The following is a 288,358-nucleotide window of genomic DNA, read 5'->3' as shown; positions in this document are numbered from 1 at the left end:
ACACTCATTTAGGGCTATGCTGCAGCACATTGACACTATTCAGAATCAAATATTTTAGCAAATTTGTACCAAATACTGATTATGTATGTTTGGATCTACTTTGGATGAATATGTTGCAGAGAAGTTCTGTAAGTATAATTTTGTCAGTTGTGATATTCTTTAAAAATGTAGGTAGACTCTGTGAATCTGAAATTGAAGGAATGAGCTGTAATTGTATCCTAGAAAATAATGTTTTATTTGTTAACATTGTGATATTAATGGTTTTATTGGAATGGAAAAAAGATGAATTCATTTTAAGAATAAAAAGAAAACTTAATTTGTAATGTACGGATTAATGTTAAAAGAAAAATGTAATGCATTGTCTATTGTATCTTTTGTAAAGGTTTCCTAGAAACCAAAACAAATACATAAATAATAAAAATAATATTTCAGAAGTCAGAGCTTTGGGAGATTCTGTTATGGTGCCTGTCCTATATTAAGAGTGTGTTCGTGCCTGAAGCTTAAGCTTGCACCAGATGCTCCTGCTAGCATAAATATTCTTTTAAACCATTCCCATTTGTTGCAAAATATGGCACCAATATTGCCCAGACAAACTTGTGCTTCCTCTTTGTTGCAGATGTCAGATTGGGCCTGCAACTCGTGGCATCGGCTGAGGAACAGTCAATGATGTCCTGCTTGCAATGAGAACGTACCATACTCTCTCTAATCAGGATAGCAGTCACAGGTCGCGTGCAATATTGAAAAGAGCGTTAGGAGCTGTAGATGTCAAGTCATTGCCAAGGTCATGCAGTGTCTTAACTCCCTATCATGACAGTAAGAGCACTTTGGAACAACCAATTTAGCTGGCAGAGAAATAAAACTGTTTATCCTTTACAAAGTTTAAATGTCACCCTTTAATAGCCACTCAAGTACAATGTGAATCTTCCACCATTCACTTTTTGCAACAGGCTTTCTTACGTAAATATGGCCATCATTTAAAACTTCTTGCAATCAGTAGTGATGGACGAACCAAATCATCAACAAACTTGCAAGATGGACAGAACTTCATATATGGTGTTGATTCGACATATGAGATCGCAGGAGGTTCATCGTTGCTTCCCAATTGCACTTAGACTCCTGTGCAGGCTCGATTTCTATCGGAAAAGGAGACGCAATAAAACACTAATTCATGTATATTACGTGTGTGTTCATTATCCAAGGTGGTGGAAAATGTGATATTTTTCTCCTTAGAAGTAACAAAAAGATTGCACATGTGTTGCACATTTAGTTTCAGCCACTGAATGTAATTGCTTTCAGGCAACTGAGAGTTTCTCCTCACTAGTATTCCTTGCTTAGTTTAGTTTAGTTTAGTTCATTTCTTATATAGCACAACACACCCGTGGGCGTCAGTGCGCTGATAAGACAGAAAGACAATGATACAAAAGAATAACATAGAGATACATAGCATAATCAGTCAAAAACCGGAACATCAGGACAGGAAAAAAAGCATAAACTCACAGAACCAAATAAAAAATCAGTTCACAATAATTCTTAGCTCGGCATGTGGGGACTTGTTCTGCAAGTTTATATTTTTGTTCAAAAACAAGGATAAACTACTTAATCTGCATCCAATAATAATACAGTCTGTGTTTTCTAGGAAACACCAATTATCAATCTGTAATCTATGAAGGACTCTCAAATCTTGGGTTCTATCGCAATTGAGGCCGACTCTTTGATTTAGCCAAGCTAGGATTTTGGTTTTTCAGTGCCTACTTGGACTCATATTCCCTGCTATTATCAACATTGGTAAGAATGATGTGTCTGGAATCCATGGCAAAGCTCCTTAAAGTAGGGTCAGTTATTCTTGCCATGCAGTACTTATTTAGGTGAATGTCCTTTGAAAGTGAGGGATCAGATAAAGTAACCGATTTGGTAGTTGTAGGAGAACCGTCCAGAAGGATTTCAGCCACTAAGCCAAGAACATGCCTGGCTACAAGTTCCTGAGGATTCTTTCCTTTACAAGCAGATTCTTCTGAGTTTCTTTGGCAAACTTGATTAACCCGATTCTGGGTATAGGGGGTTTTGCAGGACTTTTCCTCACCGATAGGCTCAGATTGACAGGATTTATCCATGCTCGGTAGATGTACCATGGGAGTTTTAGAAGCCAATGAATCAGCCAATAGCAAAACAAAAGAGTTGATGGCTGGAAGGTTTAGAATAAATCTTGACCTCTGGCATTGCTCTGGGCAACCCTCCAGACCATCGGTCTTCGCCTGCCAAGCCATTACAAAAGGGGAAAAACCATATGCAAATCAGGCTTGGTCCCACCCCAAAAGGGGTAGTCCAGCCCGAACTGCTAGGTCACATCCCTTTTGCACGAGACCACAAGCATCCCCAGACATGTTTCAGCCTTGTTGGGTGTCATCAGTGAGGAGTAGCTTGGGTCTCTAGGCCCAGCAGGCAAGGGACCCACGTCTGGGCATACCCTTCCCACTCGGGGTGAGAATAGCAAAACAAAAGAGTTGATGGCTGGAAGGTTTAGAATAAATCTTGACCTCTGGCATTGCTCTGGGCAACCCTCCAGACCATCGAGTAGCTTGGGTCTCTAGGCCCAGCAGGCAAAGGACCCACGTCTGGGCATACCCTTCCCACTCGGGGTGACAATAGCAAAACAAAAGAGTTGATGGCTGGAAGGTTTAGAATAAATCTTGACCTCTGGCATTGCTCTGGGCAACCCTCCAGACCATCGTTCTTCGCCTGCCAAGCCATTACAGAAGGGGAAAAACCATATGCAAATCAGGCTTGGTCCCACCCCAAAAGGGGTTGTCCAGCCCGAACTGCTAGGTCACATCCCTTTTGCACAAGACCACAAGCATCCCCAGACATATATCAGCCTTGTTGGGCATCATCAGTGAGGAGTAGCTTTGGTCTGGGGTTGCTTGGTTTTCTGTGTAGAAGGGACCTGGCTTAGCAGTTCGGGCGGGGCTGCTACCTTTGGTGGCGGCAGCTGACTGATTTGCACATGGCTGGACCCCTTTTGCAATGGTGCAGACGGGCTAAAAAACGGTGGTGTGGAAGGTTGCCCAGAGCAATTGCCAGTGGTTTAGATTCATTCGAAACCTTCCACCCATTACTTTTGTGGTCAATGAATCAGCCAAAGCATGAAAAACCTCAATATTGGAGCAAGCGTCAACATCCTGCATAATATGGTCATTTAAAAGCAGCCAGTTTCCTAAAATATTTAGGTCACCATGAACCTTTACAGGACCTTCAGAGGTAACTTTCCCTGTCACCTCTCCTGGTTTAGGAGTGAGGTTATCGGAACCCGCACGGGCACATAACATTCGGGGCTGCCAATTGCCTTATCCTCTGACGGGTCTCTGGTAACCCTTGCATAAGCAGTATGAGGAAGTGTCTCCAGATTTAATAGATGTGTATGCGTAGAGGGATAAAACCCCACTGAGTCATCATCTCCTTTAACAGCACAGCATCTCCCTTAGTCGCTTTGTTGGTGGAATGGGGAGAGTTTTTCTGAAATCTTAGTCTCCTTTTTTGCACTTAGTGCCAGGACATCAGACAATCGACTACTGCTCCCACAGGGGGGCGGAGATGTGAAATGTATGAAGGGTTCCACCCTACCCCTATAAGCAGGGGGGTTGGGATGAAGCAACATACCAGGAGCATCCCCAGTTAGAGGATCCATGTTATTAGTCATATTGGCGATATTATTCGTACAATTCGTCCTTGTAACTGCCATCATTTTGAACAAAAAAACATTGTCAGGTGAGGCCAGGAAGGAGCACTGTGGCTGAAGAAACAGGAAGCTTACCAGGAATGTAGCAGACCTCAAAAACAGTCACGGTAAACTTAGCAAACCGCTGCATGGGCTCTGGCAGGCATAAAGGCTACAAGCGGTCACCAATGGTCTCCGACATCCTCCCTATGTATTGAAAGAAAACAATGACACATTTACAGTAATTGAATTATGGCATTATCAGCCTGTTCCAAGGGCTATAATGGCGGTAATGGCAAGGCAGTCCAAGTTATAGGCCTAAGTGAAGGGATGGCCTATAACGACGGCACCGGGACATTACCCCACGTTCAAGCCCTTGGAACGGCGTGATAAAGTCATTAGCACCCCGGGTTACCACAAGGGTAGCCCAGGGTGATAAAAATAAAACAGGATTTTCATTCATTGAACAGAAGGCAGCCCGCATCCCGTTCAATTAATGAAAATCCTTTGCTAAAATGGCTGCCATAGTAATGGAAGGTGGGGCTCCTTACAGAGACATCTTCCATTACAATTGCGGTCAGGAAGAGCGAGAGGCGGCTGCGAATGCTGCAGCTGCAACACTGGGGAGTGGGTATTGGAAAATAGAAAAAAGAAAGAAATTATAGGGAAGGAGGGGGAAGGAAGATGTCACTGTGGGCAGGGTAGGCAACTGGCGGGTCCAATCAAATGCAATAAAATAATAAAAAATAAAATGTTCAGCATGTACAGTTGGCTTGCCAAAGTCATGCAAGGCTGGAGCCAACACTTCGAATGTTTATAGTATTTATCATTAAGAGGATTCAGCAGCTTTCTCATGCAATACATATTGGCATCAGATCTCTGGCTGGCAATAAGGACTTACATGCTCGGCTCATATGAAGAGAAACACTGTTCAATACAAAATCATGCTAAATGCAAACAAAACTGAAACCTACTCCCCTGACTGTCTGAGCATGCCTAGCCTACACTTGGCACAGTCAGAGTACCCTGACCGGCCAAGCATGCCTAGCCTACACTTGGCACAGTCAGAGTTCCCTGACTGTCTGAGCATGCCTAGCCTACACTTGGCACAGTCAGAGTTCCCTGACTGTCTGAGCATGCCTAGCCTACACTTGGCACAGTCAGAGTTCCCTGACTGTCTGAGCATGTCTAGCCTACACTTGGCACAGTTAGAGTACCCTGACCGGCCAAGCATACCTAGCCTACACTTGGCAAAGTCAGAGTATCCTGACCCCCTGAGTATGCCTGGTATACTACACTTGGCACAGAGTATCCGCTAGCCCTCAACCCATGTCTATGTAATCTATTCCAGCCCCAGGGCATTGCTGACAGCTATATAGCTACTTTGGGACCTGGAGTCCCAAGTATTCAGTGACCCCTAGATTGGCTCAATGTTTATGTAGCTGTATGGGGGACTGGAATATCGGGAGCCTCATGACCACATTTGCATCATGAGATACTCACTGTCCACTTTCACCAGCCACTCACACCAGCAATCTGCATTTGCAAAAGGCATTTCCACATGAATCACGTATTTTCGAAATCCAAGTGACGTGCGTGTTATTGAATAGCTCTGACAGTCACTAGTATGAGATATGTGACACAAGTGAATACTGAAGATAGTGTGAGTTTGGTCAAATACCGATAGAAATCATGACATCTTGCAATAGTCTTGCCATCTGCCAGCACACACATATGCAATAGCTGACAGCAGGCAGGCGCCAGATTTGCAATTTATGAAAATAGTCACATCTTGAACGAAGTCAGATCTTGCAACACTGATATTAGCCAGCAGTAGGAGCCTGGATCATCCGTGCCACACCGCTTAGCAGACAAAGCCTTCTTCTGCCACCTGTCAGTATAAGACTTATTAGGAGGGATTTTTTGGTGATTTACAAAGCACTGCATTGCATATGTGTGAATCTGCTGCAGGTAGCTAAGGGAGAAAGATTTGGAGCAGACAGGTATGATGAGTGTGAGAACTAGTAGGGGATGGCCACTTTACAGAACATCAGGAAGCATTTTGTGTTTCTTCTCTTATAGTTTGTTTTTTAACACCTGCTTATGTGTAGATGTCAAATGTTCTTCTTATATGTGAGGCATGCTTTTGCACTATGGGTTTTGTCAACCATGCATGGAGTCCAGTCGAGCAAGTACATCTTCTCAAAACACTGTTCTGCTCTGACCAAACTCCAGCATAAGCACGATGTTCTTCTTACTAGTTAGTTGGTGGTGAGCTAGTGCATATAATCAGTTATTTTGTGGGGGCAATGATTCAAGTAGTTCGTATATTATATCCATGTTCCATGCTTTGGGTAAGTATTTGGGTGGGAAAATAAGCTATTTGAAAAGTAAGCTGCCCTCATCAGCTACAACAAAAAATAAGTGTGTCACAGTAAGTGCCATTTAGGAATAGATCGCTGAGGCACATCCCTGCAATTGTTCGAAGCAGGTGGCGATTTTCTATTCACATTAGTAATTAATCATTACTTTTTCAGTATTAATAAGCTGCAATAGACATTTGCCTCCAAAGTAATTTCTTGCACAGACAACATCTCCTGCAAGTGAAGTCTGAAAGGCCATATTCCACGTTTGGTTACAAATTAATCGCATTGATGTATATATATATAGATATATTTAAAAAAAACACCCAATACCCTATTCAGAACATTCAGAAACTACCTTAACATTCACAGTAAACATTTTAAGTTTGGACATATTTAGTTTGTCTTATTTGTAAGTGTAGAGACAAGTTGAAAAAAGACAATACTGCCTTATGCTTAGTGGTGGACATATTTACGATAGAATTTTCAATAGGTATCAGGATGGAGGTTCTCTTAGAATGAATTGTTATTATTATTATTATTATTATTATTATTATTATTATTATTATTATTATTATTATTATACTATGTGTGGGGTTCGTTTTTGTGCAGCAGTTTGTTGTCATGTATTGATGCCCTTACTTGTAAATGTTTTTCTTTCCATTATATTTCTATTTGCTATTTGATTGTACGCAAGCTTAATTTGAGTTTTTCAATGCTTTATTCAGGATTCTGTGGTCAGACTCTTGACTAATTGCATGGACTGTTGACGTTCTCTGCCCGGTCATCTTTGCTGGAATCTTTGTTGTTATCTACTGTTCATTTCTTTATTGGGGACGTTCTTACCATGGTTTGTCAGGAGCTGCATTATTTCCTTGAAGAGGGATCAATGGACAATCGTGCAATTAACCATATTCCTGGCAGCTCTCCTCCGTGATTCTTCTAATAAAATGACATATAACAAAAGGCAATCAAAGAAGCATCACTGGTTACTTTCACAAATTACTACTTATTGCATGTCAAAGAGTAATAGTACACAGCATCTTAAATAAACATCACATCCTGATGGATATATCAAATAACACACAGGATTTTAAAAAATACATTCATCAAGAATGTATCAACGTAGTCATTGAGTATCAATGTTGAATTAAATGAGTTGCACCACCTAATGCTAGGCAGAAGAAACAGAACACTATAGTTCCAGATTTCTATGAGTCCCAAGATTCCATTGTTATGTTATGCTAATAACATTTATATAGCGCCAAAGTACCAAATGTATAAAAGCACCTTTACATAAATCGATCACAGATCACAGCACTACATCATATCATAGGTAACTATACCAAGATGCACAATAATAATAAAGAGTTCAGGGGCCGTATTGCACAAAACGTACAATGGTGTGTGTGCACATTTACACAGTATTATCATTAGAGCCAGCTTTCCCTGGTGCAAACATGCACTAAAAGAATTCTTGTTTGGTACTTTTGTAATTTTTACCCAAGTGCTTATTCATAGTATTGCAGAAATACTGCTCCGGTGGACGTTTATTATGTTGTGTTAAGTTGTTTTATACCATGCACAGTTTCCATTATTATGGTCTCCAGGTACTCATGTGGCTCTGTAAGAAAGAGGGCAGGGTGGGTTAGTGAGAGAAGAGGGATGGGATAGAGTTTGTGCTCTTCTGTTGATGCTTGCAGAGCCAAGAGAAGTGGTGCCTGTGTGTATCAGCTTTCTATGTGAGTTTAGATTGTGTCCACTGGTGTGATTTATCCAGAGGGGTATGGCCAGTTCCTGGGATTTTCTGTTGTATGCAAATGCGTATTATGTTGGGCGTGAGTTTGTGTGTGTCTTATGTAGTTTGGTTGTCCCTTAGGGTGTGTATGGTTCTTAGGAGGTGTGCTGGAGAGGAACAGGAGCAGGCCGGTTAGTGCCTTGGCTACTCTCAGTGTTCTTCTAAGGAGAATATATTGGCTAATACTCAAATTCTTCTAAGTGTTATACATGGTTACCTTCGACATTCTTCTAATTGCAATGCATTGGATAACCTTCACAATTCTTCTAAGTGTGATACATTAGCTAGCCTTTGCAGCTCTTCCAAGTGTGTTTTACATTGGCTAACCTTCACAATTCTTCTACGTGTAATACAATGGCTAACCTTCGCAATTCTTCTAAGTGCAGTACACTGGCTAACCACAAAGTGAATTTAGCTCTAGAGAAATTGGCCTAATGCTTAAAACTTTCATTGCATCTTTTTCAAAAGTACCACGTTTGTGTTTGTCATAACACTTTGCTATGCTTCTCAAAATGAATTAAAAGAATGTGTTTAAATATTTTTTTATTGGTGCAGATACTAATTGCACTTGCACTGGTAAAATGTTTCTGTAATATGTTATCAGTGATTTCCTCAGTTTGGCCGCCAGGATAAATTACGTTCACAAGTGGAGTAGATGTTTATTTCAAGTATCTGATCTTCTGAGTTGTAAAATTGCTGACCAATGTGTTATGTTATATTACACTATTGGAATTTGTTCGGTGTAATGCCACCTGCTTTTGCATAGTCTCCAGGCTTTCTCCTAGATCTGGGAAGGAAAAATGGGTGGGAGTAAGCGATGGAGAGGAACAAGCCAATTTCTTGAAATTGACTACTTGGGCAAGTAGTACCAGGAGCAATTGACGTCTGCTTGAGTGAGTTTTTTCTATTTGGATGGTGATTTGGAAATCAAAAGTTTTTTGTGTCCAGATGGGAGACATCAAGTGTCTGGTTTATTGAGGTGCTTTGGGAAGTGAGCGGGTTAGCAAGGTGATTCAAGAGGTTTTGAGTTGTGATTGTCTTGGTGTGGGGAGAGGATTTTGTTTTTGTTTAGTCATTTGTTTTAGAAAGTTAGTGAAGATGTGGTGAGTGCGAGTGAATGAACTGCAAGTGCAATAAGTGGGTCATCTTCTTTGCTGGTAGTCTGAGAGTGAAGAATATGTTGACATGCTCTGATCCTTTGAACTGGTCTTGGTTATGTAGAGGTTTTAGTGAGGGTTCTTCATGTTCACTATTGTTTTGGGTGGTATTTCAAAGAATACCAATCGATGAGCATTAGTTGAATGGGATGTGCTAGTAAGTTGTGTGGGTGATATGGCTTTTTGGGTAACTTTCATTTGGTTATTAATTCTTTGCAGTTGCTTTGTTCCTTGAGTTCTTCCTAATGAGATTTGTTTTATTGTGTGGGTGTCAGTTTTTCCAATGGCGGTGATGGTTGATGGGTTGCACCTGTATGGCTAGCTGCCCCAAAGTGATTAGAGTTGATGGAGTGTTTGTTTCAGGATGTATTACTTGTTAAGTCTTTGTTCATTTTGTTCCTTCTAGTAGGGCCTTTATTGGGCGGGCCTCAGGTCATTTGATGGTAATGTTATGGTCATGTGCTGTAGTGTTTTTGTTACTTGGATGTGAATTATTTTTACCCTGTTGCCTATGTGGCGTACCTGTCCAGATCTATTTGCGAAACTACTATGGTTCACAAAACAAATCCGAATAACATATGTAGCTTCCTGTGGATGTATTTCTTGTTGTTTGTTAGCACCATTTGTTTTTCCCAGATGTTCTAGTGGCAGTGATGTAAGTAGGGCTACACCTGTATGGCATGCTAGTCTGACCTGATTGATTTGATGTCAACGTATTGCCATTTTTGCACAGAATTGTTCCTTTTTGAGTGCATGTTTACTATGTTCATGGCCTGAAATGTTTTGGGTGGGTGGCCGAGATTATACAATGGTAATTTTGTGGCGACCTGCTGTAGTGTATTTGTTTCTCACTGAGTTGAAGTTGTTCACTAGTTGTGGTGTCTTAATAAATCAGGTTTTTAACAGTTTCCTGAACATTAAGTGGTCTTCTGTCGCCTGGATTCCTTTAGAGATGGAGGGTGACAGGTTTGTTATGAGGGTGGAGAATTCTGCACCTATATAATTGTTATTTTTGTACCACTGGGATCCAAATAGCATGTCATTGCTAGATTAAAGCATCCTTCTTAGTTGGAAGAAAGACATTTCAGATTGAAGGAATTCTACTTCCTGATCATGCATTGCTCTGTGTGACATCTGCGTCCTCGCTGATGGCTACAAGATCCTCTCAAAGCATCAGCCTAACCGATATGTGGGTAGAGTAGCCTTGATCTTCCCTAAATCGGTCCCTACCTCTCTCATACCCAACCAGCCTTACACCTCCTTTGAAAGCCGTGTTTGCAAGCTTGGTGTCTCTCCTACTCTTTCTCTCTCCCTTGCCACTGTCTACAGCCTCCTGGCCCTGTCACTCTCTTTGTCTTGGAATGGGCTGACTTCACCTCCTCTCTTCTGACTTCTACCTCTACATTTCTCCTCCTTGGTGGCTTCAACATTCACCTCAACTTCTCTGTCCCTGCCTCTGCACTCTTCTGTAATCTTTGTGCCTCTTTGTCCCTCACTATTCTCCCTTCCAGCCCTACCCACTCTGCCGGACACACACTTGATGCTTTCATCCATGCTGATCTCCCGCTCTCCAACCCTCTCTCTACCCCTCTTTCCATATCTGACCACTCCCTCCTCTCTTCCCACTTGGGTCCCCTCAGCCCCGTAACCGAGCTTACCACAGCACTGCCAGCTTCCTTCCTTGTCATCGGTCTGACGAAACGAGTGTCAGTTGCTTCTTTTACAGCCAACCTTCATCCCCCCTCCTTTCCCTTCTATTGACTCTCCCACTGACTTCCTCTTGCTATTACTAGCACTTTTGACATTCTTTCCCCTCTCATGATGATCTGTCAGAAACCTGCCTCCAAGCATAACAATTAGTAGGAATCGATCTAGATGCTCTGAAACGCAAGTGTAGAGCTGCTGAACGGAAGTGTCAAACCTTAGGCTCATCCTCTGACAGACTGTCCTGCTGCCTGCTTCAAAGGCAATACTGTTGATACATCCATTGAAAAAAGAGGGTCCACATCCAGGCCGTATCTCTGGAACCACTAACAACATGGCTGAACTCTTCAAAATCTGCAAGGAACTAGCCAATCCTTCTGCAGTCTCTACCTCACCTCTTCATTCCCAGGCCCTCTTCACTGCTCTGGCCATCCACTCTACCTCTAAAACTCAAGACATTCTGACCTCTCCCTCTTCTTCTCCCAACTCCCCTCCTCTCTCTGTACCCCTTCCTTAGTTGGTTGCACCCATACTCCCACCCGTTTGCTTCTGCTTCTCACCTATCTCAATGGAGGAGGTCACTAGAGTTATCCGCTCTATGAAGGTCTCATTCAATCAGGTTCCCCCCTGTTCTTCCAGACAATTAAGGATAATATTTCTGCCCTCACTCCGACCCTTGCCCACTTCTGAAACCACTCCTTATCTCTGGCTTTTTTCCATCCTCTCCCAAGCACTCCCTTGTGCACCCACTTCTAAAAAAGTCTTCTGATGACCCCTTGTGTCTGGCCAACTACCACTCTATCTCTACTACTCACCTTCCTTGGGAAACTCCTAGAGAAGTTGGTCTTCCCCCCACTGACCCAACACACTGAGTTCACTGGTTGTCTACACAACCATCAATCTGGATTCCGAGCATCCAGAGACACAGAAACTGCTCTCCTGAACACCCATGAAGAATTGCTCACAAATCTCAACTCTCAAAATCTCACACATCTCCTGCTGTTCTCATGCTCCTTAACCACTATTCCGCCTTTGACACATTTAACCACTCTATCTCCATAAAGAGGCTCCATGATACCCTGGGTATCTCAGACAGGGCACTGATTGACTGACCTCCTTCCTCACTGACCGTCCCTCCCAGGTTCTTCTGGGTTCTTTCTCTTCCACCACCACTCACTCTACGTGTAGTGTTCCCCAGGGCTCTATCCTCTCGCCATAGCCTTTCAGCATCTACCTTGCTCCTCATGCTCACATGATCTCTGCATGTTCCCCTCATTTTCAGTGCTATGCAGATGACACGCAACTCTTCATTAAATTCCCCTCCTCCTCCTTTTCTTCCTCCTCTATCATCCTTGACTGCCTATTTGCTATGCAGTACTGGTGCTCCTCCAATGATCTCTGTCAGTAAGACTGAGATTGTGTTTGTCGGGACACCTGTTCCCCACCTCCACCCTGCCCTCTATGGGCTCCCCTCTGTCTCCTTCCACTGAAGCTAGAAATCTCGGGGTCATCTTCGACCCCTCTTTCTTCTTCATTCCTCACATCTTGGACCTTGCAAAGAAGGATCACTTTCAACTCCACCACCTTAGGGGCATTATCCCTTTCTCACCTTCCCCCAGAAGCTCAATGTCTCTAGAGCTCTGGTCCTCTTCAGTCTGGATTATTGCAACATCCTCTTCCTCAAACTGCCTCTTTCCTCTGTCCCCCCTCTTCAACTAATGCAGACTAGGGCTGCAGGACTTATCCTTGGCCTCCAGCCCAGTGACTGTATCTCTTCAGCTCAGAAATCTCTACACTGGCTCCCGGTTGAAGCAAGGATCAAATTCAAGACCCTTTTCCTCATCCATAAGGCTGTATGGGGCCAGAGACCATGCTACCTGAAGCTCTCTCTCACTAAATACTCTCCTTCCAGATCCCTTCTCGCTCCAACTCTCTGTTGGTCAAACGTTTCTCCACACAGAGTGCTGGGGGCAGATCTATCTCCTCTGCTGGCTCCGTTCTCTGGAACAGACTCCCTCTCTCTCTCGATCTTGAACAGCTTCACCTCAAGTTCTGAAAACAACTTTTCTCTTCTCCTCCTACTTCGCTCTCTCTCTCCCCTGCTAACCATCACCACAGTCGCTGAGATTGGTGGCCAGGCCCCTCATGAGTCTTAATATTATCCTGGCCTTCTGCCTCTAGTATCTGCCCCACCCTGCATTGCCCTCTGGGCACACACCTGCTTGTTTGATGGCTTATCTCAGGCAAGCACTTACCTAATGGTTGTTAGAACTCCCTCTTCACTTGGGATGTCTCCGCCCATGCACTTAACTGCCTGCAAGAGGCACCTCTGGCACTCCCCCTGAGGAACCCTCTAGCACTTACACCCCCGCCCCCCCAGCCCTCTTTTCTTTTCGCTGCACTTGCATGCACTGAATGTCACAAGGCCTAATAGGACCATTCTTTGTCTATTATTTGTCACTTGTAATGTTTATATGTCCCTTTCTCCCTTACCTTTGCTCTGTGGCACTTTGAAACATTGTCTTGCTGTATAAGCACCCTATAAATGCACAGTAAAATAAATAAATAAAATAAACCAAGTATTTTTAGGAGCCGAGCAGAACAAAGGAAATTTGTTAGACGCACTTTAAGAGGGCTGGCACCGAAAATCCTGCAATTGTCCCGGTTCAGCCCTGCTTTTCACCTGATCTCAGAAGATCTGTGCAGGTGCTTTGAACCCTTGTAGTGGTGGGACCAATAACACTCGATGTATCCTCATAACCCTACAAGTGAGCCTGTTCGGAAATGTCCCTGGGTCATCCAGTGGACTGTCCAGCTCAATCCTAGGTTGCCACGCAGGGACGTCGCTGTTTCGAGTTTCAACACAAGACTTTGGGAAATCCCCACTTATCAAACAAAGCACCCTTCTGCTGAATTACATCCCAGCACATTTGAGCTGCGAGAGCTGAGGCTGCTTCATACCGCGAGAATTGGGTGACCCTGCATCACTGTGCGACAGTGACCGTCTCTGAAGGCAGTTTTCCCATGTTGCTTCCTGTGCCCTGTGATTTGCTGCATCAGTGTTCTCTTTGTTGTTCATCCGAATCAAGAGTTACAGCTCCTATCCCAAACCGGCACCTCTAGACCTGCCAAGTCTGGACCAAAACCGAGCTAAGGGCGGTGAGTAGTGAAGTCACTTAGCGGTGGCCCTTTGTTTACTGATTCAAGGAAGGTTATTTTGCCCTTCCTTTTGGCTTGTGTAGTATTCACTCCCTAGTCCCCTCCGAAAGTCAGTAACTGCTTTTTTCATCATAGCAGATCCTCAACTGACTTTTGGAATCTATTTCTCCCCTTCAGAATTCTTCCCCTAATATTTTCCTGCCTACTCAGAAGTACTTTGTGAACTTTACAGCATGACCGAGCGATTTTATGCGCACATTGAATATTGAGGACAAGGCTCCATTCATCTTAGGGCTAGACTTATAAAGTTAGGGTTGCAATCTCTGAAGAGTGTTGGTGCTATACACGTTATTCCCCCCTTTCCTTTGCAGGTATTGGTTGGGTTATTAACTTTCACCACTGACATCAGTGACTGTATAAGTATATATTGCATAGTATGTTGCTTGAGTGGGGTTTTACTATTGCATTTCATAATTCATGTGTGTTCTTATTGGGCCTAAAATAAATAGTATATTTTCATATTTTTTTATGGATGCTCTTTTATGGAGTTTATTCTTAATATAATTGACTAAATATGTCATACTGACTCTTCAGTAGAAGGTTCATTGTGTAAAATCCTATCAAAACCCTGGAGTCGGTCTACTGGCGTCCACGTTTTTGGTACAGGGTTACTATTCCCATCCCCCTGTCAATTTCAGCAGGGATGTGTGCTGCCTGAGCTTGCTTATTGAATTTTATTGTGATGGGCTGCTGCTTCTACAATTTACATCTAAAACATGTCTGAGTTGCTAGTTTTCTTTACATAGTAGTTAATAACTAATATTTTAGTCTAAAATACTCCTTTTTCAGATTGGTCAAGAGAAATGTACAAACCCTTTGGACCCTACAATCCTGCCCAAAACTCTTAGTCCTAATCCAAATCCCTTATAAAAACACATCTGATTTGAGCAGATCCTCTGCAGGTGGACACGCCTTCACTGCACTTGTAGCAAGACTCTGGAGGTCCCTTGCACTCTGGATTAAGAACACCTTTGACCACTTTTCCTAACACCACACTTTACAATCCTAGCTCTATAAGCAACACTGACTCCACTATACTTCACCATCCAGATCAGTGCCACGAGACTTCCTTAGTGGTGAATTCCAAACTCTACAACAGCATCTAATCTGGAAGTTGCAGACCCAACAATGCATGCTGAATATCCTCTAAAAGCCCCATGTCTATCCTTAATCACTTTATTGCATTTTCTTACTTCCATACACAATGATGGACGATGACGGTTTGAGCAAAGGATCACACCTGAACATTATTTTTGATTATCATTATCTAAAATACTTGAACATTTCCACGCAGAACTGACAACATGAAACCATAAATGGATATGTAAATACACAGTAGAACATATTGTGTGTAACAATAAAAAAGTTACTTTTCATAATTCTGCTTGCTCATTCACTTGTTGTGGCCGAATTCTGTAACCCTAGATATGGACTGTCTCCAAAGGAAACACACTTTTCACATTCTGCATGACAGCTTGTGTCAGGGGGGTGAGAAATGTTCTTCAAAGAGAGAGTTGCCAAATGTCCCTTTTCAATCAGTATATATTTACTTAACATCAAATCGCTGGGAACAAAAGGCAGAAGCTTTCTCATAATGTCTTTGGAAAGTCTCATTTTTCGAATTGCAAGTGGAAAGATTCCACATAAAAGTGATACTTTTCTCAAAAAGGCAATTTTAACTCTGTTCAAAGTGCAAGAACACACATTCGTGTGGGAATTAAACTGTAAATTGGCATGGGATTTGTTGTGGAACTCAAGTTTGGCTTTATTTTATAGCAATAGTGATTTAAAATGAGACAGTTAATTGATGTTATATGATAAGCATTCCACTGTTTAGAAAACATACATCAAAACATTGATAAATCATAGGCATTCTTGAACATACAACTGTGTCATTTTCTTTGATGTGAAAGCATAGTAATGAGCAATAATTCAAAACCGTCTTCACTTATGTAATGCATGGCATGTTTTGAAATAGAAAGATGCTTTGAAAAAAACGAGAGAGAGAGAGACCAGAGAGAAACAGGCAGTTATATAGGGGGAGAGAAAGATACTGAGAGTGAGAGATAGAGAGAGAGAGTGAATGAAAGGAATATCAATATGGATACTGGCAGACACATACATTACACGGCCTGCAGTAGCAGGCGTGTAGTTATGGTTAAGTTGCTCAACTCATAGCAAGAACACTTTTTGGGCGACTTATAAGTTTGCTTCCCCTCGATGAATCCTTACCAAACTTTGCAAAAGAAGTATATGGCCCGCTCTGATATTTCTTGGCCAGTTTAGTGAGGTTTCATCAAGGGGGGACAAGGTCATAAGGGGGTCCTACTTTCTTTTTAATTTTATGCTTAGACGCAATGGAAACAAATATTTGCTCACACCTAAAGCCCAACCAGCTGGGGGAATGTTCACCAAATGTTCAGCAGGATTGTCGGCTTGGTCTCGAATGTGTGCTTTTGTAAATTTGGTGTAAATCCGTCCACTAGTTATCTTTAAATCAGGCAAAATGTAGGTCCCAAATAATTAGTGATATCTGGGTCCGCTCCGCTGGCTCTTTTCCCTGTTCGCTCCATGGACAGGACTCCGATTGGCCCAGAGAGCAACTTGATGTTGGCGGACACTCAATGCGCCCGCTGATTGGATGGTGAAAAGTGTGATGTGCGTCATAGCCGCGACTGTCCGCGGATAACGCGGTGGAGAACAGGGCTGGGGCATCTGGTGTTGGGAAGAGGAGGTGGGGGAGTGAAAGATGGTTGATATGTATTTGTTTAGGTGGAAAAAGATTGTGTGGGACGCGGCAGTCTGCGGACATCGCAGTAGTCCACAGACAGGGTCTTGGGCGGGTGGCTTATCTGGTGACTGCAGGCATGCTTCGTAGGGTAGTGGAGTGGAATGTAGATGATATGATAATGTTTGTATAGGTTAAAAATAGGCAATGCACCGAAGAATCTAGGCTTTGCCGCAACTATTGCAGTATCATACGGCTATGCAACCAAGAATTTGCCTACAACTATTGCAGTAGGTAGTTTTTGGTGGGCACTTGGAGGAACATGTTTGGGGTTATTTGGTGACTGCACGCCAGCTTGTTCGACTAGGGGAGTGTAATCTAGATGATATGGTGATATTGGCGTTGGTGAAAAAGGGCACTTTGTCGTGTGTTGTTGTGGTTAGTGACCAAATTCTTGGGTGCATGGGCATATTATGCTGTGGTGGTTGTGGGCAGACCCTAGAATCTTGGGTGCATGGCCAGAGGCCATAGGCCATGCACCCAAGATTCTAGGGACTGGCCACAACCACCACAGCATAATAAACCCATCCACCCAAGAATCTGGTAACTGACTAGAAGTACTGTAATAATATGGTTACAGAAGTGGAATTTGGCCATTGGAAAAAACATTACAATAATATGTGTATAGTAGTCCATAGATCAGGCCTACGGGAGGACAGTTTATCTGGTGACTGCAGGCAGGCTTCATTAGGGTAGGGGAGTGGAATGTAGATGATAGGTGGATGTTTGCATAGGATACAAATAGGCTATACACCCAAGAATCTAGGCATTGTCAGATGACTGCAGTATCATACAGTCATGCAACCAAGACTTTACCCACCACTACTGCAGTAGCTAGTGTTTGGTTGGCAGTTGGAGAAACATGTTTGGGCTTATTTGGTGACTGCATGAGGGCTTCTTACAGTAGGGGAGTCGAGTCTGTATGATATGATGATATTGGCATTGGGGAAAAATAGGGTTGGTGGTCAACTTCAATACATGCAGATGTTGTTCAAATTGGGAAGCTAAGGGCAAATTGTTGTGTGTGGGTTCTGGCCACTGGCCATATTCTTGGGTGCCCTTGGCGTATTATGCTGTGGTGTTTGTGGCCATCCCCTAGACTCTTGGTTGCATGGCCAGGTGCCGGAGGCCGTAGGCCATATGCCATGCACCCAAGCGTCTAGGGGCTGGACACAACCACCATAGAATAATACAGCCATGCACCCAAGAATGTGCCCATTGGCAGAAGCATTGCACTAATATGTGTATAGAACTTGAATTTTCCCATTGGAAAGAAGCATGACACTAATATGTGGATACTCATTAATCGTGCTGTCCAGGCACTGTATACCTTTTGGAACACATGACAGAATACCATTGATGTGGAAATTGATGTGCCATTGCGGACATACATTCTGTTTCTTGCACATGGTCTTTGAGAAAAAAAACAGCATAATATGTTAGTTAAGCTACTTCTATTTTTCAACTGTGAAAGGTGGCTCTGAAAATAGATGTTTTTTTCATGTTCATGTTTTGTAAATTTTGTCTGGCTTTTTTTGACATGACACAGAAGGGAGGGAAGGGAAGGGAGGGTAGGGAAGGGCCAACACCCGCAGGGCCGAAGGTGCAGGTGGAGAGCAGAAGCTGTTGGGTGGGACTCACTTAGGTAGGGGGCAATGTTCCCCTTGCTCCCGGATGGTAACCTCAAAAGCACTTCAGAACTGTTCCCCCCTGTCACAGTACATACAAAGTACAGTGACCAAAGAAAGCCAAGGGTCCACTGAGTTCTGTATGGCCTGTGAGGCATGTTCAGCGAGCCGCTGCAAAACAGGAGTGTCTCTTGTGGTGACAGGAGCATATGCAGAGGATGTGATAGAGGAACTCAATTTACTACCACTTTCGAAGGGGACGACCCTCTAAACTGCTGCCTTGTGGTTCAACCTCAGGTGCCGCTGTATGGAGGTGGTCCTGTAGCTGTTCAGCACAGGCTTGTTGCGACTTAGTACCATATTGCACTCAGTGCGGCAAACATTGGCCACACGCACCTTGGGTACCCCCCAATGGTGGTAAAGAACCTCCACACCCAAGGCATTGGCAGCTCGTAGTAGGGACTTCCACTATCTCATCCTCTTCATCGTCTTGATCCCCCTCTGCATCACAACACCTGTTCCCCTCTCCAGGCCCTCCAGAAGGTAGTCGTGGTGGTGGTGAAGGTGGGGGCATGCTGAGGCAGAGGCAGCATCAGGAGCAGGCATGGATGCCATTATCCAAGTAATCAGGAAACCAGGAACAACACAATCTTCAAACCAGCAAAACCGCAACCTGCAGCACTGCTCTGTAGTCCTGGTCAGCCAGAAACAGAATGAGGAGGAGCAGTTTGTGTGGCCTTTTCATAAGGGTGTAGGGGAGTGCTCCACGGACAGTCGCACGCTCCCCTGACACTTCAATCCCCAGTTTGGGCTCAAAAAGTTGCAAAATGTCTCTAGATTGACCAGGGCATGGTCTAGGACCTCTTCAAGGGTGAAGTTTCAGCTTAAAACACCTTGAATTGGCTCAGAAAAAGCACTTTTTAGGTATCTGGGTGTAAAAACAGTGTCCGCGGATACAGAACGATGCTGAGCGTGGGTTCAGTCACGTGGAGATGTTGCGAACGTTCGCAGATGGGACAGCTGTCCATAGTAAAGCTATTGCGCGGAATGCAATGTGCATATGCACCCAGGTGTCTGTTGGACAGGGGCGGGATCCCCAAACTAATTAAAAGTGCAACACATGCAGCGGACAGTTAGGAACAGGCACGTTGTTCGGAGGGCACAGGGGATCAGATGTGCATTCGGCCAGGTGTCCATAGGACAGGGGCAGACCGCCAAACTAATTTAAAGTGTGCCACAACTTTACGGACATCTGCAGACAGGTGCAGTGTTCGAAGGGTACAGAGGATCGGATGTGCATGCGCTCAGGTGTCCGTAGGAGAGGGGCGGTACCCCAAACTAATTAAAGTACATCACATTTGTACAGATATCTGCCTACATGCGCGGTGTTCGGAGGGCACAGGGGATCAGATGCGCATGCGCCCAGGTGTCAGCAGGACAGGGCCGGGCCCCTGAAACATATAAAGGTGCGTCATGATTTTGCAGACACCTCCGGACAGGCGCATTGTTCGGGGGTACCTCCATTTTGATTACGGACAGGCCGGACAGACGCACTGTCCGCGGACTCCAAATGCGGCTTTAAAAAAAAAACACACACACACAGACCCAGCAACAGTAAACAAATAGAAATGTATTAACACAGACCAACAAAATTCAATTAGGAAAGGGAAGGGGTCACGGAATGGGAAACATACAGGTGAATTGGGGTTTTGCACATGCGGGTCATCAGCAGAGGAAGGGATTGAGTTCTCATCATTGCATTTTTGACTAAAGGGAATTTGTGGGTATGATTGTCTGGGACAGGGGGAAATGCTACAGGTACACGTGGGGCAGTGGTACTTAATATCGTCCATTATATGACTTTCTACAAATACTTTCAAGTCTGCAAAATTGCCATTCAGCTGATCCGTTTTTGCACACAGGCTCACAGTTCATTTCCCACATTTGCACTTTGGGTCTGTCTGTGCCCATCTTCTTGCACATTAGCTGGTGCTTTCGGCCAATTTTCTTTATTTGCTGTATGTACTGTTAACAATGACACATGTTTCAGTGACATGTGCAACAATGTGCATTACTTTTCCTATTTTAAAAATGGTATTGTGTACCATTAGCGTTGCTATCGTCAGTTATTTCCTCATGCAGAACATTTTCCTCGACCCACTCCAGGTGCTTGCCATTTTTGTGTACAAAATAATGCTTTTTACTAGTCATGTACACACAACAAACTCCACTGTTACAGGAAGAAATGTAGTGTACTTACTATTTTTTGTATGCTTCTCTTCTTGTCCTTGTGACAGTTGCTTCTCACTGTGTATGCAAAGCAGCACTGAGGTAATATTGTTAGATGCACAGGTTATTGTTGTGCTTGATGCATTCCATTATGTTGCACAACCTATGCAATTGCAGATCTGCTTTTATAAGTACAGAGTTTGAAGATTTACTGCATCTTTGCTTGTAGTATACATATGTGTTGGCCTTTAAACATCTTCTGTTTGTTCGCTGCACTCTACAACAATGTAAGATAACCCCTGTGCTTTTGGGCAGGGAGGATGATGCTCGATGTCCGCGGCCAGTCACATAGTCTGCCGACACTGTGGCTATCATGTTGGGACAGGGGTGTCAGTAAGCTGTATGGCACATGTACACAAATGAAGGGTATCCTGGTGAACACCTGTGAAATTCAGTGAAAAAACGTTGTTAAAGGGACATTATGCTTAAGTTGTGCTGATAAAAACCTATGAAATTCAGTAAAACAAATGTGTTAAAGGGACGTTATGGTTAAGTTACTCTAATAAAAACTTATCAAAACCAGTGGAAAAAGTGCTTTGAAGGAATATTATGGTTACAAGTAAAATCGAAAACCCCAAGGAATTTGCTTTTGTTTTTAGCACCTTTCTGGACACTGTGAGGGATTCTACGTTTCTTAAGCTGAGCGGAAGCACGTTCCAGGCTTTTGAGGATAATACTTCAAAACTGGTGCTGCCAGCTTTCACTCTGTTGAATACTGGGACTGCGAGTAGGTGAGAGTATTGGTCATGTTTTGGTCTGAAGACCAGAGCCTGGGGTATTCTTTCAGCTAGGTAGGCTGGGGCAGTCTGGGAGCATCTGTGTGTGATTATGAGGGCCTTGAATGTTATGCGTTCTTTGAGGAGTCAGTGGGCATCTTTTCTTGCTTGGGAAATGTGCTCTCTACTAGGGATACTGAGGGCGGCTCTAAGGGTACTATTTTGCGTAATTTGCAAACTGCTAATGTTATTTGTGGAGGTGCCTGGTAGTAGGATGTTACAGTAATCCAGCTTTGCGCCAATGGTGGCTATACGATGCTAAGGCAGTTATTTGGCGACAGGTGGGATTTGACTGCATTCATGATTTTTGTTGTTAGTGCAGCTGATGATGAGATGGCTCTGAGTTGCCTACCCATTGCTAGAGTAGAGTCCAAGTATACACCAAGGGTTTTCACTGCAGCAGAGGCTGTAATAACAGTGTTCTCAATACTGAAGGAGCTGTATTTGTAGTCTAGTATTTTTAGTGATTGTTTGGGGCCTACCAGTTAGACATAGGCCATTGGCTGCCATCCAAGCCTGGATGCGCGTGTATGTCTTCTGGTGGGTGTTGAGGTCTTGCTCATAGTTACCTGTTAGGGGTAGGAGAATGTGTGTATCGTCGGCATAGTTGGTAAAGGCTATGCCAAAATCTTCTAGGTCACTGAACAGGGGAAGAGTGAATAGGTTATAGATAGTGGGGGAGGTACAGGATCCTTGTGGGACTCCACACTCAATTGGGGATGGGGAGACTGAGGCCTGGTCAGAAAAGACCCTCATAGCTCGGCCCTCCAGGAAGGAGGTGATCCAGGCGGTGGCTTCTTGGGAGAAGTGAGCAGTGTCAGTGAAGTGTTTACACAGGATCTTATGGTCAACCAAGTCAAAGGCCACCAAGAGATCCAATAGTAGGAGGAGTAAGGACTTGCCTTTGTCCATGGCTTCGAGTAGTTGGCTCTTAAGGTCAAGTAGGGCTGATTCTGTGCCGTGACGGGGTGTAAACCAGTTTTCCTTTACCAAGGATATTGTGAGCTTCCAGGTATGACTGAATCTGTAGGTATGCAGCCTTGTCCAGAACATTCAGCAGGAATGGCATGGTGGTAATTGGACGGTTGTTTTGGGAGTCAGGGTCAAGGGTAGGTTTCTTTAATAATTTATTTATTTATTTATTGTGATATAGTTTAAATTATAAACTTTACACAAAGGATAAGAAATAAATTTCATAAAATTAGCATAACATTAAAATATGCAATAAAAAAACAAAGATAAAATATCATCTTCATGAGTCCAATATTGACTATACAGTTATCTATAATACATATATTAATATACAATTGTTCGTTCCCTACAATTATTTAGAGTGTTATGTCCAGCCTGACTTCAATCCTCAGCCAGATAGTATACAGTGCTGTCAACAAACGCATACTGTTAGAATTGATACAATGGTTCCAAAAAAGATCATCCTTAATATACTCATTGTTGAAGACATATTTGTCCAACAGGGGTTTGAATGTGCTGGCCATCTCAGTGCATTCAGTTAGAAGATGCTTTGCCGTTTCCAACAAATCTAGAAATTTACATAAACGGCATGTTCGCAAAGCAATTGCTATCTTGGCCTTTCTTCCCGTGACAGTTAGCGTGGGCAATTGATCCAGTCTGAGCAACAGGATAAACCGTCTAAGTCTAACTGATGGACATATATTAAGGTATCTCTGTGGTTTCTTAAAATCGTAAAGTCTATGTTGAACGAATTTATAGCTTCTCAGCTTCCCTAGATGCTCAAAGTTTTCAATCCAGTCCCAGAAGTCTATATGTTTACACAGAGCCCTTTGAGCTCTCTCTGAGTAGCCCCCCTCCTTGTTTTGCCACCCAATATCAAAATACAGTTTAGTCATTTGGTCAATTGTTGTGGTACTCGATTTCTCCCTGGCTATTTCTTGATGGACAGCTGTTAATAAACCATTACTGGTATCTCGAGTCATTTTTAAATAGATTGATGCTCGCTTCTTCAGTACAAGTGCCTTAAGAGAAATCAAGCCCAATTCTAGTCTTATTATAGCCATCGGTATACAAGGGGAAAGGCCAAGGATACTACGCCAAAATTTTCCTTCGATTACCTGTAGCCAGCCTAGATCCATCTCCGATAGAGATTCTAAGCCATAGATTATGGCCGGGGAGAAGGCTTGTATGTACAGCTGCCGAATACCCCATAGCGTAAATCCACACTGCTTAATGGTGAACCTGTGAAACAGGGCCGTCAATTGAGCCGCTCTGATTACACGCCCCTGTTTACAGGCCACATAGTCACCAGTTGTTTCAAAATCTATACCCAAGTACCGATATTGGGGAACGTAGGTAATATCCACCAAACCTACCTTAAGTGATACACGTGATACTCTCTTTTTTGTGTATCTCATAACCTTTGTTTTCCCCAAATTAATACTCAGGCCATTAGCCTCTGCATATTTCCAGAGGGCCGCCGCAGATCTGCGTATTCCACTGATGGTGTAGTCGAAAATCACCAGATCGTCGTCGTAGGCCAGGACAGGGCAAGAGGCTTTGCCAATTTTTGGCGGGCAGTTGTTTACGGCGGCTATTACTTCGGGGATGTCAAACACATATAGATTGTATATTAGGGGCGCTGTAACACAGCCTTGCTTAACACCCTTATTTTGTATAATATTAGGAGTTGTATGCCCTTCTTGGTCGAGTTTCAGTTTTACTGTGTTGTTTTGATGTAGTAGTCTCAGATAATATATGAGACCTTTCGGACAACCCATTAAATTTAATTTCCACCATAGACGGCTTCTGGGGATAGAATCAAAGGCTGCCGCAAAGTCTATATATAAAGCATATAGGGGAGGGGCCCCCGGTCTTAAGGCTCTAGTTCGTAAGATATCCATGATCATGATGTTTTGGGAGGTCGAATATCCCTGTCTGAACCCACTCTGGAATTTGGACAGTACACATAATAAGTATAATGTATAATAAACAGTATAATGGACGAACACAGGCTTCCTTAAGGGTGGGCGGGACGGTGCTCGTGGAGAAGGAGGCATTGATAAAGATGGTGACAATTGGGGCCAAGGCTGTTGCACAATCTTTGACTAGGTTGGCTGGGCATGTGTCCCCTTTACATAGCGATAGTTTGGTACGTTGCATGATCAATAGGACTTCAGGAATTGTTACTTCCCTGAATGCAAAGGGTTTGGGTGTGTTTGTGCCGTGTGGAGAATCTGTGGCTGGTGGGGTGGCAGGAGGCTTTGATGTGGGTGAGGTGGCTTTGGGCAGTTGGTTGAGTTGACTGTTAATTTTGTTCTGCAGTGTTTTGATTGTGTCCAACATGGCATGTTGAATGTTGTTGCACTATGTTTCATTTTTCTCTGTGGGTTGTGTCGAGGTAGGGGGGATAGTGAGCTCATTATAAATGGCAAATAACTCTTTGGATTGGGAGTTAGCTTTCTCAATTCTGGAGTTTTATGTGGTGGCTTTAGCTTTTGAAATGGCTTTTTTGTATTGTTTAGCGACTGAGAGTGGTAGTGCATCGGTTAGTTTGCCATGAGGTTAGTGCTGCTCTTTTTTCGGTTCGGGCATCCAGGAGTTCTTATGTGAACCATGAGTTTGCATGAAGTACATGCTTGGCTTTTTTCTTTTCCAGTGGGGCTATAACATCTAGTACTGCTTTAAGAGTGGTATTGTAGATCTGTTACACTCATCTGGTCACTGCGGGGATGCTGGGGCACTTGTTGCAGCCCTCCTTGACTGAGGTCACTCTTGTCTGGCTTCTCCCTCTGCGATTATGCTGTGGACTGTGAATATTGGTGGTGCTGCTCTTGCATCATGGACATAAGGTGGCGTGAGTATGTCAGTCTGCGACCCTTATCCCCCTTTCCAAACTCTTCCTCCGCAACCGTGGTTTTCGTGAGAATGCGCTGTTCTTGGGAGGCTCACCTGATGATTGTTGATGGTGAACTCTACGTCCTGCTGCTTCTGGCAGGGGCGCTTAATGGCAGGATCCGAGTTCCTTCACTGGTCCCTCGCATGTGGTAGCCCAGTCCAGCTGCGACAGGTCCACGTCACTTCAGGTAAGTGTTGCTCTGTTTCTCTCTCTTTCTCTCTTCCCGCCTGTCGGCTTTCAGCCTGCTTTAGTAGTGTTTGTATTGTTTGTTCCACCACGGGAAAACTTTTTGCGGCTTTATTGCTCACGGAATTACAGAATTGGGCTGAACAGACTAATATTCTTAGTAGGTTCCAATGTGGTTTCCGGCGTGGTTTCTCTACCACGCATAATTTGTGGGTGATGGACACATTACGAACTCGGGCACTAACCAAGGGACAGCCCCCGCTATACGCCCTATATATTGACTTTAAGGCTGCATTCGACTCTATACCTAGAGCCAGGCTGTGGAAAAAGCTGGAAGTTATGGGCTGCCCGCCTAGTCTGCTGTACTATTTAAGACAGCTGCACTATAACACCACGGTGTGCCTCAGACTAAATCAAGAAGGATCCTTGACTAGACTAGTGAGACAAGATAGGGGGGTAAAACAGGGATGTGTAACTGCTCCACTGGTATACAATCTGTATGTATATGATATCCCAATAGTGTTGGCCGAAGTGAATAATTGTCCACCTAAAGTAGGAGATACAGCATGTGCAGTATTGGCATATGCTGATGATTTGGTCATTTTCGACAACACTATTGCTGGTATTAGGCGCTCAGCGGTAGCATTATGGGAGTACGCAAAGATTAATGGGCTAGCTGTTAACCTAGACAAGACCAAAGTGATTAGATTCACGAAGAAAAAAGTTTCTCGTGTTGAGCTTTGGGTGCAGAATAATAATATACTCTACACCCCCTCCTATCGCTACTTAGGAGTTGAAATTGAACCATGGGGTGATTACTCTTTATGTAGACAAAATAGGAGAACTAGGGCTCAGCAAGTTACAGCTTTAATTGCGTCATTTACCAGGAGGCAGGCTGGCTTCACATTATGGGGGACGAGACACCTGTATATACAGGTGTTTGCACCTATGATTACGTATGGCTTGGAAGCACTAATCTCTTCTGATTTAGCTTGGCTGCAAGTGGTGGAGGGAAAATTTTGGCGACGCATTCTGGGGTTACCCCCTAGTGTTCCTATGGCCCTCATAAGGCTGGAGTTGGGTTTACCCTCACTTAAAGCAATGGTACTGAAAAAGAGGGTGGGCCTTTATCTCAAGATGAAGAATAGTTCTCTGAACCCTATGCTGGTCACCATGCAGATAGAAATAAGCAAAAAAGATACTACCTCTCCTCTTCAGAAAAGTATGACCCAATTTCTGAGAGATATTGGCTGGACAGACAGAGGGACATCTATTTCCCAAGAGGTCATGATAGCACTGGGGAAAAAGATAGATCTCTGGGATTGGTTGGAGAACTTTTCTCATCTAGGGTGTCTAAAGTCTTGTGCTTTTGTAAAGTATCGACTCTATAACTTTATGAAACCTCAGGCATATCTATACCTATGCCCCTCAACAAGGCTAAGACGGTTTATTATTCTTTTCCGTATGGAGCAACTTCCGACCATGTGTAATGTGGGACCTAGGGAAAAGATCTCAATGGTTGGACGAATATGTCGTATATGTAATCTACCTGAAAGTCTGGAGACAGCCAAGCATCTACTAACTGAATGCACCATAATGAGACCCACAATTGTCAAGTATCTAGGAGAATTTGCCCATAATCTGGAATTCATACCGGAAAATCAATTCTGGCTATACTGTACTAATACAGCGAATATGCATCTTTTTATTGCATTATATAATGTATGGCTTCAGATTGAAAATGTGATGGATATTCGGATTTAAATGACTGAAATGATTTAAAATGTATTTTATTATGGAGTTCCCTTTCTATTTTGTATATAATTGATTTTTTTTTATTCTACTCTTATATTTATATAATTGTATAAACTGTATTTTATTTTTTGTATTCTGTATATGATTATGTAAAAGTAATATGTGTAAAGTTTGAATTTTTTTCAATCTATATCACATTAAAGTATTTAAAAATTGTTTGTTCCAGTATTGTTGTTTGCTCTGTAAGTAATGTCTCTGTTTTGCTTTTTCCCCGTATAGGCGATGATGTGGACCCTGCTGCAGCTGCAAAGCACGGGGTGGAATCCGGAGGGAACGAAGATAGCACTATGATGGTCCGGCAACAGGTAAGTGGTCCATAGGGATGCGCGCGAGGATGGATTGAGGCGTGGCCGTAAACGGAATGTTGAATGATGTTCTAACCTTGTCTTTCGTTTCTTCCGCAGTAATTGGCTCTGTGAACGAAGAGCGCGATGTGTGCTAGTATTGTGATCAGGATCGCGGAGTTCCAGAGAATGAATCTGCAGATGGCAGGATGGAGGCTGGTCTCCAAGCGGTACCAGCCCAGGTAAGATGCTGGATCCAAGAGGTAAATCTGTCAACTCAGGCAGCGGTGAGCGTTACGTTGCATGCGAGTGAAAATTAACACGAAGCGCTGGCCTACGGGATGGAACAGCTTATACAGCTGAGTTCCTGAGGCCACGCTCACTAGTCCTGGCTTGCCTGCCACACCCAGCCTCTCCTAGAATTCTGCATGTGCAGCCCAGCCCTGGGAGTCACATCCAAATAGTCTGCATGTGGAACTGCTCCTGAAGTAAAAGCACATGGAAAGTCTGGTACAATAAAGCACTCTGGTGCTGTAATGAAGAATTCCCATTTATATTCTTACATGAGCCTTGCGCCAAAATCTCCAGTACGGGCCCCCTATGTTGATACATCCCAAAGGGGTGATAATGGGTTATGTGACCCATTGCCCCCATCCACTGATGGTGTGGTGTCTGTGTCCTAGGGCAGGTGACCATGACAAGATCTCTACTAGTTCTGTCAGGTTGCTAGATGTGGGATGGGCAAGTGCCGAGGTTTCAAGGAGAGGGAGGATTTTGTCCACGGTGAGTAGTTTTCTTGACTTTGCCATAGTGGCTGGCATAGGTAGGTTTGGGTTCCCTCTTGTTTTTGGGGGTATGAAGAAGTGCAGAAGATGGTAGTCAGTCCATGGGCATGGGGTGTTAGAGCTGATGTCGGCCGCACAGTTCTGATCTGCAATCCAGTCTAATATGCAACCTTTGGTGTGGTTCGGGTCATTGACTAGTTGGGTGAAGCCTAAATCTTAGAAAGCTTTAGCGAGGGCTTTTCATTTCTTGTCTTCGGGGTCTTTGAATTCCAGGTTGATGTCTCCTAGGCGAATGGCTCTTGAGTTTGTTTTGAGGTTGTCCCCTAGGATATGAGTGATGTTGGATTGGAAATCGAGAGTTTGGCCCGGGGGCAGTATACAGTGTGTAATGTTATGGTGTCATTTGGCGAATGAGATATTTATTCTGATAGCATGTCAAAGCTTTCAGCCTAAGTGCTTTTTAGTTGCCTAGCGTTAAGAGTTTCCTTGAGAATTAGGGCAACCCCTCCTCCTATACTAAAGGTTCTGTCTTGGCGAAGGATGATGTAACCTGGTGGTAGGGTTTGGCAGATGGCTGGACCAGAGGATTCATGTAGCCATGTCTCGGTAATGGCTAATATGTCTAGGTCAAGATCTGTAATGAGGTTGTGTATCTCTGTGGCATGGGAGTGTGCGTTGATAAGTGCACATTGGAATTGTGTTCTTTGGTTGTCCGCTGATTTGGTTTTTGTAGGGATGCTATTTGTAGTGGTAGTCATACTGAAGGTTTTTGGCCTGGGGGTGGCGGTCGGCGGTCGGTGGTGGTGAGTGGTGCGGTTGATTTTCAGGGTGTGTTTTATTAGTGGCTGAGAAGTGGGCAGAGCGGGAGACTAGCCTCTGATTTCACACGTGGAGAGGCATGGGGTGCATGTTAGCTTGTGTGTTGTGGAGTGGTCCAGGCGAGATGGTGATGCGGTTAGGCAGGGGAGCTGGGGGGGCAGGTTTAGAGCTCAGGTTAGGTATACCTGACGGTAGTGCCGGTAAGAATGGTGTAGGTGTTACTTTGTGGGAGCATGGGAGTGTGGATGACATGTTTGAGAGTGGGTGATTCTGAATGGTACAGGGTAGTTCAGTCAGTTCCTGTGAACTAGTGTTTAGGTGGGCTGACGTATAGTTATATACGGTGATGATGTACTGTTAAAAATGGAGATGGTGCCCAGTGCAGCAGTATTCGCTAAATTGGCAACAGTATTTCAGAAGTGGGCAATATACATTTCAAAATTGGCAAGTATACATTCAGAAATGGGAAGCATACATTTCAGAGTGGGCAGCAGTGTTTCAAAGGTGGGCGGTAGGCATTTCAGAAAAAGTGTACATCCAAGTGTCATTACAAGGTGGGCAATATGAATTTTAAAGGAGGGCAGCATAGATAATCAGCAAGCATTTATAAGGGGCACCAGCATAAGTAATGGCTAGTTATAAAGGGCAATAGCATTTCAGATGTGGCATTTCAGCAGGCAGGGAGTACGACCTGTTTCGGGAGGGCAGCAATGTGTACTTAGTGCAGCTGGTGGCTCAAAGGAGGCAATCCGTGCTGAGAGGTTTAGGCTAAGCAAGCAAACGGTAGAAGTCAAATAGGCATGTATGTACTTTTAGTCTAACAAGCTGATAAGATGGGGGTGGCGGGGATCAACATAGCTGACTTGGTGCAATGCCAGGCAGTGAGGTTTAATAGCGACGCTAGCCGGAAGCAGCAATAAACAGCTCAGGTGACGAAAACGTTTGTCAGCAGTACAATTACTCATAGACTGATACGCTGAAGAGAGGAGACAACTAACGTGAGCCAGGTATGTCTGTCATGAGACGTGTAGCGAGTGCGAGTCAAGTGGCAGGGTGACTATGATAGCTGGATCAGGTACAGCGGGAAGTACAGATCAAAAGGTACAGAGTGCGCCGTTTGTGTGGCTAACTAATAACAAACATGATTATACATAAGAGGCAGCATTGCAAGTTCGTTATAGTGAGGCGTGCAAGGTGATCATTGGGATCAGCTTATCGGCCAGCAGAGAGATCCTCGCTATGAGCGTTGATGTGGGCAATCACAAAGGCTAGAGGAAGATTGCAAGGGGATGCGTAAGGTGCTCCGGGCAGAATGATTAAAGTTTGGGGGCGTAATTGTACCTTAGTATAGTTGGAGGGTGGTTGTTGAGAAGGTTAATCCTTGGTGATACAGCCAGGTCGGGATGCTTGAGGAGCAGATTCTCTGGCTGACGGCGTGTACGGCTGTGGACATGCTAGGGACAGGAAGTAGCCTTGATTCCTGGGCCTTGGAGACATTGGCTGGCTTACGCCTACCGGCGTGTGATTGGTGCTCAAATGGCACACGGTACCCAATCATCATCTTGCTGCACATCCTGGTCTTGCTTAGGCATTGGGTGCTATGATGGGCGGCCATCTTGGAAAGTGCAGCCTCATGGTGCACAATGGTGGGTGGAATGGTGCAGGTGACTGCACAATCGAAACAAAAGCACAGATTCAATTTAAAAGGTAGTAGGAGTGCATTTGTCAGTCGCGCACTGCAGAATGTGCGATTTACCCAAATTTTCTTGCAGATTCCAAAAGCATTGGTTTGCTAAGCGCAATAAGCCACACGCTTACCACATATGTACTGGTGGTATTCCGCTCTTCTCCTGGATGGAGCCACTGCTCCTGCAGTGGTCACATGGAGCTCCTGCTCCTCCGAGGGGGACAAATGGATGATACTCAGGCTAGGGACAGGAAGTAGCCTTAATTCCTGGGCCTTGGAGACGTGGGCTGGCTTACGCCTACTGGCGTGTGATTGGTGCTGAAATGGCACACGGTACCCAATCAGCGTCTTTCTGCACAGCCTGGGCCTGGTTAGGCTGAGGGTGCAGGGGCAATATGCTGGGCGGCCATCTTGGAAAGTGCAGCCTCGTGGTGCACAATGGAGGGTGGAATGATGCAGGTGACTGCACAATCGAAACAAAAGCACAAATTGAATATAAAAGTTAGTAGGAGTGCAATTGTCAGTCGGCCACTGCAGAATGTGCGATCCGCCAGAATTTTCTTGCAGATTTCAACAGTATTGAGTTGTTAAGCACAATAAGCCACACACTTACCACGTATGTACTGGTGGTATTCCGCTCTTCTGGATGTAGCCACTGCTCCTGCAGTGGTCACACAGAGCTCCTGCTCCTCAGAGGAGGACAAATGGATGACATCACAAATCACATCACTGATGACATCAGTAATTACATGTTGTATGAGAACTCAGATGACATTACAAATCACATCACTGATGTCATCACTGGTGACAACACTAATTACATTGTACATAACTGATTACATCAATCATGGAATTAGACATAACCTAATTTATAAGTTAGCTCATGAAAACTTGAATTACCTTGATAACAATTTAGACTGTGGACTTGGCCATGACAAAGTCTAGGGTCGCTGGCCAGCACCAAAGGCCGTAGCTAGTGGCTGCTTGTTGTTAAAAAAATACCAATGTGCATGATTAAAAGCCATGCCTAATAGCATATCACTGTTTTAAAATATACAGTGGGCAACATTGAATGCTGTAGTAAAAGGTTGTGCCCAAGGGCCATAGGTAGTGCCCCTTAAGAAAGCCTTCACTTACTGCATTTTATCATTTTAAAATAAACAGTGGACATGGGCAAAGATGTACAACGTGCTCAAGGTCAAAGGCCATGGCTAGTGGCCCATTTATATGTTAGAATATATAGTGGGCACAGCCAAAGATTGTGGCCACTGGCCAATATTGTGCTAATGTCCATGGCTAGTGCCTGATCAGTGTATATAATATACAGTGGACACAGTTGAGATCTGTATCCACTGGTTAAGACCACAATCTATGTGTGTTAGCCTGTTTGTGTTTTAAAATATTCAGTTCACATGGGTGAAGGTTGTGACCTCTGTCCATAACTGAAGGCCCTGACTAGTACCAATTCATGTGTTAAAATGTATTTACCATGCACATCGACCATGGCTGATGCCAATTACTATTGTAGTCTAATTAGGGATGTCATCATTGTGGTCATAGGCTGCACAACTGGGGGCGTGAAGTTAAGGTGGCTTTACTGAATTGCAGGGACATAATTACGTTGATTTTTCGCATTTATGCCCCTGCTACTAAAGTTCTTTCCTTGAATTTCAGGGGTTTTGTTATTCCATACATAATTGACATTGATAATACAGACATTTGGGCTAATAGAAATGATGTATCAATTCTACAAAGTAAAATTAAAAATAATTGTGTTTACATTTATATGTAATGTTAATGAATAGAAAGTTATTAAAGTGTTACCGTAACTGTGTACAAAGACTACACGCAATATATCTTAAAATAAACCTTTGCAATAATACTGCCCATATATATATCTACACAAGCTAAAATAACAAAAATTGACAAAGTACAAAGCAAAAGACAAAGAACAAAGGTATAGGACGAAGAAAGGTAAACCAAAAAAAAATGAATCAAGGTACTGCTTTTCAAAGTTCCTGAAGGCTTACAAAGAAGATCAACCACGAAAAGACAAAAAGCAACAAGAGGGATACAACTGCTGATACATGATATTGTGAACCAGAATGTGTTTTCTATATGCAAAGGTACGCCTAAACACAATGACGTGTTTGTGCCTAAATTATTGACCAACCGCCTAAATCAACGAGAAGCCGCACATGCACGTAGCCATATCCACATCAAGGAAAGGCCCAATCACTTTGAAAGCTGCATTGATGCATACACGCGGCTTTGCACCTGTTTGTAATAGGTAATCGGATCATGCTGAAGTTTCTTCAACTGAATAAAGACCATATTAGTACCCCGGGATGAAAAAGATGAAGACTTCCGGCAGATGCATTTAATCAGAAAGAAATTATGCTGGGAAGACCTCTCACTTATCCAAGTGGTACTGCTAAAGATAGGAGCAGCACATCTGAAAAGCCTCCACTATGAACCTCTCTAGCATTTCTAATAACACTTCAAATAGAGTGTTCATGTGCAACCAGTGTTTGAAGACTCCAAAAAAGGCTGCAGCCCAGTATGGGCCCGACCATCTTGTACAATTTTCCATATGCATCATCCACATCATCCCAGAAGACTTGCACCATATGATTTATCATGATTGATGTTTTCTGACGGAACATTAGAAGACCTATGTCTTAGTGTATTTGTGAAAAATGTTTGACATTTTCAAATGTGCAACTACCAAGGAAAACTTAAAATAACCAAAATATCAACGCTAAAAAAACATTGGGCCTCATTCCGAGTAGGGCAGTAAGGGATACCGGGCACCGTAATGGAGACCGATGCCGGTAATCCCTTACCACTCTACTACGAGTTCCCTTAGCGGGTCCCTCCTTCAATGCCTGGTTTTGCCAGGCGTTATGGACGGGACCCGCTAAGGGACTTCAGAGCTAATAACGTTACCGCAAATTGCGGTACCGTTATTAGCTACTTCCCCATTCCCATTGAGCCCTACGGGGGCTCAAATGAGAATGGGGAATGTTTTTTTCAATGGGGACTTACCGGTCCCGCAAAGGTCGGACTACACCGGTAAGTCCCCATTGAACGAGACCGGTGCTGGTACCGTTATTGGAGGCAGGCATGGCGCAAATAGCGCCATGACTACCTCCAATCTCGAATGAAGCCCATTCTCTTAAAACAATAAACCTCCACTCTGAATCTCTCTAGCATTTCTAATGACCCTTCATAAAGAGTATTCCAGGCTGTTGCTGGCAGCACCTTTAATGGCTGGAGCTTTATTCTACACACCAACCACTCACAGCTACAGTGTAGAAATAAGACCACATATAATACATAACAATGCTGCAGCCCAGTTTGCTCCAGACCATCCTGTGCAATGTCCAATACACATCATCCACATCATTCCAGGAAACTCACACCAGATGATTTATTATATTTGATGTTCACAAGCTTTCTGATGGAACATTAAAAGGGCCACATCTTAGTGTCTGCTTGCACAATGTTAGACATATTCAAATGTCCACTTGGTGACGAAAATATCAAAAACAAAAATGGCAACTCTAAAAAGACAATGCCACAAAAAATATCTCTTCAAATAGAATGTTCCAATGCTGCAGATGGTTGACGATTCTAGCTGTTGCCAGAATCACCTTTAATAGGTGGTGGTTGATTATGCACAATTACTGCTCACATCTACAGTGAAGATATAATACCACATATAAACCAAAAAATGCTGCAGTCCGATATGGTCCACACCCGCACATCATCCACATCATCACCGGAAACTCACACCAAATGATATAACATGATTGATGTTCTCCAGCTTCATATCGCATTCCATGGCGGACATCTTTATTTTTTATTTTTTAAGTTCTGAAATGACAGAGTGGGCCTCGTTATTACCAGACCAACATACTCCGAGTTCTGCAAGGTCTGACCTGCCGGGCGGAATGACACCCGCTCGCAGTCCTTGATGGATGCACCGCCCCTGATGCACACAGTGCCGGGTCATCTGTCCTCCCCATTCCCATTGAGTTCAATGGGACTCAAATGGGAATGGGGAGTAATTTCCTAATGAGGAATTCCCGGGATGTCCCCACGGTTTGGCAGACGGCTGGACCAGAGGATTCATGTAGCCATGTCTCGGTAATGGCTAATATGTCTAGGTCAAGATCTGTAATGAGGTTGTGTATCTCTGTGGCATGGGAGTGTGCGTTGATAAGTGCACATTGGAATTGTGTTCTTTGGTTGTTCGCTGATTTGGTTTTTGTAGGGATGCTATTTGTAGTGGTAGTCATACTGAAGGTTTTTGGCCTGGGGGTGGCGGTCAGTGGTGGTGAGTGGTGCGGTTGATTTTCAGGGTGTGTTTTATTAGTGGCTGAGAAGTGGGCAGAGCGGGAGACTAGCCTCTGATTTCACACGTGGAGAGGCATAGGGTGCATGTTAGCTTGTGTGTTGTGGAGTGGTCCAGGCGAGATGGTGATGCGGTTAGGCAGGGGAGCTGGGGGGGCAGGTTTAGAGCTCAGGTTAGGTATACCTGACGGTAGTGCCGGTAAGAATGGTGTAGGTGTTACTTTGTGGGAGCATGGGAGTGTGGATGACATGTTTGAGAGTGGGTGATTCTGAATGGTACAGGGTAGTTCGGTCAGTTCCTGTGAACTAGTGTTTAGGTGGGCTGACGTATAGTTATATACGGTGATGATGTACTGTTATAAATGGAGATGGTGCCCAGTGCAGCAGTATTCGCTAAATTGGCAACAGTATTTCAGAAGTGGGCAATATACATTTCAAAATTGGCAAGTATACATTCAAAAATGGGAAGCATACATTTCAGAGTGGGCAGCAGTGTTTCAAAGGTGGGCGGTAGGCATTTCAGAAAAAGTGTACATCCAAGTGTCATTACAAGGTGGGCAATATGAATTTTAAAGGAGGGCAGCATAGATAATCAGCAAGCATTTATAAGGGGCACCAGCATAAGTAATGGCTAGTTATAAAGGGCAATAGCATTTCAGATGTGGCATTTCAGCAGGCAGGGAGTGCGACCTGTTTCGGGAGGGCAGCAATGTGTACTTAGTGCAGCTGGTGGCTCAAAGGAGGCAATCCGTGCTGAGAGGTTTAGGCTAAGCAAGCAAACGGTAGAAGTCAAATAGGCATGTATGTACTTTTAGTCTAACAAGCTGATAAGATGGGGGTGGCGGGGATCAACATAGCTGACTTGGTGCAATGCCAGGCAGTGAGGTTTAATAGCGACGCTAGCCGGAAGCAGCAATAAACAGCTCAGGTGACGAAAACGTTTGTCAGCAGTACAATTACTCATAGACTGATACACTGAAGAGAGGAGACAACTAACGTGAGCCAGGTATGTCTGTCATGAGACGTGTAGCGAGTGCGAGTCAAGTGGCAGGGTGACTATGATAGCTGGATCAGGTACAGCGGGAAGTACAGATCAAAAGGTACAGAGTGCGCCGTTTGTGTGGCTAACTAATAACAAACATGATTATACATAAGAGGCAGCATTGCAAGTTCGTTATAGTGAGGCGTGCAAGGTGATCATTGGGATCAGCTTATCGGCCAGCAGAGAGATCCTCGCTATGAGCGTTGATGTGGGCAATCACAAAGGCTAGAGGAAGATTGCAAGGGGATGCGTAAGGTGCTCCGGGCAGAATGATTAAAGTTTGGGGGCGTAATTGTACCTTAGTATAGTTGGAGGGTGGTTGTTGAGAAGGTTAATCCTTGGTGATACAGCCAGGTCGGGATGCTTGAGGAGCAGATTCTCTGGCTGACGGCGTGTACGGCTGTGGACATGCTAGGGACAGGAAGTAGCCTTGATTCCTGGGCCTTGGAGACATTGGCTGGCTTACGCCTACCGGCGTGTGATTGGTGCTCAAATGGCACACGGTACCCAATCATCATCTTGCTGCACATCCTGGTCTTGCTTAGGCATTGGGTGCTATGATGGGCGGCCATCTTGGAAAGTGCAGCCTCATGGTGCACAATGGTGGGTGGAATGGTGCAGGTGACTGCACAATCGAAATAAAAGCACAGATTCAATTTAAAAGGTAGTAGGAGTGCATTTGTCAGTCGCGCACTGCAGAATGTGCGATTTACCCAAATTTTCTTGCAGATTCCAAAAGCATTGGTTTGCTAAGCGCAATAAGCCACACGCTTACCACATATGTACTGGTGGTATTCCGCTCTTCTCCTGGATGGAGCCACTGCTCCTGCAGTGGTCACATGGAGCTCCTGCTCCTCTGAGGGGGACAAATGGATGATACTCAGGCTAGGGACAGGAAGTAGCCTTAATTCCTGGGCCTTGGAGACGTGGGCTGGCTTACGCCTACTGGCGTGTGATTGGTGCTGAAATGGCACACGGTACCCAATCAGCGTCTTTCTGCACAGCCTGGGCCTGGTTAGGCTGAGGGTGCAGGGGCAATATGCTGGGCGGCCATCTTGGAAAGTGCAGCCTCGTGGTGCACAATGGAGGGTGGAATGATGCAGGTGACTGCACAATCGAAACAAAAGCACAAATTGAATATAAAAGTTAGTAGGAGTGCAATTGTCAGTCGGCCACTGCAGAATGTGCGATCCGCCAGAATTTTCTTGCAGATTTCAACAGTATTGAGTTGTTAAGCACAATAAGCCACACACTTACCACGTATGTACTGGTGGTATTCCGCTCTTCTGGATGTAGCCACTGCTCCTGCAGTGGTCACACAGAGCTCCTGCTCCTCAGAGGAGGACAAATGGATGACATCACAAATCACATCACTGATGACATCAGTAATTACATGTTGTATGAGAACTCAGATGACATTACAAATCACATCACTGATGTCATCACTGGTGACAACACTAATTACATTGTACATAACTGATTACATCAATCATGGAATTAGACATAACCTAATTTATAAGTTAGCTCATGAAAACTTGAATTACCTTGATAACAATTTAGACTGTGGACTTGGCCATGACAAAGTCTAGGGTCGCTGGCCAGCACCAAAGGCCGTAGCTAGTGGCTGCTTGTTGTTAAAAAAATACCAATGTGCATGATTAAAAGCCATGCCTAATAGCATATCACTGTTTTAAAATATACAGTGGGCAACATTGAATGCTGTAGTAAAAGGTTGTGCCCAAGGGCCATAGGTAGTGCCCCTTAAGAAAGCCTTCACTTACTGCATTTTATCATTTTAAAATAAACAGTGGACATGGGCAAAGATGTACAACGTGCTCAAGGTCAAAGGCCATGGCTAGTGGCCCATTTATATGTTAGAATATATAGTGGGCACAGCCAAAGATTGTGGCCACTGGCCAATATTGTGCTAATGTCCATGGCTAGTGCCTGATCAGTGTATATAATATACAGTGGACACAGTTGAGATCTGTATCCACTGGTTAAGACCACAATCTATGTGTGTTAGCCTGTTTGTGTTTTAAAATATTCAGTTCACATGGGTGAAGGTTGTGACCTCTGTCCATAACTGAAGGCCCTGACTAGTACCAATTCATGTGTTAAAATGTATTTACCATGCACATCGACCATGGCTGATGCCAATTACTATTGTAGTCTAATTAGGGATGTCATCATTGTGGTCATAGGCTGCACAACTGGGGGCGTGAAGTTAAGGTGGCTTTACTGAATTGCAGGGACATAATTACGTTGATTTTTCGCATTTATGCCCCTGCTACTAAAGTTCTTTCCTTGAATTTCAGGGGTTTTGTTATTCCATACATAATTGACATTGATAATACAGACATTTGGGCTAATAGAAATGATGTATCAATTCTACAAAGTAAAATTAAAAATAATTGTGTTTACATTTATATGTAATGTTAATGAATAGAAAGTTATTAAAGTGTTACCGTAACTGTGTACAAAGACTACACGCAATATATCTTAAAATAAACCTTTGCAATAATACTGCCCATATATATAACTACACAAGCTAAAATAACAAAAATTGACAAAGTACAAAGCAAATGACAAAGAACAAATGTATAGGACGAAGAAAGGTAAACCAAAAAAAAATGAATCAAGGTACTGCTTTTCAAAGTTCCTGAAGGCTTACAAAGAAGATCAACCACGAAAAGACAAAAAGCAACAAGAGGGATACAACTGCTGTTACATGATATTGTGAACCAGAATGTGTTTTCTATATGCAAAGGTACGCCTAAACACAATGACGTGTTTGTGCCTAAATTATTGACCAACCGCCTAAATCAACGAGAAGCCGCACATGCACGTAGCCATATCCACATCAAGGAAAGGCCCAATCACTTTGAAAGCTGCATTGATGCATACACACGGCTTTGCACCTGTTTGTAATAGGTAATCGGATCATGCTGAAGTTTCTTCAACTGAATAAAGACCATATTAGTACCCCGGGATGAAAAAGATGAAGACTTCCGGCAGATGCATTTAATCAGAAAGAAATTATGCTGGGAAGACCTCTCACTTATCCAAGTGGTACTGCTAAAGATAGGAGCAGCACATCTGAAAAGCCTCCACTATGAACCTCTCTAGCATTTCTAATAACACTTCAAATAGAGTGTTCATGTGCAACCAGTGTTTGAAGACTCCAAAAAAGGCTGCAGCCCAGTATGGGCCAGACCATCTTGTACAATTTTCCATATGCATCATCCACATCATCCCAGAAGACTTGCACCATATGATTTATCATGATTGATGTTTTCTGACGGAACATTAGAAGACCTATGTCTTAGTGTATTTGTGAAAAATGTTGGACATTTTCAAATGTGCAACTACCAAGGAAAACATAAAATAACCAAAATATCAACGCTAAAAAAACATTGGGCCTCATTCCGAGTAGGGCAGTAAGGGATACCGGGCACCGTAATGGAGACCGATGCCGGTAATCCCTTACCACTCTACTACGAGTTCCCTTAGCGGGTCCCTCCTTCAATGCCTGGTTTTGCCAGGCGTTATGGACGGGACCCGCTAAGGGACTTCAGAGCTAATAACGTTACCGCAAATTGCGGTACCGTTATTAGCTACTTCCCCATTCCCATTGAGCCCTACGGGGGCTCAAATGAGAATGGGGAATGTTTTTTTCAATGGGGATTTACCGGTCCCGCAAAGGTCGGACTACACCGGTAAGTCCCCATTGAACGAGACCGGTGCTGGTACCGTTATTGGAGGCAGGCATGGCGCAAATAGCGCCATGACTACCTCCAATCTCGAATGAAGCCCATTCTCTTAAAACAATAAACCTCCACTCTGAATCTCTCTAGCATTTCTAATGACCCTTCATAAAGAGTATTCCAGGCTGTTGCTGGCAGCACCTTTAATGGCTGGAGCTTTATTCTACACACCAACCACTCACAGCTACAGTGTAGAAATAAGACCACATATAATACATAACAATGCTGCAGCCCAGTTTGGTCCAGACCATCCTGTGCAATTTCCAATACACATCATCCACATCATTCCAGGAAACTCACACCAGATGATTTATTATATTTGATGTTCACAAGCTTTCTGATGGAACATTAAAAGGGCCACATCTTAGTGTCTGCTTGCACAATGTTAGACATATTCAAATGTCCACTTGGTGACGAAAATATCAAAAACAAAAATGGCAACTCTAAAAAGACAATGCCACAAAAAAAAACTCTTCAAATAGAATGTTCCAATGCTGCAGATGGTTGACGATTCTAGCTGTTGCCAGAATCACCTTTAATAGGTGGTGGTTGATTATGCACAATTACTGCTCACATCTACAGTGAAGATATAATACCACATATAAACCAAAAAATGCTGCAGTCCGATATGGTCCACACCCGCACATCATCCACATCATCACCGGAAACTCACACCAAATGATATAACATGATTGATGTTCCCCAGCTTCATATCGCATTCCATGGCGGACATCTTTATTTTTTATTTTTTAAGTTCTGAAATGACAGAGTGGGCCTCGTTATTACCAGACCAACATACTCCGAGTTCTGCAAGGTCTGACCTGCCGGGCGGAATGACACCCGCTCGCAGTCCTTGATGGATGCACCGCCCCTGATGCACACAGTGCCGGTGCATCTGTCCTCCCCATTCCCATTGAGTTCAATGGGACTCAAATGGGAATGGGGAGTAATTTCCTAATGAGGAATTCCCGGGATGTCCCCACAGCCGGGCGCCAGAAAAAGAACTACTTCGGCGGCAGCCGTGCCGTTTTAAGCGGCACGGCTACCGCCTGAGTCATAATGAGGCCCAGTGTCTTCAACCGAATGAAGACAATATTGATACAGTTGTGTCACTCATATATTGTATGCAGTGCATCATATGCACTATAAAAGATACAAAATGTGTGCATACAACACTTGTTTTCTTTCCACATACTAATCATTGGGAGAAAAAAAAATCAACTTCGATTACAAAAAAACATTAAAAGGTAGGTGTGAGCAGTATTTGTGCATTATCAAACTCCACACATTAAAGGTGCGGCCACCAACAGCCAGAGACTTGAAACACCTGCAGCACTCAATTTCAAGAATCATCAGAAATCCTAGACAGGTTCAAAAAGAAGGATTTTCCTAAACTGTCTACACATGTGCTGCTCCCATCTCCAGCAGTACCACTATATTTTGAATATAGGCTGACCTTCCACAGAAGTTAACTGTCCAACATCTGGTGTAAATCCACTGGGATGATGAGATGGATACAGCTAAAATACAATAAAAAAATAAAAAAATGACTAAAAATGAACTTACAAAACACCATCAATTGTACTACCTCACTGAAAACACAAAACAGCTCAGAGTACTGCATAGCTGAAACTGCATAAAAATTACAATCAATATTATCAAATAAACCTTCAACCTCACTAACATGAATACAAAAACGAAATGCCTACATGTAAATGCCATTGATTGACAACACTTTTAAAAAATAGATAATATACTTGCCACACAATTAGAGAAAAAAGTTAATACACACCATATGCAAGCATTAATTAATAGAACCAACAAACACAACACTGCACATAAACTTTCAAACATGAATTAACACTTACGTTCACATCAGCCACACTCCTGCCATGTGCACAGTGAGGGTTCTGGAATCAAAAGGATACAACTGCAGAAAATGGTGGCTTTTATACTTTCCAAAATGAATACCAAAAAAAGAAGACTACCTACCAATAAAACCACTGAAATGTAATTTTCACTACAACCAATCACAAAGAGCTACACAAATAGAACAGTAACAACGACCAATAACAAACAATGAAACTCACAGAAATCAATTTTTTCCCCACCCAGCCTCTTTCATGGACGCGACTATCTTGCTTTGTATCCGCTGCTACACGTAAATGTTTCTGCAAGAACAACATAAAACTAAATTGGCCGTCAAACCTTCAAATAAAATAAGTGAACAATTAAGTACATAAAATAACACAACCAAACAAAATTCTGTACTGCATCATACATATAGAAATATGATTATTGCACAGAAAATTTTATTTTATAGATGCGGATTTAAACACACCCAAGGTCCGAGCCACACATAATAAAACACAGAATATTATGAACATGCCTACACACATGCTTTTTTAATAGATGTGACTTAAAAAAACATGATGTCCTGTTTACAATGATATAGCTGCAGCTGCAAAACTGTGTCACATTTACCCACGGCTAACAGCTCCGCGCACAGAGTGGCTGCTGCACAGCCCCGAATTAGCACTAACATTTATGATCAACCAATCAAAAACTTCAAAACACACACATCAAGCGCATTCTGTTCTTACAAACTATTCGAAAATTCAAACTAGGAATCGTTTTCCTGGAAACAGAAAAAGACTGCAGATATCATGGCTGGTTTGAAAACTTTGTGGCGAATTGGAGACTGTAGGCTGTTTTGTAAGAAACATGCAGGCCGATTCATGGAATAATTAGCGCGGCGCAAGTGGGCAAAAACGTGCGAATCGCAGTGGAATAGCGAAAATCGCAGTGAACGTGCGAAAATCGCACGAAAAGCAGCGCACGTCGATTCATGGAAGGCCGTGCGCGAGAAAACCAGCGGATGTGCGATAAAAAGTGCGCGGCGCACGTTAGCGCACAGGCCATCTAACAGCGTGCGCCAGGTCACATAGCGCGGCGCACGCAACAAAAGTAGGCGGAACACGGGCGTAACACTCGGAATGGGGAACAACTTGCCAAAACGTGGGCGTCACGGGGGAAGTACAGGGCACAAGTGCGCGGAACGCCCACACGCTCGCCTACAACACGTATTCATGGAATAGAATAGGGGAAAAAAGCGCACGCTCAAACCAGCGCACAGGCACAAACACAACCGCCACAAGAAAGCAGGCGGTAGCGTCTCTGCGGCTGTAAGAAATGTGCGCCAAAAGGTGCGCCAACTAATCGCACCTATATACTGCCATGATGAATGTCCCATACTGTGGCCCTCCAGGAACAAAGACGTGCAAAGGGGTACCCACAAACACGGACACCTGCTGACAAAAAATACGTGTGCGTGTATACCGGGGTGCGCGGGAAGTCTAACACGCGATTCCAGCATGGTACGTGCATCACAGGGGTTTGCGTGAAGTTTCACACGCGATCGGGTCTGGGGGAGCGGGCTACGTGTATTTCTGGGGTGCGCGGGAAGTTCCACACGCGAATAGGCTGGGCGCGTGTATTCCAGGGGTGCGCGGGAAGTTCCACACGCGAATAGCCTGGGCGCGTGTATTCCAGGGGTGCGCGGGAAGTTCCACACGCGAACAGACTGGGCGCGTGTATTTCAGGGGTGCGCGGGAATTTCCACACGCGAACAGCCTGGGCGCGTGTATTTCAGGGGTGCGGGGGAAGTTCCACACGCGAACAGCCTGGGCGCGTGTATTGCAGGGGTGCGCGGGAAGTTCCACACGCGAATAGCCTAGGCGCGTGTATTTCAGGGGTGCGCGGGAATTTCCACACGCGAACAGCCTGGGCGCGTGTATTTCAGGGGTGCGGGGGAAGTTCCACACGCGAACAGCCTGGGCGCGTGTATTGCAGGGGTGCGCGGGAAGTTCCACACGCGAATAGCCTAGGCGCGTGTATTTCAGGGGTGCGCGGGAATTTCCACACGCGAACAGCCTGGGCGCGTGTATTTCAGGGGTGCGGGGGAAGTTCCACACGCGAACAGCCTGGGCGCGTGTATTGCAGGGGTGCGCGGGAAGTTCCACACGCGAATAGCCTAGGCGCGTGTATTTCAGGGGTGCGCGGGAATTTCCACACGCGAACAGCCTGGGCGCGTGTATTTCAGGGGTGCGGGGGAAGTTCCACACGCGAACAGCCTGGGCGCGTGTATTTCAGGGGTGCGGGGGAAGTTCCACACGCGAACAGCCTGGGCGCGTGTATTTCAGGGGTGCGCGGGAAGTTCCACACGTGAACAGCCTGGCCGCGTGTATTCCAGGGGTGCGCGGGAAGTTCCACACGCGAATAGCCTGGGCGCGTGTATTTCAGGGGTGCGCGGGAAGTTCCACACGCGAACAGCCTGGGCCCTTGTATTCCAGGGGTGCGCGGGAAGTTCCACACGCGAATAGCCTGGGCGCGTGTATTTCAGGGGTGCGCGGGAAGTTCCACACGCGAACAGCCTGGGCCCGTGTATTTCAGGGGTGCGTGGGAAGTTCCACACGCGAACAGCCTGTGCGCGTGTATTTCAGGGGTGCGCGGGAAGTTCCACATGTGATTTCACAGTGTGGGTCCTCCCAGGTGTACCCTGTACACCCTCCACGGCCCCTGCAGGCAGCCCACACCACAGGGGACTACCCTGCATCCCTGGTCATGTCCCGCAGGCAGCCCACCCACCATGGGCATGCCCCCCAGCAAAGGCACATGTCTCCTTGAACTAATGAACACCAACTCATGTCCCCTTGCACCCCCACCCCCCAGCACTGTGGGGCACCTGCCAGCAGGCCCCCACCCATGTCCAAATCATGTCTCCCACCCCCCCCACACCCCAGCACTGTGGGGCACCTGCCAGCAGGCCCCCACCCATGTCCAACTCATGTCTCCCACCACCCCCACCCCCCAGCACTGTGGGGCACCTGCCAGCAGGCCCCCACCCATGTCCAACTCATGTCTCCCACCACCCCCACACCCCAGCACTGTGGGGCACCTGCCAGCAGGCCCCCACCCATGTCCAACTCATGTCTCCCACCACCCCCACCCCCCAGCACTGTGGGGCACCTGCCAGCAGGCCCCCACCCATGTCCAACTCATGTCTCCCACCACCCCCACCCCCCAGCACTGTGGGGCACCTGCCAGCAGGCCCCCACCCATGTCCAACTCATGTCTCCCACCACCCCCACCCCCCAGCACTGTGGGGCACCTGCCAGCAGGCCCCCACCCATGTCCAACACATGTCTCCCACCACCCCCACACCCCAGCCACCAGGGGCACCCTCCACCAGGCCCCCACTCATGTCACCCACCACCCCACCCCCCAGCAGTGCAGGGTCACCCTCCACCAGGCCCCCACCCATGTCCAACTCATGTCTCCCACCACCCCCACACCCCAGCACTGTGGGGCACCTGCCAGCAGGCCCCCACCCATGTCCAACTCATGTCCCCCACCCCCCAGCACTGTGGGGCACCTGCCAGCAGGCCCCCACCCATGTCCAACTCATGTCCCCCACCCCCCCACACCCCAGCACTGTGGGGCACCTGCCAGCAGGCCCCCACCCATGTCCAACTCATGTCTCCCTGCACCTGGGTCCCAACATTCCCCAATCATGTCCGTAATGCCCATCCTGCCCTGCCAAAAGGCCCAACCAACTATCACACCCACCCACATATCAAAGGCAATTACATGTTACACCCCCAATGTAAATAATGCAATTTAACACATGTCTGTCACACACAATGGCTGCAAGTGAATGACAAAACACCCAACATGACATGCCTGAAAGCAATGAGATGATACGACACATTGAAGAATAAAAAAATATTATGTATTGAACAGCAAACAAGAAAAAACACAAAGCAAATCAAACTAAACAAGAAGAATGTCCAAGAAAAAATTCTGAATTATTAAAATAAGGAAATTAAGAAGATCATCCTGGGTCCATGAGCCCTACCAAATTAAACCTAACTGACTACTAACTAAAAAGTGAACTATATACAAAAAAGTGGTGCATTGTCCAATCGCAACCAAAAAAAATTCAAAAAAACAAAGGAAACCTAACCCTAACTATACAACTATATACAAAGGCAGCGGGCTATTCGGACGGCTCACTGGTTGTTGTCATGGGCCAGGGCATCATCGAACTCCTGGTCAATGGCTTGGAGGCGGGCATGTTCCCTGGCCCCGAGGTCCCGCAGGGATAACGCAGTGTCCAGCTCTAACTCCCTGCGAAGACCCTCGAGGCACTCAGCCCGCCTCAGCGCCCTCCGCATGGAGTCCTCCGCCCTGACCATCGTGAGCCGTTCCTCCTCTGCCCGCTGCCGCTCCGCATCTATCCGCTGGCACAACCTCTCCCACACGGAAGCCACTCCCATTCCAGGGTTCTCCTGCCCTCCGGCCGATGCCTGCACCCCCGATGTTGATGGCCCCGAGCCATGATGCCTCCCACGTTGAGCCTGCTGCTGCCTCCGACGCAACTGCCTGTGCCAGCACGACGGCATCCAGGCTGATGGAAACCACTGACGCCGTCGTGCACGTGCCCTTCCCGATGATGCCGTCACATCCTCCATCTGCTGGGGTCCAGTTGCTCTGGTGTCCACCCCTGCTGGATCTCTGACTCCCGACTGTGGCAGGGATGGGATCCCCACCGAGCTGGCTGCATTGGTCGGGGCAGGTCCACAGGGGGCCCTGGTGGCATCTGGGCTGGAAGACGGCAAGGAGAACGACTGGTGGATAGCCTGCACAGAGGAGGAGAGGGCCGCCACATTGGCCAACACATGCAGGAAACCCCCGAACATGGCCGATCCCAATTGGGCCACGTCGGCACGGTGCACTTCGTGATGACGTGCGTGCTCCTCCCGGGAAGCACGCACGGCATCACGAATCACAGCCGTGCGCATCGCGACCCCAATCAGGACCTTCTCCGCACGGCCAGGGGTTCCCACGTCCGCAGGTGGAGGGGAGTCAGGTGACATGGACATCCCCACTACCTGCGGACGGGCCTGGGATGGGGCATCCCTGCTGGTGCATGGTGGTGCACTCACAGGGTCAGGGACAGCGACATGCACAGGCCCCTCCACGGTAACCTGTGCTGCCTCCTGCCCCTGGCCCTGGACTGCACCACTTGCACCAGCAGGGATGCCCCCACCAGGCCCCATGTGTGCCCCAGTGGCGGCCTCCTCCTCCTCTGTGCAAACCACCAACCTGGATGGCTCCTCACCGTCTCCCACCGTAGCAGGCCCCTGTGGGGGCTCACCCACCCCTTCCGCTGCAGCCGTGGGGGCATCCCCGCCGCCTTGCTCCACAGCGCCGTCTCCGCCCTCTTCTTCACTAGCCGCTGCGTAGAGGGAGACAAAGAACACAAGCATCAGGGCACTGTACAATGGTCCCCTAGACAGGAAGCAATAGCAGATGAGCACCACTGTCAAAGTACACTTCCATCATGTCCCTCCACAACACATGGGTCAGTCCAGGCAAAACAAACACAGTAAGAGGCATGGTGCATGCCATGGACATTTCCATGCATGTCCAATGGACTCTTGAAACATTCAATGATATGTAACTCACATGCATCATGCCTCATGCCCATCACATGCACACACTTCACCTCAGTCACATCCATCTGGCCCCAAACACACCAAACACAGCGGTTACAAGGGTAATTTGGCTGCTTTACTGAATCTCTGCATTGTCACACACATGTGTCATGCATCCATGGCATGCACAAGTCACAGACACGCAGGTCAGGCACACAGACATGGCTACCATATATGTACCTGGCATCAGCACCCATCCCTCACCCCCACCCATGTCCACGTACAGAGACTGGCATGCTCTCATGTTCTAAATCTGAATAGGGCTCCCCATGCAGCATTTCAACACATGCAACAACCATGTGCATCACACATCACTGGTCGCACATGCATTACCATGATGTCCCTGCACACATACATGCATACATGGCCTATGGCACACATACAGGCAAGTATCATAGAACCAGCACACCGCAACATGCCCTGTCTCACACAGTAATGCATGGACACTTACCGCTCAACTCCAGACGGGCCTCCCTCTCAAGGATCTGGGCGTGGAGCGCTGGGCGTACGCGTTCCAGGACCCTCATCTGGATGGAACTCATGCGGCCCCGGCCCCCCTCCACGAGGCGCCGGGCCTTCACAAGGGTCCTGGACCTCAAGTCCTCCCAGCGCTTCTTGATCTTCAGGACGTCGCGGGTTGCCACCCCCTCCGCGTTGAAGGCAACCACACAGTCGGCCCAGATCCTCTGCCGTCCTTCCTTGCTGGCGCGGGACGATCCAAAGAGGGCATCATACTGCCCCAGGACATGCTCCACCAGGACACCAACTTCGGTGACAGTGAAGCTGGTGCCCCTCTGCCCCTCTGGCCTGGGGTTGCCACTGGTGCCAGATGTTGAAGTGCCCGACATGGCAACCCCAGAGGCAGGTGTGGGTGGGCAACTGGGTCCTGGGGCTGGGCTGTGGAGCGATGTAATACCAGTCGGGAGTCTTCTGTTCCAGCAGGGGTGGACACAGCAACTGGACCCCTGCAGATGGCTGATGTGCAGGCACCAAATGGCAGGGCACGGTGGCAGCAGGCAGGCAGGCAGGCAGGCAGCAGCAGATGGCACGTGGGAGGCTGCTCGGGGCACTGGGGGGCAGTAACTCGGCCTTCTGGGCAGGAGCGTGGGCTTCCGTGTGTTTTCGCGTGGCCAGCTTGATACGGAGTGATTTGGCACGTGAAAATCCTGCACGTCAGCGTGAAATCCGAGGAAAGGCCCTTAGCGCGTAAGCGCGTCAGCACGCATACGCGATTCTATTGGACCAGAGTCCCTCAGCGCGTAAGCGCGTCTGTGACGTGACCCGCACGGGTGTTCCCCACTCAGCACGTGATGACGGGGCACACGTGGAGATACTGCACGTCAGAGTGTCATCGCGTGTAATTGGACAAAAGTGCGCGTACACGCGATTGGCCTATGTACGTGTATTTAATGGGTGCGCGGCCACTTACACACGCAAGTACGTCAGCGAACCTGTATCACGTGGTGCGTGTGAATTTCCGCACGCTATTGGACTGGGAACTGGTTTCCAGGGGTGCGCGGGTCACACGCTGTATCCCGTGGTGCGTGTGAATTTCCACACGCTATTGGACTGGGAACTGGTTTCCAGGGGTGCGCGGGTCACACGCTGTATCACGTGGTGCGTGTGAATTTCCGCACGCTATTGGACTGGGAACTGGTTTCCAGGGGTGCGCGGGTCACACGCTGTATCCCGTGGTGCGTGTGAATTTCCACACGCTATTGGACTGGGAACTGGATTCCAGGGGTGCGCGGGTCACACGCTCGCCTAGAACACGCGCTAAGCATACATTGCGGACTTTAACAATAACAAGCTCAGACGCCAGGATGAACATACCGTTCCTAGCAGCAGTGGCAGTGGGCTACCAAAGGAGGAGGAGGAGGATAGTCAGGGCCAGAATATTCACACCCAGAACCAGCCTTTTCGGGATGCCTGATGACCAGGTGTATGGGAGGTACAGGTTTCCACCACACATCATACTGGACCTGGTGAGTGAGTGGGAGGATGACCTCACATCACCCACCCTGTGCTCCCAAGCACACAGCCCCCTGGAGAAGGTCCTCAATGTACTGCACTTCTTAGCCACTGGATCATTTCAGCGGACAAGTGCCATAGTGGGTGGGGTGTCACAGGCCACCCAGTCACGCTGCCTACACCAGGTCTTGAACATCATGACTGCACGCCCATCAGTCCGCAGGCACATATACCTGCCCAGAACACCTGCAGAAAGGCATGCTGCCGCCCTGGATTTTTACGCAGTGGCACGATTCCCCAAAGTGCTAGGTGCCATCGACTGCACCCATGTGGCTCTACGTCCCCCCAGGGCATCTGAGCACATCTATAGGAACCGCAAGCACTGGCATTCCATCAACGTGCAGGTAGCATGTAATGCCAAGGGAATCATCACCTCAGTATATGCCAACTATCCCGGCTCCACCCACGACAGCTTCATTTACCGAATGTCCACCCTGAGCCGGGACCTAGAAGCTGGGCGGCATGGCGATACATGGCTGCTTGGTGAGTATGTATGCCACTGCACATGCATGCATGTTGGATACTGAGCAAGGTCACAACCTCACCAATGATACCAATCCCCACCTCCACAGGGGACAGTGCCTACCCTCTCAGCCCCCACATGATGACGCCAATTCGGAACCCCACCACGCCACCCCAGGTAAGATTTAACACAGCCCACATTACAACCAGGGGCATAGTGGAGCGCACATTCGGAGTGCTGAAGTCACGCTTTCGCTCCCTTGACCGTTCTGGCGGGCAGCTGTTATACGCTCCCCCAGTAGTGTGCAGGATCATAGTGGCAGCATGTGTCCTGCACAACGTTGCAACACGCCGGGGCCTGGCCGTGGACATGGTGGTGGCCCCACATCCCCAACCACATGCACAGCCGCTGCGCATGGGAGGGGAAAGGGCACGGGGGGAGGCAGCCCGTACACAGCTAGTGGCTAATTACTTCACATAGAAATCACACCCCTGTGGAGTGCACACTGCCCTGGCACATTCCATCTGACAATCAATGATGACTCAACCTGACACTGATCCTGAATGTGTGGAGAATGAACCGGGAATTCCATGTCAGCCTGAGATTGTTCACCTGGAAGTGTCACAATGTGTGCATCCCTACCCACACAGACACCACCAATGCAGTTTTGTGAAGTTACACATTGAAGCAGCTAAAATGAATACCCACTTGCAAAATGCAACATGAGGACAGTGCCATGTCAGCCAACCCAACCCCAGCACTGCCACACGACACACCGTGCCATGTCATGCTAATTGCAGGTAAACAAAGTAATCCCCACAACATGACATCACTCTCACTATGTACAGTGGCACTATTAGAAACCTGCAACACCTGAAATGCTCACAGCAATGCCGGACCAACAACATACTTGAGCACGTAGTACCATAAACATGACATCAAAAATGTTACATATTACATGTGGTGAGACTACATATTAGTAGTCTCACCACCTGGAAATGCCTGCACTCCCACCACTACCAACTGTGCAGTGTTGGCACCATGTAGAGTTGTAGGTGCACTGCTGCCAACATGGTCCCCATCGCCAGACTTGAGGTCCTTGTGTGGACTTGAGGAAGGGACCTGCAAATTGGGAGGTAGACACAGAAGAAGAGTTACACATCAATGCAACATGCAGTGTACAACACAACAGCAATATGCACTATGAATGTATACACAGTATTGACTACAGACTGGCCACACAGCTCATGGGAGTCCAACGTCACTGTGTAATTCACTGTCACTTGGGCACACCCTTTGCAAGCCCATGGAAATGGGAAGCAGGAGGGGTGTGTGTGACTCAAACCCAAGCATCTGAACCAAATACATTACAAGCCTGCATGTGCCCAGCCACAATGCAGCGTATGCCCACAGGAACCACGGAAGCCAACAGATCGGAGCCAACAGATCGGAGCCAACAGATCGGAGCCAACACATCGGAGCCAACAGATCGGAGCCAACAGATCGGAGCCAACAGATCAGAGCCAACAGATCGGAGCCAACAGATCGGAGCCAACAGATCGGAGCCAACACATCGGAGCCAACAGATCGGAGCCAACAGATCGGAGCCAACAGATCGGAGCCAACAGATCCTCCCAAAAAAATTGGGAATAAAAGAAATCAAAATAAAAATAAAAATAAGAAACAATCAAAAATGGCCATTGATGGGCCCGGGGGGGTTGGGGAGGCCACCCAGGAGGTCCGAGGACAGGATGCACACCAGAACCCACCTGCGTGGATCCTGGGAAAATAAAACACCTCCATGGGCTCATGGCCCACACGGCTACCCTATTGTGGGAGTGTCACTGCTGTCGCTATTATCACCCTGTGCAGCTGCATCCGGAGGTGGTTGCACTATGGGAGGCAGCCCACGCAAGGCCCTAGTCTGCTCCTCCATGGCTGCAAGCATGCGGGTGTGGTAGGTCTGGTTCTGGAGGATGAGTGTGCGGAGGTCCCCATGCAACAACTCACGGGATGCCCGGACCTCCGCCCTCGTTGCCTGCATCTCAGCTGAGAGCGTACGGGTGAGACGCTCCAGCTGCTGTTCTGTCCTTTGGTGTGTTGAAGCCTCAAGCTCAACAAGAGTCGTCCTGAGGTGTAGGAGCTCCTGCCTCAGGGCTTCCCTGTGGCCCTGGGACTCAATGGAGATGGCCTCCTGCAGAGTCGCCAGTGCCGCCCGCCTGTCCCTGTTGGACCCCAACATGTCCTCCCTGTGTGACTGGCAGATGGAGTCAGTTGCCTGCTCTAGTCGCTCCATCAGCCTTTCTGGGGGGACAATGGAAGTGGAATTTTTTCTCGCTCATCCTTTTTCCATTTTAAGGTAAGAGAGAGTGGATACTCTTTGATGTGATGAGAAACTGCCATTAGAAAATAAACAGCAGGCAGACTATTTACCTTCACCTTTAGAACCTCGGGTGTTAGTTTGAAATCTTTTTTCCTATTACATAAAGTATATTAGTATATATATACTGGGAAATGTAAAAAACTTCCCCCCCACCTTTCATACAGAAATATAGGATCATGTAAAGTTCCTTTACCATTCTGAAACCTACCCCTGAAAAAGCTTTTCTTAGAAAAAAGTTTTTTTCCCTATGTGTTTTTTGTAGAACTTGAGAGGAAGTTTTGGAGCGACCTTCTTTAAACTAATTGGAAGCCGCTTTTATCAATACCAAAGATTTGGCGTTGTCGTGGAAGTTATTACCACAATTTATAAGGTATGTAATTATATATATATCCTAACACCCTTTTTTGGATCAGGGTGCTGAGTTTTGTAGTCTAAATTATAAGACATGAAACAGTCATACAAATTTAGTAATAGATTTTGTTTTTATTCTACAGGGAGTTAATTTTAGAAATCTTATGGCTGCAAGAAAGTGATAGGAGGAAACACCATCACCTTTTGGAAAAAACACATATCACTTTACCCCTGATGAATGTCCCACATTAATCTGTGTTTTCAGGACAGAAACTTGTACAAGTAGGGTTGGGTTACTGAGCAAGTACCAATAAAACCGAGTCAAAAGAGAAATCACTCCAGTGTGGAGTTTCACACGGAGTCAATTTAAAATCAACAGAATCAACCCATTTTTGGGATTTTCATGTGTGTTGTAAAGTACAGTCTTTTGATGTTTTTTATATACTGTGTGTTCAACTATGAATTTTATGTAATGTGATCATTTTAAGAGTGTTATAATTAAATAAATTTATGTATGAATAAGTATATTTGGGAATATTTGATTCCTAGTGTTTGTCATCTCTGTGGGTATATTGTACGGTGTTTACATTCCTTTTTTGCTATATATACTATCACCCTATCCATGGCCTGAGCCATCATCTCGGATGATGCAGCCTGTTGGGTAGCCATACCGTAAATGGATTGCTCCCATGCGGTATTGCCAGGTGGCGTACGGCCACCACGTCGGCGGGCACCACACCTGTCTGGGGCAAGGCGAACTGCGCCTTGCTGTGCCGGCACTGCCTGAGGCTGCAGGACTGCATTCCCCCTCTGATCTGCTGGCCCAGGAACAGGATCAGATGTCGCGGAGTGTGACCCTGCATCCGTAACCACCGAAGGCGTAGCTGCCAACACTGACATCCCCATGGAGGGTACTGACCCTGGTGCAGGTGGGTGAGACAGAACAGAATCCCTCCCTGGAACACTCACCAGCGACGGCACGTAGGTCTCATCCGAATCAACACCTGAGTACAGCTCGGGGGAGGTGCAGCCAGAGACACCGCTTGAGAGCACGACCTGCAGCACTTGTGGGTTCTCCCCCACCACCACACCACGTCCCTCACTGGTGGTTGGTCGGCCCTGGGACACCTCCTGGGTCTGCACCATCTCCACAACCCCAGCAGTATCAGGTGCGTCTTCCCCTGCAAAGACATGAAAACAAAGTAATGGAAACAGGCATTAGCACCATGGCACACATTGAGGGCTGAGAAGCAAGAGAACCAGTAGTGGATTGACATGTCCCACATGACTAAAACCCTCCCATGCATGCACCCTCACTGCGCATGAAGTGCAGGCAAACGGCACACACTGATGACACCAAGATGGAAGATGAACAAATTTTCTGCATGCTGCCTGGCAGTGGCATCACACATTGGCCTGTGATTGGCAGGTGAAACACACATGCCATCACACAGATGGCATGTACCATTGCTATTGAGTGAAGATGGAGAGGAGGGCAGCACCTATTCATTCAGTCCAGTTCCCGCATGTAATAGCTTTTCTGATTCTAACAGGTCAGATTTTTCACCTGGAGCTGCCAGTCTGTAATGGTCAAATTGCACAGGGACATGTGTGTACAAATGATATCCAGGTAACAAAGTCACTCCCCTTTACCATACCCATGTCAGACATGTGACTAGTGGACAGCGACATGCCTAGTGAAAGTGGTGGAATGCAAACAAACTGACTGAATGAACAGTGAAAAATAAGCAAATCTGTTGTGTCAAGGTGACACTTCAAGGGCAACTGGCGTGCAGTTGTGCTAGATGTCTACTGTTGGCAGAAGGGATACTGCTATGGCCAAATGCAGCTGCGCAGGAAGTATTGCATGAAGCACATGGCTGACCCATACGACTGAGGCGCACACACTCTCACCTGGCACCCAAACAGAAGCCCTCACACACACACCATGCACATGTATGACACACACATGCATGTGCACTCACCGGACAATGCCTCGTAATCAGCCAGATCTCCCACGCCTTGGATCTGTTCCTCCGTGACGTAGGTCCCAGCGACTGACTCATGTGGAGTGAGTTCCATGTCTACTACTGGAGACCCACCTCCAGTCACTAGAGTTGCGGCATGACTTGAGGCCAGCTTACTCTTTGCCCTGCGCTTTAGGTCATTCCAGCGCTTATAGCAATCATTGGCTGTGCGCCTCACGATTCCAAGGGCACTTACGATGTCCGCAACGGTCTGCCAGTGTGCCTGGCGTTGTGCAGGTGTGGTCTTGGATCCTGCAACAATGACCATCTTGTTGTCATGTCCGGACACATACTCGACAAGTGCATTCAGTTCGTCATCCGTCAAGCTGGGCTTCCTGGACGGGCCGGACTGTGTAGCCGTGTCTGGGGCATCAGCCTGTGCCGGACGAGCACTCTTCCTCTTCCGCTTGGAAGGTGGTGGTGATCCTGAGTGTCCTGCGCCGCTCTGGACACTAGGGGCAGGAGCCCTGGTGGACTATGTATCAGGAGTGTGGGATTGCACACTCAGCATGGGAGTTGGTGCAGGCATTGGCTCGAGTGTGATGGTGTCAGGGGGAATGTCAGCAGCATGGACTAGGACCGACACTGTCCTGGCTGGGTGTGTGAGGGCTGGGTGGATGGAGCCGCAGCTGCCCCTGCAGCCACTCCGCCCTGCCTCCTTGGTGCAGCGGATGACCTTGCTGCCCCAGATCCACGTGGCATGATGGCATCAACGTGCACCAGCGCACGTGTCGTAGCCCTGCTGACCTGGAAGTCAGCCATGGAGTCAGCCAGGTCTGGTGCCACAATGGGCTGGTCCAACAAGGGCTGAGCATGGATGGTGTCAGCCACTTCAGCCTCAACGGGAGGGGGGGAGGGGGGGAGGGGGGGGATGATGGGTGCCCTTGACTGGTCCTCCACACATGGGGGGACAGGCTCACCCTGCAAGTTACGACCACGTCCCCTACCGGATCCACCACGGCCACCACTTGTGGCTCTTCCACCTTTGCCACCCTTACGGAATCCTCGCCTCCCAGCCATGGCACTGATATTAATGTGCGTATGGGAGTGGCTGTAGACAATTGTCCTGGGCAATTGGGGGTCAAAGGGGTTGGGTACCAGATGGTAATTGTACCCTAGTGCTCTAGCACGGCTGATTGTAACCCCTGGGGAAAGATGACGGGTCACGCAATGCACAGGAGGCCCAAAAAAGGGAGATGACGTGCACGCAACCCCTCCTAGACCACGTGTGCAGAAAGAAAAACCTGCACTACGCTGTGGCACCCAGTAACACAAGAATGAACGTATGCGTGTCACATGCAGCCTAGAATGACCTCTGAAGGGGTAGGCAACACACGGGGCAAGCACAGAAGTTGGATACGTGCGTGACTCACCGTCTGCCAGGTAAAAGAGCGTGAAGAATGAGCGCGTTTGGCTGGCTAAACCCCCGCCAAAAGAAGATGTGTACGCTGTCTGAGAAGACAGGACAACAGTAGAAGGGGACACTGTTTAAGGGAACAGGCCCAGGTAAACCAGTAAAAGAGAAAAAAGAGAAAAAGCTGTCAGAGGTAACAGGGAATACGAACTGGAAACGCCGTGAAGTAAATCGCGTGTGAAACGACAAGAAGTACAGATTTCACCCACTCGCTCTCCACGAAAAGCACGTACAAGGAAATGGTGTTCTACATGTACCTTATATACAGGCCCACACGTACAGCGTCACTTACGCGGCGTGTACGTTCACCAATCACACGCTTTGTCACTCCTGCGTGTAGATCCATTTTCACCAATCACACGCTTTGTCACTTCTACGTGTACATCCATTTTCACCAATCACACGCTTTGACACTGGGACGTGTCACGCAACAATTTCCTGCACGTGCAGGTGACTATAGGCGCGCATATGCTGTTGACGGGTTTACGCGCTAAGGGCCTTTGCTGACGTGTGGGATTTCACTACCTATCAGGCTGTCCACGCGTTCACACACGAGAGACCACGCTCCTGGCCAGGAGGCGAAATTACTGCCCCCCAGAGCCCTGAGCACGCTCCCACCTGCCATCTGCTGCTGCCTGACTGCCTGCTGGCCACGTGCCCCACAGTGCTGGTGGGTGGGGGTGTTGGGAGACATGGGTGGGGGCCTGGTGGAGGGTGCCCCTGCACTGGTGGGGGTGGTGGGAGACATGGGTGGGGGCTTGGTGGAGAGTGCCCCTGGTGGCGGGGGGTGGGGGTGGTGGGAGACATGGGTGGGGGCCTGGTGGAGGCTGCCCCTGGTGGCGGGAGGGTGGGGGTGGTGGGAGACATGAGTGGGGGCCTGGTGGAGGCTGCCCCTGCACTGCTGGGGGGGTGGGGGTGCAGGGGGACATGAGCAGGTGTGCAGGGTAGTCCCCTGTTTTGTAGGCTGCCTGCAGGGGCCGTGGAGGGTGTACAGGGAACACCTGTGAGGACCCACCCAGCCTAATCGCGTGTGATGATTCCCACGCACCCCTGTAATACACGTACCCTGGCTAATCGCGTGTATAACTTCACGCGTACCCCTGTAATACACGTACCCTGGCCAATCGCGTGTTAAACTTCCCGCGTACCCCTGTAATACACGTACCCTAGCCAATCGCGTGTTAAACTTCCCGCGTACCCCTGTAATACACGTACCCTGGCTAATCGCGTGTTAAACTTCCCGCGTACCCCTGTAATACACTTACCCTGGCTAATCGCGTGTTAAACTTCCCGCGTACCCCTGTAATACACGTACCCTGGCCAATCGCGTGTTAAACTTCCCGTGTACCCCTGTAATACTCGTACCCTGGCTAATCGCGTGTATGACTTCACGTGTACCCCTGTAATACACTTACCCTGGCTAATCGCGTGTTAAACTTCCCGCGTACCCCTGTAATACACGTACCCTGGCCAATCGCGTGTATGACTTCACGTGTACCCCTGTAATACACGTACCCTGGCTAATCGCGTGTATGACTTCACGTGTACCCCTGTAATACACGTACCCTGGCCAATCGCGTGTTAAACTTCCCGCGTACCCCTGTAATACACGTACCCTAGCCAATCGCGTGTTAAACTTCCCGCGTACCCCTGTAATACACGTACCCTGGCTAATCGCGTGTTAAACTTCCCGCGTACCCCTGTAATACACTTACCCTGGCTAATCGCGTGTTAAACTTCCCGCGTACCCCTGTAATACACGTACCCTGGCCAATCGCGTGTTAAACTTCCCGTGTACCCCTGTAATACTCGTACCCTGGCTAATCGCGTGTATGACTTCACGTGTACCCCTGTAATACACTTACCCTGGCTAATCGCGTGTTAAACTTCCCGCGTACCCCTGTAATACACGTACCCTGGCCAATCGCGTGTATGACTTCACGTGTACCCCTGTAATACACGTACCCTGGCTAATCGCGTGTATGACTTCACGTGTACCCCTGTAATACACGTACCCTGGCCAATCGCGTGTTGAACTTCCCGCGTACCCCTGTAATACACGTACCCTGGCTAATCGCGTGTATGACTTCACGTGTACCCCTGTAATACACGTACCCTGGCCAATCGCGTGTTAAACTTCCCGCGTACCCCTGTAATACACGTACCCTGGCTAATCGCGTGTTGAACTTCCCGCGTACCCCTGTAATACACTTACCCTGGCTAATCGCGTGTTAAACTTCCCGCGTACCCCTGTAATACACTTACCCTGGCTAATCGCGTGTTAAACTTCCCGCGTACCCCTGTAATACACGTACCCTGGCTAATCGCGTGTTAAACTTCCCGCGTACCCCTGTAATACACGTACCCTGGCTAATCGCGTGTATGACTTCACGTGTACCCCTGATATGCACGTTACCCGCTTTGCGTTCCTTGTTTGGCTGCCCTGTAAACTGGTCCAGGGTTAGCGCAGCCCTTTGCGATGATTTAGCGATTTTGCTGGCTTTTCCTTGCGCGAGGGCGTTCTGGGGGCGTTACTGGCGCTGCTGCAGGGTCGCTGCGATACTCTGCGCCACGGCTGGTTTGGGAGCATGAAATCCATGAATACGCTGTGCGCGGAAATCGGTTTTATCGCACGTGCCTGGCGCAGTCAATCGCACGCGGACACTCTGCGCCAGCCGCTTGCGACACTTTTCTGCGAAATTCTATGAATTACCCTGTAAATATTAACATGGACCTAGATTTAAGAGATTTTACAATAAAATGGTTTGGATTGTGGGGAATGCATTGGTTCCAGGTTTTTCCAAAATTGTTAAGTCTGAGAAGTACAGGGCAGCCAGACATTATACTAATTAATTGTGGAGTCAATGATTTGGGGACTGTATGAGGTGTGTCCCTTACTTTAATGATGAAACAAGACTTGGAAAAACAAATGGAACTATTTGCTCACAACATCTTTATCTTTTCCAATCTGACTCAGAGGTAAAAATGGAGGTGGACCACCAGATTTTATGGTAAAATTGAGAAATCCCAGAGAAATAAAAAAAAAAGAAGTTTCAGCATTCATGACAAACCACACCCAATTATGGATTTCGAACAACAACATACACTTCTGTAAGGCCAATTTCTATAAACATGATGGAGTACACCTAACACATGAGGGAAATGCTGTGTTCCTTCAAAACATCAAAACAGTATGCCAGATGTGCTAAAATACTCCAGTCAGTGTAACCCAATACAGTTCTTTTAAGGGCTACTTATGATATATAAATACACAAATACAATAAAATAAACATTTATTATACCCACGGTTAGTTCATTGACTTTTATCATAACCGTGGTTACAGAAACTGGTTGAAAAGGGGGCTCACTTCAGGTTTTATACTACAATACAACTTACAAGATCAATACAGCAAAAAACCTACTCATGTACTTATGTAAAGTAACTGAAAAAATAGGAAACCATAAAAAATAAATAACCGTATACTAGATAGGCAAACATTGGTCACCCACACAACATAATACCATGAGTAATAATACACAACCTAAAATACATTGTATGGAGCATCTAAAACTAGTACAATTTCTCCTTTTTATATTAACGTTGTCAAACTATTTATTTTCTTCTGTTTTTCTCCAAAGTCTCACATACATATTAATGGTTAACTGACTTTTAAACTGGAGGACAGAAAATAATGAAGGCAATACTGTTCCCTTGTGTTTTTTCAGTTACTTTCAATTCATAAGTAGACCATTCATTTACAATATGGGCCAGGCAGGAAAGCACTTTTAATCATAGCCCAACCCATCTATTGTACTGACAAAGCAGACAGTATTTAATGTTATTTTATAAAGGTCCTGGATGTGCATGAACAATGTATCATTTGGAGGCATGGATATATCATGTGAGTGTAAGTGTAATACGATGTATTTTTCAAGTGTGTTGTAATTAAGGGTATGTTTAAAGAAGTTACCTGTTGGCGTATTATAACTATATTAGAGATTACAATACGTATTGTAGTAACAGAATTTGTGATGGCATATGTTAAGTGTATTTCATTAAAAGTATTTTTAAAGTAGTTAGATACCTATTGGCATATTCTAACTGTATTGGATTTTAAAATGACTTGTGTAGTATTATAGATGTAGTTAGATACCTGTTGGCGTATTATAATTGTGTATTGTACTATAATTTAGTGAGTACATTTGGGTTGAAGGAATATTAAGTAGGCATTTGTTAGATGTGCTGGTAACCTATGTTTTGAAGTAACATACATGTTACATTCAAACCAAACATGTGTTTTTTTTTTTACGTATACAGTATATTGGCCTGAAGTGGTTGTGGCACCAGTGTGATAGATTATGCATACTGTTGTGAAGATGTTGTTGCAAAGAGATACTTGGCCGTGTGTGCTGGAATGATTGCCTGAATTGTAGAAATGGCATAATATGGATGCATTCACAAATCATTCATTATGGATGTGCTCTTGTGAAACTTGTTGCAGGGAGTACATGTATGTTTCCACGTGTATGAAATCTGGAAGTACATTAGGAATTCTTGTGGATCTTCCTGTGTATTTATGGTGAATGTTACCATTCCTGTACAGTTGGCCAATGTTTGCCTTACACCTGAGACACTGTAAGTGCTGTCAGGGTTATTCATAGCATTTCTATGAAGGATGAGCATATCCAAAAACAACTTTTTTCAACTGCAGAGTTTTGTGGTTGTACTATTTGATGGAGTAGCAGTTGTTCTTTGTTTTTTCACTTACTTTTTAAAGGCTTCCTTGTTTGAGGTGCAGGGTAGGTATCTAGATGGTGGTGTACAGTCCACTTAGCCAGTTGTATTCTAGGATTCAAGGAATGTCAGCGCTGACTTTGTTTGCATCAAGGTTAACTAGGAATAAAGTAGTGCGCGTACAGAGACGTGTAAGTGCTTTGTAATTAATACCTTCTTTGAAGATTGTTCTGTCAATGTCAATCAATGTGTGATCAAAGGTTAGACCTTGTGATTTGTGAATAGTGACAGCATATCTAAGAGATAGAGAGAATGATTCTCTAAATACGTACATGTCTTTGCAAAGAAGGATACATGCTATTGTGTGCCCTATTTCTTTCAATTCTGCAGGTTTGTCAAAGTGGATGTTGACAAATTGAATGTTGTTGTCATGTGAATATTTTTGGAAGCCAACAACTGTACCAATGGCTCCATTGACTAAACCTTGTTCTACGTCAAGTTTCTGTTTTAAAATTACTTTACAGTTTAGACACAGAGTTGATACTTTTTCCAATCCAGCTGTGTTGGAGATACATTGTTGTAAGCCATTTAGTCATGCCGTTGCTTCCTGACACATAAGTCGTGCTCTGTACTTCTAGTTTGTCTGTGAAGCTGATATGGAGTATGGGATGCATTCCTTTTTTCCACATTGTATCATTGAATTGACTACAGCTTGTAAGGGTTGTAAGGACATGCATTTTATATTTTGTTGATTTTATGTTTCCATGACATCAGGGGCACATGTGATTTGCCCATGTAGATCATGGATAAGTCCAGTTTTTAAGATGTTTTTTTTAATCTTTACTAAGCAGACCAGTTCTAATGCTTTTTAAAATCTTAGCATAGGTGAAATCTGCAGACTGATGCATGTTTTGAGTTAGTTCTCTGTAGCAAAAATGTTGCCAGAGATTTAAATTTCCAATGCTGCTGAGTGTGTTAAGTCATTTCTTGTGTTCTAATGTTTTCAAAATTGGTTGACCTTTTATTGGTGTTAAATTTAGGAGATCTCTAAAAACAATAGCGTGTTTTCTTCCAAACAGTAGTTTTTTAAGACTCCTTGCATTCTGAGATGAATTAAAGCCAACATGAGGTTGGAAACCATGCTTACTTCATCTACCAGGTGTACTTTCATTTGTTTCAGAATTCTGCATACTTCTGTAGCAGCGTATGCTGATAATTTGTAGTCTTCACATTTTTTGGGTGTTCTAATGGGAGGAGCAGTAGTTGCTGTAATGTTATACCTCCTATGTTATAAGCAACTAAACCTGCTGGGGCTGTTGCAACAAGGTTGTTGTTTGTTAAATCTGGTAGAAATTATCTGATTATTTTAATTAAGAACTTTTTGCAATGTTCAATTTCTTCAGTGACTTCTAGATGAATTGTAACTTTTTCATCATTTAGCTGTGATTTGAGCATTTACAACTCTTGTTCACATTGATTAGATTGATACATGGCATTTTCTAGCTCAGCCATGGCTATTTCTGCTTCATTTATAATGGGTGGTTCTCCAAATGGTTCTTAGATTCCTATAAGAGAAGGTTGATTGCCTTCAGGAGTGTCTTTTTCTAGTAGAGCTTTAATGTCTTCTTCTTGTTGTCGTTCATTGTCCAACATTTGTTTGTATTGATTAAAATTGACATTTGTTATACTGCTTTCATTTGCATTGAATGCATCTTCATATGCGACATGGTGACCTAATAATGCTTTTTTTTTCTCCAGAGTTTAAAAGTTGCAAAAAGGGCCGATTGTAATACAGTTCTCTGTGTTGAGGAGATTCAAATTATAACTGTATATGGTAGACTGGGTTTGGTAAGTATTACTAGGCTTCCTTCACAAGTTGAGACTGAATATTTGCCAGTTGTCTCATCTGGTGTGACATAGTTTTTGTAGGAGTAGTTTTGGGCTATGTTGTACAGGCACATGGTTACCAAAGCAGTACTTCTGCTTGGGTAATATTCATCAATTCAAAAGGCCTGGCTGTTGGGAGAATTTGTGGCTATTTGTTGTTTTTCTGAAAGTGTTTTGTCAGGTGATATGCCATCCTAGAGGTCTTTAAGCTCTGTTTTCTGAGCGTTGGTGAGATAGGTTGTGACATATCTTGGAACTGCAGTGGAACTGTCTGCAATATATTATATGTACATATTTGCATTCCACAAAAGGGACATGATTGTACTGTACTCATTGAATTCCTTGGGTGCTTCAACCTTTTTAATGTTGCATGTGTTTTTAGGGGATTTGCCTTTTACACTGTGTCTAACAGAATAAACTAAGCTATTTACTTGTCCTTTTTTGCCAAAGCGACATTTGGCTCAGTATTTACCTTTGGTTTTATATCAACGTTGGCAGTATTTCCCACACTTATGTTCTTTGAAGCTTAAGATTTGTTTACGTAGGTCACCATGTGTGGTTTCTGAAGGGATGTCACAGGTAATGCATTTTTGAATACATTGCAATACAATGGTATCACTGTCATGGTTACATTTTGGATGATCTTTTATGCACAAAAGCATGTAGATGTGTGGTGCTCCTCTGGATTGTTATTCTTTTCTCCAAAATAAGTGTTCCACTTCTCCGAGAGGAGGGGTCGTTTTGTTGCAGAAGAAGTGCAGCATGCAAATTAGGTGATGGTAAAAGAACCTTGATACATTGACAGGGTCAGGAGAACAGAATTCGCCTGTTGTTTTTATACCTATTCCCTTTTTATTTTGGTATGAAGTCATGCTAGTTATCCCAATGCGTATTCTACACAACTTAAAGTAACACCTTATGTAGGTGGGCCTAGTTTCCTTAGCCTACAACATACATCAGTGTAACGTCCGAACCAGTATTATTTTTCAATGCACATTTTTGCCAAGGGATTTGTGATACTTGAATCATCTTTCTCTTTTATTGTTTTAAATGTTTGGGTAGCAGACAAATTAGAGCCTGTTTTTGATGTATGTGCAACAGGATCTACATGCTCAACTTGGCCAGTTTGTGGTGAATCCTGAATTATTTGGGTGGTTTCTCTGAGGTTTTCCTCTATATTTATATCTTTGTAGTATTCATTGTTGCCTTTGAGACATTGTAGGGGTTGTCTAACTTTGTTTAAGTCGACTAGTCATTGCCAATTATTTTTGTCTTCTGTTGGCACACCATTAACTAGTACAATCCAAGATTGATCTTTTGGCTGTTGTACATGTTGTTTAAAATCTAATTAAAAATATACTACTTTTCCCCAAATGCCTTTTTGTAACTCAGATGGAGGCCATTTTGCTGTCTTCTGTTGAAGGCATATTATAACTTGAAATGGATGTACTGTTTGGATTTCAATATTCTCATGCAAGTTGAGTCGTTGGAAAGCTTTTGTAAGTGGGGATATTTCTAAGTTATTAGTGATATAAATATAAATAAATAACATATCACCTGATGACATTTGGTTATTGTCAAGATTTGTATTGCAGTATGTGCAAACTATTGAAAGGTCAGTTATTTTGTATTTTTTTTCTGTTGTTAGATATAACGCTAATTGAAACCATTGGGATTCCTCATTGTCTTCTATTGTGTAGTAATTTATAGAATGGGTACTCCCAGTTTTTTGATAACGGGGGGTTGACACTATCGAATGGGAGACTAATATATCAGAACAAAACAATGATAGGTCAACCACCCCTTCCTTTAGTCTCTCAATCACACAAAGTATAATCCAAGCCAATCTGGTTCACTCTCAGATAGGTGAAGGCCACAACTTTTTGGAGGTTAAAATAACATATTCTTAAATTTCAGTGTATCTTCTGCACAACTTACAAAAAGGACAAAACTCAAAAACAAGTAAAATCAAAACTGTGTAAACCACTTACAATCTAATTGGTGTAATTACACCATGCTATCAAAATAAATACAGAATAAGGATCAAATCAACAAAAATATTTTTCTAAAAGATAAGGACAGGGAAAGAACAGTTTACAATCCTGTTGCGAAGTACTAATAAGTCTGGGGTTAAGAACCCTGATCACTCTTGCCTTCGTTGATGTGACAAAAGTCTACAAGGACTGCTGTTTCTTAGTTTATTTAGTACTAATCTGCAGCCTCTCACTCTCACTTTATGACAACTGTACAAGGTATATATAGTGTTGTACATTCAACAAAAAACACCTTTTCACTTATTGGTATATGTAAAGATATAGGAAAAAAGGTAGTAGCAGTTTCCTATTATTAAGTCGACATATGTTTCGGCCATATAAACTCATACAGGTCACCTTCACGGTGCCGTTGGTTTTGTTGGTACATGCCGTCTTCAGTACAGAGCAACATGTTGTTTGCAAACATGTAATTAATACTCTCCCAGGTTCAATATTTCTTGTGTTATGATCTAAAAACATGTGAAAGAAAAAGATATATTTAAAAAAGAGAACTGTTTGTGAGTTCTTGTGTTTAAATTGTGGCTATGGCTTATATTTGTTTGTGCCATTACGTGGACTGACCTGTATGTACCTCAAATTTCTTCGGGACATATTAGGAAAGAATCTTGATAAGACAGTTGTTGACAACGTCAGGCTTCTTAGCGGATGCTTAATTTCAAAGGTGTGTTCATTCCATACCTATGAGTACATATGCCTTACTCAGTATTGTTCTCATTTCTTTTTGTGCAAAGTGCATTATCTTGTACTAGATGCAATGAATATTTTATACTGAAAAGGTACCTTATCCGTCTAAGGGAGACTGATTTTTCTTTATTGGTCCCCGTGGTGTATTTGTGCAGGACAATATTAGTCTTGGCGGTACGTGGGGGACTGTGCCCTATTAGATGCACATGTAAACTGTCTATAATGAAAAAATAAGAACAATACAATTTTCAAAAACACATGATTATAGAATTTTAAAGAAAAACACATTGATTTCATAGAAACACTTTAAGAAACCACTGTACGAATCAGAAAACAACAATTTATACTACTAGCAGAGCTGTCCAGGTATATTTTTCGGCTGTCTAGTACTTAATCCTTTTTTTGTTAATAGGATATCTTAGTATCTTTAAATAGCTGCAAGCTCTAGGTGCTCTATTATTCACGTGTCAACAATCACACAATATCATTGTCCCAACATGTTTCATTCCCCCAAAAAAAGGTAGATCTTGTAAGGGGATATTCTTCAGGGGATTGCTTCAAAAACTCGAATGGTGTATAATTAGCCAGACTTGTTTAGTGTAGATTCTCTAAAAACATTTTTTGGTGAGATCGGAATTGCAGACCTCATGGGGTTCCTTCCTGTTATAAATTTAACAGTGACCTAAACGAAAAGGGGGGAAACAAACAACGTGCAAAGTCAGTTTTGTTGTTCTCAGAACAGTAGCTGAGCAACCATCTCTACCTAAGTATTAAATACTATAGGTGAGGCTTACCGTACTGCAAACTTTATTGTTGGCAAGTGGAGTAGAAGGTGCTTCTGTTTAGTAGAACGCTGGTTCCCCATGGGGAAACGGAAATAACACATCCTCAGTGTTCAGTACGGACATAACAATTGTTTTTCACAACAAACTTATATGATGTTAATTATATTTTACATCAAAATTCTAGTATTCCATGGCGAGAGCAACACTTTATTAGTTGTTGCTGTAGCGACCATTAGGCAACTAATCCTTATGGCATCCATGGCTACTGTTGCTTTATTAGCCTCAGCACCACCCCCAAACACTCCACCACTACCACCTCCCCAAGGGCCTGCAGAGGGATATACGGGTAAGAATGTAGAGATCGAGGAAGAAGAGGAAGAAGAGAATGAGGTGGAGGAACTGCGCAGTACAAACACTCGGCGGGAGTCATGGGTGTGGTGGTTGTTTTCCGTTTTTGGGAATGTACCGAAAGCATGTGCAAACCTCGTCAAGAGTAACCAATGGCAGTTGGTGCTGAGTCGCGGGAGACCTGGTGCGTACAGCTTTGGTACGACACCCATGAAGCGACACCTAACTTCGTTCCACAGTGCGGACATTCGCAAGGTGGTGCTATGCGAAGAACATAGTAGATTGAGTTCCTCCACAGCATCTCTGTGTCCGATCCTCTCACCACAAGAGACACTCCTGTGGGGGAGCGCAACCCTCCAGCTGCCTCACAAGCAATTCGCGATGCTGTTGACCCTTACCTTTCGAGGGTCACAATATTGTGTGTGTACTGTGATGCAGTACTCTGCAGGGGGGAGAGTCTTCAAAGTGCTTTTGAGGCTACGGTCACTGAGCATCAGAAGAACTGCTCCCTACCTAAGTAAAGCCCACCCTATAGCTTTCTCTCACCACCTGGCCCTTCTTATCCCTGTGGTTGGTGTCCCTTCCTTACCCTCCTTTACCCTCCTCTCCTAGTGTGTCGTGTCCTTAAAAGCAGTAAAGTGGAAAATAACAAAAATGACAAAAAAGGCACTTTTCAGAGCGCCTTTCTCAGTTTAACAATAAAACTATCAAGTGACCATCGTAGGCCCCCGCACATTTTTGGAAAAATCCGCTGACAGTCGTAGGACACACAAAAATGGAGAGTGCAAGCAAGGTGTTGTTGGGTGTGCTTCAAAAACTGTAGGTTTGAAAAAATTGATAGCCAAATAGGTGACTATGATTCTAAAAAAAGTAGCAATGCATGTTGTACATTGCAAAGAAAAATCTGATTGCCAGCATATGTAAGATGGACTCCATCTCTGCGAAAAATAAAAGAGCTGCAAAACAAAATGTTTTCATTGTGGAATGAGGGCATGCCAACATCTCTTAGAAATGCACAAACAGCCTTATTCACATTGCGCCTCGCTTTCTCCACTTGTGGACCAAATGCAGAAGAACACAGCCACTTTTGTCTTTGTGCAATATGGGAAAAAACTATTTCGCAATTTCGAAACATGTCCATGACCTTCGCAAGTCCTTCCTTCATTGCCAATTGCAAAGAAATTACAGAGACATGACCTAAACTGTTTCCTCCGCAATGAATGATAAGTATTTCAGGATGATGCTCTGTCTGCAAAGTAGCACAGCGAGGTACCAAATCCAGCCACCTCATTCCATGCACGCCATGCCAGTGCACTTCCACATGAGGAAATACAAGATCTGCAGATAGACCGCAACTTTCTGCATGCACCTTCAACCAATGCATCCATGAGTCTCCTAAAATCCAGACAATCTGTTTTCAAGCACACAGAGCCATGGCTGTCTGGTCTCCTGTCAGGGAAAAGACGTTCTCACAAAATTTCTCCGTACAGAACACACCAATTGACCTTCACTGACCAATCCCTACCTTTGCACATTCTCATTGCATGCGTCTCCACTCCGGAATCCCCGTTGGTAATATGCGCCGCCTGCAAACTACCGCCATGTTCTTGGACACGTACACGATCAGAGCATGACGACTGTACATTTAAATATTAATCCCCTTTTCCCCTTTAAGATGGTTTCTGAAAAGAGCCGTTATTTTTTTTTTTCGGGCAGATGCCTCACAGACACCGGTTATTTATTTATTTTTTTAAAATATTTTTTGTTCTTACTTTACTCCTACAACCATTACAGAACCATCTCCAAAGCAAGCCTCACATTCCAAAAGAACATGGCATTTCCCAAAGAAGATAACGCAACACCATCTGCTTCAAAATAAGCTGCATTACTGGGAACAATGTTCTCGTGGCTGCAGAAAAACATACCAGCGCGTAACATTAAAGCATGTCCCATTTTCCTCTAAGGAGTAACCCAGGAAAAATTATTTTGGCAGGTGGAAAGATGAACCAACTGTTCCAAATCTTTCAACAAAGTACGTGAACTCAAATGGCATGCACCGTAGTGCAAAAGTACCACATGAGGAGTGGTCATCATGCGCATCTCGGTGCAAACTTGCAGAATTGCTGCAACATTGCGATCAGTCTCAGCGCTCCACACGACCTCCACTGCTCTCACATCAAAATGATGTGCCACATGCCTACTTTCGGCATAGTGCTGTAAACCGTGGCCAAAAATATCTCTGAGGACCAAAAACCTGACCCTCTGCACCTCTGCCATCTTCGGTATACGCACCGTCTTTCGACACAAAAGAACAATGTCAACATCTGATTGGCTGATGCCCAAAGTCCCCTTTCCATGCTGGACTTGCTATAGAAACACGTATGTTACACGTCCTACCCGCGGACAAGCATTGTCTACATGCGGCACGTACTCTTAGCCAGTCCTTCTACCCTTTCCACATCACTCGCAAATCCCTTTCCTCATTGGACACAGCTAAGCAGTCACACAACCATCCACCAATCATATTAAACATCCCTACATCAAACTCTGTCATCAAAATTTATTTTGAACTTCAAATGTAATATTGATCACTCGGAATACAAATCGCATATCATTGCAAAGCACCTTCTTCAAGAACTACTGTGCAAGTGTCGCAGATTTCTACGTACAGGTCCATGCATACCCACATGCATGCGTACAAAGTACAGGTATGCATATTTTATTCAGAGAACATGTGCAACCCTTATGATTTCATTTAAACAAATTAATGCCAATAAATCTGCATAGCCAATACATACCAATGCGCCCCCTTTAAGAGCAAGATGTCCGATTTCTCATTGACAAATCGCACTACTTCTTACTGTCTCCCGCATAACTTATACATACATTACAATCCTCTAAATAAATGCTACTTCCAATGTGACTGTATGAGAAAAAGTAAAGGCTGCCGATTGCTGTGGTGACATCTCCCTCTGAGGGTGTCCCGATTTTTCGAAATCGTACTTATAATATGAATGTACAGAAATGTTTCCCATTTACTATAATGACTTATCGCTTACAAACCTCTCTGCTACAGATAACACAGCTTAAAAGAAACAAGGCATTTTCATAACCTAAAAATTATACTCATTTCTAAAGCACGTGCAACTGCCATACTGCAAATAACATACAAAGGCAGCACATAGTGAAGTGAAATGCACACATGCACTGTATTGAAATAAGAAAGGAGAATACTCTGACGAAAGATGCAAAATTAACGTATACAGTAACATCACTACTTTAAACACACAAAGTTACTAACTTCTTCTTTTTATAATCGCAGTGAAGACTACTCTCCTGAAAATCAACAGCATCTACACTGCAAACAACATATCCAAAGAAACCTGTCATTCTGCAAAAAAAGTGAGTACTTTACAACCTTAATATTCTACCTATTCCTCAAACAGAGTGTGTGGGTTATGTATGTAATTTGCGCAGCAAAGCAAACAGTGATTTCTGAACCATTCTACCCACAAATTCCCATTTATTAAACAATGAATAACAGGCAGAATGGGGCACAAATCCCTGTGTGTTTGGAACTCAAATCACATACAAAACCCTTACAATGTTAGTACTAGAAAACAAATAGCTGTTTCTATTTTATGCCATTACGTTCACTATTAATGTTTCTTCTCACCACTAGCCCACTTAGCACGCTCATCTGAAGCACATTGTAGTAATATGCAAACAGAAAAATAGCCTTCCCAAATCATTGTAAGAGGCCAATGCACATTCACACACCACCACAAACAGCTTCCCAGTCAAAATCATGCACGCATGCACACAGCACACATACATTGTACAACAGACCAAACCATGCCTTCTTTTTTTCAACAGACCCTAAAGAATGTCTACCAAAAAGCAAGTCCGTAGAAAGGAACACAGAAATAGAGCCAATAGAAATAAAACTGTCCAACCTAAGCATCCATCTGTAACAGAGTTTGTAGAGAACGTTGGAACAAAACAGCTAATACAGTCGTTAAGAAAAACAAAGGAAGCTTCAACTACTGAAACATTTCCTTCTCCAACAAAATGTGGCACGAAACAGAAAACTCTTCACAAAAAAACGGCTACAAGTACTGCTAACAATACTCCTATTAATCCTGATATAGTAACAAGAACCTATAGTAAAAAAATTATTTTAGCAAAAATGTTTCGCCACAGAGTCCTTCAGAATCTAATAAGAAGAGGACCGGAATCATCCTCAACCCTTAAAACCTACCGTAGAAAATTAATCCTACAAGCTCCCTTGGACAGCGCAATCATTCTGAAAAGGAAGTTGTTCATATTAGTGTTAAATAGAATGAAACCACTAACAAAAGTAAGTACCAAACTACAAAAGAAACTTAGCAATAAACAGAATGTGAACAAAAATAACTTCTCACATATTTGTGGAGGTGAATGGAGTCACACAACAACCACAGAACCATATTTTAACAAAGAAGCATACAAACAAAATCAAACGAACACAATTGCCATCCATAGCAGTGGACGGGGGGATGAAAAAATCAATAATAGCATCATGGAACAAGAAACACTGCTTAGAACATTATCCACTGAAAACTCAGAATTACCTCTCGATTCAGTTGAACCAGACCGTCCAGTATACACGTCAATGTGTGCCATTCCTAACAAATCTTTCAAATCTTTACGTCAGTTCCTCAATCAGTATGTGAAAGGTAAAGACAAAATTAAAATGAAAGTGCTACAAAATATGGATATCTGTCCAGTGCGCAAATACACAGGACTACACTACAATGACATTCATTAGCCTGCAGTTCTGGACCTATATACTATGCTAAAAGTCCAGCTTCAGAATCAGCTCATTTAAATAACACTCTTCTGCATGGTACACCCAAATACCTACAAGAAGAAATTGACCATATCCAGAGAAAATAATTTGGAAGTGAAAGCCACTTACAAAATGCAATAGTTTTAGAACAGACTAGCAACATTTCTGCACATAGCAACCTTCTATTACACGCATACAAAAAAGAAATACTAAAATGTAAAAGTGCATTGGCTGAAATACCAAACCATGTGTGTGTGTGTTGCCGCAGAACGTTTGACAAAAGGAACACAAAAAATACAGACATACAATTCAAAATAGAAGACAATGAAGATTGCAAATGGTTTGAATTAGCTCTCTACATTTTAGCCGAAAATAAATATCAAATAAGTGAACCCCTAGTATGTTGTAGTTACTGCACTACAAAACTAGACAACAACCAAACTCCTTCACATGCTATCACAAATAATTTGGAATTGTTCCCACTCCCAAAAACCCTGCAACACCTCAATTTGTATGAGAGCATCATAATTCAAACAGTTCACTCATTTCAAGCAATTATACACCTTCACCCAAAACAGCAAAATTACCTCCCTCTGAATTGGTGAAAGGCATTTGTGGCAAAGTAGTTTATTTGCCATTAGATCTAACAGAAAATGTACACACTCTAGGAGTGTAACATTCAATAGAGCATTCTTTAATTGTCTTGGTAAAGGGTGTACCAACAAAAGACAAAAGAAATTGGCAACAACTAGTGGACTTACATAAAGTTAGACAAGCCTTGCAATATCTAAAAGACAATAATGAATACTACAAGGAAATAAATATTGAAGAAAGCTTAAAGGAAACAACTGAAATAATTGAAGAGTCATTGGAAACTGGACAATTCAAACGTTTGGATCCTGCTGCAGTATCTACTCTTTTGGAGAAGTACATATTCATCCATTGCATTCCAATGAAAGCATAGATGATGCACTAGAAACTTACCAAATGCGACAAACCAAAGGTTCACCAATGAGCATATGGGAAAAAAATATAGAAGCACATGCTTTTCCACTGCTATTCCCTACTGGCAATGGTGGAAGATACGATGATAGACCCACTCAGATTACGGCATCAGAATACCGCTCATTATGAATGTATTCGCAAGATCCCAGGTTTAGACAAAATGTGGAATACATATTCCACCTACTCTTTAAAAGTGAACTAGCAACCCTATGTTATGGAGTTGCACACATTTTGAAATCTGCAAATCACTTTCAAAATATATCAGCTACGCAATTAATACAAAAAGTACAAGAAAAAGATGAGGTTTTACAATCAAGTATAACAAATGTGTTTGCAAACATGCGTGGTACAAAAGAATACTGGTTCCGATGGCACGGAGACGTACTTTGTATGATCAGAAACCTTGGACCACCGACTTGGTTTGTTACACTAAGTTGTGCAGAATATGCATGGGAAGATTTACATGAGTTCCTCGTATATCAAACAACAACAAAACCAACATACATTTATTAACAGCTGGAGAACTTTACTCTCTTGATCCAGTTTATGTGTCAAGATATTTCCATCATTGTTTCATTGCTATTCTACACTTTATTTGCAATAAAACTGTTCCTCCCCTCGGAGAAGTGCAACACTTCTTTTGGAGAAAAGAATACCAACGGAAGGAGCACCACATATTCACATGCACTTATGGATCAAAGGTGCACCTAAATTTGGTCGCAACATGAATGCCACTGTTTTGGACTTCATCCAAAAATATATCACTTGTGAAATCCCTTCAAAACGGACACATAGTGACCTGCTCCTGCAGATTTTACAATTTTCAAAGACCAGATGTGGCAGATATTGTTGACGCAAATACAAAAAAAAGGGAAATACTACACCAAATGCCGGTTTGGTTTCCCTAGACCAGTTACAGAAACAGGTGAAGTGAACAACTTCATGTCTTCAGTTCGACATAGTGTGAAAGGTAAATCACCTAAGAACACGTATTACATAAAAAGAACCACAGAATCTAAATATGTCAATGATTACAAAGCAATCATTGCCCTCTTATGGAATGCAAACATAGATGTGCAGTACATTGCAGACAATTCCACTGCTGTTGCATGATATGTTACATCCTACTTAACAAAAGCAGAAAAAACAGAGCTTCAAGACCTCTAGGATGACTTATCATCAGACAAAACACTATCTCAGAAATTGTACAGCCTAGGCATAAAAATGCTCTCTCATAGAGAATGTGGTGCCTATGAAGCAGCAGATCGTTTAACCAGTACTGCTTTGTACGGAAAATCAGACAACATAGTATGGCTAAGTCTTGGTCCTGCTAAATCTTGAAAAAGAGTTCTGAAATCATATGAGGACGAAGAAACAATTGCCAGAAATGATCCCAACAGCCAAGACATTTTAAAAAAACAATTTACTGGACACATACTATCCGAACAGGAGTAGCACTTTGGAAAGCATGTGTCTATGCCACATAACTCAAAATGTGCATATAAAAATAATATAAAACCAGATGAAAGCAAAGCCAGATATAGAGTCACAGATTGTGAAGGCAGCTTAGTGAAACTTACCAAACAAATCTTAATTAATCATGTTAAATTGTCACTAAAAACTATTCAACTGAAAGAACTATATTACATGTCTCTGCTACACATTTTTAAACCATGGAGAAAAGAGGAAGAGATACAAGATAACTATGACTGCTATGAAGATGCTTTCAAAGCAAATGAAAGCGCTATCAACGATGTGAACATTACGCAGTACAAACAATGTTGCGCAATGAACAGCAACAGGAAGAAGACCTTCAGGCCCAACTAGATAAGGACTCTTTCGACAGTAGTCAACCTTCTGTAACAAGAAGTCAAGAACCACTAGGACAGACACTAATAGCAAATGAGGCAGAATTAGCTATGACAGAAGTTGAAAACACGATTTGTCACTATCAAGAAAATATAGAAGAATAGAAGACTTAACTGTACAACAAGCAAAACTTAACAAAGATCAGCGCACCATTTTTGAAGACGTAACAAAACAAATAGCACATGGTGTACAACACGAAAATAAAGAATTTACCTGCCAAAATTACAAACCAATACTGCTGTACGTCAGTGATGATGCTGGGTCAGGAAAAACATTCTTAATCAAAAACGTCAGCAAGTTCCTTCAGCAATTGACAAACAACAAACTGTCAGCTGCTGTAACTGCCCCCACAGCTGCCTACAACTTAGGCGGTGTCACTTTACCCCGATTACTACTTCTTCCTGAAGAACACCAAAACAAATTAGACTATTACAAACCTTCTGCAGAAGCTGCAATGGAACTATGCAGAGTATTAAAACAAATGAAAATGCTACTAATAGATGAAGTGAGCATAGTCTCCAACTTAATGTTGGCTTTGATTCACCTAAGATTGCAAGAAGTACTTAAAACAAACTATGAACAACTCTTTGCAGGGAAACACATTATCGTTTTTGGAGATCTTCTACAATTGACACCAGTGAAAGTTGAACCTATTTTTAAAACCGTAGGACACAAACTCTGCTGTAAAACTGTGGGCAGCATAGGAAATGTCAACCTTTGGCAACATTTCCAATACAGAGAATTAACAGAAAACATGCGGCAATCTGCAGTTCTCACTTATGCCAACATCCTAAAAAGTATTAGAGTTGGTGTACTATCTCAAGAAGCACGAGCAATATTGAAAAACTGGCTTATTCATGCACTTTATGGTGATAATGCATGTGCTACTAATGTTATGGAACAATTAGCGAACATAAATTTCAATTGTATGGCCTTAATGCCAACTCTTGCAACTGTGTTAAATTTAATGAAACAATGTTAAATAAAGAAATGCAACCAATAATTGAAATTTGCGCCACAGACAAACTGGACATACATGGTATGACACTACCCATGTGTGAGCAAGCCACAACAAGACTAAGTAGCTTAGAAAATTCAATCTCCAACACAGCTGGGTTTGAAAAAATGTTAAAATTATCCTTAAATTGTAGAGTAATGCTAAACGTAACCTTGACGGGGAGCAAAGGCTAGTTAATGGCACACTGGGTACAGTTGTTGGCTTTCAATCATACCCACGTGACAACAACATTCAGTTTGTCAATATTCGCTTTGACAAACTTTCAGAAGTGAAAAGGATAGGGAGCTCAACTGTTCGATTCCTTCTGTTCAAAGACATATATGTACGTAGAGAACAATTTTCTCTAACTCTTGCATGTGCAGTCACCATTCATAAATCCCAAGGTCTTACCCTAGACAAAGCATTGATAGATATAGGAAACACAGTCTTTGAAGAAGGCATGAGCTACATAGCACTATCACGCTTACGTACACTTGACAGTCTATTTTTAATCAACTTTGATGCAAGTAAAGTGAACACTGATATTCCTTGCATTTTAGAATACAATAGACTGCGTTCACTGTACACACCCCATCTGAAACAATATCCTGTTCCAGAAAAAGTAAAACGTCGTAAAAGAAAAATAATTCAAACAGAAATTCAACAGAATTTGACAGCAAATCCTTCAAAGAAAACAAAAGAAGGTAAAGGCTCATCAATTACCACAAGCAAAGAAGAACCTATTAGGGAAAGTAAACCACCAGGTACTTCTTCAAAGAAGGAAGAGAAACTCCAAAAAAAGCACTCAGATAGGGAACTAGCTGGTCCATTCGAATTTTCAAATGAAACTGGTGCAAGTTGCTATGCAAATGTAGCAATGAATATTCTATTTCAATTGCCACCAATTGTTAACAATATTTACTTACACAGTACAGACCAATTGTGTTTGCAAATGTTAGGCCTTCATAGAAATGCAACGAACAATCCTGACAACACGGACAGTGTTCATGGAATAAGACAAGAATTGGACTACTGTGCTGGAATAGTGAGATTCACAATAAACTCACAAGAAGGTCCACAAGAATGTCTAATGTACTTACTACAAGCACTAGAAAACAAAAGCATACCTATAAATGAAATCTTCCATATTTCATACATGTGGAAACATACATGCACTCTCTGTAGCGATGTGATACAGGAACAAATCCCAAATGAGCGATGTGTGTATGTATCCATACCTAATTGTGAATCCATTCCATTTCAGCAACTTGTACAGAATGCAAACCATGGCAGATTATGTACTATGTGCAATTCAGACAATCGCTCCACCTTACTGATACAAACTCATAGTAAGTACATAATACTTATGCTGCTACGTTATAATGCAGATGGTATGAAAAACAACTGCAAGCTGACTGGATTCACACACGGTCAAGTGTCACTTGGAAAGAAAACCTTTACAACAATAGGTATAATCTACCATGCAGGAGCTACAACCAATGCAGGTCACTACACTGCATAAATTAAAAAGAAATGTGGATAGGTGGAATGTAATGAGAGCACCATTATTCTAAAGCAGAGATTGCCAGCTAATCTTACAAATGCGTATTTAATCTTCTTAAAGTCAAAATTTAATGGCTAATGTGTACTTCAACATTACCAAAAAATGAAGTGAAAGCCTACAAACAGTTAGAATACGCAACAGGTATCTAACTGCCCAAGAGTGTATAACAACAACAGAGATAAATAAATACCACGGAACCATAACAACAAATGCACAGTTAGAATAAGCCAACAGGTGTCTAACTGCTGTTAAAAATCGGCAACAAGGCACAAATATACCATTAATCAGAAAGAGCAAGGAAACACTCAAAGGAAGCAAATAAGTACTTTTTAGCATAGCGAATAAAGGTTTTTTTAAATCCGACTAGGATTTTTTTCCCCCAGACCGAAGGATTTAAAAAAACAAACACAGAAACTGATTAAAATGTGTTTGTAAACTAAATATGAGGGTAAAACTGTTGATTATACAATGTAAACACTAGCTTGCTGTTTTCTTTTATCACAGACATTGAAAAAGGCTAGTTCCACCAAGTACTACAGTCATGTAAAACATATATGGATTCTGAACAAATTAAAGAGTAAGTATAATTACAGTAATTTCATACATATACACATCTACACAGCTAATCTATGGCAGTAATATGGTGCAGTGGCTGTGGGCTGGGCCTCGCATGTTTGATGTATAACCTACTACCTACACCGTACAGCCAAACAACCCAGACTATAGGTCCTACCTACAACCATTGTTGCATAAGAAAACCATGGTGCTTCTAATTTGACTACTTCTAAGTTTAGTTTTGGGTGGATGGTCTGCAGCCATGCAGGCAAGACACTAGAATGTGCACAAAACCACCGCACCACACCACGCCCATGTTCACTTATAAACTCAATGCTTATGACATCAGCCTTGGTTGCATGGCCTTTGGCCAAGCACTCAAGACTCTGGGTCCTGGCCAGAACCAGAAAAGCATAGCGCAACCATTGTGGCTTCTAATTTCACCACCCATGACTGCAGGGCCTCCCCACAACCACCTGAGTTATGTGCAATAGTACATGTGTATCTATAGCTGTGATGTGTTGCAGTGGTTGTGGCCAGGGCCTAAACTCTTTGATGTATGTCCATACATATTTCAATTTATGGGTGTAAAGTCGCTTATAGCTGCAGTGCTTATAACTTTGTTCTTGGGTGCATGGTCTTCGGCCATGCAGCCAAGTCTCTACACACTCTCCACAACCATTTGACCCATAAGCAGTACTACAGGTGTATCCATTTCTGTAATATGCTGTGGTGGTTGTGGCCAGGGCCTAGAGTCTTGGAAGTATGGCCTAGGGCCTACGGCCATGCACCCAAGACTCTAGGCCCTGGGCACAACCACTGCAGCATATTACACCCATGGTCATTTATACATGAGTGACACACCCATACAATGAAACATTATAACTGTAGCATGCACTCAATTTGTACCCAGGACTCTAGGCCCTGGCCACACCTACCAGATACATAATCAAAGGTATGGGTGTGATGTATGAATGTGATATCCTGCACTGCTTGTGGGCAGGCTCTACACTCTTCGGTGTATGGCCTACAACATGCAGCCATGCACCAAAACTGTACGTCCTGGCCACAACCACCGCACTATGTAAAATCCATGCTGGTTTATAACTTTAGAGTTGACAAGATTTTTCTCGGGTGCATGGCCTTTGGCCATGCCCCAAAGTCTGCAGATCCTCCCCACAACACCTGTGTGATGTGCGGTAGTAGGGGTGTATCAATAGTTGTGGTATGCTTCAGTGGTTCTGGCCAGAGGGTAGACTCCTACCTGTGTGTCCATAGATATTACAATGTATGGGTGTGCAGTGGCTTGTACCTCCAGTGCTTATAATTTTGTTCTTGGGTGCATGGCCCTTGGCCATGCACCCAAGAATGTACACACTCCCCACAACCATTTAATCGATAATCAATACTACAGGTGTATCCATAGGTGTGACATGCTGCGGTGGTTGTGGCCAGGGCCTAAAGTCTTGGAAGTATGGCCTTCGGCCTACGGCCTATGGCCATGCATCCAAGACTCTAGGCCCTGTCCACAGCCACTGCAGCATGTCACACCCATGGCGGCGTACTAATCAATAGCACAACCATAGGAAAAAGTAATGTAATAACGCCATTTACTCAATTTCAATGTTCGCTAACACCATGTGTGTCCTTAGCACAGTTTCAAGGTGCATGTGCGCAGCACAGACTGAAATACTACCCCAATTAAAACCCTCACTTTTTGTACGCACAAAAATTCTGAAGGCGTGCATTGAGAATACATCATTAATATGTACCGCCTGAACAAATACAGTTTTTCACCCATCTCTTACTGTGTGAACCTCCCCAAGCAGTATGACACAGCAAAATAGGTTTCGAAATAGCATGTTGCTGCTTGTAGCCGCTGCGCTGTCGGCAGATCCAAGATGTCGGGCGCATCCAAACAATCTGACGCAGAACACGTCTCACTGGAGCCAATCAACAGAGACGTTGCGTGTCCGCAGTCATGATGCCAGCCCCTTAGCCAATCGGTATCTTGTCCGTGGAGCGAACAGGGAAGTGTGACCGCAGAGCGGACATAGATATCACTAATTTTTTGACACCTACTTTTTGGTCGTTTTAAAGAAAACTACTGGACGGATTGGAAGCAAATATACAAAAGCACGCTTTCGGGACCAAACTTTATTCACTAAAAAATTGTTAAGGGGACGTTATGGTTAAGTTGCGTTATTAAAAACCTGTGAAATTCACTAAATAAACTTTAGAAACGTCACATTATGGTTCAAAGTAAAACTGAAAAACCCCTGAAATTCGCCAGTTATGGTAGGCTAAGCAACCATACCTGCCCGCACCCCTGTGCACTGCTAACACTAACACCCAGGACATGAAAATGGCATCATAAATGTCATTGATGACATCACTGATGATATCACATGTGTAGCCCCTTTGTTTTTGTTCACTGCCATATATATATATATTATTCAGTAAAAACACTTTGTTAAAGGGACGTTATGGTTCAAAGTAAAACCGATAAAACCTTTGACATTCACTAGTTATGGTAAGCTAAGCAACCATAACTCACACCACCTATGTGCATTGCTAAGACTAACACCCAGGACATGAAAGATGAAATCACAAATGTCATTGATGACATCACTGCTGATATCACATGTGAAAATAATGTTGATGAAAAGTCCCTACCTACAATGGGTTCTTTCTATTATGTTGGTAGCAAGATGTCAGGGGTGATTGTGTAATGTTAAACATGTGATAACTAGCTAACAATTCAAGAGCTAATACACACTTGTGCTAGTACAAACGATACATATGAAGACCCAATGTATATAAATCAGAGGCACATGCATGGAAACTGAAGTAAGGAAGGAAGAAACAGCATCATCAGAAGGTTTATCTTCCTGTACAAATTAATTGTGTGTTTGTGGCCTGCTATTGCCCCATGCATGTGCATCATGAGCTGAGACCAGACCCTAAGGAAAGTACTTTAAGAACAAATGAAAAGGGTAACATTTTGATATACAGCATCTTTTCACTTTTTATATTGTGATTGTCAGTGAATATAACCACCTGGCCTACATGTTTCAATGCACCAAAATAAGTGATGCAGATATGTGATGTCATCTGTGATGTCATCAATGATATTTGTGATGTCATCTTTGATGTCCTGGTTGTTAATCTTAGCAATGCACATAGATGGTGCGAGTTATGGTTGCTTAGCTTACCATAATGTGGGAATGTGCAGTGTTTTTTGGTTTCACTGTGAAGTATAACATTCCTTTAACAAAGTTTTTTTACTGAATGTACATATATATATATATATATATATAAATATATATATATATATATATATATATATTCAGTGAAAAAACTTTGTTAAAGGGACGTTATGGTTATGTTGCGCTACTAAAAACCTATGAAATTCAGTGAAAAATACTTTGTTAAAGGGACGTTATGGTTAAGTTACGCTACTAAAAACCTATGAAATTCAGTGAAAAAACGTTGTTAAAGGGACGTTATGGTTCCAAGTAAAACCGAAAAACCCTTGAAATTCACCAGTTATGGTAAGCTAAGCAACCATAACTCGCGCCACCACCGTGCACTGCTAAGACTAACACCCAGGACATCAAAGATGACATCACAAATGTCATTGATGACATCACTGATGACATCACATGTCTGGCTCACTATTTTTTCTTTTGCTGACATATCTAGGCCACATGGTTTTCTTCAGTAACAGTCAGAAACTAAGAATTTTATTTCATTTGTAGACGTATCCTTCTAGTAGGTTCTTACAGTAATTCCCTTAGAGTACAGTCACATCATATGAAACATATACATATGGGAAAACACAAGCTTGAAAGACAGCAATCCTTTTTGTGCATAAAGATAATCACTAGACTTATGAGCACTTTCTGATAGTTCTGTTGTTTTTTTTTTATGGCTGTACTTTCCCTGTATATGGTCATATTTGTATACATTGTACTCACACTACTTTCCTTAGGGTCCAATCACATCAAGTGATACATATACATAGGGTAAATAGCAGCTTTGAAACAGAGCAATCATTTATTTGCATGAAACTAATCAGTTAAGTTATGAATTGTTTCTGCTACTACTTGTGCTTTTTTGCTAACTTCACTTTCCCTGTATATACCCATATTGGTATGTGTTCTTGTGTCTTTGTGTTTTGTCTATAGTAATGCAATTATGTAATACATGGGTTTTATTAGCTACTTATTACATATATCACAGTACACAAAAATGTATTAAGAAAACAATTATCATTTCAATATTCAACATATTAACATTACGAATATCATACCTTCATCTTGTACGATGCACACAATGTTATGTTTCTGTATGAGTAGCTTAGTATACTAGATAGAACCCCATAATAGGATGCTATTTATATCAATGCATCGTTCAATGCACTTATTAGGGTATATTTCTTGCAATTATTCTTGACACTTTTTTCGCAACATAATAAGAATCCCTTCTACACATATTTCATGAGAAGTACATACACATGTGATGTCATCAATGATGTCATCAATGACATTTGTGATGTTATCTTTGATGTCCTGGGTGTTAGTCTTAGCAGTGCACGGTGGTGGCGCGAGTTATGGTTGCTTAGCTTACCATAACTGGCGAATTTCAAGGGTTTTTCGGTTTTACTTGGAACCATAACGTCCCTTTAACAAAGTTTTTTCACTGAATTTCATAGGTTTTTAGTAGCGCAACTTAACAATAACGTGCCTTTAACAAAGTTTTTTTCACTGAATTTCATAGGTTTTTAGTAGCGCAACTTAACCATAACGTACCTTTAACAAAGTTTTTTCACTGAATTTCATAGTTTTTTAGTAGCAAAACTTAACAATAATGACTTTGACTTTATATACATGTCATATGGAACTGACTAGATCTCTTCTTATGAACGTGATGTCCGCGAACGTGATTAATGTTCGCGGACATGTTCGGAGAACAGTACCACTACCTAAAAACTGTGGGGGGGGGTGGTGGGGTATGTTTGATTGTTATATCATAATATAGGAACATTTAAAAAAATTCAAAAAGCAGCACACAAACACATTATATATAGTAATACATAAGAAATGTAACCCATATATGTAACACACTAACCATTCATTTAAATACAATATGTTCTGAAATGGAATATACCACAAGAACATAAATTGGCTTCCAACATAATTACCTCACAGACACAACAGAACTGAGAACAAGACCAGACCCACTGAATACATTGGACTTATTTTACCAGAAATAGTAAGTGTACTTCATTTTATTCATATATTTATAAACTTTCTGTATTAGATTAAAAAATATATTATCTTTTTTTTTTTTCTCACAGAAATGTCTAGTACTCTGGAATGGCTAGAGGACAATTTCCCACATGAAGAAATGTCACAAGATAGTGAAACTAATGGTAAACACTTTATAATATAAACCATTTAAATATTATTATTTTGTATACATTTAACATATATATATTTTTTTTGTACAGAGCATAACAAAATAGAAACTACCTCTGAAGAAGCTGTTATGGAAAACACGCTTGACAACATAAAAAAAATAAATTGATTTACTGTTGACCAATTTGAATAATTTGAAAACTTTTGTTGAAGATCATTTTAAAACAAAAACGTCATACCATTGCCCCATATGTACTTGTCCCTCCTCACCATATCCCAGTCAATTATCCCCAAACCCTCTCCATAATCCAAAACGTTTTGATGAGATTTCCATCCCTTCTTCACCTAATAATCATGTTGAAACCCCAAATTCTCCTGTTTTTGTTTCTGTTTCTGCCTCACCTTCTCTGTCATAAATTATTAATATATGTTAAATAAAGTTTAATTTTTATATCGTATTGTGAATAGTTTCCGTTTTTTTTAAAAAAAACAATAAAAGTGTCCGCGGACAGTGCGAGTGTTCTGAAATGTTTGTACATAAACGAAAATGGAGGTGTCCTGAAAAACACCACACCTGTTCGTACTGTTCGCTAGCAAGTTGAAACTGTTCTAAGAACACACGTGGTGTCCTGAAATGTTCGTAAAGAAGCAAAAATTAAAGTGTTCTAAAGAACACTATATCTGTCCGTAATGTTCGCTGTGAACTTAAAACTGTCCTAAGAACACAATTGCTGTCCTGAAATGTTCGTAAATAAACGAAAATGATGTGTCCTGAACAACAGTACAACTGTTCATAGTGTTCGCTAGCAACATGAAACTGTACTAAGAACACACGCGGTGTCCTGAATTTTTCGTAAACAAACAAAAATTAAAGTGTCCTAAAGAACACTATACCTGTCCGGTACTGTTCGCTAGCAAGTTCAAACTGTTCTAAGAACGCTATTGGTGTCCTGAAATGTTCGTACGTAAACGAAAATGGAGGTGTCCTGAAGAACACTATACCTGTGCGTAGTGTTCGCTACCCAATTGAAACTGTTCTAAGAACACAATTGGTGTCCTGAAATGTTCGTACATAAACTAAATTACACGTGTCCTGAAGAACACTATATCTGTCCTTACTGTTCGCTACTAAGTTTAAACTGTTCTAAGAACACACGAGGTGTCCTGAAATGTTCGTTTCATGTGTGACGCACTTTTAATTACTTCAGAACCCGAACAGTGTCCGTAGGACATCAATGCGCATGTGCTAACCAATCTCCGTGCACTTGGTGTCCTGCGGACAGGCGCTTCCTTCGCAGACTAGTTCGCAAACAGATCATATGACCGCGCCCAGGCTCATCGTGTGTCCTGAAATGCGGACACTGTTCGTGTCCCCGAACAATTTAAAAGTACATTTTCAGTTAATCCATAATATTTTTCAATAAAATCTCACCATGCCACAAGTCCCACATAGCAATCTTGAGTTTCTATATACCTTTTGAAACTTTCCGATCCTTTTTTTGTGTTCGATCTGTCCGCACACAGTGCGCATGTCCGTGGACCGCGCACAAGCACCCCTATAAAAGACCACGCCCAAGAGCTTATTCCCATTGTGTTTCTGGCTATTCTTCAGAACACAGTGATTTTTGCTGCCACCTGCAGACTACACCATCATCGAGATGGCATCCTTGGCTGCTGAACTGCCACTTGGTGCTGCACCTGCTTCAGCACCACCACCACCCCCTCCACCACCACCACCTCCCTAAGGGCCTGAAGAGGGGAACAGGACTGAGGATGCGGAGGAGGAAGAAGAGGATGATGAGAATGAGGTAGAGGAAATCCCTACTACCCGCACTAGGCATGAGTCTTGGGTGTGGCGGTTATTTACCATTCATGGGAATGGTCCTAAGGCTCGTGCGAACCATGTTACCTGCAATGAGTGCAAAATGATACTCAGTCGCGGGAAGCACGGTAACTACAGCTTTGGGACCACTACTATGAAGCGACACCTGAGGTCATTTCACTCTGGGGCTATTCGCAGGGTTGTACCTTGCGAAGAACATAGCAGGTTGATTTCCTCTACTTCATCCTCTGTTTCTGATCCTGTCACCACAAGGACCACCTCTGTGGGACAGCGTCTTTCTCAAGCTGCCTCACAGGCCATACAGAATGCTGATGACCCTTACCTTTCGAGGGTCACAGTTGTATGTATGTACTGTGACACAGTACTCTGCAGGAAGGAGCGACTTCGGAGTGCTTTTGAGACTATCGTCTCAGAGCACGAGAAGACCTGCTCACTACCCAAATAAAACACACTCTACATCTTCCTCTCTCAGCTCACCCTTTTTTATCCCTGTGGTTGGTGTCCCCCCCTTTACCCTCCTTTACCCTCCTCTCCTAGTGTGTTGTGTCTGAAAAACCAAAAAAAATACAAAATTACAAAAATCAAAAAAAATAAGGCTCTTTTCAGAGCCGCCTTTCCCAGTTAAAAAATAGAAGTGAAAATAAATGAAGCAGGGCTCTTTGTATTTTTTAGAAGTCCGCGGACAGTTCACGAACATTAAAAAAATTGGGTTGCTACTCCATCACAAACATTGTAATTTTCTCTGGAAAGAAGTGGTGGCTCTGAAAAGAGCCTTTGGGTGGTGTTTGTAAGTCAAAAATTGTAAATGCTTAACATCTACTTCAAAATCGTTGTTGTAATTCCAAAAAAGGTCGCAATGCATTTTGTACATTTCTCAGAAAAATCTGATTGCCAGCATAAGTAAGATGGACTCCATCTCTGCGCAAAAAATGTATGTACTACGAAACATGATATTTTCATTGTGAAAAGAAGATATGCCAAAATCTCTTAGAAAGCCACAAACAGCCTTATTAACATTGCGCCTTGCTTTTTCCATTTGTGGACCAAATGAAGAAGAACGAAGCCACATTTGTCTCTGCGCAATCTGTGAAAATATCACTTGAGAATTAGGAAACATGTCCATAACCTTCCTCAGTCCTTCTTTCATAGCAAATTGCAAACAAATTCCAGTCACATGTCCTAAACTGTTCCCTCCACAATGAATGACAATTATGTCTGGATGTTGCTCTGTCTCCAAAGTAGCACAGAGAGGTAGCAAGTCCAACCACTTAATTCCACTTACTCCATGCCAGTGTACTTCCACATGTGTGAATCCAAGATCTACAGCTACTCCACAGCTTTCTGCATGCACCTTCAACCAATGTATCCACGAATCTCCTAAAATCCAAACAATCTGTTTTCTGAAACACACAGCCATAGCTATCTTTTGTTCTCTCAGCAAAAAGAGTATCTGAGTAAATCTCTCCTGGCACAACACACCCACCAAACTTTCCTGACCAATCCCTTTCAGTGCTTATTCTCATTTGCATGACTTCTGAACCCAAAAATCCCCGGATGTAACTCCCGATGTCCGTGAACTACCGCCATGTCCGCGGACATATCGTAACATGAACAGCCCTTCTACCATTTCCACTACACTCTCTCTGCCATTCCCTCATTGGATGTACCTCAAACATCACATGACCATGCACCAATCACATTCAAGACCTCTACATCTAACTGCATCATCATAGATCAGCACTGCAAGTGTACTCTGAATCTCTCTGAGTACAAGTGTCATATCATTGGCAAGCAGCATCTACCAGAAATACTGTACAAGTCTTCAAGATTTCTACTTGCAGCTCCATGCATATCCATATGCATGAACACAAACTTCAGGTATGCACATTTTCTGTATAGTAGATGACATAGCTCTCAACCATTTTTGTTTTACAGGTGGGTGAAATCACCCGATATTGTTTTTGGCGGGTGAGACGCCCATTGGAATGAATGGGCGTGCAGGAGGCTTGGCGGGTGAGTCTGCCCCTTACAAGGCGTGTGACACCCGCCAAAAGCGTGTGAGTTGAGAGCTATGGTAGATGAACACATTTTCAAAGAAACTTTTACCTTGTAAAATCTGTAAAATGAATTTACTGTACTTTTTTCAATTTCCTAAAATCAACTATCACTTAAAAACCTTTATACTTTTTACTTTCAATATACACACACACACTCAAATCATGTTAAACTAACATTTTTTAAATGAAATATATAGACTACATATATTCAAACAAAATTGCATGCAAACACAATCTATGTTTAAACCTTTATCAAAATACTTATACAATTTCATATTTTTTGTTTTTATTTATTTATTTACTTAATTACTTTAAATTAGACATGACATTGAGGCGCTATTACCTAGAACAGTTTACTTACAGAAATAGTGGTATTCACTAATATATTATAAATTTCACAAGACATAGTAAAGATATTTTTTTTTGCTACAGTTAGTCATTCAATACAATTTGTTCATTAAGAACATATCATATGTACTGAACTGATGCAATGTATCTTATGTAAATAAATTAGTTTAATGGTTTTACAGAAGGCACTGAGGATTTCAATTAAAAAAATCAATATCTAAATTAAAAACAGTGCTTTATACAAACAAAGTTACTAATTTGAAGCTTTTACAATGGCAGTGAAGACCAGTTTCCTGAAAAGAAGCAGCCGAATTCGAAGAAGAAAGAAAAACTAAGAAGTTACCTGTTAATTTTAAAAAAAAAGTAAGTAAAATATCACCATAATATTTGTATTATTAATCAAATATACTATAACATTAATACGATCTATTTTGGTTTCTTAAAATAGAGATTTTGTACCATTTTGTCCAAAAATGTCCATGTCTTAAACAGCGATTTAACACCCATGTCTCCCACCACCCCCACCCCCCAGCAGTGCAGGGGCACCCACCACCAGGCCCCCACCCATGTCTCCCACCACCCCCACCCCCCAGCCACCAGGGGCAGCCTCCACCAGGCCCCCACCCATGACTCCCACCACCCCCACCCCCAGCCACCAGGGGCAGCCTCCACCAGGCCCCCACCCATGTCTCCCAGCACCCCCACCCCAACAGTCACCAGGGGCAGCCTCCACCAGGCCCCCACCCATGTCTCCCACCACCCCCATCCCCCAGCACTGTGGGGCACCTGCCAGCAGGCCCCCACCCATGTCCAACTCATGTTCCCCACCACCCCCACCCCCCAGCACTGTGGGGCACCTGCCAGCAGGCCCCCACCCATGTCCAACTCATGTTCCCCACCACCCCCACCCCCCAGCACTGTGGGGCACCTGCCAGCAGGCCCCCACCCATGTCCAACTCATGTCCCCCACCACTCCCAACCCCCAGTCACCAGGGGCAGCCTCCACCAGGCCCCTACCCATGTCTCCCACCACCCCCTCCCCCTAGCAGTGCAGGGGCACCCACCACCAGGCCCCCACCCATGTCTCCCACCCCCACAGTCACCAGGGGCAGCCTCCACCAGGCCTCCACCCATGTATCCCACCACCCCCACCCCCCCAGTCACCAGGGGCAGCCTCCACCAGGCCCCCACCCATGTCTCCCACCACCCCACCCCCCCAGTCACCAGGGGCAGCCTCCACCAGGCCCCCAGCCATGTCTCCCAGCACCCCCACCCCCCAGCCACCAGGGGCAGCCTGCCAGCAGGCCCCCACCCATGTCCAACTCATGTTCCCCACCACCCCCACCCCCCAGCACTGTGGGGCACCTGCCAGCAGGCCCCCACCCATGTCCAACTCATGTCCCCCACCACCCCCACCCCCAGCACTGTGGGGCACCTGCCAGCAGGCCCCCACCCATGTGCAACTCATGTTCCCCACCACCCCCACCCCCCAGCACTGTGGGGCACCTGCCACCAGGCCCCCACCCATGTCTCCCAGCACCCCCACCCCCCAGCCACCAGGGGCAGCCTCCACCAGGCCCCCACCCATGTCTCCCACCACCCCCACCCCCCAGCACCATGGGGCACCTGCCAGCAGGCCCCCACCCATGTCCAACTTATGTTCCCCACCACCCCCACCCCCCAGCACTGTGGGGCACCTGCCAGCAGGCCCCACCAATGTCCAACGCATGTTCCCCACCACCCCCACCCCCCAGCACTGTGGGGCACCTGCCAGCAGGCCCCCACCCATGTGCAACTCATGTTCCCCGGCCAACATGTCATCACAATCTAGATCCCTGGTCCCTATTGTCAGCCTCCAAATGCAAAACACCCACCCGGGTATTGCATCCACCCACTCATAATTTGCAATTACATCACAGAACACCAATTGCAAGTTCCCAAACAAACACATTTCCCTCACATATACCCAATGGGTGTCAGTGACTCTCATAACACATATCATGAAATGCATGAAACCAATGAGATACCACACATTGAAGTTCACCAAAAAATAATATGTATTAAAGGAAACATAAATAGAATAAAAAATGAAGAAACAGAAACGTGAGTGTACAAAAATGAAAAGAAGCATGTCCGTTAAAAAAAGCAAAACCAAAAATAAAATTCCAAAGTAATGTAGTCCATAGTCAATGTCCACAAAACAAAATCCAATGGGAAATAAAAAAGAAAGCCATTGCTCCATGGTCAAAAAGTAAAAACAAAATACAATCCAACTGTGAACTATGTACATGGGAACAAGCGAGGGTCCATTATCCCAACAAAATAAAGGAAACCTATCTAACTACACTAACTAATAAAATAAACTATATACAAAAATGTGGCCAATGTCCGAAAGGTCCAAATAAAATAAAAACAAAAATGAAACCTAACACTACCTACATAACTATGTACAAGGGCAGCGGGCTAGTTTCACGGTTCACTTGTGGATGTCCCGGGCCAGGGCATCATCGAACTCCTCCTCAATGTCCCGGAGGCGGTCCTCCTCCATGGCCCCGAGGGTCTGCAGGGCCGTCGACGTCTCCACCTCCAAACCCCTGCGGATTGCCTCGAGGCACTCGGCCCGCCTCAGGGCCCTCTGCATGGAGTTCTCCGCCCTGACCATTGTGAGCCGTGCCTCTTCCGCCCACTGCCGCTCCGCATCTATGGCGTGGCCCAACCGCTGCCACACGGAAGACACTCTCTGTCCTGGGTCCTCCTGCCCTCCGGCCGATGCCTGCCCCTCTGATGTTGAAGGCCCCGAGCCTTCATGGCTCCCACCACGTTGCTGCTGCTGCTGTGCCTCTGCCCGTGCACTGCCTCCTGCTGCATGCACATCCTCTGCCGGCTGGGGTGCAGTCGTTGATGTGGCCACCCCTGCTGGACGTCCGACTCCCGACTGTGGCAGGGATGCCTCCTCCACCAGCCTGGCCGCACAGTCAGAGGTAGCTCCACAGGGCACCCAGGTGACTGATGGGTGGGAAGATGGCACAGAGGACGACTGGCGCGTAGGGGGTCCAGTTGAGGAGGGGGTCGGAGCAAGCCCCAACAGACGGAGGAATCTGGCCTGGGTGACCTGTCCCAGCAGGCTGATGTGGTCAACGAGCCATTCGAGATGACTTGCAGTCTCTTCATGAAAAGACTGCAGGTCACCTCGCATGGCCCGTTGACGCAACGCCACACCAGCCAGGACAGGCTCAACCCGGACCTGGATAGCCACGTCCGCAGGCAGAGGAAGGCCAGTTGACGTGAGCTCATCCCCTGCCTGAAAACGGGTCTGGACGTAGGCATCCCTGCTGGTGCAAGATGATGCAGGGACAGGATCAGGGACAGGATTGCACACAGGCACCTCCGCGGCGGCCTGTGCTGCCTCCTGTCCCTGGTCCTGCACTGCACCACTAGCACCAGTGGGATCCCCACCTTCAGACCCCGTCTCTGGTGCTTGCACGGCCTCCTCCTCCACCAAACCCCCCACCAACCTGGATGACTCCGTGCCATCTTCCCCTGTTGGGCCCTGTGGGGTCCCAGCTGCCCCTTCTGCTGCCGAGGAGTCCAACTCCAACCTCTGCCTCTTGGACCTCCCCCCGGCAGCTGCGGCCTGGGACGCGGCACCGGACTCCTCACTCCCAGACGAGATGACAACATGGGAGGGGAGCCGGGCCTTGCGTCTCCGGCTGGCGGTGGGATCCCTGCCGCTGTGCTCCACAGCACCTTCTCTGCCCTCTTCATCAGTTGACGCTGCAGACAGGGAGAAACAAAACACAGGCATCAGGGCACTGTACAATGGACACATACACACATGACAGTTGTACATGCGTGGCATTGGCAAACCTCAGACATGTCATCACAATCCCCAACACACATGTCATTACTACTCGCACACATGAGCCATACCACAGCCATATCGCAACTGCCACCACCATCCATACACATACAACAGCATGAGCAGCCAAAGGTGAGCCAGACATCACATGCAACACAGGAAGTGCACCACACATGTACACACACCACCACACTTGCATGCATGTGTACACCTCTGCCAAGTGTCGCAGTGTTCAGACGGGCATCCATGTCACATCTTCCAATCAGGCTTCCACATACCGCTGTCACATGCATCCATGTTGCATCACTGTTGCACTCTTGTCAAATACACACACATGCACATGTACACAGTGCCAATACATGCAGCCAAAAACAACATACATGCGTGACATCACGGACATGTCTACTTACATACACATTCATCCAAACATGTGTGCCCACACAACTGCATTTGGCATGCAAGCCTACACACACAAGCACCATCCATGTCTCACACATTACAGCCCTCGCATTTGTCAGCCCCACGGCCCTGTACACCCCCACCCATACTCGACCCCATACAAACAGATGTGCAACCTGCACACTACTGAATAATTACCACACGCACTGCTCACAATTAGGATGCATGTACACTCACCGCTCGACTCCAGACGGGTCTGCTTCTCAAGGACCTGGACGTGGAGCGCTGGGGATATGCGTTCCAGGACCCTCATCTGTTCTTCCAACAAGTGGCCTCGGCGCCCCTTGGCATCCGCTGCCTTCAAGAGGCGCCTGGCCTTGTTCAGGGTCCTGGACCTGAAGTCCTCCCAGCGCTTCTTGACATGTTGTAAGTCGCGGACTGCCACCCCCTCCGCATTGATGGCAGTCACGATGTCAGTCCAGATCCGAGTCCGTCCTTCCTTGTCGGCACGGGAACTTCCGAAGAGGGCATCATACTGCCCCAGGACTTGCTCCACCAGGACACCAACTTCGGTGGCACTGAAGCTGGTGCCCCTCTGCCTCTCTGGCCGGGGGTTGTCAGTGGTCCCAGATGGTGTATGCCCCGACATGACAACCCCAGAGGCAGGAGTGGGTGGGCAACTGGGTCCTCGGGCTGGGCTATGGAGCGATGGAATCCCAGTCGGGAGTCTTCGGTTCCAGCAGGGGCAGGGGTGGTCACAGCAACAGCACCCCTGGCTGATGTGCAGGCAGCAAATGGCAGGGCACGTGGGCAGCAGACAGTCAGGCAGCAGCAGATGGCAGGTGGGAGCGTGCTCGGGGCTCTGGGGGGCAGTAGTTTGGCCTTCTGGGCAGGAGCGTGGTCTTCCGTGTGCTTACGCGTGGCCAGCTTGATACGGAGTGATTTGGCACGTGAAAAATCTGCACGTCAGCGTGTAATTCGAGGAAAAGCCCTTAGCGCGTAAGCGCGTCTGCACGCATACGCATTTTCATTGGACAGAAGGCCCCTCAAGCGCAAGCGCGCCTGTGACGTGACGCGTACAGACGTGCATGGGCATTTCAGCGCGCGTGAAAAACTGCACGTCCGCATGTAATACGAGGAAAGGGTCCATGCGCGTAAGCGCGCGTGGAAAACTGCACGTCCGCGTGTAATACGAGGAAAGGCCCTTAGCGCGTATGCACGGCAGCACGCATATGCAATTTCATTGGACCAAAGGCCCTTAGCGCGTGAGCGCGTCTGTGACGTGACGCGCGCAGGTGTTTCCCTCATTGCACGTGATGACAGAACACATGTGGATTTCCACCAATCGCGTGTGAAAGTTCCCGGCACCCCGGAACACACGTACCCAGGCTAATCGCGTGTGGAACTACCCGCGCACCCCGAAACACACGTACCCAGGCCAGTTGCGTGTACGCTCACTCCCCTCCGATCACACGCGATGACACTCGGACCGTATCCGAATACGGGAAACCCGCGCACGGCAAAAGACGTGCACAGGCGTCAACGCGTCCGCTCACACGAAGGCAGGCGGAGCCGTCCCCGCGCACAGCATAAAAGTGCGCGCAAACAACAAACGCGTATATACAGCTACGATGAATGCCCCATTTGTCGCTGCACTGATCGTGGGACACCGCAGGAGGAGGAGAATAGCCAGGGCACGCATTTTCGCACCACGGACAAGCCTTTTTGGGATGTCTGACGACCAGGTCTATGGCAGGTATAGGTTTCCACCCCATATCATCCTAGACCTGGTCAGGGAGTGGGAAGATGACCTCACATCCCTCACCCTTTGCTCCCAAGCATTGAGCCTCTTGGAGAAGCTGCTCAATGTCCTGCATTTTTTTGGCCACTGGGTCATTTCAGCGGACAACTGCCATAGTGGGGGGGTCTCACAGGCCACGCAGTCACGCTGCCTACACCAGGTACTGGCAATCATGACAGCGCGCCCCTCAGTCCGCAGGCACATATACATGCCCAGAACACCCGCAGAAAGGCAGGCCGTTGTCCTGGATTTTTTCAGGGTGGCACACTTCCCCAAAGTGCTTGGTGCCATAGATTGCACCCATGTGGCCCTACGTCCACCTAGGGCCATTGAGCACATCTACCGAAACCGCAAGCACTGGCATTCCATCAATGTACAGGTGGTATGTGATGCAAAGGGAATCATCACCTCTGTCTATGCAAACTACCCTGGCTCCACCCATGACAGTTTCATATACAGAATGTCTGCCCTGAGCCGGGCCCTGGAAGCTGGGCAGCATGGCGACACATGGCTCCTAGGTCAGTACAAATGCCCTTGCACATGCATGCAAGTCACACACAGACAAATATCCAAACCCTAATAATCTCAACTATTATCACCTCCCCAGGGGACAGTGCATACCCTCTGAGCAACCACATGATGACGCCAATCCCGAACCCCACCACACCACCCCAGGTAAGATACAACGCCGCCCATATTGCAACCAGGGGCATAGTGGAGCGCACATTCGGAGTGCTCAAGTCACGTTTCCGCTCCCTTGACCGCTCTGGTGGGCAACTACTATATGCACCACCAGTAGTGTGCAGGATCATTGTGGCAGCATGTGTCCTGCACAATGTTGCAACACGGCAGGGCGTCCCGGTGGACATGGTGGTGCCCCCACATCCCCAACCACAGGCACAGGCGCTGCCCATGCGAGGGGACAGGGCACGTGGCGAGGAAGCCCGGACCCAGCTTGTGGCCACATTTTTCACCTAAACTCCCACCCCTGCGGAGTGCACACAGGCCTGGCACATACCAGGTGACAATCGATGATGACAAAGAGACAGTCAACTGTCAAAACCCTACCACCCTGAGATAGTTGCCATGGAAGTGCCACATCATCTGCATCCCTAGCTACTTAAACACAAGCTATCCTGTGTGACCAAAAGGCACACATATGACACATGACATGATATGGGCCATACACAAGTATTCCAAGGCGCAATGAGGCAGGGAGGGGGGAACAAGGGAACACAGAGAACGGTACTACTAGGCCAGGTGTCATTGAGATTGTGCAAGTGCAGGGGTAGGGGCGATGGGAAAAGTGCAAGGGGAAGGGTGGGGGGGAGTCCAGTACAGGGGAAGTAGCCCAAAAGAATAATACATAGGTCGCCTGGTGGCAACTACAAAGGTATGTGCAGACAAGTGCTGGGAAGGGAGGGCTGTAGGGATGGAGAGACAGTACTGCAGTGCAGGGGTTGCCAGGGAGGCAGTGCAAGTGGAGAGTGGCTGGGCCAGGGACCGAGGTCGGTGAGAGTGGCCCAGTTGCAGCTCCTGTGCAGTTCCAGTGGAGAATTCTGCAAGGGAGAGGCAGACAGTAAGCAGAAGAAAAGAGGAAGGTCTTGAGGTGCTTCCAGAACTGGAGATGGTTCCCCTCAAGTTCAAGTCAGGCCGGAAGTCTGTTCCAGGGTGAGGGCCCTGCTGCGGAGAGAAATCTACCCCCAGCTAGTTGCTCTGAGAAGCGGATGACCCAGACATGCAAGGTGTGCATCACACACACCTGCAAAACAGGCCATGGCCATCACTGTCATGTCACTCAAACACTCCCAAACATCAACATGGCATGGAAAGCAATACCCATACACCAATGCAGTAACGATAAGGTACACATTGCCATGTCCTAAATGTACAGTGGCATCGGACACTGCTGCCTGACCCGGAATCAGATGAAATGACAGATCAACAAAATCTCCCACCCAAAATAAGGCATTTCCAAATGCATTACAACAGTCGTAGACGTAACATCACAATGAATGCCTGTCTACATGCACATCATGCATTGCAAAATCAACACTGCAGCTCATGTGTGCAGTGTCCTACTCCTGCATCACACTGCTCAGCGCACAGCACAGTGAACAGCCATTGTGTGTGATGCACACCCTGAGCATCACATCTAAGTGACAGACCACGTCAAACATCAAATTAGGCATGTACTGGATCCATGATCGGTCATAGAACATGTGCTGCTGGGACACAGTGGGCACCAGAAGGCAAACAATGTACACGTGGATATGCAAGGGTGGGAGTACATGTAGTGCATCAGAGTGCAAGTGTGTGGTTCTGCAAGGACATGCACTCCACATATGCATGTGCACTCAAGTGACCATCAGTGTTCCCTACACATCACATGTGAACATCCACCATGTGTACACCCCAGCATGTCAAACCACAACTATCCCCTCGCACCTGAAAGGAAAACACAACACATGAACAGGCATTGATCAGCAGAACACAACATGTACATAGGATACCACCATTACTATGTCAGAGTTCCCATTACACTGCAGGGCAAGGCAACTATCAACAACAACGCCCCCCCTCCCTGACAAATGACCATGACCCACTGGACAACTGCACCTGTGTCATGGAGCCTCCAAACCTCAATTCCACCTGGCCACAGGATCACCTTTACCCTTCGTCACCATCTCCCACCTTGTGTGTAAAAAGATGCCTGAACCCTCAGAATCCACACTCATTTCCAAAATCACAAAATCCAAGGCATAAAAACGAACCCGAACACCCTCCAGTAGATGACTTGACGTAGCAGTACCTCACAAAGGCCAAGTACTACCACAATGATGCAACAACCAAGGTAGCACAGCAAAACAATGTCACGACATGATGTGAGACATGTGTGGTACATGACATAGGATGATGCACCATGAATGGATGTGTACTGTCACAGGTCCCCTGTACAGGCGCGGGTGTGTCACGAAACAACCACCCCCACCATGTCCCGGGTGCCTGCAAGGTCAAACTCACACAGGCCCCTGAGACCCTGGTGGGGAATGAGGTTCAGGGATATGCAGTCGGGACAGGTGTTGACACACTGGATGACTGGAATGAGTGGCAGGAGAGGGGAGGAGGAATGACATATGAAACTAGGGAATGCACGAAATTTACAATCTGCATGAACACATACACAATCCAAACAAACTTGGACATCATTGTCATGGCCTTCTGCAGTCCAGGCTCAGGAGTGGTACGAACCAACCACCCCCTCTAGGGTTTTGGCGCCTGCAAGTTCGGGGCTTACACAGGCATCCGCAACCCCAGTGGGGAAAGAGGGTCAGGGAACGTTGCTTGGATAGGCACGGGAAGCAGGAACACCAGGTAGAGGGTACAGGTTTCAAAATTGCATAGGATCACGGGTGATTAGGGAGAATAAAACATACCAAATTGAACCACACAGACATCCATGCATCAGTAAACTCCCCAGCAAGCCTATGCAGAGCAGTTCGTAAGAAAAACAACAAGACACTTAGCTCTGGTTTTGAGTGCTGGCCTCCTGCCTGCGCACTCTCAGGTCCGGTTACAGGAGCACTGCAATGCTGCAAAGAGAGCCACAGTCAACAACCTGTACGTGCCAATTACACAAAAACACAACACCAAACATGCCCCATAGCAACAAACTACTCTACAAACAGACAATCTGTGGTTGATGCTTCGTACCATATATAACATCACCCCTGTGACGGGTCATACACAGTCAATGCAGTAAGGCAGCCGCTGGTGGGTGCGTGGCAAATGGAACACCAATGTGTCACAATTCACACAACATGCAATGTTCCCTGGGTAAGCAGACAGACCCATATAGCAAGCCATGACTACAGAGCAAGTTGCGTACCACCATGACCGAAACAAAGTTGGCAGTGCATTTATCATGAAGTACGTGGAAAAGACATGCACTGCACCCGAGTATTTCCCTTGCTGTATGTCCCTGCCCTGTGAGCTGCCCCTTTCCATGTCTCGGAAGGCTACATGGTTGATACAAGTGCCTCAATGGACCTTGGTGTACCGGAGGGTATGTGCCACTGCCCCTGCATGTGTCCCAGACAACCCTACTATCAACAGCCATCAGTCCACAAACACATCTGAGCTGCATTGTGTGCTTCAACACCAATATTCGTCTAAGCTCACCCTCAGTGCTGTGACTTAGCCTGCATGTGCAACTCGCCTGGTGCAAGCTTTGCTGTGTCGTGGCCCCCCTGTGATGCTCACCTTGCCTGGAGTTCCTTGGAACATGTCAGCAGTTCTAGGATGTGGGTCTGCAATCACTGTGCCTCTGCTTGTGCACACATGTGCATGTTGGCACCAACAAACGGGTCCAGAATTCCTTCGTCCAATGGGCCATGTCTGCTGGCAAAGGTGCTCTGGAGGCTCATCCCCCTGCAGAAAGGGCATGAAACACGTGATTAATGCTTCAAAGTCATCTGTGTGTGTCTCATCAGGCATCTCATTACTTGACCATGTCAGAGAGTCACATCACAAATCACACCATCAGTCCGTCTTTCACCTCCAAAGTGTGGAACACTATCTACAGCATGAATTGCAATAAGCACATGTACAGGAAAGATATGAAACATACTACACAATGCATAGCAATCAATGTCCACATTAATCATGACACACCCCATCTAGCAAAAGCTGAACAGTGGACAATGACACCTAAATCATCCCCACTAGGGGTGTCAACACAAGTCACACAGCACCAGACATGCCACGGATATGACAGTCCAATGCCCTTGTGTAAAATGCTGTAACACCGAACCATCCTTGCGAGCCCATGGATAAGGGAGGCAGGAGTGGCATATGTGAGTCAAGGACCCCCAGCAGCAAACACATACACAAGACAACCATGAAGGGCCCAGCTGGAACAGACAGTGGATGCCTTCAAAAGCCACAAAGCACCGCACCGTCACATGGAAGCACAATAGACTAGCAATTTTAAACTAAATCAACTATTAACTAATTACACTAACTATGGAAAACCTACATCACCTATTTAAACTAACTATCAAACAGAAACTTAACTAACTAAACTAAAAGAAAAATCAAAAATGGCCACATATGACCCGGGGGGAGGGGAGGCACCCAGGAGAGGGGAGGTACAGGGTGCTGCTCAACATCCACATGCGATGATGCTGAGCCAAAAAAAATCCTCCATGGGCTCAACGCCTGCACAGCACGACCTATGTGGGATATAGATGGTCATCCGAGTCTGGCTCATCCTGGAAAGGAGGACGTGGCACAGTAGCCTGGCCACGCCTAGCCGCAGCTTGCCCCTCCTCGGCAGCAAGTCTGCCGGACGGGTGAGCCTGGTTCTGTGTGGCGATGTGACGTAGGTCTGCATGCAGAACCTCACGTGATACACGTGCTTCCTCTTGCAAGGTAGCACGTGTAACACGGAGTTCCTCCTGCAAGGCCTGGCTGGACAACCGCTGCACCTCCCGGAAAGCCTGTAGCTCAGCCGAGATGGTACGCTCAAGCTGTGCAAACCTCTCCTCTGCCTGCTGCCTCTGGGACATCATAAGGACACCCAGAGTGGATCTGAGGGAAGAATACTCCTCCCTCAGGGCATCCATGTGCGCCTCTGCGTGAGCAGCAATTGCATGACGCAGAGACGACATTTCAGCCTGGCGTGCCCTGTCTGAGGCCGCCATGCCCAGCCTGAGCGAGCGGGCCGTGGACCGTGCCGCCTGCTGCTGGAGAAGCACCTGCCTAGCAGTGGGGAGCACAGATCGGGCCACACGCTCCATGCTCTCAGCGATGTTCTCCATTGCTGCCCCCTGCCGTTCGGAATTGGCAGTCATGTCTTGCTCCCACTCAATATACAGTGGTTGCGCGTGGCGACCGCGTTGCCGGGCTTGACCCCTGCAGGACCAAAGGACCGGAGGTCCACGCTGTGTTGGCACCGCCTGCGGATGCATGACTACATGCCCCCGCCGAAGTGATGTCCCAGGCACATCAGTGACTGGTGTGGAGGGTGACCCTGCGTCCCGATCCACCACGGGCGGAGGAACCAAGACTGTCTGATCCCTCAGTGCAGGTGTCGCAGACAGAGGAGTGTCCACATCAGAATCACTCACCCCTGACACATGGACTTGATGCTCATCCAACTCAACATGGACGTCAGAGTCGTCATCAAGGCTGGACTCATAGGCAGCCAGAGACAAGATGGACTGCAGCACTTGGGGGTTGTCGTGGCCTACCACCCCATGACCCCCACTAGTGCTGGGTTGATGTGGTGTTACCAACCCTGTGTCTGGCATGACAACACCATCCTCCGTCTCCATTGCGTCATCACCTGAAAAATAGAGAGAAAAAGGTCAATACACATGTCAGAAGCACACGACACACACACACACCGACAGCAAAGGCATCCGGCAGACATGTGACACACAACATATGACCTGGCATGCATTCTGGGTCTACTTTGAATAGCTTCTGTGATCAGACCTGTTGAAAGGTGGCAGTTTCCATGGAAGTGGGTCTATGCAGTGCAGAAAATGTGTACGCCACTCACTACCTACATGTACAAGCACTACATGGTGTGTGCCAGGAAATGTGAAGGCAGTGCAATGTCAAATTCAGACATCACGTGCATTGTGCATTCAATGTGTACCATGTCTAGAAGCCAAGCACCCCTCCACCCCAGTACCAAAGCAGGGATGCCTAGCATGGTATCAAAAGGCTGACCATACACCTGTGTATTGACAGGCAGTGTTGACTGGCATCAACAGCTTAATGTGATTCAAATTACAACACTGCAAATGATGCTGGGACAGTGGGCAGGACACATGATGGAAACTCCGGAGGCCGCCCACGTGTGAAGAAGACACAACAAGGGTTGGACAGAGTCATTGGCCATTGAACAGGCTGAGGCCTGTGAGCCACACAGATTGTCAGAGCCTAAACATGTGTGCAACGCAGGACTGAGCCACAGTTGACATGGGAAGGCTGATGAGATGGCAGGCAATATATGTAACCAAGGACTTATATTACAGTGATCATCCAGTCAAGGACACATAGGGGCATGCGTGCAATGCACATGGAGCATGAATGGGCACTCATGTCCCTGCGGGACATCTGACCCATGCACAGCACAAGTGAGATACCCTGCATCGAGTACTAAGGATGTACCACACGGCATATGTCTGGCAGATTCTACGTTGGAAGTTAGCATCTACACAGGACACATGAACAAGAAAGTACACATTGGCAAGATTGAAGCAGACCAGTGCAAAGGTGGAACTGGGGTGCAGAGTGGCAGAGGAGGGGCAAGGGAGCATGCCTACATGGAGTCCCGCATGCAGGCAGAGGAGACATGCATGACGGTAGCATTGCATTACTTACACATCAGAACCATGTACACGTCACATGTAGCAGCAATCATGCAAAACACATCCCACAAGTGAAACACACACGTCCTCAACAAACACGCATCAACACTCACTGGACTGGGCATCAAAGTCCAGCTTCTCTCCCACTCCTTCGACCAATTCAGGTCGTATGAACTCTACAACGAGAGCCTCATGCGGAGTGAGTTCTTCCTCCTCTGGTGCAGGCCTACCGCCAGTCACCAGAGTCAAGTTGTAATTTGAGGCACGCTTGGCCTTAGTGCTGCGCTTGATGTCATTCCAACGCTTTTTGCACTCTTGCGCCGTGCGCACCTCATGGCCGAATGAACTGACATGTTCCGCAACATGCTTCCAGTGGGAGTCACGTTGGGCAGCCGTAGTCTGACTATTGGCACCCACTAGCATGTCACGGCTGTGGCCCCGCACGTAGTCCACGAGGAAGTCCAGTTCCTGCTTACAAAAAGGCTTCTTCCTCGACGTGCAGGAGGTCGTGGCTGTGTGTGGGGTCCCAGCCTGTGCTGCAGGTGCAACCTTCCTCCTCTTGGACTGTGGCGCAGACCCTGGCTGGCTAATGCCGCCCTGACCAGTATGGCCAGTGGGTTCGGTGGATTGAGCCAAGGGAGTGGCAGGTGGAGGGATGACCAAAGGCCTGACTTGTGTCAGTGGCAGCTGGGTGCCCACTAATGGACCCTGCGCAGCAACATCAGCTGTGGCAGGGTCATTGACCGCAACGGTCCTGGTTGGCAGACTCACAACCGGGGTGCTGTTGGGTGCATCTGCCCCTGCACTTGCCAACACCCGGCTGTTCTGGGCAGCAGATGACATGACTGCCCCAGGGACACGTGTCTTGGTCTGAGCAGCCCGGCCTGCCCCTATGGTTTCCCCCCTGGCCTGTTGGAGATCTACCAAGGGCTCTTCAAGTGCCAACACAGCCTGCGCTGGCAGACCCTGAGCCTGGGTGGCGGTGTCCACAGCTGCACCTGCAGCTACCACTACCCTTGGGCCCATGGCAGTCGATGGAATGGACTGCCGGGTCATATGGGTGCCAGTGCCAGATGCAGGAGCTGCATCCCCCGGAACCACAGGGGGTGGTGGCATGGCTGCACCGACACATGGCACAACATTGTGCTGAAGTGGCGCACCCCTGCCTCTTCCCCCTCTGTGGCTGCCCTGGACACCCTGGAGTCCCCCTACTCCCTGGTCACCACGGCCACGTTCCCGACCACGCCCGCCATGAGGAGTACGCCCAGCTGAGGCGCCCCTCACCTTTGGTGGCCTCCCAACCATGGCACAGATGTAGTAGTGCTGGCACAGATGGAGTGGTGCCAATGGGAGGTGTACACCACAATTGACCTGGGCAATTGGGGTGAAGGGGGTGGGAAGCAAGATGTTAACAGCCCCCCTGCACCTGCAAGGCTGTATGTGACCCCGGTGATGTGGTGACGGGTCACGCAACGCTCAGGCACCCCAAAACTGCAGCAAAACCGTGCACGCAACCCTGCAGCCTACGTGCGTGGATTCAACTTCCCGCAGTACGCGGTGGCACCCAGTAACACGAATAACGCGTACGCGTGGGACACGCAGGCTACTATGACATCGAAAATGGGTGCGATACACAGGGGCACCCGCAGTGGGAAAAAGAGCGTGTGCGACTCACCGTCTGACTAGCGCGATGCAGAAAAACACGCGTAGCCAATACCCCCGCCAAAAGAAGAGATACGTCCTTGATAGCTGTGAAGTTGTGATGGCGCGCGAAACAACAGGAAGCAGCAACACACGTCGGTCTCCACGGAAGGCACGTACAGCGAACTGCTGGGCCCGCTCACCTTTAACCCGTGGTGAGGGAATGGGCCCTTTACGCGCATGGGCCCTTTCCTTGTATTACATGCGGACGTGCAGTTTTTCACACGCGCTTACGCGCATGGGCCCTTTCCTCGTATTACACGCGGACGTGCAGTTTTTCACGCGCGCTGAAATGCCCATGCACGTCTGTATGTGTCACGTCACAGGGGCGCTTGCGCTTGAGGGGCCTTCTGTCCAATCAAAATGCGTATGCGTGCAGACGCGCTTACGCGCTAAGGGCCTTTCCTCGAATTACACGCTGACGTGCAGATTTTTCACGTGCCAAATCACTCCGTATCAAGCTGGCCACGCGTAAGCACACGGAAGACCACGCTCCTGCCCAGAAGGCCGAACTACTGCCCCCCAGAGCCCCGAGCACGCTCCCACCTGCCATCTGCTGCTGCCTGACTGCCTGCTGCCCACGTGCCCTGCCATTTGCTGCCTGCACATCAGCCAGGGGTGTTGTTGCTGTGACCACCCCTGCTGGAACCGAAGACTCCCGACTGGGATCCCATCGCTCCACAGCCCAGCCCCAGGACCCAGTTGCCCACCCACTCCTGCCTCTGGGGTTGTCATGTCGGGGCAAACACCATCTGGGACCACTAACAACCCCCAGCCAGAGAGGCAGAGGGGCACCAGCTTCAGTGCCACCGAAGTTGGTGTCCTGGTGGAGCAAGTCCTGGGGCAGTATGATGCCCTCTTCGGAAGTTCCCGCGCCGACAAGGAAGGACGGACTCGGATCTGGACTGACATTGTGACTGCCATCAACGCGGAGGGGGTGGCAGTCCGGGACTTACAACATGTCAGGAAGCGCTGGGAGGACTTCACGTCCAGGACCCTGAACAAGGCCCGGCGCCTCTTGAAGGCAGCGGATGCCAAGGGGCGCCGGGGCCACTTGTCGGAAGAACAGATGAGGGTCCTGGAACGCATATCCCCAGCGCTCCACGTCCAGGTCCTTGAGAAGCAGACCCGTCTGGAGTCGAGCGGTGAGTGTACATGCATCCTGATTGTGAGCAGTGCGTGTGGTGATTATTCAGTAGTGTGCAGGTTGCACAACTGTTTGTATGGGGTCGAGTATGGGTGGGGGTGTACAGGGCCGTGGGGCTGACACATGCGAGGGCTGTAATGTGTGAGACATGGTTGGTGCTTGTGTGTGTAGGCTTGCATGCCAAATGCAGTTGTGTGGGCACACATGTTTGGATGAATGTGTATGTAAGTAGACATGTCCGTGATGTCACGCATGTATGTTGTTTTTGGCTGCATGTGTCGGCACTGTGTACATGTGCATGTGTGTGTATTTGACAAGAGTGCAACAGTGATGCAACATGGATGCATGTGACAGTGGTATGTGGAAGCCTGATTGGCAGATGTGACATGGATGCCCGTCTGAACACTGCGACACTTGGCAGAGGTGTACACATGCATGCAAGTGTGTGTACATGTGTGGTGCACTTCCTGTGTTGCATGTGATGTCTGGCTCACCTTTGGCTGCTCATGCTGTTGTATGTGTATGGATGGTGGTGGCAGTTGCGATATGGCTGTGGTATGGCTCATGTGTGCGAGTTGTAATGACATGTGTGTTGGGGATTGTGATGACATGTCTGAGGTTTGCCAATGCCACTCATGTACAACTGTCATGTGTGTATGTGTCCATTGTTCAGTGCCCTGATGCCTGTGTTTTGTTTCTCCCTGTCTGCAGCGTCAACTAATGAAGAGGGCGGAGAAGGTGCTGTGGAGCACATCGGCGAGGATCAAACCACCGCCAGCCGGAGACGCAAGGCCCGGCTCCCCTCCCATGTTGTCATCTCGTTGGGGAGTGAGGAGTCCGGTGCCGCGTCCCAGGCCGCAGCTGCCGGGGGGAGTTCCAAGAGTCGGAGGTTGGAGTTGGACTCCTCGGCAGCAGAAGGGGCAGCTGGGACCCCACAGGGCCCAAAAGGGGAAGATGGCACGGAGTCATCCAGGTTGGTGGGGGGTTTGGTGGAGGAGGAGGCCGTGCAAGCACCAGAGACGGGGTCTGGAGGTGGGGATCCCACTTTTGCTAGTGGTGCAGTGCAGGACCAGGGACAGGAGGCAGCACAGGCCGCCACGGAGGTGCCTGTGTACAATCCTGTCCCTGATCGTGTCCCTGCATCATCTTGCACCAGCAGGGATGCCTACGTCCAGACCCGTTTTCAGGCAGGGGATGAGATCACGTCAACTGGCCTTCCTCTGCCTGCGGACGTGGCTATCCAGGTCCGGGTTGAGCCTGTCCTGGCTGGTGTGGCGTTGCGTCAACGGGCCATGCGAGGTGACCTGCAGTCTTTTCATGAAGAGACTGCACGTCATCTCGAATGGCTCGTTGACCACGTCAGCCTGCTGGACAGGTCACCCAGGCCGGATTGTATTGTATTGTATTGTATTGTTTGTTTGATAATGCGCACAAAACCCAGGGGTAGCCGGGCGCAGCAGGTTCAAGGTTACTTAAGCTTGGGTTACATACAGAGTATAGGCGAGAAACAACATAACAGTACAGTAAGAACATATCAATACACGCCGTGTGGAAGGAAAAAAAACTAGCATATTGTAGTTTTGAGGGAGTGTACAGGTATAGGTATGAGAACCGAATCGTTTTGGACAACGGTATCATGGTCATTGGGTGCCACGAGAGTTAGTTGTCGTTTGTCCAGAGCCAGTTTTTTACCTTGCATCTAAAATTGGAGTAGGATAAGTTGGCGTTCCAGGCCTGGGCAGCTTTGACAGGGAAGCTTGCTCCGCCCGCTTTGGAGCGTCTGAATCTAGGGGTTTCAAGCAGGTAGTGGTTAGTAGCCCTAGTATGGTGCCTGGATGATTTTCTAGTCAGTCTGGCTGAGATGTAGGGGGGAGCAGTGTTGTTGAGCCCTTTATGGGTAAGCGATAGTGTCTTGAGCAGGACTCTGTCGCTGATTTTGAGCCAGTGGTGGTCTTTCCTAACGTTTGAGATATGTGCTTTGCGGGGTATGTCAAGGGCTGCTCTAAGAGCGTTGTTTTGAAGGATTTGCATTTTATTTATGATGGATTTGTTGGCACCTGCATAGAGGGCATTGCAATAGTCCAGTTTGGACATGACTAATGCATTGGCTAGCATGATGCAGTTGGTTTTAGAGAGGTAAGGTCTACAGGTCCTGATTAATTTGCATGTGTACGCTGTAGAGGATGCCAGGGTGTTAACTTGTTTTTGAGGGATAGAGTGGAATCGAGGTAAAAGCCCAGGGTTTTTACCTCGGTGGCCACCTTGATTGTGTTGCCATCTATGTTGAAATTACGATAGTTGGGGCTCAGTTTTTTTAGGTTAGTGTCGGAGCCCAGTATTAATATCTCAGTTTTGTCGTCATTTAGGCAGAGGCCGTGGGAGGCCATCCATGCCTGAATGAGGAGGTAGATTTTGTTTACTAGAGCCGTATCTTCGACAAAGTTGCCTGATAGAGGTATGAGAATCTGTGTATCGTCCGCATAATTCGTGTAGGTTACCCCTAATTTGTCAAGTTTGTCGAAGAGAGGCTTAGTAAAGATATTGTACATAGTCGGGGAGACACATGAGCCTTGTGGGACACCACAAGTGATCTGGATTGGGTCCGCTGCTGCTACAGGGGAGAACACTCTCATCGAACGGTTGGCTAGGAAGGATTGTACCCATGCTATAGCTTCACTTGAGAAGTGAGCGGCAGTCGCTAGATGGTTGCATAATACTGCGTGATCCACAAGGTCAAAGGCCGCTGACAGGTCAAGGAGGAGGAGCATAGCTGTGTTACCTTTATCCTTCAGCTCGTCGATTTGTGTCTTGAGGTCAATGAGGGCTGTTTCGGTACCGTGCAGTGGTCTGAAGCCAGATTGACGTGTACCTAACAGTTGGTGCGTCTCCAAATGGTTTTGGATTTGGAGGTAGGCTACTCTATCAATGATTTTAAGGAGAAATGGGACCGTAGTAATAGGCCTGTAGTTAGTGGGGATAGCTGGGTCAAGTGTCTGTTTTTTGAGAAGGGGGAGAACCCAGGATCCTTTAAGGTTGGTAGGTACAGTGCTCGTGTTGAAGGAGGCATTGATAAGTTTCGAGATGAAGGGTGCTAGATCTCTAGTTGCATCCTTAATGATTTGCGCAGGCAACTGTCGCCTTGGCAATTTGACGGTTTAAGGGACAGAATGACCTTTTCAGTTTCCAATATAGAGATATTGGTGAACCTGAAGGGTTTACCGTTGTTTTGGGGGGGTATGCTGGGTAACTCCTTCAGTGGGGTGGTGTGAGTACCATGAGGGCGCAAGGAGGCTTTTTTCTCAGCAATTTTAGATTGAAGGGTTGTGATTTTATTTGCTAGAGCATTTTGGATGCTAGTGCACCAGGATTTGTCCTTGGGGACATTGTCTGTGGGGGCAATAGGGTTTTCCAATTCACGAAGAATGGTGAAGAGCTCTTTGGAATTAGAATTGGCTTTACTGATTCTACGATTGAATGAGTCTTTTTTCGTTTGAATAATTTCCTTTTTGTATTTTTTGGCAAAGTTGGCAAGTGTGGTTTTATTGTCGGCAGAGGGAGTATGCCTCCAAATAGCTTGGAGTTTGCGTTTTTGGATACGCATTTCTTTGAGATGGGGGGTGAACCAAGAGTTGAGGTGAGTTTCACGTTTACTTTTATGAAGTTTGGTAGGGGCAATCAAGTCTAGAGCTTTGGTCATGGCGTTGTTAAATGATTCAACTAACTCACTAGGGTTGGAATCATTAGGACTAGCTATGAGAGTTGGTAGGAGAAGTGGAAGTAGTTTTTCAGCTGTGATTTCTTTTTTACTTCTTGTTGGCATGGGGGGTGCTATTTTATTCTTATTGGGTTTGGGAGGTTCGATGTTGGCTGTGAAGCATATAAGATGATGGTCAGTCCATATTTGAGGTAGGATACTGGAGATGGTGATGTTGCAGTTGTGGTTGGCTATCCAGTCTAGCGTGCGGCCTTTTGTATGTGTAGGAGCTAGGACATTTTGGGTGATGTCGTGATTGGCTAGAATAGATTGGATTGCTTGTGCTTGTTTGTCTTCAGCGTCATTAAAGCCTAGGTTAAAGTCGCCTAGTAGGAGGAGCTGAGTGGAGTCTTTAATGCTGTCAGTGAGGAGGCTAGATAGGTCTTCCTCAAAGTTGCCTAGTGGGCCTGGTGGTCTGTACACAAGAAGTATTGTTAGTGTGCTGTTGTTTGAGATAGGTATTTTAGCTGAGAGAAGTTCGCACGATGTGAGAGCTGGGTGTGGGGTGAGTCTGGCAGCTAGATGTGTTTTGGTTATGATGGCCAGGCCACCTCCTCTAGTGTTGGGTCGGTCGACTCTAAGGATATTGAAGTTATCTGGTATGGCAGTCGAGAGGGCAGGGCCAGCTGCATCATGGAGCCAGGTTTCAGTGACAGCAAGGATATCTAGATTGTCCAAAGACAGTATATCTGCTATTTCGGTATTGTGTGCTATAAGGGACCTAGCATTAATAAGGGCTCCTGATAGTGTTGGGTTTATCGTGTTATCTTTGGCAGTTCTGGGAATGGGGTGGTTGGGTCTCCTCTGTTTGTAGTATGGGTAATCAAGTGGTTGAGGACGATTTATCGTCGCAGGGTCTAGGAGGTTAGGATGAATGGTAGTGGAGGTGCGCGTGGGTACTGGTGGGTTGGTTCTCTTATTTTTGATGTCGTAAAGTCGTGGGAGCCTAGCTCTAAGTCGCAGGTTTCTCTCTTGCAAGTTGCAGGGTGTAGAGTTGGTGAGGGCCATTATTATGGTGGTGGTTAGGAGAGTCCAGGCTATGGTCCCACGTGAGTGTGAGAAGCAGGTAGTAGTGTACATATTGTGGGAGTGGCAAGATAATGCTTGTATTTGGTGAGTTCTGAGGGGATTGGGGTGCAAATGTACTATCAGTCTAGGTTGGAAGATCCTGTTAGTATCTGTAAGGCGGGTATGCTACAGCAAGGGTTCAGGCTTGGGAAGTCCTAATCGTAGCTAGTAATGCCAATATAGTGGGGCATGGCACTTAGGTATTGACAAAGGCATAAGGCACAACACAATTTAAGGGTGGTCCGAAAGCGACAATAATGCACAACACCGTTTAAAGTGGGCTGAAAGCGACCATAGGGCACAACACAGTTTAAAGTGGGCTGAAAGCGACCATAGGGCAAAACACAGTATAAGGTGGTCTAAAAGCGACCATAAGGCACAACACAGTTTAAAGTGGGCTGAAAGCGACCATAGGGCACAACACAGTATAAGGTGGTCTAAAAGCGACCATAAGGCACAACACAGTTTAGAGTGGGCTAAAAGCGAACATAGGGCACAACACAGTATAAGGTGGTCTAAAAGCGACCATAAGGCACAACACAGTTTAGAGTGGGCTAAAAGCGACCATAGGGCACAACACAGTATAAGGTGGTCTAAAAGTGACCATAAGGCACAACACAGTTTAAAGTGGGCTGAGAGCGACCATAGGGCACAACACAGTATAAGGTGGTCTAAAAGCGACCATAAGGCACAACACAGTTTAAAGTGGGCTGAGAGCGACCATAGGGCACAACACAGTATAAGGTGGTCTAAAAGCGACCATAAGGCACAACACAGTTTAAAAGTGGCGAGTATACTCAGGCCACACAGCCATACACTAACAGTGCAATACGTTTGCAATAACGGTTGGGGTTGTATGCTGGTGGTGAGCTTCTTACCCTGAATAGGTGCCGGCATAATCAGGATGTTGTTGGTGGGTTTCAGAAGGAGCATGAGACCTTGCACTCGGCATTTTATGAGACCTGGACCAAAGGTACTTTTTATGGAAAAGCGTGGCAACAGGTGCAGCGGGTGGATGTCTATGATAGAAGCAAGTTCAGTGGCAAGGGTCGATAGGGGCGAGCGCCTCGCGCCTGCCAGCGGCGAACAGGGGCTAACAGGGCAGCTTGGCCTTATAGTGGCCTTGAGGTGGTCGCCGGCTATTCCGCCTGCCGGCGGAAGTTCCTGTAGATGTGGAGCAGGGACGCGTTGCCTAGCAACGAAGACGAGGCCGAGCCTCGCTTTCATCCCGCATCGCGCCCGACATTTTGTTTTTCGTAATGTCGGCGCGAGCGGGTTGTAGGACAAAGAAGGTGGTGGGCCTGCAAATGGGGCCCTGCAATGGTGGCAGGAAGGACCCAGGAGGGGTATGAACTCCTACCCGCTCCGAGGGATTCCTCCGTCTGATGGGGCTTGCTCCGACCCCCTCCTCAACTGGACCCCATACGCGCCAGTCGTCCTCTGTGCCATCTTCCCACCCATCAGTCACCTGGGTGCCCTGTGGAGCTGCCTCTGCCGGTGCGGCCAGGCTGGTGGAGGAGGCATCCCTGCCACAGTCGGGAGTCGGACGTCCAGCAGGGGTGGCCACATCTACGACTGCACCCCAGCTGGCGGAGGATGTGCAGGCAGCAGGAGGCAGTGCACGGGCAGAGGCACAGCAGCAGCAGCAACGTGGTGGGAGCCATGAAGGCTCGGGGCCTTCAACATCGGAGGGGCAGGCATCGGCCGGAGGGCAGGAGGACCCAGGACAGAGAGTGTCTTCCGTGTGGCAGTGGTTGGGCCACGCCATAGATGCGGAGCGGCAGCGGGCGGAAGAGGCACGGCTCACAATGGTCAGGGCGGAGAACTCCATGCAGAGGGCCCTGAGGCGGGCCGAGTGCCTCGAGGCAATCCGCAGGGGTTTGGAGGTGGAGACGACGACGGCCCTGCGGACCCTCGGGGCCATGGAGGAGGACCGCCTTCGGGACATTGAGGAGGAGTTCGATGATGCCCTGGCCCGGGACATCCACAAGTGAGCCGTGAAACTAGCCCGCTGCCCTTGTACATAGTTATGTAGGTAGTGTTAGGTTTCATTTTTGTTTTGATTTTATTTGGACCTTTCGGACATTGGCCACATTTTTGTATATAGTTTATTTTATAAGTTAGTGTAGTTAGATAGGTTTCCTTTATTTTGTTGGGATAATGGACCCTCGCTTGTTCCCATGTACATAATTCACAGTTGGATTGTATTTTTTTTTACTTTTTGACCATGGAGCAATGGCTTTCTTTTTTATTTCCCATTGGATTTTGTTTCGTGGACATTGACTTTGGACAACATTACTTTGGAATTTTATTTTTGGTTTTGCTTTTTTTAACGGACATGCTTCTTTTCATTTTTGTACATTCACATTTCTGTTTCTTCATTTTTTATTCTATTTATGTTTCCTTTAATACATATTATTTTTTGGTGAACTTCAATGTGTGGTATCTCATTGGTTTCATGCATTTCATGATATGTGTTTTGAGATTCACTGACACCCATTGGGTGTCTGTGAGGGAAATGTGTTTGTTTCGGAACTTGCAATTGGTGTTCTGTGATGTAATTGCAAATTATGAGTGGGTGGATGCAATACTCGGGTGGGTGTTTTGCATTTGGAGGCTGACCATAGGGACCAGGGATCTAGATTGTGATGACATGTTGGCTGGGGAACATGAGTTGCACATGGGTGGGGGCCTGCTGGCAGGTGCCCCACAGTGCTGGGGGGTGGGGGTGCTGGGAAACATGGGTGGGGGCCTGGTGGAGGCTGCCCCTGGTGACCAGGGGGGTGGGGGTAGTGGGACACATGGGTGGGGGCCTGGTGGTGGGTGCTCCACAGTGCTGGGGGGTGGGGGTGGTGGGGAACATGAGTTGGACATGGGTGGGGGCCTGCTGGCAGGTGCCCCACAGTGCTGGGGGGTGGGGAACATGAGTTGGATATGGGTGGGGGCCTGCTGGCAGGTGCCCCACAGTGCTGGGGGGTGGGGGTGGTGGGGAACATGGGTGGGGGCCTGGTGGAGGCTGCCCCTGGTGACTGGGGGGGGTGGTGGGAGACATGGGTGGGGGCCTGGTGGCAGGTGCCCCACAGTGCTGGGGGGTGGGGGTGGTGGGGAACATGAGTTGGACATGGGTGGGGGCCTGGTGGCAGGTGCCCCACAGTGCTGGGGGGTGGGGGTGGTGGGGAACATGAGTTGGACATGGGTGGGGGCCTGGTGGCAGGTGCCCCACAGTGCTGGGGGGTGGGGGGTGGGGAACATGAGTTGGACATGGGTGGGGGCCTGCTGGCAGGTGCCCCACAGTGCTGGGGGGTGGGGGTGGTGGGAGACATGTGTGGGGGCCTGGTGGAGGCTGCCCCTGGTGACTGGGGGGTGGGGGTGGTGGGAGACATGGGTGGGGGCCTGGTGGAAGGTGCCCCACAGTGCTGGGGGGTGGGGGTGGTGGGGAACATGGGTGGGGGCCTGGTGGAGGCTGCCCCTGGTGACTGGGGGGGTGGGGGTGGTGGGAGACATGGGTGGGGGCCTGGTGGCAGGTGCCCCACAGTGCTGGGGGGTGGGGGTGGTGGGGAACATGAGTTGGACATGGGTGGGGGCCTGGTGGCAGGTGCCCCACAGTGCTGGGGGGTGGGGGTGGTGGGAGACATGGGTGGGGGCCTGGTGGAGGCTGCCCCTGGTGGCTGGGGGGTGGGGGTGGTGGGAGACATGGGTGGGGGCCTGGTGGTGGCTGCCCCTGGTGGCTGGGGGGTGGGGGTGGTGGGGGACATGGATGGGGGCCTGGTGGTGGGTGGCCCTGCACTTCTGGGGGGTGGGGGTGGTGGGAGACATGGGTGGGGGCCTGGTGGAGGCTGCCCCTGGTGACTGGGGGGATGGGGGTGGTAGGAGACATGGGTGGGGGCCTGGTGGAGGCTGCCCCTGGTGGCTGGGGGGTGGGGGTGGTGGGAGACATGGGTGGGGGCCTGGTGGAGGCTGCCCCTGGTGGCTGGGGGTGGGGGTGGTGGGAGACATGGGTGGGGGCCTGGTGGTGGGTGCCCCTGCACTGCTGGGGGGTGGGGGTGGTGGGAGACATGGGTGGGAGCCTAGTGGAGGCTGCCCCTGGTGACTGGGGGGGTGGGGGTGGTGGGAGACATGGGTGGGGGCCTGGTGGCAGGTGCCCCACAGTGCTGGGGGGTGGGGGTGGTGGGGAACATGAGTTGGACATGGGTGGGGGCCTGGTGGCAGGTGCCCCACAGTGCTGGGGGGTGGGGGTGGTGGGGAACATGAGTTGGACATGGGTGGGGGCCTGGTGGCAGGTGCCCCAGAGTGCTGGGGGGTGGGGGGGGTGGGGAACATGAGTTGGACATGGGTGGGGGCCTGCTGGCAGGTGCCCCACAGTGCTGGGGGGTGGGGGGTGGGGAACATGAGTTGGACATGGGTGGGGGCCTGCTGGCAGGTGCCCCACAGTGCTGGGGGGTGGGGGTGGTGGGGAACATGGGTGGGGGCCTGGTGGAGGCTGACCCTGGTGACTGGGGGGGTGGGGGTGGTGGGAGACATGGGTGGGGGCCCGGTGGTGGGTGCCCCACAGTGCTGGGGGGTGGGGGTGGTGGGGAACATGAGTTGGACATGGATGGGGCCTGCTGGCAGGTGCCCCACAGTGCTGGGGGGTGGGGGTGCTGGGAGACATGGGTGGGGGCCTGGTGGAGGCTGCCCCTGGTGACTGTGGGGGTGGGGGTGGTGGGAGACATGGGTGGGGGCCTGGTGGCAGGTGCCCCACAGTGCTGGGGGGTGGGAGTGGTGGGGAACATGAGTTGGACATGGGTGGGGGCCTGGTGGCAGGTGCCACACAGTGCTGGGGGGTGGGGGAGTGGGGAACATGAGTTGGACATGGGTGGGGGCCTGGTGGAGGGTGCCCCTGTACTGCTGGGGGGTGTGGGTGGTGGGAGACATGGGTGGGGGCCTGGTGGAGGCCGCCCCTGGTGACTGGGGGGTGGGGGTGGTGGAAATCATGGGTGGGGGCCTGGTGGAGGCCGCCCCTGGTGACTGGGGGGGTGGGGGTGGTGGGAGACATGGGTGGGGGCCTGGTGGAGGCTGCCCCTGGTGACTGGGAGGGTGGGGGTGGTGGGAGACATGGGTGGGGGCCTGGTGGAGGCTGCCCCTGGTGACTGGGGGGGTGGGGGTGGTGGGAGACATGGGTGGGGGCCTGGTGGCAGGTGCCCCACAGTGCTGGGGGGTGGGGTGGTGGGGAACATGAGTTGGACATGGGTGGGGGCCTGGTGGCAGGTGCCCCACAGTGCTGGGGGGTGGGGGGGTGGGGAACATGAGTTGGACATGGGTGGGGGCCTGCTGGCAGGTGCCCCACAGTGCTGGGGGTAGGGGGGTGGGGAACATGAGTTTGACATGGGTGGGGGCCTGGTGGAGGGTGCCCCTGTACTGCTGGGGGGTGTGGGTGGTGGGAGACATGGGTGGGGGCCTGGTGGAGGCTGCCCCTGGTGACTGGGGGGGTGGGGGTGGTGGGAGACATGGGTGGGGGCCTGGTGGAGGCTGCCCCTGGTGACTGGGGGGTGGGGGTGGTGGGAGACATGGGTGGGGGCCTGGTGGAGGGTGCCCCTGGTGGCTGTGGGTGCAGGGGGACATGCGTTGGTGGGCAGTAGTGCAAGTTGACATGTGGGTTGGCTGGGGGGCATGGCCATGGTGGATGGGGTGCCTGCAGGACATGTGCAGGGTAGGCCCCTGTGCAATTCACGTGTGGTGCTCCCCGCGCACCCCTGTAATACACGTAGCCTGATGGAATTGCGTGTGGAACTTCCCGCGCACCCCTGAATTACGCGTACCCTGCTTGCACGGGCCCAATTGCGTGTGGAAATTCCCGCGCACCCCTGAAATACACGTACCCTGATGGAATCGCGTGTGGAAATTCCCCCGCACCCCTGGAATACACGTACCCTGCTGAAATTGCGTGTGAAACTTGCCCCGCACCCCGACATACACGTACCCTGCTGAAATCGCGTGTGGAACTTCCCGCGCACCCCTGGAATACACGTAGCCTGCTGAAATCACGTGTGAAACTTGCCCCGCACCCCGAAATACACGTACCCTGCTGAAATCGCGTGTGGCACTTCCCGCACACCCCTGAGATACGCGTACCCTGCTCGCACGGGCCCAATCGCGTGTGGAAATTCCCGCGCACCCCTGAAATGCACGTGCCATGCTGTAATCGCGTGTGGAACTTCCCCCGCACCCCGAAATACACGTACCCTGCTGAAATCGCATGTGGCAGTTCCCGCGCACCCCTGAGATACGCGTACCCTGCTCGCACGGGCCCAATCGCGTGTGGAAATTCCCGCGCACCCCTGAAATGCACGTACCATGCTGGAATCGCGTGTGGAACTTCCCCCGCACCCTGAAATACACGTACCCTGCTGGAATCGCGTGTGGCACTTCCCGCGCACCCTTGAGATACGCGTACCCTGCTCGCACGGGCCCAATCGCGTGTGGAAATTCCCGCGCACCCCTGAAATGCACGTACCATGCTGGTATCGCGTGTGGAACTTCTCCTGCACCCCGAAATACACTTACCATGCTGAAATCACGTGTGGCACTTCCCGCGCACCCTTGAGATACGCGTACCCTGCTCGCACAGGGCCAATCGCGTGAGGTACTTCCCGCGCACCCCAGTGATACACGTAGCCCGCTTGCCGTGCTGGTACAGGGTTAGCGCAGCCCTTTGCGCTGGATTGGGTATATTGATGGCTTTTCCCTGCGCGTGAGGCGTTCTTGGGGGCGTAACTGGCGTTGCTGCAGGGTCGCTGCGCCACTGTGCGCCACGGCTGGTTTTGGTGGCTGGAATCCATGAATACGCTGTGCGCTGAAATGGATTTTAGCGCACGCAGCTGGCGCAGGGATTCGCACGCGCACACTGTGCGCCAGCCACGTGCGCCACTTGTGCGCTGAATTCTATGAATTACCCCCATAGTGTTTTTGGAATAAAACGACAATTGGACTACTGTGCTCGAATGGTGAAATTCACTATAAACTCACAGGAAGATCCACAAGAATTTCTAATGTACTTACTACAAGTACTGGAAAACAAAAACATACCTATAAATGAAATCTTTCAGATTTCATACATGTGGAAACATACATGCACTCTCTGCAACAATGTGACACAAGAAGAAATCCCCAATGAACGCTTCATATATGTATCAATACCAAATTGTGAATCCATTCCATTTCAGCAACTTGTACAAAATGCAAACCATGGTACATTATGCTCTATTCAGATAATCGCTCCACGTTAGTAATACAAACACATAGTAAATACGTAATACTAATGCTTCTACGTTACAATGCAGATGGTACCAAAAACAACTGCAAGCTGACTGGATTCACATATGGTCAAATATCACTTGGTAAGAAAACCTTCACAACAATATGTATAATCTACCACGCAGGAGCCACAACCAAATCAGGGCACTACACTGCATATATGAAAAAGAAATGTGGATGGTTTGAATGTAATGATAGTACCATTACTCTAAAGCAGAGATTACCAGCAAATCTTACAAACGCTTATTTGATGTTCTTAAAACCAAAATTTGATAAATAAACTGTATTTAAACCTTTAAATAAATTTGTGTTAAAAAAATATAAACTGTTAGAATACTCCAAAAGCTATCTAACTGCTCAAAGATTCTACAACAACTAATCAGATAAATGAATACCACTAAATTAGACCAAAAAATACACAGTTAGAATACGCCAATTGGTATCTAACTGTCCCAAAATTATAAATTTGTGTTAAAATAATATAAACTGTTAGAATACTCCAAAAGCTATCTAACAACTCAAAGATTCTACAAAAACTAATCAGATAAATGAATACCACTAAATTAGGCCAAAAAATACACAGTTAGAATACGCCAATTGGTATCTAACTGTCCCAAAATTTAACAATATCCAAATAGATAAATCAAAACCACTAAAATATATTAAAAAAATAGACAGTTAGAATACGCCAATTGGTATCTGCTCCAAAATTTTATAATATCAAAACAAATGAAGAATCTGTTACTGCTCCAAAAAAAATACAACAAAGCAAAGTATAAAGCATTAGCCAGAAACAACAAGTGAACACTGAAAACAAACAAACAAATAAACTGTAGCATAACAGAAAAAGGTTTTTTTTTTAATCCAACATGGATTTTTTTTTCTCCCACAGACCCAATGATTTTAGCAACAAATACAGAAACTGAGCAAATTGCACAGTACTCTTATTTGTACTCTACTAAACATGAGGGTCGAAAAAAAATAAAAGTATATTGCTTATACAATGTAATAAGTCATTACAAAATACTAATACTAACATGCTATTTTCTTTTATCACAGAAATAATGAAGAAAAACATGGACTCCCATTACTAGACCAAACAGTAAGTATACAATAATAAGGACAACCATAGCAGCATATCACATCCATAGTATCTAATACCTTTGTTCCTTATACATTTGTTTTTCACCCAAAGTTATAAGCAAATATGAATGTGATATGCTGCGGTGGTTGTTGCCAGGGCATAGAGTCTTGGGTGCATGGCCAAATGGCTGGCCATGCACCCAAGACTCTATGCCCTGGCAACAACCACCGCAGCATATCACATCCATAGAGTCAAACATTTCAACTATGATCTATGGGAAACTTTTAATGTCCGCAAATAATGTGAGTGTTCTTAGAACACTTTGAACTTGCCAGCGAACAATACGGACACCGTTTTCAGGACACCCCCTACGAACATTTCAGAACAACGCGATAGTTCTTAGAACACTTTCAACTTAACAACGAACAATACAGACAGCGTCCTAAGGACACCCCCTACAAACATTCCAGGACACCGGGAGTGTTCTTAGAAGCGTCTTCAGAACACCACCATCTTGTTTATTTGCGAACATTTCAGGACACCGCGAGTGTTCTTAGGACACATTCAACTTGACAAAGAACAATACGGACAGCGTCCTCAGGACACACCCTACGAACACTCCCCGGACACCGGGAGTGTTCTTAGAAGCGTCTTCAGAACACCCCCATTTTGTTTATTTGCAAACATTTCAGGACACCGCAAGTGTTCTTAGGACACATTCAACTTGACAGAGAACAATACAGACAGCGTCCTCAGGACACCCCCTACGAACACTCCCCAGACACCGCGAGTGTTCTTAGAAGCATCTTCAGAACACCACCATCTTGTTTATTTGCGAACATTTCAGTACACCGCGAGTGTTCTTAGGACACATTCAACTTGACAGAGAACAATACGGACAGCGTCCTCAGGACACCCCCTACTAACACTCCCCGGACACAGCGAGTGTTCTTAGAAGCGTCTTCAGAACACCCCCATTTTGTTTATTTGCGAACATTTCAGGACACCGCGAGTGTTCTTAGGACACATTCAACTTGACAGAGAACAATACGGACAGCGTCCTCAGGACACCCCCTATGAACACTCCCCGGACACCGCGAGAGTTCTTAGAAGCGTCTTCAGAACACCCCCATTTTGTTTATTTGCGAACATTTCAGGACACCGCAGGTGTTCTTAGAACACATTCAACTTGACAGAGAACAATACGGACAGCATCCTCAGGACACCCCCTACAAACATTTCAGGGCACCGGGAGTGTTCTCAAAAACGTCTTCAGAACACCCCCATTTTGTTTATTTGCGAACATTTCAGGACACCGCTCGTGTTCTTAGAACACATTCAACTTGACAGAGAACAATACGGACAGCGTCCTCAGGACACCCCCTACGAACACTCCCGTACACCGCGAGTGTTCTTGGAACAGTTTCACTTTGCAGACACATATTGACTCCTTAGACACCCCCTAGTCAGTTTATTTAGAACATTTCAGAACACCCGTGATGGCCGCAAACAAATCGAACACAAAAAGAACATCTAACACATAAAAAACACAACTTTCATCCTATCTCATGCACTCCCACCCTCCCCAAACACTCCTACACACCAACACACTCTACAAAATACACATTTTGAACAAAGTTTCACCGCCCTGTCCGGGGACGTCCGCGAATCCAAGATGGCGGGCGCTACCGAAAAATCTGACGCGCTTCACGCTCCACGCCGTCCAATCAGCGAACACGTTGCATGTCCGCGAACATCACGCAAGACGATTGGCCAATCACGACACTGTCCGCGGAGCGAACAGGGAAGTGTGTCCGCGAACCGAACACAGATATCACTCATTTTTTTTACCTACTTTTGGGTCATTTTACAAAAAATTACTGGACGGATTTTCACCAAATTTGCAAAAGCACGCTTTCGGGACCAAGCCACTGCTCCTGGTCCAGATTTGGTGGAAATCCGTCCAGCGGTTTGGGCTGTAGGCGCAAGCACAATTTTTTTCCCATTCACTCTAAGGAGAGTGAGTATAATGTATACAAATATGAGCATATAGAGGGAAGGTAGAGTAATAAAAATAAAACTATGAGAAAGTGCTGATAACCATAATGATTATCTTCATGCACAGAAAGGATTGCTCTCTTTCAAGCCTGTATCTTCCGCTATGTATATGTTTCATATGATGTGACTGGACCCTAAGTCTACAAATATAGTACCTTTTCAATTTTTACTTCCTGACTGTTACTGAAGAAAACTATGTGGCTTCGATATGTCAGTAAAGGATAAAAAGGGAGAGCCAGCCATGTGATGTCATCAGTGATGTCATCAATGACATTTGTGATGTCATCTTTGATGTCCTGGGTATTAGTGTTAGCAGTGCACGGTGGCGCGAGTTATGGCTGCTTATGTTACCATAACTGCCGAATTTCAGGGGCTTTTCGGTTTTACTTTGAGCCATAACGTCCCTTTAACAAAGTTTTTTCACTGAATTTCATAGGATTTTAGTAGCGCAACTTAACCATAACGTTCCTTTAACAAAGTTTTTTTACTGAATTTCATAGGATTTTAGTAGCGCAACTTAACCATAACGTCCCTTTAACAAAGTTTTTTCACTGAATTTCATAGGTTTTTAGTAGCACAACTTAACCATAATATCCCTGACTTCATATACATGTAACATAGAACATACTAACCCCCTCGTAGTGATTTTCATGTCCGCGGACTACCGCCATGTCCGCAGACACATCGAAAATCTGAGCGTGGTGAATGTAAATTTAAATAGTGTGCCTCATTTCCCCTTTGAAGTTGGCTCTGAAAAAAGCCTTTTTTTTTTTTTTTTTTTTTTACAGATGCTTGACAGACACCTGTTATTTTGTATTTTTTTTCTTGTTTTTTTTCTTACTTTACTCCTAAAATCTTCACATAACCTTCTCCAAAGCAACCCTTACATTCCAAAATAGAAAGGCATTTCCCGTAAAAGATAAAGAAATGCCATCTTCTTTAAAATTAACAGCATTACTGGCATCAATATTCTCATTGTTACAGAAGAACATACCAGCTCTAAGCATGAAGGCACACATGCCTCGGTTGATGACACACCTAGCAATATTTTGCTGAGGACAAAAAACTGAACTATTGTCCCATATTGCCCTAGGTAGTAATCCAGAAAAAATTACTTTTGCATTTGGAAGGATCTTCATTACTGTTTGAACCAAGCGTTCCAAATCAGCCAACAACGTAGGGGCACTGACGTTGCCCAAATGGAAAGCACCATAGTGCAAAACTACCACATGCGGACTGTTCATCGTGGCCATATCCTCACAAACTTGTACAAGTCCCTGTACATTGCAATCAGGCACACTGCTCCACACCACCTCCACTCCTTTCACATCAAAGTTCTTTGCAACATGCCTGCATTCAGCGTATTGCTGTAAACCATGCACAAACATATCTCCGAGCACCAACACCCTGACTTTCTCCACTTCTGCCATCTTCACCACACACAGTCTCTTTCAACACAAATCCACAACCTTGACATCTGATTGGCTGATCCGTACAGTCTTCTTTCCATGTTGGATTTCCTGGAAAAACCCGGATGTAGCACGCCATGTCCACGAACAGCCACGGTGTCCGCGGACGGCGTCCAGTTTACTCTCTGTGCCATTGCCTCATTGCATACAGCTAAGCAATCACACAATACGAATAACGTCCTCAGAACAACCCCATTTTGTGAATTTTCGAACATTTCAAGACAATTATTATTTCATTATTCAACATATTAACATTACACATATTATACTACCGTGGCCATGTAATATATATATATATATATATATATATATATATATATATATATATATATATATATATATATATAGATATATATATATAGAGATATATATATATAGCAGGGAATGAAAACAAAGGGGTTAAACATGTGATGTCATCAGTGATGTCATCAGTGACATTTGAGATGACATATTTCATGGTCTGGGTGTTAGTGGCAGCAGTGCACAGGGGTGATGGCAGGTTTGGGGGCTTAGTTTACCATAACTGTTGAATTTCAGGAGTTTTTCGGTTTTAATTTGAACCATAAAGGGGAGGTTGAAATTATTTTTTTAGTAAAGTGCACAGGTTTTTGGTAGGGCAAAATAACCATAACATCCCCTCAACAAAGTTTTTTTTGTAGTGATATATATAATTTAACAATGTACTTTTACTTACACGCCCCACGGTAGTGGCTGTGTAGTTATGGTTAAGTTGCTGTTTCCATAGGAAGAGCACTTTTTTGGCGGTTTATAACTTTGCTCTCCCTGGACGAATCCTCACCAAAGTTTGCAAGAAAACTATATGACCCACTCTGAATCTGAAAGTTTGGTGAGGTTTGGTCCAGGGGGGGCAAAGTTATAGAGGGTCCCAAAATGTCTTGTTTTCCCATAGATTGAATGGGGAAAAACTTTGCTCACACTTACAGCCCAAAACGCTGGACGGATTTTCACCAAATTTGCGGCAGGAGCAGCGGCATGGTCCCAAAAGCGTGCTTTTGTAAATTTGGTGAAAATCTGACCAGTAGTTTTTTTGAAAAATTACCAAAAATTAGGCAAAAAAGAATTAGTGATATCTATGTTCGGTCCGCGGACAGTGTCCTGATTGGCTAATCGACTTGCATCATGTCCGCGGACAACAGGCGTGTTCATTGATTGGATGGTGGAGAGCGTGGCGTGCATCATATTTTCAGAAACACCCGCCATCTTGTATCCGCGGACATCCGCGGACAGCGCAGTAACAAATGGTGGGGAAATACAATTTTGGCAAGTGTGTTGGTCTGTAAGACTGTCTGGGGATGGTGGGGGGTAAGAGATTGTTCAAATATTGTATCTATTTAGGTGGCAGGCACCACTGTTGTGTTTGTTGTGTCCGCGGACAGCCGCCGCGCTGTCCTCGATGTCCGCAATCGACCCATATGGGCATGTCCTAAGTGCACTATAACTGTCCGTACTGTTCGTGGGCAAGTTCAACTGTTCTAAGAATACACACGGTGTCCGTGATGTCCACACTGAAATGAAAATGGGGGTGTCATAAGGACAGTATACCTGTCTGTATTGTTCGCAGGCAAGTTGAAACTGTTCTAAGAACACACGTGGTGTCCGGGATGTCCACAAATACATAAAAATGGAGGTGTCCTGAGGACACTATACCTGTCTGTATTGTTCGCAGGCAAGTTGAAACTGTTCTAAGAACACACGTGGTGTCCGGGATGTCCGCAAATAAATGAAAATGGAGGTGTCCTGAGGACACTATACGTGTCCGTATTGTTCGTAGGCAAGTAGAAACTGTTCTAAGAACACACGCGGTATCCGGGATGTCCGCAAATAAATGAAAATAGAGGTGTCCTGAGGACACTATACCTGTCTGTATTGTTCAGAGGCAAGTACAAACTGTTCTAAGGACACCCAAGGTGTCCGCGGACATAAAAAATGCCAAGAGCCCTAGTTAAAAATATTTGATTCTATGGGTGTGATCATAGTTAAAAATGTTTGATTCTATGGGTGAGACTCTAGGCCCTGGCCGCAACCACCGCAGCATATCACACCCATAGATCACACCCATAGAATCAAACATGGGTGTGATGTATGGGTGTGATATGTTTCATGGCCAGAGTGTTCCCAAGACCGAAGTTATAAGTACTGAAGTTATAAGCTACTATGGGTGTGATATGTTGTGGTGGTTGTGGCAGAGTGCATGGGTGTAGACCATAGGCTGTGGGCTATACACCCAAGACTCGAGATCCTGACCACAAGCACTGCACCATATCACAGCCATAGATCACACCTATAGATATGAATATCTATCAAATGGTTTAAATTATACTTACTGCTGGATTTGTTGAGATTCGATACATTTTTTACATGAGTTTGGTACCTGGAGGAAGTATTCTTTTTCAATTTCTGTGATAAAAGAAAAGAGCATGTTAGTGTATGCATTTTATAAAGACTTATTACATTGCATAATAGATATTTCAGTTTTTTTTTCCCCTCATATTTGGTTTAAAAACCAGTGTACTGTGGAGTTTGCTCAGTTTCTGTGTTTGTTTTTAAATTCATTGGGTCTGTGAAAAAAAAAATCTTTGTCGGATTAAAAAAAACTTTTTTTGTTATGCAACAGTCTATTTGTTTCTGTCATGATCTCTGCTTCCAAAAGGTCAGGACTTACCCAACTCCCTTGGAGGCAGACCCATAACCCAGGTTCCGAGTGCCAACCAGTCCCAATTGGGACCCTTTGGACCCTGTCCTGGCGCCAGTGGCACCAGGCTCATAAATATGCCCAGTCCCAGCGCTGGAAGCGCCGGGCTCATAATGCTTGGGTGGACTTACCTGCAGCAGACCATGCTTCTTACTTACCTGCCAGTTGAGCCTCTAATCCTCTTCTGTTTGGGACTACTTTTCCTGTTGGGTGGGGCAGGAGCCACTCCCTAGGTTCAGAACACTGGAACTCTTCTGGAAAGCAGGAACTCTTTTCTTACCTAGGCGAGGCTGTGGAAGGAGACACCTAAGCACTACAGGAGGCTATTTAAACCACACCCGATGGATGAATCTTGCTTTGCGTTATTCTGCATCCTCTGCAGCAGAACGCTCATCGTGTCTTCTGCATCTGATCCTGGGCCTAAGGGAAAAAGGCTTACCATCCTGAATCCAGTCTTCAGCAACACCTATAAAGACAAGAAAGAACAGGTTAGCACTTCAGTGACAGCACTTCTCTTACCTGGTACATCGGCTGTCACCAACGCCTCGCGCTGCATTCCGGCATCTGAAAGACAAGGGCTTACCTACTCTTCGCATGCTCCGGAGGTCTTCGCACTGCATTCCAGCATCTGAAAGACAAAAGCTTACCAACTCTTCGCACACTCCGGAGGCCTTCGGCGCTGCATCCCGCATCTGAAAGACAAAAGAAGGTGCGTTTAAAGACATTGGGTAACTTTATTACTCACGTGCCATTACTCCTTCCCACGCCGAACCCAGTGGGTATTCCGGCACCCTTCAGCAGCTCCGAACTTGTACCTGCAAGATAAAAGGACAGTTAGTGCGCATCGTGAAGCAGGCAACAAGCGCTTACTTACGTGCTTCCAGGCGCTTCTATTCCTCACACGGGTTCCATCCTCAACTCACTTCAGCCCGTCATCCGCCATCGCCGGAACCCTGCAAAACAAGAGACATCATTACAAAAGACTTTTAAAGACATTTGAAATACTCGGAACTTACCGTTCGTGCAGTAAACGACGGACAGCAGTCCTCTGAGGTCAAGAGGCCTGCACCCTTATCCAGTGAAGAAACTGGTTACGGCACCCTGCCCCGAGGCAGATGGAGAGCTCGGCGTTCACTTACCTAAGGTGAGAGCGTTAACCTTTGGGGTTCTACAGGAGAAGAGAAAGGGAAGAAGAGAGAGACACCCAATAACCCCAGTTCATTAATCCCATATTTTCTATCTGCAGACATCTTACTCTTCGAGTCAGACATACAGTGCACTGAAGTCCAGCCCAAAGAGCCAACCGTGTGTTACACATCACCTTTGAAGATACGGTATTCGCCCAGTCAAGACCGGCGCCTCTGCGGGAATCAGGTGAGCGTTACAGAACGCAAAGCCTACCGCAAAACTCCCGCCCAGGCGCTATGGAAACCTCGGATACCGACCAGCTAGCCCAGTTACTTGGGGAACTAAGAGCAGAAGTGCATGCAGCCCGTCAGGAAACGAACGCTCTAAGAAGGGAACTGATTATTTCCAAGGAGCGAACAGACGATCTCGCTAGACAATTGCTACAGTCACAAGCCGGACAGACCCCATTACCCGCATCAGGGGCAAATCTTCCTTCAACATCCTCTATGAATCCAGTGCAAATCAACCTACCTGGGAATGTACCTCTGGCTCCGCCCGAACGATTTTCTGGTGACCCAAAGAGGTTTGCAGTATTTATTAATCAGTGCCGGTTGCATTTCTTATGCCGGCCAGCAGCCTTTCCAACTGATCAATCTAAAGTCGCTTTCGTGCTTTCGTACCTTAGTGGCAATGCGGCAGACTGGTCGATCCCTCTAGTTAATCAAGATGATCCGGTTCTCCATGAATTTCAAGCTTTTCAGCTAAGTATGGAAAAACTGTTCGCAAGACATTCACAGGGGCAGGCCTTGGACAATGAGCTTCTTTCGGATTATATTGCGTCTTTCAGCAGACTGATAGTGGAAACTCAATGGCCTGAGGACAAAAGGATTACGCTGTTTTATAGAGGTCTACGTGGAGAGCTCAAAGATGTGTTAGCCCAAGTAGTGAATCCCCCGCAAGACTGTTCGGACTATATAGACTATATAGACTATATAGACTTAGTCGTTCAAATAGATCACAGACTGCAGAACAGGAAGGCCGATCGTTCCAAGTTTGATGCTCGAGTATTTTCCAAACCACCAACTCCTTCCAAAGGAGTAGACTCCGGGGAACCCATGCAAATAGGGGGCCTGAAAGGACCACTAACACAAAAGGAGCGGGAAAGGAGAAAACAGTTGCAATTATGCCTCTATTGCGGAAACTCAGGGCACTTTCTTCGAGACTGTCCGGTGAAACCAGCCAAGAAGGCAGTAGGAGCTGCAGTTACCAAGGTCACAAATTCTGAGCAGGAAAACGACCTCGCCCGACAAGAATAGAGGTCCTCTTGCCAAGCGTTAAAACCAGTTCCGTGACCTCGCATTTCGTGATACCTATGGTCCTCATTAGCCCTGATCATCCGGATCGATTACATGCGATTGAAGCTTACGTCAACAGCGGTGCCATCGGCAATTATGTGGATCATGAAATGGTTTTGAGGATGAATCTAACTCTTTGTCCCAAGGCTGTAAAGGACGTCATTACTACGGTGGATGGTACGGAGATAGCCTCCGGACCAGTAACGCATACCACTCAAGAAGTGACGCTAGTAAGTCAAGATGGACACCATGAGAAGATCGTGTTCGATGTGATCAAGGCCCCTCAATTCCAGATTATTCTAGGATTACCTTGGTTAGAGAAACACAATCCTCAGATCGATTGGCGAGCAAGAACGGTTCAGTTTCCAGAATGTGTCTCTACTTGTCACCCTCCACCTGGTGTTGCACTGGCAGCAATTTCTTCGGAGACTCCCTAGTTACCTCCCGAATACCTAGAATTCCAAGATGTTTTCCGGAAGGATCAGGCTAACTCTCTACCTCCTCATAGGTCTTATGACTGCCAGATAGACCTGATACCTGGATCTACTCCTCCTTGTAGTAGAATTTATGCCCTCACCGAGCCTGAGAACCTTCACCTCCGACAATACCTGGATCAATACCTAGCGAATGGGTTTATTCGTCCTTCCAAGTCCCCTGCTTCATCAGCTTTGTTCTTCGTTCCAAAAAAAGAAGGGGACCTTAGAACTTGTATAGATTATCGCGCCCTGAACCAGATCACTGTTAAGAATAGATATCCGTTACCTTTGATCCCTGAACTCCTGGACCAAGTCAGAAAAGCATGCATATATACAAAGCTGGATCTTAGAGGAGCCTACCACTTGGTACGAGTAAAAGAGGGCGATGAATGGAAGACGGCCTTCTGCACCAAGTATGGGCTATTTGAATATCAGGTCATGCCCTTCAGACTTTGCAATGCCTCTGCTGCCTTTCAATATTTTATGAACGATGTCCTCAGAGAGCTCATAGATGTGTGTGTTGTTGTTTACATTGACGACATCCTCGTTTATTCTTCATCGGAATCTGAACATCAGAAACACGTGAAAATGGTCCTCGAGAGATTGCGTCAACACAAACTTTTTGCCAAGTTGGAAAAATGTGTTTTCAACGTGACTGAAGTTGAGTTCTTGGGATTCATATTATCACCTAGCAGAGTGCGTATGGATTCAAAGAAGGTCGATGCAATTCTCAAATGGCCATCACCATCCTCCGTAAAAGGTGTTCAAAGCATGTTAGGCTTCGCTAACTTTTACCGCAGGTTTATCCCCGAATTCTCTCGAATAGTCCAGCCCATCACCGCCTTGTTAAAGAAAAACAAACGTTTTGAATGGTCTACCGAGGCGGAGCAAGCTTTCCAGAATTTGAAGACTAAATTTATCTCTGCACCAATTTTAAAACATCCTCGCCCCGAACTCCCCTACATCGTTGAAACTGATGCTTCGAGCCTTGCCATGGGGGCAGTTCTATCACAAAAGGACCCAGTAACCAATCAGTTGCATCCCGTGGCATTTTGGTCCCGCAAATTCTCGCCTCCTGAAATCAATTACACTATTACTGATAAGGAACTTCTGGCTATCAAGTCTGCCTTTAAGGCTTGGCGGCATTATCTTCTGGGGGCCCGACACACCGTTACTGTGATTACGGATCACCGAAACCTGCAATATTTGAAAACCGCAAAAGCCCAATCCTCTAGACAACTCCGTTGGGCAATATTCTTTGCCGAGTTTGACTTCATAATTACCTATCGACCTGGTACAAAAAATGGTAAAGCTGATGCCCTTTCTTGGATGGGAGTGGAAGAACACTTGATCAACCCTAAACCTGTACCTATCATTCCCGAACAAAGAATTCTGGGTGTAATCGCCACACAATCCATATAGGAAGTTAAGGATAAAGCCAGGCAACTTGTAACTCCAGCAGACATACAGAATTGGCATCTGCAGGGAAAGGACTTTGCAGTGAAGGATAACTTATTGTATTTCGAAGAACGATTATACCTGCCCAGCAAGAATTACAGAAAAAGGTAATCTCTTGTTATCACGATTCCTTAATGGAAGGACATCCCGGTATGGCCAAAACCTCAGAAAAGATCAAGCGCTACTTCTGGTGGCCGTCTTGGAAAAAAGATATCAGAGACTTTATAATGTCCTGTGGAGTATGCGCCCAAAACAAGAGTCAAAAGGAAAAACCAGCCGGCCTCTTACGCCCTATTGACATCCCACCTCGCCCTTGGCATAAGCTTTCTATGGACTTCATCACCGATCTACCTCCATGCTCCGGATACAATACGATCCTAGTAATTGTGGACTTATTCTCCAAGATGGCGCATTTCATTCCACTCAAAGGCTTGCCAACAGCAACAACTCTGGCCCGAGAATTTCTCGAAAACATCGTCCGACTGCACGGTTTTCCTTCAGTTCTAATTTCGGATCGAGGTAGTCAATTTATTTCTCATTTTTGGCGAAGTTGCTGTCGGTCGGCTCAAATTGATGTGAGACTATCGACCAGTCACCACCCTCAAACCGACGGACAAACCGAGAGGACCAATCAAACTCTGGAACAGTATTCACGCTGCATGCTGCAACAAACTGAAAAAACTTGGAAAGATATCCTTTGGATAGCCGAATATGCTTACAATAACTCTGTCCACTCGGGAACTGGGAAAACCCCGTTTTTTCTTCTATACGGCAGTCACCCTCGAACCTCGGAGTTGGATCCACTCCAAGATCTTGGAACACCAGCAGTAGACTACCTGCATTCTACAATCACCCAAGCCTTTAAGGAAGCCGTTTCTCACCTTCAAAGGGCTAAGGAACAATACAAGAAAGGAGCAGATCAACATCGGAAGGAAGCCCCCCAATATCAAGTAGGAGATCAAGTCTGGTTATCCACCAAATATCTACCTCTAAAAGGACCACGCACATTCAACCCAAGATACCTTGGTCCCTATTCCATCACTACCATAGTAAACCCAGTAGCGGTCAAGTTGGACTTGCCCCCTCACATGAAGATACATCCGGTCTTCCACGTCTCTCTATTAAAACCCGTGCAACCTCAAACCCGACTAACTAAATCTCCAAAACCTATCCTAGTTGATGGAGAACTCGAGTTTGAAGTCAAAAGCATCCTGGACTCCAAGATCTCCAAATCTAAACTATTTTACCTAATTGACTGGAAAGGCTACGGCCCCCAAGAAAGATCCTGGGAACCTGCAGAATATGTCCACGCTCCTCGTCTAATCAAAAGATTTCATCGAACATTTCCTGACAAGCCCAAACCCCCGGAGAAGCCCGGTTTGGGAGGGGCCTTTAGGGGGGGTGCTGTCATGATCTCTGCTTCCAAAAGGTCAGGACTTACCCAACTCCCTTGGAAGCAGACCCATAACCCAGGTTCCGAGTGCCAACCAGTCCCAATTGGGACCTTTTGGACCCTGTCCTGGCGTCAGTGGCACCAGGCTCATAAATATGCCCAGTCCCAGCGCTGGAAGCGCCGGGCTCATAATGCTTGGGTGGACTTACCTGCAGCAGACCATGCTGCTTACTTACCTGCCAGTTGAGCCTCTAATCCTCTTCTGTTTGGGACTACTTTTCCTGTTGGGTGGGGCAGGAGCCACTCCCTAGGTTCAGAACACTGGAACTCTTCTGGAAAGCAGGAACTCTTTTCTTACCTAGGCGAGGCTGTGGAAGGAGACACCTAAGCACTACAGGAGGCTATTTAAACCACACCCGATGGATGAATCTTGCTTTGCGTTATTCTGCATCCTCTGCAGCAGAACGCTCATCATGTCTTCTGCATCTGATCCTGGGCCTAAGGGAAAAAGGCTTACCATCCTGAATCCAGTCTTCAGCAACACCTATAAAGACAAGAAAGAACAGGTTAGCACTACGGTCTTCAGTGACAGCGCTTCTCTTACCTGGTCCATCGGCTGTCACCAACGCCTCGCGCTGCATTCCGGCATCTGAAAGACAAAGGCTTACCTACTCTTCGCGTGCTCCGGAGGTCTTCGCACTGCATTCCGGCATCTGAAAGACAAAAGTTTACCAACTCTTCGCACGCTCCGGAGGCCTTCGGCGCTGCATCCCGCATCTGAAAGACAAAAGAAGGTGCGTTTAAAGACATTGGGTAACTTTATTACTCACGTGCCATTACTCCTTCCCACGCCGAACCCAGTGGGTATTCCGGCACCCTTCAGCAGCTCCGAACTTGTACCTGCAAGATAAAAGGACAGTTAGTGCGCATCGTGAAGCAGGCAACAAGCGCTTACTTACGTGCTTCCAGGCGCTTCTATTCCTCACACGGGTTCCATCCTCAACTCACTTCAGCCCGTCATCCGCCATCGCCGGAACCCTGCAAAACAAGAGACATCATTACAAAAGACTTTTAAAGACATTTGAAATACTCGGAACTTACTGTTCATGCAGTAAACGACGGACAGCAGTCCTCTGAGGTCAAGAGGCCTGCACCCTTATCCAGTGAAGAAACTGGTTACGGCACCCTGCCCCGAGGCAGATGGAGAGCTCGGCGTTCACTTACCTAAGGTGAGAGCGTTAACCTTTGGGGTTCTACAGGAGAAGAGAAAGGGAAGAAGAGAGAGACACCCAATAACCCCAGTTCATTAATCCCATATTTCCTATCTGCAGACATCTTACTCTTCGAGTCAGACATACAGTGCACTGAGGTCCAGCCCAAAGAGCCAACCGTGTGTTACACATCACCTTTGAAGATACGGTATTCGCCCAGTCAAGACCGGCGCCTCTGCGGGAATCAGGTGAGCGTTACAGATTCTTTTCAGTGTTTACTTCTTGTTTCTGGTTAATGTTATATCTGTTGGATTGTTGTAGATTTCTGAAGCAGTTAGATACCTGTTGGCATATTTTAACTGTCTATTTTTTGTGACAATTTAGTGGTATTCATTTATCTCTTTGGTTGTTATAGAATCTTGGGCTAGTTAGATACCTGTTGGCGTATTCTAATTGCTTATAGTTTTTTCATTGAATTTTTGTTAATGCTTAAGTACAGATTTATTATTAAATGTTGATTTTAAGAAGATTAAAGAAGCGTTTGTAAGATTTGCTGGTAATCTTTTTGTAGATTTTTGAACAGTTAGATACCTGTTGGCATATTCTAACTGTCTAATTTTTGTTACAATTTAGTGGTATTCATTTATTTGTTTGTTTGTTATAGAATCTTGGACAGTTAGATACCTGTTGGCGTATTCTAACTGTTTATAGTTTTTTATTTGAATTTTTGTTAATGTTGAAGTACAGATTAGTTATTAAATTTTGATTTTAAGAAGATTAAATGAGTGTTTGTAAGATTTACTGCTAATTTCTGCTTTAGAGTAATGGTACTATCATTACATTTGAACCATCCACATTTTTGTTGCAGATTTCTGAAGCAGTTAGATACCTGTTTGCGTATTCTAACTGTAATTTTTTTTTTTAATTCAGTGATATTCATGTATCTGTTTGGTTGTTATATTGGTTGCCACGAAGAGGGAAATGCAAAAGTGCCAAGTCATACAAAATGATGCAGTTCGCATAGTCAAGAATATCAAAAACAGAGAACATGTATCAACAGGGAGAAGAGAACTACACTGGTTAAGAGTGGATGATAGAGTTCATTTTAAAGCCATGACAATAATCCACAGATGCTTATATGGCGAGGCCCCAAGCTACTTTAAAAAATACTTCTTTCTTTATACACCCGGAAGATGCTTAAGATCAGCCGACAGGGGCACCTTGAATCTACTCTGTGCAAAACATGCACCAGGGCAAGGAAAATCCTTCCCAGTGAAAGCAGTAATCTACTGGAACAATATGCCGACGGGATTACGGCAAGAAGTGAACTACCAGAGGTTCAGGAAATTGCTCAAAACGTTCTTGTTCCAATGAATAGAGCCGACTTCTTCTTCCAGCACCCAATCATAGATTTAGAGAAGAGTACTATGCGTATTTGATCTTTCTTGGTTTTCCGCCCCCTGATGCCTGCGGGCTTCAGGCGTGTTACAAGCAGACAATAGCATTAACAATAACAATATAGGCCATACACCCAAGACTCTAGGCCCATGCCGCAACCACCACAGCATATCACACCCATAGATCTTGTTGCAGATTTTTGAAGTAGTTAGATACCTGTTGGCGTATTCTAACTGTCTATTTTTTGTTATAATTTAGTCGTATTGATTTATCTGTTTGGTTGTTGCAAAACATTGCGGCAGTTAGATACCTGTTGGTGTATTCTAACTGTCTAATTTTTGTTACAATTTAGTGGTATTCATTTATCTCTTGGGTTGTTATATAATCTTGGGCTAGTTAGATACCTAACTGTTTATAGTTGTTTCATTGAATTTTTGTTAATGCCGAAGTACTGATCAATAATTACATTTTGGTTTTAAGAAGATTAAATAAGCGTTTGTAAGATTTGCTGGTAATCTCTGCTTTAGAGTAATGGTACTATCATTACATTCGAACCATCCACATTTCTTTTTTATATATGCAGTGTAGTGACCTGCATTGGTTGTGGCTCCTGCATGGTAGATTATACCTATTGTTGTGAAGGTTTTCTTACCAAGTGATACTTAACCATGTGTGAATCCAATCAGCTTGCAGTTGTTTTTGGTACCATCTGCATTGGAACATAGAAGCATTAGTATGAAGTATTTACTATGTGTTTGTATTAGTAAGGTGGAGCGATTATCTGAATTGCAGGTAGTACATAATCTGCCATGGTTTGCACGTTGTACAAGTTGTACAAGTTGCTGAAATGGAATGGATTCACAATTTGGTATGGATACATACATGAAGCGCTCATTAGGGATTTCTTCTTGTGTAACATTGTTGCAGAGAGTGCATGTATGTTTCCACATGTATGAAATCTGGAAGATTTCATTTATAGGTATGTTTTTGTTTTCCAATACTTGCAGTAAGTACATTAGGCATTCTTGTGGATCTTCTTGTGAGTGTATAGTGAATTTCACCATTCCAGCACAATAGTCCAATTCTTGTCTTATTCCGTGAACACTATAAGTGTTGTCAGGATTGTTTGTTGCGTTTCTATGAAGGACTAACATTTGCAAATACAATTGGTCTGTACTGTGTAAGTAAATGTTGTCAACAATTGGTGGCAATTGAAATAGAATGTTCATTGCTACATTTGCGTAACAATTTACACCAGTTACATTTGAAAATTTGAATGGACCAGATAGTTCTGTGTCCAGGTCATTTTTTTCGGAGTGTGTGTTGCTTACTTTGACTAATATGTTCTTCTTTACTTATGGTAAATGATGAAGTATTAGCTTCTTTTACTCGCTTTGGAGGATGTGCAGTCAGATTCTGTTGCATTTCAGTTTGAATTAGTTTTCTTTTACAATGTTTTCCTTTTTGTGGAACAGCATATGCTTTTAGATGGGTGGTGTATAGTGTACGTAGTCTATTGTTTTCTAGAATGCAAGGAATATCAGCGTTGACTTTCCTTGCATCAAAGTTGATTAGAAATGGACTGCCAAGTGTATGGAAGCGTGATAGTTCTACATAGCTCATGCCTTCTTTAAAGACGGTGTTACCAATATCTATCAATGCTTTGTCTAGGGTGAGACCTTGGGATTTATGAATGGTGACTGCATATGCAAGAGTTAGAGAAAATTGTTCTCTGCGTACATACATGTCTTTGAAGAGAAGGAATTGAGCTGTTGAGCGCGCTATCCTTTTCACTCTGAAAGTTTGTCAAAGAGAATATTGACAAACTGAATGTTGTTGTCACGTGGGTATGTTTGAAAGCCAACAACTGTACCCAGTGCCCCATTAACTAGTCCTTGCTCCACGTCAAGGTTATGTTTAAGCATTACTCTACAGTTTAAGGATAATTTTAATATTTTTTCCAGGCCAGCTGTGTTGGAGATAGAATTTTCTAAGGTATTTTGTCTTGTTGTGGCTTGTTGACACAATGGTAGTGTCATACCATGTACGTCCAGTTTGTCTGTAGAGCAAATTTTAATTATTGGTTGCATTTCTTTTTTAACATTGTTTCATTGAATTTGGAACAGCTTGCAAGAGTTGGCAATAAGGCCATACAATTGACATTTTTCTGCGCTAATTGTTCCATAACATCAATAGCACATGAGTTATCGCCATAAAGTGCATGGATGTGCCAGGTTTTCAATATTGTTTGTACTTCTTCAGATAGTACACCAACACTAATACTTTTTAAAATGTTGGCGTAGGTGATGTCTGACGATTGGCGCATGTTTTCTGTTAATTCTTTGTATGGGAAACGTTGCCAAAGGTTGATATTTCCTATGCTGCCAATAGTTTTACGGCAGAGTTTGTGTCCTAAGGTTTTAAAAATAGGTTCACCTATCACTGGTGTCAATTGAAGAAGATCTCCGAAAACAATAATGTGTTTTCCTCCAAAGAGTTCTTCGTAGTTTGTTTTAAGTACTTCTTGCAATCTGAGATGAATCAAAGCCAACATTAGGTTGGAGACCATGCTCACTTCATCTATTAGAAGCATCTTCATTTGTTTCAAAACGCTGCGTAGTTCCACTGCAGCTTCTGTAGAAAGTTTGTAATAATCTAATTTGTTTTGGTGATCTACTGGAAGGAGTAATAATCGGTGTAAAGTGACACCGCCTATGTTGTAGGCAGCTAAACCTGTGGAGGCAGTTACAACAGCTGACAGTTTGTTGTTTGTCAATTGTTGAAGAAACGTGCTGATGATTTTGATTAAGAATGTTTTGCCTGAACCAGCTTCACCACTGACGTATAGTAATATAGGTTTGTAATTTTGGCAGGTACATTCTTTATTTTCATGTTGTACACTATGTGAAATTTCTTGTGTTACTTCTTTAAAAATGGTGCGCTGTTCTTTGTTATTTTTTTGTAGTGCAGTTAAGTCTTCTGTATCTTCTTCATAGTGACACATGGTGTTTTCTACTTCTGTCATAGCTAATTCTGACTCATTTGCTATTAGTGGCTGTCCCAGTGGTTCTTGGCTTCCTGTTACAGAAGGTTGACTACTGTCGGGAGAGTCCTTATCTAGTTGGGCCTGGAGTTCTTCTTCATGTTGCTGTTCATTTAGCAACATTGTTTTGTACTGCATAAAGTTCATATTGGTGACAGTGCTTTCATTTGCTTTGAATGCATCTTCATAGCAGTCATAGTTATCTAGTATCTCTTCTTCTTTTCTCCATGGTTTAAAAAGTTGTAGCAGGGACATGTAATATAGTTCTTTCTGTTGAAAAGTTTTTAATGACAATTTGATATGATTAATTAAGCTTTGTTTGGTAGGTTTCACCAAGCTGCCTTCACAATCTGTCACTCTATATCTACCTTTGTTTTCATCGGTTTTTATATTATTTTTGTTTGCAAAGTTTTGGGCTATGTGGTATAGACACATGTTTTCCAAAGTGGTACTCCTGTCCGGTTAGTATGTGTCTAGTAAATTGTTTTTCAAAATGTCTTGGTTGTTGGGATCATTTTTGGCTATTGTTTCTATGTCGTCACATGATTTGAGAACTCTTTTTCTAGATTTAGCAGGACCAAGACTTAGCTATACTATAGAAAGTGTCTTGTCTGATGATAGGTCATTCCATAGGTCTTGAAGCTCTGTTTTTTCTGCTTTTGTTAAGTAGGCTGTAACGTATCGTGCAACTGCAGTTGAATTGTCGGCAATGTACTGCACATCTATGTTTGCATTCCATAAGTGGGCAATGATTTAATTGTAATCGTTTATATATTTTGATTCTTCTGTTCTTTTTATGTAATGCGTGTTCTTAGGTGATTTACCTTTAACACTATGGGCCTCATCATGAGTCTGGCGGTAACCCTTAAATGCAGTGGTAGCGCTATTACCGCTGAATTTAAGGGTCTGCCAGATCATGGCCTTGAAGGATTTCCCACCAGCTCTGAGCTGGCGGGAAATCCATTGCAAAATTGCCGATTTTCAGCGCTATTATCGCCGGCGGGAAATCCGCCGGCGGTAATAGTGCGATTTTTCCCCATTGTGCCCAATGGGGAATGAGGAATTCCCGAATGGGCCCAATGGGGAATGGGCACTAACCGTTCTGCCAAACCCGTGATCCGGTGCTAATAGCGCCGGGGGGTTTGGCGGTAGGGCTAATAGCGCCGGCGGTAATAGCACCAGCGTTACCACCCAACTCGTGATGAGGCCCTATGTCTAACTGAAGACATGAAGTTGTTTACTTCACCTGTTTCAGTAACTGGTCTAGGGAAACCAAAGCGGCATTAGGTGTAGTATTTCCCTTTCTTTTTGTATTTACGACGACAATATTGGCCACATTTGTGTCTTTGAAATTGTACAATTTGTGCATGAAGGTCACTATGTGTCGTTTGTGAAGGGATTACACAAGTGACCTATTTTTGGATGAACTGGAAAACAGTGGCATCACTGTCCTGACCAAATTTAGGAGCATCTTTAATCCATAAAAGCATGTGGATATGTGGTGCTCCTCTGGCTTGGCATTCTTTTCTCCAAAAGAAGTGTTGCACTTCTCCGAGTGGAGGAACAGTTTTATTACAAATAAAGTGTAGCATAGCAATGAAGCGATGGTGGAAATATCTTGAAACATTAACAGGATCTAGGGAGCAAAGTTCTCCAGGTGTTAGTATATCTATGTTTGTTTTGCTTTTGTTTGATATGCGTAGGAAATCATGTAAATCTTCCCAGGCATGTTCTGCACAACTTAATATAACAAACCAAGTGGGTGGTCCAAGGTTTCTGATCATACAACGTACATCTCTGTGACGTCAGAACCAGTATTCTTTTGTACCACGCATGTTTGCAAACAGATCTGTAACACTTGATTGTAAAACCTCATCTTTTTCTTGCACATTTTGTATTAATTGCATAGCTGACATATTTTGAAAGTGGTGTCCCGATTTCAATATGTGTGCAAATCCATAACAAAGAGTTGCTAGTTCACTTTCAAAGAGTAGGTGGAATATGTATTCCACATTTTGTCTAAATCTGGGATCTTCAGAATACATTCGTAATGAGCGGTATTCTGATGCTGTTATCTGAGTGGGTCTATCATCGTATCTTCCTCCTTTGCCAGTAGGAAATAGTAGAGGAAAAGCACATGCTTCTATACTTTTTTCCCATATGCCTATTGGTGATCCTTTGGTTTGTCGCATTTGGTACATTTCTAGTGCATTATCTATGCTGTCTTTGGAGTGCAATGGATGAATTGTATAATGGTCTAAAATATTGGATACTGCAGCTGGATCCAGAAGTTCAAATTGACCAGTTTCTTGTGACTCTTGAATTATTTCAGTTGTTCCAATTAAGTTTTCTTCATTATTTATTTCTTTGTAGTACTCATTATTGTCTTTTAGATATTGCAAGGCTTGTCTAACTTTATGTAAGTCGACGAGTTGTTGCCAAATTCTTTTGTCTTTTGTTGGTACACCATTTACTAAAATAATTAAAGATTGTTCTATTGGACGTTGCACTCCTAGAGTGTGCACATTTTCTGTCAGATCTAATGGTAAATAAACTACTTTGCCACAAATGCCTTTCACCAATTCAGAGGGTGGTAATTTTGCTGTGTTTGGTTGAAGGTGTATTATTGCTTAAAATGGGTGCACTGTTTGAATTATGATGCTCTCATATAAATGGAGTTGTTGTAGAGGTTTTGGGAGTGGGAATAATTCCAAGTTATTTGTGATAGCACGTGAAGGAGTTTGGTTTTTGTCAAGTTGTGTAGTGTAGTAACTGCAAAGTATTAAGGAGTCAGTTATTTCGTATTTGTTTTCTGCTATAAGGTAGAGAGCTAATTCAAACCATTTAGAATCTTCATTGTCCTCTATTTTGTATGTTATGTCTATAGTTTTTGTGTTAGTTTTATAAAAAGTTCTGCGGCAACACACACACACATGGTTTGGTACTTCAGCGGATATACTTTTAAATGTTAGTATTTCTTTTTTGTATGTGTGTAGTAGATGGTTGCCATATGTACAATTGCTGCTAGTCTGTTGTAAAGCTATTGCATTTTGTAAGTGCCTTTCATTTCCCAAATTTTTTTTCTGGATATGGTCAATTTCACCAAGTAGTTCTTTGGCTGTACCATGTAGAAGATTGTTATTTAAATTGGCTAGCGCAAAAGCAGGACTTTTAGCATAGTACAGTTTACAGACTAGATTTCTTATAGTTGGATGTTGTGTTGATATCATTTTGATATGATGGAAGGTGCTTTTGCAAGTAGGTCCTGAAATGCAGGCTAATGAATGTCTTGTAGTCAAGTGTATTTAAGCAATGGACAGGTATCCATATTTTGCAGCAGTTTCATTTAGATTTTGTATTTGCCTTTCACATACTGATTGAGGAATTGGCGTAGATTTTTTGGCAATTTTACACATTGATGTGCACAGCCATTTGTAGACTGGACGTTTTGGTTCAGTAGAATGGAGAGGTGATACTGAGTTTTCTGGGGATATTTTTGTGAGCAGAGTTTCTTGTTCCATGATGGTGTTATTAAGATGTTCATACCCTTGTCCACTGCTATGTAAGGCACTTGGGTTTGTTTGCTTTTGTTAATATGCTTCTTCATTAAAATATGGTTCTGTGGTCGTGGTGTCACTCCATTCACCTCCACAGATGTTTAAGGAGCTATTTATGTTGATATTCTGTTTATTGAGAAGTCTTTTTTGTAGTTTAGTAGTTAGTTTTGTTAGTGGTTTCATTCTGTTTAAAACTAAAATAAATAACTTCCTTTTGAGAAGGATTGCACTGTCTATGAGAGCTTCTAGGATGAATGTTCTACGGTAGATTTTAAGGGTTATGCATGATTTCTCTCCTGTTTTTATAAGGTTCTGAAGGACTCTGTGGCGGAACATTTTTTATAAAATATTTTTTTTGGTATGGTTACTTGCCACTACATCAAGATTTATAGGTGCAGCGTTAGCAGTAGTGGTAGCTGAAGTTTTGTTAATCACTTTCTGTTTAGTTGTACATTTTGATAGAGGAGAGAACGTTTCTGTACTGGAAGCTTGTTTTGTTTCACTTAATGTCTGTATTAGCTGTTTTATTTGAACATTTTGTACAAAATCTGCTAGTAATTGATGCTTATTTTGGACAATTTATTTTGATTTGCTCTACTTCTGTGTTGCTTTCTACCGAGTTGCTTTTTGGTAGGCATTCTTTGGGGTCTGTTGGAGAAGAAAACGAAAGTGTTGGTTGGGCTGTTGTGCAGTGTATGCGTGCTTTGTGCATGAGTGTCTGGGTATGATGGTAAGGATGATTGTGGAGGTGTGTGATTGTGCAATGGGAAGCTACATCAAGTTGGGAAGGCTATTCTTGTATTTGTGCGTTCCTATACTGGGCTTCAGATGACAATATAAAGTATGGTAAGGGGATGCACTAATACTACATCTAATGGTAAAGGGTTAATACATTTGTTTGTTCTGCAATACTAAAATGCTAGTGTTTTTGAGTAACAGTTAGAACATTATGTTAGTATTTTACTTACTTTTGTGTATGGAAAGTGTAGGTTTCTTCTAAGTCCTTGTTCGTACTTCTGACGCTGCTGCTTTTCAGGAGAGTGGTCTTCACTGCAATTGTAAAAGATATAAGTTAGTAAATATGTGTGTTTATAGGACCTTTGTTAATGTAGACATTGTTTTTTTTTTGTTTTTGTAGTTGTAGTGTTTTCTTACAACTGAGCATAGTATGCACATGCACTTTCCTATGCCTATGTGCATCCTGTATATTTTATTTAGAATCTGTTAGTTGAATATGTTTTACAAATGATTAGAATAGTAAACACACAGAGCACACTTGTGTTTTAATGTTATGTTATTGGATGTTAAGAGATAGAAGAAATAATCATATGCATGTTTTGCTATTTTTACAGGGTAAATGGCAGATAATGTACAGGGAAGCATGCAATGTATGCATTTGTGAAGGTGGGGGAAATAATGTAGATGGATTTCATATAGAGGTAGTGGTTTTGTGTGAGCTGGGAGCCTTTCTAATGATATTGTCTGTGTCTGTGCTTGAATGAAGATGCATGTACTTTATTTATCCCATTTTATAATATGAAATAATATTTTTTTAGATATGCATGTGTGTAAACAAAAATTTGGAGAGCAGAAAGGTTTGCAATTGACACTTCATCATAGCAGATGGTAGAAATGACAGTAAGTTCATTTTACAGTTTATACAGGGTAAGTGGCAGTTACTCTGTTTATATTTTTAATTATTTTATTTTACATTTTTAAAGTGCTCACACAGCATGCGGCATCGAGGCGCTGTTACAGGAATTGTTTGTTTTTTAATTGAGTAATTATTTTGTCTTAGTTGAATATTTATAATGCGCTTAAACACCCTGAGGTTTCTAAGCATGGACATGGGGATCCCACCTGTGTTGCTTCATGTTGTCTTGCTTCCAAGGTGCGCATGTTGCTGCTGAGCTATGCTCCCGGGGTATTGTATTCCTAGAAGAGCTGTACATGTACTGTAGTCTGTGTTCATGCATGTGGATGTGCATGATTCTGCAAGTATAAATGTTGGGGAGTTTTATAGTAGTTGTTGCTGTAGGTCCTTTGCAGTCACAGCCAAATTGTATTGAGAGTGATCAATAGTACATCTAAAGTGCTGATCTGTGATGATAGAGTTAGATGTAGAGTTCATGGATGTGATTGGTGGATGATTGTGTGACTGCTTAACAGTAGCTAATGAGGAAATGCTGTAGAGAGTGAAGTGGAAAGGGTAGACGGACTTCCCCAGAGTTACGCGCTCTGCGGTAACCACGGTTGTCCACGGACAGGACATGCCACATTTGGGGTTTCTCAGCAAATCCGGCATGGAAAAGGAACTGTAGGGAACAGCCAATCAGATGTTGAGGTTGTGGTTTGTGTTGAAAGAGGCTGTGTGTAGTGAAGATGGCAGAGATGGAGAAAGTCAGGTTGTTGGTGCTCGGAGATATGTTTGTTGATAGTTTGGAGCAGTATGCTAAATGTAGGAATGTGGCATAAAGAATTTTGATGCAAAAGGAGTGGAACTGGTGTGCAGTACTGTGCCTGGTTTTCAGGATATGGCTACGTTCAATAGTCCAGATGTATTTGTGCTGCACTGTGGTGCTGTGTATTTGGGCTATGTCAGTGCCCCTGATTTGTTGCAAGATCTGCAAAACTTGGTTCAGGCAATCATGAAAGTCCTTACAAAGGCCAAGGTTATTTTTTCTGCTTTGTTACCTAGGGCAGTATGGGACAATAGTTCTGTTTTTTGTCCTAAGCAAAATGTTGCTAGATGTTTAATTAACCAAGGCATGTTTGCTTTTATGATTAGAGCTGGGACGCTCTTTTTGCAATTATGACAACATTGACAGGCCGATTTATGGAATTAATGTGCACCAAAAATCTCTGCACAAGCGTGCAAAAGCGTGCGAATCACAGTGCAAGTGCGAAAAAATTGCAGTGCAAGTGTGCGAAAGCCGCGCACATCGATTCATGGAAGTCCGTGTGTGTGTAAATACTGGGATGTGCCTCAAAATCCTGTGTGGCACACGCGGGCGTACACGCCATCAACGGCATGCGCTACGCGCACAGCGAAACCGCACATAGTGCGCTGCACACAACAAAAGTAGGCGGAACACGGGGCGTAACATGCGGAATGGGGAACAACGCGTGAAAATGTGGGCATTACGGGGGAAGTACAGGAGGCAAATGCGCGGAACGCCCACACATACGCCTACAACACGTATTCATGGAATCGAACAGAAAAAACACGTGCGCCAAATCCGGAAACACGTACGCCAGCAGGAAGCAGGCGTACGCGGACCCGCGCAGCATAAAAGTACGCGCAAACAACAAACAAGCTCAGACGCTACGATGAATATACCGTTCCTCGCAGCAGTGGTCGTGGGACACCGCAGGAGGAGGAGGATAGTCAGGGCCAGAATGTTTACACCCAGGACCAGCCTTTTTGGGATGCCTGATGACCAGGTGTACGGGAGGTACAGGTTTCCACCTCACATAATACTCGACCTGGTGAGTGAGTGGGAGGATGACCTCACATCACCCACCCTGTGCTCCCAAGCACTGAGCCTGTTGGAAAAGGTGCTCAATGTACTGCACTTCTTGGCCACTGGTTCATTTCAGCGGACAAGTGCCATAGTGGGGGGGGTGTCACAGGCCACGCAGTCACGCTGCCTACACCAGGTGTTGGCCATCATGACTGCATGCCCATCAGTCCGCAGGCACATATACCTGCCCAGAACACCTGCAGAAAGGCAGGCTACCGTCCAGGAATTTTACGGGGTCCACACTTCCCCAAAGTGCTAGGTGCCATTGATTGCACCCATGTGGCTCTACGTCCTCCCAGGGCAACTGAGCACATCTATAGAAACCTCAAGCACTGGCATTCCATCAATGTGCAGGTAGTATGTGATGCCAAGGGAATCATCACCTCAGTATATGCCAACTATCCAGGGTCCACCCATGACAGTTTCATTTACAGAATGTCAACACTAAACCGGGACCTAGAAGCTGGGAGGCATAGCGATACATGGATGCTTGGTGAGTATAAATGCCTCTGCACATGCATGCATGTCAGATACTGAGTAATGTCACAACCCCACTAATGATACCCATCATCACCTCCCCAGGGGACAGTGCCTACCCTCTGAGCACCCACCTGATGACGCCAATTCGGAACCCCACCACACCACCTGAGGTAAGATACAACACAACCCATATTGCAACCCGGGGCATAGTGGAGCGCACATTCGGAGTGCTCAAGTCATGCTTTCGCTCCCTTGACCGCTCTGGTGGGCAGCTGCTATACGTGCCCACAGTAGTATGCAGGATCATAGTGGCAGCTTGTGTCCTGCACAACGTTGCAACCCGCCGGGGCCTGCCGGTGGACATGGTGGTGCCCCCACATCCCCAACCACATGCACGGCCGCTGTGCATGGGAGGGGAAAGGGAAAGTGGTGAGGCAGCCTGTACACAGCTGGTGGCTAATTACTTCACCTAAAATCACACCCCTGTGGAGTGCACACAGCCCTGGTACATACCAGCTGACAATCAATGATGATGACATAAGGGACAGTCAACTGTCACAACCATACCAGCCTGAGATTGGTCACCTGGAAGTGTTACATTGTGTGCATCCCTACCTACCTAAAGACAACCAATGCTGTGTCACAAAAAGACACACATTTATGCAGCATGAATGACTATCCCCTTGCAAAATAGAACATGAAAACAGCGCCATGAAGTGTCACAAAGTGGACTGTCCCAAATGGAAACAGGCCACAGACAATATGCTCACAGTAATCAATAACGGACAGCACACATGACCAAATACTTACCAGCAACACAATACAGCAACACAGGATGAAACATTGCCAAAATATGACAGTACCAAATCAAAGTAGTGCAAGTTTTACAACCTGAATAAGCCAGCACATCCATCCCTTCCAACTGCAGAGTGTTGACGTCAGGCAAATGTGTCAGTGTACTGCATACAACATGAACTGCATCCGCAAAGGAGACGGCCTTGTGAAGACATGAAGAAGGTACCTGTGAATAAGGAGGAAGACATGGATGCACAAGCACATATCAATACACCATGCAGTGTTCAATACAACATCAATCCCCACTAGGGATGTACACACAGTTTTGACTACAGACTGCCCACACAGCTCATGGGAGCCCAATGTCACTGTGTGTAAGTCACTGTCACTTGGTCACACCCTTTGCTTGCCCATGGAAAGGGAAGCAGGAGGGGTGTGTGTGTCAGGAACCCAAGCATCTAACCCAAACACAGGACAAGCCTGCATGTGCCCAGCTGGAATACACAGTGGATGCCCACGGGAGCCACACAAGGCAACACACTATAAAAAAATAAAAATAAAAAAAATGGCCATGTGGGGTCTAGGGGGGGGGGGCACCCAGGAGGTTCGAGAACAGGGTGCACACCAACACCCACCTGCGTGGATGTTGCTACAAAAAAAAATACCTCCATGGGCTCAAGGCCTGCACGGCTACGCTATTGTGGGAGAACTGCTGCTGTTGCTCTCTTTACCCTCTGCTTCTTCATCAGGAGGTGGTGGTGCTATGGGAGGCAGCCCACGCAAAGCCCTGGTATGGTCCTCCATGGCAGCAAGCATTCAGGTGTTGATCGTCTGATTCTGGAGGATGATAGTGCGGAGATCCCCATGCAGCACCTCATGGGTTGCCTGCATTTCTGCACGCATGGCCTGTGTGATGCCCAGATCTCCTCCCGAGTTGCCTGCAGCTCAGCTGAGAGCAAACGTGTGACCTTCTCCAGCTGCTGTTCTGACCTTAAATTTCGGGAAGCCTCAAGTTCACTTAGAATCTGCCTGAGGAACTGGAGTTCTAACCTCAGGGCTTCCCTGTGGCCCTGTGACTCTACAGAAATGGTTTCCCGCAGAGTCTCCAGTGCCGCCCGTCGGTCCCTGTTGGACGCCAACATGTCTTCCCTGTGTGATTGGCAAATGGAGTCTGTTGCCTGCTGTTGTTGCTCCATCTGCCTTTCATGGGGGAAAATGGAAGTGGGCACCCTCTCCATTGCCTGAGCCATCATTTCAACTTATGCTCCCTGTTGTGCTGCTATACCGTACATGGAGTTTTCCCATACAGTATTGCCTGGTGGCGCATGGCCACCGCGTTGGCGGGCACCACACCTGTTTGGGGCAAGGCAATCTGCACCTTGCTGTGCCGGCACTGCCTGAGGCTGCAGGACTGCATTCCCCCTCTGATCTGCTGGCCCGGGAACAGGATCAGTTGTGGAGTGTGACCCTGCATCCGTAACCGCCAAAGGCGGAGTTCCCAACACTGACATCCCCATAGGGGGTTCTACCCCTGGTGCAGGTGGGTTGAACAGAACAGAATCCCTGCCAGAAACACTCACCTGCGACAGCACATAAGTCTCATCATCCGATTCAGCAACCTGAATCATAGAGGTCTGGGGAGGTGCAACCAGAGACACCCCTGGACAGTATGGCCTGCAATAAGATTGGGTTTTCACCCTCCTCCACACCACATCCTCCACTGGTGCCCGGTCGAGCCTGAGATTCCTCCTGGGTCTGCACCATCTCCTCAACCTCAACAGCATCAAGTGCATCATTACCTGAAAAAACATGAAAGACAACAAATGGAAACAGGCATGAGCACCATAGCACACACATAGGCCTGACAAGCCAGAGATCCAGTACATGATTTACACATGTCCCACATGACAATAACCCTGGCATGCATGCACTGTCAATGAGTTGGAAGGGGAGGCAAAAAGCAGACACTGAGGACATCAAGATGGAAAAGCAACACATTTGCTGCATGCTGGGTAGCACTGGCATCACACATTAGCCTGTGAGTGGCATGTCTAATACACATACATGACACATGCCAGCACACAGATGGCATGTAGCCTAGCCATGGTACATTTGAGAAGTACAGCCACATGTCAGTGAATGAGTACTGTCACCCATCCATGTGAGATGGACATGATGAGATGAAAAATGCTAAATAGTGTGACAAAATACGCATGTACCACACACTGCAACACATCCAGTGTATAATAATACAGGGATCGCAGGCAGATGTACACATCAACGGTTGGTCACTTCAACATGACAGGAAACAACTATCATGTTCCACATTCAAACAGGCCCCAAAAATTAATGTTAGCAGGTCAACACTCAATCAGCCTTAATGGTCTAATCATTCACAATAACAAGGCAACAAATGTGGGCCAGTGTGGGGTGTAATCAATGACAGAAGCATGTCACATATGTGGAATTAGGGGTGAGAAATGCGTTGCAAAATTGGGAGAATTGAAACAATCAGCCTGAATTAACACTGAAAAATTCCGAACAAGGTTGTAGCAAGATGACAGTTCAAGGGTAACTGAAGTAATGTGGCGCTAATTGGCTTCTGTGGGCAGAAGGTATACTGTCATACCCAAATCCAAGGCCGGTGAATATTTTGGAGGAAGCACATGGGTGACCCATACCACTCAGGAGTGCACACCCTCACCTGGCACTCAATCGGAACCCGTCACCCAAACAACATACACATGGATTACACACACATGCATGGGCACTCACCAAACAATGCATCGTAATCTGGTAGGTCTCCCACGACTTGGATCTGTTCCTCTGTGACGAAGGTTCCAGCAACAGACTCATGTTCAGTAAATTGGTTGTCCTCTGGTAGAGACCCACCGCCAGTCACCAGAGAAGAGGCATGATTTGAGGCCAGCTTGTTCTTTGCTCTGCGTTTCAAGTCATTCCACCGCTTGTAGCAATCATCAGCTGTTCGCCTCACAAATGCAAGGGCACTAATGTGGTCTGCAATGGTCTGCCAGTGTGCCCTATGTTAACCAGGTGTGGTCTTGCACCCTGCAGTCACCACCATTTCGCGGCTATGTGTCGACACATAGGCCACAAGTGCACCATGTTCGGTGTCATTAAAGCTAGGCTTCCTTGACGTGCCGGAGTGTGTAGCCATGCCTGGAGTCTCAGTCTGTAGTGCCAGAGCACCCTTCTTCTTCTTTTTCAAAGGTGGTGCGGATCCTGAGTGGCTTACGCCGCTCTGGTCAGTAGGGGCAGAAGCACAGGTGGACTGGGTACTAGAAGTGTGGGAATGCACAATGACCATATGTCTTGGTGCAGGCATTGGCTGCAGGGTGACGCTGGCAGGGACAATGTCAGTTTGATGGACCTGGACCGACACTGTCCCAGCTGGGAGACTCAGAGCTGGGGTGGATAGAGCTGCAGCTGCCCCTGCAGCCTCCCCACCCTGCCTACTTGGGGCAGCAGATGACATTGCTGTCCCAGGTCCACGTGGCCTGGTGACAGCAACCTGCACCGCCACACGTGGCTTAGACTTGCTGACTTGGAAGTCGGCCTGGGAGTCAACTTGTGCCAGTTCAGGTGCCAAAATGGGCCGGTCCAACAAGGGCTGAGCTGGGATGATGTCAGCTACATTTCCCACAACCATGGGGGGGGGGCATAGGTGTCCCTGATTGCTCCTCCACACACGGGGGTCTAGGGGCACCCTGCAAATCCTGGCCACATCTCCTAACGTACCCACCACGCCCACCTTTTGGAGGTCGGCCACTTTTGCCTCCCTTACTGCTTGGTCGCCTCCCAAACATAGCATTGATGTTGTTGTGCGTATGTGAGTTGCAGTAAACAATTGTCCTGAACAATTGGGGTGAAAGGGGTAGGGTACTACATGGAATTCGTACCCTAGTGCTCTAGTAAGGCTGTATGTGACCCCTGGGAGAAGATGACGGGTCACGCAACACACAGGCACTCCAAAAACAAAAGCACATGTGCATGTAACCCCTGGTAGACCACGTGCGTGGAAAAATAAACCCACACTATGCTGTTGCACCCAGAAACACAAAAATAAGCGTACGCATGTTACACACAGCCTACAATGACCTCTGAAGGGGTATGCAACAACCAGGGGCAACCACAGTTGGAATATACGTGCACGACTCACTGTCTGCCTTGAAAAAGAACGTGAAAAAGACGCACGTGTGCGCGTAGGCAACACCCCCTCCAAAAGAAGAAAAGAACGCAGTCTGAGGAAACAGGGAGTATGAACTGGAAACATTGTGAAGTAATCATGTGTGAACCGACAAGAAGTACAAGATACACCCGCTCGCTCTCCACAAAAAGCGCGTACAAGGGAATAGCGTGAAACTCGTACCTTTTAAGCCAGCCCACACGTGAAATGTCACTTACGCGCTTACACGCTAAGGGCCTTTTCTCCGATAGCACGGTGAGATGCAGTTTTCTCACGTGCTGATTCAGTATGCACCCGTGTTGTGGGCAACGCCTGCACGCCTAATGTCACTGACGTGCTTAGGCGTTCAGTGCCTTTCCTCGAATTACACGCAGACATGCAATTTGTTCACGTGCCAAATCACTCCGTATCAAGCTGGCCACGCGAATACACACGGAAGACCACGCACATGCCCAAAAGGCCATTTTCCTGCTCCCCAGAGCCCCGAGCACGCTTCCAACTGCCATCTGCTGCTGCCTGACTGCCTGATGCCCACGTGCCCTGCTATTTGCTGCCTGCACGTCAGCCAGGGGTGCAGTTGCTGTGACCACCCCTGCTGGAACTGAAGACTCCCGACTGGGATACCATCGCTCCACAGCCCAGCCTCAGGACCCAGTTGCCCACTCGTACCTGCCTCTGGGGTTGCCATGTCAGGCACAAAACCATCTGACACCACTGGCAACCCCCAGCCAGAGAGGCAGAGGGCCACCAGCTTCAGTGCCAGGGAAGTTGGTGTCCTGGTGGAGCAAGTCCTGGGCCAGTATGATGCCCTCTTTGGAAGTTTGCGCGGACATCAAACATGTCCGGAAGCACTGGGAGGACTTCAGGTCCAGGACCTTCAACAAACCCAGCGCCTCTTGAAGGCAGCGGATGCCAAGGGGCGCCGGGGCCACCTGTCGGACCACCAAATGATGGTCCTGGAACGCACACGCCCAGCGTTCCCCGTCCAGGTCCTTGAGGGGCAGACCCGCCTGGAGTCGAGTGGTAAGTGTACATGCATACTGATTGGACGCTGTGCGTGTTGTGGTTTGCCAGTAGTGTGCAGGTTGCACATGTGTTTTTGTAGGGCCATGTATGGATGTGTATGTACAGGGGCGTGAGGCTGACACATGTGAGTCCTCTCATGTGTGAGACACATGGATGCTGTATTTGTTGGTAAGCATGCAGGCCAAATGCAGGTGTGGGAGCACACATGTTTGAATTACTGTGTATGTACGTTGGCATGGTTGTGGTGTCACACATGGATGGTGGTTCCAGCTGCATGTATCTGCACTGTGTACACGTGCATGTGTGTGTATTTGACAAGTGTGCAACTGTGATGCAACATGGATGCATGTGACACTGACATGTAGAAGGCTGAATGGCAGATGTTACAACACCAAGGGTATTATTAGTTTGACCTCTAAACAAGGTCTAGATTACATTCCTACTGAGAATTAAAGATTCATAATCACACACAATCACGGCCTATAGAAGAATAGATTTTCATAACATATTTTATATGTAAAATCATTCCATCGTTCACATATAGCAGTAAACAATTCTGTATCTCAGTGGGTCTATCACAACATCGGAAATTAAACCACTTGTTCTCTTACAACAGTTAAAAATCAGTCCCAAGTGTTTGAACAGAAGCTACAAAACAAAGCATTTTACATTAGATAATGCCAGGTACTTAGAGTTTTCTAGAGCTATATCTACACAACAGTGTATGTAAATGTCATGGCCAATGTACTGCCAGCCACTAGAAAAAGTCTAACAACTTGTACTGATAACGCACAATGGGCCTCATTACGACCCAGGCGGTAAGTTACCGCCTGGGTCGTACCTTTACCACCATGGCGTAAACTATGTTTACGCCATGGTGGTTGGCGGACTTACCGCCCCATTCCGAGGTTGGCGGGGCGGTAAGTCCCCAATCCCCATTTACCCTTCCCCATTCCCATTTTTGCCCCATAGGGCATAATGGGAGTGGGGAAGGCGTTAATTAAGCCACCGTAAATTACGGTGGCGTAATTAACAACAAGGTCCCTTGGCGCCATGGATTTTAACACCTGCTAAAAGCAGGTGTTAAATCCTCCATGGCGCTAAGGGACCTCGGAATCAGGCGGTAAGGGTCGGCGCTGTTTACGCCGCCGTAAACACCTTACCGTCTGGGTCCTAATGAGGCCCAATGCATTAGTTTAAAGACACCTTAGCTTGAGGGTCCTTTTTCAACATCTAAAAATGTACAGACAAAGGTCTATATAAAGCCTGGTTTCTAATACAGTCTATGCAAAAAAATTCTGTACACAGATCTAAAAAACGCATGAGACCAGCTCATGCTATATCAAGGTCGACCGGTTTCATAACCATATCTTGCTCTGGTCATCTTCATCATGACTTAATTCATATAAGGTCTTAACTCCATATATGGGATAGCTATCTTGCTCCCATGCGTGTGTTTTCTTATTCCTATAGAAAAAGGGGACAGAGAAAACAGAAAAGAAAGGTGGGTCACTAGTGGGCCCCTTCCTATCTCATTCTTGTTTTTCCTGCTATACATCAATTACTTAAATGAGTGTACCTAATATCACAAGGCTATAAAACTGGTTGGAACAAATTAGTTATGTCCCAGTATACGCCTTTAGTCACACAAAACAAAGGGGGGGGGAGGGAAAGAAAGGAATCGTGCCCAGGACTGCTCCACTTACTTACTTCCCCACCGAAAATTGAGTACTGTATGGGAAACCCTATAGCCCATTGAGAAATGTCTTGTGCGTATATGGCTTACCGCACTACATTAATTAGGCCACTCATCACATAGTCTAAAAGAACTTGAAGGGCTGACTGCTCCTTTTACTATGTGCAAATCAGGAAAACAAAAATGGAAAAAATGAAGGAAAAATCAACAGGTGCCTAAAATGTCACAGAGCGCATTATTGAAAACACCAGTGTGACATGATTATCCTATACAAATGCCGGATGGATTTACTGGCTATCAGATGTGTTTATGGGCGCCCCATGGTGCTATAAATGGTAAATGCTGTGCTATCAGCTATGGCACTGACTCTGAGACCTAGGAAAACAAGCACATATATGCAAAAGCAGTCAATTAAAAGCCTCTTTGGTAGGCACTAGCCATGTGCAAATTCGAGTGTGTCCCCTGTAAGCATTGAAACATCTAAGATGGATATCTTACCCAGCGTTCTAAACAAAATGTTGATCAAAAGAAGTGGAATGCATCCGAGTGATGAATGGAAGCCGTGAAGTGCTGCTGCTGCTAGGCTTCTGCAGTGCCTACAAATGTGTGAGGACGTCGAAAAAATACGTCGGAAAAGCACGAGCGGCTGAACTCTATGGTTATTTAGCCATCTTAGCATTGGTCACCTGGTCAGCCATGTTAGGTCAGGCATGAGCGCTACATATGCCTAACTCACTGTGTAAATAAATACGAGTGGTTTGAAAGAAAACAACCTTCTATCATTCCGCAAAGCAGGAATTTTTGACATAAAAGTCCTACCAGTGGCAGAGCAGCTTAGAACCCACAATGGTGATCGTAATGGTAAATGGTAAATATTGAAAAACCCACAAGGGGAACAACTTCGATGTAATACTGTTATTAAACAGAACGTGTCATATGCGATTTTAAACGAACAAACACGTTACACGCTGCATAGCCAAACCCTCTTGGTCAGTAATGCCTGATTATGAAGCTCATTTTTCCAAATCACTTTGATGGTACAACACTACTGTAGTAAATACATTATATGGTTTCTGCTATTATTTACATCATCACTAAACAAGGCAATATCATGTGTATGCAACCTATATCTAGAACAGTGACAAAGCAGCTTGAAACCCAACGATGGTAATCATAATGGTAAAAGGTAAATGTTGACAAACCCACAGGGGGAGTGGCTATGCCTCACAACTTCAATGTAACACTGTTATTAAACAAGGCGTGTCATATGAAATTTTGGAGGCACAAACATGTTACACGCTGAGTGATCCAAACCATCTTTATGAGTGATGCCTAATTATAAAGCTCATTTTTCCAAATCACTTTTATGGTACAACATAACTATAGTAAATACATTATATGGTTGCTGCTATTATTTATATTATCACTTAATACAACAATATCATGTATATACAACCTATATCTAGAACATATATGTAAAAGCATATATATAAAGACAAGGAATGTTCCAAATGTACAGTACTCCCCTAGTTCTTATATTCATACTTGCTGGTGTATATTCGGGAGTGGGCATATGCACTAATGTCATAACCTTAAGTCTGAAGAACAGCTAGTTCGTTCCATTGGATTAATTCATTCAGCCCTCTCCTGTGTGTATTGAGCCTGAATATCCAATTTTGATCTCTCCTGAAAAGAATGTTATGATAATTGCCACCCCATTTAGGGATATTAATTTTCTCAATTATCGTCCATTTGAATTCTTCTGGGCTATGTCCTTTCATAATGAAATGAGTTACCATGGGTGCTGTCAGTTTTTTTGTCCTCCGGCAGGACCGATGTTCAATCATCCTTTTCATGATAGGTCTCATGGTCATGCCTACATATTTCAAATTACAGGGGCATTTTATCAAATAAATGACGCCTGCAGTATTGCAATTAGTAAGCTGTCGTTGTATCCAAGGTTTTCGAAGTCCAAGATCGATTTCTTTGATGCGCTCTGTTTGTGAGCACATAGAACAGGATCCGCATGGCGAGTGTCCTGTAGGGGCAGTGCTTTGCCAGATAGTAGCAGGGCATTTGTCTCTTTTTTCTCTGTATGTCTTCACTAGTTTGTCCCGGATATTGGTCCTCCTTTTAATGGCGAATTTTGGCTCATCCAGGTGATGTTGTCCGGTATTGAGAATCGGCCATAGATTCTTTATTTCCCTTTTAAGCTTATTCAGCATGGGAGAATAGCTCCATGGGAGAACAGCTCATAACTGCCATAATATTGTCTTGCGTAGGTGGTTTATAATGAGCTTTATAATCAGGCATTACTGACCAAGAGGGTTTGGAATATGCAGCGTGTAACATGTTTGCTCCTTTAAAATTGCATATGACACTTTTTGTTTAATAACAGTATTACATCGAAGTTGTGAGGCATAGCCACTCCCACTGTGGGTTTGTCAATATTTACCATTTACCATTACGATCACCATTGTGTGTTCTAAGCTGCTCTGCCACTGGTAGGACTTTTATGTCAAAAAATCCTGCTTTGCGGAATGATAGAAGGTTGTTTTCCTTCAAACCACTCGTATTTATTTACACAATGAGTTAGGCATATGTAGCGCTCATGCCTGATCTAAGATGGCTGACCAGGTGACCAATGCTAAGATGGCTAAATAACCATAGAGTTCAGCCGCTCGTGCTTTTCCGACGTATCTTTTCGACGTCCTCACACATTTGCAGGCACTGCAGAAGCCTAGCAGCAGCAGCACTTCACGGCTTCCATTCATCACCCGGATGCATTCCTCTTCTTTTAATCAACATTTCATTTAGAACGCTGGGTAAGATTTCCATTTTAGGTGTCCCAATGCTTACAGGGGACACACTCGAATTTGCCCATGGCTAGCGCCTACCAAAGAGGCTTTTCATTGACTCTGCTTTTGCCTATATGTGCTTGTTTTCCTAGGTCTCAGAGTCAGCGCCATAGCTGATAGCACGGCATTTACCATTTATAGCGCCATGGGGCGCCCATAAACACATCTGATAGCCGGTAAGTCCATCCGGCATTTGTATAGGATAATCATGTCACACTAGTGTTTTCAATAATGCGCTCTGTGACATTTTAGGCACCTGTTTATTTTTCCTTCATTTTTTCCTTTTTTGTTTTCCTGATTTGCACATAGTAAAAGGAGCAGTCAGCCCTTCAAGTTCTTTTAGACTCTGTGATGAGTGGCCTAATTAATATAGTGTGGTAAGCCATCTACGCACAAGACATTTCTCAATGGGCTATAAGTTTTCCCATACAGTACACAATTGTTGGTGGGGAAGTAAGTAAGTGGCGCAGTCCTCGGCACGATTCCTTTCTTCCCCCCCCCCTCCTTTGTTTTGTGTGACTAAAGGCGTATACTGGGACATAAATAATTTGTTCCAACCAGTTTTATAGCCTTGTGATATGATTAGATACACTCATTTAAGTAATTGATGTATAGCAGGAAAAACAAGTATGAGATAAGAAGGGGCCCACTAGTGACCCACCTTTCTTTTCTGTTTTCTCTGTCCCCTTTTTCTATAGGAATAAGAACACATGCATGGGAGCAAGATAGCTATCCCATACAGGGAGTTAAGACCTTATATGAATTAAGTCCTGATGAAGATGACCAGAGCAAGATATGGTTATGAAACCGGTCGACCTTGATATAGCATGAGCGTTTTTTAGATGTGTACAGAGAATTTTTTGCATGTGCCTTTGAACTAATGCATTGTGTGTTATCAGTACAAGTTGTTAGACTTTTCTAGTGGCTGGCACTACATTGGCCATTAAATTCACATACACTGTTGTGCAGATATAGCTCTAGAAAACTCTAAGTACCTGGCATTATCTATTGTAAAATGCCTTGTTTTGTAGCTTCTGTTCAAACACTTGGGACTGATTTTTAACTGTTGTAAGAGAACAAGTGGTTTAATTTCCGAAGGTTGTGTAGACCCACTGAAATACAGAATTTTTTACTGCTGAATGGCAGATGTGACATGGGTGGCGATCTCATCACTGCTACAGTTGGTGGAGATGTACACATGCATGTAAGTGTGGTGGCCCGTGTGCATGTGTTGGGCACTCCCCGTGTTTCATGTGACATCAGGCTCACCTTTGGCTGCTCCTGCTGTTGTTTGTGTATGGATGGTGCTGCCTGTTAGGGAGAATTCTCTGTTTAGGCTGAATTTCCCTACCTAGTGAGTCCCCCAGCAGCTTTGCTGGATTTCTGGGGTTTAATTTTTTTCTCCTGCCAAGAGTGAGACTCTTTTACCCTCACTCTTGGACATGTTGAAGTGTGTTATCTTGGACAAACCTTGTGTTGAATGGGCTATGGGGTCTTTTACTCCATAGGGCCTCATGTATTTTTGTGATGTGGGTCACACAGCACCCTCTGTGCCGTGACCCAGGGGTGTCCTAGGGACTCCCCAACATAGACTCCATACCCTGGGACTGACTACTGTCTCCCAGGGCATGTAAAGTCACCAACGACTTTGCTAGTCTTGAATCCTGAACAGAACCAGTACAAACCATCATATTGTGGACGTACTGGCTGGGGCAATTCGATTGCCCCAGGGTCTGTTAGTCGAGGGGGCACGTCTCCGTCCCCCCTGATCGAGTTTTGGCTGGTGGCAGTGGAAACTACTTTTTATATTCGACCGCGAATATTTCCCTATGGGATTTCCCATTGTTTTAGGCTAACACATTTAATTATTTATTTACGGTAGCCTTAAACATACCGCCGGTTTATATATTTATTTTTATAACTCCGGTTGGGACTTTTTGCCAAAACTTGATTCTAAAATGGCGTTGGTGTTCGCCTCTGTAACTCTGACCCAAAGTGGAGCCCTTTGTCCCACTTTTGGCGGGCTTCTCCACAGAAGCCCTCCAAAGTGGTGCCACTCTGTCTGGGGTACTTAGGAGGGGTGGAGGGGGATTTAGGCACCCTGGACTGAGTTACCTTGGTAACTCAAGTCGCACTCCGTCCTGATTGGCCCAAGTGGTGAGCCGCCCGGCTCACCACTTAGCATGTTTGAGTGACAGCTAGGCTGGGTGAATGGGGGTTTGCTGCATAAAAGCAGGGCTTTGGGGACTGGGACTTCAGAAGTCGCCACAGGACCAAGAATCCGACGAGGGAAGAGCTGAGCCGACCTGCTTCGACGACACCACCCGGTGGAGCCCTGCTGAACCGTCTCACCACTTTTTTCCCGACGACCGAGGAGAACTCTTAACGGAGTGGCTCCTTCCCTTGACTGGTGGGGACAACCAGTTTTTGCCTTCTTTCCGTTCTTTGAGGTATCTCGTGGCCGCCTTGCCTGTGCCAAGCACCCCGGCAACCGGAATACCACACTTTACCCCCATACCGCGAAAGTCGGTACCAACCCTTTAACCGGAGGACTCCGCGGCTGGTTTCTTCCCGGGCAGTGCAACGACCCTCTTCTTCTGCGCTTCAGCGAGAACTTCTTCTCCCCTGACCGACGTCGAGCCCTGCTGCCACTGCCTGGAACAACTGCCCCCGCTGGAGGATCCTGTCCGCTTAAGGTACTGTGTTCCGCCTGGCTTCCCTTGCTACCGACTGTACGGGGTAGATTTAGTCCCCGGCTTTCGAACCTGGGAGTGCCTGGGACACTTTGGCTAAACTTTCTGAGCCACTCTAAACTCTTTTTGACTCTTTGCAAGACTTTGAATCTCTAACTAACAGTGTGATCTTGGGCACATTTTCGCTCCGGCTACTCTAAGAGTGGGCCCTGCCTAGTGACTTTTGCTCACCTGTGACTTTGTGCTTCTTTGAGCCTATTGCAAGTGTTCTGGACCTTAGAGTGGTGTGTTTAACCCATTTCTGCTTTTTCTCCCCCTTTCTTGGAAACTACTAGAGTGTCATCTAACGTTAAGCACTCACCTCTGTTTTAATTAAGTGGTGTTTACCTAGAGTTGTCTAGATAGGAGAAAGGATTGAATCTACTTTCATTATAACTGTGTTGAAGTGTTTACTATATTTTGCTAGAGTGTTTTTAACTTATGTGTATTTTAAATAAATAACTATATACTTTTGAAACCAAGCTCTGGTCAGTGTTTGCTTGTGCTATTGTGTTTTGGTACATATTGTGTATACTTTGCATACTGCCTAACTCTTCTTGAGAGAAGTCTGACTGCTCAGCCACAGCTACCAGGTAAATCTGGGTGGTACAGACTGCTACCAAAGGGGTTTACTGCTCTACCTGTAGTCTTAAATCTTTTGCAGTGTTCCCCAAGGGAACTGCACAGGTTTCTGCCTAACACTGGTGTACAGCGGTGGGATTTGTATTGAGTATACATTTTATTGTGCTTTAGATACCTTAGTGCAACTAACCACAAAGCTTAGCACTGAAAAAGTAAAACCTCTAACATGTCAGTTATAGAAAGCTATAGTCAAGAGTCCCTTGCAGCCAAAACTGCTGATTGTTTAAGAGTGCTCTGTAAACATAAGGATCTCCTGACTAAGGGCAAGAAAATGGAGCTGATTGAAAGATTGTTAGCTAACCAAAGTCTGGGTGATGGTTCAGAGGAACCTACCACTCCAGCAACTGTAGATGACAGTATTGAAGTTAACATGGAGCAAAATGTTGATGATTCTGAGGAAGAGTCAGAAGAGGAGGGTGAGGCTGTTGTAACTGTCCCCCCTAGGCCTCTGCCTGCTCTACCTGCTGTACCTACTGGACCTTTACCAGGTCCCACATTTAGTCCTCAGTACTTTGAACTGGAGAAAATGAAGCTAGAATTGGAGTATAAGAAACTTAATGCTCAAACTGACAAAGAACTAAGGCTAAGGGAAATGGAGCTCAAGTATGACTTAGAAATGAAGAAATTATCTGTTGAGAATGTTTCTCTCTCTGGCTCCTCTAGAAGTTCCAGTCCTAAAAGACCCCGGATGCCTAAAGAATTGGTTGGTATGTATGAGCCTAAGTTGGATGTGTTGGATTGGTTGTCTCTGTTTGAATATAATCATGGGCTCCAGAACATCACAGGAAATGACTTACTCACCTGGTTGTTCTCTAGGCTTCCCCCTGTTGCAACTGATGTGGTAATGGAGATGGGGGAGGAGGATAGGAAGGACTATGAATGTGTGAAACTAGCTTTGATAGCTAGGTTTGGGAAGACCCCTTCCCAGTATCTTAAGAGGTTTAGGAGCCTCAAAAAGCATGATGGTACCCCTTGGGCTACCTGGGTGAGTGAATGTTTGAAAAACTTAGAGGGATGGATTAAGGGTTACAAGGTGAACACTTATGAAGGTATGAAGAATTTGTTTATGTTGGAGACTATTTATGATGCCTGCTCTCCTGAGCTCAGACAGCACTTGGCTGATTCACAGGAATTGGATCCTAGGAAGCTAGCTAAGGCTGCTGACTTGTGGGTTGCCAACAGGGCCACTCACAAGGATTCTGGGGTAACTCAGAAGAAGGATGGGGAGAAACAGCCAAAAAAAGACTCCAAAGAGAATTCTAATAATTCCTATCCCAAAGAGGGCCCCAAACCACAAAATAACCAGGGTAAGCCACATGGGAAACCAAGTCAGGCTACTGTACCTTCTGGCCACAAGCCAGAAGGAGGTCAGAACAAGCCACCCTTCCAGAGAGCATTTGGACAATGCTATGTCTGTCAGGGTACTGACCATATCAAAGGAGATCCCAAGTGCAAGGGTAAACCTGCAGGGATCAGCACAGTCTCCTTAGCCTTCACTCCTGAGGATGAAGTACAGATGGCTAGTGCCCACTTTGAACTCTTTGCTGAAGAACCCTTGGGTCTTCAAGCAACTGTAAACTTAGAGCCTATGGGTCTGGTTAGTCCCCAGAATAGGGTTGTGTATAACTCCCTACCTGTTAACTCTAAGGTGTATTATGTGGACAGTGTTCTTGTCAATGGCCAGGATACTCCTGCCAGGAGAGACACTGGGGCCAGCAGAACAGTAGTGGATGAAAGCTTCTTTCAACCTGAGGATGTGGCCAAAGCACCCAAAGGTCCCACTAAAATGTCTGGAGGCCCTGCCCAAATGGTTCCTATTTTACCAGCCCTCATTCAGTGTAACAACATGACAGTGAGGATCCCTGTCAGTGTTCAGACTGAGGTACCTGGGAAGGTCCTGTTGGGGAATGACCTAAGAACTCTAGGAGTAGTGTCACATACCCCCAGGCCTCCCAGTATGGAGAAGCAGAACTTAACCAAATTGGCTAGACAGGCTACCTTGAAGGACCCTTCTAAGCCTGTGGGACCCTCTACTGAGAACCCCACTACAAGCCCTGGTGTTAGTAAGTTGACCTCTAACCCAGGCACATTTCAGGATAGTATGCTAGGAACATGGGAGCCCCAACCAAGCTCCATCATTGTTCCCCTAGTCTCAGAGTCTCTGACTCCCCCTGCTTCTGAGGAAGAGGTGGATAGACCAACTAGGCCCCTATCTGGACCTGAGAGAACTGGTAATTCTCAGTGCTGGTGGAAAACCAGAAAAGAAAAGTCTAAGGCCAAAAACCTTCAGACTGTTGGACCTTCTACTGAAGACCCCAACTCAAATCCTAATATTAGGGGGGAAACTCCTAAAATAGGTAAGGGTAGATCTAAGAGGAAGGGGAAGCAGGTACATTGCCTAACCCCAACCCCTCCAACCAAGAGGCCTAAGACCCAACCTGCTCCCACAAGAGAGGTGGTGAGGAACCTTGGAGGCCCCTCTAGATCTAAGGGAATCCTTTATAAGGACCCCTTCAAAAAGCCTAACATAGGTTCAGAAGTTGTACCAACTTCTGAGGGACTGGTCAACCAGATCCCCTATAACAAAAAGACTGATGTTCCTCAAAGGGTTTGTAGGTCCTTTAGCTTGCAAAAGAAGACCTTTGAGTTCTCCCTTAAGCATAGGTCAAGGTGTCACCATCAAAATGCTGATGGACTCTCTAGGATGTATATCATCGACTAGAGGTATGAGGTTCATCCAGGAGTGGATTAAATCCTCCTGTCCCTTAGTCTGGGGGGGGGCGAGTGTTAGGGAGAATTCTCTGTTTAGGCTGAATTTCCCTACCTAGTGAGTCCCCCAGCAGCTTTGCTGGATTTCTGGGGTTTAATTTTTTTCTCCTGCCAAGAGTGAGACTCTTTTACCCTCACTCTTGGACATGTTGAAGTGTGTTATCTTGGACAAACCTTGTGTTGAATGGGCTATGGGGTCTTTTACTCCATAGGGCCTCATGTATTTTTGTGATGTGGGTCACACAGCACCCTCTGTGCCGTGACCCAGGGGTGTCCTAGGGACTCCCCAACATAGACTCCATACCCTGGGACTGACTACTGTCTCCCAGGGCATGTAAAGTCACCAACGACTTTGCTAGTCTTGAATCCTGAACAGAACCAGTACAAACCATCATATTGTGGACGTACTGGCTGGGGCAATTCGATTGCCCCAGGGTCTGTTAGTCGAGGGGGCACGTCTCCGTCCCCCCTGATCGAGTTTTGGCTGGTGGCAGTGGAAACTACTTTTTATATTCGACCGCGAATATTTCCCTATGGGATTTCCCATTGTTTTAGGCTAACACATTTAATTATTTATTTACGGTAGCCTTAAACATACCGCCGGTTTATATATTTATTTTTATAACTCCGGTTGGGACTTTTTGCCAAAACTTGATTCTAAAATGGCGTTGGTGTTCGCCTCTGTAACTCTGACCCAAAGTGGAGCCCTTTGTCCCACTTTTGGCGGGCTTCTCCACAGAAGCCCTCCAAAGTGGTGCCACTCTGTCTGGGGTACTTAGGAGGGGTGGAGGGGGATTTAGGCACCCTGGACTGAGTTACCTTGGTAACTCAAGTCGCACTCCGTCCTGATTGGCCCAAGTGGTGAGCCGCCCGGCTCACCACTTAGCATGTTTGAGTGACAGCTAGGCTGGGTGAATGGGGGTTTGCTGCATAAAAGCAGGGCTTTGGGGACTGGGACTTCAGAAGTCGCCACAGGACCAAGAATCCGACGAGGGAAGAGCTGAGCCGACCTGCTTCGACGACACCACCCGGTGGAGCCCTGCTGAACCGTCTCACCACTTTTTTCCCGACGACCGAGGAGAACTCTTAACGGAGTGGCTCCTTCCCTTGACTGGTGGGGACAACCAGTTTTTGCCTTCTTTCCGTTCTTTGAGGTATCTCGTGGCCGCCTTGCCTGTGCCAAGCACCCCGGCAACCGGAATACCACACTTTACCCCCATACCGCGAAAGTCGGTACCAACCCTTTAACCGGAGGACTCCGCGGCTGGTTTCTTCCCGGGCAGTGCAACGACCCTCTTCTTCTGCGCTTCAGCGAGAACTTCTTCTCCCCTGACCGACGTCGAGCCCTGCTGCCACTGCCTGGAACAACTGCCCCCGCTGGAGGATCCTGTCCGCTTAAGGTACTGTGTTCCGCCTGGCTTCCCTTGCTACCGACTGTACGGGGTAGATTTAGTCCCCGGCTTTCGAACCTGGGAGTGCCTGGGACACTTTGGCTAAACTTTCTGAGCCACTCTAAACTCTTTTTGACTCTTTGCAAGACTTTGAATCTCTAACTAACAGTGTGATCTTGGGCACATTTTCGCTCCGGCTACTCTAAGAGTGGGCCCTGCCTAGTGACTTTTGCTCACCTGTGACTTTGTGCTTCTTTGAGCCTATTGCAAGTGTTCTGGACCTTAGAGTGGTGTGTTTAACCCATTTCTGCTTTTTCTCCCCCTTTCTTGGAAACTACTAGAGTGTCATCTAACGTTAAGCACTCACCTCTGTTTTAATTAAGTGGTGTTTACCTAGAGTTGTCTAGATAGGAGAAAGGATTGAATCTACTTTCATTATAACTGTGTTGAAGTGTTTACTATATTTTGCTAGAGTGTTTTTAACTTATGTGTATTTTAAATAAATAACTATATACTTTTGAAACCAAGCTCTGGTCAGTGTTTGCTTGTGCTATTGTGTTTTGGTACATATTGTGTATACTTTGCATACTGCCTAACTCTTCTTGAGAGAAGTCTGACTGCTCAGCCACAGCTACCAGGTAAATCTGGGTGGTACAGACTGCTACCAAAGGGGTTTACTGCTCTACCTGTAGTCTTAAATCTTTTGCAGTGTTCCCCAAGGGAACTGCACAGGTTTCTGCCTAACACTGCCTGGTGGAATAATGCTGTTGAATTGCTCATGTGTGTGAGTTGAAATGACATGTGTGTTGGGGAGTGTGATGCCATGTCTGAAGTTTGACACTGACACTCATGTACAACTGTCATGTGTGTATCAGTCCATTGTCCAGTGCCCTGATGCGTGTGTTCTATCTCTCCCTGTCTGCAGCGTCAACTGATGAAGAGGGCGGAGAGGGTGCTGTGGAGCAGAGCAGCAGGGATGGCAACACCAGCCGGAGACGCAAGGCCCGGCACCCCTCCCAGGTTGCCATCTTGTTGGGGAGTGAGGAGTCTGGTGCCGCGTCCCAGGCTGCAGCTGCCGAGGTTAGGTCCAAGAGGCGGAGGTTGGAGGTGGACTCCTCGGCAGCAGAAGGCACAGCTGAGACCCCACAGGGTCCGACGGAGGAAGATGGCACGGAGTCATCCAGGTTGGTGGGGGGTTTGGTGGAGGTGGAGGCCGTGGAAGGGACACACACGGGGTCTGGAGGTGGGGATTCCACTGGTGCTAGTGGTGCAGTGCATGGGCAGGGACAGGAGGCAGCACAAGCCACCGCTGAGGTGCCTGTGTGCAATCCTGTCCCCGATCCTGTGACTGCATCATCCCGCACCAGCAGGGATGCCTACGTCCAGACCCGTTTTCAATGAGCGGATCCGCTTACAGCAACTGGCCTTCCTCTCCCTGTGGACGTGGCTATCTGGGACCGACTTGAGCCTGTCCTTAGTGGGATGGTGTTGCGTCAACGGGGAATGCAAGGTGACCTGCACTGTTTTCGTGAAGACACTGCACGTCATCTCAAATGCCTCATTGACCGCGTTGACCTACTGGGACTGGTCACCAGGCTGGATTCCTCCGTTTTCTGGACCTTGTTCCGACCCCCTCCTCACCTGAACACCCTACGTGCCAGTCGTCCTCCATGCCATCTTCCCACCCATGTTTCACCTGGGTACCCTATGGAGCTGCCTCTGACCCAGCGGCCAGGCTGGTGGGGGACACATCCCTGCCACAGTCGGGAGTCAGACGTCCAGCAGGGCTTGCCACCACGACAACTGCACCCCAGCCAGAGGAGGACGTGCACGCAGCAAGAGCAGGGGCACAGGCACAGGCACAGCAGCAGCAACAAGGTGGGAGCCATGATGGCTCGGGGTCATCAACACTGGAGGGGCAGGCATCGGCCAGAGGGCAGGAGGACCCAGGATTACAAGTGTCTTCCATGTGGCAGCGGTTGGGCCACGCCATAGATGCGGAGCGGCAGCGGGTGGAAGAGGCACGGCTCACAATGGTCAGGGCGGAGAACTCCATGCGGAGGGCACTGAGGCAGGCCGAGTGCCTCGAGGCAATTCATAGGGAGTTGGAGGTCAACATGTAATCGTCCCTGCGAACCCTCGGGCCATGGAAGAGGACTGCCTCCAGGACATTGAGCAGGAGTTCGATGATGCCCTGGCCCGGGACATCGAAAAGCGAGCAGTTGGACTAGTCCGCTGCCATTGTAAATAGTTTTTAGTGTTAGGTTTCATTTTCATTTTCCTTTGATTTGGGGTGATTGGACTATGCCCCACGCATGTGTATATAGTTTTTTTCTTAGGTAGTTTCTTAGGTAGGTTTCATTTCTTTTGTTGGGCTCATGGACCCTTGACAATGGATTGTACATAGTTGGACAATGGATTATTTGAACTTTTCATTTGGATTTGAACATGGATTAATGGATTTTTCTTTTTGACAATGGATTGTGCATAGTTGGACAATTGATTAATTTGAACTTTTTCTTTGGATTTCATCATGGATTAATGGATTTTTCTTTTTACGTTTCTCTTGGATTTGCTTTGGTGGAGGGAGAGTTTGGACTATTTTTCTTTTGGATTTCTTTGGATTGGTTATACTTTTCATTTACTCATCTTTTGACATGCTTTTTATTTCATGTTTGCTATTTTTTTATGCTTTCATTTCATTGCTTTATTTTTGTCCATAATACATTTTGATATTTTACTTCCATGTGTGTGATTCGCTCATTGGGTTCATGCATGTGAAAATGTGGGTTTACGCAATCAATGCCAACCAGTGTGTGTGTGTGAGGGACATGTGTTGATGTACATAGTTGACTTTTGGTTTGTGACTTGAGATAGGCATGTCAGTGTGGGGTGGATTGGGAAATCATTGCGTCTCAAGACTGGGGTGGCATGCTCTGGTATTTTGGTGTAGAAGTGGGCCATGATTGTGCATTTTTATGTCATGTAGGGGGGGACATGAATGGGGGCCTGCTGGCAGGTGCCCCTCACTACTGGGGGTGGGGGTGCAGGGGGACATGAGTGGGACATGAATGGGGGCCTGCTGATGGGTGCCCCTCACTGCTGGGGGTGGGATTGCAGGGGGACATGAGTGGGGGCCTGCTGGCAGGTGCCCCTCACTGCTGGGGGGTGGGGGTGCATGCAGGGGGACATGAGTGGGGGCCTGCTGGCAGGTGCCCCTCACTGCTGGGGGGTAGGGGTGCAGGGGGACATGAGTGGGACATGAATGGGGGCCTGCTGATGGGTGCCCCTCACTGCTGGGGGGGTGGGGTTGCAGGGGGACATGAGTGGGGGCCTGCTGGCAGGTGCCCCTCACTGCTGGGGGGTGGGGGTGCATGCAGGGGGACATGAGTGGGGGCCTGCTGGGAGGTGCCCCTCACTGCTAGGGGGTGGGGGAGCAGGGGGGCATGAATGGGGGCCTGCTGGCAGGTGTCCCTCACTGCTGGGGGGTGGGGGTGCAGGGGGACATGAGTGGGACATGAGTGGGGGCCTGCTGGCAGGTGCCCCTCACTGCTGGGGGGTGGGGGTGCAGGGAGACATGAGTGGGGGCCTGTTGGCAGGTGCACCTCACTGCTAGGGGTGAGGGTGCAGGGGGACATGAGTTGGTAATCACTAGTGCAAGGTGACATGTGGCCTGGCTGGGGGGCATGCCCATGGTGGATGGGCTGCCTGCGGGACATGACCAGGGGTGCAAGGTAGTCCCCTGGGTGTGGGCTGCCTGCAGGGCCCATGGAGGGGGTACAGGGCACACCTGGGAGGACCCACACTGCCAATTCATGTGTGGGACTCCACACGCACCCCACTGGATACAGGTACCCCAGCGAAATTGCGTGTGAAACTTCCTGCGCACCTCCGAAATACACATACCCCACCCGCACAGGGCCAATCGTGTGTGAAACTTCCCGTGCACCCCCGAAATACATGTACCCCACTCGCACAGGGCCAATCGCATGTGAAACTTCCTGCACACTCCCGAAATACACGTACCCCGCTCGCACAGGGCCAATCGCGTGTGAAACTTCCTGTGCACCCCCAAAATACACGTACCCTGCTCGCACAGGGCCAATCGCGTGTGAAACTTCCTGCGCACCCCCGAAGTCCACGTACCCCGCTCGCACAGGGCCAATCGCGTGAGAAACTTCCCACGCGCCCCCGAAATACACGTACCCCGCTCGCACAGGGCCTACCTCACGTGAAACTCCCCGCTCACCCGGGAAATACACGTAGCCTGCTTGCACAGGCCCATTCGCGTGTGAATCTCCCCGCGAACCCCACTAATACACATACCCCACTCGCACAGGGCCAATCACGTGTGAAACTTCCCGCGCACTCCCGTAATCCAGGTACCACGCTCGCACAGGGCCTACCGCCTGTGAAACTCCCCACGTACCACCCAAATACACGTAGCCTGCTCACACAGGTCCAATCGCATGTGAAACTTCCTGTGCACCCCCAAAATACACGTACCCCGCTCACACAGGGCCAATCGCGTGTGAAACTTCCCACGCACCCCCGAAATACGCGTACCCTGCTTGCACAGGGCCTACCACGTGTAAAACTCCCCGCTCACCCCCGAAATACACATAGCCTGCTCGCACAGGCCCAATCGCGTGTGAAACTCCCTGCGGACCCCATTAATACACGTACCCCGCTTGCACAGGGCCAATCGCGTGTGAAACTCCACATGTACCACCCAAATACACGTAGCCTGCTCGCACAGGCCCAATCGCGTGTGAAACTCCCTGCGAACCCCAGTAATACACGTACCCCACTCGCACAGGCTCTACCGCGTGTGAAACAACCCGCGAACCCCAGTAATACACGTACCCCACTCGCACAGGCCCTATTGCATGTGATAATTCCAGCGCACCCCAGGAATACACGTTCCCCACTTGGCGTTTGCTGTGTAGTGGCCCTGTAAGCTGGTCCAGGGTTAACACAGCCCTTTGCGCTGGATTAGGGATTATGATGGCTTTTCCTTGTGCAAGGGGCGTTCTTGGGGGCGTAACTGGCGCTGCGGGATGTTCTCTGCGCCAGGGCTCTTTTTGCCTTGGGAATTCCATGAATACGCGGTGCGCCAGAATGCTGTTTAGCGCACACGGCTGGCGCACGATCCCTCTCTGCGCTGCTCGCTTGCGCTGCCTCTGCGCTGAAATCTATGGATTACCCCCTGAATCTGGTAAGGTTGCTTACTTTAAAGCAGATGGTATTTCTTTATCTTTCATGGGAAATGCCATGCTGTTTTGGAATATAAGGATTGCTTTGGAGAAGCTAATATGAAGATATGTGGTGGAAAAAATAAAAAATAAAAGGTGTTTCTGAAGCATCTTAAAAAAAACAAAAAAGGCTCTTTTCAGAGCCAACCTCAAAGGGGAAATGGGGTACAATATTAAAATTTCAATTCCCATTCTCGATTTGTCCGAGGACTACATGTATTACACACAGAGATTTTGGGGTTGAGAGGCATGCAAATGAGACTCAGCAGAGCAAGGTATTGGTTAATAAGGTTTACTGGGTGTGTTGTGTAAGGAGAGAGTTTGTCAGTAGGTTTTTTGTCCTCAGAGAAGAGCAGATAGCTATGGCTGTGGGTTTCAGAAAGCAGATTGTTTGGATTTTGGGAGATTCATGAATACATTGGTTGGAGGTGCATGCATATCACTGAGGAGTGGCTGCACATCTTGGATTCTCTTATGTGGAAGTGCACTGGCATGGAGTGGGTTTGGTACCTCTCTTTGCTTCTTTGGTGACACAGCGTTATCCAGACATTATTATCATTCATCGTGGACGGAACCGTTTAGGACATGTGTCTGGAATCTCTTTGAAATTTGCAATGAAAGAAGGACTTGGGAAAGTCATGGACATGTATCCAAACTCCAGAGTAATTTTTTCCCGTATTGCGCAGAGACAAATGTGGTTGTGTTTTTTCATTTGGTCCACAAATGGAGAAAGCAAGGCACAATGTTAACAAGGCTGTTTGTGCATTTTTGAGAGATGTTGGTATGTCCTCTTTACCAGGGGAAAGGAGGGTAAGGAAGGGACACCAACCACGGGGATAACAAACGGCAGGTGGATAGAGGAAGATGTAGGGTGGGCCTTATTGAGGTAGCTCACAGACCTTCTGTTGTTCCTTGAAAGCATTGTGAAGGTTCTCCCCTGAAGAGTACTGCATCGCATTACATGCACAATATTGTGACCTTCGAAAGGTAAGGGTCAACAGCATACTGAATGGCCTGTGAGGCAGCTGGAGGGATGGGCTGTCCCACATGAGTGTCATTTGTGGTGACAGGAGCAGAAACAGAGGATTCTGCAGCAGAACTCAACCTACTATGTTTATCACCAGGTACAACCTTACGAATAACCCCATTGTTGAATGACTTTAGGTGTTGCTTTATTGATGTAGTACCATAGCTATATGAACCATGCTTGCCACGACTCAGCACCATGTGGCACTGAGTGCAGATCACCTTGCTTGCATCAGCTTTTGCCTTTCCATCAACGGTGGTAAATAACCGCCACACCCAAGACTCACGATGAGTGCTAGTAGTAGGGACTTCCACTACCTCATCCTCTTCATCCTCTTCATCCCTCTCCTCTGCATCCTCATGCCTGTACCCCTCTCCAGGCCCTTGTGGACGTGGTGGTGATGGAGGGGGTGGGGGTGCTGATGTCGAGGCAGTAGCAGCAGATGCCATCTGGAAGGTTAATAACCATGAACCAGTAACCAAGAAAACAACCTGCACAATTGTCCTGTTGTAAATCGTGGAAATACAAAAGCAGATGAGGTTCAGCTCTGGGGTGTGGTCTTTTATAGGGGTGCAGGTGCGCGCTTTGCGGAAAAACCCGCGCTGGTTGCAGACACATCGAACACCAAGAAAGGGCTCAAAAAGTTCCAAAAAGTATGTAGATCAGCAGGGACATTGTCTGGGACATGTCTGGGACATGTGCAATGGTGAACTTTTAATGTAAAATACCTTGGATTGCTCAAAAAAGCACTTTTTAAATGTTCAGGGGCCCGGGCAGTGTTTGTAAGTAAGGACACATGCTCTGCGTGGGTGCGGTCACATTTACGAATGGGACGTCTGTCCGCAGGACACCAAATGCACAGGGACAGTTGTGTGCATGGGCGCGGGTGTTCAATGGACAGTGTTCGGGTCCCCAAACTAATTAAAAGTGTGACACATGTGCGGCGGACAGTTGCGGACAGGCGCGATGTTCGTAGGGCACAAGTGTGCTGCGCATGGGCGTGGGTGTTCTACGAACAGTGTTGAAGTACCCGAATAAAATAAATGTACATCAAAACTTTGCGGTCAGGTGGACGGGTTATGTTTTCTACGGATATATTCATTCTGGTTGCGGACATTACAAATAGGGGGGTGTTCTTAAGACACCCCCATTTTGGGTGATTGGGGACAGGCGGACATCTTGTGTGTTCTAAGGACACCTCCATTTTAATTACAAACAGTACAAACAGGTATATTGTCCTTAGGACACCCCCATTTGGGTTAATTGCAGACAAGCGGACATCTTGTGTGTTCTAAGGACACTGCCATTTTAATTACGAAAAGTACGAACAGGTATATTGTCCTTAGGACACCCCCATTTTGGTTAATTGTGGACATACGGACACCCGCGCCCTCTACGGACACCCTAACTGCCTTTTAAAAAAAAATAAGACACAGGCATATACTAAGAACACACTTAAAATTGTATTTGTGTTTAACAGTATAAAAATTACAGTAGAGAGGGGGAAGCAGAAACTGAAACAAATACAGGGGAATTAGGGGTCTGGACATGATGTATGGGAGGGTTGTAACATTCTTCTTGCTGGGGAAGGTTTGGGGATAGTTGGCTGGGACATGGGTAGGGGGAACACGTATATGTGGGACAGTGACATTTAATCTGTTCTTTAATATGGTCCTCAATAAACTGTTTTAGAAGATTGAAATGTTTCATTAACATATCCATTTTTAGTTACATTAGTTTCAGAGGATCTTCTAATGTCTCTCTTGGTATATTACACTTATTTTCTGTATTGTCTGTACAAAAAAAAATATGTTAACTACACAAAAAGTAATGGTTATTAATTGGCTTATACAGAGAAATGTTGTGTCTACCATTAGTATCACTGTCTTCACTCATTTCATCTTGTGGGAAATATTCTTCCAGCCATTCCAAAGTACTGGACATTTCTGTGTAAAAAAAACAACACATATATTAGTTTTAGTGTACGTAATACTGAACATTGATAAATATATGAAATAAATATTGTGTACTTACTAGTTTCTTACAAACGTTTGGTGTTACTGCTGTGTAGGTATGCTCTTGCTTTTTGCTGCACAGTTTTTGTGAGGATTCTGTTGCAGGCATATTTATTTTGTTTTGTTATATTCTGTTATATTGGAAACGCTATTTCAGTGAATGGTTAGTGTCTTACATATACAGTTTACACTCCTTATTTATTATTAAATGTAATGTATTTATGTGCTGCTTTTTGAACATGTTTGGTGTTTTTATTGCATGATACAATAATGTAAGACACCCACTGAGTTTTTGGATAGTGTTGATGGTGACCGCGTCTGTCTGTGGACATCCAAATCACTAGCGGGCGCAGGGGGTTCAGTATTTATATGTTATACATGTTATACATGTTATATATGTTATACAGTACGTTATATGTATGTAAGCTAAGGGAGTCTAGGTAAACATTTATAACATTTACATTATCTATATCTATATTCAGTGAAAAAAAATGTGTTGAAGGGACGTTATGGTTCCAAGTAAAACCAAAAAAACCTTGAAATTCGCCAGTTATGGTAAGCTAAGCAACCATAATTCGTGTCACCATTGTGCACTGCTAAAATGAACACCCAGGACATCAAAGATGACATCAGAAATGTCATTGATGACATCACTGATGAAAAGGTTTGTGTGAACAAATTAAAAGGGAATATGTGGAGTGAATAGTCAAGCATTTGTTAGTAGGTGTAGGTTATAAAAATGAGAAAAAAGAGCAAACATTTAAAGAAGTTTCTGTAGTAGTTATAAAAAATGAGCACAGTTGAGCATATGTTACTATAGTAGATAAAAGCAAAAACAGGAAAAAAAGGCTTATTCAAGAGCCACCATTACTGAATAAATTATTTACATTGAGTTTAAACCTCCCCACCTACTTTAACTGGCCATGCTGTCCACAGACAAAGGCAGTAGTCCGCGACCACTGCACGTGCCATTCGGGTCTTTTAAGGATACCAGGCATGGAAAGAGGGCTATGGAGACTGCGGACCATCATAGATGTCTGTGGACATCGGCGGATTAGCCAATCAGGTTTCATGGTTGTGGGGTACAGGAAGACAGGGTAGCAAGTGATTTCTTTGTTGTGTGCAGTGAAGATGGCATGGCAATGGCTTTGCAGAATCAGAATGTCTGTCTGGTGGACGATTCTTGGATCCATTGCTTGAAGGTGTACTATGAGCAGTGTGGATTACCTGTGAATTTTGAAGAATTTGAAGTTTCCTGGAATGGAGTTTGAGAAATTAAGTGGTTACTTTGAATCATCCAGACTTAATAGTAGTTCACTATGGAGGCAACAGTTTGGGATGTTTCACTGGAATTGTATTGCAGTTTGCAATGAACTTTCCATTTACAAAGTTAATGGAACGTTTGAAGATTGTTTTTTTCTCGGATAGCTCAAAAACAAGTGTGGGGGCGTTCTAATTTATCTCGTCCACAAATCAAGAAGGCAATGCACAATGTAAACAAAGCTGTATGTGCTTTTTTGCAGGATGTTCGAATGACATCTTTTCACAATTAAAATATATTGTATGATATTGTGAATATTTTTAGAGGGGATGCAGTGCATTAGACTGATTTTGGAATTCAGATTTTGTTTTGAAAATCCAAAATCCATTGAAACAGTTTTAGTGAACACGTGAAATATGTATTGAGGTATTTTTTAGTTGCTTCAGTACATCAATAGAACAAACAGAAAAAACAGAAGTTGTTTTTGTGGAAGTTGGAAAACATAATTAAGTTCACTAGAACGTTGTTAGTTTAGAATAGAAAACACATGAAATATTTTTTAAAAAAGGTTCTTTTAAGAGCTACCATTTTGACTGAAAATAATTGAATATAATCCATGCCTGGAATTATCCAGGTATCCTGGTCTATTATAGTGTCTGCAGACGATGCAGGCTTCCAAAGGTGCATTGATTGTTTTTTTTAGTTCTATTTTTTAACTGGGAAAAGTGGCTCCTAAAGGAACCTTTTATTTGTCTTCCTAGCTTTTATTTATTTTTGGAGATTTTTATTTTTTGAAGACGCAAGGAGGTAAGTTGTTCGAGGGAAGGGAGGGATGGTGCACCAACCCCAGATATGGGGAGGCAGGTGGACAGGTGAAGATGTCGGGTGGGTGGGCCTTAAATTGAAAGTAGGGGGCAGTGTTTCTTGTGCTCCTTGACTGAAGCCTTGAAAGCACTCTGAACTGGATCCCCCTGCAGAGCGGTGTGTTGCAGTACATGCAGACAACTGTGAGCCTCGGAAATTAAGGATCCTCTGCCCCACAGGAGTACCCTGTGTGGTGGAAGGAGCAGATGAAGAAGATGGGGTAGAGGACGCTAACCTGCTTCTCCCTGAGAAAGGAACAGCCTTTCTCTGAGAACCTGGGTGGTTGGATCTGGTGTGGCGGCGCATGGAGGAGGTCCCAAAGGAGTACTGCCCCGGTTGTCTGCAACTGAGTATGATCCTGCACTCAAGGGATTTCACCTGTGCAGCCCAAGCCTTTGGTACACCCCCAATGGTGGTAAATATCCACCACACCCATGACTCTCTTCGGGGGATGAAGGTAGGCACTTCCTCTACCTCTTCTTCCTGTTCCTCATCATCCTGCTCTGCATCACTGGATCTGTTCCCCTGACCAGGCCCTCCAGCTGATGGTTGTGGTGGTGGCCCCTGAGAAGGAGGGATGGCCATGAAAGATGCCATTGGAGCAGGTTTATGAGATTCTGCAAAGCAGGTCTTCTCCTAGTGCTCTCTCATGGATAGTAATATTGAGAATGACTAACATAATGGGTGGGTCCCTGCAGAAGTACTGTTGCAGACCGCGCAACTGTGCACTGTCTACTGAGATAAAAGTAGGCCATGGAAAGAGGTAATAAGTTGACAGATCAACTGAGAATGGATCTAGGAGCTCTGGAAGTGTAACATTTGAAATTGCTAGATTGGCCAAAAATGCAGTTTCAAACTGTCTGCGATGATGGACACCATCTGCGGTCACGCTGTCATGCTTTATGGGTGTGGCCACATGATGATGACCAGGGATGTCCGTTGTGGCAGTGGGTGTCTGCGGACCCCATAGAGCATGAGGTGCTGGGCGCATAGATGTCCACAATCAAGCTCTCTGTCCTGAAACTAATTAAAAGTGCATCACGCTATACGGGACATGTCCGGACAAGGCACAATGTCTGCGGATCCACCTTTTTACGTAAATGGACACCCCCAAAGAGTTGTATAGTCCACCGACAATTAATTGGTGTTTTTAAAAAGAAAATAGGAATTTATAAGAGAATAAGGTACAAGGCATTTATTGTAGAAACAAATGTATTTATGAAAGGTATGAGATATCGGAATGGGAAACATAAATTGAAGAATGTGGAATTTCTAGAAAGTCATGATCTGGGGAGGGAGGGAGAGAATTTTCATCAACTGTTTTTCATGTACATTTGTGAATTTGTTTGGGTTGATTGCTGACAGCAAGGGGGGCAGGTGCATGTAGGACAGTGATGATCAACATTTCTAATAAAATGATTGTTTACATAATTTAAAAGTTCTTTAAAGTCATTACTAAGATCATCCAATTTTGAAGACAAGATCATGATTTCATTGTTTGTAGTTGGGATTGTCGCTGTGATTGTTGGGATTCTAATTAATTTGTGGTGTAGTTTTTTCAAGTAAAGTTTGCACTATAAGAAAAGAAGGCATTATTTCAATGAACCTGTACATAAATTACATTATTTGTTAATATTGAAAGTTGTATTGTTTACCATTAGAGATCTCAGCATCACTCATTTCTTCTTGGGGAATGATTTTTTTTCTAGCCACTCAGGTGGGTATGCCATTACTGTCAACTTAAAAAATTGTGTTATTTGCTTATGAGAAATGTTTATATAATGAATGGAAATAGTAGAGAAATACATGCACCGCACTTCCTATTTGGTGCGAGGTTGTTTTGCAAGGAGCTGCTGGTGTATGTATGAAGAGTTGTACTGAACTGATCATTTGAGGTGTACAGTTATGGTTTGTGCTTGGTGCATTCCATAATATTGTTTGCTAAATGAAAACAATTGCGTTTACATTTTGAAATGTTGCTTTGTAAAAAAAGGTATATTTGGGTGTAGTAAATACAAGTACTGTTGTTTTATGTATATGTTTATGTTGGTTGAAGGGTACAATATTTTCTGTTGTCCCCTGTGCGTCAGGGTTTTGTTGATGCTACCTGCTTTTCGCAGACTTTCATACTGTCCGCGGACTCTATAGCTGCTACATGGGGGGTGAGTATGATATAAGCAACTTGTAGCAAATTAAGGGGGGGTCTGTTAAACCATGACATTCAGTGAAAAACACTATTAAAGGGACGTTGCGGTTAAGTTACACTAACAAAAACCTATGAAATGCAGTGAAAACACTTTGCTAAAGGGACGTTATGGTTACAAGTAAAACTGAAAAACCCTAGAAATTCACCAGTTATGGAAAGCTAAGCAACCATAACTCGCGCCACCAATGCGCACTGCTAACACTAATGCCCAGGATATCAAAGATGACATAACAAATGTTGTAAAAGTTAATTTTCTCTGAACTATAAACAACAATAAATAAATAAATAAATAAACAAATGGCATTGATGACTTCACTGATGACATCACATAGGAAATACATTTTGATGATTAGTGCCTGTGGTTGCAAGTGGTTGTGTTTACCATTTTGGCAACACGATGTAAGGGGTGATCGGGAGACCTATCATGAACTCTTTAATGTATTACAAAATGTACTCATCTAAACAACAGTGTTGTTGTTAATACAGGAAACTACTCATATATACAGATATGCAATATCTGCAGCATGCACCATAGATGTGCAATATTTTTAATCTGGTCATTTTGGCTAGTAAAATAATGAATGCTACCCTATCACAATTTTGAGTGATGTTAAACATGGAATACATAGCTGACAATTCAAGACTTACTGCACACTTGTGTTAGTACAAACAATACGTATGAAGACCCACAATGCATACACATTTGAGGCACATACAAGGACACCTCAGTAAGGAGGAAAGAAATAAAAACCACCAAAGAATTACAATAACATTAGCCTTCATCATGTGAATTGAATTGTGTGTTTGAGGCTTGGTTATTTCCCCATGTATGTGCACCATAGAGCTGAGGCCGAATCCCGAGGAAAGTGCCTTAACCATATACAACAAGGTTAATGTCTGCAAATGTACTACCTTTTTTTAATTTTTTTTATTATCTCTATCAGCGAGCAAAACTATGTGGCCTAGATATGTCGGTGAACAAAAAGAAGTGGCCCAGATCCGTGATGTCATCAGTTATGTCATCAATGACAGTTGTGATGTCATCTTTGATGTCCTGGCAATTAGTCTTAGCAGTGCACAGTAGTAGCACAGTAGTAGCACAAGTTATGGTTGCTTAGCTTACCATAATTGGTGAATTTCTGGGGGTTTCCGGTTTTACTTGTAACCATAATGTCCTCGTTTTTGTTACGGCAATGTAACCATAACGTCCCTTTAACAAAGTGTGTTAATTGAATATAGATATAGATCGATAAGTATATAACATGTTTACTGTGGATTCCAAAATGTTAATGCTGAAATCATGAAGGGTGTTTTTTGTGATTTAGTAAAATGTTTTAAAGTGTATATAACTAATGTGTTTACACACTTTAAATCTGGTAAACATAGATTCAAATGCTTAATAGTAAGCAATACAGTTAATGCCCAAGTAATCCATTGTTTCATATTTATTTGGTTTACATTTCCAGTGTTACTGTAATATTCTTCTATAAGCATACATAACATCTCAAGTACATGTCAGTAAGAACAATATTAGGAAAACATAGAGAGCCGAGGAAAGTTATTAGTGTAGATAAAAGCCAAACTCCTGAAGCAGAATCTGCTTATGACTAACTTTGATTTCCTTACATCTGTGTGTCTCGCTAATCTGCCTACGAGCAGTGACTCACTGATCTTGAGCAGACTTGTTATCTTGCCAAATTTAAGAGAGGATGCCAGCGCATTACGCTATGAAATTCAGAATGCTTTTGTTGCATAGTTTTGATTTTACTATAATAAAAGGCTGACCTGTTAAACAGGTGGGAAGCCTGTTAAAGAACTGGAAACAATTTTAGCAAAGACTGGCAATCATAAACATGTATTGTGCTTCAATACGAGTTTGACGGTGCAGTTAATACATGGTGAGACATCTGTTACCACTAATTGTTTTGTTGTTAATGGAATTAACATCATTTTTACTGCACCGATAAATTCCAAGTTTGGAGGAAAACTGGAGGATTGTATTCTAGCAAAAAGTTGGAGGTAAATACGCGACCTTTCCTAAAAATTCAGCTGATTTACCACAACATGATTACCGCTTGTGGTAAATCTACCAAAATCCCCAAGGATCCCTATGGACTCTAGATGCAGTAACAGTAAATACTGTTGTGGTACTTCAGTGAATGTACTGCTAAATTACCTCCAAACTCAAATGAAACAAATTGCCATTACTGTGTGCCAATATAAGAATACATTGCTTCAGGGGCAGCTCCTTCATAATGTTATGATAGGTTATGTTAAAGTTATGTATAGGGCGCACGGTCGCCTAAGGACATCTTGGAGCTTGACTAGAACAAGGGCTAGAGAGAGTAACAATTTAAAACAGGGTGGTTTTCAGTTTGCGAAAAAACTGAAAGTGATATTCAATGCTGCAGTGAGAGTGGCAGGTCAATCCACAACTTAGCAGGTGCAAGTGTAAAGACACATCCACCAACCTGAGATAGACTTTGACAAGACAGGCTTTCATGGAACAAAGGGCACGGCTGGGAACGTAGGGAGCAAACTTCTCTTGTAGGTATTCCGGACCTTGTCAATCGAAAGCCTGATGCACAATGCATGCAGACTTAAACATCACCCTCTTACCAACTGGAAGCCAGTGCAGAGTCTGCTGTACAGGAGAGATATGGGCCCCATAGGGTGATCCAGACAACACATGGGCTCCAAGGTTTTAGACCAGCTGCAGTCTATGTATAAGAAAGAGAGGTTGGGGCAGGAAAAGAGCATTGCAGTAATCGATACGACTCAGCACTAAGGTGGCCACAACACAAGGCTGTATTTGAGCCGGATGATAACCAAGAACTTTCCGGAGGATTCTTAAATAGTATCTGAAATATGTGTCTAATCTGTACCTCCATAGAAAGGGAAGCTGAAATCTTTACTCCCTAACGCAGAAGGCCAAAAGGAAGAGGTCCACAGAGAGGAAGCAGGAGAGACAGATGTGGGGCCACCTATCAATACCTCTGTCTTATCTCTATTGAGCTTTAGCCAATTTGTATTCATCTACTGACCCATGGCCCCCAAACAGACCCAGAAGCGACCTGACATCAAAGGCACATTCAGATCAAGTTGAACAATAATCTGTGTGCCATCCGCATACGAGTAACAGCAGAGGCTGTGGGAACAGCCAAGACAAACAAGTGGCTGTATATACACATTATAAAGTATAGGGTATAGAGCAGATCCCTTTGGGACCTGACAGGAAAGAGAATGAGATGCCAAGCAAAAATGAGGGAAAGAAAGTAATTGAGACCTATCGGTAAGAAAAGAGGCGAACCATTCCAGGACTAAACCAGATATCCCCAACTGTGACAGGCAGTACAATACGAAAAATAAGTAAACAAATAAAATTATATATCTGGGGATAGTGACTGAAAAATGCACAACAACACCCACAATCACCACAAAGTCATCAGAGGGAAAAATTGACACACAAAACCCAACACAGAACACATCAAACGACACGTACTACTATATCATACATGGACCCAATACAACCAACCAGAAAAAGGAATAACACCCCCATGCTAAACACACACAGAATGCCAGCAACCATGCCATACCTAAACACCCTACACACACACAGTTGCAGAACATCCCACACAAACAAGGACAAACCAACCCATTCAGCGATGATGCACTTCAGTATGCATAACATGAGACCATAAGTCCCAATATGAAGGCATGCAGTGCAGCTCAATGCCACCCACCTCAGTTGATCTATTCCTGTGACCCAGCGATAAAGCTCTATACCCAGCAATAGTGTGATGCTGCAGCTGCCGCAGAGCAGCCGAGGAGGAGACGGAAGGAGCAGGTCTTTCTGCACCAGGGTCACCCTCTTTGGTATGGCCGACATGGAGGTGTACTGAAGGTATCACTTCACTCTGCATGCCATCATGGACATGTTGCTTGAGTGATTTGCTCCCCACCACCATGTAATCACATTCCATCGGGGCACATGTTAATTTCCTGACCAAATTGCATTTCTTCTCCACGGCTCTTTCCAGAGGACCACTGGCATCAATGCAGGCATCTCCCAGGCTATGCAGTAATGTGCTCTACACCAGGCCGTGGCATGCTTCAGATCGTGTAGGCAACAGCTTGTCTACATGCCCATGACTGAGGAAGAATAAAGACAGGTGGTCCACTAATTCTACAATGTGCACTGATTCCACTGTGTCATCAGTGTCATTGGCTCCACCCATGTCACACTTCCCCACAGGCCAATGCATACATGTACTGGCACCGGCACCACAGGTACTCCATCAGTGCATTACTGGTCTGCGATGCTGTTTGGCTGCTAATGGATGGCTATGCCAATTTCTCAGCTCCGTCCATGACTGCCACATATTCTGGGTCTCTAGCTTGTGTCCACATTTGTAAGCCGGAGCATACGGGATAATGTATCTGATAAGTAAGTACTATAACTCTGACCATGTTCCACCACACAAATGCAGCCACACATCCACACATAGGTGCACAGGCAATGACAACTGCAACACCAACAAAACCAACACTGGATCATCAAGTCCTTGCAAACTATCCCCCAATTGCCAGTTTTGCCCGGCCCTCGAAGATTCTGGGAAATGTTGTTACCACACAGGTACAGAACTATCTGGAAGAAAATTCCATTCTTGCCAACTTACAGTCTGGTTTTAGACCTGGTCACGAGACTGAGACAGCTCTGGTAGCTGTGTGTGCTTACAGACTTCGGCCGCTGACGAAGGTGATCATGCTAGATTTATCAGTTGCCTTTTATAAGGTCAATTTTGGCCAATTGTTGACTAGAATCTCTGAGTTTTCCTAGGTTTCAGAGGGCACGCTGAAGTGGTTTTATTCTTTTTTAGAAGATCGGACTCAAGCAGTTAAACTTGGAAGTTTGTATTCTGATAATCTTCCTGTTTAATTTGGAGTGACCCAGGGGTCATCCGTGCCTGCAATATTATTCAATGTCTACCATAGGCCATTAACGGACATCTTGTTTAGGATTGAATTAAACTATCATTCTTATTTGGATGATACACAAATCTATGTTAGATTAAAATCTGCACCTGAAGCCACAGAACACATTTCAGTCTTTGCCAATGCACTATAAAGTTGGATGCTTGAGAGTAAACTCAAACTCAATCCCTCTAAAACTGAGGTTATAGTGTTTTGCCCAAAAAATCTACCAATTGACTCCATGTGACTACCCACTGTCTGGCATTTTTTTAAGGTGCAACTACCTTCTTGTGCAAGGTAGGATATTTGGGCTATGTATGGCAGGCATCTCTGGGCTGCAATGCTCATGTTTCAGAAGTCGATAGATCAGTTTTCTATCAACTCAGGCGTTTAAAACCTATTTTGCATTTTATTGCTGTGGTTGTGGTGACAATCGTAAACTCTAAACTCAACTACTGTGACACTCTTCTTCTGGGAGTACCAGGGAGCCAGCTACATCCACTCCAGGTGGCCCAAAATGCCACTGTCAGATTGGTGTATAAAATGCCAAACATTGTATTTATCTCTATGTATCAGAGGAAGCTGAACTGAATTAAGATTATGATGCCTAATACAGAAGGGCATTCAAGGTGTGGCACCCAGTTATTTGGTCTCTAAAATCAATCTCTTTCAGACGTCTCGCTCATTACGCTCAACTAGGAAAAAGCTGTTGGTTGTTCCACCTCTCATTTTGTTCCTCAGGGCAACCAATGCTTCTCCATCAAGGGCCATTGTCTCTGGAATGCACTTCCAGCTGAACTATAGAATATATCCTCTATTACACTTTTTCGAAAAAATATGAAAACACACTTGTCCTAATACCTTCCTTCTTCCCTGGTAATGTTTTAAGTGGTCAGAGGAATTGAACATCTGCTTGGTTGTGAGGTGATATGTGCATTACAAATCCCAAATCAAATTATCAAATCAACATGTGCATACCATCACAGGGTCCACACAAAGCCAACTAGCGTGAATCCAAAATGACACATTAAGGAGCCTCATATGCAATGACACCATTTATGTCCTTTCTCTTGCACGTAATGGTGGTTATCCATTGCACCCCTACCTCAAGAAACCCTACAGGCAGCCTGCCAGTTTGCAACAGGAAAGGTACAATATGGTCCAGAGGTAACCATGGGCATCATTGAGCAGTCCATAGGCCTCCTGAAGTCATCATTCAGATGCCTAGGTCACTCTGTGGGTGTCCGCTTGTAGAGGCCACATGTTGTGTACAAAATCATACAACCCTGTTGAATCCTGCATAGCATAGTAGGTGTACATGCTGAACTCAGTCCAGAGCCACATGCAAGGCCACCAACCCAGGGAAAGACCAGTGTGACAGCACCACGAGAGAGTGAGCAGCTGGTCGAAATATTGAGCATGCATGCTGGCAGATGAGAACAGTGACCACACACGAGGCAGTGTCTATGATGAAAGGGTGACATGTGACATGCACAGCCTCTACATATGCAACTGCTTGTGACACTGATGGAAACATACATCTGGCCATTCCAAAACAAAGCAGACATGGACAAATCTACACACACAGCTTCGCACTACATAAAAAAGAAATTGACAGATGCATACAACCATTCTGCCACGTCAGTAGAACACATCCCCAAAACCCCATATGGGCTGATCACGGAGTAAGCCAGGAATAACTGCAACTACTCTGAACACAGCAGCACTCAAACCACCATGTACCCCTCAGCACAACCAGATCTAGCATCAGTGTTCACATGCACACCCACACCACCAAACATGTGGCTCACATGACATGTCACCCATGAACAAACATATGCATGCTAGACCCACAACACGTACCAATTGTGCATGACACATTGTGGCAAAACTAAAGTTCAGCTGAACCCAGTCCTAACACTCCCTAGCACCATCAACAATACATCTCACTGGCCGACCGACATTAACACATTGAGCTGACTTGACATGCAGTGTGTAAAGTGGAGAATACACCATCTCCTTGTGGAAAATCCACCGCCCACCCATTGCCCAGAAGCAGACAATGGCAAGGAATCACTAAAACACTCACTGAAAAGGGATGTGTGCCAAAGGGCCAGAAGAACACTGGGACAAATCATAGAGTGCACATGGAGGAAAACGTATTGCCACATTTCATGGCTGTGGTGTCACTATGCACAACCGAAAAATCACACACAATGACATCACATGCACGCAGGGACAAATATTGTTGGACAGGGCACCTCATTCAATCCGACAATGAGTCACTAATTGCTCCATGGAATGAGTATGCAAACATCCAACCACCTAAAAATGCAGAAAGAACAACTGGAACTATATGTGACCGCACCTTGAGATACACAGATGATGGGCCATGTCCTGGTGAAGGGACAACAAGCACCCAAAGTGATGCACTGGTCCCACCAAGTACAAAGTCGGAAGGCAGACACAACACCATGAATGCAATGGGGGTGGAGGGACAAGGCTAAGCTGAGTGTGTATTCCAAAGATGACATCACCAAGGAACAGGTAGGAGATGCACTGATGCCATTAGGCCCTGTAACTGCAGGCTACAACAAACTGAACACCAGTAAGTTTCAATGTATGCAGCCACAGCAAACACACAACTCATGATGCCACTACATCGCTGACTTCAATGGCACTGCTAGTGTGGACTGGTGATGAACTGCAAATTATGATGCACACTGCATACCTGAACCACCTGGGAGGTGAGATCTGAGGGAGAGGTAACTTCTTGGAACAATGGAGAGACACGAGACAAAGGTCCACCCACACGTTTCACTCATATAAGGAAGTACAGCACCACACCCTCACACTGCACTGCAGGCAACACCTCTCCCCATATGTGAGCTTCCAACATGCCTCTATCCAACATGACAGCACATAACAAACCCAGCACAAGTGTCAACATCAGTGTAACTTGCTTACCTGATGTAGGGCACAGGCCCAGACGAGCCGTTGTAAAACACCAAAACACATTTATGAGCAGATAGCCGGAGGACCCCTGCATGGACCAGATGGAATGCCGCATCTCCTCGCAATGCCACTTTCACTCACCACCCCTGCATAGCCAGTCAGAATGCATGTGAGAGAAACTGCAAGTAGCCACATTTGCGCAAGAGCACCAAGCAAACACAATGCACAACACGCAGACATGTTCATGGCACCAGGGGGGACTGTACACTTTATTAAAAATCACAAAGAGTGCATTACAGAGGTAAGACAAGTGTTTTTCGGTCAACATGCATAACACTGCATGTGAGACAATCAGTTCATACATGTCTCTGTGTATAATCAATAATGAGCCAGACAACGGCAGGTGAATGGCTGCCATTTCTCTGAAAAATCTATTTTCTGGGACAAATATTCTGCAACAGTGACAAACAGCAACAACATATCTAGGGACAAGGGGCCTCATCACTGCCTTTGCGGTATCAAGGCAGTAAATGCACTGGAATATTGCCAATGCAAATAGTGTTACCGCAACTCGGTCCAGTGCTATGAACACTTATTTGCACTAATTCTAAAATCCTAAAGGTGTCATAAAATATATTGTATTAAACAAAATAATATATAATTTTTTGCAAAAATGTGTCACACTCCTATTTAAAGTACATTTTTATTCCCAACTAAAGTGTTCTTATTAGACCTACTTTACTTCCCAAACTATTGTCTCAGGAGTGTAGCTTAGGGGCAACATTCTTGCCTTGCAAACAAGATGATGCGGAGCAACACTGCTTCGATCCCTGGGTCCGCGCTTAGAAACCTCTGGGTATTAAACGTGTTATAAATAACCAATTATATATATATTCTGTTGATATACTTGAGAAAATGTCATGTTCTATGATCAGTACCATTACCGCAATTTTTCAGTAGCTAGCGATGTAAAGCATTTCATATACATTATTAAAATACATTTTTATTCACAAAAAGCACAACAACATTCAAATTCAACACTAGAGAATTTTCATTACATGGCCTATTGTTAAGTTGCTAAACCCATAGGAAGAACACTTTTTGGGTGGCCTATAACTTTGCTCCCCCTGGACGAATCCTCACCAAACTTTGCAACAAAGAAAAGTATATGGCCCACTCTGAATTATTTTTCAAAGTCTGGTGAGGTTTGGTCAAGGGGGGACAAAGTTATGGGGGGGGTCCCAATTTTTTTTTCCCATAGACATAATGGGAAAAAATTCTGTTGCGCCTACAGCCCAACCGCTGGATGGATTTTCACCAAATTTGCAGCAGGAGCGGCGGCTTTGTCCCAAAAGCATCCTTTTGTTAATTTGGTGTAAATCCGACCAGTAGTTTGTTTTTTTAAACGACCAAAACATAAGGCAAAACAATTAGTGATATCTATGTCCCCTCCGTGGACCCATTTCCCTGTTCGGTCCATGGACTGGTCTCTGATTGGCTGTTCGGTCTGCGGACTGGCCTCTGAATGGGCCGAAAAATGTGTGGACTTGTGCATGGTATTCGGGACACGGCCGCCGATTTGGGTGAGAAAAAGTGAAATGTGTCGGTTTCCCTTAATGCCCGCCATCTTGGATTCACAGACTTTTTTGGGGTCCGAGGACAGCGCAGTGAAAGCATTTAAAAAAAAGCAGCATTGCACTTGTCAAACTCAACAATCTCCGGAGATGTGGGGGGATGAGGATTGGATTGGATATGGCCATAAGAAGCCAAAAACAGGTTGTTTCACCCCCCGAAAGTCCGCAAACACTCCAGATGTCCTGGGGCAGACCTGTGGTGTTCGCGGACACTTCAGATGTCCTTGGTCATCTGTACATATTTCTGCATTACAGGGTTGGGGAAAAGCAGTTTTTGGATGGCTTATAACTTTTGCGCCACTCAGTGAAACTACATGTAATTTTGCAATTTTATTCTAGAACTAATCCTGAATGGTTTTGCAAAGTGGGATTCTGTCAAGAGGGGGCAAAATTAGAGGAGGCGTCCCAAAATATTCTAAAGGCATATACATGTGGTGTCATTTGATGAATCTGCACAACATTTGGCAAAACAATGTTGGATCTAGATATAAATGTTTTCTAAAGTCTGGTGGGAGTTTCTCAAAAGGGGTGAAATTAGAGGGGGGTCTCAACATTTTTAGATGGCTTATAACTTTGTTGCTATTTGACGAATGTGGACACATGTTTTCAGAAAGATTATAGACCCAACATTCAATGTTTGTGTAAAGACTGAATGAATTTTGTCAAGTGGGGGCTAAGTTATACAACTAATGTATGTACATGCATTTTGACACTTTTAAAAAAATAAAACATGGGTGGATTTCGAGCAAACTCGTGAGGAGCATTGGCAAGGATATTAAAGTATGGTTTTGCAAATGTGCCCATGTTTTATTTTTTGACAAGTGTAATAAAGTAGGTACAAAAATAGTCATATACCTTTGGTGACTGAGGTGCAGCCAGTGGCCGTGGGCAGTAGCCAGATTTTCTGGGTCATGGAATAAGGTCATAACGCGGACAATCTGGCGACTGGCCATGACTGCTAGGGACGAAAAATGTTGTTAAAGTGGCTATGTCTACCTGGGACAGTCTATGTGGTAAAGTGATTTGAAGGTAGGATAGGTTTGAAAGGGAAAAAAGTGCTTGTGGTAATATGTTCATAGGGTTTTGCAGGCTGCCATGGCAAGGGAAGAGGGGCTGTGTACGGAGCCCTGCCTTCTCTTTCCATGTTGGCTGTCTTGGAAAAGGATTTTCCTTCCTACAACGGGACACCGCAGGCAGTGCACGATGGTGGCGTGAGTTATGGTTGCTTAGCTTACCATAACTGGCAAATTTCTGGGGTTTTCGGTTTTACTTGTAACCAAAACGTCCCTGTAACCAACGTTTTTCCATAGAATTTCATAGGTTTTTATTAGTACAACTTAACCATGACGTCCCTTTTTCATTGAATTATATTTATATATATTTTGAATTTTATTTTGATGTATAGAGCACTTTAGGCCAAAACGCTTAACAATAAGAAAATAAACAGTAAAATGCACATGGTATAATGGCAGAAGAACCAAAATTTACAAAGAAAGCAAACAGCCTTAAGACCAGAACGAAATAGAGGATACGAAGAAAGTGCATGGATAGCGCGAGAGGAAGCTAATTCCAGTGAAGAGCAGCCAGAAGAGAAAAAGAACAAAAACGAGATTGTGGGAAGGGAGGACGAGGGACAGACAGACTAAATTGGGACTGAGAATGAAGAGATCAAGAAGGGGAATAGAATGAAAGTCAAGTGGACAGATATGGAGGGGGAAAATTATGGAGAGACTTAAAGACGAGACATAGAAAATGTAACTCAAGACAGGAGTGTAAAGACAATCATTGAAGTGTAGACAGGGGTTGAGAGATGGAATCCTGTGTGTAAGGTGAAAAATTGAGCCAGACAGAAGAATTATGAATGGACTTTAAATGGCTAAGGTGAGAGATTGGAAGTCCAAAGAGAAGAGAAGAACAAGATAAGAGACAGGAGAACAAAAGGGAGGAGACTAATAGCTTAGTAGCATGGAAGGTGAGACAAGTCAGAGATTTACGGCTACTAAACAAATGGGTCCTGCACGAGAGAGAGAGAGGGATGAGCTTTGAATAGTAATATGGGAGGATCAAGATAGACTCCTAGATTCTGGGCAGAAAGAAAATTAGGAAATCAGAAGGAAGGACAAGAAATTGAAGGAGGAAGCAGTGGAATAGTTGAAGCTGGCAAGAACATGATCTCTTTTTTAGAGCGATAAAGAATGAGAACAGGTTCAGTTATCCAAGACTGCATAGCCAAGAGGCAAAAAGCAGAGAATAACAGGCAAAGCTGAATGTCTTCGGCACAAAGATGATGAGACAGGCCAAAGGATGAAATTAGAGATGTAAGGGGGCAAGTATAGAGAGAAAAAAGAAGCTGACCCAAGACAGAGATTGGGATTTATGGCCAGAATTGGATTGTAGAAAGGATGTACCTTGTCAAATTAATATCTTCAATGATGGGGGTGGGCCCTCAGCAGCCTAAGAAGTGTTAGTGCCACTTAAATATCATCTGCTCACATAGTACAGTTGTATTGAGATGGCACAATTACATGTCAATGAAAGCATGAAGCTCACCAGAAAAAAAATTAAATAACATTATGCAATGGTTCTTCAGCAATACAATTCAACTGATTGACCTCTATAGTGAATTGAAAAGTGTTATATTTGGTGAACTTGTAGTGAGGACTCCTCTGTAGCTTGAGGCTGCACAATTAATGCAAGGTCGACTGTTCCAAATGTTTGGCAAAACCTTTTAGCTACTGGGACATTTCATCTATAATGCCTAACACTACAATTCAGCCACTATAATGCAGTTCTTCCAAAGATATTGAAATGTTTCTTGCCATCACAGTGGTTGATGAAGTGGTAATTATTATTGGAGGTAGCAGGATGGAAGCCAGAGGCAGATTGGGAGGCAACCAGCAGCCTAACCAGACTGAGACTGCAGAACAGCTTGGAAGTATTAAAATATTCCTCTATACATACACAATGGGCAATGCATGCAAGGTCAAAAGGACTGTCAGAAAACAGATAACTTATAAATTCATTTCTAAAAAAGACTCTGCTAACAGATATTAGATTCATATTGTTGTTTTATCTTGTTTTTCTGTTTTGTTTGTTTTTCTCTTTATCTAACAAAAATGATTTGAAATTAATTTGTAAAAAAAATATTGAAAAGTTGATGTATTTCAGCTAAAATCAATAAAAAAAGATTCATATAATAATTTCAAACACATTGCTCTTAATCAGAAGTCGTAAAACAGTGCAGTGCTTAAGAAATAGCAAGAACAAGTAAGTGATACTACTTTTTTCATAGTCCTTGCTACTCTATATCACAGCACCATATCTCAGATTAGCCAATATAATATTTATTTTTATTTTATTTTATTTTCCATTCATAAAATGGCAAACACCCCGGGGCCATTCGAGGCTCTGTTATGAACCAGTTACTTGTAAATAAACAAACAGAAGAGAAACAGACAGTGTTAAATTTGGAAAACAGGGTATAGACCAGAAAAGGAGCATTCTAAGCAAACAACCAGGATTTGAGGGATTTGAGGAACACCCAATATAAGGGTTCCGCTCTCATTGCAGGATGCAAGGAGTTCCAAATTTGGCTGCGATATAGGGAAAACTAGAGCCTCCAGCTTTGGCGCCTCTGACTTTAGGTTGGATGAGACGGTGAGCATAAGGGGTCCTAGTTGGCCTGGATGACAGGGCTCTGGTGATTTTCTGGGAGAGGTAGGGGGGCAGAATTAGAAAGGAATTTGTGGGTAATGAACATCGTTTTGAAAATGATACACTTGCGAATGGGAAGTCAGTGAGCTGCTCTCCTGGCTGCAATTATATGTTACTTCTTGGGAATGTTGAGTGAGAGCATTGTTTTTACTGCCTTGAAGCTTGTGTAGGGTTTTTCACTAGGGCCAGCAAAGGGGACATTGAAATAGTCAATCCTAGAGCCGACGACTGCTCGAGCAATGGTTAGGCAGCTCTCCCTGTAAAGGAAGGGCCTTGATGTATTTAGTAGTTTTGTTGCATAGGCTGCCTATGAGGCGATTGTGCTCACTTGGTGGGTCAGTGAGAGGATAGGGTTGAGGTATACGCCCAATGTCTTCACTGAGGAGGAAACTGGGACCAGTATGTCACCTATGTAAAAGGATGAATATTGGGTGTTGAGGTTTTTTCGTAGCACAGGATGCCTACCAGCAGGATCTCTGTCTTATCCCCATTTAAGTAGAAGTGGTTTGCCGCCATCCAGGCTGAATGGTGGAATAAGAGTTGTTGGGAGTATTAGACTCTTAAGCATTGTTGCCAGAGAGTGGGAGAAGAAATGATGTGTCATCAACATAGTTGGTGTAGGCTATGCTGATGGAGTCCACAATGTCAAAGAGGGATCTGGTAAATATGTTGTAGAGTGTCAGAGATGCGCATGAGCCTTGAAGAACCCCACAGGGGATCAGTGATGGCATGGCACTTACATTCTTGACAAACACTCTCATGACTCTTCCTTCCAGGAAGGCGGCAATCCAAGAAGTGGCTTCAGGAGAGTGAAGTTAGTTGAGGTGTTCAGGTGGTGACATAGGATTTTATGGTCAACTAGGTCAAACGCCACTGACAGAAGAGGAGGAGAGCAAGTTTCCAATTGTACCTAATCTCGCCCATCTGTTTTTTTTTTGTTTAGATCAAGCAGTGTTGATGCTGTGCCATTACCTGGATGGAATACCCACTGGCACATTCCCAGGATATGATGAGTTTCTATGAAGTGTTGTACTTGCAGATAAGCTGCTCTATCTAGAATTCTCAATAGTAAGGGGACTGTAGTGATTGGCCTGTAGTTGTTGGATGCTGCTTGGTCTAGGGAAGGTTTTACAGAGGAGGAAGTACCCAGGCATCCTTGAGACTTGCTGGTACTACTACAGTATAGAAGGATGCGTTTATGAATGTGGTGATAAATTGAGCTAGGATTTCAGAACAGTCCTTGATGATGGTTGCGGGACAGATGTCCCTGTTGCATCTGGAAGGTTTTAGACTTTTGAGGATGGCTGAGACTTCTAGTTCTGTGATCTTTATGAAGTGAAACTGGGGGGTGTCCATATTTTGGAGGATAGGGTAGGTGGCTGTGGCTGAGTGGCGGGGGGGTTCGGTGAGCAGGCTACCTTATTTGGTAAGAATTTCTTTTTTGAACCAGTCAATTTTATTGAACATTGCAATTGAATATTGGTACGCCAGGCTTCATCCTTTGTTAGTGAGAGGAAGGGCAGGGGGTTGACAAGAGATGATGTTTACTGCCATGGTTAGTGTTGTGATATAGAGGTTGTGGTTTTCCAGAGTATTGGGATCATTAGAGAATGGGGGTTTAGGTTAGGTGTGTCTAGCAGTTGTGGGTCTATAAGGTTGAAATATGGCGATCAGACCAAGGGCAATATTAAACATGGATTACTTGGATTACACTTGAAATAATACAATATTGATCTTAGCTGTATCTGGTGTACAAGGAAAGGAAAAATGTCAGGACTGTAGCTTGTGGTGGTGAGGTGGATAAGGGATACATGACAAGGGTATGGTGGTGCCTTCCGCACTGATAATGTTTGAGGGCAATGAGAAGAGTAGCAGCTTGATTGACAAAAAATAGTTTTGAGGCTCATTTCTGTATTCCCCATAGATATACCTAGGTATATGATCTCAGTGACATATATTAAAAGGATGTGTTTAGAGTTGATGTGCTGCAGTGTCAAAACTGTTCACTTTCATTTCCACTTGTCAAGCTTGTCACACAGAAATGACCATCAAATCAAGTGACTTTGACATGGGGTCACAAAACCACATAGAACTCTGTGTGAACACAGACCTCAACAAGAAGTACATAGCTTTGCAAGCTATTGGTGCTGCAAGTGAAAATGAGTGAAGAAGATGTGAATGAATACAGAACATGTAATAGACAATGGGCCTCATTACGACCCAGGCGGTAAGGGATTAACGGCGCCGTAAAAGGTGTTGGCGCCGTTAAACCCTTACCGCCTAATTACGAGGTCCCTTTGTGGGTCCCGACCTTAACGGCTAGTTTTACCAGCCGTTAAGGAAGGAACCCGCAAAGGGACTTTCGAGGTAATTACGGTACCGCAATTTGCGGTACCGTAATTACCGCCTTCCCCACTCCCATTGAGCCCTATGGGGGCAAAAATGGGAATGAGGATGGGCCAATGGTGAATGGGGAATTACCGCCCCGCCTACCTTGGAATGGGGCGGTAATTCCACCATTCACCATGGCGGAGTTGGTAAAATACCGGCCTCAACCATGGCGCTAGTAGCGCAATGGTTAACGCCAGGGTCGTAATGAGGCCCAATGTTATGCTAATAGGCCATGATTTAATTGTTTTGTCTCTGATGAGATAATCCTGCCCCTAATGAATGGATAAGGGAGAATGGTAGTGATACAATATGCAGGGCCTCAACCATGAGCTCATTGATGTTACTAGCCAGCTAGAAGTGATTCAGCTCTGTTAAATGTTGATCTGCCCTTATTGACAATTAAACGTGAGACACAATTGCAACATGAGCTGTAACATCGGGACCCAGACATTAAACTCATTTATAGTGGGGGAAAACCTTTGCAATTATGTCAAGAAAGGGGTATGCAATCTACTGAAAACAAGATAATAGCCGTACAAGAGCACTTATTCTCTAACTGTGTGTGTGTGTGAGTCATTGCTTCTATCTACCTGCATTCAAAGTATTTGTATCCACCCCCACATCATGTTGCAAGCCAGACATGCTTCATCACAAGAATGGTTTGCCACATAGATTCAGACGGTGACAGATCTAGAAATGCCAGAAAGCACACTTTGATCCTTCCAGGAATTAAGGAGTAAATGTGATATTGGGGGTAATTACGAGTTTGGAGGTAACCATGGCGCTATTAGCGCCATGGCTGCCTCCAAACCCTTACTGACTCCGCCCTGGTGAATTGCGGTACCGTTATAAGCACCAAAGTCCCTTTGCGGGTCCCGCCCTTAACGCCTGGTAAAACCAGGCATTAAGGGAGGACCCGCAAAAGGAACTCGTAATAGGGCGGTAAGGGATTACCGGTACCGGTGCCCTTACCGGTACTGGTAATCCCTTACCACCCGGGTCGTAATGAGGCCCATTGTCCTACATGAAATATGGAAGTATGTAGGTTTTCTTTCAGCAACAAAGAAATTCAAATACATGAAGTCACTAAACAGATGTATGCATTAATACTATATTATTAAGAACATTGTTATGCAAAGATGAACTCTTGACAACAACCATTCACAAGCTGATCACTGAAGATAACATGAACTACTTTGAAACATATAGTAGAGACTCGGCCACAGAACTGATCACGCACTTAAATGAGGAAAGGTGTTTTAGACTCCACCCAAAGGTTAACAAAATGGTTTGAGACAACGCGTATGTTATACAGACTGCTTTGGACTGAAGATAAGAGGTTAACAATGACCCTTTTACTGTCTGATCAGTGCTGGGGATTCATTACAGAACCTACACGCATATGCTCAATAGATCTGCTTAGATACATTGGAATGGAACAACAATGGGTGGGACCCTAGTTAGCTTTAATTATAGTCCCAAGGCTTGACATGTAAGCTATGAACGGACGTACAGGGTTTAACCATCTTAAATGGTAAGCAGGTTGTTCTGAGGAACTGAAAATCACAATATATCCTTAAAACTGAGAACAGGTGGAGGAAATGGGTAATATGCTCCATATTTACTGTGTCTAGTTACAGACCGCTGATCCTTATAAGATAACCAACACGTATTGTCTAGTGTAATTACCTAATAAAACATTAATTTAAAAAGACACACTTACAATATTTACTTCCACTTCTTTACAGACCTCATCTTCTCAGATTAGGATCAGTTCTAGGATCACAGATTGGTGGCTTGGGGCCGTTGGACTTAAAATATTTTGATTCCAATTCTCTCATCAGGTCAATCAGAGAAGGCACTGAATTGAAATAAAATCATGGTCAAAATATACCATGTCTGAACATTGCTAATGACAAGAACGATGAAGTGCTAGAGTGAAGAAGGAGAACGTTTGGGACAGAGGCAGGTTAGAGATGAGGGAAAATGTTAGCTAAAAGGCAGATGAGAGTTACATTAAGAGGGATACTTAGAGGCGAAGAGGAAGGCTTTAAATCTGCGTGGACTCTTTCTTGGATGTCAGGGGAAGACAATTCCATGCAAGTGAGGCAAGAAAAGAGAAATAACGGAAGTGAGAAGAAGCACAGAGTGTATGAGGCGCCACAAGATCAGTAGATGAGGCAGAGCAGAGATTACACAAGGCTTGTAGAGTTAGATTGAAGAGGACAGAAACAGTGGGGCCTTACCTTGGATACATTTCTAAACCAGTAGAAGACATTTTAATTCAGCCCTATTTGAAATCATCAGCCACCTATCCTTGTGGTGGTACGAGGAAGTAGGTGTGAAGTGAAGGAGTTCAAAGAGAGTCCTGGCAGTGAAGGTGTTTATTTTGTTGAGGGAACAGAAAGAATAATTGAGGCGACCATAGAGGATGCTGGCACAGTAGTCCAGTTTAGAGAAAACAAGAGTGGTTAAGCAATGCTTTGCAGGTTTGGAAGGAAGGAGGTGCCTGGTTTTCCTAATATTTAGGAGGCTGAGGTGAATTGATGTTGCAGTTTTGGAGATGAAAGTAAAATAGGTATGAAAAGGGTGATAGATGATGATGAGTTTTCTAGCTGAAGAAGAATATGCAAGCATGTCAGGTGGGAACTGTATAGGCAGATTAAGAGATGAGAGAGAGTGCATTTGGCAGGTAAGAAGAGCCCCTCTTAGAAGTATCCGGCTACAACACCCCCGGACCATTCAGTTTTGTGGGTAGCTCCCTTGAAACTTACAAACCAGGAAGGCAACAATTCTGAAGTTGTGGAAGCCAATCAATTAATTATCTCTGAAGCACCTGTGGCTAAACCTGCGTTGCCCAAAAATATCGGACTGTGTATGCCAAACGATTTAACATCAGCTGCTGATGGTGAGACTCCAGAGAGGCCACCACGTTTGGACAAGAAAAAATCAATCCAAAGTGATCTGGGGAACATCCCCAATGAAACAACACCGGCTGATAATCGTTTACCGATTTCACTGCCGCCGTCTTGCAGATGTAAACTTTCACATTCACCAATAATGTTTGCACATTCTGTGCAAAATTCTTCTGTTTTATCATTTTCCTTTTCCAAACCCACCCCGAGATATGCAACAAAACCAGCAAACTCTGTTACACCATCTTCACAAGAGATTAACGCTAACCCTGCCATTAATATCACCTCCGCAGCGATGAAGATAGCATTAATGTTTCTTGCTAAATAGTTTGAAGCCCTTTTTGCCAAGGTTGATCATCAAACGTTGCTACTCACTGAATTATACCAGCGCCAAGTGCACAAAACATACGAAGTAGCTGGAGGAAGTTTCCTGCAGAATAGTTTACTTCAACCTACAGTAATTAGAGAGACTGCACCCACTGTCAATAAGTTTGCTGCCACACGCAACAGTTTGGCTGTGGTTCCCCTTGATATAGCAACATCATTGCAAGACTCCATTACCTGCACAAACTGGAATAACAATTGTACTGAATTATCCATAGTCGAATCAACTCAGTCAATCAGTGACTCACCCATAGCCCTAGCTGCCAGCATTGCAGGTTCAAGTAAACTGGACTTTAACATCTTCAAACTGAATGGGAGTGCTAAAAGTAAAACTCTCCCGTCGAAAAACGAACACCAAAAATGTGACCTCCAAGGTGCTGCAGTCACACCCCAGTGCCAGAAAGTTAATTTTCTCCATAAATGTACTTAACAAAAAGACATGCCTCATTACAAGTTTGGAGGTAGCCATGCCCTTAGTAATGGCATGGCTACCCCCAAACCTGGGTCCGGGTTCCCTGAATGGGGAAATACTGGGCCATTCTGACCTTAGAGGGCCTGGTATTCCCCCATTCAGGGAACCCGGTCCCGGTCCATTCCCATTCCCATTCCCATTTGAGCCCCCTTAGGGCTAAATGGGAATGGGGAGCATGCTCTCAACAGGCTCGTTAATGACGGGCCAGTTCTTAGCATGCTGGGCCGCTCGCGGGAACCGTTAAGGATATCTGGTAAAACCAAGAGCCCTGAGCGGGTCCCTCGAGCGGACCTCATAATGGGGCAGTAATGGGTTAATGGCTCCAGCTCCTTTACCAGCGCCGTTAACTCCTTACCGCCCTCCTCGTAATGAGGCCCATCTTTTTCAGCCACAATCGCTAAAAAATAGGCAAAAATATGTCAGAACAATAAAGACAAGAGTAACAAAAGTTTGAACCTCAATCTTCAATATGAGCCTTTGGATGACTTAATATCAGCCGTAGGTACTGAAGGAGCTAGTTTGCCACAAAAACCATCATCCAAAGTTCCTCCTCCATTGTCCATCTGGGGTCCTTTACCACAAGCTCCATCAGCAGTACAACCAGACATTTTTCTCACATTGGAACAACGAAGAAGCGATGTACATGGCTTCCACACAAAAGCAGATCATTACACAAACATCTAACTTTGGCGCCCATGGCTCTTATAATGCACTTCAAGATCAAAAAGACAAGAAATCTGGAGAGCTTCTCTCTCATTGGCTAATTAACAAGCATGGCAAAGGGTTGTTAGACCAATGATTTAAGAAATCGTCCAGTGCTCAGCATAGCAAAACCCTAAAGGCCTTTTGTGAATACTATTTGGCAGGCAAGAGTGGACTTGTTTTCTTTGGGCTTCTCCCTTTCCAAGATACCATTAAAGACACACTTATTCCGCCGACAACTCGTTTTAGTGAAATTAATGTTATGCAATTGGTCCTAACATTTCAAAAGACAGCAAAAGACGTCCACCATGGTAAACTTGTCCCTGGCAAACTGCAATATGCAGGGCTTCCTCCATCTCCTTGACCCTGATTTCAAGGATACAGAGGCATTTGATATAGTTCTGCTACAAGAGACAGGGCTAACGGAGTCCCCTATCTGGCCAGGGCATATAGTATTGACAATTTCAGCCAAATTGTACCCTAAGGGCAAACCAATTGCAACCTTATTAGCCACAATTAAAACCCCAGGTAACATGACCCTTTTACCTCGGGCTGCCACCAATCACTACATCTCACTAGTTAAACTCAAATGGACTACAGAGATTGTAGCCATAATAAACATCTATAGAAGAGATGGCAGCATAGAGCCATCTATTTTTTGGGAAGACTTAATTTGGATGCTTGATCTAGTGGCAGCTGATCTTTCCGTCACTGATGCGATTTTGGAGGGAGACATCAATCTACACTTTTTTTACGAGCAATACTCCAGCAGAGCATATCCTATAACAGAAATGGCAAGCGATTATGCAGGATAGAAACCTTCCGATGGTAAATGGAGCCCTCCAGGGGAGATATGCCTCCTCAAAGTAATGGCGTTGTGGCCAACAACAAGCTATCATAGATTATATCTGTGGTGATCACAACTTTTTTGCAGCTGCAGATACATTCTACATTAAGGCACAACCCAGGAGCGACCATGACATTCTAGTTTTATCATGGACCTGGCAAGCAGAGACTCCTCTCACCTCCACTAGTAAATACCACTTTCAGTTAAGGGTCACTGGAGGCCATAATCACTTCCGGTGGACAGAGGAAACTCTAAGGCAGCTAAACGAACACATCTCGTCCACCCGACATAGCAGCCTAACAACTATTTAGAGAACATGGGTCCATCAACAGCAAACCTAGCTTTAAACATAAGCACACCTTTGATGCAGATTTACAGAAGAGAAAGGCAGCCTTTTCTAAAGCAAATCGTGCTACTTGGCATTTGTCAGCAGTAGAGAGGTCTCAGGCCCTCAAACACCTGAAATCCCAATACAAAAACTGGCTGAAAGCCAGGTACATATTAATGTTCCAGCAAGATGGCGAAAACATGCTACAACATATTGGCAGTAAAAACTCATCCCATATTATAGCACCTTATCAATCAGTCACATAGGTTTGCCCAGGCATCCGTCCAAATAAATGCTGTGCTAGAACAGGAAAAGATAAATCACTTCACTGCCATATATGCACAATCTAAGTATAATCTTGCACCAATTTCCTCTCCCATAACAAACAAACTTCATATGTTAGTCACAGAGGAGGACATTCTTTATCATATACATAAGCTGAGTACCTCGAGAGCGCGTGGTCCTAATGGTTTACATCATTTCATGCTTAAACAACATCCTGAATCGTGGGCAAAGATTTTGCATCTTTAATCAGGTACTACAGAAGCAAGTGATGCCGCCCTTGTCGCTGCACTCAATCATCATCCCCATACTCAAGAAGTGCAATAGGCAATCTCCTGCCAACTACAGACCTACCACCCTTCTGTACGCTCTGGGAAACATATTTGCCCACCTGATTCTGCAAAATTTTTATATCTGTTTAGACAAGCAAAACCATAGAGATCCCTTTCAAATGGGTCCCTCGTGAATCTGGTGTTGATCAGAGCCATCAACACTCCCTCCCAGCTCATGGACCACCAGGTTTACATGGAATTTATCTATTGCAAAGCAGCGCTTGACTCTGTCTCGAGAGGGCTTTTAATGAAAAAACTTCATAAGGCAAAATGCCCAGAGTCTATTTCCACACTGATAGGACTGCTTCACTCCAACACAACCATGCAAGTCTGCCTACTCTTGGATGGTAACATATCCTCAACTATTCCTACATGCAGAGGGTTGAAACAGGTTTGCATACAATCTTCAACCCTGTTCAACTTCTTTATTGCAGATGTAAGAGGCAAACTCTCCAAAGTTGCAGCAGCTGCTCCAAAACTGGGCCATAAACCCATGTCATGGCTTTTATATGCGGATAACACGGTCATATTGTCTGAAACACTGAGAGGCCTACAAAATCTTCATAATATACTACAAGAATATATGGATTTAAATGATCTATTAATCAATATTGACAAAACCAAGATCTTGATGAGTGGGACAAGCAGAATTGAGCGTATGGCTTGGCGTTGGAGTATCAACAACACCAATATTGAAGTTGTACATGAGTACCGCTATCTGGGAATCAACTTCTTTGATCACAAACAAGATCTTCCATATATTAATAACATTAACAACAAACTAGCAACAGCCATATCACAAGCACGCATCATAAATGCGAAGTATGGTAAATTCTCATACACTCCTTTCATCACTGTTTATAGACAGATGTTACTACCATTGCTACTCTATGTTGGCGAGACCAAATTCTCAAACTCAGAACTGTTCTGGCTTAGAACAGAAGATCATTTCTGGAAGCAAGTCTTGTCACTACCAGCTAGCCAGCCTATAGCTATAGTTAGGCACGAGCTAGCCCTACTATCTCTTTATGGAGATTATGTATGGAAGAAATGCTATTTATACAGGAAATGTGCACTATCAACCAAACCAGACACCCTAATAAATGTACTATCTCAATATGTACAAACATCAAGTCATACATCTATGGTTGCCTGGAAAAAAGAGGTTATTACCAGTCTTAATGCAGCCGGCAATTTGATAGAGCTTCTGGTATCTAACGCAACCAAAGCCAAATATAAAATCTGGCTTAAGGATTGGAGTAATACCAGAGAGGCCTGTGAGAAGTATAAAGATTTCATGAATAAACCATTCACATACAAAAGATATCAAAGTTCTGAGTCCTACCTAGTGAAGTTTCCTTCTTCCTTGCATAGGCATGCCTTTTTTACGGTTCAGATTGAACCTATGGCCCACAAAAGAAGCATTATCTAAACGCAAAATGATACCAAAAACAGCTAATATATGTCGCTTCTGCCAAATCCAAGGACAATCAGAGTGCCTAAAACATCTATTAACAGAATGTCCAGAATTGTGTAATACACGTGCCAAATATCTGCAAAAAAACATTAATTATAAGGTCATGGATTCAGACATTATATGGCTAAAAATATTATCTGCAACTAATACCGCAATCAGGATTGCCATTGTACAGTTTTTACTATCATTGGAAATCATGTTAACTGAATAGATGCATAGAGAATTTTGTTAGTGCATACTTGATAGATTGATTCACATGCATAGTGTAAGGTAAAAGAGAAATGTGGGGCATGCTTCTTTATATTATTTGTGCTATAACTGCACAAGTGCAAGGGGCTGTATGGTTATTTTGTGTCCCTAGTCAAGCACATAACGTCCTAGCTGGAGATGTTTGTTTCATCAACTGCTAATAGATGCTGTGACATTGTACATTATTCATATAATTGAGAGTTGTGACAATGAGAGCTTTAGAATTTAGAACTTGCTAAATTGATAATTAACTTATCATTTTATTAACATTGGTTTATAGTTGAAGTTTATCTTTGACGTTGTGAACAATGTATGCCCTAGAATCTTGAATTTTCTAATTTGCTTTTTAAAACTTTGGTGTTTACTAAGATTGTTTGTAATTGTAACCGTTGTAATTGTAACTTTGTATCCTTCTTTCTTTTAATTTGTGTACAATGCATTTTGAAAGGTTGTATATTCTTATCAACCACATCAATCTTATCAACCACATCAATAAAAAAAGAAAACAATGAAAATATATTTAATTTGTTACTTGTACATGGGCATATAATGTAAGTAACAGATCAGTCATTGCACTTCTTATGCATTGTGACTTGGTGCTCAATGAGTCACAAGACAAACATGAATTCCATTTAGTTATCAAAGAGCACACATATAGGGCCTTTGGGGCTCACAATGGGCCTAGTGGGGTAGTCTTCTTGTCCTGTTGTCCTTCTTCGATCAATGGCCATCTCTTAACCTTTTCCTTGCTCACCTGTCTCCTGTCTTCTTCACCCTCTTTACTGTCTCTCCCCCTAAATTATATTTCCTGGCCTTACTGCAGTCTCCCCCAGCTCCTATATCCACCGTACAACTGAACTGATCTCTCCTGTCTCCATATACCCTGTTTCCTGGTCTTATTGCTCTCTCTCCCTCCTCCTTCTCCTGTCTCCACACTCCAAATAATCTGTCCTGGTATCTCCCTTATCACTGCAATTGTATGTATTTATTTATTTGAATTTTGGTTTAACACTGACCATATCCAGAGGTTCTCAGAGTGCCTTACATGGTTCAAACATTGAAAAGGTGGTATTTGACCAAAGAAGCTACAACATGTTTTCAGGAAAGAATAGGAAGATTGGGATAGATTGTCGTCCCCCTCCTGCATGTAACTTCCAACTTGTCTCTCTCTCCTAAATATACCTCACCTCTTACTCTCCCTCCAGAATTACCTGAACCACTTGCCCTCATGCACTGTACTGCCTCCTTTTCTCATTCCAGAATTACCTCCATCCACCCTATCACTCTCACCCAAATGGAAAACCTGTTTTATCCACAAAACCATACCTCCAACATCTGTATTAGGATGATTATTATTATTATTATTATTATTATTATTATTATTATTATTATTATTATTATTAGTAGTAGTAGTAGTAGTAGTAGTAGTATTAGTAGTAGTAGTAGGGTAGTTATTGAGCACATACCATGCTTCAAGAACCAAAAGAGTGATTTATAATCACAGGGGGGAAAATAGTGGGTAAAGAAGAGAAAAAGTGAGCAGAAAGCTAACAGGGAGTGCAGTGAAGGGCAATTGGCAACAAGGGATCTACAAACAACCATGGGAGAAGACAGTAGGGAGCAGATCCAGATTCTCAGGTGGTGTGGGGAGTATGATGTGTGTGGACCCAGGTGTTAGGGAGGAGCCATTCCATGAAGAGGAAGTTCTTGAGCTCCACACTGAACTGTAGAAGCGAAGGGACAATTCTGATGTTGCCTGGGAGGAGGTTTCAAAGTCTTGGAGCATGGATAAAAAGGCATAGAAAGACACACCCTACTCTCTGTACCTTCTCTCTAAACTTATCTATACAATACTCATGCATACTAACTCTGCTGGATTTTTATAGCCCATCCCTTCATGCCTAGAAACCTTCCTCTGATCCCATTGGCTACCAGGGTCAATTGATTCCGTTAGTCATTCTCTGTCTAAACTATCCCCTATATGGATTGAACATTCAACTGAGGTCTTCAATAGGACTTCTAGCCACACTTCCATTGCCTCCTTTATCATTGCCACGAGATTCAGGTGATAACGGGGGTCAATGTTGTTTTTGCTCCCCTCCTATACAATGGTCAGCTCCATACTGTGTGCAGCCCCTCTTCTGCTCCCCTATAACTAGTCTGGATTGTGTGGTTTAGGTGTTCATTCCCCTATTAATCTTCTGAAGGGTATGCTCTAGTCCATTCTCATTTTTTAAACCAATCTTTTCCTCCTGTTGCTGGCCAGGACTTGTCCATTTGGCCGAGATGCATTGTGGAACATGTAGCTCCAGTTAATTTGTTTATGTTGCATTTCTTCCTCGGATCCACAATCCATGCCAGTTTTCTGAGTATTCTGGTTCATTCTGGTTCTTGTGTCTTGAGCACCAGCTGAAAGAACAATAATAGTGACGTAGCTACGTCAGAGGCTTGTAGGTTTGGTCAGAGACATAGTCACCAATGTTCACGTGCTGCTCCACACATACTGTGGAATTGCGGACAGGGTTCTCCTCAACTCTCCCATGCCCTATATGGGGTCCATGGCCTCCTTCTACATGGTTAGTCACATAACCCTGTCAAAGCATTTGTGTGCAAAATGTAGAAAATTACACTTGTGCCGGGTCATGTGGTGTCTGGAAACTCTAAACATGGAAATGCAAGTCTAATGAAGCTTTGACCCTTATTTCCATTTGTGATCTGTAGTTATACAGTGAGCTTGAGCTCAAACACATGTAGTGTGCAGGCACACCATATACGTGTCCTCTTATACATGCATGGCAAATTATTTGCTATGAACATATACATATATAGACAACGATGGAATATGTTTCCCTCCAGACAATCAAGAATTAGAAACAGGTCATCCCAAATAAACATCGTTTTACGGTAAATCAGCGAATTACTAATTGCACAGCATCTGGAATTTACAATGTCATATTGCGGGTTTCTTGATTTATTTCACAGCAATTATTTTAAAGATCACTGAAACGATCTGTACTTAACTATGAAACATCCCATTAATGACTTATTCTTGTGGTGTATACTAATTCTCTCTATTGATACTCATTACACAAGCATCCACCTTATGTGCTGATGAGATGGCTCCAAGGCTTGTGGTTAAGACTCGTAAATGGCTGACACAGCCCTGGTTTTCAGAAGATCTTAAAACCTTCCAGCTAAAGCATAGGCAAGCTGAGCGCAAATGGTGGCTGTGTTATCGGCATAGTGATAGGCAGGCATTTCAAATGGCCTCCACTGCATATCATGGCGCTATCCATGAGACTAAATGTTCTTTCTTCAAAATAGCTCTGAACCAACATAAGGAATTGTTTTCCTTGGTACGTTCAATTTCATACACTTCTCACTCTTCATCTACGGTGGTCCTATAACAGGTTCTCTGCGACACACTCTCATCTTTTTGTGTTAAAAATGTGTTTTACATTCAGGCAAGCATATCTGCCACTATGCAAAATGAGAACACCCTTAATCTGGAAACCTAGATTTGCTCATGTCTCACTTTCCTGTGTTTTCTAAAGAAGAAATTCTACAGGCCACTTCTAAACTTAGATCAGCATCAACTGTGGACCCAGTTCCCCTGGATAACTAGAAAGAAATCCTGGCTATGCTCGCTCCCTAGATCACTCATGCAGTGACTGATTCTTGTAACACTGGGCTGATTACTATGGTGCTGAAACAGGCATTGGTGGTTCCACTTCTCAAAAAAAACTTCCCTGGATCCTTCCATCCTTGCAAATTTACACCCAACCTCTCCTCTTTCTTTCCCTATGAAACTCCTCAAGTCCCTCATCCCTCCTTTATTTAGCCAGTTCCTGGAAGAGTCAGGTTTCTTTAGTTCCTTTCAGTTTGGCTTGGACTCAGGCTGTGGGACTGAGAGTGTTCTCATTTCAGCCTGGAATGATCTGATGCATCTGTCCAACAAGGGTGGAGTGTAGGTGCTGATTTTATTTGATCTTTCAGCTGCATTTGATACAGTTGACCACTCCATCATGTTGGATCACCTGACTCTAGGTCTCTCCGGCCCAGTACTAACATGGTTCCCTTATTTCCTGTCAGAAATGGCACAAACCTTATCTATCTTTCCTTTCCCTTCAGTTCCGGTCTCACTTTCTTATGGTGTACCTCAGGGTTCTGCTGTGTCCGCTATACTCTTAAATGTATATATGCAACCTCTGGTGGGTCTCATTCACTCACACAGCTTCAGGTGTTACTCTTCTGCAGAAAACATGGAGATTCCTATCCAGCGTAATCATCTGTATAGTGACACGTCATCTCAGTTCAGGAGTTGCCTGGAGGCTGTGGGGCAGTGGATGGGCTCCAACTGGCTCAGATTGCTTGGGGACAAGACAGAGGTCCTTGTGACTGGTCCTCAGTCTGCTGCTGTCCTGTGAACCCCCTCTTTCTGGCCTCTCTCTGTGGGACCTTTTCCTTCTCTAGTGACAGTTGTGCGAGATCTGGGAAATTAACTGGTCCTCTTCATTCTCAATGGAAGCCCACATTGATGCTGTCTGCCCTGGAGGACAACTGCAGCTTAAGATAATTCAGATGGTCCTTCCATGTCTTCCTAGACACTTGCATGAACCGGTGGTAGCCTCACAGGTAATGAGCTGCCTTGATTACTGCAGCACGCTGTAATTGGCACAATCACTGTATCTTATCAAGCACCTTCAGTGACTTCAGAATCTGGTGGCTTGGGCGGCTACTGCCTCCCCTTACGGCATGCATACTACACCTAACCTGTGGAATCTTCATAGACTCCCGGTATCAAAGTGCATTGAGTTTAAATCAATCTGTGGTGTTCATCATGCCGTATATGGACTAGGGGCGGAATACCTTTGGGCTAAATTCCTTCTGGTGATTCCACACTACAACCTGGTCAGAACTGACTGCCATTCTTTCTCGGTCACGACTGCCAATCTCTGGAATGCATTGCCTCGAAATATCAGAATCATAGGGGATCATTTTAGGTTCCAACTTGTCGTGAAAATTCTTAATTTAGCTGCATGGCTGCACAACCTACTAGGATTTGACTATTAGCGCCAAGATGTCTGTGGCGTGTGTACGCTCCATACATTTTATAACATAACATAACATGTAAAGATAATGATTTGTTATTCAGATAGCATTTTACATAAAATGACCACTCAACCTCGGAAGGATGAAAGGTTGAGTTTTCCTTGCCGGGGTATGAACCTGTAGCTCACAGCAGTGAGCGATCAACCCGCTGAGCTACCTTTCAGGCAACAAATAGACAACAAGTTAGTAGAAGCACCACTTGAATGAATGGACACAATGGGTTAAACAATCAATGCATCTGTCCTCATCCTCTTTAATTCAAAGTTTACATCTGCCATGCTCAAACTTTGGTACTAGAGTAGTGGCATAGCCCATCATACCCTTCATTGTTCACCAGAGCATAAGGACATCAATTTGGCACAGGGTGCCAAAGTAAATATGAGGACTGCTGTAGCGGTCCGTGGATCACAATCTGTGGAAACATGCTTGTTATATGGGTGTTGGGCTTGATGTTTTAGGGTTTATATTTCTAAGTATATTTTAGATTATTGTCTGGATCACTGCATTATTTTTGGACCTAGATAACAGTTTGAGAATTCCTGAAGTAATATACTGGGTATGTTGAGTCTATATTTCTGGAATTCTGCTGAGTTCAAGCTCGTGAGTTAACAGTGTGTTATTATGTCCTTTTTCCCTGCTCCAATATGTTTGGAGATGTAATGTACCTTCATTTGTTCATATAGGTGATGGGTGTGGTAGACTATTTATTTACCTGGTGACAGGTTACAATTGTATACTAACTCCTCTGCTCTCCTTCTATAAGTAGGTACTGAAAGACTATGATCAAGCTCCTGTATTTATTGTAAATCTACCATGTTGTCTTTGATGGTACTGAGATATTTTCAGCCTTTGCATTTTTCCCCCAGTGACATCCTCTTCCCCACACTAAAACCAGGGAAAGTAACAAAAAGCTGCAACGCATATGATTTCTTACCTTTAATGTGCAAAAGATGAAAAGCTGTTGTGCAGTCAGTCTGATGTAATCCATAGGATTTCGAATTTCAAATGTAATCTGAATAAATGAAAACATAGCCACAGTGCCTAATGTTATCTCACAAGGTCCTGTGTGTAGCATATACGATGTACACATTATTAGGGACAGATGCGAGGTCAATTAATTAACTGATTCTTTTTTGGCACAATTTATCTTGCAGATAGAATGTTTTGTTTCTAATAACCTGAAGATTGGTTATTTCATCAGTAACGTGATAGGTTTGCTGCTGTCGTCGTCAACCCCCCTCATGGCATCTGCAGCCTCAGTCCTGAACAATTACACCACTTTCTTGGCAATGTTTTGCTATATAAACATTGAGTTATACAGTTTTTCAAAAGTGATCAATTGACACAACAGCAAGAGGCTGGGGGCAAGGCTGAGAGGGGAAGGTGCATTGAGGGAGGAGTGAGCTGCCAGGATTCGAAGTGACTGAGACTGGTGAATACAAACTGTGATTTACAGCTCCTGATCGTATGGCACCTTTTCCAGTGAGCTACTACTCCTCTTTTGTGAATTGCAGAGCATGACCTAGATGCCTTTTAGTTCCTGCCGTCCAAAATTGAAAAGAATAATTGGAATACAAATGTTGAATTCTTGGCTGTTTGAATCTCTGATGATGATGATAGAAATCCGGCTGACAATTGATGAGATTTTATTGTTTGACATGATCCCCTGTTAATAATTTATTTTGATATATGGGTCTCGTTATCTGGAGAAATGTGATCCTTAATATATTTGGACCTCTGTTCAGGTTTGCTTTTCATGAGGTGATGATAGTTTTGTTGTGGTGTTTTTGGATGTTGTTTGTCATATATTATAAGTCTACACTATTTATTATACTGCATATGTGTTCTTTAAAGCTGGTTGGCTGTATCATTTGACCCATAAAGAATAGACAATCACATTGTTTATATGAAATAGTATCAACAGATGATATAAAGCAATTGACCAGTGACACTTTGGATGAATGCGAGGAGTGCTGATTGTGAGTTCATACAAATAAAAGTTAATCTTCCATTATGTTACATCACAACAGTTCAACATCTCAGAACCACATTTTCAGTTTAGCATCTTCTTGCTTTAGTTTCTTTCCATATTGCCTGTCAATACATTGTTTTTGATCTGTATCCACCTAAGCGATTGAAACCCCAGGGGAGCACTACGACATCGCTCCTAAAACTGAAAAGTCACTGGATATCCTTATTTTGGTCTCATCTGGCTCGTGTGTTCCTGTGCTCTTCACTTAAATAGCCATATTGTGATGCATTATACCTTTTCTGGCTGGAATGGAACAACAGTTCACAATTAGAGTTTTCCAAATTAATACATGTATCATTGTTCCTTTAACAATGTTGAACTGAACATGGCAGATTTGATTAGATGTATACAAACCAGTTATGACACCTGAATGAGCCTGGTTTTTAAGCAAATCTGTTGACTTACTTGTCTTTTTTTTCGTGTTTTGAATTAGTCCCTGTTAGATTGCCTTGCATTATATCTAGCCATCTAAATGCAATCTTTTTGTGTTCTTGGAGATTTTATTATAAATGTATGTTCTCTATGAGAATTGGCCGTGATTCTAAATGATGCGCAAAATGTATTTGGAATGAAAACTATTTGTAGCAATCTGCCAGGTCATGTCTCTATTAAAATAATGACTTTATTTTTACTTCTCCTTCATTTTGTTTACAGTGATCTCTTTTAATCTTTTCCATCCTTTGTAGTGCCTTATTCTTTTATGATACCAACGCTGAGTATCCTCATTTCTTAGTCACAGATTTGTGTTTCTTCTGATATATAATCTAAGCAAATACATACATTCTATGAAGCCATGAAGAGGTCTCCACAAAGGATATTCTGTTTCACAAATGAGTGAGGCACACTTTTGTAATGGAACATTAAATTACAACCTGAACATTTTTGATTTACTAGTTTCTAATTGATTCTCAACCACGTTCCTTTCGAAGCTCAATATATACTTTTCCTTCTGTAGATATTCTTTACAATGTCAAAGGATTGGAGAAGCCTGGAGAAACTTAATTTAAACTCACCCAATTGCTCACAAATACTTTTGGATGTGGTTCAACATTTAGCTCGAGCGTAAGGTGCGTATTGGTTAACCTGTCTCAAGACATCAGCATCTCTAACGATGACGTTTCTTCCAGTTAGGACCCATGTATATCATGTTGAACATTTGGCACTTTTGTCAGGTTCCTGCAGCTACTCAAAGCCATTTTAGGCTGATTCATCATCTTATTTGTTTAACCAATAAGAGGCACCAAAATTCCTGAGCCAAGTTTAACTCTCTTTAAAAGCTTGCACACTTCTTGTTCCTTTAGGGGCTTTGCAGGGCCTCCTACAAAGTATTATTAAAGAAAAAAACATATTTGTGGTGTGTGTTAAGTTATTTTAGAAGTTTGGTGGTTTGCAGATTTTTAGGAGTTGTGCGTTTAATTTTCTTTAGTTTTCATATTTGCTAATTGTTACCCTTTCCACTTTAGAATGTTTCCTTTTTTCTTTAAGCTAATAAAATGTAAAATAGCCAATCCCAAAAGACACATAAATCACCAACAATATGTTTACCCTTTTGTATTTCCACCTGCAGTTGGGTTATTGTTGACAACTTGACTCTCTACTCGTTTTGTTGGTTGTGGTGGTTAGTGCTGGTTAGTCGTGTAGTGCTGGTTAGTCATGTATTGCTATTTGTCTTAGTAGTTCACTTGCTCTGAGGGTATTCCTCTTGATTCTTGCAGGAGATTTCTTAGCAGGTGGCTCCTACTGGTATTTTTTACTTCTCCTGGTTCCTGCAGCCTGTTGTTCCTTCTAGGAACCCATGCTAGTAGAAAAAAGGTTGGTGGAGAGGCGGAAACGGAGTGTGTTTCTAATCACAGATGGCAGAGGAGGATCCTGTATGAAAGATGAGAAGGTTAGGAAAAATCATGCAAATTGTTGCTATGGGTTGATGGGGTCAAACTACAATGCATCTCTCATCCTCCAATTTGGTGGGAAGACTCAGGCACAAGGGGATAACTCTGGAGAAATACTTGGAGTGGAGACACCCACCAGGCCTTTGTCGGAGGCCCCATCTAGCACAAAGGCAAGGGCGGAAGAGTCACTGATGGATGCTGCCATTGAGACAGGGGAAATAGAGTCCCTTATGGATGCCCCTGCTGGATACGGTCAATGATTGAGCAGAAGAGCATGTTCATCATGTGTGGGGAGGGGGTATGCAAAGGTGTCCCTTCAGAAGGACCATCAGAGGGCGAAACAGCCGGTAGAGATGCTGCAGCAGGTCATGGACCTTCCTAAGTGGGTGGAGTAGGTATGATATGATATCATATTTGTATCACGCTCATAAACAAGTGTTTCAGAGCGTGATGAGGAAAGGAAGGGGAAAAGGGGAGGAAAAAACAACAATCTTGCTAGGCGTAGTGACATTGAGAATGCGCAAGTGCAGGGGGATAGAAGGGGGAGAGTGCAAGGGGAGGGGAGGAGTGAAAAGTGCTGAACAAAGGATAAAAACAACAACTGGTAATGCAGCCATCAGGTGTCAATTTCAAGGTTAAAGCGCAGACAAGGGGTGTCTAATAAGTGCAGATAAGGGGACTGTAGGGTGGCAGATACAGACCCAAGTGCAAGGGTTGCCAGAAGGCAGTGCAGGTGTGTGGCTGGGTGGGCAGGGACCTGGGCCCGATTATCAGAGGGTAACCAGGTTCCTGGTGCCGAAGCAGACAGATCAACAGGGGAGAGGAAGACCTAAGGCAGAAGCAAAAAAGGAAGGTCTTGAGGTGCTTCCAGAACCAGAGATGGTTGTCCTTAACTTTCAGAGAGGCAGGGACTCTGTTCCAGAGGGAGTCCCCAGCCGAGGAAAGAGATCTACCCCTGACTCGTTGCTTGGAGAAGCAACTGACCCTGAGGGAGTTGGAGGTGGAGAAGCATAGAGCTTGAGTAGGAAGGTATGTGAGGGAGAGTTGAAGGTAATGTGGACCCAGGCCCCAGAAAGCCTTGTGGAAAACATAAAGGGCCTTGAATGTAATCCTTGCAGCCACTGGGAGCCATTGAAGAGATTTCAGGTCTGGAGAGATACGATTCTGTTCTCGATGAGTTGCAGAGGGCGGAGAGTAGAAGCAGGCATAGTTAGAAAGAGGTTGTTGCAGTAGTCCAGCCTAGAGAGAACCAGAGGTGCAGTTGGTAGTTTGACTTCTTAGAGATGTCAGAGATGTGAGGAGAAAAGGAGAGTCTGGAGTCAAAGATGACCCTGAGGTACTTAGCCTCAAAGTTGCGAGCAAGAAGAGGGCCAATGGAGGCAAGCCAGAGAGTGACAGGAAAGGAGGGTGCAGGTGTGCCGATGAGGAGAATCTCCATCTTACTAGCATTAAGGCAGAGATCATTGGTGGCAGACCAGTCGTCGAAAGCAGACAGTCAGAAATGAGAGAAGGAGAAGAGGTGGCAGAGGGAAGCCTAAAAACAAGCTGGGTGACATCCACATAGCACTGAAATTTGGAGCAGAGAGCGGCAATGCGGTGGGTGGGAGGTGCCAGGTATAGGTTGAAGAGCCAGGGAGAGAGGTTAGACCCATGGGGTACACCACACATAGAGAATTAGATAGAGGAAAGGGGGGACCGGGGATTGTCAATCAGAGATAAAAGAGGTCAATCAGGCCAGGTTCTGATCAGTGATAACCAGGTTATCATGGAGACGGTTGTGCAGGATGGCATGGTTGACTGTGTCAAAGGCAGAAGAGAGATTGAGTAGGATGAGGACAGATGCGATGTTAGAGTCGAGGTTGGAGAGCAGGTTTTCACAGATGTTCAGGAGAGCAGTTTTATTCCTTCTGGCAGCTCTGAAGCCAGACTGATGGTCATGGAGACAACCAACAGAATCAGTGTGAAAATTAAGCTGGGAGTTGGCCATCTTTTCCAGGAGTTTGTCCAGAAAAGGAGTGATGGAGATCGGGTTAACCAGGTCTCAGGGGTCAGCTGTGGGTTTCTTGAGAAGAGGGTGCACAAGAGAGTGCTTCAGAGTGGAGCGGAAGGATCCAGAGGCGAATGAGAGGTTGCAGAAGTCACCCAGAGCAGCAGCAAGGGAGTCAATGTGGTCCTTGATGGTTTTGGACAAACAGGGAATAATCTGTTTTGACAAGACTTTCATAGATTAGACTTGTCTGGAAATCTGGACAGGGGAGAACAGAGGAAAGGAAGAGAAAGAGGGAGGTGGGGTGGATGCAGGAGGGCCAGAGGTAGCGTAGAGAGAAGGGGGAAGAGGAGGAGAGGACGATAGGGTGGACAGGATGTCCTGGTTTTTTTTAGATGAAATGAGAGGCAAGGGCTGTGCAAAGGGACTGGGGGGCAATAGGAGAGGTAGAGACTGCAGCAGGGTTGGTCAGCTCCTTGCAGATTTTAAAGAGTTTGGCTGAGTTGGTAGATGCTGCCGAGACACAGGCTTGGATGTGGGCTTTCTAATTAATTCAGGCACGCAGCTGGTATTACCTTTGGAGCACGAACCAGGCCAGTTTGTCAGAGGATGTATAAGAGGCCCGCCATTTTCTCTCAGCCACCCTACACTCAGGTTTAAGGGTAGCTAGGTTGGAGTCATACCAAGAGTTGCATTTGACTTTGGGCTTCAAGCAGATCCTCGTGACGGGCAGATCCTCAACAGTGGGGGCCGAAGCACAAGTAAATTATTTGCAGAAAAACAACACATTTTACTTGCGACTGTTGAGAGCCATCAGACCCTATATAAGTGAAGCTAACGCTGCATATATCGCAAGAGCGACTATTCTGTCCCGTTTGGACTATGGCAATGCGATGCTAGTGGGCGCCACCAAGAAGGTGTTGCAACGATGCCAGGTAATGCAAAATGATGCCGTTCGCATTGTTAAGAAAATCAAATATGGAGAGCACATATCGGCGACAAGGAAGGATTTTCATTGGCTCAGAATTGAAGAGCGAGTCCTCTTCAAGGCCATGCCGATCGTTCATAGATGCCTTCATGGCAATGCCCCAAAATATTTTAAGGAGAAATTCTTTATCTACACACCTAGGAGAAACCTGAGATCAGCTGACTTAGGCCTCCTGGTTGTCCCATTGGTCAAACGAGCAGCAGGTGGTGGCAGAGCTTTCCCGATTAGAGTGGCTAAGTCTTGGAACAGCTTTCCAGTGAATTTAAGACTGGAAGGTAATTATAGCAAGTTCAGGAAACTATTGAAAACACATCTTTTCCAATAACTTTCTGACTCTACAGGGCCTTCTTAGGTATATATATGACTGACTTGTTCCTCGCGAACCAACATTGGTTTATCTTACCCCCTTAATAATGCTACCTTTCCTCTCAGGATGTCTCTGCTCCCTGATGCCTGCGGGCTGTCGGCGCGTTACAAACACATAGAAATAGAAATAGGAGCATCAAGGGTATCAGAGATTGAAGAGTAGAGCTGTCTCAGGGTTTGGGTACGGCAAAAGCCTCAACTGCCACACGCTTCATGAGTCGTTTGATCGAGAAGGTAGGTAGCAGTGTTGGCATTGGATTGGCCTGAGGGATAAGGAGGGGGCAAGGAGGTGGTGGAGGAGGGACTCACTCTATATCTTTCATTGCAGAAGTTACAGCCAGACACAGGAGGAGTAGTAAGGACCAGCAACCTCTATCCCCGAAAAAGCCCAAATGGTTTTGGGCATGGGAGTATTTTCCCTGACACAAGAAACATCATCAGAGAGAAGGAGTTTAAGCTCTCCCAAACAATGGCGATCATTGGGAAGAGGGTGAAACTCGGACAGAATGGAAAAAGCAGGACCTTCACCCTGGCGATGGCAGATGTGAGAACTCATGTTTTATGGTTTTGCAAACAAATGTACCAGTCGTGTTATTTCCCTGCCTCTTCTGGCAACCCAGGAGCCACCACCACTGCCTTATATAGATGTGTGTTGTTTTCCAACCGTTTTGTTCCTTTGAGTTATGCATTAAACCCAAAAATAGGCATTTCATCTCATCCCAAACTAACTTATTATTCTTACTTGATGCATGTTCTTCTTCATGAGCACTTTCCATCTAAGAAATTGATGGACTAATTGTTTGCTTGCTCTTCTCGACCGTTTATTCATCCTGGTCCTCAACATATGCTTTGCGGCTCATTTTGATATATTTAATTTTGAAATATTGAATCAACAAACAAAAGTGTATATTGCACCATTTTGATTCTACTGTTCATTTTGTTTGATTTTCTTGATTCACATTCTTCTAATACCCATTTGTACTTCCTTTATTTATTTGCGTTGTTCATCATTCATTCTGCCAAATTCAAGAATTGCCTTCTTAATGCATTGTAGTGCCCCACTGACAATCCGACCTGGTGGCTGACCCCAACTATCTGCTAATTAATGATCCTGTTTCTTATTTTTTTTTTCTAAAGTTTTTATCAGACTTTCCAGAAGAGCAAAATAACAGAACATGTATGACGGTTAACTATTGCAATTGCATGCTTTTTTTCCTTCAATGCTTGGGGGTCACTAAATGAAAGCACAGTGCAATTTTTTACTAACTTCAAAATAGCATTGGCCCTATCAATTTCAAGCAACAAGCATTTTTTTTTTTGCAGATTCGTAGATGTTGGCCACGTGGCTGTTCTAACACTGAGTATTCTTATGCCTAGGCAGGTTTTTGGTTTGTTCCGTTCCCTGTGCACTAGAGATAAGCAGGATATTGTTCCAGATCTCGTGGTCAATAGTTTAACAAATATCTATTGCCTTTTTGTCTCTGACATTAAACGTGACTAACAGAGAATTACAAGTTGATGCCTCAATATTGCAGATCATTACAGCAGAAATGAGAAATAAGGTACTTGAGGATACATTGTCCTTGGTTTGACACTATGTCCTGAGCCAATATGTGCCTGTGAATGTGTGCAATATATATCTGATATCATACCACATGTGTTCAAAACAAGACGTTGATCCAACAGTGTGATGACTGGTTTGACCATTAGACATAGCTCCAGAAAAGTGTTGTTCAATTGTCATTTTTTGAAGGTGGAGTTTCCTGTTTCCTTGTATTTTTCAATACATTTTGTTACCACGGATATATTTTTCTATATGTCACATTTCGCACCATCAATCGAGATGTTCATCTACCTTGAAATGGGCCCATTTGCTTCTTGATGAATCAATTGGTCTTCGCAGTCCTACACAGAAGACCGTTTCTGATAGTGATATTATGTTTCTAATTTGGATAGGTTATCTATATTTGCAGATGTCTTTCCTTAATCCACTTGCTCTAAGTGTCAATCTGAAAAAGTGAATACCCTTCATTTGAATGACAGACGTAACTTGATGGCCATAGGCCAACCGTTTTATGCACCGAATTATAGAAATATAGACTGCTATGCTTGACCAACAAGCGCCCATTTTAAACGTAGCAAGAATCGCCATTTTGCTTGTTAACCATTGCTCATTGCTTTTTGTCTAAACTGCTTTGCAGCTCGCAATTCTTGCGAATTCTGGTTACTCTGCGCAACTGTTAACATTGTTGTCTGAATATGAAAGAACACGGTCGCGGGACTGAGGAGTTCGTTGAAACTCCTCATGAGTAGCCCAGAAAGGAATGCCCACGCTCCCTCTCTGTAGCCTTGGGAGAGAGCTAGAGGGCATTTAATCACTTCACAGCTGCCAACCAGTCTTGTACGATGGTAGAATATGTTAGAATAAAACAGCTAAAGGCTTGAATTATGCTCTTCCTACGGCCCCCCTTCACAAAACCCTTTAGAGTGTGTTGGCTCCCAGGACACGGATAGTACCTCATAGATAGCAAAGCATGGAATGTGGCTGTTCCCCCGTGTGCAGCTTGCTTCCAAGAACAGAACCACTGTGTTCTGTTCAACAACTAGAAGATGCCTCCGCACTTTCTAAATTGCACATTGTTACTAGAATAGACATCAAAAGTGTCATAATTGTCATACCCGCCAGAAATGTCCATCGTCATCCCGAGTTCAAAGAAACTAACCAAAGGGGGATGTTAAACATGACATTGCTGATTGTATGATATGCATTTTGTATATATGTAACTGATGTATGTAATTTGCTCTCTTGCATCCCTCGAGGTCTAGGAAACTCACGTCGCGGAGCGTGAGACCAAAATTGGCCAATTGAGACTATTTTTGCTTGCAATAAACCCTAGCATTGGGAAATTGAAACTTGTGTCTGGCGCATCTTTTCGTGTATGGTTATTGCCTTGTTTCCATAGCACTATGGTGCCCAAATAGGGACCCTCCCCCACTTGCCCCATCGTATACGTTGTAACGGAGTAAAGGCGGAAGAACGGCGAGGACGGGACGATCGATCGAGCCGGGATCAAGTGGTGTACGGGGCGCCCTGTAGAAGTGAGGAGAGATTCCTTCCGCAGATCTGCACACATCTGATCCCTGATCGGCGTACCGGGCCAGAGGGCAAAGGAGGCGAGGGTCCCGAGACGAGGCAGATGCCAGAGGAGCGCAGACACGATGTTAGGAGAGGTTGCGTTAGGACAGGCGACTTGTTTTATCAGGTGAGTCATTCCCCGATTCAAATAAAAACCTGATTTTTGGTAGAGTGTTGATTTTGCAAATTTAAAACGTCCAGGTAAAGGTTAGCTAACCAAAGGGGAAGGTTAAAGAAACATACCTGGAGTACTCTCCACTTTAGCAGGGCTTTTCAGCTGTGGTAGACAGTCCTTGGAATATGGCCGAAGTGCACCGCCTGGGGGAACGCCAGCTTATGAGATGTATGCAAAATATGGTGTGGGTGCGATAATATTTTGTGAAATTTGGCATAGGCAAACTAGAAAGCAACCCGACCATCAGTGGCCGATTAATGGTAGCTTTGAGATTGCGAGGATAGATAACCTAGAAAGGGTGCTGATTAGGAAAAAAGCGCGACACGCAGCTTTTGAGACTGTCAAAGATTGGAGGAGGGAAGCAATGCTCCGACTTAGGAGTTACAGAGAAGCATTCGCGTAGGCACAAAACGAAGCTTGAGGTAGCAGAAGAGTGAACAGCAGACGAATTAATGGAACATTTGCAAACTAACACGGGTCGAGGCCCAAAACCAGAATCGAAACCAAACACGCCAGTAGTGACTGCGCAGGCCCAACCAGTAGCTCTCATACCCCCTCCCGTAGCCCAAGCACTTCCCCTCACGCAAGCATTAACCCAAGCCCCACCCACAGCTCGAGCCCTCCCACAAGCACAGACAGCGGACACACAATTTCCCAGCACCCAGGAAGGCCCTTCACAGATGCCACCTGTGTCACTTGTCCCATCCGCACCTCCCACTCCAGAGACAGATTCACCACCATCCGCCCCTCCCGAAGTCGAAATTGAGACCGGGGAGGCGAGAGGCGGGGCTGAAGGAACAGGATTTGGACGGGTAACTCGAAGCGCCATCAGCAAAGAAAGAAAGATTGAATTACGGCAAGAGGCAGAAATGTACATAGAAGGAAACGTTGGGACGGCAGCATTGGCCTCATTGTATGGGTACCGAAGAAGCAACGAGAGACAGGTAGTGTTGGAATGCATGGGGAAATTTTTGGTGGGAGAATGGAAAAAGTTACTTAACAAATTACCACAACAACGATTGTTAGATTTGAACCAATTAGCATGTTGTAGAATAAAAGATAAAGAAGTAGAGGAACATGTGAATGGACTTTTTGATCTTAAAAATGAGTTGGATAATGAATATGCCGAAATGTTTGCTGCACCTGGATACAGGAGTTGGGATATTAGAAGAGAGGGGAGAGGGACGGTAGAATCATACATACAGCGGAGACATTCAATGTCATCTGTACAGAGGGGCGACAAGCTGAAAGTGTGTATACGAGAAGCGATAAAATGGGTGTCCAATCCTAGTATCCCAACAATGGTCATACATGACATATTTGACGAATATTCCATGCCAATGAAAAGAAAAGCACTGCAATCGATGGCTGAACATTTGATGGAGAAGGATATAAAAAATAATAAGGCCAGCCCACCGGAGATACTAGCGGTATACAAGAGAGCATTCGAGCGAAGTACAGGAGAAACAGGCTTATCACTGGATTTAGGAATACTATTGAACCTAAGAGAAGGGGGAGGGATCGTGAGTGGGGCATTTCCAATGAGAGAGGTTCCGCCCACGTTTGTACCAAAAGTAGAGATCCCTGCGACAGGTACAGTAGGAGCACAGGTAACACCAGCCCATTTCACCGCCCAGTATGTGCATGTCCCCTTTTCCAGGCAAGAGGTGAATACTATAAAACAGATGATTCCCGATATACGAAAGAATCCAGCGGGTTTCTACAAGGAAGTAGAGTCAACCCTGAGATCAGCGGTTCTTACTATGAGCGATATAGATTTGATTTTCCCAGTCATTTTGCCAGCAAATATATGGAAACAGATGAGGACGGTAGATGACGTGGGGGCTTTTGGCACCACATGGGCGGAGTTACTATTGGAGGACAAAAATAGAAAAGTAGGGGAAAATCTGGGAACCCGCATGGCCGATCTACCGGAACGGATAATGCGGAGATTGAGGGAAATAATTCCAGAAAAAAGGATTCAGTGGGACAAATTAACTACATGTGTACAGTACAAGGATGAGCCAGTAACGGATTATTTCAATAGATTTGAAGGAGTATTCACAGACTTCAGCGGGCAGGATGTGAGCACAGAGTCGGGGAAAAGGCTGTTTGTTGATAAATATGTGAGGGGACTAATATCACCAATTCAAGATATGTTAATGACGTCGGAAAGTTCCTGGGCAGCAAAACCGGTGAGTGAGATATTACACATAGCCCAATATTACGAGAACAGGGTAAATGTGGCGAAAGAAAGAGAGGTGAAGGATAGAGTAAATTTAAAAACAAGGGTGTTACTGCAGCAGGTCATTGGATACAATAGAGGTAGAGGAAATGCACAAGGCAGGGGAAATTTGAATAATATGCACAGGGTGTCATTGGGATTAAATCAATGTGCGTACTGTAAGGAGGAAGGACACTGGCGAGTGCAATGCCCGCACCTACAGAATAGAGGTGGGTTTGGTCAGAAAAGGCCTCATAGAGGACATCAGGGGTAAAACGGCCCAAACAGAAATAGCATGCAGCAGCAGCAGGGATATACCAATGAAGGTACTCAAAACCAATCCTATGGTCAAAACCAAGCGCAACAGAACCAGGCATTGAACCAAAGTGTTTCAAACCAAAGCCAGGGCGGGCAGGGACAACAGAGAAATGATTAGAGTGGAGGACATCGAGGGGGAAATGGGAATATTTTTGATACACAGCCAAACACGTATTATAGCAGCAGCGGTGACTACACGTCGGACGATGTGTTATTTTCGCGATAGGACAGCCCACGGCAGGGGTCGGAACCAGTGTCTATTCCCGTGAATCAGAGAGGACCCTATGTAGAAATGAGAGTCGGGAATAAGGAGCACCTTTTCCTTGTAGATACAGGGGCACAGAACTGCTTGATAGACCACCACTTGGTTCCGGAGATCCCACTGTCGGGGTAAAAGAATGTTTCTGTAGGGTTCGCAGGTACACCAGTAATTAACCCCATGTCCGAAGCTGTCCCAATTACAATAGGACCATTTACGGAACAGTGTCCATTTCTTTTGACAGAAAATTGTGTAGAGAACTTGCTAGGATTAAATTTGTTGAGAAAATTGGGGGCAGTAATACATTGTACGGCAGATGGGGTGTTCCTCACGATGTGGCCTCACGATGCACCGGTGATGGAATTTATGTCAAAAGCGTTACCAGAAGAGCTAAGTAGAGTACCAACCTGTCTGTGGGCAATGCATGATAACGATGTAGGATGCTTGAAAAAAGAGCCAGCAAAAATAACTTTGAAAGAAGGTGTCACACTACCACGAATTCCCCAGTATAAAATTTCTGTTGAAGGTGAGAAGGGATTAAAAAGCATTGTTACTGACCTGGTGAGATTGGGGGTAGTTGAAGAAATTGCAGGTAGCACGTGTAACAGCCCGATTCTTCCAGTTTACAAGAAAGGAGGCAATGAGGTACTCTATCGTTTCATAATTGATCTGCGCGCATTAAACAAAGTGGTAGACCCACAATTCCCTTTGGTCCCAGATGTCACAACAATACTGACAATGATACCGGCCACTGCAGAATACTTTAGTGTAGTTGATCTGAAGAACGCGTTCTTTAGCATTCCAGTGGATAAAAGCAGTAGATATCTGTTCGCGTTCACTCTAGGAGGTCGATCATTCACATTCACACGCATTCCACAAGGATACACAGAAAGCCCGAGCATTTACAGCAGAGCGCTAAAAGAGCAGCTAGACATGTTAGAATTACCCGAAGGTTGTGTACTCTTGCAGTACATAGATGACTTGTTATTAGCTGCTGACACAAAAGAAATCTGCAAAGAAAGTACTATATTACTATTGACACACTTAGCGACCCATGGTCACAAGGCAAGTTTGAAGAAATTCCAGTATAATCAGAAGGAGGTGTCTTATTTGGGTTACCTACTTTCGAAAGAAGGGAGAAGATTAACACCAGAATGCATAGAAAGTATTTCTAGTATGCCTATTCCAAAAACTCAAAAAGGAGTGAGAGCTGTAATAGGCATGGCCTCTTATTGTCGGCAGTGGATCAGTAATTTTGCATTGATTGTGAAGCTGATGATAAAGTTGACTAAAAAGGATGCAGTGATGCCTTTACAGTGGGATGAGGAATGTCAGAAAGCGTTTGAGCAATTGAAAGCTGCATTGTGTGCTGCGCCAGTTTTAGGCACTCCTAACTATAAAAAGATCTTTAGACTATTTGTGAGTGAGAGTGAAGGATGTGCATTGGCGGTTTTGACACAGGAACAAGGTGGAAGAAATAGGCCGTGCAGCTATTATTCTTCCGCGCTGGACCCTGTAGTGCGCGCACTACCGCGATGTTTGCGATCCATTGCAGCGGCTGCTGCGTCAGTGAAACAAACGGAAGGAATGGTATTGGGGCACACTTTAATTCTGATGGTGCCACATGCTATAGACGTTCTATTAAATAGGACACAGACGCAACACCTCACCTCAGCTAGACTGACAAGATATGAGCTCATCTTGTTTGCACCCCACATCCAAATTATGAGGTGTAGCGAATCGAATCCTGCAGAATTAATACCACTGCCCATAGCAGAAATTGGTGACAATGAATCACCACCTCATGATTGTTTAATGGTCACTGAAGAAGAAACAAAGGGAAGAATTGACTTGAGCGACATCCCACAGAAAGAGCCAGATTGGGAGTTATTTTGTGATGGCTCTTGTTTTAAATTACCTGATGGCACATCAACGGCTGCATATGCAATTACTACCCTAGAGAGTGTTGTAGAAAGCAGAAGAATCCCCTACAATTCGGCACAAGCCGCAGAAATAATAGCACTGACCCGAGCCTGTGAACTCTCTGAGAATTTGAATGTGAATATTTATACTGACAGCCAGTACGCCTTTGGCGTGGTTCACAACTTTGGCCGACTTTGGGCTGAGAGGGGTTTCTTGACATCACATGGGGCCAGGATTCAGCATGGGCCTTTGATTGTGAGATTGTTGTCTGCACTCACGTTTCCAAAGCGCCTAGCTATCGTGAAGTTGCGAGGCGCATAAAAAGGTAACATGTAAAGTGGGAGAGGGAAACGCATTTGCAGACAGGATTGCGAAGCAAACAGCCACAGATTTGGGAAATAAAATGATGACAGTACAGACTGAGAAAGTACCTTGTATGATAGAGAATGGAGTTGCCACAGTCAATGAAATGCACGCTGAGGCCACGACCGAAGAGATTGAGGGGTGGGCTGAGGGCTCTGCTGAGTTAGATTTGGAGGGATGTTGGGTGGACAAAGAGACTAAGAACTGGATGTTGCCAAATTGTTACGTGACCACAATGGTTACAATGGCGCATAGCCCTACCCACATTTGCGCGAAGAAGATGGTACAGCATTTATCCACAGTATGGAAAAATGAGCACATAAAAAAGAATGCAGAAAGGATAGTGCAGAATTGTATTACGTGCCTGCAACACAATGTAGGGAAGGGAACCGTGACTCCAGTAGGTAGTTTTGGCCCACCCTCTATGCCATTTGAGGTGGTCCATTTTGATTTCATAGAAATGGAAAGGTGCCAGAACTACAAATATGTGTTAGTGGTGATTTGTGCATTCAGCAAGTGGGTGGAGGCATATCCTTTAAAAGACTGTACTGCCATGTCAACGGCAAAAGTAATGTTAAAGGAGTATTTCTCCCGGTTTGGGTTGCCCCGTGTCCTGTCGTCAGACAACGGCCCGCACTTTGTGGGCGCAGTAGTGCTACAGATCTGTGCAGGTCTGCAGATAGAGAAGAGATTCCACAGTTCCAGGCATCCCAGTTCTGCCGGGCTTGTGGAGAGACATAACGGAATCTTAAAGTCAAAGATAGCTAAAATCTGCGCTGGGAGCAAGTTGAGTTGGGTGGATGCATTACCCCTAGCGCTATTGTGCATGCGCACGTCAGTGCAGGCTAAGACTGGGCTCTCCCCCTATGAGATTATAATGGGGAGACCGGCAGATGTGTGGTGCGCACCGCAGCCCAAAAGATTATGTGAGGTCGAGCATCCTATGTTAAGCACGTACTGTGGCCTTTTAATGCAGAAGTTGCGTTTGATTCATCAGCAGGTGCAGGAGGCGTCACCAGTGCGATATACCGGACCGGGGCACTCGCTGGAGCCTGGAAGTTGGGTCTTAATAAAGAACTTTGAGCGGAAGAAAGCATTAGCACCCAGGTGGCGCGGCCCCTACCAAGTACTTTTGGCAATGCAAACGGCCATCCGAGTAGACGGACGGAAGGCATGGATCCACGCGACACATGCAAAAAGATACCCAGGACTGCTGACAACTTCTGACGACCAGAGAAAGGAACCAGTCTCGGAAACGAAAGAAACAGTTGCCAGTCCATTGCCACAGCATCAGCCTGAGCGAGAAGTGAAAGTTGAAACGAAGCCCAAGCGAGAAGTGAAACTCGAAACAGAGCCTGAGGAGGCTGCCAGTAACGGGAGAGGGCGAAAAGTCCCCCAACGTTACCCAGCAGAAACAACATCACTGCCGAGCGACACAAACCTTGCATTGCAAACACGAGCAGAAACAACGCGTGTACCCCTTTGGCGCCCACCAGTTTCTACGAATGCACCAAAGCCAAAGAAAGAAACTACATCATTGCCACGGCGCTCATCGCTACCCATCATTGTGCCACAGGCTGACACTGAGCCTGATACTGGAAGTGCAACGGCACTATTCACGGATCATACAATACCAGGAGTGAACCGGTATAATTTGCGGCCTCGACAGGCAAAGTGATCCACAGATCTTTGGTGCTTTTCTTTTGCCTTTGGTTCCACTCACGGACGGAGTAGGAGCCAGGGGCGTAGAGGAGAGAAGTGTGAGAGTTGTGCAAGTCGGACAATTCAATACTCACGGCTCCTCGGTGCGCTTATAAAAGTACATGTGTCAGGAGCCAGAGCAGGACAAGCTGGACGCACATAAGTACTAAGGCTGATAGAGTACATGTGTCCTAAGTCAGAGCGGGACAAGCTGGATGCACATAGTACTATATCAATAAAGAACTGTTCAGAAATCGTCTGAGCAGTGGGAGAAAGAACAACTAATCTTGTTCGGAGTGGATAGGTGATCTAGGCTGTGAAAGGGCTGGCAGATTTGAACTGTGCCATTTTTCGTTGAACTTTTATGGCGTCACGAACGATAGACATTTGCGCCGAACTTTGCCAGCAAGAAGAAGGACGATGAAGAACAAATCAAGACCGGTTCTAGCCTCCTCCTGCACCCCTTCTGAAAAGATGATAGATTTAGAGACTGTAAATTTAGGGAAAAAGCATGGTAAAAGGTATAAGGTACTGATTTGGACATTGGTCTTGTGTTTCTTAAGTATGGTAGTACCAACAATAACAGCTATTACACTATGGTTCCTGGAGTATGTGCACCCATTAGAAACACTTTTACTAAAAGCAGCTATCGAAAGCCCGGTTCATATAATCACTGGTACTTTGCCCCCAATGGAAGAAAGACATAGAGAAGGATACGGCAACAATACATTGTTGCTCATCATGAACATGACCCATGCGGTTTTAAAGAAAAAAGATTGCTGGGTTTGTGCCCATTTACCACAACACGGTGGGAAAGGGATAGGGTGGTATGTACAACCGTTACCATTGATTTATTCATGTGAAGTAACATTGAGTGCAATGTTCTTTGGGAAATGGAACAAGAGTAATACGGGTCAGCTAGATGAGACCAATATGAATGAATTTGGGGAAGTGGTCATGAGACCTGTGGGTTGTTCCATATTCCACAAAGATCGTGTGTTTTCACTAGAACCCATGAGGAAGAAAACACAAAAGATAACAATACTAGATAGATTACATAGGCAAAATAGGCCAGCAGAAAAACGTCAGTAATGACATTTCGAATGAGGGATGAATGGAATAAAGATGCTGTGCCCCCTGCCTATACAGTGGATCACAGCCCCAAAACTGCTCCCCTATGTTTACAGAAAAAGGGTTCCTATAAAGTAGGAACGTTTAGCAACTGCCTGAACACAGTGGTTTTAAAACACGAAATAGAACCCGTGTACGTAGGGGACCCTGTTTACTTTATATGTGGGGAAAAAGCATATCCATGGTTACCTAGGAACTGGGGAGGTACATGCTACTTAGGTCTACTGTTTCCAGGAGTGTTCCTCTTGGAGACAACAGAAGTAGCCAGACGAACAAAAGGTAGCACTCAAAGGAGTAGCGAGGATGGAATGATAGCAATGGATATAGCCAAATCATTTATACCATTCTTGTCCCAAATAGAAAATTCTTACAATATAAGAAAACTGTCTGGAATATTTAAAAAAACAATAGATTCAACAACGGATATTTTATTGAATATGACGTTAGAAGAAAAAGGAATAAGACTAATGGCACTCCAAAACAGGATGGCTCTCGATATAATATTAGTTGATCGTGGGGGAGTTTGCAAACTTGTAAAAACTGCATGCTGTGTGTATATAGATGATTACTCCCATACAATATTTAAAGCAATCCGTAAATTACATGTCATAAGTTCCACACTCTCTACTGAAGAAGGGGGTTGGGGAATAGGATCCTGGTTTTGGGGATTATTGCGGTCTTGGGGATGGAAGTTAATTTCGATACTAATGATGGTACTTGGAATATTCATAACATGTTGCTGTTGCATACAATGCTTACCAATAGTTTGCACTGAAATAACTGATGGATGTACTAAGGGATGTATGCACCTGGTGTTGACAGGAAAACAAATGCATGGCCAAAATAACAGAGACACTGATGAAACAAAAACAGTAAAACAATTCATGGCTATAGACATTAATGATGAAGATGGTTCAGGTTAGATACCACAGACTTATCCTCATCGGAGGAGGATACAATGAATGAATAAGACGTTTGGCATATGGCCAAAAGGAGGGTTTGTCAATCTGGAAAAGTGAATACCCTTCATTTGAATGACAGACGTAACTTGATGGCCGTAGGCCAACCTTCTTATGCACCGAATTATAGAAATATAGACTGCTATGCTTGACCAACAAGCGGCCATTTTAAAAGTAGCAAGAATCGCCATTTTGCTTGTTAAACATTGCTCATTGCTTTTTGTCTAAACTGCTTTGCAGCTTGCAATTCTTGCAAATTCTGCTTACTCTGCTTAACTGTTAACATTGTTGTCTGAATATGAAAGGACAAGGTGACAGGACTGAGGAGTTCGTTGAAACTCCTCATGAGTAGCCCAGAAAGGAATGCCCACGTTCCCTCTCTGTAGCCTTGGGAGAGAGCTGGAGGGCATTTAATCACTTCACAGCTACCAGCCAGTCTCGTACGATGGTAGAATATGTTAGAATAAAACAGCTAAAGGCTTGAATTATGCTCTTCCTACGACCCCCCTTCGCAAAACCCTTTAGAGCGTGTCGGCTCCCAGGACACGAATAGTACCTTATAGATAGCAAAGCATGGAATGTGGCTTTTCCCCCGTGTGCAGCTTGCTTCCAAGAACAGAACCACCGTCTTCTGTACAACAACTAGAAGATGCCTCCGCACTTTCTAAAAAGTGTCATAATTGTCATACCCGTCGGAAATGTCCATCGTCATCCCGAGTTCAAAGAAACTAACCAAAGGGGGGTGTTAAACATGACATTGCTGATTGTATGATATGCATTTTGTATATATGTAACTGATGTACGTAATTCGCTCTCTTGCGTCCCTCGAGGTCTAGGAAACTCACGTTGCGGGGCGTGAGACCAGAATTGGCCAATTGAGACTATTTTTGCTTGCAATAAACCCTAGCATTGGGAAATTGAACCTTGTGTCTGGCGCATCTTTTCGTGTATGGTTATTGCCTTGTTTCCATAGCACGAGGGACCCCTAGGGGCCCCTTTCATATGGGCTTCATTGGGATGTAAATATAGATGTAAGGTGTGTTATACCCACTGTCTCTTGTTCTTTAACACATTGTTGGGTGTTCTATAATGTCCCAGGACACAGACATATGGTTTGTAGGAGTGGCTATACCTTACTTGTTCAGTTATGGTTCTTCTTCAACTGTACAGTTTTAACAGTGCTTCCGCATCATATTTCACATTGATTGGTATTACAACTTTACAACTCTATCAAATCTTCTATGATAGATCACACGTTGGTCTCATGCCAGTCTGCTCGATAGTTCAAGTGCCTGTACTATGATGTCCAAATCAATCCCTCCATATACTATTACAACGTGTCATTTCTTCTGTATGGATTTCTCTTGACTTTGGCATCTTCTATTTAGTCAGTTATATTACCTTTATGAGTGTTTGTCTGTTTTATCCACTTGATTCAGTCAGCAAGTTCACACAACTTAGTTTATGCCATGTTTATGATTTGCATTCACCTAAATGGGCAAGTACTCTTACATTTGAATTACTTCACATTTTAGCACTAGTATGCCTGGTGCTTTTGAATGGATAGTGAACTCACACATATGTCACTTGACTTTCTCAGCACTTCTTCTCTTGACTTGCTTCCGTTGACTTAGTGAGAGTTCTGACTCTTGGCTTGATTGACCTTCTCGGTTCTGGTTGTCACCACTCCATTCACTTGAGTGGGTTGGCCTTTTTACTTTTGATGAGCTGGCCTTTGCTAGTGCTTGATTTCTTAACACCCTTCACTTTCTCAGCTCTTGAATTTTTGGCTCTCAAGACAGGGTTAGTGTTTTTACACTTTACTCACTTAACCTCCTTCAAAGTTGTGCACACACTTCAATTCTTCCTTTGTTTCTTTGTTTTGTCAGAAGCATTCCTTCACTGGTGCACTTCTCTTTATTAGCACCTGCAAACTTATTTCCAATCTTTCTTCCTTTCCTTAGTTTGTCAGCTATAATGCATATTGTGCAGTGTTAGAACCACAACAACCATAATGCAACTTCTTCACTAGTATTGTTTTCTATGATTAGAGCGTCAGTGAACATGACAGATCTTCATGGGTTCTCTTGGACTGTCAGAATTATAGCACTGTTTGCAGTGTGATCATCACACCTGGCCCGCTGGATTTCAGAAGCTGCCCTTGGGAATCTCGACCTTCCTTCTGATTTCATCCCCAACATTTAACCAGCTTCTGAAGCTCTCCTCACTACCCAGACATTGTCTGTTACCACATATCAGTGGTAAGTTCCCAGACATCTCCAATACTCTCATTTTCATAAATAGGACCTGTTTTTCTTTTTTTGGACCCAGCTTATCCCACGGCATTCCCATCCAGCACTTTTGATTCGACCCTTACTGCACCCGACTCCCTAATAAGCCCTGCTTCTGTGATCAATGGTCATATTCACAGTTGTATGCTTATGCAAGCAGCAGCAGTTAGGCTTATATGCCATAAATAAAAATAAATGACACAAGTTGTATTGCTCTTGGTAACACACTCAGGGTTCTCTTCTGGCAAATGGGGTAACGTCATCATATACAATTGTTCCCTTGGATTAACAACGGTGGGTGCTCTCTATAGGGCTATGGGCATCAAGGCAGCTGTTTGTTATACTTGTCACCCTCAAAGCATTTGACAGAAGGAGCTAGTGACTCAACACTGGATTGCTATGTGTGTGGGTGGGTGTGTGTGTGTTTGTGTGGGTGTGTGTGTATGTGTATGTATGTGTGTGTGTGTGTGTGTGTGTGTGTGTGTGTGTGTGTGTGTGTGTGTTGATGCCCCACTGTTCAGTTGGATTGACTTTCCCCTATAGATACATTTTTATTTTCTTCATATTACCTGCTCTATGTGTTCTCTCATTCTTCCTCAGGGCCAGTCATCATTGATATTTTTGTGATGTAATTTTAATGCAACCGATGGTCCCAAATTGATACTTTTTTACTGGATAACAATAGAAATATTGTAAATCAAAATAGATCAGAAAAGGATAGATATTCCTGCTGGAATGCCATGTCAAACAAAATCAGTAGCAGCAACAGAAAACAAAGCCACCACTCTAAAACATGGCAGCTCCCTCCTCTCTATCAAGCAGGATGCAAAGAAAGAACCTGGAAAAAGAGCCCATTCTCTGCTTTCCCACTAGAACACCACTCAAACACTGCTGTACATACAAACAGACATACATAATGCTAAAGCCACCGATGGCCTCCAAGAACTCTAATCAGCTACCAATTGTTCACAGAAACTATTCAACATTGTCAAATCCCTCTCCAAATCCCCGTTCACATATTCCACTTCAGTATGAAACTCCATCCTGCACTATTTTAACTCCAAAATACAAAACATCAGGAAAGCCATCCCCTTCTGCTCTCCCACAAAACCCCCACCCACACTCCCAAACAATTCAGGCCATGAGACACCTTCCACACCATAGACACAGATACCTTAATCGCCCTTACTAACAATAAGACTTCTTGGATGATGCATCACCACCCTCATGCCCACTGGCTAAACATGATCAACTGCTGTCTCCTACATGGAATAATCACCTCTGCACCCAAAACTGGACACATCTCACCCCTCCTCAAAAAACCATCCCTCAAACCCATGCTCCCCAAAATTACTGCTAAACCATGCCAGTATCACGGTATGTTGCATCACTACCCAACTGCAACAGCACATCACCACACCCAACCTACTCAACCCCTTCCAATCTGGCTTTTGACCGGGGATCAGCACTCAGACCATTACAATTCACATTGTCAATTACCTCAACAAAATCACTGACATAGGATACACAGCACTAGTCCTACTCCTCAAACTCTCTATAGCCTTCAACTCCATTGACCACAGCATTCTACTCTACATCCCGTCCCACAGAATACCACTCTCATTCAACATCCTCAACTGGTTTTCCTCCTTCCTTACTGACAGAGAAAACGTGGTCTCTATGCCCCCTTGTTTGATGCCGTCCAGCCCCAGTACAATATGGGGTCTCTCAAGTCTCCTCCCTTTCTCCACCTCTCTTCAACCGACATGGTGAATCTCTTGGACATACCCTTCCAACCAAAACTTCTATGTCCACCACTACACAGACAACACACAAATATACCTACAAATCTCATCCCCTTTACAACTTCCTCACAAGCTTTTGTTCCACCTTCACCATCCAGATGGCCACCCACTTCCTAAAGCTCAAATATTCCAAAATGGAAAACCTCCTCCTCTGTGCATTGTTTTCGAAGCCATCTGCCACAAAACCACATCATACCTTAACAACAAGCTCAAACCCATCAACCACACGAACAGCAGACAAGCAAGGCAGCATGTGCTATACATTCCTCTCTGTAAACTAACATGCACATAAAAACAAGCATTTAGTCCTTATGCACCAAAGGCATGGAACAACCGACCTTTTCAGATGTGCACTGCACTCTCCATCACCACTTTCAGGAAGAGCAATAAAACATACTTGTTTCCCAACACATAACCGCTGTCCTCTATCTTCTCAGCTACCAATTCTACACCATAAGCGTTCTATCATATCATGAACACATTTTCATTATAATTCATAGAATTCAGCGTACAAGTGGCGCACACGGCTGGTGCACAGTGTGCGCGTGCGACAGTCTGCGCCAGCCGCGTGCGCCAAGATCCATTTCCGCGTACAGCGTATTCATGGATTTCAACATCCTTTACCAGCCGTGGCGCAGAGTGACGCAGCGACCCTGCAGCAGCGCCAGTTATGCCCCCAACCCCTCCCTGTGCGTCATGCACAGCGCACAAATCCTGTACATGGTGCACAGGCCAGTGGACCAGCATACTGCCCCCCAACCACGAAAACGCCTGTAAAACTCCCCACACACCCCTCCGAATACATGTACACCCCTACGGGGAGTTTCACACGTGATTAGCCCTGTGCGAGCGGGGTACATGTGTTACTGGGGTTTGCGGGGAATTTCACACGCGATTGGCCCTGTGCGAGCGGATTACGTGTATTACTGGGGTTCGTGGGGAGTTTCACACGCGATTGGGCCTGTGCGAGCGGGGTACGTGCATTACTGGGGTTCGCAGGGAGTTTCACACGCGATTGGGCCTGTGCGAGCTGGGTACGTGTATTACTGGGGTTCGCGGGGAGTTTCACACGCGATTGTGCCTGTGCAAGCGGTGTACATGCATTACTGGGGTTCGCAGGGAGTTTCACACGCGATTGACCCTGTGCGAGCGGGGTACGTGTATTACTGGGGTTCGTGGGGAGTTTCACACGCGATTGGCCCTGTGCGAGCGGGGTACCTGTATTACTGGGGTTCGTGGGGGGTTTCACACGCAATGGGCCCTGTGCGAGAGGGGTACGTGTATTACTGGGATTTGGGGGAATTTCACACGTGATTTCGCTGTCAGAGCGGGGTATGTGTATCCAGTGGGGTGCGCAGGGATTGTCACACGTGAATTGGCAGTGTGGGTCCTCCCAGGTGTGCCCTCTAACCCCTCCACAGCCCCTGCAGGCAGCCCACACCACAGGGGACTACCCTGCACCCCTGGTCATGTTCCACACGCAGCCCATCCACTATGGGCAGGCCCCCCAGCCAGCCCACATGTCACCTTGCATTAGTGATCACCAACTCATGTCCCCCAGGACCCCCATCCACCCAGCAGTTACCGGCCCCTGCCAGCTTGCCCCACTCATGTCCCCAGGACCCTCCCCCACCCAGCATTGACAGGCACCTGCCATCAGGCCCCGACTCATGTCCCCCAGGACCCCCACCCACCCAGCATTGACGGGCACCTGCCAGCAGGCCCCGACTCATGTCCCCCAGCACCCCCACCCACCCAGAATTGACGGCCACCAGCCAGCAGGCCCCGACTCATGTCCCTCAGCACCCCCACCCACCCAGCAGTGACGGGCACCTGCCAGCAGGCCCCGACTCATGTCCGCCAGCAACCCCACCCACCCAGCAGTGACGGGCACCTGCCAGCAGGCCCCGACTCATGTCCCCCAGGACCCCCACCCACCCAGCATTGATGGGCACCTGCCAGCAAGCCCGACTCATATCCCCCAGGACCCCCACCCACCCAGCATTGACGGGCACCTGCCAGCAGGCACCGACTCATGTCCCCCAGCACCCCCACCCACCCAGCAGTGATGGGCACCTGCCAGCAGGCCCCGACTCATGTCCCCCAGGACCCCCACCCACCCAGCAGGCCCGACTCATGACCCCCAGGACCCCCACCCACCCAGCATTGTCAGGCACCTGCCAGCAGGCCCTGGCTCATGTCCCCCAGCACCCCCACCCTCCCAGCAGTGACGGGCACCTGCCAGCAGGCCCCGACTCATGTCCCCCAGGACCCCCACCCACCCAGCAGTGATGGGCACCTGCCAGCAGGCCCCGACTCATGTCCCCCAGCACCTCCACCCACCCAGCAGTGATGGGCACCTGCCAGCAGGCCCCGGCTCATGTCCCCCAGGACACCCACCCACCCAGCATTGACGGGCACTTGCCAGCAGGCCGGACTCATGTCCCCCAGGACCCCCGCCCACCCAGCATTGATGGGCACCTGCCAGCAACCCCGACTCAAGTCCCCCAGGACCCCCACCCACCCAGCAGTGAGGCTCAGGCTCGGACTCATGTCCCCCCAACACGTCATCATGATCCACAATCATGTGCCTCATGGCCTCCCAAATCCCACCGCACGCCACCCCTGTGCAAAGACCCAACCAAGTATCCCATCCACCCCACATTGAAATGCCCATTACATGATAGAACCCAAACGGCAAGAATGTACATCAACACATGTCTGTCACAAACCCACAATGGGTGCTGGTGATTGTGAAAACCTACACCGTGACATGCATGAAACCAATAAGAGAATACCACACATCAAAGTAATAAAACAAAATGTATTGTACAGAAAAATAATGAAATCCAATGAAAACATGAAAAAAATGTATCAAAAAAATATGAAATGCAGCATGTCCAAAACACAAACAGAAAATCATGAAGTCTGAATCCAAATCAATCGAAATGAAAATGTGTCCAAAGTCTACGGCTAACAAATCAAATCCAAAGGAAACTGAAACAGTAAAATCCATTGATCTATGGTGAGAAAAATAATAATAGATGAATCCACTGTTCAACTATGTACAAAGAAGTAATCCAGGGTCCATGAGCCCAACAAATGAAATGAAACCTAACCAAAAAACTACCTAATAAAGAACTATATACAAAAAGGCGGGGCATAGTCCAAGCGCCCCAAATGAATGAAAAAGATAAAGGAAACCTAAAACTACAAACTATATACAATGGCGGTGGGCTAGTCCAACGGCTCACTTCCTGATTTCCCAGGCCAGGGCATCATCGAACTCCTGCTCAATGTCCTGGAGGCGGTCCTCTTCCATGGCCCTGAGGGTTCGCAGGGACGATGACATGTTGACCTCCAACTCCCTGCGAATTGCCTCGAGGCACTCGGCCCGCCTCATGGAGTTCTCCGCCCTGACCATTGTGAGCCGAGCCTCTTCCGGCCGCCGCTGCTCCGCATCTATGGCGTGCCACACGGAAGACACTTCCTGGGTCCTCCTGCCCTCTGGACGATGCCTGCCCCTCCGATGTCAATCCCTGAGCCATCATGGCTCCCATCTTGTTGCTGCTGCTGCTGTGCCTGTGCCTGTGCCCCTGCTCTTGCTGCCTGCACGTCCTCCTCTGGCTGGGGTGCAGTTGTCATGGTGGCCACCCCTGCTGGACGTCCGACTCCCGACTGTGGCAGGGATGTGTCCCCCACCAGCCTGGCCGTTGGGTCAGAGGCAGCTCCACAGGGTACCCAGGTGGTACATGGGTGGGAAGATGGCATGGAGGACGACTGGCACGTAGGGTATTCAGGTGAGGAGGGGGTTGGAACAAGGTCCATCAAACAGAGAAATCCAGCCCTGGTGACCAGTCCCAGTAGGTCAACGCGGTCAATGAGGCATTCGAGATGACATGCAGTGTCTTCACGAAAACACTGCAGGTCAACTTGCAAGCCCCGTTGACGCAACGCCATCCCACTCAGGACAGGCTCAACCCGGTCCCGGATAGCCACATCCGCAGGGAGAGGAAGGTCAGTTGTTGCAAGCGGATCCCCTCCCTGAAAACGGGTCTGGACATAGGCATCCCTGCTGGTGTGGGATGATGCAGTCACAGGATCGGGGACAGGATCACACACAGGCACCTCTGCGGTGGCCTGTACTGCCTCCTGTCCCTGCCCGTGCACTGCACCACTAGCACCAGTGGAATCCCCACCTCCAGACCCCATGTGTGTCCCTTCCACGGCCTCCTCCTCCACCAAACCTCCCACCAACCTGGATGACTCCATGCCATCTTCCTCTGTTGGACCCTGTGGGGTCTCAGCTGCCCCTTCTGCTGCCGAGGAGTCCACCTCCAACCTCCGCCTCTTGGACCTACCCTTGGCAGCTGCAGCCTGGGACGCGGCACCAGACTCCTCACTCCCCGACAAGATGGTAACCTGAGAGGGGAGCCGGGCCTTGCGTCTCCGGCTGGTGGTGCGATCCCTGCCGCTTTGCTCCACAGCACCCTCTCTGCCCTCTTCATCAGTTGACGCTGCAGACAGGGAGAGACAGAACACAGGCATCAGGGCACTGGACAATGGACTGATACACACATGACAGTTGTACATGAATGTCAGTGTCAAACTTCAGACATGACATCACACTCCCCAACACACATGTCATTTCAACTCACACACATGAGCAATTCAACAGCATTATTGCACCAGGCAGCATCATCCATACACAAACAACAACAGGAGCAGCCGAAGGTGAGCCTGATGTCACATGAAACACGGGGAGTGCACAACACATGCACACAGGCCACCACACTTATATGCATGTGTACATCTCCACCAACTGTCGCAGTGATGAGATCGCCATCAATGTCACATCTGCCATTCAGCCTTCTACATGTCAGTGTCAAATGCATCCATGTTGCATCACAGTTGCACACTTGTCAAATACACACACATGCACATGTACACAGTGCAGATACATGCAGCTGGAAACACCATCTATGTGTGACACCACAACCATGCCAACGTACATACACAGTAATTCAAACATGTGTGCTCCCACACCTGCATTTGGCCTGCATGCTTACCAACACATACACCATCCATGTGTCTCAAACATGAGAGGACTCACATGTGTCAGCCTCACTCCCCTGTACATACACATCCATGCATGGCCCTACAAAAACACATGTGCAACCTGCACACTACTGACAAACCACAACACGCACAGCGTCCAATCAGTATGCATGTACACTTACGGCTCGACTCCAGACGGGTCTGCCTCTCAAGGACCTGGACGTGGAGCACTGGGCGTGTGCGTTCCAGGACCCTCATTTGGTGGTCCGACAGGTGGCCCGGCGCCCCTTGGCATCCGCTGCCTTCAAGAGGCGCTGGGCCTTGTTGAGGGTCCTGGACCTGAAGTCCTTCCAGCGCTTCCGGACATGTTTGATGTCACGGACTGCCACCCCCTTCTCTTTGATGGCAGTCACGATGTCCATCCAGATCTTGGTCCGTCCTTCATTGTCAGCGCGCAAACTTCCAAAGAGGGCATCATACTGCCCCAGGACTTGCTCCACCAGGACACCAACTTCCCTGGCACTGAAGCTGGTGGCCCTCTGCCTCTCTGGCTGGGGATTGCCAGTGGTGTCAGATGGTGTTGTACCCGACATGGCAACCCCAGAGGCAGGTGTGGGTGGGCAACTGGGTCCTGGGGCTGGGCTGTGGAGCAATGGTATCCCAGTCAGGAGTCTTCAGTTCCAGCAGGGGTGGTCACAGCAACTGCACCCCTGGCTGACGTGCAGGCAACAAATAGCAGGGCACGTGGGCAGCAGGCAGTCAGGCAGCAGCAGATGGCAGGTGGGAGCGTGCTCGGGGTTCTGGGGGGCAGGAAAATGGCCTTTTGGGCAGGAGGGTGGTCTTCCGTGTGTATTCGCGTGGCCAGCTTGATACCGAGTGATTTGGCGCATGAAAAAATTGCACGTCAGCATGTAATTCGAAGAAAGGCCCCTAGCGTGTAAGCGCGTCAGTGACTTTAGGCACGCAGGCGTTGCCCACAACACAGGTGCATAGTGAATCAGCACGTGAGAAAACTGCACGTCACCGTGCTATTGGAGGAAAGGGCCTTAGCACGTAAGCGCGTAAGTGACATTTCACGTGTGGGCTGGCTTAAAAGGTACGAGTATCACGCTATTTCCTTGTACGTGCTTTTTGTGGAGAGCGAGCGGGTATATCTTGTACTTCTTGTCGGTTCACACGCGATTTCTTCACAACGTTTCTAGTTCGTACTCCCTGTTTCCTCAGACTGCGTTCTTTTCTTCTTTTGGTGGGCGTGTTGACTACGCGCACACTCGCGTCTTTTTCACGTTCTTTTTCAAGGCAGACAGTGAGTCGCGCACGTATTTTCCAACTGTGGTTGCCCCCGTGTGTCGCGTACCCCTTCAGAGATCATTGTAGGCTGCGTGTAACATGCATACTTATTTTTGTGTTTCTGGGTGCCACAGCGTAGTGCAGGTTTATTTTTCAACGCACGTGGTCTACCAGGTGTTGCATGCATGTGTGCTTTTGTTTTCGGGGTGCCTGTGCGTTGCGTGACCCATCATCTTCCCCCAGGGGTCACATACAGCATTGCTAGAGCACTAGGGTACGAATTCCATCTAGTACCCTACCCCTTCCACCCCAATTGCCCAGGACAATTGTTTACTGCAACTCCCATACGCACAACAACATCAGTGCCATGGTTGGGAGGCGACCAAGCAGTAAGGGAGGCAAAGGTGGCCGACCTCTAAAAGGTGGGCGTGGTGGGTGTGGTAGGGGACGTGGCCAGGATTTCCAGGGTGCCCCTAGACCCCCGTGTGTGGAGGACCAATCAGGGACACCCATGCCCCCCCATGGTTGTGGGAAACGTAGCTGACACCATCCCAGCTCAGCCTTTGTTGGACCGGCCCATTTTGGCACCTGAATCGGCTCAGGATGACTCCCAGGCTGACTTCCAGGTCAGCAAGTCTAAGCCACATGTGGCGGTGCAATTTGCTGTCACCAGGCCACGTGGATCTGGGGCAGCAATGTCATCTGATGCCCCAAGTAGGCAGGGTGGGGAGGCTGCAGGGGCAGCTGCAGCTCTATCCACCCCAGCTCTGAGTCTCCCAGCTGGGACAGTGTCGGTCCAGGTCCATCAAACCGACATTGGCCCTGCCAACATCACCCTGCAGCCAATGCCTGCACCAAGACCTATGGTCATTGTGCATTCGCACACTTCTAGTACCCAGTCCTCCTGCGCTTCTGCCCCTACTGACCAGAGCGGCGTAAGCCACTCAGGATCCGCACCACCTTTGAAAAAGAAGAAGAAGGGTGCTCTGGCACTACAGTCTGAGACCCCAGACACGGATACACACTCTGGCACGTCAAGGAAGCCTAGCTTTAATGACGCTGAACTTTATGCACTTGTTGCCTATGTATCGGCACATTGCCGCGAAATGGTGGTGACTACAGGTGCAAGACCACACCTGGTCAACGTAGGGCACACTGGCAGACCATTGCGGACCACATTAGTGCCCATGGATTTGTGAGGCGCACAGCTGATGATTGCTACAAGCGGTGGAATGACCTGAAACCCAGAGCAAAGAACAAGCTGGCCTCAAATCATGCCTCTACTCTGGTGACTGGTGGTGGGTCTCCACCAGAGGACAACCAACTCACTGAACATGAGTCTGTTGCTGGAACCTTCGTCACAGAGGAACAGATCCAAGGTGTGGGAGACAAACCAGATTACAATGCATTGTCTGGTGAGTGTGCATGCATGTGTGTGTAATCCATGTGTATGTTGTTTGGGTGACGGGTTCATATTGAGTGCCAGGTGAGTGTGTGTACTCCTGAGTGGTATGGGTCACCCATGTGCTCCCTCCAAAACATTCACTGGCATTGGATTTGGGTATGACAGTATCCCTTCTGCCCACAGTAGCCAATTAGCGCCACATTGCTGCAGTTGCCCTTGAACTGTCATCTTGCAACAACATTGTTCTGAAATGTTCAGTGTTCATTCAGGCTGATTCTTTCAATTCTCCCATTTTTGCAATGCATTTTCCAGCCCTATTGCCACATATGTGACATGCTTCTGTCGTTGATTACACCCCACATTGGCCCACATTTGTTACCTTGTTATGTGAATGATTAGACCATTGAGGCTAATTGAGTATTGGCCTGCTCACATTAATTTTTGGGGCCTGTTTGAATGTGGAACATGATAGTTGTTTCCTGGCATGTTGAAATGACCAACCATTGATGTGTACATCTGCCTGCAATCACTGTATTATTGTACACTGGATGTGTTGCAGTGTGTGGTACATGCATATTTTGTCACACTATTTAGCATTTTTCATCTCATCATGTCCATCTCACATGGATGGGTGACAGTACTCATTCACTGACATATGGCTGTACTTGTCAAATGTACCATGGTTAGGCTACATGCCATCTATGTGCTGGCATGTGTCATGTATGTGTATTGGACATGCTACTCACAGGCTAATGTGTGATGCCAGTGCTACCCAGCATGCAGCAAATGTGTTGCTTTTCCACCTTGGTGTCCTCAGTGTCTGCTTTTTGCCTCCCCTTCCAACTCATTGACAGTGCATGCATGCCAGGGTTATTGTCATGTGGGACATGTGTAATTCATGGACTGGATCTCTGGCTTGTCAGGCATATGTGTGTGCTATGGTGCTCATGCCTGTTTCCATTTGTTGTCTTTCATGTTTTTGCAGGTGATGACACACTTGATGCTGTTGAGGTTGAGGAGATGGTGCAGACCCAGGAGGAATCTCAGGCACGACCAGGCACCAGTGGAGGTCGTGGTGTGGTGGTGGATGAAAACCCAATCTTACAGCATACCATACTGTCCAGCGTTGTGTCTCTGGGTGCACCTCCCCAGACCTCTATTCAGGTGCTGAATCGGATGATGAGACTTATGTGCTGTCGCAGGTGAGTGTTTCTGGCAGGGATTCTGTTCTGTCCAACCCACCTGCACCAGGGGTAGAACCCTCTATGGGGATGTCAGTGTTGGTAAGTCTGCCTTTGGCGGTTACGGATGCAGGGTCATACTCCACAACATCTGATCCTGTTCCTGGGCCAGCAGATCAGAGGGGGAATGCAGTCCTGCAGCCTCAGGCAGTGCCAGCACAGCAAGGTGCAGAACGCCTTGCCCCGAACAGGTGTGTTGCCCGCCGACGCGGTGGCCATACGCCACCAGGCAATACTGTATGGAAAACTCCATTTACGGTATAGCAGCCCAACAGGGAGCATCGGTTGAAATGATACGTCAGGCAGTGAGAGGGTGGCCACTTCCATTCTCCCCCCTGAAAGGCAGATGGAGCAACAACAGCAGGCAACAGACTCCATTTGCCAATCACACAGGGAAGACATGTTGACGTCCAACAGGGACCGACGGGCGGCACTGGAGACTCTGCGCGAAGCCATATTTATAGAGTCACAGGGATACAGAGAAGCCCTGAGGGTAGAACTCCATACCCTCAGGGAGACTCTGGGTGAACTTGAGGCTTCCCGAAATTTTAGGTCAGAACAGCAGCTGGAGCAGCTCACACGTTCGCTCTCAGCTGAGCTGCAGGCAACTCGGGAGGAGATCCGGGCATCACGCGAGGCCATGCGTGCAGAAATGCAGGCAACCCATCAGGTGCTGCATGGGGGTCTCTGTACTATCATCCTCCAGAACGAGACCTTCCACACCTGCATGCTTGCTGCCATGGGGGACCATACCAGGGCTTTGCGTGGGCTGCCTCCCATAGCACCACCTCCTCCTGATGCAGCAGCAGAGGGTGAAGAGAGTGACAGCAGCAGTTCTCCCACAGTAGTGTAGCTGTGCAGGCCATGAGCCCATGGATGTATTTTTTTTTCGCAACATCCACGCAGGTGGGTGTTGGTGTGCACCCTGTCCTCGAAACTCCTGGGTGGCCTCCCCCCCAACCCCCACGTGGCCATTTTTGATATTTTTCTTTTTTTTTTTTTACAGTGTGCTGCCTTGTGTGGCTCCCGTGGGCATCCACTGTGTATTCCGGCTGGGCACATGCAGTCTTGTCCTGTGTTTGGGTTAGATGCCTGGGTTCCTGACACACACACCCCTCCTGCTTCCCGTTTCCATGGGCTTTCAAAGGGTGTTACCAAGTGACAGTGACTTAGACAGTGACATTTGGCTGTGTGGGCAGTCTGTAGTCATAACTGTGTGGACATCCCTAGTGGGGATTGTTTTTGTATTGAACACTGCATGGTGTATTGATATGTGCTTGTGCATCCATGTCTTCCTCCTTATTCGCAGGTACCTTCTTCATGTCTTCACAAGGCCGTCTCCTTTGCAGATGCAGTTCATGTTGTATGCAGTACACTGACACATTTGCCTAACAGCAACGCTCTGCAGTTGGAAGGGGTCGATGTGCTGGCTTATTCAGGTTGTAAGACTTGCACTACTTTGAGTTTGTACTGTCCTCTTTTGGCAATGTTTCATGCTGTGTTGCTGTATTGTGTTGCCAGTAAGTATTTGCTCATGTGTGCTGTTTGTTATTGATTACTGGGAGCATATTGTCTGTGGCCTGTTTCCATTTGGGACAGTGCACTTTGTGACACTTGTGTCATGTGTTGTGCATTCCTTTGTTTGCTTTCACATTGCTTGATATCCCATGGTGTGTTGGGTGGCGGAGATGGGGAGGGGTTGGGTGACATGGCGCTATTTTCATGTTGTATTTTGCAAGGGGGTAGTCATTCATGCAGCATAAATGTGTGTCTTTTTGTGACACAGCATTGGTTGTCTTTCGGTAGTTAGGGATGCACACAATGTAACACTTCCAGGTGACCAATCTCAGGCTGGTATGGTTGTGACAGTTGACTGTCCCTTATGTCATCATCATTGATTGTCAGCTGGAATGTGCCAGGGCTGTGTGCACTCCACAGGGGTGTGATTTTATATGAAGTAATTAGCCACCAGCTGCGTACGGGCTGCCTCACCATGTGCCCTTTCCACTCCCATGCGCAGCGGTCGTGCATGTGGTTGGGGATGTGGGGGCACCACCATGTCCACCGGCAGGCCCCCGGCGTGTTGCAATGTTGTGCAGGACACATGCTGCCACTATGATCCTGCACACTACTGGGGGCGCGTATAGCAGCTGCCCACCAGATCCGTCAAGGGAGCGAAAGCGTGACTTGAGCACTCCAAATGTGCACTCCACTATGCCCCGGGTTGCAATATGGGCTGTGTTGTATCTTACCTCGGGTGGTGTGGTGGGGTTCAGAATTGGCGTCATCATGTGGGTGCTCAGAGGGTAGGCACTGTCCCCTGGGGAGGTGATGATGGGTATCATTAGTGGGGTTGTGACATTACTCAGTATCTGACATGCATGCATGTGCAGAGGCATTTATACTCACCAAGCAGCCATGTATCGCCATGCCGCCCAGCTTCTAGGTCCCGGTTTAGTGTTGACATTCTGAAAATGAAACTGTCATGGGTGGATCCAGGATAGTTGGCATATACTGAGGTGATGATTCCCTTTGCATCACATACTACCTGCACGTTGATGGAATGCCAGTGCTTGTGGTTTCTATAGATGTGCTCAGTTGTCCTGGGAGGACGTAGAGCCACATGGGTGCAATCAATGGCACCTAGCACTTTGGGGAAGTGTGCCACCCTGTATAAATCCTGGACGGCAGCCTGCCTTTCTGCAGGTGTTCTGGGCATGTATATGTGCCTGCGGACTGATGGCCGTGCAGTCATGATGGCCAACACCTGGTGTAGGCAGCGTGACTGCGTGGCCTGTGACACCCCCCCCACTATGGCACTTGTCCGCTGAAATGAACCAGTGGCCAAGACGTGCAGTACATTGACCACCTTTTTCAAGGGGCTCAGTGGTTGGGAGCACAGGGTGGGTGATGTGAGGTCATCCTCCCACTCACTCACCAGGTTGAGTATTATGTGAGGTGGAAACCTTTACCTCCCATACACCTGGTCATCAGGCATCCCAAAAAGGCTGGTCCCACAACCACTGCTTCAAGGAACGGTATATTCATCGTAGCGTCTGAGCTTGTTTGTTGTTTGCGCGCACTTTTATGCTGCGCGGGTCCCCGTACACCTGCTTCCTGCTGGCGTACGTGTTTCCGGATTAGCGCGTCTTTTTTGCCGCACGTGTTTGCCCTGTTTGATTCCATGAATACGTGTTGTAGGCGCACGTGTGGGCGTTCCGCGCATTTGCCTCCTGTACTTCCACCGTAAAGCCCACATTTTCACGCGTTGTTCCCCATTCCGCATGTTACGCCCCGTGTTCTGCCTACTTTTGTTGTGTGCGCCGCGCTATGTGCACTTTCACTGTGTGTGTAGCGCACGCCGTTTGTGACATGTGCGCCCGCGTGCGCCACGCAGGATTTTAGCACACATCCCAAAATGTACACGTGCACGGACTTCCATAAATCGATGTGCGCGGCTTTCGCACGCTTGCACTGTGATTTTCGCACTTGCGCTGCGATCCGCACGCTTTCGAACGCTTCCGCAGAGATTTTCGGGGGCACATTAGTTCCATGAATCAGCCTGTATGTATCTGTTGTTTCACCTCCCACCTTTTCAAACGTTCATCCGTGTAAGGCACTCTGAGCCACATTGGCTACCTCCAGTACTGAACAAACATTATAATAAAATAAAATAAAATTAATATGATCACGTTTTCTGTTAATCTGGATAATCCTTTCTGTTTATTCTTTCATTGTCTGAATTGTATTGTGGGCCTTATGTTGTGTTTCATAATTTGTGGTAACCAGCACACATTCTTCCAGTGTAAGATGTATTGTATTTATATATTTATTTATGCATTTGCACCTTGCGCGTAGTGAAGGCGCTAGAACTTAAGAACATGGTTACAATAAAGATGTGGTTAAATTTACATGTTACAGACTGCAGATACATTCATAGGACAGGTACTTGATACTTGTTACAAATTGTATATATTTTAAATGCTCAGACTCCTGTTTTTCATGATTCTGCTCTACCTACTTCTCAGCCGTCTTCGCTGACTGTGAATGGCCATGAGATTCCAAAAATGAGTTATGCTCGAATATGTTGCTGAATAATATTCTTACTTAGAAGCACTCTGTTCACGTTCCTGGGTACATGTTTTTCCTGTTGTTTCTCACTATCTGATTATCTGCTGTATTGTCAATTCCTTCATAAATGAATCATCTCTGGTCAGTGGGGTTGTAATTGTACGCAAGATGTACAGGACCAGCATCACCATCGAGGGTGTCTGCATATGCATGTTGGCCTTTGGCATCAGAGGCTTACTAGTGTTACGTTGATGTAGGAATACAGATGGGGACGATCATGAGAATGATTAGATTTTACACTTCAAGATATCTGTCGAATTCAAGTTGTGAAGTCTGTTTTCCTTAAGCTTTCAGTGCAATGCGTGTTGATCTTTGTTTGGTTGCATCAAGACTACAGATTGTGTACACTGTCTTCCTATCTCAGATGTGGCTTTTTTTTTTTTAAGAAGCTACAACAATCTACTGTCTAACAATATCTATGTGAACATATGAAAGGTACAGATGTACAGCAAAGTTTAGAGGAAGCAACATGGGATAGTGAGCACATACCACACAGTTTAGCTGGGTATCTCTGGGCTCCTGCTGAAATACCATGGGCCTCATTAAAAGTTTGCCGGTCCGGAAACAATGGTGCTGGTAAGCCTACCGGCACTGTTGTTTCCGGACTGGCAAACTACAAGTCTGCCTGCCAGAGCCACTGTGCCTGGCAGGTCTGACCCTGCTGGCCGCAGCGGCCATGGTAGGCAGACGTCACAGGAACACCGTCAACACATTTAATGGTGCCGGTGCTCCCGTGTCCCCATTCCCATAGAGGCCAATAGCATTCTATGGAAAAGCGGATTAACGAAATTGCGGGCACCTGATTTCCTGGCCGCCAGTAGCACCAGCGGGGTTACCACCAGACTCGGAATGAGGCCCCATTTCTCTTTACAGAAAGGCATTCAAGGTATCTGGAACCCAACCATTTCCCTCTGCAACACCCACAAGGTAAATTGGTTAAATCCGTTTTGCATGCAATCGATTTCAAAACAAAATGCAATCTAAGGGGATCCCATACTTGAATAGCACTTAATATCACAGTTTGATGGGTAGCGCCAAGGGACCATTCTGACTCAGCTCGTGTTTCTTGCTCCAACACACTGCAAGCAGAGTACATATGATTGTAAGGGATGCCTACACGTCTCTGCTGCCTGAGTTCAAGGCACCAAATTAGTGGCCATGGCTATATCCTGCTCTACGACTCAGAGCAGAAGAGATAGTGTGTGTCTTTCTCTTAATATTAAGCTAAGCAGATAGTGGGTTGTGCATCAGCTGGCAAAAAAAGAACGGATTGACAGTAAACAACATACCGGGTAAGAAGCTAAATGAATCCCTGACCAAAAATGCCTAAAATGCTACCACTCGCCAGCCACACATATCACAGCTTTTTTAAGAAGGACTCTAGGCATTTCACTCGGCTCTGAGGTTCTAATGAAGGGCTCTGTTTGCAGCACAGACTCACGCACCTTAGCAGGCACATGCACTGCCACCATCACTCGAATCCCAGAGGTCTATTTGTTGTCCATGTTGATGCACTTCGTCAGGTTATAGCGACATTCACAACTCATCTGGCCGCATGGTTGCTGCCTGACCTACGTTTGATTGATTTTATATTCCTAGTACATAATCCCTGTGTCATTGATGGTCCTTGGGTATTTTCTAACATGATACCCATGCAGTGTGCATTGACACCATCTTATAGGAGTGTGACTATAGGGAAAGTTTGTCTATTTTTCCGAAAGATAAAACAGTGAGTTTGGATTAGTTCGACACTAATAACACTGCCCAGTTATCTGAATTGTATTCTCTATTTTATACAAATGGCCTGTGTACTACAGATCCACTTATAGTGATAGACAAATGAGGTGGGCACCAATGCAGCATCCCAGCTACTTTCAAATCAATTTTATTTAAATTGTTTCAATAATGTTGGAGATTTTTGTAATTTGCTGCATATTACTACTAGCAGTCGCAGAGTTCTGAGAATCAAAGAGGCATCTTGAAATCCTCTGTGGACTTTGCACCTTAAATTGTATCACATATCTCTGAGCTGTAGCTATCTCACATTAGCTATGTGCAAATTTGTTTGGTAGCACCTTGGAATCCGTAGATTAGTACATGGCAGGTAGACATTTATTAAACAGGCTCCCTTCTACTGAAATATGAGGTTAAACATATTAAAAATATTAAATTGCACAGATAAAAGATTGGGCATTTTCAGTAAAGTCAACCTCTTTGGAATAACGTGCAACATAGTACATTGTGGGCAGTCATTATAATATCTATGCTTGGCTAAGTTAAGACCCAGTCCAAGAATGCTCTGCAGCAATGTTTCACAATAGCCATTGCGTGGGAGCGAGGGGCCAATGGGCCCCTCTCTGCCATCACTTCTCAGTACAAAACTCGGACCAAGTGCCTCTAGTGGTGGGTACACCCCTCGCCCTTACGCAATTTTAACTTTGGGTTACATTTGCGTAGATGGGACCACCGAGCAGGACACAGGGCATCCATTTTTTGTACTCCCTTTCGACTCCATCTTGGTGACCAGGCCTCACTACGATAGTACAAAATGCCTCTCTCCCTTTTCCCCAGCGCAGCAGCTCGGAGCACATGGCCCCCACCCTTGTTCCCACTCTGAATGGAAAACTCCACAGCTCCATTCTCACGCTGAAGCCGGAGATGCTTGCAACAAATAATAAATGTAACACATCTCTTTTCCTCTGAGATCACTGTCCTGCATGTGAACCAGCATGAGCCGAGCTCATAGCTCGTCCATCTCCACAAAAGTGTCCTTGCCCTCTCACCCTCGCCAGTTGAAACTTATTGCCATTCTAACCCTGTGTCCCGGCAAGTTATCTCTTTCATGTGCCAGACCGCTGACCATGCTATGAAGCCCTCCCAACAGACCCCCAACTAACATTAGACCCCTGCTGCAGTATATCGTGCCCAATACTAACAAATGCCACATACCTGTGATTCTTGTGAGACTAACCCTACAGTTCAATGACAGTATTACAGTGGTCAAGACTCGTAAACCTGTGATCCGTATAACCCAAACATCACAGATGTTATAGATACCTGAGTGATTTGTATAGTGACATGATAAACTACTGAGTGTCTTTTGATCAGCCATTATTTAGTGCATGCATTATTTAGAATGTATTTTCTTAGCTAAGATAGTGACCACCATGTTTCACAGCGACCTGACCTTCACCCTTTCGGAGTACAGATGTCTGACGTCAATCCTCCCGCCAAGTAAGCAACCAACCCGGAGGAAGAGATGATGCCAACACCTAAGACACCAGCCTGGCTGACCAATCCGGGTCCAACGTAGCATCATGTGTTAAATATGCCAAGGTACTATATAATATGGTGTAACTTTGATGTGTGTAGAGCGCTCTCAGAGATCTAGATAAACTTTTCCTTGAACTCTCGCAGCCTGCTCTTTTGTGCCTTATTCCCTGTCCAGGGAGTGTCTGTTTTATTCATTTCTACACGTGTAAGTCAGGGAGGGCACAAACATTTGGTGACCCGCTGCAACGTGATCAGAGAGGTGCCTCGAGGCAGGCGCCGTGTGGCGAGATCCGGGACGCCTCCCAGCAAAACCATCGCCTCCGCGGCCAACCAGCCTGTGCGCACTACGAAGAAGGGTCAAGCGTTTACGGTTGACGAATACTGACTGAAAAGCTGCTCGCGAGGCGGGCCATGGCTTGGTTGGGGTGCGAGCCTGACTGTGGTTGGACTGCGAGCGGCCACCCTCGAGTCACCTGACTGAACACGTGAGTGCCGGTTACGAAGGTTACGAAGGAAAGGTAAGGGGGAAATAGGGGGGACATGTGGTAATGGGTTATAGCGAAGAGTAGGGCCTGTATGAGTGATGATGAGGCTTTTCTGATCTGTCCTTTATATGACCATTAGGTTTTTGTAAGAAGTGAAGAGAAAAAAGAGAAGTAGTACCCTAGCCCGAACGGGGTAGAAGGCGGCGCCGCGTAGCATTGTCTCATCGAGTGCAGAACAAATAAGTGAAGATACAGAGAAAATAGTAGGAGTCTCGTTTATTGAGTAGACTCGGAGTAGTTATTTAGAACTTTCTTTTTCTGGGTACGAAAGGATTCTTGGAAAAGAGTAAAAGGGTGTAAGAGGTGGGGAGTGAATGAGAAGAGTAGGCGAGACGGGGAAGGGGTGGAAAAAGAACAGATGGGAAGAAAAAGCGTGCAGGTAGTGCATGTGCATGATATGTGTTATATGTCTTGTGGGTTCTGTCCATTTTTGTCAAGGATATCCAAGTACTGTGATTAATTTGCGGTTTAAGTGGCAAAATATGCAAAAATGAACTGTTGAATTTGAACATGCAAGAACCATAAGTTTAACGTTGAAAAGTGATTCATATATCTATCTTGATACATTTGTGTGCAGACCACCTATAAGTAATTGAAAAGATTCAGGGTATATTTTTCAGCTAGAAGGAAAGAAAGGCAAGTGGAGAAGTGATTAGAGGGAAAGAGAGGTTAAAGGGCAAGTACAGACAAAGGGAAAGAAGAACAAATATCGTCATGGGGGGAATAACACGACTAGCACATATTTGTCAGCACCTTCTGTTATACAGTGAGAAGATACAAAAATACCATGATCAATGGTTGACGGAGATAAAAGGAGACAGTGTGACGCCAATTTGACCAGAAGGTGGGTCATTCGATAAAAGGGAGTTATATTTAGTATCTACACACTTGTTAGCAAGGTATAAGGGGAAACAACTACAGAATAGAAGAGAAGTACTAGACCTGTGGCGAATGTTTGAAGAAGTTACGCCTACAGCAGAGGTAAATAAAGAAAGAGCGAACAAAACCCAGAAAACGCAGAAACAGGTAAGCGGAACGCCAAAGGGCGAGTGCACAACCACTGCAGCTGAAGGCGATACAACAAAAATATATCCTTTAATGTTAAGGCCAGCAGTACGATACAGTGAGCCCCTGTACATACCAGAATGTCCCACCCCCGCACCCTCAACCGGAGCAGTTGCCACGGCACCGCCACCCTATGATAAAGGAGGTTTGTATGGCCCAACAAGCGCTCCCCCCGTGAATTTGGCACACTTAACTGGAGAATTAGACCGCCAGCTAGCGTATGCACAGATGAAAATAACGCAGCTAAAGCATTGTGCGATAGAGGCCAAATGCTGCAAGGGGGAGGAGAGGTGCCACCATTATCAATGGTGGATCTAATGCCAACATTGAGCACAGCAGGGGAAGTGGCGCAAGCAATCTCAGAGCCAGCGCGATCAGTATCATCACAAGGAACACGCATACCACAAGGGCAAGAGAAAGAGTGGCGGTCAGGGGAGTTACTGTTTCATCAAAATGACAAACCCGTGAGGATTATACGCCCACCCACCCCAGAAAGTAAGAGAGGGGAAGAATGTGAAGGAAACAATGAGCAAGAATCTGAAATAGAAGAGGTGTGGAGTGACTTAGACGAATATGAAGAGGCAGCTGCCGAGGCCGGGTCCCCACTGCCAAACCGCCGTTACCCAGATACACCATCGCCACCACTATGACAGGGTAGACTAAGACAGCGAACGGGAAATATGATGGTAAGTAAAATAAAGAAAGGTGCGGTAAGGTAGGAAAGAAACACAAGTTACAAATGCCATTGATACATAAAGGAGCAGGTAGGACACACTACATTCCATGGGCTCAAATGGATAAAAACAACTTGCTAAAGGTCTTCCCCCCACTATCGGGAGGGGCTGGGAAATGGATACACGCCTTTGAGAAAAACACAGCAGGAGTGCCTCTCGCAATAGGGGATGTGAAAAGTTTATTAGTGTCAGCAATAGGTGACCAAGCAGACGCAGTGTGGGAAAAGGCCGGATTCCCCAGAGTAACAATGAGTTGTGACCGGTATGGGATGCATTGCGGCGCGCATTTCCTGATATTCCGGATTTACATTTAGTGATGCAGTGTACAATGGAGGAGAACAAGGATCCTACGCAATTCATACTGCGGGTGCAGGATTTATGGAGAAGCGAAACTGGCACGGCAAGGAACCAGTCCACCGCCTTGTTCTATTTTATCATCAAAAGGGGGCTCCCAAAGGACGTGCAGAAGGCCTTGGACAAAATAGATGGGATAGAAGCCAAGGGCTGGCCTGAAATACAGAGCATAATTGTACAACACTGCAGGAGGATCAATGAGAGAGAAAAAGAGATAGCTCAAAAAAGACTAGCAGACGAGGCGAAGCTGGTACAGAAAAAATTAGTGAAGGTCGCCGCCATCAACACCAGCATAGCCACAGACAGAGAAAACGAGGGGGATGAAGGAGCGAGAAATAAACCAGTCACAATAGCGGCACTGCGAGCAACCAGAGGACAAGGACCGTGGAACGGAGAAGAGCAGTACGGTGGACAACAGTGGCAAGAAAGACCAGGGTTTGGAGGCATGGGAAATAGAGGATTTGGTGGTCAAGGAATGAGAGGCGGACCACAAGGGTCATGCTGGAATTGTGGGAGATGGGGACACTATTCCAGAGATTGTAGAATGCGGCCTTTAGGGTATTTCGAGGGGCGACAGCCCATGGAGAACGAACAAGGTTGGGGGTGCCCACACCCAGGTATCCCTATGGACTACCGATGGGAGGAGGGAGACAGCAGGACCAATGCTATAACGAACCTCAGATGCAGCAAGGACAGCAACCACCGCCACAACCTATGACAAGACAAAACGTGGTAGGAAACAAAAACAGCAATTGTTTTGCGACATCTGCAAACGGTGCGCCCGCACCATACCATGGCGTAACAGTGGTTAGAGACAATGTCTTTTCAGTGCCAGGGCAAGAAAGACATTCAGATTAGGACAGCCTACAGGGGACACTTGCGTGTCCAGTCCTATCTACCACCCTACGTGCAGACGAGGAACCACTAGTGGGGGCAGAGATAGGAAATAAGCAGTTTATCTTTATGGTAGACTCAGGAGCGGAGAAATCATGTCTTATGGAAGGGCGGTTTCCGCTCTGAGGCAGGAATTTAGAGACACAGGGTTTCTCTGGGGCTATTTTAAAAGTTCCTTACACTAAAGATCTTGATATAACGGTGGGGGGAAAAACCGTGCACGCACCCTTACTGTACCACGAAGACGCGCCCATCAATATGTTGGGGAGAGATGTGTTAAGCAAATTAAATATGACCATCTCGTTTACGGAACGAGGAATAGTGTGTTCAACCCCAGGAGTGTGCCCAGTACGAGCAATGTTGATGATCAGCACAGTGATGAACAAAGTTGTGGTGCGAGGAATACCCATTGATATAAGTATGTTTATTTATGGCATCAAGGTATTAGCACGAGCGGTGCCAGAGATAACGAGAAAAGAATGGCGAACACCATCAGATTTCATTTTCCGCCCAATTGCACACACAGATGTCGTGCCAGGCACGATAATGTCCATAGACATCGAGGCAGTTCAAGTATCCAGCAGACGTATTGTGGTCATAGGACTTGCTGCGCATGGGTGCGAGTGGAGAACTGTGTTATGCATAGACCCAAACATAATGCTACGAGACATAACAGACAAGGAATTATTCACTGATGGTAAAAATGACAGAGAAATAATAATGGAAATAAGTATACCATGTGACATTATGATCCAGTACAGAGAGGTACACAACCCACTCATGGCTAGCGTTAATGCCCCACTGACTATATTTGAGGAGGACATGGCAAAGGTAGCACCTGAAATTTGGACCACAGGGCCCCACAATGTAGGGTTACTGCATGAGGTGACACCAATAAAAATAAAACTCAAGCCAGGTGCAATACCGCAGAGGGTAAAGCAATATCCCATATCGAGAGAAGCAGAGGAGGGAATTAGGGAAACCATAAATGCACTCCTAAAACAAGGCATCATAGTGCCATCAAACTCCCCATGTAATACAGCAATTTTCCTGATCAAAAAAGCAAAAGGAGGGGCGTGGAGGATGATCCAGGATCTCCGCCCACTCAATGACATCATTCAAAAAGAGTTCCCATTAGTGCCTGACCCGGCATCAATATTGTGCAGCGTACCAAAAGAATCAACATGTTTTACTGTAATTGATTTGAAAAATGCTTTCTTCTACATACCACTTGACCCAGGATCCCAATACCTAACAGCGTTCACATTAGGGAACAACAAGTATGAACATCGCAGACTCCCACAAGGGTATTGCGAAAGCCCCAGCATTTTTAACAGGGTGTTACGTGAGGACATTGGAAACATAGATGTAGAGAGTACCATCATCCAATACGTAGACAATTTACTCGTCTGCAGCCATACAGAAGAAAAGTGCAGAGAAGACTCGATAGCACTACTGAATGTGTTAGCTACCAAGGGATACGAGGTGGACAAAGGAAAATTGCAATACTGTCTCGCCGAGGTTGTATACCTCGTACAGCTAATATCAAAAGATGAGAAGCGAATACTCCCAGACAGAGCAGCTGCTATACGCAACATAATAATCCCAAAAACTGTGAAAGACATGGAAATGTTTCTTGGCATTTGTAACTTTTACCGAGCATGGATCCTTGATTACGCGGCATACACACGCCCCTTACTACAAGCGGTAAAAGAGGCACAGAAAAATAGAGCCGCAATAAAATGGACGCATGAAATCATGACACAGTATTTTAAATTAAAATACCTCATTGCTGATGCCCCGGTTCTCGCGAACCCAGATTATGAGAGGGAATTTTTCTTGTTTTCGCACTGTAATGGGACATTCATGATGGCAGTACTGACACAGAAAACATCACTAGGTCACAAACCATTGGCTTATTACAGCGGGACACTAGATCCAGTAATGCAAGGCCATTTCGCGTGGGAACAGGCTCTCGCAGCTGCGGCCTTCGCAATTGAAAAGAGCGCCACCATTGTCATGGGATGTTCAGTAACGCTATATGCCGAGCATTCCCTTTTCGCCATCCTTGTGCGATCCAAATCAACGCTAACACCACAGAGAGAAACAGCATATGAAATAACAATTTCGAGCCCCAACGTACACGTTGTAAGGTGCAAAACAGTAAACCCAGCAACATTCATTACAGTGCCATGCACGACAGAGGACACACAGGAACACGATTGAGCCACATATGAGGGGGAAGGTAATGACATCCCAAAAGCAAGTGAAAATGCCCTACAGGAGGGAGAAATATATTTCATAAATGGGTCAGCATCAATAAACCCCAAAACAGGGGAAAAACACGTAGGGATGGCGGAATGCGCAAGGAGGAAGATGACTATGAAACAATAGTGCAAAAGCGCCTCCCATCCCATTACTCAGCACATGCAGCCGAACTAACTGCCCTGATCGAAGCACTGCAGACAGCCAAGGGCTGTGCGGTGATAATATACTCAGACTCAGCATATGCAACTACCACAGTGCACTCAGGGTTGTCACGGTGGCGTAGACGGGGATTCAGGAGGGCAGACGGTTCTCCAGTACAGCATGCAACATTGTTGAATGAGTTAATAGATGCATTAGTAGTACCATCGGTAGTGGCAGTGGTGAAATGCCAAGCCCATACCAACAATACAGATGCAATCTCATTGGAAAACGCGGCTACCGACGCAGCAGCGAAGGAGGTCTTGTATTTCAATGTAACACCAACACTCGAATGCATTGTAAAAGCAACCACCACAGACCCACTAGAAGAAGCATACAGTAATACCTCAATAGCGCAGATAATAGAATTACAAAGAAGAGCACCACAGGAGGAGCAAGAACTGTGGAGGAAACGGGGATGTAAACAATCAGCCACAATCTCATTTGGAGACAGGAGACAACAGGAAAGGTTGTAATGCCCATAGAGTTGCTAGAAATAGCATTCCAACAGCTGCATTTCCCTGGCCATGTAGCAAAACAACACATTGCCGCAGACATCCAGGAACACTGGTTCGTCCCCAATTTGCAAGAGCACCTGTCAAAATTCATTGTAGAATGCATAACATGCCAAACATATAATTCAGGAATGACATTGAGAACATTGCGCGGTACCCTGCCCCGACCAACAGGACCATTTAGAGAGCTCCATATAGACTATGTTGATATGGGAGAGCGGTGTAATGGAGCAAGATATTTGATTGTGGTGGTGTGCCCCTTTTCAAGATGGGTGGAAGCGGGCCCATGTCCCCACCCAGATGCAAAGTGTGCGGCCAAATTCCTTGTTCGGGAAGTGTTTTCCCGATGGGGAATATGCAATGTGATAAGATCAGACAACGGTACGCACTTCATGAATGACCTCTTTAAGGAAGTGACATCACTCTTGGGGGTAAAACACAAACTATGCTCAATGTATCATCTGATGGCAAATGGGATGGTGGAAAAGATCAACTGATTGCTGAAGAGTAAGTTATCAAAGTTGTGTAACACACTGAAGAAGAACTGGGTCTATTGCTTGCCCCTAGCACTGTTCCAACTCAGGACGCAACCATATAAAGACCATCATCTGAGCCCCCACGAAATTGTAACTGGGAGGCGAATACATACGCCAGTATCCCTGATTAGAAGAGCATCGGATGCACACAGGGCTGCCACAGTGCTAGGGGAAGAGTTCAAGGAATACCTGACCCAGTTAACACGCGCAGTACGCAGTATACCGCAACAAATAGCACTGCCTTTTACTGAAAATGTGGCGACTGATACCACCACACCGGCCACAGACAGTTCAAGTAGGTCACTGATGCCAGGAGCACACGTGTACGTCCGCAGCTTTGTAAGGAGGTGGAATTCACCCAGGTTTCATGGCCCTTACGAGGTCATCTATAGTACACCCACTGCGGTGAAGGTGAAAGAATTGAAGTATTGGGTGCACTTATCAGACGTGAGGAGGGCACACGATAGTACAATCCACCAAGAGGAGCAAGATGGTGCCACTGGTACCACAAATGAGGTTGAAAAAGGATAACCAAATTGTCAGTAAAGAGAACATGCAGAGATAAAAGTTATATGTATTTTGTTCTGCACGACTTCTCTCCTACTTCCTTCTTTTCTATGTTTTCCTTCTTTCCTTTTTTGATTGATCGATATCCTCTCCATACACCTCAACTCTCTCTAACTCCCACCTTCGTTTCGATTTTTGTTCCACGCTTTTCTCCATCACTGTTTTACTCTCCTTCCATCCATAGCAAAAGTAAATGTGTAATAGAGCAAATGAACAAACATGACTAAAAATAATGATTAAACATGAAGTTGAACAAAAAATGTAAATACATGTATATATTGTGGTGACTTAACGAATTTATATCGCCCCTCCAGGTGACAAATGGCCCAACGAACTACTATCGCGGAGAACCAATTAATGCTAGATAGTTATCGGGACGCCATTAAGGCTAAAAGGTTCAGTATCGTTGAATGTGTTTTGAAATGTGCTGCAGTTTTGATGTCAGTAATATTGTTTTTCACGGCTTGGTATTATACCCTTTTATCTTTGGTTAATGACATGCACACGGGAGGAAGCGGGGCTAACATGATACGAGAAGGGTCGCACTTGATATGGACTGGGGTGAAGACTATGTGGAAAGAATCACATGAGATTAACATAAACAATACAGACATAATGCGACCTTCAGAACACGCCACTGTAGGATCAACAAGTGTATCATTGTTACGTCTGAACATAAATATGAGTGATGCTTATTAATTTAATGAATACGATGGAGATTATTATTGGCCAAATGATTTAACTAACACCAGTAGACATTCACAGACAACCACACACCCTACCTCACGTGACATTACTGTTACTGATGAAGAAACACATGTCATATTTAATAACAATGATACAGCCTGGGCTGGCATGTTTCCAATACATTACAAAAAGGTGAAAAACAATGACAAGGAAGGGAGAAGGAGGAGAAAAAGGGGGGCGGGAGGGAAAAGATACGACATTTATTATGACCTGGAGTTAGACGAAATAGAAGATCCCCGCCACCCTGATCAATCAAATAAATGGTATTTTGACATGAGTGCCACGGCGAAGCAAGCAACAAATGAAAGTTGCTACGTCATCCCGCACGCATCAGGAACACCGAAAATGTTAGTACCTCAGGAAGTGCCCTTGTCAGAGGCCCAATGTTTAATTAATCTTGTTTTATGCAGCATAAAAAGCACGTTCCAAGTGCACACCATCACATTGAAAAAACTCGAAAATGAGAGAACTTGCACAAGCAGACGCCAAGGAGTAATTTGCCTCAAGGAACCATTTTTTGTCATCAAGGGGACGCGATATGCAGAAAATAAGTGGCACGAAGAAACTATCGAATGCAAAGCAGAAGCACTTCGAGGCCTATCCAATGACACTTTCCAATGGATAAAGGAGGTATGTGACCCCATCTGGTCGCGACATGTAACAAAGCTAACGTGGGTCACAGCATTAGAAAAGCCTATCAAAATACAGAAAGAGTTGCCACATGAACTGTGTTTCCATGGGGAGGGAAGAGTGAACATGGGAGAGACAAGGAAATGTAACAAGACGGTCATAATACCTGACATGAAGAAAGGCACCGCTGCACTGGCACTGATGGATATGTACTGGATTTGCGGCAAACAAGTTTACCTGCACCTCCCCGCATCGTGGAAAGGAACTTGTGCTCTAGCCACCCTCCACACAGCCCTGATGGTCATACCAGAGAGCCATATCCAAGGGTCAGCAGGGCAATCGGCTGGCATATCGGCAGCTGGGTAATCGGCTGGCATATCCGCAGCAGGGCAATCGGCTGAACCATCAACAGCGCCCCAACTAATAATAACAGAAGCTCCAGCGTATGAACTATTATCAGAATATGAACTAAAGAAAAGGTTGACATGAAGTAAAAGATCCTCCAATTACATCTCATCCGAATCATCGAAACTCCTTGCTGAGATCCCGCAGAAATACATGCTCTTTTGATCAGCAGAGACATTCTTCGCCTCACTTCTTGTCCCGGGACTGCAAGCACGAACGAATGCCAAATGGTTGCAGATAATGCACTGGGAGCTCATCCAACTGGCTAACGACACTGAAGAGGGGTTCAACGTGATAAAAATAGAGCTCCGCGCACTGTGCCTAAAGACAATGCAAAACAGATATGTCCTAGATCTCCTCACGGTGATGGAAGGTGGTGTTTGCCGAAGAATTGGGGGGGGGGCGTGTTGCACATTCGTGCCAACTGAAGATGCTGATAACGGGACACTCTCACATGTGATAACAGCAGTACATAATCTAGGGGAAAGGATGATAACAGAAGGAGGCGCAGAAGAAAGCATGTGGTTCGACAATTTGTTCAGTTGGATACCATCATGGGTAAATGTGGCAATGAAAATACTGGTCCCCATCATCATCTTTGTGCTCCTGTTCTTTTTTGTGTGCCAATTGGGACTACGGTGTTGTGAGAAAAGCATGCCAACCTCAGCTATGATGATGGTAACAATGGGCCGACAGACAACGGTAGCTACCATGATAGATGCACAAATGCAAACAGGGGAGTACACTACACCACAATATAGGATGACAGCAATTTACAGGCAATATGGGGATATAGTTGATCATTGGCATCATACAACGATAAAAGAACCAAGGGAGTTGCAATGGTACCAAGAAGTATGGGTGGATCTAGATGGGAATGGAGGAATTTACTTAATGTGTACACCAGACGAATATGCCAGAAGAGGAAATAGCTTAAGAAGTGTATGCAGAGCGTGGATGCCAATAAAAGGCACCCCCGCGTGGGACGAGGCTGTGGTGGAGGCTGAGTACTACCGAAGGGAAAATGAAAAGAATAAAAAGTAGAAGTATTCGTTACTTTAGATGTAACAAAAGGGGGGAATGTGTGGGAGCGAGGGCCAATGGGCCCCTCTCTGCCATCACTTGACAGTACAAAACTCGGACCAAGTGCCTCTAGTGGTGGGTACGCCTCTCGCCCTTACGCGATGTTAACTTTGGGTTACATTCACGTAGATGGGACCACCGAACAGGACACAGGGCATCCATTTTTTGTACCCCCTTTCGACTCCATCTTGGTGACCAGGTCTCATTGCGATAGTACAAAATGCCTCTCTCCCTTTTCCCCGCCGCTGCAGCTCGGAGCACATGGCCCCCACCCTTGTTCCCTCTCTGACTGGAAAACTCTGCAGCTCCATTCTCACGCTGAAGCCGGAGATGCTCGCAACAAATAATAAATGTAACACATCTCTTTTCCTCTGAGATTACTGTCCTGCATGTGAACCAACATGAGCCGAGCTCTAGCTCGTCCATCTCCACAAAAGTGTCCTTGCCCTCTCACCTTCACCAGTTGAAACTTATTGCCATTCTAACCCTGTTTCCCGGCAAGTTATCTCTTTCATGTGCCCGACCGCTGACCATGCTATGAAGCCCTCCCAACAGACCCCCAACTAACATTAGACCCATGCTGCAGTATATCGTACCCAATACTAACAAATGCCACATACCTGAGATTCTTGCAAGACTAACCCTACAGTTCAATGACAGTATTATAGTGGTCCAGACTCGTAAACCTGTGATCTGTATAACCCAAATGTCACGGATGTTATAGATACCTGTGTGATTTGTATAGTGACATGATAAACTACTGAGTGTCTTTTGATCAGCCATTATTTAGTGCATGCATTATTTAGAATGTATTTTCTTAGCTCAGATATTGACCACCATGTTTCACAGTGACCGGACCTTCTCCCATCCGGAGTACAGATGTCTCACGCCAATCCTCCCGCCAAGTAAGTAAGCAACCAACCCGGAGGAAGAGATGATGCCCATACCTAAGACACCACTCTGGCTGACCAATCCGGGTCCAACGTAGCTAGAACCGTGCATGTAAATCAACCCATTTATCATTGTTACATGTGCATATCATACTCATTTTCACTTTATATGCAGATTGTCGACAGTTTTCTGGGAAGAGAATAAACTTGACAAAATATATCTATTTGATTCCATGCAATAGGGTCCGTAACAGCTATGTGAAGTTTAATCTTAATCAGGTCCTTACTCTGGAAAGTGCTTGTCACAGAATTGCTTGCCTAGAGCAGACAGAATGTTCAGGTAATGCAAGAACCCAGAGTGTCCACTAACAATTAAACATCTTGTTACCTTTTGTGAAGAAATTGCAATAATCAAGCACAAACACTTTAGTCTCATTGGTCACTATTGTTCTGAACAAGCTGTTAAGACAGCCTGGGAAGTCCCCAAATTTACACAGAGGTTCTGGAACCACATCAAACTAGACTCAATAATGGAAATAGACAAAGTGAAAGGCAAAACCCAGCTATATTAACATCCAAATAAAGCGGGCACAGCATACAAGCGTAAAAAGCCTTGGAGCTCTCAATTCAATACAAACAATGCATTAAATACATAAAACTTGTCAATGCTGACATCAACTCTCAATACAAAACTTACAAGGACTAGGGATTGGTTAAGGGGATAGACAACATATGCATTCTATAAGTGTAACATGTTTCAGTGGGTTATGACATACTGTTAACTCCTCCTGAGATCACCTCTAAATTGATAACAGTGAAAAGACATCGGCCCTCATTCCGAGTTTGGAGGTAGCCATGGCGCTATTTGCGCCATGGCTGCCTCCAAACCCGGGTCCGTGTCCGGTCTGGGTGAATGAGGATTTACCAGGACTTTCCGACCTGTGCGGACCCGGTAAGTCCCCATTCACCCTACCATTCCCATTTGATCCTGCACAGGGCTGAATGGGAATGGGGAAGGCGCTAATTACGGGCCTGCTCATAGCAGGCCCGTAATTAGCGCCCTGGTCCCTTAGCGGGACCCGTAAAGAACGCGTGGTCTGACCAACTTCAAAGGAGGGCCATCATCTCTACAATAAACTATTGGTTGGCATAATATGTAATAGGGCGGTCTAACATCAGGGATTTTGATTGGTTGGCTATCCACCAACCAACCAAGGACAACTGACATGTCTGCGAGACATGAGCCACAAAGGAGTAGGGGGAGAGTGGTCCATGGACTGCTATCCTTTCAATTAAATTCAATTAAAGAAGATACCATACCTAATTTCTAGGCCATGAGCATGTTTGGAATTAATTCACCTTGCATTTGTTAAGATGGCTTGTGTCTTGGGAATCGCTATCTCACGCTTTCACTGCAACGTTCCGACCCTAGCTAAATTCACTGAAAGCTTAGCTGGGATTGTCAACATCTGCGTGAGCATTGCAAAACCCCCGATTTTGTTATTTCAGCCTTTTGAGTTCTCGTTAACCTTTCATTTACTTACAAGCATATTGTGGCTTCTATTTTGAAAAAGATGGCTGCTCATTGCTCTTGTGTTTCTCTGTTAGTGAGCTATATACGTGTGTCATTCATGTTGCATTCAGCATATTCATTGCTTATGTTAGTATTCTTTATGCCTTATGGATGCTATGTTAATATTCTTCATGTATAAATGCATGTGTTGCGTAACGTTCACGTTCTTCATGTTGAGCGCACATTTGCTTTGAGTCTAATTCATGCACATGTATTGTATTGTCACAACGTTAATTTGGTTTTACTCGTGCCATCTTCAGCTTTAGATTGTGTCCATCTCCTGAAGTAACTGCCTGGGATAAGGGCATTATAGTTGTCTCAGTGAGTAACGTTTCTCACCTGTGCAATATTGAACTGGTGGAGTGGAAGAAGCTCACTCAATGACGTCATTCAAAAAGAGTTCCCATTAGTGCCTGACCCGGCATCAATATTGTGCAGCGTACCAAAAGAATCAACATGTTTTACTGTAATTGATTTGAAAAATGCTTTCTTCTGCATACCACTTGACCCAGGATCCCAATACCTAACAGCTATGGATGACATATCTGCAATGAAGGTGCTTATTCAGCTGTTGACAGGTGGGCGCACTTGTAAGAATACTGGTTATAAGTTGGGACACCCATTAGGGGGAATACACTGGGACCCCAGGGAACTGTAGTAAGCTCCAAGTTCCATGCATGGAAGGGACAGGGAAAAGGAAGGGACACAATATAAAACACAGGGAAACCTCCCATGTAAAGGCGAGAGTGGTGAAACTGCAGGTAAACTCACTGCACAGGGGTATTACAGGTGGGCCTCACAGCACAGACCAACTTCAAATACATGGCCTGTTCACCAGGGCTGAGGGAGGGGGGAAGCTGACTCCAGGCACAAGGTAGGTGATCCAGTCTCACTTCGTGGGAGCTGGGGAAAGCAACCTAACACAAAAGGCATTTGCATGGCAGCAAGGCAGTTTCAAACGGTCCCACGGCCTGCAGGTATGGGAACAAGGATGTGGAATGGATGGGTGCTCCGATGAGAGTCAATCAGACAGTACGTTTTGGCATCCCTGTAAAGTAACAAGCCCTCAGAGTGTCCACAATAGTGTTTGCAAAGTTACTGTCTTGGAGGTGCCATGTGAATGTCCCCTTCCCACAAGTTCAGGATGTCTTGTATTCCTTCCTTTCCCGTTCTGACCAATGGCAGTTGAGTAAAGCATCGCAGTTCAGCACAATTATGTTCAGCACAGTTATGTTATTACTAATTGGAAACTGTTTGTGGGATAGAGCAGGATGCAAAGTGGCACCAAACTGGGAGGAGATGGACTGAAAAGAGGTAGGTCTGCTTGCTCCAATCATGTCTAACTAATGTATACCTTGCTATAGGGGTATACCGTAGTTCGCCTAGTTAGCTTCTTGGGAACCGAGAAGATGCAAAGCTTGAAGTGCAATTGTATCTAACTGAGCAAACATTTTATCAACAGTATGAAACCATGGTTCACTGTGAACCAGTTTGTCAGTTCTCATCAACCAGCTCCATTCCACTGTGCTGTTTGAATTGTGCTTACCCAGCTGTAATAAACAGCATTACTTCTTTCCCGGTGTACGCTCCTTTTTGGATTACTACTGATATATTTTTGGAGGCCTCCGCAAGATCCTGAGTTCTCTCGGTCAACTGAGGGTATTCTGCCCTACCCCCCCTGGGGCTACGGGTCTGGCGATCGCAGGCCTGATCCGCGCACAACACTGAGGAGGCCCTGCATGTGCTGAGTTCACAAATGTCTGCCTGGTCCCAAGTGCCACCCACACTCCAGGGGAGGACTGAGACTGTACGGGAGATTCATGCAGAGAGGACTCGAGGATCTATATGACACATGAGTGTAACCGTGCAAGAAAGTGCTGCATCGTGGTTGCATTGCAGGCCCTCGGAGGGAGGAGGGACCGTATTGTATGCTGTTTAGGACACATCCTCAAGGTGGGAGGACGATTGAATTGACAAGTGCTGTAGCAAGCAGAGCACAATTTTCAGCAGTGAGGAAGGGGTGAATGTAATTTATACGTTTGGTGATGGGACCACATGTAGATCGGATGTAGGAGACATGAGGTCTCATGGAAAGTTCCTCATCAAGAACCACCCCTAAGGTCTTTAATTTCTTGGAAACAGCAATGGTATTGAAAGCAATACAAAAGTAACAATATTCAGGAGCTAATTTACTCTGGCGTGCCCTAGGGGCAACAATCAGGAGTTCAGTTTTTTTGCAATGAATTGCTTGCCATCCATGCCTGGATGGCATTATAGATGTTATTTATGGCAATTACGTCTTGCTAATATTGTCCACTAAGCTCAAGAATGACCTGAGTGTCCTTAGCATAGTTTGTACACCTGACACCCAGAGCATCTATCAAGACAAGCAAAGGTTGCATATACATGTTAAACAGAAGAGGAGACAGGCAGGAGTCCTGGGGAACACTGCAAGTTTCAATAACAGGCTTAGAGTTATCCTCACCAATGGATACCCAGACAGGCTGGGGTCCTATAAAGGAGGATATCCAACTGGAGGCTTGAGTGGAGCAATGGACAACCTCCCTGAGTCTTATCACTAGTAGAGAGTGGTCCACCAGACTGAAGGCTGAGTAGAGGTCCAGAAGCATCAGCAGGCCTGGGTGACCTCTGTCTGGCTTGCCGGCCAGAGTGGATTTAAGGTCCAGCATGGCGGTTTCAGTCCCATGCTGAGTTCTGTAACCCGATTGACGCAGGCCGAGGATCTTATATTCTTCAATGTGTGAAGAGAAGCAAAAGGATGGCCTGAAAAACAAGCAACACTATTACAGTAATGAAACGCAGGGTTCCCCATGGGGAACGCACCACAGCAGGGGGGTTATGTGCAGCCACAGAATATGCCACAATGGGTAGCACCACAGCAGGGGAATTACATGCACACAAGTTACTTCCAATGGGGAGACGGCACTTGCAATAAGGAAGAAGGGGAGGATACAGGGGGCCATGGTATAGGGTCTTTGGACCATGCTTTATATGCCAGAATATGTGGCACTTTGCACGCACATGCCCATCCACACAACAAGCTCAGGCGGAAGCCAGGCAAATGGCACAACAACAAAGATTTGTCACTGCACAGCCACAGTGCCAGCACACTCAGCCCTGCTGCAGCAGGGGTAGGCACCCCAGCTACAGGGGCCACAGCAGGTCCAAGTAGGGCAAGTGGATGGTGGAATGGCACCTACAAATGTGACACAGACACCAGCACAGGCAGCAGGGCGTACAGTGGTGTTGGGACAGATCATGGTACCCCACTACACCACGGTTAGTGTTGTCAGAGGTAAAGCCTTTCCTTTCCCAAAAAGTAATCCGCAACAATAGGGATGCCCAGTGAAAGCTCAAGTGTGTCCAGTCCTAGCAGTAACTGATGGCCCTGAAGAGGAACCCGATGTACCATTGAAAATAGGACCAAGAGAATGTTCGTTTCTCATAGATACAGGAGCCACCAAATCTTGGATAAGAGAGAAGGGATTCCCATTGTCATAAAAGGTGATGGATATGCAGGGATTCTCTGGAACAACAGTGACAGTTCATATAACAAAATATTTACCACTCACAATAGGGACGTAGCACATCATAGCACCACTATTTTATTCCAAAGACACCCCTATTAACATACTAGGAACAAACTAGGAGGGGACTTGCTCTGCAAACTGAATGCCACAATATCATTCACAGAAAAGGGGATGGTGTGCTCAATGCTGGGAATATATTGCACATGAGTGGCAGCACTTCTTTTGGTCATGCACGCTCAGAGCGCACTGCGAGGTCAACCCATGTAACCTAGCATGTTTCTATATGGAGTCAGGATACTACTGGGGTGGGTGCGGGGGGAACAAGGAAAGATGTTCAAATTGGCATCAGTATTCCTATTCAGACTCTAATGCCAAAAGGAAGACATATAAAGAGTCATACCATTGCTGCAGCTTCAGGTAGTGATATGCAAAGACATGGTGATTCTATGTGGGACAGATAATTATTACATGGAGTGGCATACAGTGTTATGTATTGACCCAACACTGACAGGGAAAGGAGCAACGGATGAACAACTGCTCTCCAATGGGGAGGAAGAGGAAGAAATTGTATTCCAGTTACAAATACCCTGCCCAGTAAAAGCAGTACAGAAGCTAGTGGCGATACTGACACAGCTGGTAAAAAAGGGAAACACAAGCACAGATGAGGATCTCAAAAAGCTTCCCAAGAAATTATGGACCAAAGGGCCACATAATGTAGGTGTAATGAAAGGAGTGGGGGAGGTGGAGATACAGCTAAAAGCAGGGACGCTGCTGCCCCGAGCAAAACAATACCAATGACAAAAGAAGCAGATGAGGGAATATATTTGACTCTACATGTACTATGGCAGCAGGGCATCATACAGACATCCTCATCACCATGCAACACGACCATATACAAAATAAAGAATTGAAAGGGTGGGTCATGGAGATTCATACACGAATCACCTAGTATTTTCAACAGAGTTATACGGATGGAACTGAGTAACTTGTAAATGCCAAGCACAGTGATCCAATATGTTGACGATTTGTTAGTATGCCCTGAGACTGAGGAACAGTGTGTGGTCGGTTCAGAGCACCTTCTAACACTACTAGCAGATAAAGGATACAAGGTGGATAAGGTGAAACTGCAATACTGGCAGGAGGAGGTTGTATACCTGGGACAAATAATATCCATTGAAGAGTGCAAGATAACACATAGGAGGCTAGAGGAAATCCACTTGACTGCACATCCAGACACAGTAAAGGACATGCAAACATTCCTAGGGCTTTGCAACTACTGCAGAGCATGGGTCTTTGACTACTCAACATTTACATAATCCCAACTACAGACCCCTAAGGAAGTGCAGAAGGAGAAGAGGGAGATAAAGTGGACAGCAGAAATTAATGAGAACTTCACAGAACTAAAAGAAGCATTGGCCCATGCACCAGTGCTGGCCACCCTGAACTACAAAGAGAAGTATGACTTGTTCTCCCACTTAGATGGCTCAGTGATGACAGCAGTCCTCACGCAAAAGAAACCACAAGGACACAAACCACTTGCGTATTAGAATGGAATCCTAGACCCTGTTATGCAGGTACATTTCCCCCTGCGATTAAGTGCTTGCGGCTGCAGCATTTGCAATTGAAAAAGCAGCGACAATTACCATGGTTTGCCCCATATTACTGTACATAGATCACTCAATATTTGCCATTCTAGAGAATTCAAAGAGCACATTGATGACACAAAGGGCTTTGGGGTATGTGGTTATACTAACCAACCCTGCGATTGAGGTCGTGACGTGTTGCGTGGTATACCCTATGAGATTCATTAAAAAACCTGCGTAAGAATAGGGCTACGTGTATGACTGCACAGCACACATGGACACAATGGAAGGGAACTTAAGGGTAAAAGAAGAAGAAATAGAAGAAGCAGACATAATCATCCTAGATGGGCCATCAATCAAAGACCTCAATATGGGAGGCAGACATACTGGAGCAGCGATATAGACTGCTAGAAGAACGGGGAATATGTAATAGCATCGCAGCAGAGGTTACAATTGCATTATTTAGCACAAGCAGCAGAGTTAGTGACAATGATCGGTGCATTAAACTTGATGGAAGGTCATTCAGTTAACATTATTCAGATTCAGCTTGCATAACATCCACAGTACATTTGGGACTAGCATGATGGGAGAGAAGGGGATTCAGGAGAAGTGATGGGTCCCCAGTACAACATGTTGAGTTTCTTGGGCAACTGATTAAGGCACTGAAATTGCCAATTGAGGAGGCCATAATAAAGTGTGCCACCCATACAGATAACAGGACCGAATAGCTCTAGGGAACGAAATGGCCGACAAAGCAGCCAAAGAAGAGGCCTGTCTACCTGAGGAAAGTATGAGGCAATCCTTTTTGAACTGCCTGACTAAATGGGCAATCTATGGGATTAAATGTCCATTCAGCCTTCTATACATACGCAAAACCAAAAGAGAAATCCATCAACTAATTTGTGAGCATTGCTTGTGCCTAAAAAATCAAACTGTTGACTAACCATTAGTTGCACACTTTAAGGAGGCCAAACATAAACATACTGATTTACTATGGTTTGTTATTCAAACAGTAAATGCCCCCCCTTGTGGTTGTGATAGGGACCTCATGCTTTGGAAACTTGAGCAAAAATTATTTTTAATTTAGATACAGTAATAAATGGCATCAATATCGCCATTGAATGGAATTTATTCATCCATTAATATCCATTCACATTGTTATCTATCGACATCTACAAACCTTTCTAATCCATCTATAGATCAAGCAGTGTCGCTTGACACCACAGTGGCCAACTTGACTGTCCACATAAATAACAGTTTAAATGAGATGTGCTCTCCATTTTTGAAAAATTAAATCAGGTTTGTCCTTACCTGCCACGTTTTGTTAGCGAAGTTCAACACGTGTAAGTTAACTGCTTTTTGTCACCCTGCCTACAAGGGAGCCATATTCTGACACCACGTGGTCATTTTAACAATTCTGCCATTGCCTAGTACTATAGTAAAAATAAGGAGTGGTCTTTCTGTCCTTCTGACTACACAGGATGATCCCTAGCTCTTCCAATCAGATCACAGGCATATCCATCATCGTCCTGGGCTCATATGTAGACATCATATTTAGATGCCCAGACTGCAGCAGTAGCACATATACATAAGTCGAGAAGGTAACCTACATATGATTGCGATCATTTCATATATGTATACAATTTTGCAGGGCTATACTAAGATTTGTTCATCTTTTCCCTTATCCTTAATAAAATCTGGATAACAGTTTTGCACCATTGGTTTATGTGCTATCCATTTTTCAGCCTTATGCACACTTAAGTAATGAAAGGTGCGTGATCTGAAGTGTGGATTTTTTGCATTTATTAGGGTATTTCAGTTGATGCTACTTTTTAATTAACTTTTAGTTTGTTATTTTGTTTGTATCTTTGTGGGTAAAATAGCACCTGATGGGAGATGAGCCTCACCACGCCCATACACCATCATCCCTTTTGTGTCCTGAAAACAGCTTAAAGGGTCCAATCGTATAAGGAATTTATGTTTTAATTTTGTCCTTCCCTTTAATCCATAAACACATTTTATGTTGACACCTCTCGTGTATTGCTGTTTAGATTTTTATCATGTACTGCTCTCTCAGGCCTGTTACTAACAACACTACAAATCCATCTATATTTCATTAATGTTACAAATGCAGCTATACATCATTGATGTGTGTACTTAGCATTGGTATTCACCCATACTTTTCTGTTTTCCTGGTGGTAGAGATGTCAGCATACCAGCAAATGCTGTTACCGTTAGCTTCACCCGGTCCAGCAGCATTTCTGCCAGATTACAGCTGCTAGAGGGACAGCGTTAATCCCCATCATAAAGTCCCATAGGACTCCATGAGGGGATTTCCCATCATTACCACCACCCCCAATACTGGTGTCGGTAATTACGCCGGTAGGACGCCTGCCTTAACTCAGGTGCCGCACCAGCAAACCTTTTTACTGGACCGGCCGACCAGGAATGCGGGCCACTGAATTTAAACCAGTGCTCTGCAAATTACTGTTTGCCAACACAAATAGCAAATGGGGTTTTCACTGAGGAACGGAAGAAACCAAGAATTTGCAAATTAAGTACCGATAACTGTTTAGGTATGGCTAACTTGCCATAATTTGAATTGTGGTATAACCTGTATTCTGATAATTGTTGCAATTTGCAATCTCATACTTATGGTTATTTAACTTCCACAATGTATTGAGCTGAGTGCCACCTTTCCCCTGAGACATTTCGCTGGATATATTCTGAGATTATATCCATCACATTTGAAAATCTATCCTGTGAAAGTTGCCAATCATTTGAAAGTGTCCATTATCATCATATTTGTGTTTACCGCAGTTCGAAAATGAATGGGTTTGCAACTTATATGCACCCCGGTTTGGAGGGAGAAACAATACACAATGGAGTTTCAAATTGTTACTTTGTGTTGAGTTAAAGATTTCCATTAGCATTTTGACTGAATTGTGCATGTTGTATATTTTCATGATTTGTAAATAGTAAAATCGCCATCACGTTACGAGTATTTTACACACAGAGCAAATTTCCCATCACCCCATTGGCAACGGAGTAAGTCATCTCCTTCCCATTAATGCCTATACAGGTTGCATTTATCCCTATGAACGTATAGCAGAAGCAGGTCACTTGAAGTCATCTCCATACCGCAGCCCCATCATACCTGCCACCTTAGATGACCACGTGGTGTACAGAAAACATACCAACACTTGCATATATCTTGCAACGTCTAAAATGTACATGGCCAACTAACACTTCTCACATAGAGAAGAGATCAGTGCGAGCTAGCGCTCTGTTAAACTTGTCTGTGTCAAAGTATGGCAATGGAACCCTAATAAACTGTGCGTAAGAAAAGACAGATGTTTAAAGACCATGTGATGTATACAAGCCCCCTGTCCTTCTGAGTAAGATGGTAACCTACAAGGTGCAATCTGTTACAAATGTCATCTGTATGGGCCTGGCCGAGTACAAGGAAAAGTCAAAATTGAAATCGTATGAATAGCCTTTTATTGAGCACATGGAATGGACAAACACACATGCGCGCACAAAAGGGCGGGGTCTACAAAAAAAAGAATATAGTATGGATTCATACCTCCCCTTCCCCTTTTACCTTTCTCTCTCCCCTCTTGTCCCATGTCTTATTTCCCTTTACCTTTCCCCTTGTCTCTTCCTACAAACTCACACAACTCCCTTCACCTTCTCCCTCTTCCTTCCTTCCCTACCTCCTCCTCCCTTCTTCATCCTCATAGGCACATTGTTCTACATGCTGTTTTACTGGTTTGATTCATATTTATTGTTATTGCTTCAACGGTTCCATGTTCTATGCATTCTTGTTGTTAATTTGTAAGTGCTTTGTATTAAAGCGCTCTATAAAATCACTAAATACAAATACAAATACAAAATACATCGAATTCAAATACAAACATTTGAGTGTTCATGTTCACACCCACAAACACTCACACAAACAAAAACACACATAGCATAATCTTCAAAAAAGAGCGTCATCTTCAAAAAAGCCAGGCCTTATGAATATAACCATATGCCTCAGGTTACCGTAGAAATACTTATTTTAAATACATGATTTTGTGTTAAGCATCTGGAACCTGCTGGCTCTCCATCACCTCATTGGGGAGGAAACCCCAAGGCTGTACAGGACTCAAGTGACATAGTAAAGTAAGAGAATGTCCTATTCATCCACAATGAGAAATGTAAGGACTGGCTCCAAGATGACAGAAGAGGATCAGGGTGGCTCTATCCCTCTACTTGGCACACACAATTGCTTTGTTGGCCAATGTCTTTTTCAGAGACGGCAAAACGTGTGAAAAGCCTTGATATGTGGATGGTGGCAGTTGTGTGATCGTATGATACCTGAACATTGATGTCATGATCACAGTGACATACTTCATTGGAAACACAATATGCTTACAATAGTAAAACAGTGCCTGCATGTGTTTTTTTAATTGTTTTTATTGAATAGATATCTTTCAGTATTCTCCTTTGTGTATTCACCCATGAATCCCAAATGTGCAGATAACCATGTCACACAGAGGTTCACCTGCATAATTGGTTGACACATGTCTGGTTCTAATTCATTAACGGTTATATAAGTAGGTAGCTATGTTCACCCTTGCAGATGTTGGAAATGCCAAAAAGGAGTTGCTGGAGGTGGGAAGTGGGGGAGTAGTGGCGTACAACTGGGTAAATACATGGGTGAGCCAGAGTGGAGACTGGTTTAGCAGGCACTGCAACATTCTAGAACCTCAGGGTTGCCTGCCCATTACATATATTTAATATTTTGTATTTGTGATATTTATAAGGGTTTTATATATCATGAAGTGGCTTCTAGAAGCAAATGGTAATGGCATATCCTACCTAGGGTCAAATAGTTAGGTTGTACTAGTTATGTGCTAGTAGTCACGTGTAATGTGTCATATTTTCTTCTGGTCCGGTGTAGTGATGACCCACTGTTATTAATTTAACAGATGGCCTATACAAGTCATGCATAATTTAAGACAGCAATACACATTGGCTTTACTGTTCCACTTCTCTATTTAAAAATACAATTATCTGTTGTCACTTTCACAAAACATGCATTGCGTTATACTGTGGTATAGTGTGTATGTGACGTCTCTGTGGATATGAATGTGATTGTTGCAATGATATCAGTGTGAATTTGAAAGGTTCATTGTAAATGTGCATGCTGTACCTTAAGTGAATGCAATACTGCAATTCAAACACTATGTTATGCTTCAATCTTTTAAATATGTAAAGAGTATACCATAAATGACTTGCAGATTCATTTCCAATTACCCTTCTACACTTGAGTCTAAAACAGTTTTCAGGGGAATAAAAAGGGAATTTCGTTTTTCAATTAGATGAGGCATGAAATTCTATTGGGAGATAGCAAGTACTAAAAAGCCCCAACCTCTTACTCACCCTAGCCTGTGAAGAGGAATTAAATGAATTCCAGTCCTGAATCGATGAATACTTGATGCACCCAAAAACCTATCTTCAAAGTAACACGTTTCTTGACTGGAAGCACGGGTAAGTAGTCCACAGGTGAGGAGATATGACTAGCATTTGAACAATGTAATAATAGGCAAGCCAATTGCTGCAGACGTTGCAGCCATCTAAAAACAATTCCTAGGTAAACCAAAATGAATACCATTCGTGTAATCAAGAAGGATTGGACCAGTGCCGGGACTTAATATGGAAACATTGAGTAAGATAGGGAAACATCTTCTTCAATTAAGCCAGATGAAAGGTAAAGACAGTGTTTATCACCCAAGAGAGATGGGGAACTAACACAGGTCAGTGTCTAATACAATTCCAAAGTCCCACACAGTAATTTATGGAGCAGTAACATATCCGTGTTTCGCAGGTTGAATAGGTTGAATAAGGTTGCAGATCAAATGCTGAGGCACCCACAATCATTATCTGAGTTTTCCTAGGTTTGTGATTGAGAAGATTTCTATTCATCAATGTATAAAAAGACAAATTATTATGTGACCATCTTTTGTGATGACAAAAACTTTCCAGAATGTTCAGTGTGATGCCACATAGTAAAAAAATAAAGTAAAGCTAAATAAGTGAATTAAATAGGCTGATGGGTGCAAGTAAACATTTAAAAGAAAGGGGCACTAGCTGACCACTGTGGCACTCCACATTTCATCAATGAGGGACCTGAGACAAAACCGTAGGTGGTGATTGGTCAGAAAGGAAGTAATCCAATTTGAGTGTGTACCCTGCAGACCTGTGTCCCTCAGACAAGTAATAAGGGCTACGCGAATAAAGGTCAGATAGGCTGCTGAGAGGTCAAACTGCCAACTGTCTCCTATCAATAATTATTTGTAAGTATTCCAGAGCTACAGTTAAAACCAATTGCATATCAATGCCTATATTTCATCCTGCACATAATGGATCCAATGATGATATCATCTATATAGCTTTGTAATTGCACATCGACTATGGATTCCAATATGTTATATAGATAAGGAATTGAGGGAATGTTTTCTGAGTGTTTTGGGTCCCGAAAGGGCATTTCTAAAGGTTAAAATAATGCCCTCCTTAAAACAAATCTGGAACCTGGCCTTGACATATGGAACATTGATAAACATTGCTAAGGGTGGAACAAAGTTGTGTTGCTAAATAACTTGCTTAAAAATGATAAATAATTTTGCAACTGCACGACGCTGGAATGTGTATTCAACATTAGGGGCAATATAGGATTAACTATCAACTCCATGTTCTGAGTGACAAGGACTAACTGAATTTCTAGGGATATCTTAATTTTATCAAACAAAGTCATAAACTTTCACAACTGTGACTTGATTTGATTATTAATACATATATCACTATGGGTGTGCAAAAACCTTTAAGCAGCCGCCAGAGTGCTTACTGAGTAATAGGTACCATTTCTAACAGTTGGGTAAAAGAAAGACATTTTTCGAACAATGATCAATGTATTATAGGACAAAGTATGAATTTGAAGGGGTCCCAATCAGTAGCAAAGTAGAAGGAATTATTTTTCCACTGTAAAGCATGATGCTACCTTCGGAGCTGAGAGGTGGAGCAGAGGTGGTCTGCGGGTCTGCTGCAAGCTGTGCTTGGTATGGAGTATCTCTTCAGTGACTTTTGTACGGAGGAGTGGCTAACTGCAGCATCTTACTGGCAATGGACTCTTAAACCCCATATCCCTGCGGAACGCAGGCCGGAGAGGTCTAGCAGAGGTGGTCTGCTGTGTGCTGTGCTGTAAGGATATTTGGCGTGTTACAGCACAGAGTACAACACTACTACACAGGTAGCAAACAGCACAGAGTACAGCACTACTACACAGGTAGCAAACAGCACAGAGTACAGCACTACTACACAGGTAGCAAACAGCACAGAGTACAGCACTACTGCACAAGTAGCACATTTTTTTTTTGCATTACCACCACAAGGGTGCGGTGCATTGCTATATGGGTTACCAGATTAACAAGGAAAGACAGGCTATTCAGTCAAAAACGATTTTAACATATAAGATGCAAATCTATTTTTACAGTTAAAAGCACACGTGCTCATTTAAAAATGCACACTATTTTTCACCTGAAATGCCTATGGTGCGAGAGACACATTTGAAAATTAACAGCTAACCTATTAACCATTAACCTGACTAATAAAACCTTATTTAACATAACCCACTAATAAAATGTGTTCTCCACTGCAGAATTAGGCATACTCTGAAAACCATTTAAATGTGTGTGCAGATTTTTTTTCTTCTCTTCTCTGCCTGATTCTCCGTGTTTTTGTGCACAGTAACTGCAGGAAGAAGGAAGTCAGATTTGCAACAATTGCAAATGTATAAGCAAAGCTATTGTTGAAGAGTAGGAGGATGAGAGATGATGGATTTCATTGGGACACGTCATACAGAGGGCTGAGAGGAAAGTTTTAGTGGGCAGTAACGGGGAAAAAGAAAGGCAGACATTTTTCTGCATTAATGGGGAGAAGACCTGGCTGTGGGACTCCTGACTGAATGCAGATCCCTGCGTCCTGCTACAGTCAAGATTTGGCAGTCGAGAGTGGGGAGAGCTGAAAGAAAAACCTTTCCACTGGCTGAGGCGTTCCTATCTGAAAAAGCTGAGGATTCCAGGCAATGACCCCGGTTTGAGAAGGAAAGGCGATCCTTTTACTGGGGTTAATCTTCAAGGGAGCTACATTCAGAAAGAGAACAGCTGAAGAAAACTCAGATAAGGTAATTACATAAGCGTGGGAGCCGTGTGTGTGCACGAAAATATGCAGTCAGTGTAGGAAATGGGATTCCTGTGCGTGTCTTAATCAAGTGCTAATGTTGCAATTTGAGTTCTGTTCTCCGCCACTCTCTTTGCAGTGTGTCACAGACAATGCTTTGACTGTACCATTTTATTTCTGTAAAGAATGAGATCGTATTTAAATACAACTTTTATAATACAGAAAAATATTTGAAAACAGACGGGTGATGTTTATTGTTTACCATTACAATGCTGATGATGTGGGGAGATTTTTAAACAGTACAATGGTCATTTTAAGACAGATGTGTGCATGTCAGAATCAGTATGAATAATTGTGAGTGACTGTAGCATAGCTCGTTGGAGGTACATGAGCCAACGGGAAGAGAGACTCTCTGAACATAGCTCCCTACCGTATATAAGGTAGTGGAAATTACCACAAGACTACCATATATAGCTCTCTGTCGTAAATAAGTCAGTGAGTTCGCCCATGGTGGCACACCAACACTATCACTGGAAAATGTGGTATTCCTAGAATGCAGGTCTGAGGTCTCTCTAGTGATCACACGAAAAATCTAAGCAAAGATAAGGGATTCTGGACATTGGGGCCACAAATAAAACAAGGGAATTATGCTCACCAAAATACCACCAACCACGTATACCAAATATGCAGGTCTGGGTGCTGAAATAATGCATGTCCATTGTATTATTGTTGCACATGGCCAATTCTGAATACAAAGAGTGATTATTGCTAAGTTATTTTTCGGCGGTAATAAAATACCGTCAGGCCCCAAATCTCCACAAAATACCCTACATATTTATGGTGCGTTGGCCGGGAAAGTGATCATAGAGTACCTACTGGGCGTGGCAAGCGTGTCTCACACTGCCATTTGCACATTAAAGGGAACCCATTTTATAATAGCAGTGTGCCACTAAAAACGAATTTCAGAATGTCACAAAGGGAAACCACATTCTCAGATCTAGTGCAATATTTAGAGGCAAAGTTATTTGCACATGGGGATTGGTCTTCGAATAGCACGTTAGAATGGAGTAACCGCATTCAGGGTGAGGTGCAGAAAGAAAAACTAGACAGTATTTTTGCAGAAGGCAGCATAATTCAGGTCTGCCTTACAAGATTATTGAATGCAGCCGATAAAAGTGCAGAGAAAGACTGTTTAATACGGCTATGTGGCAAAATATGGTTTATTTTAAACAAGTCCCTGCGAATGCAAGAGAATGATACTCAGCTAATTAACAGGTTAAAGACTGAATTAGAAGGGGCAAGTAAAAATCAGGAAATGTTGAGAGCAGAATTGGATGTATGCCAAAAAGACATGCAATTAAAATGCAGAGACTTTGATACTCAGTTATCCAAAAGCAAGAAACAATTTGAAGATAGTGAGCAAGAATTGGCACACTTAAAAGCCTTAGTGGATCACATTAGGCAGGATAAAGATGAGGTTGTTTCAGAAATGCAGATTTTACAAAAAGAACATTGCGAAAAAGAAGGTGATCTCCAGAGTGCAGAACAAGAAATGATTAAAATGATTCAAGAAAGAGACAAGAGAAATAAAGAGTTCAATGAATGCCAAATGCAAATGTGCGATATGCAGGAGGTGATTAATAAAATGAGTGATGAAAATAATTATTTACATGATGAAGCCAATAGACTCCTTAAAAAGTGTAAGGACTTAGAACAGCAAATGTGCATTCCCAGGTCCCAGGAGAGGCGGCAGGGTACCACATTCAATGGAGTGGAGGTGAAGTCTAGCTCTGCCCAAAGAGCTAGTGCCCCAGAGACTGGGCCGGTGACTGAACTTGGTTGCAGCGCCCTTGGGGGATTTGATACTCCCATTGGGGGCAGCCACCAATCTCATACACCTGAAAACAGGATTGAATCACAAAATAGTGCAATTCCATGCATTGCAACAAGTAGCCCCATACAAATAATGAAATCCATTAAAGCCCTGATCAAACCATTTAAAAAGGGAGGTGAATGCTGCATTGAGGATCACTTAGAAGCGGTACATGACATTTTTAAAGCACTCCAGATACCTAGGGAACAGTACAGACAATATTTTCATTTAACTTTAGATGCCCCCACGGCCAGCATCATAAGGGGATTAAATGAACAGCAGAATATGACATGGCTGGAGTTTGAAAAAGAAATTAGGCGTCATTTTTCTCCTTTTCAGTCATTGCAGGAGGCAAAGAAAGTCGCGTACACAATTACTGCTGGACCTAATACATCCCCTCGCCAATTTTTACAAGACTTAAAAAGAGCATTCTCTCGCTTTGATGTATCTTTTGACTCAAATTCCAATGAATTTAAAACTGCATACTTCTATGGGCTACAGAAAGACATCATATCCCAATTGGTCCGTGAATTTGACCGTGACAAGTCCCTTGAATGGATTGTACATCAAAGCACAAAGCTATATGAGGTACTCTATTGTCAGGGTAGAGAAAGTGATAAAATGAAAGATACTAGGCCTAAATCTAAAGAACCCTCAGCCACAGTAATGGAAATCAGGTCAGCCAAAATGTCCCTTGAGTCTGCTCAAAGTCAAGGTAAAAATAATGTGACACCTGAACAAAGGGGTAATCAACAAAGATCGCCATTTCCTGTACCAATGTTCCAATCACATGATCCTAGTAATAGAGAGAGCTACATCAGCCCTAGGTATCAAGGGGACAGACCCCGGGTAGGATATCGGCCTGATATGGCAGGTATGAACAATAACCAGAGACAAAATCAAGATCAAAGAAATGATGGTCCCTACCAGTCATTGGGGACACAGAGCAGATTTGATCCCAGCACCATGATATATGGTATTCAGGATAGGCCCCGATATGTGGATCGATTTACTGATAATGGAAATCAACATAGGGGCCAGTACCCACAATCTGAGAGACAGGACATGAGGCAAAACGTGAACTACAATCCACGCCAGTACAATGATTCCCCACCAGGGGACTATAATCAAAGGATGGGTGCAACCCGCTCCCCTCCACAAATGAATCAAGAGTTCAGAAACCATCCCAACCGGTATCAATCACCTGAGAGGTATCAGAATAGATCCAATCAGGGGGAAAACAACCAATATCGACCTAGGCCACAGAAAGAGGATCCTAGAGAGATGGAAAGGTTCCAGTGCCTTGAGGCCCAAGTGAAAATGTTAGCTGAGCAAATAGGAAAGCTCTATACAGCGCAAAAACAACCTTCCAAAGAGGGGGCTGATGGCCATAGCAATGACCGGGGGGCTTCCGAAAAGTGACTAAGTACTCATGATAATCGCAGTGCCAAAATGACAGATTGCTCTGATATAATTTTGCATAACAACTCTGAGGTGACTAATGGATTAAAAATGAAAGTACCAGTAAATGAAATTGTGATAGAAAGTGCAAATACTTCTAAAAAAGAGGTACGGTTTAACTTAGAGCTAAATAAAACAGTAAAGATTTGCACAAATGAAAAAGAAACATTAGGAATTCCAAAAGAACAAAGGGACAGATTTAAGAAAAATGACTCATGCATGGGGAATACCAGTGAACAGGGAGTAAGTGGGGATGCCATAGCTCCTTCCCTGGGCAAGCAAAACAATGACCAAACACAGACAGAAAAAGGAAATACTCACAAGGAGGGTACAAGTCAATCACCTGAAGAATTCTTTGAGCCACATATTCTTGAAGAGGCTGCAAGGGCTGATATGACACTAAATGATCACAAATGCACAGAATTAAAAAATGACAAATTGCTGAATGATGTTGTTACACATGTTCAGTTGGAAGGTTGTAATGTGGTCTCTGATGTTACCCAGATGGATGGGCGAACAGTGGCCACACTCCAAAAAACCTCTGAACATGGAGAAATGAATAAAATATCTCGCACAGAAATGGGTAAAAAGGAGGAAAAAATGTCTTTTCATTTACCAATGTGCTTAGCCAAAAGTGAAAAAGACCTGAGAAAGGTGAGCCCTGAAATCAGTAAGAATTCACATTTCTTATGTGTATTAGAGGAAGTTGAGGACAGATATTATGCACCCATCACTGTAGAAGAAAAATGCCACACCTTCGCTATGATTGACACTGGCGCACAGGCCACAATTATGTCCAAGGAGCTGGTAAAGAGTATCAATGAAGGGAGGCCTCCACAGAGTCAGATCACAGTGAAGGCAAATCAAGGCCCAGTGCATAACTTTAATGGGGAGGAGGTGCCCATCATAGGTGTAACTGAGGTTGACATAAAAATAGGAAAGCACAGAATGAAACAAGAGGTATTGATCACATCTATTTGTAAAATTCCATTTCTGATGGGGACAGATTGCCTGAAAAGATTGTCTCCTCTCATAGATGGGGTGAATGGAGTGCTGTGGTCCTTAACCAAAAACCATTGAGGCCTAAGAAACTAAAATCACAAAACAGCAATATAAAAGAATGTCACACCGTTGCCAAAACAAATGATGCTGTGGAGGTATATCTCCAGAATAGCTGCATACCTAGTGTCACTGTTATATTAATGTGTCAAGACAAAGATCAGAGCGACAATGAAAAACTACCTGTACAAATATACTTGGACCCAAGGGAAGATTGGCAGACTGCCATAGATGAGCACACATTACGTTTCTATTTAAAAGAGAAAACATGCAAACAGAATATTGTTCCTAAAACAGATTCAGAAAAACACATTACCACTCTGGCAGAAATACACATGGAAGATGAGCAACCATGGGTTCATGTTGGTATAAATGATTATCTTAAAACAATAAAAGCCACTTTAGCACTTGAACATGAAAGGAGTTTCATTAATGAGAAATTGTTGCAAAAAATTATGGAGAGGGAAGAAATCCCGAAATTTAGGATTAAAAACCAATATGTTTCTGGGTTGGACAGTCCAGACTTTGAAAACCGAATTGCAGGCAGATGCATGCTTAAAATTAGCATTGGTCAGAAAACAATTTACCATAATATATGGATAGTGAGTGGAGCACAAAATGAATTTTACATGGGCAATGACATCATGCACAGAATGTGTATGGTGTTAGATTTCCTTAATCAAAAAATATGGTCACGCCTAGGTGGTCCGGCACCTGAATTTGAAGACAAAAGAAGGGCTTATCATTGTGCACAACTGGTTCCTTATGCAGTCGAATTACAAATGAGGAAAAATACTATTATTCCTGCATTTACAAAACAGTTTGCAATAACACTGAAATGCAAAAATGGACAGCAGATGAAAGGCTCTGATGCATTTGTATGCCTGAATGAATCCATAAAACAGCAAGGCCTGAATTATGAATACATTCCATTGGTAGACATTGGTGAGGGATCTGTAAAAATCATGGTAAATAATAAAGGTTGTCAGGATATTCATTTAGAGGAAAACTCCCCATTAGGAATGGCCATACAAAAATCACATTATACGGCAGATTTAAATAACATGGTGATTGGGAATATTCCTGAAAAATATGTAGATGCCAAGGGCGAGTTGCCAGAACACCTGGACTCTCAGCCCAAAGGAATATTTAAAATTCATTCTGTGTATCCTTATGATTCAAATGAGACAGTGTGCTGCCATCAAGAGGATTGCATAATATTTAATTTAAATGAAAATGAAACAGGAAATCAGCCCATTGAAGTGGAAGCTGATATGCCAAAATATTTAAAAGTGGCAGCTCTACAAAAAGATACAGCCACACAGTTAGAGGAAAGCGCTGAGATTCCTTTACCAGAAGAGTTTCCAGAATTTTCCAGAATGGTAGAAGAGCAGATCTCCTTAGCGGATGCATGTGACAGCGATGAGGATCGAAACAATCTGAGGGAAATATTTATGGAGTTTAAGGATGTATTTGCAAAAGATGCTTATGATTGTGGTTTAACTGATTTACATGTGGCCACACTACCAGAAGGTTGTAGCAGAAATCCAGTGTTTGTACGCCAGTATAGACTACCGCTGGCATGTTTAGAATCATTGGCAGAGATTATTAAAAATTTGGAATCACGGGGAATAATCAGGCCCATTCATAGCACATCCAATACGCCTATTTTAGGTGTGTTAAAGCCAAATGGTCAATGGCGGCTGTGTGCAGACTTAAGAGAGTTAAATAAAAGAGTACCAGTATCTAGATGGCCACTGCCATTCATTGATCAGGGCCTAGCTCAGATACATGGTTCAAAGGTATTTACCACATTAGATCTCACCTCTGGATATTGGTGTGTGCCATTGGCAGAGGAGATACAACACTTATTTTCCTTTACAGTTGACAGGACTCAATATGCCTGGCTTAGAGCTCCGTTCGGGTACATCAATAGTGGGAGTGAATTTGGCGTATTTTTGAGAAAGGCCATGCCGGATGCAGCGGAAAGAGGAACAATAGTTTATGTGGATGATGTCCTGATAAAAAATGAAAGCCTGAAAAGCCATTTTGATGAAATAAGACATATACTTGGCCAATTGCAGAAAGCAGGCGCCAAAGTATCTTTGCAAAAAGCACAATGGTGCAAGAAAAAAGTGAACTTTCTAGGGCATGAAGTGACTGAACATGGGCTAAATCCACAAAGGAAGAAAATAGAGGCCATACAAAGATTAAAAGATCCCAAAAATGTGAAAGGAATAAAAAGTTTATTAGGGATGACAGGCTATAACAGAAAGTTCATTGAGAATTATGCAGAAATCACTCAACCATTGACTAAACTGCTTAAACTAAATACTCCCTGGAGATGGGAAAGAGAGCAGTCTGATGCAGTGGCTAGATTGAAGGAATGTCTTGTAAAGGCACCATGTTTAGCATACCCCATAAAGGACAGGGATTTCTTTATAGAAATAGGTTTTTCTGAACATTGTATGTCAGCAGTATTATCACAAAAACACGATTTGAATCACAAAACCATTGCATATGCAAGTAAGGCATTTTCCCAAGTTGAAATGAAATTTAATGAATGCGAAAAGGCCCTATTAACCACTGTGTGGGCGCTACAACATTTCCGCCCCATTGTTCAGGGAGAAAAGGTGATTATTGAAACAAATCATCAACCTTTGCAATTTTTAGAGAGTAAAAGAATTAGATCAGGCAATCTAGCGCAATCCAGAATCACTTCATGGACGCTGGCATTACAAGGTTTTCCCGTAGAAGTGAGATATGGACAAAATAAAAAGAGCCCAATTGCTCAAGGGTTAGCTGACTTACATGACTGTGCAGCTGAACAAATACCAAATGAAATGGAAGTGGAAACTAGTTTACAGGAATTTGAATAATCACCACACAAAGCTTTTGATGAAAAAACATGCAAGGATTTGCCAACTGTATATGTGGATGGTTGTGCTTTTCACATTGAAAATGACAGTAATAAACAGTTAGTGGCAGGAATAGGAAATGTCTGGTTGAAATGTGAAGGCGTTCCCAGTATAGGGATGAGGATTGGGGATAGGAGCAGTCAGGTGGCGGAATTGGCAGCCATCTATAAAGCAATTGCTACTGCAGTTGATAAAAAGTTCAGTGAAATTGTCCTGGTGACTGATTCTGACTATGCACGGAATAGCTTTGTGGAGTATTTGCCTGGTTGGAAAGCAAGAGGCATGGTTACATACAACAAAAAGCCACTTAAACATGGAAAAATGATACAAGCCATAGACAAATTGGTGTCAGAAAATAAATTAACAATATACTGGAGAAAAATTCGTGGGCATTTAAAAACACCAGGAGAGGATAAGGAGGGAAATGATAAGGCAGACCATCTGGCTAAAATTGGGGCTGTGATGGGAGAATTGCTACCTATTGATTATTTAATGGGTGAAATACAAATTGATGCAGTCACACGTTCTAAAGCACCAAAGGAGGTAGATCAACCGGTGGTGCAGTGGAGTCATGACACGCCAGACCAAGATTTGATTGAGGCACAAAAGAATGATCACATTTTGGGAATCTATTATAATCATTTGATAGATCCTGAACAAAATCCTTTAACAGAAAAAGATTGTATGGGAAAAGAAGAGTTGAGGGTGTTATTAAAGAACAAAACACGAATTAGATTACCGGATGGACTCATGATTAGAGAGTCCATAACAGGGCAAATACAGTGGGTAGTACCCCTTTCATTCAGAGGACTAATGCTACACCATGCACATGATGCCATAACTGCAGGCCATAGAGGTTCACAAAAGACATTAGAAATACTAAAAGATTATGCTTACTGGCCACATATGTCCCAAGATGTGGAATTATATACTAGAGGATGTCTAGTATGCGCCCAATTTAAACCTGCTTCACCAATGCATAGAGCACCATTGATGAAAAGAGGCCTAACTCTCCCATGGTCAGATTTGCAAATAGACTATGTAGGTCCTTTAAAAAGGTCGAGCAGGGGACACCGTTATATTTTGAGTGTGGTATGTTTGATGTCGAAGTGGATTGAGTGCATTCCTGCACCAGATTGTAGTGCGCAAACAGCAGCCACATTACTGGTGAACCATGTGTTCTCAAGGTTTGGGTTGCCACAAAGAATTGAGTCAGACAGAGGAAGTCATTTCACAAGTACTCTAATGAGTAAGGTATGGCAAATACTAGGTGTGAAAAGGAAACTACATATCGCATATCGGGCGGCGTCCTCAGGTACAGTTGAAAGAAGCAATAGGTCTGTTGTGGATATTTTAAAGAAATTTGTGGCAGAAGCAGGTTCCAGCTGGGATTTACGTTTACCGTTGGTTCTGATGGCAATCAGATCGACTCCTGCCAAAGCAACAGGTGTTAGCCCCCATGAGGTCTTAACAGGTAGGAAAATGGTGTTACCACAACACCTACTATACAGAACACATGAGCAAACCCTTGTGAGTGCATCCACAGTTCATGAATATATTGATGAACTGAGGAGGCATTTGCAACATGCATTTGCTTTTGTGCAGAGAAATCTGGAAAGAGCTGCTGACAGTGCAAAGTCATATTATGATAAAAAGACATCAGTAAAGGAATACAGTGTAGGGGATCAGGTGTACAAGTTTCATTTTGGAAAAAGTAAACAGAAAAATTCTAAATTTCTAGCAGCCTGGCAGGGGCCATTTCGGATTATAGATAAGGTCTCTCCTGTAGTGTATAAAATTTTGAAAAATGAAGGTGAAACAGCAATAGAGCAGTTTGTCCATGTAAATCAAATCAAACCATGCCATCCCAGACATGAGATCAGGCAGCTTGAGCATGTAGAGACAGATAAAGTTCCTTGAAAAAAAAAGGAGAAAATAAGTGGGTGTAGTCAGGAGGCAGTGACAAAGAAGTTAAAAAAAAAAGTTGATTGTTATGATGGCACATAAACACTGTAATATATGTAAAAATATATAAATAAATAAATAAATAAATAAATAAATAAATAAATAAATAAATAAATGCACATATAATGGAAGCTCATGGTTGGTGTGCAGAGAGAAAGTGTGTTAAATATTGAATATCTGCTTGTTTTCTTTTAACTTGTGTTTAATTTCAGAAAAAAAAAAAAAAAAATGAAATATTTTTACCAAGCATGTTTTATTTTTGGCAAAAGGATGAAGTTAGTATTGTGCTATGTACTTAATCTGTTTATTTTCTATTTTGATTTAGACAATTAACATTATTTGATCGGAGGTTCCGAGATCAGAGCCCACGGGAGAGACGATGGAGTCCTGGAGTCCCCTGGATGAAGACCAAAAGATGCCTGCCTCCAGGTGGAGGTGAAGACAAAATAACCGGAATGCCAAAAGAGATGACTGCTGTGGATTCAAGATTGCCAAGATGAAAGAATACTCGAATGAACCGAATAACATCGCTGGTCGGGACATACCAAAAGAGACAAAACAGAAGTTCCGGCATATGAAGTTCCACGTATTTATTATTTTAATTATTTATTTTAATTTGTTATATTAATTATTTGTTTTAGTTAGTTGTTTTATTTCGTTGTTTTTAATTGACTTGGAAAATTTAAACTTAAAGTAATGCCACTTCCACTGAGAAGACAAATGTGGAACATTTTATGAACTGATGAACTCAGATGAAATGTTGATTGCAAATTTTCATTGATGCACATGAATATTCATTTTGTTGGATTGCTATATTGTAAAAAAAAAAAAAGAACAAGTTGTTTTTAGGAATTGGCTTGGATTATAGCCAAGTTCTAAAAACAAAAGGAGGGTATATGTAAGGATATTTGGCGTGTTACAGCACAGAGTACAACACTACTACACAGGTAGCAAACATCACAGAGTACAGCACTACTACACAGGTAGCAAACAGCACAGAGTACAGCACTACTACACAGGTAGCAAACAGCACAGAGTACAGCACTACTGCACAAGTAGCACATTTTTTTTTTGCATTACCACCACAAGGGTGCGGTGCATTGCTATATGGGTTACCAGATTAACAAGGAAAGACAGGCTATTCAGTCAAAAACGATTTTAACATATAAGATGCAAATCTATTTTTACAGTTAAAAGCACACGTGCTCATTTAAAAATGCACACTATTTTTCACCTGAAATGCCTATGGTGCGAGAGACACATTTGAAAATTAACAGCTAACCTATTAACCATTAACCTGACTAATAAAACCTTATTTAACATAACCCACTAATAAAATGTGTTCTCCACTGCAGAATTAGGCATACTCTGAAAACCATTTAAATGTGTGTGCAGATTTTTTTTCTTCTCTTCTCTGCCTGATTCTCCGTGTTTTTGTGCACAGTAACTGCAGGAAGAAGGAAGTCAGATTTGCAACAATTGCAAATGTATAAGCGAAGCTATTGTTGAAGAGTAGGAGGATGAGAGATGATGGATTTCATTGGGACACGTCATACAGAGGGCTGAGAGGAAAGTTTTAGTGGGCAGTAACGGGGAAAAAGAAAGGCAGACATTTTTCTGCATTAATGGGGAGAAGACCTGGCTGTGGGACTCCTGACTGAATGCAGATCCCTGCGTCCTGCTACAGTCAAGATTTGGCAGTCGAGAGTGGGGAGAGCTGAAAGAAAAACCTTTCCACTGGCTGAGGCGTTCCTATCTGAAAAAGCTGAGAATTCCAGGCAATGACCCCGGTTTGAGAAGGAAAGGCGATCCTTTTACTGGGGTTAATCTTCAAGGGAGCTACATTCAGAAAGAGAACAGCTGAAGAAGACTCAGATAAGGTAATTACATAAGCGTGGGAGCCGTGTGTGTGCACGAAAATATGCAGTCAGTGTAGGAAATGGGATTCCTGTGCGTGTCTTAATCAAGTGCTAATGTTGCAATTTGAGTTCTGTTCTCCGCCACTCTCTTTGCAGTGTGTCACAGACAATGCTTTGACTGTACCATTTTATTTCTGTAAAGAATGAGATCGTGTTTAAATACAACTTTTATAATACAGAAAAATATTTGAAAACAGACGGGTGATGTTTATTGTTTACCATTACAATGCTGATGATGTGGGGAGATTTTTAAACAGTACAATGGACATTTTAAGACAGATGTGTGCATGTCAGAATCAGTATGAATAATTGTGAGTGACTGTAGCATAGCTCGTTGGAGGTACATGAGCCAACGGGAAGAGAGACTCTCTGAACATAGCTCCCTACCGTATATAAGGTAGTGGAAATTACCACAAGACTACCATATATAGCTCTCTGTCGTAAATAAATCAGTGAGTTCGCCCATGGTGGCACACCAACACTATCACTGGAAAATGTGGTATTCCTAGAATGCAGGTCTGAGGTCTCTCTAGTGATCACACGAAAAATCTAAGCAAAGATAAGGGATTCTGGACATTGGGGCCACAAATAAAACAAGGGAATTATGCTCACCAAAATACCACCAACCACGTATACCAAATATGCAGGTCTGGGTGCTGAAATAATGCATGTCCATTGTATTATTGTTGCACATGGCCAAATCTGAATACAAAGAGTGATTATTGCTAAGTTATTTTTCGGCGGTAATAAAATACCATCATGCCCCAAATCTCCACAAAATACCCTACAGTGCTGAGTATTTAGTATCTCTTCCATGACTGCTGTACAGAGAACAGGTTAACCACAGCGTCTTTCTGTCGACAGACTCTTAAACTCCATATTACCAAGGAACGCAGAGTGTGGAGGTGGAGCAGAGGTGGAATGCTGTGGTCCGCTGGAGGACAGTTGGGGGACAGCTGGGGAAAATGATCCAAACATGTGGATTACTGTTAAACTGTGATGTATATGTGGTATGTGTACAGCTTAGCTTAGACGGTGAACTCATCCTGAATTTATTGTGTCCATCATCACCTATCAAGCTTCAGTTGAAGCAGACCATGCAATTATGCCTGGCAAGACTGCAAGCTAGTCTAAAGCATACAATTTACGGAAGCATAAGAACTGCAAAAAGGTGAACACACGTTCACGTGCCACCAGCAAGGAGCAACTAGGCATGGTCCCCACGTGTCTCACGAGGCGGAAAAAGCAGACCACCCGTGGATAAACTGGCCCGGGGACAAATGACCTAATACTTTGGGTTGGAAATGTTTTGCCTCTAACTTATACAACTCATAAAGAACAGTTCAGAACAAAGCCCCTGGTGAACAATGCCCTTGTGTTGAAATCCTCTCTGGTTGAGACAAGTGATAGCCCACTGAACTCCACAACCATGGCACATACACAAAAATGTAAAAAACAGAAGAAAATAGAGTCACGCCAAAAGGCTAGACAGATGAAAAGTGTGGGTTCCTTGACAAGCTTGTTTGTGAAGGAGGTGCCAGGAGCACTGGTGGGGAGCATGGATGCACCCTTGATTGATAGTTTACTACCCCTGACTGCAGTCACTAACCCACAGCTTGGTCTGGTTGAGCAGGCTACATGTGATTCTGTCCCCACTGTAGATGTAAGTGGAAAGGATATACCTTGCCACCAGTTGATTCCTGTCCAGAAGTCTCCTGTATTGGATCCTCTAATATTGAACATCTATTTGATCAAATCTATCCGGTACTACAAACATTTAAATCATCCTGCAGTATTGAAGTTACTGGCCAATACACCCTCACTGAGGATAATTAATTCCACTGACTTTGACTTGATTGAACAATCTATGGTGAAAGGAAGGCAACAAACTAGACTTCACTGTTGCCTCGCTGATACTGCTGCTCTTATACACTCTCACAAATTGACTTCCAGACCTCTTGGGTATGACTTACACACCACGATTTCTGAAGAAATTCCATCTATTTGCTATTCAAAGTGTACACAAGAATGGAACAGGGGTTTGGTGACAAAAGGTGCTGAGCCTATGCAATCATTTGCACCCATGGGCAACTCACAGTGTTCAGAATGGCTGAAGAGTTTCCAATGGCTGAAGAGTTTCCTTCAGCAACAATGCTTTGCCTCCAGTTGAGGATTAAAGTTGCTGAGTTGGAATACCAGAAGTTACCATTATCTGTTCTTTGAGGAAGGCTCCTTACCCCTATTAATGTAGCTTGACATTATTATGTGCCAAGAGACTTGGCTCACTGACAATGTGTTTATGGAGGGATTTGTGTTGCACCAAGTTATGGCAAATAAGACTTGGGGAGGCCATTTGAGGGTCTCATCATTGGGGTGTGGCAATCCTTTCAAGACAATGTTATGGCTGTTGGAATTAAGCTAAATCTCCAACTCAAAAGAAAATGTTTACTTTTGATAAATGTGTATGATCCACCTGGTGGTGATTTTACAGAAGACTTTTTTGCGTTTATCGATGATGCTTGTGTGGGCTGGTGATTGAAGTTGGTAATGAGTTGATTTTAGTAGAGGGAGATTTAAATGCATGCTGTTTGGATAACGACCTCTGTTCCCCATTTGAGAATATCGATCCCAAGTCCCAGCGGTTGCAATAGAAAGGGAATACACAGGGGTGCAAATGGGAACATTTTCTCAGGAAACAGGAATTGGTACCCCTTAATGGAAGAGCTAGAGGAGATGTCACATGGAAGGGGACTTGGAGAAGTGGTCTCAGTTGGGCTACTTTGGACTGCCTATTTGGTTGTAATGACATTTTGGAACATGTGCAATTTTTTGAAATATCTCCCCACATTAATGGTGATCATTCACCCCAGAGGGTAACACTAAAATTCCCCATAATGATGTTGGGGGTTCCTTGATTTAAAAACGTTGTTGCAAGTCACTCTGGAAATTGCATCCGGTGATCCAGTGTATCAACAAAGCCTTGCGATGGGTAAACAACTTGGGTAGGGCCTGTTGGCAGACATACTCATCCTTAAGTGCAGATGAAATAGAGCACTGGATAAGTGCTTCTATGTTTGATGTGGCGTCCGTTAATTCAGGTCACCCTATGGTCATAGGTAAGGCGCATAATAACCCATTTGATGTCCAGATTCACAATGCTAAATGTGTTATGTGTGGGGAGCTGTGCCAAAGGCTCTAAAGAGAAGCACTGTATCGGGGAGGCAGTATAGTTGGATCACATAGGTGGCAAGTCAAGGTCTATAGCACCAACTCAGACTTCAGGTGACATTATGAATAGCGAGCGCTTGCCTATTGTTACTTCAGTGGATACTTTGTTGGCTGCTATTAAAGCTCTTAAAACCCCTAGGGCCCCAGAGTACAACAGGCTTGTTAATGCGGTCCTTAAAAGAGACCCAGTTATGTGGGCCCCATATCTGAACGCGTTGTTTGATAGAGTATGTTTTGAGCATAACATTCTGTCCACTTGGAGGCAGTCTGTGCTTGTTCCTGTATATAAAAAGGTTTGACAAGAACAAGATAGAAAATTGCAGACTGTTGTCCATGTTGGACATGACTGGTACGTTGTTCTCGGTCCTGGGACTGAAGGAGCTAAAGTACTGGGTACAATGTGGAAAAATGTGGCATGATTTGCAGACAAGCTTCCGGCTACTCTGCCCCACTACTCCCAATACATGCATGCTTGACGGCCTCGCAGAGGGATGCCCCAGTGCTATATCTAGCGTTTGTCAACTTTAGGATGGCTTTTGACTTATTAAATGGATCTAGTCTTTGGAACAAGCTGACACTGCTGGGGTGCCTGGGGTGGGTACTGATCTTATTGAGGAAGCCCCAGGAGGAGACAAGTGCTAGAGTTTGTCTTGACAACAATGGAGGAGAGACTGCATCAGTTTTGCTCAGCAGGGAAGTCAAGCAAGGTTGTGTGCCTGCTCCCATGCTGTTCAACTGATACATCTCAGATCTTCTGGAGATAATTCTGGCTACTTCAAACTGCCCACCCAGGATTGGAACGCCGACGGTCGGCGGCAACTTATATGCTGACAACCCCATACATTTTGGTCATACTCTCTCTGGCTGTAGAGCTATGCTGGAGGAAATAGCAGTTTATGCTAAGGAGAATGTTCTGGTGGTCAACATCAGAAAAAACTAAAACACTGCTCGTACCTGGGAAGAAAATAAAAAGAGTGAAACCTGTTACCAGCTTGGGGAACATCGAGTATTTTGACCACTATCCCTACCTTGGGTTGGAAATGAGTGCAGATAATAGCTATTCCTATAATGTTGCCATGAAAAAGAGGAAAGATGCAATGCTGACTCATTTGTTTAGCCATTTCGCACATCGGATGGCAGGTTACACTTTGGAGGGGAAACTAATACTCTATAGGCAGTATTTCTGGCCAGCAATATTATATGGTCTTGAGATCTAAGATGGTTAAATTGTCAAGAGGGAGCATTCTGTAGGAAACTGTGGAAACTCAGACCTTCAGTCCCTATGGAAACGTTTTGTCTGGAGTTGGGTTTGATCTCATGAAGTGGCCAGGTGGAAAGGAAAAGGGTTGAGTTATATTTAAAAACCAAGATGACCCCACTATGCCCAATTCTGAAAATTGTTGGTGCCTATTGCGGGAGAAGTGGCCATGCCAAGAGTGATACATTTGATAATCTTGTGTTGAGCACTTTCCTAGCTATAAACTGGTACCGGAAGTAGGAAGCCAGGGGTTGGGGGTGTATTTTCCCTTGTAGTCTTCATTCAAACTTGAGTTGGCAGATTGGAATAGAAATTATGAACATATTTCTACTTTGAAAAGTCTAGAATGTATGTCCAGGGTGGTTCTTAGTATTGGATGAACGAGTGTGTCGTATATGTAGGAGCAATGGAGCTATGGAAACATCAAAGCACCTGTTTACATAGTGTTGCTCCTTGAGTCCTATGTACATGTGCACCTACACGACTTTTGTTCATTATTATGATTCCATTCAATCTGTTGACCTTTTGATCTATTGTTCAAACTCACCCTCACAATCAGTCCACCTTGCACTTTACAGGATCTGGAACGTGATAACTAAGAGACTTGTCATGGCTATAAAACCATTTTAAATCTAGGAGTGCTGCTAAAATGATACACACTGATTGCCATTTGTTATTTCCTATTGACATCATTGATGTACCTAATGCCTCTTCTGTTTGACGTTCTGTCTGTACGATTGATACAACATCATTATCTAATAGTATAGCTGTCTTTGCTTCAATTTAGTGATGACTAATTTGCTAAACACTTCTTCTGTCTAAAGTACCATGTGGATTTGTACATCTTTGTTTTTTAAACTTGCAAGTAGATATTGTGATATTGCTGTAGCCTTGGATCCATTTTACTTCAGGGTATCTGTTGCTATTATAGTTGAAGCCTGGATTTTATTTTAGTTTGTTGTTTATGTTAATATTTGTAAAAAGCATTTTGACTAATTACAATAAATAATAACAATAATAATAATAATAATAATAATAATAATAATAGTTTCTACCTTCATAATTTGTGATTCTGAGATATACCATGCATTGTCTTCTAGAGAAGCATAGCAAATTGTTTCAAGATCAAGTCAGTGATCTGAATAATCAATTCCTCTCAGAAGCATTCCATTGTATGTAAACATAAAATCTCATAATAAAGAATTTAAATGATCATATATTGCAAATATATGTTTTCATATCTAAATGGACCTCAATCAGTAATTCCCTACAGTTGAATGCAGAGGAGAAATGAGATGGCCCTACTGAGCCGGAGGACACAAGTAGATACAACACAGAAACAGATGTGGATTTCATTGCCAGTGTTACACTAATGGGCTGGATGGTCCATTCTAGATGTTTTGCAGTCAATTGCCCAATCAAATTAGCTATCGCTAAATTCTGTGTTTGTATTTTGTTGGTAAATATAATTGTAATAACTGTTATAAGACTTTATTATGACTATTATGGGATATGATAGTGCTGGTAAGATAACTGAGCGGGTTGAGTTTCCCGCTGTGATCTTTGTTTGATCTGCAGGTTGAAGATTCAAATCCTGCAAGGCCACCTCAGCTTTGCATCTTTCTCAGGTTGATAAATGAGTACAGCATTTTGGTGAAAGTGCTGTATAAATAACAAATCATATGCTGTGCTTTTGCAACTGTAAGTGCATGATATTACAATAATGAAAATGGTGATGTATGCATAATACATGCACTGAGAGTCACAGTTTGGTTATGTTGCATGGTCCAGACACATGATTTTGATTTGATGGTGCACCAATTTTGAATTGACCATTTATTTATTAAATGCCAGGATTAAGTTTATAAGTACCACAAGCTCTGGATATGAAGCTCTTCTTCTACTTAAAATGGGGGTAGATCACTATAATATACAGATCACTGTGCGGATCATGATGGTTGGGAGTGGGTCCTGCTGCCAGAGAGAGGTTCTTTAGAGACAGTGCTCTTCCGTCTCGGTCAGTTATAAGTGGAGTTTTTGTAAGAACCCCATTCACCTGGGCACTGGAATACTGGTAATATTGGTTGTGACTTGACAAACTGTCAAGCAATAAATTAGTAGTCTTGTCACTTGTTTCTAGGGTATAACAGTGATTTATTACACTATTAAAGCCGACACGTGTTTGACGTGGCATGGGCCTGTTTCAAGGCATGGGTGTTACACATGGTCATGTTTTTGTGGGTGTGAGCTCTTGAGTAAGGCTCTTGTAAGCGTGATTTGATAGAGTATCTTGTGAACATACCATTCCGTTCACTTGGAGGGAGTCTGTGCTTGTTCTTGTAAGAGCCCTTAGGAAGTATCTTGAGTCTTCCAGTCATATGGTTGCAGTCAAACATCACCCGAAGGGCAGTTATGAGACACAAACCTGAAGTGGAAGTACAGCATTGTATTGCATATCTGCCTGTATCCACTCTTTAAGACCTGTAAGTAAATGGTGTATGGGAAATAAATTCAACAGTTAGTGTTTTGGTGAAATATGTCTCCACACCAACTTTGTTGGTTCAATGCGTGTAAGTTAGTAGCATGTGATTTTTGTTTACATCTTTTTGCAACTTTTATCACAATAATCACACGTGCATACATAAGATGACTACACACTCTGATTTGCAGGCTTTTAGTTATGAAGTGTGTGAAGTTTGCTAGTTTTGCAGACATCTACATGAAACTTAAGAAAGCAGAGTCCCACAAATGTTCACAATCCCAAGTCTGGAGCTATACAACAGGTAAAGAATAATGAAAGAACCTGGAGCAGGTGTGTGGCTGCTCCTGTGTTGCATGGCTACAAATTAAAGTGTTCAATGGATTCCGAGGGACGGGGGAATGGGGGGATCTTTGTGCTTGTTGAGGTTATTGTCCAAATTGCATTTGGGTTTTCACTGAATAAGAGGTGTGAAGTGATATGTCTCTTGGAGGTCATATCCCTTTCATGCTGGGACTGGATCTTTGGGACATAAGGCCAGGATCAGATTGATGTATGTGTCAACATTGTTGCTGGCACACTCTTCCGGCCCTTGCATCACTATGAACACTGTATGATGTAGTCACAGATATGGGATGTTTTCCCTGTCTCTTATGCCTAATATACATGGTGAGCATCTGACAGCATTTTATCAGTATTATCAGTATGTGCTGTTAATTATCTTGACTGTTGAGATCTGATATTTGATTTTCCTTTAAATAAAGCGCATAACGCAACACAAATATGTTATTCCAATGTTAAGCTTCAAGTAATTTCTGTGGGCTAAGGAGATATTGGAAGCTTATGGATTTTGGTGCATTCTCAATAGCAATGCCAGATTCATAGAATTCAAGTGACAAAACCAAATATGCAACACACCCCTGGATGCCACCAGGTCATGGCAATATATGGCATCGGCAATCATCCCAGATCGTTGAGTTCACTTATGAATGATGGTATCCAATAATCAAATGTTATATGATGTACTGTCATGGAGATTACCAATAGGTGTACACCAATACCAAATAATGAAATTTACCATGTTCACCACATGCGAGGGAGCAGCAATAATCTCAGCTCACGCCCAAAATCCGTACATGTGCGTTTTATCCGAGGCCATGCCTACTCCCCTTTTCACTCCAACCCACACTTCTTTATTTACTCCAAGATGGTGGAAAGACACCAGTGCATCACGATTGCCCATTGGGCATGAACATCATCTGACCTATGGAACTGTCTGCATAGGGAACATTTACAGCATTGTCCTCAACCTCCTCCTGCTGTTTACAGTATTAGAAATACCAGGGATGATGTTCACAATAGCATAAGCGATGGTTCTAGGGTCCTTATTTCACACCGCTATTTCAACTACATTTTATTTTTCTTCTAAGTTCCACGTAATTTGTGAGTAACACGTGGGGTTGACTGGTTCCCTTTTTGGTGCTCTTTCAGTTGTGGGTGTGCTTTCCATGCAGACCCCATTTTGGGGCCGATGAACATTACCTGGGTCTTCAGGCATGAACAAAGTGTGGAAACCACTCCAAGACCATACACCAATGCCAGCAGCCTCATCATCAAACGTTGTGCATCATGTGACATTTCAGATGCTTCATGAAAGGAATTTGAAGCCACCAGAATATGGACCTTGTCCAGGCTGAAGGCAGTTTTACCTCCCGTCCTTCAGATAATTTAAATACTTTGGACTGGCGAGTCATCACATGTTTGCTTAGATCAGGGTTTTGGAGTGGAACATGAATGGCAGTTTGCTCGACAAATATTTTCCACACCCCATAACTACTTCTCAAGTAGAATAAAATCACTTGGGAATGGCAGTCTCTATAATGTCCACTCTTTATCTGAGCAGAGATGTGAAATCCGTGATTTTTGGATGGACATAAAAATGACCTCATGTGGATTACTGAGATCTGGGAAGAGGGTCACCCCCCACCTTGCAACAAAGACATTCTTAAAACTAGAATCCCCAGACTTGGGGGTGAAGTATCACTCTTCTATAGAGCTACAACCATTCCCATATAAAGATACAAGGATGGACAGAACGTGTAATGGACCATCACAAAATAGGCTCATTGGAGTAAGTCATGTTTTATCAACTACAACAAAGTTCTGTGCATTTTGTCGTTTTTTTGTGGCCGATTCAAAATCCTGTGTATTTAGCTACGTTCCCAATCTGTTTACTTGGTATTTCAATAACTGGATTATAGATTGGCTGTACAATGAGGGCTCATCACGTAATGTTACATATATATATTATGTCCTTAACAAACAACTATGGGCATAACTTGCATACAGAGCAAATACAGTAAT

This window comes from Ambystoma mexicanum, chromosome 9 (genome assembly GCF_040938575.1).
Source record: "Ambystoma mexicanum isolate Mex_15411 chromosome 9, UKY_AmexF1_1, whole genome shotgun sequence".
In the NCBI taxonomy this organism is placed as follows: Eukaryota; Metazoa; Chordata; class Amphibia; order Caudata; family Ambystomatidae; genus Ambystoma; species Ambystoma mexicanum.
This window is presented reverse-complemented; position numbering follows the sequence as displayed.